The 288358-nt window shown below is 47.2% G+C and overlaps 1 protein-coding gene and 2 non-coding genes across 3 annotated transcripts; 2 read left to right on the top strand and 1 right to left on the bottom strand.

Annotated features, from left to right (window-relative positions):
• Positions 1–77806: 77806 nt before the first annotated feature.
• Positions 77807–286883, top strand: TMEM132B (transmembrane protein 132B). Its single transcript, XM_056859084.1, has 9 exons — positions 77807–77810; positions 78114–79020; positions 129105–129251; positions 199833–200019; positions 246018–246161; positions 275948–276153; positions 280694–280967; positions 281767–281958; positions 285717–286883. Exons 1-9 carry the CDS (start codon positions 77807–77809, stop codon positions 286863–286865), a joined length of 3210 nt encoding a protein of 1069 aa, XP_056715062.1. The 3' UTR covers positions 286866–286883.
• Positions 125488–125559, bottom strand: TRNAA-UGC (transfer RNA alanine (anticodon UGC)). Its single transcript has one exon. It is a non-coding gene; the product is annotated as a tRNA-Ala (tRNA).
• On the top strand, positions 139976–140048 carry TRNAF-GAA (transfer RNA phenylalanine (anticodon GAA)). Its single transcript has one exon. It is a non-coding gene; the product is annotated as a tRNA-Phe (tRNA).
• Positions 286884–288358: the final 1475 nt, after the last annotated feature.

Raw genomic sequence — 288358 nt, 5'->3', positions numbered from 1 at the left:
CCAAAGTTTCCATTCTTCAAAGCGCTGGGCAAACCAACCATCTCCATGCCCGTCCCTCGGTTGTGTTTCCTTATACGTTTTCTGTGTCCTCGACCTCATTAGTTCTTGATGCCCTCCTCCTGTGGATTTATGTGCCAGCGTTGAGAAACCTGCACAGTAATCGGGCATCTGTGGGTGAGGCTCGGATTATCTGTAGCATCCCAGACCCTGGAGGCACTTCAAGAATAGATTTCAGCAACGAAAGGATTCCTCTAAAGAACCCTGCGGATTGGTCTGGTTGACATGCTCGTCCCTTATTTACATCGGCCCAGCGGTTATCAGACACGGAGAAAACACATGGGTCAGTGCATAAGCTTAGGCAAATTAGGTTAGGGAGAATTGGATTTGATTTAGAAGAGCAAGCCCTCCGATCAAGGAGAATTATTACTCTCTGATGCGCTGTGCTCTCGCCCATGTTCACAGAGGGGGGCATAACTATACTGTAGGACGAAAGTGGCCTTTGGTGTGTGCGTTTTTGTTCCACATGTTATCGGGAAGCCAAAGGAAGACAGCTCTATGCACATTTCTTGGAGAGAGTAACCCTGACTTTCACAGGTGCGCTACTTGTAAGTCAGCTGGAAAAAAAGAGAGAGAGCTTTTGAGTTCATTGCAGAATCTGATTCCAAACATTAATGTGCTTGGCTAGGTGCCAAAAACAGAAGCATGGACTTTTTGATCTTCATGCAGGCCTGGGGGGTGGGAAATGGTTTATTGCCCATTTGCCCTGTGGGTGTGTTAGGACTGGAGGTGTGGTGTCCAAAAGGCACATGAAGATGAACTGGCCATAATCAGCTCAGACTGAAGAGTCTGCCTGGAGTCAGCAAGATTCGAGTCCAGTAAGTGTAAGTTCTGGTATCTGAGGGAGCTTTGACCCTCGAAAGCGTATACCTGGCAAATCTGGTTGCTCTTTTTAAAATGCTTCTGGATCTTGCTGTTCCTACTACAGACCAACGCAACTACCCACCTGAAACTGTCTGGAGTCGGTAGCATTTGTAGAACCTGGTGGAACCATAACTGAGCCTTGAGTGACTTGATCCCTTCTGGTTTGGTAACTGCAATACCACCTTTGATCACTTGCTCCTAGTGGTGATGTAGTGTGACGGTGACCAATCCAACAGCTTTCTTTTCTGGCAACCAGCCACACTGGTCATTATTTTTTTATGAAATTAGGAGTTTTTCTTATGAATGCTATATTCTTACACAAAGGTTTATATTGGTTTGATGGGCAGATTCAAATTCCCATTTGCATTGAAATCCACTAGGCCATCTTGAGCCAGCCTTTCTTTTTTTAGCCTAACCTACCTCGCAGGGTTGTTGTAAAGGCCAAAATAGAGGAAAGGAGAACTGTGTATAGTACCCTGAATCCCTCTGAGGAAGGGCAGGACTAAAAAATGTGCTCAACAAGTAAATCAGCTTGGGCTAAATAAAACCAGGCCTCTCTCAAATCAACTGAGGCTTTCGGTGACTGAGGAATCGTTTTAATTTATTGGGATTGAGAATTGAAGTAAAAAAAAAAATCATTTTTTAAAAAAAGCTTCTTTTAGTTCTAATGTGTCCCTGACATAAAGTACAAAAAAAAGCTATTCAATATATCTTTTATATATATCTTCTTTTCATAACTAGAGGTAGCTTTTGTCTCTTAAATTGTACATTCTTTCAAATTGTCTTTAATATCTCAAAAAGGGGCCTATACAGATATTTTGGTGATATGCACATCTATTTAAATCTGTCTGACTAATTAGATGATGACTTGGTTATAATAATCTTCCTTAATCAAAAAAGATGTTTTTAAAGTCACTTGACAGCTTAAACGTGTACCCATTAGTTGATAACCGTTCTTCTTTTGGAAAGGTTAAATACCTGCTTGGATTTGGGCTCGGAAGGGAAACTTTGAGCAACCTTAAGAGGACCAGGGATCAAGGGTTTTCAGGGTGTCCCAAAAGACCCCTTACTTTGAAGTGCTCCCAAGATATATTTACTCAGTCGCAACTCTGTGTGTGTCTATGTCTGTCTGTGAGAGAGTAATACCATAATGATTTAGTCAGACTGTCTGAGAACCATTTCCATACATGGATGAATATAAATATTGTGGTGATCCTTCTCCTCTTGACATGCCATTAGGGGGACCAACCTCCAGGTGGGGGCTAGGGGGCTAAGCTCTCCTTTTCCCCATCGGCACTCAGTGAACCAGCAACAGAAAAATGGGGGGGGGTACACTTTCCAGCGCCGCGGCGGCACCATTTTTAGCGGCGTAACCAAAAGTGATGTCGCTATATCACCGAATATTCTGGCATTCCCCCGAAACTCTATGGCAAAAACACGGTGCCTCCAATTCTACTGCTAAAGAGTATGGTAAAACCACAGAGCTTTAGGGAAATGTTAGAATGTCCAGATCTACGATGCTGCCACTTCTGGATATACAGCCAGAAATGATGTTGCTATGTTGTGAGTCTCCACTAGGGTTGCCAACCTCCAGGTACTGAAGGAGAAAAAAGACACCTCTGTACTATTATCAGGAGGATGAGAAAACCAGTACAGGAGCAATGCTGCTAACAATGCCAGTACATTATAGCTACCTATACACTTTACAGTATGTGGTAATGAAACCACCAGCAACACATACATTCAGTACAACAGTGGATGTACAAAATTTCCACAGCTCATTTGAATTCCATCAGGTAAGTATCAAATAAGTCCTTTGAATTAACTCTCTTAGTCTTTTCTCAAAACAGATGTTGCAAGATGAACAGTCAAGGAGAATACGATCGTTTCGGAGCACAAAGGCTCAGTTCTTCATCAGTTCTTCAAAAGATGCAATGCATGCAATCCTATATCAACATCCATGATACCAGGTTTCAAAGAATAAACTTTTCCAGAATAAAGTGCATAATACTTCCCCAGAGGGGTAAGATGCAGAGTTCCTTCCACTCCTGGTAAGGACTCAAGTGGCGTTCCTCCAGGTACTAGCTGGAGATCTCCTGCTATTACAACTGATCTCCAACCCATAGAGATCAGTTCTCCTGGAGAAAATGGCCGCTTTGGCAGTTGGACTCTATGGCGTTGAAGTCCCCTCCCCACCCGAAACCCCGCCCTCCTCAGGCTCCACCCCAAAATCCTCCCACCAGTGGCAAAGAGGGACCTGGCAACCTCCCAGGAACCCGTAAATGCTTATTTTTAACTTGTTTCTCACCCTGACCGGGATAGCGCCAGGCTAGCCTGATCTCGTCAAATCTCAGAAGCTAAGCAGGGTCGGCCCTGGCTACTATTTGGATGGGAGACCACCAAGGAATACCAAGGTCGTGATGCGGAGGTAGGCAAGGGCAAACCACCTTTGAACGTCTCTTTCCTTGAAAACTCTACAGGGTCGCTGTAAGTGAGCTGTGAGTTGACAGCAAAAAACAAACATGCTTCTCATGATGTACCCAGTAATCGCCTTCCATTATGCGGGTGTATCTTGCATGCCCATAGGGACATTACAAGTTGAGTTTTTATAGAAGGTTATGCAGGAGAGTAAACACAGCACTTGTAGGCTTGAGTTGTATCGCCTGTTCTTGGTGTGTGTTCTTCTCTTTAAGTAAAGTCTGCCTTCTGGAACTTCTATTTATTTTTTTAGCTGCACAGACGCGTCCTCTACGGCACTCGAGATGTGTTGCTCGAGAAAGGATCTTCTGTCAAGTGTCTTAGGTACGCCGAGCCCCCTGCGAGAGAGCCAGGTGGCAACTTGAAAGAGAAATGCAAAGCCGGTTGGACGTGCCAAACTGAAGCGCCCCTCCCGGCCGCCGAATTTCCATGCTGTAAAAACCTGAAAGGGATCCGCAGCGAGCGATCCATCTGTCCACTTAGTGGGTGGAATGGAGATTATTCCTCAGTTATCAGCCCCCTAATGTGGTGTTAGTTTGCAAAGAGAAAAAGAGAAAAGGGGGAAAAAAGGCTGTGTTTTTAGTTTTAATTGTTGGTGCCAAGTCTGAAGCGCGCCAGAGTACAAGAGGAGAAAATCAGACAGGATTAACATATTCTCTCAGTGATCTCGAGCGCTTGGCCCTGTGTGTTGGTGGCTGATTTGCTGCCCGGGACTGTTGACAGGTAGCCTGGTGGTGTTTTTTAAAATCCGCATACAGGTAGCTCAGATTCTGCATAAGTGGAATTATGCGGCGTATACAAATTACACAAACAGGGCCGCAAATTTATCGAATGCCTCTTGCTTTGCATATCTTATGCTGCAGTTTGAACTATTTCTGCCGGTTCGACTAGTAGAACTGATAAACTGTGCCAGGAACTGAAGCCTCGCCTCTTCTCAGTAACTGATTGAGACATGGGTAGGGTTGCCAGGTCCCTCTTTGCTACCTGTCGGAGGTTTTTTGGGGCTGAGCCTGAGGAGGGCAGGGTTTGGGGAGAAGAAGAAGAGATGGTTTTTATATGCTGACTTTACCACTTAAGGGAGACTCAAACCGGCTTACACTAACCCTCCCTTCCTCTCCCCACAACAGACACCCTGTGAGATGGGTGAGGCTGAGAGAGCTGTGTCTAGCCCAAGGTCACCCAGCTGGCTTCGTGTGTAGGAGTGGAGAAACAAATCCGGTTCACCAGATTAGCCTCCACTGCTAATGTGGAGGGGTGGGGAATCAAACCCGGTTCTCCAGATCAGAGTCCACCACTCCAAACTACTGCTCTTAACCACTACGCCACACTGGGAGGGGAGGGGCTTCAATGCCATCGAGTCCAATTGCCAAAGCAGCCATTTTCTCCAGGGGAACTGGTCTCTGTCGGCTGGAGATCAGTTGTAATAGCGGGAGATCTCCAGCTACTACCTGGAGGTTGGCAACCGTAGACACGAAAAGTAGAAATTTGCTTTGGCCTTTGCTAAATAAAAGCAGACGTTCTTAGCTGAATTCCATGCCCAACACCCTTTCCTGGCTACGTGCCGAATCTCAGCATGCTGCCTGGGTGAACTAAATGGATGAATGATGCTTGAATGAATTAAACATTTGATCTACTGCTTTTTATCCCGCTCTTCCTCTAAGGGACTCGGGGCGGCATCCTTTCCCCCATGTTATCCTCATGACAAACCTGAATCCATGTCTCCCCTGTAGTAGTCTGAGGCTGCACTACGCAGGATTTGGAAGAGTTCCATGCAAGGAACCGTTCAAGCATGCACTGCTACTGGAAGCAGGTTTTTTCTTTCCATGGGACGTTCCAAAGAATTGGTGTGGATCATCTGGAGGGAGAAGCTACTTTGGTCCTCGGGAGAAGTTCCACTGCATTCTCTGTATTCTGACCGGTCCCTTCTGTACAAAGTGAATTTAGCCATCAGCATTTTGAATTGGAATTCTGGTCAATCATAAGCAACTTCACAGAATCAGCATTGCTGACAGATGGCCATCTAGCCTCTGCTTAAAAACCTCCAAAGAAGGAGCGCCCACCACCTCCCGAGGAAGCCTGTTCCACTGAGGAACCGCTCTCACTGTCAGGAAGTTCTTCCTAATGTCTAGACGGAAACTCTTTTGATTTAATTTCAACTCGTGGGTTCTGGTCCGACCTTCTGGGGCAACAGAAAACAACTCGACACCATCCTCTCTATGACAGCCCTTCAAGTACTTGAAGATGGTGATCGTATCCCCTCTCAGTCTTCTCCTGTTCAGGCTAAACATACCCAGCTCCTTCAACCTTTCCTCGTAGGACTTGGTCTCCAGACCCCTCACCGTCTTTGTTGCCCTCCACTACGTCATGCTGGCTCTCAATCTGACGCGTTTAGGCCGACGGCCCTTGCTGCTTCCATCTTGGCGACTTGGCTGCCTCTCTGAGCCAAACCCAGCTCTTTTTCTAGGGTGGTGCGAACTCAAGGGTGGTCTTCCCCCGGCCTCATGGGCTGTCTTCGTGGCAGGAGCCTCATTACCCACCGACGGCAGATGCTCTCTTTGTAAACAGCCATTTGTAATTAAAATCAACTTGCCATCCGCCTGATTAGGGTAAACGGTTAAAAATTAATTGACAGTAACAATACTTTTCTTCCCCGCGCCCGGGGCCCCCCTCCTGCACCGTTCGGTTATGAACATGCGATGCTGACATGAGCTTGGTTAAAGGTTTATAAGGACTGATTTGCATATCAAAGCTGTTGCCATGAATCGGCCGTTGCAGCAACCTGGAATCGGTTCAATTTTATTGTAAAACGATGTGAGCTGCCCACACGGAATTCGTCTTTGGAACACAATGTATATAGAGCGGGGGAATGTTCAGCATCAGAGTCTGGCCGAGTACATCTCTTGCAGGGATGGGGTTTGGCATTTCAGAGGGGCATATGCGATTGGGGGCTGGTGGAGTCTGGAATCAAGCTTGCCTATCTGAAACTGGCTTCTACTGAATTGGGCCATCCTAGGGTTGCCGGACCTGCTGATCATCGTGGCGGGATAAAGCAGGACTGGGTAAAATTGTGTAGAAGAAGAGTCGATTTTTATATGCCGACTTTCTCTTACCACTGAAGGAAGAATCAAATCGGCTTACAATCACCTTCCCTTCCCCATAACAGACACCCTGTGAGGTAGGTGCGGGTGAGAGAGCTGTGACTAGTCCAAGGTCACCCAGCAGGCTTCATGTGGAGGAGTGGGGAAACAAATCCAATTCACCAGATTAGCCTCCGGAACTCATGTGGAGGAGTGGGGAATCAAACCCGGTTCTCCAGATCAGACTCCACCACTCCAAACCACTTCTCTTAACCACTACACCATGCTGGGGGGTGGGTTAAATTGTATAGAAACCTAGAAGTGACGTCATTTCCAGGTGACACTCTAGGAATGCCCCAAATCTTGATGATAAAGACCATAGAGATTTGAGGGGATTCCTAGAGCTTCTGGGTTCAGACACAATTCTGCCCACTTCTTTCTCCCACCACTATGATCAGCACCAGCGGGCAAGCGAGTGGTTTAGCGGGCAAATGCCTGCTAGGGGCAGGCAGATGCAACCCGAGTCCATCTGCCTGTACGGCCCAGCATGACCACAAATGTTCTCTGTACTCCTCTCCCTGATCCTTTTCATTGGAAACTCCAGGGACTCCACTCAAGGCCTTGTATGAGCAACACACCTACCCTACTGCTGAGCTGTGGGGTCTCCATGGTTGCAAAGCCAGGAAGCATGTAGTCGAGCAGATAGGAAGGATCGATAGCTTGAAGGCAGCTTGGTCAGTGCCCAAACCATCATGCTCGGACTCAGAAGCTAGATTATAGTTGGTCTCTTTGTATATCCAAATGGCACTCTACTGGTCGCTTGAATCACCTGACTCATGCTGATCCGGTAGCTGCAATTCCCCACTCTGGCCATGTTTCGTGGTGGCAGTGCAGTGCTGCGGATAACAGGACAGTGGCTTTTTGGCTAGTGAATTTGATAATAAGGTAGCCAGCATCTCTGGCTCAGAACCTTTACTTTTTGCTTCTTTATAAACACCCTTCCTGATCCTGTCTGCTGCTGCAGTTCCCCATTACCTTGTGTCTCTGCCTCTTTCTGCAGCGTATTGGGGGCGTGGTGGGGGGATCAGTGTGCCATTTTATCCCAGCAACAGCATTCTGCTGGGTTCCTCTGTTCCAGAATAATTCCCAATTATTGACATGGGCAGATTGCATCGGTGAAAAAAGACTGTCGGAAAATCATGTTAATGTAGATGTCTTGCACGGATGATTGTGTTGATGTAGATGTCTTGCTCAGCATGAGGATGTAGCTTAGTGGTAGAGTGCATGCTTTGCATGTATGAGGCCCTGGGTTCAATCCCCGGCATCTCCACTTTGGGGAGGGGCCATGGCTCAGTGGGAGAGCATCTGCTTAGCATGCAGAAGGTCCCAGGTTCAGTACTTGGCATCTCCAGTTTAAAGGGACTAGGCAGGTAGGTGATGTGAAAGACCTCTGCCTGAGACCCTGGAGAGCCGCTACCAGTCTGAGTAGACAATACGGACATTGATAGACCAAGGGTTTGATTCAGTAGAAGGCAGTTTGATGTGTTCATGGGCTGGGCCCAAAGTCGTCTCTACATGAGGGGGAGATGCTTCCACTTGCGCGGGTAGGGCGAGGTCCTGCAATTTTCATGGTTTTTCCTTCCAAGCGAGCAGCCCCCTCACCTCATCCCAGCTCTTCTGATTTTTACATGCCAACTTTCTCCCCCACTTAAGGCAGAATCAAACCGGTTTACAATCACTTTCCCTTCCCCTCCCCACAACAGACACCCTGTGAAATAGGTGGGGCTGAGAGAGCTCTAAGAGAGCTGTGAGTTTGTTCAGAATTAACAGTGGTTCTCTTAACAATGTGTGCTGTTTGAAGAACACTAAGCTTCTTTGAGGTGGCTATTGTACCAAACTGATTTTGTGTCTTTACTGGTATTGAGTTCAAAAACTTGCATTTTGCTTTCTACCAGCATTAAGACTGGTTGCCTTCTGGCTAGCCAGGTTATGAATGTTGGTTGGATTGCATATAAATTGAATTGATCTGTAAACCTGAAAGCTGTATTTTGCCCAATAGTTAAGCCATTTGCACCGAACTGTTAACTGGCTGTGTTGAATTTGATTGTTGCCAAGTCCAGGTTGGGAAATTCCTGGAGATTTTTAAAATGACGGGATATGGGGAAAGGATCCCAGTGGGGTATAGTACCATGGAGTCCAACCTCCAGAGCAGCCATTTTCTCCAGGGGAACAGATCTGTTTTGTCCGGAGATCAGTTATAATTCTGGGAGATATCCAGGTTCCAACTGGAGGTTGGCAACCCCAGTGAATGGCCAGGTTGCCTTGGTGGGTCTGATGGAGATAGCAAGAAAAACTAAGTTTTGTAAGCAAATTAATAAATGCTAGCATATTTGCTGCTTATGGCGCAGACTTGGGAGGTTTCTTGGTACAGGTGCCAATTCTTTTGTGCTTATACGAAGCTTGCTAAGTACAATTTTCACAGGGCTTACTGTCTCTTTAAAATACGCAACTTTTTTTTGTGAAACATCATGTTAATGACAAAAAACCTATCAACCATGTTTGTATTCTTATGCAAATAGCGTTACAAGGAAAATGAATGTACCGGTTATAACCCAGCATGGAAAAAAAACATAATGCTTTTGCCTATTGAAATGTCACATCAATCTTGGGAATCCTTCACTTAAGACAGAGGAAATGTCTGTGTTTTACTTAAGACCTGTAATTATAACCATCTTCGTTTTGAGTAATGAAGAACTTTTCAATAAAGTTGCCACCCAGCAGCCTTTTGGATCGGAGAACACAAACAGCAGCTAATAGACGCAATCCATCTATGCTCGTTCAAGGAACATTGCGTTCTTGCTCCAAACAGTCGGCTGCCCATCAGCGTTTACTGGCCAGCAGCCAAATTAGACAAAAGGAGTCCTCTCATTACTCAACATGACGCAGTCCCTTGAGAGCCAGCATGGTGTAGTGGTGAAGAGCAGTGGTTTGGAGCGGTGGACTCTGATCTGGAGAACCAGTTTCGATTCCCCACTCCTCCACATGAGCGGCGGAGGCTAATCTGGTGAACTGGGTTGGTTTCCCCACTCCTCCACATGAGGCCATCTGGGTTACCTTGGGCCAGTCACAGCTCTCTCAGCCCCACCTACCTCATAGGGTGTCTGGAAAGGGGAGGGGAAGGGAAGGAGATTGTATGCCGGTTTGATTCTGCCTTAAGTAGTAAATCGGCATATAAAAACCAACTCTCCTTCTCTTCCTCCTCCTGCTCTCCCTTTCCAAACTTCTGTCTGCCGTAACACTGGCCTGACTGGCAGCTTTCGACTTGTCTTTTAGGAAGCCAGCTGACTTAGCTGTTGGGTTCACAGGGTTCCTGCTCATTGCAGAAGGTTCGGGGCACACATCAGAGGGTGTGCTTAGTTCCTCCTGGGAGCAGACAGGGTCTGCTGGACCTCCCGTTTCCCCTAGGCGAAACTAAAAGATACTCTTCAAGATCCATGAAAGGGTCTCCAGCATGGTCTTTATTGCTTATTAGGAAATGTCCTGATCTGGATGGCCCAGGCTAGCCCGATCTGAGATGCTAAGCCAGGTTGGCCCTAGTTAGTACGTGGATGGAAGACCTCCCAGGAAGTCCAGGGTTGCTATTGCAGAGGTGGGCAATGGCAAACCACCTCTGAATGTCTCTTGCCTTGAATAGACCACCCGGGGTCACCATAAGTCAGACATGACTTGACGGCAAAAAAAGGGTCAAGCATCCAGTATCACACAGTTGCCAAACAGATGACCCTGGCAGCCGTACAAGCAGGGCAGACGAGGTCCATGCCTTCTCCTATTGTTGTATTGAGAAGTTTACTGCCTCTGACTATGGAAGTTCCATTTTGTCATCATGGCTAATAGCTGCCAATAGCCTCCTCCTTCATGGATTTGTCTAATCTCCTTATAAAGTGACGGGCCCTTGAACTAATGGAAACTGCATAGCCCTGATCATGGCTCTGATTTGAATCGGGTCTCGGCATGCCCGATCATGGCATTTTTAAGAAAAGCTGGGAATTTTAGACACGGAACGCCTACATCTTGTCTGGCTTGGCTTTCAGTAGCCCTTTCCATTTGGCTGGACAGCTCCGCTTCCTTTGGCAATGTTGCCCTGAACCTGCCTTTTCCCTTGAACCACGCTGGAGAGCTCCCTGCCTCTTTCATCACCAGGCAGATTGAGACCCCGAAAGGGAGCTTTGACTCTCAAAAACTTAAAAGGTGAAAGCAGTCCCCTCTGCAAGCACCGGATCATTACTGACCCACGGGGTGATGTCACATCATAACGTTTACTTGGCAGGTTATGTTTACGGGGTGGAGAGCCAGCGTGGTGTAGTGGTTAAGAGTGGTGGTTTGGAGTGGTGGACTCTGATCTGGAGAACCGGGTTTGATTCCCCCCTCCTCCACATGAGTGGTGGATGCTAATCTGGTGAACCGGGTTGGTTTCCCCACTCCTATACTTGAAGTCAGCTGGGTGACCTTGGGCTAGTCACAGCTCTCTTAGAGCTCTCTCAGCCCCACATCTCACAGGGTTTCTGTTGTGGGGAGGGGAAGGGAAGGTGATTGTAAGCTGGTTTGATTCTCCCTTAAGTGGTAGAGAAAGTTGATATATAAAAACCAACTCTTCTTCTTCTTCTTTGGCGTTGCCTTCCCCAGTCAGCCACACTTAACCCCCAGGAAGCTGGGTGCTCATTTTACCAACCTCGGAAGGATGGAAGGCTGAGTCAACCTTGAGCTGGCTACCCGAAGCCGACTTCCGTGGGGATCGAACTCAGGTCGTGAGCAGAGCTTGGGCTGCAGTACTGCAGCTTACCACTCTGTGCCATGGGACGGCTTCTCGAAAGCTTACACCCTGAAATTCTTGTTGATCTCTAAGGTGTTACTGGACTCAACTCTAACTGTTGTTTTCTGGAGTTTAGCTTATTTTGAGTGTTACTTTGCTGGGTCTTTTGCAGCCTGTCTTGAGTTCGACTTTAAGAGCGGCTTGTTGAGGTCTCTTCCTGGAATGCTAAAAGCTTAGTGTCTTGGACTAGAACCCAGGGGAGACTCCATTCCATTTCTCATCGGGCTTAATTTGTGAAACCAACAAACAGCTTGCACAAGGCAGAAGCCTGAAAGAAATCAAGACTCTCCACGTGTCCAAAGCTGTAATTAAAATCCCGAAAGCTTCTTGATATTTCCCTCCCGAAGCATATGCTCTGGTTCAGGGGGAAAAGACAGATGTACAAGACCATCGCAACATGTGAGGATCTCTTTAAATGGATACTGCCCTATCGAATAGCAAACTGGGTGATTTGTGCCAATCTCCAAGGCATGAATACCTAGCCCTTCTGCAAAGTAGAGGACATAACATAAGAAAGGCCCTGCTGGATCAGACCAAAGCCCATCAAGTCCAGCAGTCTGTTCACACACGGCCAACCAGGTGCCTCTAGGAAGCCCACAAACAAGACCACTGCTGCAGCAGCATTGTCTTGCCTGTATTCCCAATCACCTAATATAATAGGCATGCTCCTCTGATGCTGGAGAGACTAGGTATGCATCATGACTGGTATCCATTTTGACTAGTAGCCACGGATAGTCCTCTCTTCCATGAACATGTCCACTCCCCTATTAAAGCCCTCCAAGTTGGGAGCCATCACTACATCCTGGGGCAGGGAGTTCCACAATTTAACTTTGCGTTGTGTGAAGAAAGACTTCCTTTGATCTGTTTTGAATCTCTCACCCTCCAGCTTCAACAGATGACCCCGTGTTCTAGTATTACGAGAAAGGGAGAAAAGCTTCTCCCTGTCTACTCTCTTCATACCATGCAAAAATTTTATCTCCCCTTAACCGCCTTCTGTCCAGGCTAAACACCCTAAGTGTTTTAGTCGCTCCTCATAGGGCAGTTGCTCTAGCCCCCTGATCCTTTTGGTTGCTCTTTTCTGCACCTTCTCAAGCTCTGCAATATATTTTTTAAGGTGTGGTGACCAGAACTGTACACAGTTACTGGTGGCCAGTAGGAAGAAGAAGAAGAAGAAGAAGTTGGTTTTTATATGCTGACTTTCTTTACCACTTAAGGAAGACTCAAACGGCTTACAATCACCTTCCCTTCCTCTCCCCACAACAGACATCCTGTGAGGTAGGCGGGGCTGGGAGAGCTCTAAGAGAGCTGCAACTTGCCCAAGGTCACCCAGATGGCTTCATGTGTAAGAGTGGGGGAAACAAATCCAGTTCACCAGATTAGCCTCTGCTGCTCATGTGGAGGAGTGGGGAATCAAACCCGGCTCTCCAGATCAGACTCCACCGCTCCAAACCACCAAGCTGAGCCATGTGGGCCCCTCTAGTGCTGGTGGCATTGGAGGGGCTGCTCAGATCGGGTCCAGGAATGGGCGTGGGCTTGCCTGACCCACTTTGCCCGTGTTTGCCAGACAAGCATGCCAGTCGCCACCCCCCCACCCTGCAATGACAAACTGGGTTTAAGAGACAATGCAGCTTGTTTTTAATACATTAATTTTCTTAAGCAAGTGGAGATTTAATCAACTAGTGCTGTAAATTAATTTGGTCTGGGCATTCAGCCAGGCATGGCTGGTTGGGAAGACAATGCTTGGGCTTTGCATTTTCTGTCTTTGTGCTTGAAATGGGGTATTTCAAAAGAAGTCTTGAGTCTGTTCCCAAATACCTTTGGGGGAATCATGTCTATTAAACCTAATGGCTTTTTTTTTTGCCTTCAAGTCTCAACCCATTTATGATGACCCCATAGGGTTTTCAAGACAAGAGACAATGAGAGACGGTGTACCATTGCCTGTGTAGCAACCCTGGACTTGCTTGGGGGTCTCCCATCCAAATAATCGCTAGGGCCGGCCCTACTTAGCTTCTAAGATTTGGTGAGATCAGGCCAGCCTAGGCCATCCAGGACAGATCAACTGAAAAGTATTTGGGGGTCTCATTTAACCTTGTGTTTGTGTTAAGTTGGTGGTGGAAAGTGCCATCAAGTCGCAAGCAGACCTGTGCCAATTCTGTAGGGTTTTCAAGGCAAGAGACAAACACAGGTGGTTTGCCATTGCCTGCCTCTGCGTAGCAACCCTGGATTTCCTTGGTGGTCCCCTATCCAAGTACTAACCAGGACCCACCCTGCCTAGCTTCTGAGATTGGATGAGATTTTGCTAGCCTGGGCTATCCAGATCAGGGCAGAGATCAACACAGGTGGTTTACCATTGCCTGCCTCTGTGTAGTGACCCTGGGCTTCCTTGGTGGTCTCCCATCCAAGTACTAACCAGGACCCATCCTGCTTAGCTTCTGAGATCGGATGAGATTGTGCTAGCCTGGGCTATCCAGGTCAGGTCAGAGATCAGCAGAGGCGGCTTACCATTGCCTGCCTCTGCACAGCGACCCTGGACTTCCTTGGTGGTCTGACTCTGCATAAGGCATGTGTTTGCATGCAGTCAGGAAGGGCAAGAAAGGAGCTTTGCTTCGGTTTTTTGGGTGAAAGACGGAATACAAAAGCCTCGATTCTCAGAGAGCTGGATGCAACGTTCGATATCCCGTGGTTGTTTCTTTCTCCATCCCTGCTCCACCGCAGGATACGTGCGACTCTGCCGAGAACTTCCGGCCCTGTTAACAACCTCCCCGCTTAAGCTGGCTGCTTTAAAAGCATTGCCTTTAAAGAAAAGGGGAAAAAACCACCCGGCCTGGATTGCTCCCAAAATTTCTTTAATTGCTTGCCAATTTCTCCTGTAGCACCAGGCCTCTGTTCGTTGGGGGCCGTCTTGCTCGGGGATTGCGGTTGGCATATTGGAAGCCTTGTTGCGCTTTGTTCTTTGCCCCCGCCCCCGGCACGATGAAGGGGCGCTTGTTTAAAAATCCGCCCTGGGCAAAGGGGTACAGCTGCCTCCTTGGTGGCCTGTTAGAAGCGAGTGGGTGATATTAACATACCGGTCTTGTCTTGCCATGTAAATCCCCCCCAACCGTCTGCCAGCTCTGATCGGGGAAGTGAAGGGTCTGAGCTGGATTATCCTCTTATGCTGGGAGGTGAGCTCTTCAGGCTAGAGATTAGACATCTCCTGTACCACAGACAGCCTTTCATGGATTCTGATTTTATTTCCAGCAAATACCTCCGTTTCCTTCAGCTTTTCCTCAAGGGCAAGTGTGGTGTGGTTAAGAGCGGTGGTTTGGAGCGGTGGAGTCTGATCTGGAGAACCGGGTTCGATTCCCCACTCCTCCACATGAGCGGCGGAGGCTAATCTGGTAAACTAGATTTGTTTCCCCACTCCTACACACAAAGCCAGCTGGGTGGCCTTGGGCAAGTTACAGCTCTGTTAGAGCTCTCACAGCCCCACCTACCTCACAGGGGGTCCGTTGTGGGGAGGGGGAGGGAAGGTGATTGTAAGCCAGTTTGAGTCTCCCTTAAGTGGTAGAGAAAGTCGGCATATAAAAAACCAACTCTGCTGCTTTTGCTTCCTCCTCCTCCTCCTCCTCCTAAGTTTCCTCTCTCAATCTCTCTCCCCCCTCCCCTCTTTTTTTTTGGGGGGGGGCTTCTGTAAAGTGCTTTGGAGGAACAGCAACGATCCCTTGCTCTGTTTGTAGGGTTGCCAACCCCCAGGTAATAGCTGTAGAGCTCCTGCTATTACAACTGATCTCCAGCCGATAGAGATCAGTTCCTCTGGAGAAAATGGCAGCTTTGGCAATTGGACTCTATGGCATTGAAGTCCCTCTCCAAACCCTGCCCTCCTCAGGCTCCACCCCAAAAGCCTCCCACCGGTGGCGAAGAGGGACCTGAAAACCCTATCTGTTTGGTGGTTCTGGGAAAAGGGAAAAGGCAGATCTGTGTCAATAAACTCCCTCTGGGCCCCCCATGGACCCGACTGAAACATCATAGTTTAATAAATCACATGACGTGCCTAGCTCTGTGAATTACCATCGATAGGATGAAGCAGCTAGTAAGCAATGCGCTGCATAAGGAAATAAACTTGGATAAACTTGCAGGTGTTGCAACAAATAAGCAAGAGGTTTACATAAGAACATAAGAAAGGCCATGCTGGATCAGACGAAGACCCATCAAGTCCAGCAGTCTGTTCACATGGTGGCCAACCAGGTGCCTCTAGGAAGCCCCCAAACAAGACGACTGCAGCAGCATTTATCCTGCCTGTGTTCCACAGCACCTAATATATTCGGCATGCTCCTCTGATCTTGGAGAGAATAGGTATGCATCATGACTATGGTAGTATCCATTTTGACTAGTGGCCATGGATAGCCCTCTCCTCCATGAACATGTCCACTCCCTTCTTAAAGCCTTCCAAGTTGGTAGCCATCACCACATAAGACCATAAGAAAGGCCATACTGGATCAGACCCAGGCCCATCAAGTTCAGCAGTCTGTCCACACAGTGGCCAACCAGGTGCCTCGAGGAAGCCCACAAAAGACGACTGCAGCAGCACCATCCTGCCTGTGTTCCAAAGCACCTAATATATTAGGCATGCTCCTTTGATCCTGGAGAGAATAGGTATGCATCATGACTAGGATTACAGAAATCTATACTATGATTAGGATTACAGAAAACTGAAACAAGATGCCTCTATTAGATGTGAACCAGGATGCAGATATGCCACAGGAAAATGGAGCCATGTCCACTCCCCTCTTAAAGCCTTCCAAATTGGCAGGCATCACCACATAAGAACATAAGAAAAGCCATGCTGGATCAGACCAAGGCCTGTCAAGTCCAGCTGTCTGACCACACAGGGGCCAACCAGGTGCCTCTAGGAAGCCCACAAAAGACGTCTGCAGCAGCATTTATCCTGCCTGTGTTCTAAAGCACCTAATATATTAGGCATGCTCCTCTGATCCTGGAGAGAATAGGTATGCGTCATGACTAGGATTACAGAAATCTGTACTATGATTAGGATTACAGAAATCTGAAACAAGATGCCTCTATTAGATGTGATTCAGGATGCAGATATGCCGCAGGAAAATGGTGTGACCACATTAGAAACAAATGTAGAAAAATTGAATTACAACAGGAGAAAATAATGCCGTGACAGTGGAATAATACAAATAGCAAACAGATAACAGATATGTCCTTTACACAGTCCCTTCACTCTATAAGCACTTTAATTGCACTTTATAATTTTGAGTCCCCTTTTCCAGCATGGCCCTGCTCAGACCCCAAATTATGGGGTGGGGGGGGGAAAGTAGAGTTGCAGGCCTGGCTTGGCAACTAGCGGAAGACCGAGAGGGCATGGGGGTGGGGGGGCGGCCATCAGTGAAGGTGTGATATCACTTCTGGGAAAAAATCTGGAAGTGAAGTCGCTCCTCTCTAGGAATTGGTGAAAACGAAAACCATAGCGTTTTCAGCGATTCCCAGGGAGGACCGAGTGCCAGTGGGCATATGGCAACCCTAGAGGATTATTCCTCCAGGCAGGTGTGAAATTTCTTACAGGTGTAGTCTCTCGCAAGGGGCTCGAAGCGGATTACAGGAGGTACCATTTTGGCCACTGTCCTCCTGTATAAAGCCCCTTTCAACTGCGCGAGTCAGGATCAGGGAAGGAAGAACTAGAGCCCGTTGTTTCAGGGGCGCTGTCCTTGGCGCCATCCCTATGGCCCCGCGGGCCAATTTTGACCGAGATTTCTCGACCCTCGGCAGCGTCGGTTGCATCTTCCCGCGTACGTGCGCACACAACTCGGAGAGGGACATTGCGATCTTTGTGTTTTTCGGTCTCTGCCTGACAGAGCGGCATTCTTTCTGACTCAGACGGATTCTGCCCAGGCATTTAGCGCATCCTGAATGTACAGGCCTTTTTTCGAACCATAAAAATAATCTCGAATCCTTTTTTTTTGCTCTGGAAATTTTTTCCTCTCTCTCTTTCTCTCTGGAACATTCAGCATGTACCACCCACGTTGCTTGGCACTTTCGAAGCGGCTGATGAGGCCTTGCGCGAGCCTCTTGCACATTATCATTCGGAGCATTGTGGTGTGGTGTGTGCTTGCATCATGTTCATCTCCATGGAATTCTTTGCCTCCTCCGGTGTACGCTGTCGGTATGCACCGTGAGAAAGTGTTCTCTCTTCCCCTCCCCACCCTCGGTCTTTTTTCCCTCTAAGGTGAAGATGCATCATATAGGAGGATGCATTTAAAATTTGTTCCAGTTCTCGCCATACCTTGAAATGTATCAGATCTGTGAAATCCTGCCTATTTGCCACCCTTTAGCAGGGCCGAGGTGTTCGGCTTGGGGTGGGACTGAGGAGCTATGATCCCACTAATCTGGAGAACTGGGTTTGATTCCCCACTCCTCCTCATGAGCGGCGGACTCTAATCTGGAGAACCGGGTTTCATTTCCCATTCCTCCTCATGAGCGGCGGACTCGGGTTTGATTCCTTGCTTCTCCACATGAAGACAGCTGGGATCCCTTGGGCTAGTCACAGTTCTCTCCGAACTCTCTCAGCCCCACCTACCTCACAAGGTGTCTGCTGTGGGAGGTTTTTGGGGTGGGAGGTTTTTGGGGTGGAGCCTGAAGAGGACGGGGTTTGGGGAGGTGAACTGATTTCTATTGGCCGGAGATCAGAAGAAGAAGAAGAGTTGGTTTTTATATGCCGACTTTCTCTACCACTTAAGGAAGAATCAAAGCGGCTTACAATCACCTTCCCTTCCCCTCCCCACAACTGACACCCTGTGAGGTAGGTGGGGCTGAGAGAGCTCCAAGAGGGCTGTGACTAGCCCAGGCTCACCCAGCTGGAGGAGTGGGGAAACCAACCCCGTTCACCAGATTAGCATTCGCCGCTCATGTGGAGGAATGGGGAATCAAACCCGGTTCTCCAAATCAGAGTCCACCGCTCCAAACCACCCCTCTTAACCATTACACCACGGTGGCTCAGTTGTAATAGCAGGAGATCTCCAGCTAGTACCTGGAGGCTGGCCATCCTCAGCCTGACCAAGTGACATTTATGTCCTATCCGGCCCGCGTAACAGTTGAGCTCGACAGCCCTGTTCTATGGTATTGAGAAAATGCATCTTGGGGCTGGAGAGAGCGGGTACTGAGCTGGTTTTGCTTTCGTTTGGGAGAGTCTCCAGACCGAACCCAACAGAGGCAGCAGGCATGCAAACAATTTGAAATGACCCTTCCCCCCCCAACGCGACCCTCTTTTAAGAGGTGTCCCCGATTGCCACACCGGTAAACAGCACATGTCTCAGATGAGCTCTCCTTGCCTCGATCCAGAGGAGCACTTTCGTTAAATGGATGCATATAGTTTAATGTTCTCTTTTCCTCACCTCGCTGCCTTTTAGTCAAAAATAGCCCGGAAGCCTCAGGTGTTTCTTTGGGGTTGACCTGGCACACCGACAGCCTGGGTTTTTTTTTTGCTAATCGGGAGCAGGGGTCAATACTCCGTTGGAAGTACATCCACAGGGGGTCTGTTACAACTAGGCCGTTCACTCTCTTGGCCATGTCCTACTTATACCTGCAGAAAACAACAGAGAAAAAACTTTCCTTGGCTTAATTCTCATGCATCTTTTCATCTGTTCTTGATCATTGCCAGTAAATTAACACATTGATTTAGGTGCATTTTTTTATCCTGCCTTTCCCCTAAGCAACACAGTATTAAGAAGAAGAAGAGTTGGTTTTTATATGCCGACTTTCTCTACCACTTAAGGGAGAATCAAAGCGGCCTACAATCACCTTCCCTTCCCCTCCCCACAACAGACACCCTGTGAGGTAGGTGGGGCTGAGAGAACTGTGACTAGCCCAAGGTCACCCAGCTGGCTTCATGCGTAGGAGTGGGGAAACAAATCCAGCTCACCAGATCCGCCGCTCATATGGAGGAGTGGGGGAATCAAACCTGGTTCCACCGCTCTTAACCACTACACCACACTGGCTCATCAACGATTTCTGTTTTATCATGTTCAAAAATATACAATATGTTCAGGCGAACGGTTCATTGACTGTTCAGCTGTGCTAGGTTTGGTAGTGGTAGGCAAGTGACTAGACCAGGGGCATCCAATAAGCTTCACGATTTGTTATTTTAAATGTATTTATTTAAATCATTTTTATGCTGCTTTCCCACCCAATCAGGGTCCACAAGGTAGTGAACATTTAAAAAAAATTAAAACATTTAAACAATTTAAAATACTGTTAAAACGATCAAATTCAATTAAAAATGCATATGCAGACAACACTAGAAGTAGGGCCAGTTGCCATTATTGGGGGTAGGCCAGATGAAATAATAATAAAAAATCTTTACCAGCTGGCAAAAGGCACCTATAGAGGGAGGCGTTCGAATCTCCCTGGGGAGGGAATTCTAGTTCCAGTTCCGGTGCGAAGAGACGCACTGGGGAAGTGAGTTGAGTACCATGGCGCACACCAGCACCATTCTTAGGACCACTTAGGACTGGAGGAGGTCGGCTGCGGGAGACAAGTCTTGCTTTTGTGACAGATGCCCATTTTGGTGGAAGTTGCAAGCACTTCATGCTGCCTACCAGGAGGATTTGCTGAAACGAGCCGTTTGCAATATATGGAACATAGTTGGCCAATTTGGACTCTTCTTCAGGTCGTGAGTTTCCTGGAAAGAGGGTAATCTGTTTCTCCCTCCTGGCAGAGAACATGGCCAGGTTTCCACATGGAACATATGCAATTTATGACAAAGATTGATTTGAGCCTCTGATGGATACGACAAATGATAAGCCGTCATGTTTAAGGGACGAAAGGCCGTATCTCGGGCAAGAGAGAGTTCTGCTTCTGTCTTTTTCCTTCCTTTTGTCCCTGAGCTACTGCTAGTTTTCATACCCCTTCAGAATCCTGTTCTAAGTTCTCCAAGGGATTCTTTAGTAAGGGAACACCACTTGAAGTTTTTATACACTCCAGATTCTCTGGTGGAATGGACAAATTCACTGAGCATCAACGGCCAAATAGAACCTCCTAGTTCAGGGGCAGTCTATTTTGGAATATTGCTAGGGTGCAGTGGGGGGACTTTTTGTGTGTGTGCCTTTGCTTGTGAGTGTTCTGGGGAGTCTGGCTGGCCAGGTTATGGGACCAGATGGTCCTTAGGTTCGTTACATTTGATTTTAAAAATCTCTCCTATACACCACCTTGATGTGAGAATCTATACCAGTATGTTGGTCTCACAATTTAATCCAGATTACTAAAGCAGAGCTGTACCATTACTTAAAGCAATTTTCTCTTATCCTCTTCCCCTCAGGGGACCTAAATATGCATTTTCCAAGTGTGACTCTTCATACTCTATCCACTAAGAATATTATCTTGGAAGCTTACCCCACATTTTTTCCCCCTCCCCAAAATTGGCTGACAGGAATCTCACTGTTTTGCAAAACAAACTGAAAGAGGGAAGGACAGGATGTGTGAACTAGATCTTCTTTCATTTCCTTTGATAGAGTCACTAATTTCTCATCGTGACAGAATTGTCTGTGACCTTTGAAAACCGCTTTCCCCCATCCCCGCCCCCTCGGTCCAGAGCTGGATGCAGCTTCCATCTGTTCAGACTGTCTGGAGTATCTTAATTTTGCTTTCTGTCTTCAAAATCTACATCTTGCTTTCTGAAGTTGTCCGGGTTCATGACCTTGCATCTGTACCTGAGCTGGACAACTGGCCGATATCTGTAACCTGAATAAACATACTGGTGTGTACGTGATGTATGAATTTAGTTCATGTCGTAGAGACTCTTGGGAACTAAGGGATCACACAACGCATAGTTAAATTGTGGAACTCCCTGCCCCAGGATGTGGTGATGGCTGCCAACTTGGAAGGCTTTAAGAGGGGAGTGGACATGTTCATGGAGGAGAGGGCTACTCATAAGAAAGGCCATGCTGGATCAGACCAAGGCCCATCAAGTCCAGCAGTCTGTTCACACAATGGCCAACCAGGTGCCTCCAGGAAGCCCACAAACAAGATGACTGCAGCAGCATTGTCCTGCCTGCGTTCCAAAGCACCTAATATAATAGTCATACTCCTCTGCAACTGTAGAGAATAGGTCTGCACCATGACTATTATCCATTTTGACGAGTAGAAATGGATAGCCCTATCCTCCAGGAACATTAGATCTCATCAGATCTCAGAAGCTAATCAGGGTCGGTCATGGTTAGTACTTGGATGGGAGACCAACAAGGAAGTCCAGGGTTGCTACACAGAGGCAGGCAATGGCAAACCACCTCTGTCCTATGACTTCACAGCAGTTTCCACCACCAGTGTTGTCAAACCTGTTTTTTTTTTTTTTTTTGAGGAAAGGGCAAACAATGGTAACAGTAAAAGGCTGGAGGAAGAAAGTCCTTGGATGCAGCCAGGTCCAGGATCAATGGAAGTGTGTCTAGCTGCTGCTTGTTTGAGCAATGGTAGTCAGAAGCTGGAATGAAGTAGTCCTTAGCTGGAACTGGGTTGGGCATGATGGAAGGTTGCCTGGCTACTGCCTCCTATCCCACTTAGCTGTGGTACATGAAAAGGACTCCTCATATGGAGTTGTGTCCAGGCATGATGGAGGGTTGCTTGGTTGCTGCCCTTCTCATCAGTGTCACAGCAGTGGTTGTTTGAAGATGCTTCTCTGCTCAGGCTGGGTTATAGGGGTGAAGGAGGAATGCTTCATGGTGTTTGTCTTATCAGTGATAGTTGGGAGAGTATCCTCAGTAGAGTTGGGTCAAGGCATGAGGGAAGGATGCCTGGCTGGTGCTTCCCTCACTCTTATGGTCTCAGCAGTGGCAGTTGAAAGAAGGGAGACCTCAGCCCAGGAGTTTGGATGGATTTGAAGTCCATTTGACCTTGGCTGGAGAATGGTCCAGGAACTTGGTCCATTTAAAAATGAAGGTCCATGAAGATCCATGGAGTTAGGTCCATTTGCCCTTAGCTGGAGAATGGTCCAGGAGCTTGGTTAAAATGAAGGTCCATGAAGATCCATGGAGTTAGGTCCATTTGCCCTTAGCTGGAGAACGGTCCAGGAGCTTGGTCCATTTAAAAATGAAGGTCCATGAAGATCCATGGAGTTAGGTCCATTGGACCTCAGCTGGAGGAATGTCCAGGTGTTTGGTCCACTAAAAAACAAAGGTCCATGGAATTTGGTCCCTTTAAAAATGAAAGCTAGCTATGTTAAAACAGACCAAGCCAGAGCAAGTTTGTCATGGATTCCAGACCTTTCTCTCAGCCCCTTCAATCAGCAGCCTTCTACAAGCCAGCTTTGATTGAGTCCGGGCTTTCCTCCGGTGGCCTCTGCCCTCCCCATGAGGGGAGTGCTTGGCTGCCTCCCAGCTTCCCTCCTCTCCCCCGCCTACCTTATTTCACCCCTTGTTTGTCAAGCTTCCCCCCTCCCCAGGGGCCGATGGTTTAACTGTGTTGCTGAAACTGTGGTGAGCGGAGCAGCGATTAACACTTTAGGGGGGCTTGGTGGTGACCGACCCCATCACAAACCCTTCAGCCAGTTTTTCTTGCCGCCTTATAAAAAAAACCAGTCCTCTTTCTCCCGTTGCAGCAGAGATTTTCACCCCTGTTAAGGGCATCCGTAGTCTACACCGCTTGAGCAATCAGAAGGTTGTTTTTGACTGGTGTGGTGACCTCTGTCCACCTTGTATTTATTTTGGTCAAGCAAAGTGAAACATTTTTTGGTGTAGATCTCCTTGCAGATGCCGTGTTTCACTGTATTTTTTAAAAATGCATTTATCGTCCCACGTGTTGTATGAAATATACATGTCTTGGCCTTTTCCCATGGTTGGATGGAGAAGGTAAAATGATATAATAGAGAAATCTTTTTTATTTTAAGGTACTTATATCAGGGTTAAAAACATTAAAAATGACAAAACAAGGCACAACGGCAACTCATAAGGTTGATAAACCACGCGTTTCGGCCAATAGGTCTTCATCAGTGGTCTCTTCCTCCTCCTCCTTCCCCCACAGGCTCAAAAAAGATGGGGACCCCTGGCGTTAGAGTATTTTCCTCTTGACCTGGACACCTGCAATTGAACTGCTGGCATTGATCCCTTGCCAGAAAGTGATCCTGTCTATCTGTTATATACTTGTCATTTCTCTGTGGAGTTCAGTACTGCATACCTGATTTTACCTCTGCAACAACCCTATGAGGTAGTTTAGGGTGGATGTGACATAAGGTCACCTGATGAGCTTCAGGGCAGAGCCAGGATTTATCGTAGATCTCTCCATCCTAGTCAAACATTCAAAACATTACTACCATGATCACTTGAGCCCTCATCTGATACTACCATGACCACCTGAGGCCTCATCTGCAAGTATAATGAAATGGGGGTAAGGCATATGACTTCAGGTAGAAGATCCTATGTTTAAAAACACCTGGAAAATCGAAAGCAAGCATAGCTGGATTGATTATAATTTCATTGTTAGTTTATCATTCTGGCAGCCCCAGGTTGTTGTTTTTTTAAGTTTTAATTTTTTACTGGTGTTTCTTGTTTCATTGTTTGTATTTAGCTGGGCTGTAATTTATAGTTTGTTCTTTCAAACATGAGTTCCAGAGATGCATTTCTTTAAAATTCTTATAGTGTTGACCTGTTTGTTGCTCTGGTAACCAGGTGACAAGAGCTGCCTTCACCATTATTTGTGATCGACAGGCAAAGGTAGAAATCCTCTAAATAAATAATAGCTAAGAAGCCGAAGGAGTTCAACATGTCCCCCCCGTCAGTTCAATTTTTCTGGAGCGTCCGCACAGGCAAAAGGTGGCTGCAACGTAATCTCCCCAGATACCCTGATCTACTAGAAACACAAATCTGGCAGTGGGATATGAAATGTACCCCACAAATACTGTACCCCACAAATACTGTGTTTTATTTATTCGTTAACATAAATGATGCTGTGAGTACTGATCTTACTGGGTTTTCTTTTGTAAACCTGCCTTGTATTTCTTTTAAGAAAGTTGGGGTATTCATTAAAAATGTATACCCCACCTAGTTTAAAAGAAATACAAGGCAGGTTGCGAGAGAAAACCCAGTAAGATCGGTACTCATAACATAAGAACATAAGAAAAGCTATGCTGAATCAGACCAAGGCCCATCAAGTCCAGCAGTCTGATCACACAGTGGCCAACCAGGTGCCTCTAGGAAGCCCACAAACAAGACAACTGCAGCAGCATTAATCCTTCCTGTGTCCCAAAGTACCTTATATAACAGGCATGCTCCTCTGATCCTGGAGAGAATAGGTATGCATCATGAGTAGTATCCATTTTAACTAGAATACCCTTCTCTTCCATGAACATGTCCACTCCCCTCTTAAAGCCTTCCAGCCCTTCCAACATCATAAAACCCAAGATACTTCCACATCAATTAGAACACTGATTGGGCTAGGGTTGTCAGGTCCCTCTTTACCACCGGCGGGAGGTTTTTGTGGTAGAGCCTGAGGAGGGCGGGGTTTGGGGAGGGGAGGGACTTAAATGCCATAGAGTCCAATTGCCATTTTCTCCAAGAGAACTGTTCTCTATTGGCTGGAGATTGGTTGTAATAGCTGGTGATCTCCAGCTAGTACCTGAAGGTTGGCAAACCTAAACTAGGCTCATTGTAAAGTGAGCAATTTGGATTACTGAAACAGACTGACACTGGGCTGTTTTTGTATGGATGTTTTGTACGTCTCTGGAGAGCCAGTATTATGTCATTGTTAGAGTGTTAAACCAGGACTGGGATGACCCGGATTCGAATCCCCACTCAATCATGAAGCTTCCTGGGTGACCTTAGGCCAGTCATGGTCTCTCAGCCTAACCTGCCTTACAGGGCTGTTAGGAAGGTGTGGAGCATCTGGAAGGAAGGGCTTTGTAAAAATGGAACCGATGGATCTCTGCTCTGAAATAAAAGGCAAGAGGTACAACTCCGAAATGGCAAAGTGACCCTGTGAAATAGGCTAGTCTGAGACCGTTTGCCCAGTGACCTTCATTACTGTATGAGAGCTTGAGATGCCCCATTCTAGTCCAAACTCTAACCACTATACCATACTACCTTGTGTTTCTCTACCCTTCTCCAACTTTTTTTTAAAAATTGCAGCTATGCAACCTAGCAATTGATTAGTAGCAGCGTATTGGAAAGATGTTAAAGCAAAAAAAGATCATCAAACAGTCAGTATTGGCAGACTGATCTGTGTTTTGACATTTATGGATGTAGATTGGCAAGTACGTAGCTTCAAATAATGTGCAAATCTTGGTTTATTAATGAATGGTCAATCGGGGGGGAATGTCTCTTTACCCCCCTCCTGGAGATCTGCCTGAAAGGTCTGGGGGGTTGTGTGGCTCATACTGGTTGTGCCGCGCTTGTGAGTGTGAGAGGGGCAGTGTGGTTCAGTTGACGGTGGGACCCTGGAGAAGACTGAAACGAACAGTTCATTGACAAATCTGACTCTGATGTCTTGAGGGCTGGTATGCGTGTGTGGACACCCCCATAGTAGCATCGACAACGCGATCGGTTCAAATAGCCTGCATTTCAGTGGGAGCTGTTCCGATGTTTGGCTGTGTGTGTTAAGTGCCATCAAGTCGCTTCCGACTCATGGTGACCCTATGAATCAATATCCTCCAAAATGACTTATCTTTAACAGCCTTTGGTTCTTGTAGGTTATCCGGGCTGTGTAACCGTGGTCTTGGAATTTTCTTTCCAAGACCACGGTTACACAGCCCGGATAACCTACAAGAACCAATGAACTCTGACCGTGAAAGCCTTCGACAATATTTTTAACAGCCTTGCTCAGGTCCTGCAAATTGAGGGCTGTGGCTTCCTTTATAGACTCAGTCCGTCTCTTGTCGGGTCTTCCTCTTTTCCTGCTGCCTTCAGCTTTTCCTAGCATGATTGTCTTTTCCAGTGACTCTTGTCTTCTCATAATGTGACCAAAGTACGACAGCCTCAGTGTAGTCCTTTTAGCTTCTAGGGTCAGTTCAGGCCTGATTTGATCTATAACCCACTGATTTGTTTTTTTGGCAGTCTACAGTCTCCATAGCACTCTCCTTCAACATCACATTTCAAAAGAATCTCTTCCTATCAGTTTTCTTCATTGTCCAGCTTTCATACCCATACATAGTAATAGGGAATACGATGGCATGAATTAACTTGATCTTGGTTGCCAGTGACACATCCTTACACTTAAGATATTTGGCTAACCCTCACCAAAGGGGCTGGCCCACTCGTTCAAACCCATCACCCTGTCTTTTCGCATGACAGCTTGCCCAGGAATGTGTCATCTGGTTCTCTTTGGGTGATATTCTCTTTGTGGCTTTACCCAAAGAGGCCTTTGACAGCTGTCGCTCTCCGTTGGCTTTTAGCTGCCTAGGATCTTACTGGTGTTAATACTGGAATCTTATAGGAGGCTATAGCTTGGTGGTAGAACCACTTCTTTACTTGCAGAAGGTCTCCGGTTCTTCACTGAAAGGTTCTCAGGGGCTGGAAGAGGACCTTTCTCTGCCTGAGACCCTGGCGTTCTGCTACAGGTCAGAGGAGATCAGACCGAGCTATGGTCTAACCCAGTATACTGTTGTTTCAGTGTTCAGAACTGCATCAGAGAAGGGCTGCAATGGAACACCTGCTTGGCTTTCAGAAGGGTCCCCCGTGGTGTAGTGGGGAGGGTGGGATGAGATCACAGTGAGGTATAAAGCTATAGAACCCGCCCTTTAAAGCAGCCATTTTCTCCAGGGGAACTGATCTCTTTTGCCTGGAGATCAGTTGGATTTGCAGAATGTATAGGGCTGCTAACCTCCAGGTGGTGGCTGGAGATCTCCTGGGATTACACCTGATCCCCACCCGACAGAGATCAGTTCGCCTGGAGAAAATGGCCATCTTGGAAGGTGGACTCTATGAGGTTATACCCCATTGAACCCCCTCCGCAAACCCCGCCCTCCTCAGGGTCCACCCTAAAATCTCCAGATGTTTCCTATCTTGGATCTGGTAACCCTAAGGAGATATATCCAGACCCCATCTGGCATTTGTTAACCTTATTGTGTAGGGTTAACTTACTTCGAACAACCGTCATCCAGCAATGGGTGTGGCTCTTATTTTATTTTACTTCCCTTTTATTAGATTTTCTTCCCGCTCTGACTTCCACTTTTGCAATGCACTTGCTACGTGGTTTGTCCAGAAGCACAAACCTTTTCCCCCTGTCTGTCTCCACTGGGAGGAGCGTCAATTCATTCTCCCTCGCCTCTCGCATGACGCCTTTAGTTGCTTTTTGGTGCGCAAAAACGCTTCTTAAATAATACAGTTCGGCCAAACCAACGGATCTTAAAGCGCGGCTCTTCTTCGAGCAGGTCTAAAAATAGAACGGCGGAGGTCACCGGTTTGTTTGTCTCTTGGGGATGTTCGGATCAGATTGTTACAAGGGGGTAAAAAGAGAAAAAGGGGAAGAAGACTCACCGCCTCCCTCCTGTAACTTTGCCAGTTCTTCAGACTCCCTCTGGGAGGGAAGTTTCCAGCTGAGTGCTCTGACTTTGGCATCAAGAGCAGTAATAAAGATTCTGCAGTTTGCAGGCGAAAGGTAGATTGCAATTAGAGAGCTAATATTCGGGGCAGGCGCGCTTGGCTGTGCCCGACCTCCCCTGGGACGCCAATTGGCTTTAAGCTATATTTGTTATGTCAAAGCAGAACGTTCCTTTTCTTTTTCTGTCTTTAAATCCAGCCGGGTTGATGCAGGAATACAAAATGTGGGGGAAGGGTTTCTGAAGGTGCGAAGTTTAGATTTTTGGGCAAACCTGCATGGTATGGAGAGAGTGGACAGGAAGAAGAAGCTTTTCTCCTTCTCTCAAAATACTAGAAGGCGGGGTCATCTGCTGAAGCTGGAGGATGAGAGATTCAAAACAGATAAAAGGAAGTCTTTCTTCACACAATGCATCGTGAAATTGTGGAACTCCCTGCCCCAGGATGTGGTGATGGCTGCCAACTTGGAAGGCTTTAAGAGGGGAGCAGATATGTTCATGGAGGAGAGGGCTATCCATGGCTACTAGTCGAAATGGATACTAGTCATGATGCATACCTATTCTCTGCAGGATCAGAGGAGCTGGCCTAATCTACTAGGTGCTGTGGAATACAGGCAGGACAATGCTGCTGCAGTTGTCTTGCTTGTGGTTTTCCTAGAGGCTCCTGGTTGGCCCCTGTGTGAACAGACTGCTGGACTTGATGGGCCTCGGTCTGATCCAGTGTGGCTTTTCTTATGTGCTTATGTGGTGATGGCTGCCAACTTGGAAGGCTTTAAGAGGGGAGTGGACATGTTCATGGAGGAGAGGGCTATGCATGGCCACTAGTCAAAATGGATACTAGTCATGATGCATACCTATTCTGTCTAGGATCAGATGAGCATGCCGAATATATTTGGTGCTGTGGAACACAGGCAGGACAATGCTGCTGCAGTCATCTTGTTTGTGGGCTTCCTAGAGACACCTGGTTGGCCACCGTGTGAACAGACTGGTGGACTTGATGGGTCTTTGTCTGATCCAGCATGGCCTTTCTTATGTTCTTATGTAAACCTCTTGCTTATTTGTTGCAACACCTGCAAGTTTATCCAGTGATACCTTGACACCTATCAGCACTTTGTCAAAGGCATTTCTTATGTAAACACTGCCGGCTGTTACTTCTTGCCATAAAGTCCGACGTTTCTTCTTTTGCAATTGTATCTGTGGAAACACAGTGGGCTAACAATGCAATCCTAAAGAGAGTTGGGACTGCAGTGTTTACGATTGCATTTTGAGATTGCAAGTTGGGTTGTGGACCCATCCAGAGCTCGCTTGAACGGGAGAGAGTTCTAGAGATCGGGTGCGCCTTCCTTGCAATGTCGGCACAGGGGTGGGAGACGTCTTTCTGCCGTGTGGTGTGACAATGGAATTTGATTCATTATAGCCATCACAGTTTTGCATTGTTTGCACCTAAAATTGCAGCTGCAACAGCATGGCGTAGTGGTTAAGTGCGGCAGACTCTGATCTGGAGAACCGGGTTTGATTCCCTACTCCTCCACATGAGCAGTGGTCACTAATCTGGTGAACTGGGTTGGTTTCCCCACTCCTGCTCATGAAACCTGCTGGGTGACCTTGGGCTAGTCACAGTTCTCTCTGAACCCTCTCAGCCCCACCTACCTCACAAGGTCTCTGTTGTGGGGGGAGGAAGGGAAGGAGATTGTAAGCCAATTTGAGACTCCTTAAAAGGTAGAGAAAAGTGGGGTATAAAAACCATCTCTTCTTCTTCTCCCTCTCCTTCTCCCTCTCCCTCTTCTTCTCCCTCTCCCTCTTCTTCCTCCTCCTCAGTTCAGTTTAAGAATATTGCACGAACCATGTTCCATGCCATCACAGCACTTGGGTCGGTTTCTCTCTTGAAAGCCAAAAGTAGCATTTGACGGGGTGTAATGTAGTCAGCTTGTTTGTTGTTAGGAAGCTGTGGAGTTCTTCTGCTCTCTCTGTGCCCTTCGAGCTCCTTCGACAGTTCTCTTTTATCTCCTTCAGTCGGTGCTTCTCTCTCCTCTCTGCCGGATGCTTTTTGCTGACAGCGATGCTTGCACCCCAACAGTCTGCAAGAAGCAGGGATTGACTAGTAGTTCCCCAGCATGCCAGGGAGGATGCCAGGAGCTACAAAATAGGTGGGCATCTGTGTTGGCTCAAGAGCTGCAGTGGAACTGTCAAAGAGAGCAGGTATCTCACGAGCCTCTGCTTCTCCCTTTCTCTCTCCCTCTCCCTCCTCCTTCTCAGTTTGGATCAGAGGAGCATGCCTATTATATGAGGTGCTGTGGAACACAGGCAGGATAATGCTCCTGCAGTCATCTTGCTTGTGGGCTTCCTAGAGACACCTGGTTGGCCACTATGTGAACAGACTGCTGGACTTGATGGACCTCAGTCTGACCTAGCAGGGCTTTCCTTATGTTGTTATGATGCATACCTATTCACTCCAGGATCAGAGGAGCATGCCTATTATATGAGGTGCTTTGGAACACAGGCAGGATAAATGCTGCTGATGTCATCTGGTTGGCCACAGTGTGAACAGACTGCTGGACTTGATGGGCCTTGGTCTGATCCAGCATGGCTTTTCTTATGTTCTTATGTGGTGATGGCTACCAACTTGGAAGGCGGAGTGGACATGTTCATGGAGGAGAGGGCTATCCATGGCTACTAGTCAAAATGGATACTTGTCATGATGCATACCTATTCTGTCTAGGATCAGAGGAGCATGCCTATTATTTTGGGTGCGGTGGAACACAGGCAGGATGGTGCTGCTGCAGTCGTCTTTTGTGGGCTTCCTAGAGACACCTGGTTGGCCAATGTGTAAACAGACTTCTGGACTTGATGGGCCTTGGTCTGATCCAGCAGGGCCTTTCTTACGTTCTTGTGTTCTATGCCGTGGTGTGGCCACCCCTGGTTTAGAGTAAGGCACCCAAAAGGTAAGGAATCAGCACGAAACCATGGGCTAATATTGATACAAGTGATTTTGTGAATAATATGTAGTAAATTTCATACAGGCACAAAAATAAATATAAACAACTTGTATGTAGCCCCGTTCAAGCCTCTGTGTATCTAAGCTAAACATGCCAAATAAACATAAAAACACAAAATTACAACAGTGCAACAATGTATCCAAACAATATCACAGCTCAGACCAAACCTGTTTCGGCTGTGAAGCCTTCTTCAGTGGTCCGAATAATACTGTTCTGAATACAGCTGTGCCATTGTGGAAGTACATAAATGTATGAGAAAATTGCAATCCTTTGTAAATTGTAAAGTCTAAAATTTGTTTATATTTCTTCCATCCAGAGTTGCTGTTATAATCTTGTAACACATTCCTGAGCCAGCGTGGTGCAGTGGTCAAGAGCGGTGGTTTGGAGCCGTGGACTCTGATCTGGATAACCGGGTTTGATTCCCCACTCCTCCACATAGTATCATAGAGTTGGAAGGGACCACCAGGGTCATCTAGTCCAACCCCCTGAACAATGCAGGAAATTAACAACTACCTCCCCCCACATCCCCAGTGACCCCAACCCACAATCAAAGCACTCCCGACAGATGGCCATCTAGCCTCTGCTTAAAGACCTCCAAAGACGGGGACTCCACCACCCACCTAAGCAGCACATTCCACCTTCGAACAGCCCTCACCGTCAGAAAGTTCTTCCTATTGTTTAGGTGGAATCGCTTTTCTATTAGTTTAAATCCATTAGTCTGTGTCCTAGTCTCTGGAGCAACAGAGAACAAGCTAGTTCCCTCATCAACATGACATCCCTTCAAATATTTAAACATGGCTATCATGTCTCCCCTCAACCTTCTCTTCTCCAAACTAAACAAACCCAACTCCCTAAGTCTCTCCTCATAGGGCATGGATTCCAGACCTCTGACCATTCTGGTCGTCCTCCTCTGGACACGCTCCAACTTGTCAACATCCTTCTTAAATTGTGGAGCCCAAAACTGGACACAGTATTCCAAGTGAGGTCTGACCAATGCAGAATACAGTGGTAGTATTACTTCCCTAGATCTAGACACAATACTCCTATTGATGCAGCCCAGAATTGCATTGGCCTTCTTAGCCGCCATATCACACTGTTGACTCATGTTCAGTTTCCCAGATCTCTTTCACATGTACTGTTGTCAAGCCAACTCTCTCCCATCCTGTATCTGTGCCTTATGTTGTTTCTGCCTAGGTGAAGTACTTTATACTTCTCTCTATTGAAATCCATTTTATTGCTTATGGCTCAGCTCTCCAGTCTATCGAGGTCATTCTGAACCCTGACCCTACCCTCTGGGGTATTAACTGCCCTTCCTAACTTGGTGTCATCTGCAAATTTGATTAGCATGCTCTCTATTCCATCATCCAAGTCATTTATAAAAATATTAAATAGTACCGGTCCCAGGACAGACCCCTGTGGTACCCCACTGGTCACTCCTCTCCAGGATGAAGTTGTGTCATTAATGAGCACCCTTTGAGTTCGGTTGGTCAACCAGTTACCAATCCACCTAACAGCAGCAGTGTCCAGCCCACATTTTACTAGCTTTGTTTCAAGAAGATCACGGGGGACTTTATCAAAGGCTTTACTGAAATCAAGGTACACTACATCTACAGCATTCCCTTCATCTACCATACTTGTCACTCTTTCAAAAAAAGATGTGAGATTAGTTTGGCATGACCTGTTTTTGAGAAACCCATGTTGACTGTCAGTGAGCACGGCATTTCTAGCTGGGTGACCTTGGGCTAGTCACAGCTCTCTTAGAGCTCTCTCAGCCCCACCTACCTCACAAGGTGTCTGTTATGGGGAGGGGAAGAGAAGGTGATTGTAAGCCGGTTTGATTCTTCCTTAAGTGGTAGAGAAGGTCGGCATATAAAAACCAATTGCTCCTCCTCCTCCTCCTCCTCCTTCGTTTCGGCGGCCATGAAACGGCCATGAAGCAGCCATGAAACGGCTTTGGAGGTGCCGTGGCGGCACCTCAGCCACGCCATCCCCGGCCGTCGAAAGGTTAGGAATGCACTGTTAGCCTCCTTTCACAGTCTTTTTTTCTTCCCTTGTTTAGTTGCCACCCCTTGTTTAGGTCAACGTATCTTAGCCCCTCTTCCCAAATGTCCAGTGATTATCTCCACTATGGGTGGCCCCTCTTAGCAATGTCCTCAATGCAGTCTTTAACAAGGGCCCAAAGGACTCTTGTTCTTAGGGGCTGCTCTTCATTTGTGGACGTCTTTCCCTCCGGAGGCTCTCCAAAGTCCTACCCTGAGCATCTTTTGGAAGCATTGCAGTATTTTTTTTGGCCGGTCCATTTTGGGGTTCAGGGTCACAGAAGGAAAGAGTGGGACGCTGCCACAAAATGGTTCACTTTTACACTGTTTGTGGTGCAGTGTACTATATTTAATTTATTGAAGAGGTTGTTGGAATGCTCATAAAATATTTAGGGATACACCAATTATCCTCTTAGCTGCCCGTGATGTTTTTTTATGACTTTAAAGTATGCACTTAGCTGCAGTTGGAAAGCCATAGTATTTGTTATATTTTCGCTTATAACCGACAAATGTGAAGGCATTACTCTCTAATCGTATTCTATTAATCTGGAATGATCGATTAAATCCTCAGTGCCTCTCCCATTACAGTGCTTGGCAAAGTGTTTCTGTGTGCACACAGATTTGTAAATGTAGCCTGTGAGAGCCAAGGGTTTTTCCCATCTAAGCCACAAAGCAATCTGTGAATCCGTTACTGAGCTGCCAGTCAGGCGCGACTCGGAACACGTCCTGTGTGAAGAAACAGACCTGTACTGAAAAAAAGAAAGAAATGCGGGTCCCCGGTTAACTCAAAGCAGGCAGAACGTCCGCTTTCAGGCACAGATCCATTTGGGGATCAGAAGTTCTGAGATGCTGTCGTGCTGGGGATTCCTGTTTGGATCCGCTTGTTCTTTTTAAGAACATAAGAAAGGCCATGCTGGATCAGACCAAGGCCCGTCAAGTCCAGCAGTCTGTTCACACCAGGGGCCAACCAGGTGCCTCTAGGAAGCCCACATACAAGACAACTGCAGCAGCATTGTCCTGCCTGTATTCCACAGCACCTAATATAACAGGTGTGCTCCTCTGATCCTGGAGGGAATAGGTATGCATCATGACCAGTATCCATTTTGGCTAGTAGCCATGGACAGCCCTCTCCTCCATGAACATGTCCACTTCCCTCTTCAAGCCTTCCAAGTTGGCAGGCGTCACCACATCCTGGGACAGGGAGTTCCACAATTTAACTATGCTTTTTTATGTGTGCATTTTCATACATTATTCATGTGTAAGGTATAGCCAGCTGAAGACTTCTGGACAAAATCATTTGGAACAAAACTTGCCTACCTGGACTCGGAATGGTCTTGGACATTCCAAGCTGTTTTGAAAATTTCCCCCTAAACTCAGACTTACGCCATTGCTGTCCGTCAAGCTGAGAGAGCCAGCGTGGTATTGTGGTTAAGAGTGGTGGTTTGGAGAGGTGGACTCTAATCTGGAGAACCAGGTTTGATTCCCCATTCCTCCACATGAGCAGTGGAGGCTAATCTGATGAACGGGATTTGTTTCCCCACTCCTCCACATGAAGCCAGCTGGGTGACCTTGGGCTAGTCACAGCTCTCTCAGCTCCACCTACCTCACAGGGTCTGTTGTGGGGAGGGGAAGGGAAGGTGACTGTAGCTCAGTGGTAGAGCATCAGCTTGGCATGCAGAAGGTTCCAGGTTAAATCCCTAGCATCTCCAGTTAAAGGGACTAAGTAAGTAGGTGATGAGAAAGATCTCAACCTGAGACCCTGGAGAGCCACTCTTGGTCTGAGTAGACAATACTGACTTCAATGGACTAAGAGTCTGATTCAGTATAAGGCAGCTTCATGTGTTCAACTTTCTGATATTCCCTTTACGGGAGGGGCTGTGGCTCAGTGGTAGAGCATCTGCTCGACATGCAGAAGTTCCCAGGTTCAATCCCTGGAGAGCCACTGCCGGTCTGAGTAGACAAGACTGACTTTGATGGACTGAGGGTCTGATTCAGTAGGGTCCGATAAGGCAGCTTCATGTGTTCATGTGAACGCTTGCGCTGGAAGTTGGGTTGTCGTGTGGGGATGGTGATTGCACCCCCCTTTGCTAGCCAGTTTTCTTCCGCCACCCACCTGAGTGGTGGCAGGCAGAAGATCTCCCACCAGAATTGGGCATATGGTTAGCTTGCCCTTATTCCCTTCAGTCCCAAAGAGGATTCTGAGACCAAGCGCATGCTTCGATCACCAGGAATCCTGCACAGCCCTGCTGAACAGAGGTCCAGAGGTGAATGTAAAAAGCCCACAGGGAGGAGAGACGGATGGTGTGACTGGCTCTTGAATAAAAGCATCTATCTGGGTGATTTTATTTCCCCCTTCAAGAAAGGAGAGAATATTCAAGTCACGCTTCAAGTGCGCCAGCCTGCGAGGAAGATTCCTGCCTTATTGTATTGCTGTCTCTTTTACTCAAGAAGTGTGTATGATCCGGCAAATCAATATATGTTTTCTCTCTCTCTCTCCCTATTATACGTCCGTAAAAGAAGAACTCTGTAAAAACTGATGTAAACATACCCAGATCTAAACCGCTGGCTCCCGCAGTGTTGCGATTCCTTCTTTTCGTTTCAAGACGAGCGAGGGTATGAAAGCCAACCTTAATGTCTTGTCTCTGTGATTTCAGCCTTTCACAGAAGTCTTTTTCATACGTATCTTTTAAACAGAAGCGGAGCGCCGGGCCGCGTTTTGTTTTTTGTTAGGCAACCGCGGCAGCGAAGCGGCTTTGTTAGGCAGCTGTCATCTGACTGCTGAAACGCGTCTCTCTGAAGCTGTTTAGCACGGCAAATGTCATTGTAATTCTGGGTAATGAAGTGATGGGGGACGGCAAATCTCATGTTTCCTCTTAAACCTTCATTTGTAACCAGGGATACTCAGCTGCCCTTGTGCTTGGATCGGGAAGTAGGGGAGGGGCTGTGGCTCAACGGAAGAGCATCTGTTTGGCATGCAGAAGGCCCCGGGTTCAATCCCCGGCATCTCCAGTTCAAGGGACCAGGCAAGTAGGTGTTGTGAAAGACCTCCGCCTGAGACCCTGGAGAGCCATGGAGAGGGGCCGTGGCTCAGTGGTAGAGCATCCGCTTGGCATGCAGAAGGTCCTAGGTTCAATCCCCGGCGTCTCTAGTTAAAGGGACCAGGCAAGGAGGGGATGTGAAAGACCTCCGCCTGAGACCCTGGAGAGCTGCTGCTGGTCTGAGTAGACAATACTGACTTTGATGGACCAAGGGTCTGATTCAATATAAGGCAGCTTCATGTGTTCATGTGACCAGGGCTCCCTAACTTTCACCAGAGTTTTTAATTAATTTTTTATTTTTAGAACAGATAATATATATATATATATATATATATATATATATATATATATATATATATATATATATATATATATATATATATATATATATATATATATACACACACACAACACACAACTTACACTCCTCATACTTATTCAGTATGCCATACCCATAACAAGACCCTCAAGATATTCCCAACAGGGTGGAGCTAAATCATTCTGTTTCGTCTAGAGTTAATCTTAAATCTTAACAAACAATTAAATCTTCAGTTAAACGAAAATGTAACCATATATTTTCAAACCATACAATCTAAATGTTGCAAAGCAATATTTAATATTGTATTATATCAATTTACTAGTGCCCTTTTCAAGCCTCATGACTGATATGTCTAAACTATAATACTGCATACTTAAGTATAAAATCTAATATCCAGAGTTTTTTTTTTTTTAATGTTCAAAATTATGGACAGTTTGGATGGCCGGCAGTTTTCAAGAGTGGGTTCTAGCGGTACTTTGCCATAGCCAGCCCCTAGAGTTGCCAGCTCCAGGTTGGGAAATTCTTGGAGATTTGGGAGTGGAGCCTAGGGAGGGGGGGTTGGGGAGGGGGGAGGCCTCAGGCTCCTCTAGGGTTGCCAGGTCCCTCTTCACCACCGACGAGAGGTTTTTGGGGCAGAGCCTGAGGGAGGGGAGAGGTTTGAGGAGGGGAGGGCCTTCAATGTCATAGAGTTCAATTGCCAAAGTGGCCGTTTTCACCAGGGGAACTGATCTCTATTGGCTGGAGATCTGTTGTAGTAGCAGGAGATCTCCAGGTAGTACCTGGAGGTTGGCAACCCCATAGCAAGAAGATGAGCCCCCACCCCCACCCTCCAAAGCAGTAATTTTATCCAGGGGGACAGATCTATGTCTTCTGCGGTTGTAATTCTGGGAGACCATCAGGGTCCACTAGGGTTGCCCGGTCCCTCTTTGCCACCGGTGGGAGGTTTTTTGGGTGGAGCCTGAGGAGGGCGGGGTTTGGGGGAGGGGAGGGTCTTCAATGCCATAGAGTCTAATTGCCAAAGCGGCCATTTTCTCCAGGGGAACAGACCTCTTATCGGTGGTGAAGAGGGACCTGACAACCCTAGCCCCAGTCCCCATCGCAGCCATTTGGTGATTGGACCCCCTCCCCCATTCCTAAAATTTCAATAGTGCCCGTGGGCTCCACAAATTTGAGGACCCCTGGCACACAGCCTGCCCTCGAAAACTGCTGTTTCCTCCGGGGAACTGATCTATGTAGTTTGGAGATTGTTAGTCATTCCGGAAGACCTCCCGGCTTCACCTTGAGGTTGGCAACCCTATGTGGAGGTGTGACGGGCTGCGATGTGAGTTACGAGCAAAACCGGACTGCAGGAAAGAAGCCAGTAGCCAGTAGTGGCACCATAAATTCTTATAAATCCCTTTTCCTAGCTTAATTGATTATGGGATTTCCCCCCCCTTGCGTATGCTTGGGGGAGCTGAGTTATTCAATCAGTTATCCCAGCAGTTTCAGGCAGAAAAAATAATGATATTCTGATAGGTGGAGATATCCCCGGAGGGCAGTTTAGGGGACAATGTGGTTCCCTCGCACTTAACCGCAGTCCCTCCCTCTCTCTTACCGAATTTCCTCCCTTGACTTTTTCTAACGCTATTCAAGGTGACTGTCAAACCCACAGAAGGCTTTTCTTAATGAATTGTAAAAATCTTGTAAAGCTATCTTCCTGGCCACAGCAGCTTTCCCCTTTTATCTCCTAGTAATTGTCCCCCTTAGGATCAGCCATGTGACTCTAAAGGGTTCCTTTCTTCTTGTGCAGCCAGTTTGAAAAACAGCCCTTTCCATCCGCGTATCGCGGTCTTTCTTTGTTTCTTTCCCTTTTTTGTTAGGAAGCGGGAAGCTGTCTGCTGGAAAGTCCTTGGCGTAAGCCCCATGCTTGCTTAATCCTTTAAAGGAAAAAAAAAAAAAGCACCCCACATACACAATCTATTGCCGTTGTTGTCTAGAAAGTAAAATACACAGGCCACACGCATAAGATTAGATCTGTCGAGGTGTGGGGGGGGAATGAGAAATTTGCACCACGGGGAAAAGTAATACCAAGAAAGGCCACACTGGGCTGGACTGTCCAATAGGGGTGTGCAAATTTTGGGGGTAAAATTCAGATTCGGGTCTATTTGACCTGAATGTTTTCGGGAAACCCGGATATTCCCGAACCCCCACCCGAAAAAATTCGGGTCTATTAGACCCGAATCTGAATTTTACCCTCCATCAATCCCTCCCCTCACTTATCTTGAGTCAAGCAGCTGTGGTGGCCACCTCCGAGCCCCACGTGGAACCTGGAGGCGGTGGTGGCAGAGTTCTGTGCCAGCCTGGCTGGCCACCAGGTAAGTGGGGAGGGGGGGAGGATACTGCCAGTCTTAATTTTTTTTTTTAAGTGGCAGCTGGGGCAAAGTGGCCCCCCAAAATGCCAAACAATTCAGCATTATTTGGGACCTGCTTTTGGGCTCCTTTTAAATCGCCACTCTTTCTTTGGGGAGGGAACCCCCCCAAAAATACTGATAGGTATTTTTGGGTGTCCCCCCCCCCGGTTTGGCTTTGTTGAACGCTCACCCCTACTGACCAACATAAGCATAGGTGGCATGCTGATGCCTTCATTGAAAGGATCCAGATCTTTAAAAGGCTTCCCTTGAGTACCTAGGGTGTCTAGGCAATATAATGTAGTGGTTACAGTATTGGACGAGGACTGGGGAGAGCTCTGCTGTAAAGGTGGCCCTTTTATGACATCAGAACAGCTGAGCCAAGGGCAGACTATATGAACATATGAAGCTGCCTTATACTGAATCAGACTATTGGTCCATCCATGTTCGTATTTTCTACTCAGACTGGCAGTGGCTCTTCAGGGTCCCAAGCCGAGGCAGTTCGCATCACTTACTACCTGATTCTTAACTGGAGATGCCACTGAGGCACAGCCTCTCCCCTAAGATAATATGTACCTGTGTCCTACCTGAGCCTGACAACTGGGGGGAGGACTGGGGGCGGGACACAGTGGGATGCATAAGATGTCACTGACGTTGCTGATGCCGCTACATCACTTCTGGGTAAAATTTGGAAGTGACAAAGGGTAACTCTAGGAGTCGCCAGAAACTCTACGGTAACCCTAAAGTTTCTGGGGGTTCCTAGAGCTCCCCTCGTCACTTCTAGGATTTACCCAGAAGTGACGCCGCAACCTTGTTTTACATTTTTCTCCTTCCACCTCTTGGAGCAGCGGTGGGCAATGGGGCTTGCCCATGGGAGGCCTCCTGCCCTAGTGGGGGAGGCCTGGCAAGCCTACATGGGAGGGGAAGTGAAGGTATGGACAGTGAGGGACAGAATGAGCAGAGCGTGTGAAGTGAGGGAATATTTCAGAGTCCCTGGGATGGACTTACAGGAATTCTGAGATCCACGAGTTAGTTGGTTGCCTGTGCCACAGCACGACCTTCCCCTCGCCTGGCCAAACATGGCACAAAGCGAGAGAGTACCGATGGTGACACTGGCATTGGGAGCCAGTGTGGTGTAGTGGTTAAGAGCGGTAGACTCTAATCTGGAGATCTGGGTTTGATTCTCCGCTCCTCCACATGAGCGGCGGACTCTCATCTTGTGAACCGGGTTGGTTTCCCCACTGCTCCACGTGAAGCCAGCTGGGTGACCTTGGGCTAGTCACAGCTCTCTCTGAACTCTCTCAGCCTCACCTACCTCACAAGGTGCCTGTTGTAGGGAGAGGGAAGGGAAGGTGGTTGGAAGCCGGTTTGATTCTACTTTAAAAAGGGAGAGAAAGTCGGAATATAAACCAACTCTTCTTCCTGTTCCGCTTCCTCTTCCTATTCCTCCTCTTCCTCCTCTTCTTCTTCCTCCTCTTTCTCTTCTTCCTGTTCCTGCTGGGTCCTGGAAAGCATCAGAACAGGCTCTGTGCTCAAGCAGATCAATTCTGCTGTGTGTCTTGGGCTGGTGATCTCCGGTTTGTCACTTGGCCTTTCATCGCTGTACCTTTGCTTAGCGTTGTCCCTGGTCAAAGGAAAGAACTTCAGCAAGAACGGCGAATGAAGCTTCTTCGCTCCGAAAGGCCAGAGCGGGTCCCGTGAAGTTGACTGACCCCCACAAAGGCTTCTGGGATGAAGCTTCTCACTGGCCTGAGTGATGAGGAGACCTTTTTTTGGTTTTGCCAGCAATCCTTTTCCTTTCCCTATCAATGGCGCTGGAATTAACTAATTAAAGCAGTAAAAAAAGTAATTGAAGTTTCTTTTTTAAAAGAAAGAAGGAAGTTGTCAACCTTTAGGGAATTTCTAATTTGTCCCTTGGTTGCATTGGAGGCCTGCTAATGTTCAATGATCACCTTGGCCATCGGTCTTGTAAATGAAAATTTCCCTCTCGCTTTGAAAAACGCCCGGCGTTTCTGTTAGTTCAATGGAAGCAGAGTCCGATGCATTTCTGGGTCTCTCCCCCTTCCGCTTGTAATTGCTTAATTTATTAATCCCAAGAGCCTCATCGGTGTTGGTGGCATCTCTGCCACTTAACAAATGGAAATAAAGATAAAGAGGCTCACAAAAATCTGGCTTGTTTATGGTGAAAGGAAATCAGAAGGAACGTTATGCTACCCTTAGGGCTGAATTAGATGGATCAGAAGATGGTGGTTTAGGAGACTTTTAAATAGCCCCTTGCCTGGATGCCCAGAAAGTTGGAATCATCTTCAGGCAACCAAGCAAAGAAATGTTTAAAAAGATGTAACTGTTCTTAGGGCCACAAAGACATAACTTATATGTAGGGCTGCCAACTCCACATTTGGAAATACCTGGAGATTAGAGGGTGGAGCCTGGGATTGTGAGGTTTAGGGAGGGGAGGGACCTTGATAGGTTATAATACCACTATGTCCACTTGCAAAGCTGCCATTTTCTCCAGGAGAAGTGGAATAATTTTTTTAAAATAAGCAATCTGGAGATCAGGTGTAATTCCAGGAGATCTCTTGCCCCAACCCGAGCCAGCAAGGTATAGTGGCTAAAAGTGATGGTTTGGAGCGGTGGACTCTAATCTGGAGAACCAGGTTTGATTCCTCACTCCTCCACATGAGCGGCAGATGCTAATCTGGTGAACCAGGTTGGTTTCCCCACTCCTACACATAAGGCCAGCAGGGTGACCATGGGCTAGTCTCTGCCCCACCTACCTGACAGGGTGTCTGTTGTGGGGAGGGGAAGGTGATTGTAAGCCAGTTTGATTCTTCCTTAAGTGGTAGAGAAAGTCAGCATATAAAAACCAACTCTCCTCCTCCTCCTCCTCCTCCTAACATCTCCTGGGCATGTAGTAGGGGACACTGGGGGTGTGGAGGGGAAGGTTGTTGTGAATTTCCTGCATTATGCATTGGGTTGGACTAGATGACCCTGGTGGTCCCTTCCAACTCTATGATCCTATGTGAATAGGCATGTAGGCTAGTACCAATTTTTTTTTTAGGCTGAGTCAACCTTGAGCCGGCTACCTGAAACCGACTTCCGGCGGGATCGAACTCAGGTCGTGAGCAGAGCTTTTGACTGCAGTACTGCAGCCTACTACTCTGCACCACTCGGTGTTAGCGAACCAATAAATTTTCCCATGTACAATAGGCTTCAGCAAGCAATGCCCAAACATCCACCTGGCTTGTTTTTCAAAGCAGCAGCGAATACGCTGGTGAAGTTAGTCTCCATGTCTGCGGCGTCCCTCTGCTTTTCACTCTTTCTTTATTTTTAACAGTTGGTGCAATTAATTCTCGGGGTGGCTGCTTTCAAATGGCTCCGAGCGCCTCTGTGTAGCCGCTGTGGGGCAGACCTCCCGTTCCTTTCCACCCTGACTGGGAAGTGCTTCCCTCATTGCATTTGCAGTAAATTCACGGCTTGGCAAACAGAGCCGGGCCCCTGTTTCCCATCCGTCCCCTCTTCTGTGAAGGGAATTATCCCCGATGAACCATATGCATTATGCGGCGGGACCAGAATGGTATGGTGGAGGTCGCTCTCTGTCTCTGTGCCTGATTCCTCTCGCTCAACGGCTGTGGCGCCTTCGAGGAATGTTGATGAGGGTCCCGTCCGCTCTGCCGATGAGCTTTTCCCTTTGGCGTGGGCTTGGCAAGGCAGCTGCCGGGTTGACTGGCCATGAGGAGATGTGGACTGGGTGACCTTCTCCTTGGGCTGCTGCGCTCTGGTTCCGTTTGGTCATCTCTCTGAACTCTCTTAGCCCCACCTACCTCACAAGGTGTCTGTTGTGGGGAGAAGAAGGGAAGGAGGTTGTAAGCCGGTTTGATTCTCCTTAAAAAAGGTAGAGACAGTCAGCAAATAAAACCCAACTCCTCCTCCTCCTCCTCCTCCTCCTCCTCCTCCTCCTCCTTCTCCTTCTCCTTCTCCTTCTCCTCCTTCTCCTTCTCCTTCTCCTTCTCCTTCTCCATCTCCTTCTCCTTCTCCTCCGTCTCCTCCTCCTCCTCCTCCTCCTCCTCCTTCTCCTTCTCCTTCTCCGTCTCCGTCTCCGTCTCCGTCTCTGTCTCCTCCTCCTCCTCCTCTTCTTCCTCTTCCTCCTCGTCCCCCCCCCAAATCTCTAGGATTTTCCCAAACCAAAGTTAGTAACCCTACATCCTGCCTAGAGGTTTCTGCCTTCAATTCCCTCCTCTCCCTTTGATGCTCTGTCCCAAAGGCACAGTGGTTAAGAACTACTGACTCTCAGGTTTTTCAGTTTTCAGCCACGTGGTACCTGATGCACACTGTCTCCGTGATATGCTCAAAGGCTGCCAAAGCAGGGGAGACATGGAGGAAATACAGAGGTGGGGATTGTTGGGGAGGGCTCAGCATTAGAGCGTCTGCTTGGCTCGCGGAAAGTCCCGAGTTCAATCCCCGGCATCTCAAGTTAAGAGGATCAGGTAGGAGGCGACGCAAAAGACCTCTGCCTGAGACCCTGAAGAGCCGCTGCCAGTCCGAGTAGACAATACCGATAGGCCGATGGCCTGATTCAGTATAGGGCAGCTTCATGTGTGTCCCGGTGGTGCAATTGCTGCTGACGTCAGGCACTGAGAACCCCCTGTGCAGTTCTGGAAGGGAAGGACCGATTTCTCCTGGTTCTCGAGCTGCTCATTGCGCGATGCTACGTCTCTCCCCCCCAATTTTCTGTCGCTTTCTCTCCATCCCACGTCATCAAAACAGAGCTGGAGGAGGAGGTGGACGGGCAGAGAGACGGTTTTGACGAGGTGTCGGATATGACGGCATCAGGTCCCCGAACTCCGTCTCCTGATAAACTGGTGAAGGGGAGTTGAACCTGGGGGCGAAGGAACGGCTAATTCCCGAGCGCCCGCAAAGTCCTGCACCTACAAAGAGAGCTGTGTTGGCACCCGATCAGAGGAGCATGTGGTGCCAGGGTATTTTTATTGATATCTGATTCACAACTGTCGCCATGGCGATGGGGCAAATGAAGGCGGAGGAAAGAAATGAATTTTTGCCTTATTAAATGACTCCGACAAAGGGGAAGAGAACAGGGCATGAAGGTTTAATTTAACCGCGCGAGAGCCGCCTGTTTGCCTGCCAAACTGTCTTTAGTATTGTTCCAGAGTCATTAGTGTTTTCTCTCCTTTCAGAAGAATGTGTCTAATATTTTTTAATCTCATCTGCATTTCAGTGTGCCCGGGGTTAGAACTAAGGAGACGCTTATCGAGAAAGCTTGAAATTGACTAGCCATGCGAGTGGGAGCCGTACAGTAGGCCAGAAACTCGGGACCTGCCGGTGCTTCAATGTAGACGTGGTGTGGAGGCCTTCCAGTTGAAGCAGAGAAGGGAAATGGGATCTTGGGCTGTATCAACGGAAGTATAGTGTCCAGATCACGCGATGTGATGTAAAGACCAACTTTACTCTGCTCTGGTTAGACCTCACCTAGAGTATTGTGTTCAGTTTTGGGCACCACAATTTAAGAAAGATGTAGACAAGCTGGAACGTGTCCAGAGAAGGGCAACAAAGATGGTGAGGGGTCTGGAGACCAAGTCCTATGAGGAAAGGTTGAAGGAGCTGGGTATGTTTAGCCTGAAGAGGAGAAGACTGAGAGAGGATATGATAACCATCTCCAAGTACTTGAAGGGCTCTCATAAGAAGGATGGTGCCGAGTTGTTTTCTATTGTCCCAGAAGGTCGGACCAGAACTCACGAGTTGAAATTAAATCAAGAGTTTCCGTCTAGACATTAGGAAGAATTTTCTAACAGTTAGAGCGGTTTCTCATTGCAACAGGCTTCCTCGGGAGGTGGTAAGCTCTCCTTCCCTGGAGGTTTTTAAGAAGAGGTTAGAAGGCCATCTGTCAGCAAAGCTGATTCTATGACCTTAAACAGATGATGAGAGGGAGGACATGTTGGCCATCTTCTGAGTAGGGGTCACTGGGGTTGTGGGGGGAGGTAGTTGTGAATTTCCTGCACTGTGCAGGGAGTTGGACTAGATGACCCTGGTGGTCCTCTCCAACTCTCTGATTTGATGATTCTAAGGAAAGAAAACATGCTGTCCAGTTGCAACTGATATGGGCTGCCACGCCCCGGATGGGGGCAGGGGATCCCACGCACCGAGGTCCTGGCAATTCCTAGAGCTACCTGGAAGTGACAAATAGGAGCTCTAGGAATTGCTGGAAACTCTATGGTAAGAACTTCCGGTCAGTTGAGGGGCCTTATCTTTCTGTTTAATTTCAGTCCCTGGACACTGCTTCCCCACAGTCCTCCTGCCTGTTGTCAGGCACTGTCTGTCAATCCTACCACCGACTTACGGTGACCATCCACAGGGTGTTCCAGGCAAGAGATGAGCAGAGGTGGTTTGCCGTTGCCTTCTTTTGTAGAGCAACCCCAGTCTTCCTTGGTGGTCTTCCATCCAAGTACTGACCATGGCTGATCTTTCTTAGCTCTGCCAAGCCTAAAGAGCCTGCGTGGTGTAGTAGTTAAGAGCGGTGGTTTGGAGCAGCGGATGCTAATCAGGTGAACAGGGTTGGTTTCCCCACTCCTCCACATGAAGCCAGCTGGGTGACCTTGGGCTAGTCACAGCTCTCTTAGAACTCTCTCAGCTCCTCCTCACAGGGTGTCTGTTGTGTGGAGAGGAGGGGAAGGAGATTGTAAGCTGGTTTGATTCCTCCTTAAGTGGTAGAGAAAGTCGGCATGTAAAAACCAACCTTCTTGTTCTTCGTCTTGTTCTTCCTCTTCTTCGAAGCTGCATTATTCGAGCTCTTCCAACTAAGGGTCTTCTCTATTCAGGAGTAGGTGGAATTTGGGGGTGTGGTGAGGCTTGAGTTGAAATAGAGCCATCTGTTCTAATGGATGCCGAAAAAGGTCTCATGTAATTGGTTCATAATATGAATTAGCCCTGTCTGTAATGCTTAGTTTTATGACAAGTTTGGCATGTTTCCCCTGAAACCTCTAACAAAAAAACATATTAGTAATTGAAGTCTTATTTTTCTTGCTTGTGGGTTGGTGTTCTTCAGAGCAAGCGGTTGTGGCGAGTAGCTGTGGTTGGGGCATGTTCAGAACTTGATTACTTTGACCGTCTTAATGGGCCTCGGTGAAAAATGGTCCTCCTTTGCTTGTTGAAACAGACTTTGCAGTGTTCTTAAACAGCGCTGTAAGGTATCCCCAAAGTTCCAGCTCCTTCTGTAGTCGAGGAATCTAATAACTGCGTTATTTGTCTGGGATGTTAGCAATCTGCCCTCTCGATCCGAAGTGGCCACAGATAACCGACAAGCACAAAATACCCTTAGGATAGTAACCCCACCCCAATATAATAAAGATCCAATATGAACTGGCAGTGATAGAAAAGGAAAAAGCAGGGGCAAAAGTGATAAAGGGGGGGGGGGAGGAAGAAAGCAGGAATGTTAAAATACAAAACCTATTTTGCGACAAAACCTATTTTGCAATTTAAACAATAAAGAGCGGCGTAAATGATTTAAAGAGGTTTCAAGGCACCACACAAATTTGGAAAAAAAATTAATTCAGCCATGAAGCAGACGCAAACACCTAAAACAGTGTGTGAGCCCAGGATAAATAATTATCCTGAAAGCCTCGCACAGTTACGTGGACACTGTGACTGAGAATGGGTGTGCACCAAAACATTATGATCCGATTGAAAACTCATAGCGGGATTTAGAGCCAGCGTGGTGTAGTGGTTAAGAGCGGTGGTTTGGTGTGATGGACTCTGATCTGGAGAATCGGGTTTGATTCCCCACTCCTCCACATGAGCGGCGGAGACTAATCTGGTGAACCGGGTTGGTTTCCCCACTCCTCCACATGAAGCCAGCTGGGCTAATCACAGTTCTCTCAGCCCCACCTACCTCACAGGGTGTCTGTTGTGGGGAGGGGAAGGGAAGGTGATTGTAAGTCAGTTCGAGTCTCCCTTAAGTGGTAGAGAAAGTTGGCATATAAAACCAACTCTCCTCCTCCTCCTCCTCCTCCTGTCGCAACCAATTTATGGCAACCCTAGCAAGGGATTTTAAGGCAAGTGAGAAGCAGAGGGGGTTGGCCATGACCTTCCTCTGCAGAGTCTTCCTTGTTGGCCTCCCTTCCAAGTACTGACCATGCTTAGCTTCTGAGATCTGACGAGATCGGGCTATAACATGCCATTTCCCCTCCCCAGAAAGCCTGTATTATTGTTTTTTTTAAAGAAACCCACAAAATATAATTTTTCAATCCTGTCTTTTTCTGTTGATTAGCACAGAGCCCGCTGGACAGATGTTCTACCAGCCGTTCCTCAACGCCCAGAACAGTCTCTTTCCCCCCTCTCTCCCTGTGAATCCTTTGCCTCATCATGTACTTCCTTTCAGACTGCTTTTCCTGATGATTGAGGCCTGCCTCAAAGTGGCCAATTCATGTATAATAATTGAGCGTTTTGCATTTAATCCTGACTGGTTTCTACTTAGTCACTCCTCCGCCGCCTCCTCCTTCTCTTTCTTCTGCCTTCCACTATGGGTTTGCATTTTTTGTGTGTGTATGACACCTTTCCCTTCAGGCTTACTCTGCAAGAGGCTTCATTTTCTTCATTTAATTGAATTGTTGTCATGGAAATTTTTTTCCCCCTCCTCCACAGAAAAGGCGTTTAAAAAAAAGAGAGAAAAAAAATGCCAGTCCCGTGTTCTGTCACTTCTTGCAAACATCCGTTGGTTTTGCACTGCCGTTCTCAATGTTCAGAGAAGCAGCTCTTTCACTTCTACCGTTGCGCGAGGTTTAGGTAGAATTGACACGTTCTGTGAACATAGGAAGCTGCCTTCTGTTGAGTCAGGCTGTGGATTGAGCCAGCGTGGTGTCATGGTTAGGAGCGGCGGACTCTAATCTGGAGAACTGGGTTTGATTCCCCACTCCTCCACGTGAGCGGGGGACTCTAATCTGGTGAACTGGGTTGGTTTCCCCACTCCTACAGACGAAGCCAGCTGGGTGACCTTGGGCCAGTCACAGTTCTCCTAGAGCTCTCTCAGCCCCACCTACCTCACAGGGTGTCTGTTGTGTGGAGAGGAAAGGAAGGAGATTGTAAACTGCTTTGATTCACTGGTAGAGAAAATTGGCATATAAAAACCAACTTTTCTTCTTCCCCCCCCCCGCCCCGCTGAAATCTTGGAGGTTTGAAGCAGAGCCTGGGGAGATTGGAGTTTGGGGAGTGAAGGGAGCTCAGCCGTCACCTGTGCCCTCGGGAGCTGCCATTTCCTCCAGGGAAACAAGTTCCTGAAGTCTGGAGATCAGCTGTAATTCTGGGAGAACTCCAGGCCCCACCTGGAAGATCATAGAATCACAGAGTTGGGAGGGGCCATAGAGGCCATCTAGTCCAACCCCCTGCTCAATGCAGGATCAGCCTAGAGCATCTCTGACAAGTGCTTGTCCAGCCTCTGCTTAAAGACTGCCAGTGAGGGGGAGCTCACCACCTCCCTAGGCAGCTGATTCCACTGTCGAACAGCTCTTACTGTAAATCCCCCCCCAATATCTAGAGGGTACCTTTCCACCCGCAATTTAAACCCATTATTGCGAGTCCTCTCCTCTGCTGCCAACAGGAACAGCTCCCTGCCCTCCTCTAAGTGGCAGCCCTTTAAATACTTCAAAAGAGCAGTCATGTCCCCCCTCAGCCTCCTCCAGACTGAACATTCCCAACTCCCTCAGCCTTTCCCCTAAGTTTGGTCTCCAGGCCCCTGATCATCCTCGTCGCTCTCCTCTGCACTTGCAACCCGTGTGGGAACTGCCAGCTATTACAAAATGGGAGCTTCTCGGTACGAGTTCTGGTTGACTCCTTGTGGTTTCCTTCAGTCAGTCTCACTCTCCTGACTTTTGGTATAAGCCTCAAATTATCCAGGAAACATCTGAGTTTCCAGCTTGCTGATGCTCAGATGGTGCTACTAACAGGGAGACAGACAATGTATTAGAAGAAGGAGAAGGAGAAGAAGAAGAGTTGGTTTTTATGTACCGACTTTCTCTACCACTTAAGGAAGAATCAAACCGGCTTACAATCTCCTTCCCTTTCCCTCCCCACAACAGACACCCTATGAGGTAGGTGGGGCTGTTACTATCCCAAGGTCACCCAGCTGGCTTCATGCGGAGGAGTGGGGGAAAACATCCAGTTCACCAGATTAGCCTCCGCCGCTCATGTGGAGGAGTGGGGAATCAAACCCGGTTCTCCAGATCGGACATCACCGCTCCAAACCACCGCTCTTAACCACTACGCCACACTGGTGCAGCGTCCCTATGAGCCACGATTTCACACAGCTGAGAGGGCTGACTGCCAAGTTGAAAGGAAGGGACTGCTCTGCGACCAGTCTGTCCATAAAGGATGCAGGCAGCCATGCGGAGGAGCTGGTACATTTCTACCTTGTGGAGGATATATTTTTCAAATCCCTCTTGCGGGGCGTCAAGTCAAACCAGGATTTGATACGCGGTGGCTTACTTTGGCTTTGTTTGGATAATAGCAAGCGGGTTTGGGATTCCGTGGCTGCCGAGATAATGGGAACCGGGAGTTTTTGTACTAGCCAGCTTTTTTGAAACCCCAAATCCAGAGATCAAGGGCAGCGCTAGTCCTTGCAAGGGAGATGTGTGAACGACTTCCTGACTCTTTTCAAAGGCGAAAGGCTTCTAGATGGAAGAGAGGAATGGCGGAGGTGGAAACTCCCTGCCTGCTGTTTGGGGAGGGGCCATGGCTCAGTGATAGAGCATCTGCTTGGCATGCAGAAGCTCCCAGGTTCAATCCCCGGCATCTCTAGTTAAAGGGACTAGGCAAGTAGGTGATGTGAAAGACCTCTGCCTGAGACCCCGGAGAGCCACTGCCAGTCTGAGTAGACAAGACTGACTTTGATGGACCAAGGGTCCAATTCAGTATAAGGCATCTTCATGTGTTCTTGTGACTCCTGGTAACCCTATGAATCAATGGGAGGGCAGGGGGCTATTCCTATTGGCAGCAGAGGATAGGACTCACAAAAGTGGGTTTAAATTGTGGGTGGAAAGGTACCAGCTGGATATTAGGAAAAGATTTTTTTTACAGTAAGAGTCGGTTTACAGTGGAATCAGCTACCTAAGGAGGCGGTGAGCTCCCCCTCACTGGCAGTCTTTAAGCAGAGGCTGGACAAGCATTTGTCAGGGATGCTCTAGGCTGATCCTGCATTGAGCAGGGGGTTGGACTATATGGCCTGTATGGCCCTTCCAACTCTATGATTTTATGAACGTCCTCCACTAGGCTGGGTTTAAAGGAGTTACATTAGTCATGTCCAAAGTCTTCAGTCAACCTGGATGGAATTATTGGCTTCAACGCAAATTTCCTGTGCCATACTATCATTAAAACGTGAAGTTTCTCCCCTGAAAGTCCCCTGTATTTTTGTATAAAAATTGTTTCCTTATCTAAATTCAGGTAGCTTTATAAATAATAAATTGTTGGGGTTTTTTTTTTTTTGCTAGCTACAGTGTCCCCCCCCCCCCCAATGAAATATGTTTAAAATACAGGCCTGCCTGAGATTCCTTAGTAGGTAACTCATTAATCAGAAGGCCGATCTGTCAACTAAAATGGCTTTGACTGACAGGTGTGTCTGAAAGGGATCCTCCAAGTCCATGTGATGTCCTCTTTGCCGGTTTAATTGAAGGATTTGTGAATGCAAAGGGGAGCATTTACATGCAAGCGACTGCCGGGGGCTCATTTTCCCCTACCTACTAGAGAAATTTCAAAAGATCTGCACATTGTTAGTGCATCAGAAGGTCTCCAGGAAGTTTCCCTGAGGGGAAGTAAAAACTCTTGGGACTGGAGTGAAAATACAAATTATCAGCTGGCATAGCAGAATAGCTCGGAGCCATGCTTCCCAGCGCTTTCAATGCAACCAAGAACAATTCGCAATTTTTTTCCCCCAGATGAAATGACAAAAGTAAAGAGAATGTGTTGGGGAGAGGGGGAAGATAACAGCCTTTTCTCTCTTGCACTGAATGTTACCCTTGACTTTTCCTTCCCTCTGTCCCCTTCCCCATCCACGTTTAGATTATAAAGCCCTTGGGGCAGAGATTTTGATTGTCGTTGGTAGAAAGCACCAAGTACAGGGTTGGCATTCCGGCACTGTTAGAATGGCACGTCACATGAACTCCTGAAGCTGCCTTATACTGAATCAGACCCTTGTTCCATCAAAGTCAGTATTGTCTACTCAGACCGGCAGCAGCTCTCCAACATCTCTGGCAGGGACCTCTGTGCAGAGGAGAGCGATGGGGATGAACAGGGGCTTGGAGACCAAGCCATATGAGGAAAGGATCTGGGTGACTTGAGTTCAAATCCCCACTATGCCCATATGGAAGCTTGCTGGATGACCTTGGCCCAGTTGGGCTGAGAGTAAACTGCTTCACAGGGTTGTGTGCGGATAAAACAGAGAAGGGAGAACCAATTAAGCTCCTTGGAGGAAAGGCAGCATAACAGTGTGATCAACATAAGAACATAAGAGAAGCCATGCTGGATCAGACCGAGGTCCATAAATCAAGGCCAGCAGTCTGTTCACACAGTGGCCAACCGGGTGCCTCTAGGAAGCCCACAAACAAGATGACTGCAGCAGCACCATCCTGCCTGTGTTCCACAGCACCTGAGATAATAGGAATGCTCCTCTGGTACTGGAGAGAATAGGTATGCATCATGACAAATATCCAATTTGACTAGTAGCCATGGATAGCCCTCTCCTCCATGAACATGTCCACTCCCCTCTTCAAGCCTTCCAAGTTGGCGGCCATCACCACATCCTGGAGCAGAGAGTTCCACAGTTTAACTCTGCGTTGTGTGAAGAAATACTTCCTTTTATCTGTTTTGGATCTCTCGCCCTCCAGCTTCAGCAGTTAATCCCCGCGTTCTAGTATTATGAGAGAGGGGGAAAAGCTTCTTCTCTCAACCGCAACCAGTGTTGTTACCCAGCAACTATGACATCACCAACTGTACCCTCATTCTTGTGGGATGATGAGATGTTTCAGTATTATTGGACTTTGTTTGTTTCGGCCTCACCAACACAATTACTTGTCCTACAGAGGTTGGTTTCCGCAACAGAACTTGTGCATTCGCTCCTGGAAGCGGTGTCCTTTTCGTCCTTATTTTATGCAGCTGATGTTGCAGGGCTGAATTTCTCCCGTGAACTCCCGAGACATCGGTCAGCCCTTGGTAGACAGGTGCGCCTCCTCTTCCCGACTTGCAGGGGCCTGCATCGTGGTGTCCTTGTCCTTCAAAGCCGCCTGGTGACAGCCAATCAAGTCTCGCGCTATGACGGGAGGTCGTTGCCAAGGTCCAAGCGGCACACCTGTGGTCTTGCATTAGTAGTTTTGATTGACAGGTGTGTGCTCCCTGGCTTAGTTTGCCCTTCTGTGTTTGAGCTCCTGTCTCACACATCTGTTGCTGAAGGCTGAGATTGGGAAAGATTTTTCTCCCCTAATAAAAAAAGAGGGTTCATTTGTACCCTGGAGCCGATAAATATTTGCTCCTGGCGTTTGTGCCAAAGCTCTCTGAGATGATGTTGAAAATGCCTTTTCGAGGTGTGCTGCTGTGCATCTTTTCTTCCCCCCTCCCCCCGTACACAGAGAAACAAGATTTTGGGTTCAGCTTTTTGTGGCTGGGTAAAACTTCAATGAGGAAATGGAAAGTGTTAAAGACTTTCTATTCCTTGGCTCCATCATCAACCAAAAGGAAGACTGCAGCCAAGAAATCAGAAGGAGATTGAGACAGGGAAAGGCAGCCATGAAGGAGCTAGAAAAGATTCTGAAGTGTAAGGATGTGTCACTGGCCACCAAGATCAAGTTTACATGCCATCGTATTCCCTGTTACTATGTATGGGTGTGAAAGCTGGACATTGAAGAAAGCTGATAGGAAGAAAGTAGATTCCTTTGAAATGTGTTGTTGGAGGAGAGTGTTACGGATACTCTGGACTGCCAAAACAAACATCAAATCAGTGGGTTATAGATCAAATCAAGCCGGAACTGACACTAGAAGCTAAAATGACTTAACTGAGGTTATCTTATTTTGGTCACATTATGAGAGAACAAGAGTCAGTGGAAAAGACAATCATGCTAGGAAAGGTTGAAGGCAGCAGGAAAAGAGGAAGGCCCAACAAGAGATGGATTGACTTGATAAAGGAAGCCACAGCCCTCAATTTGCAAGATCTGAGCAAGGCTGTCAAAGGTAGGACATTTTGGAGGACTTTGATTCATAGGGTTGCCATGAGTCGGAAGCGACTTGGCGGCACTTAACACACACACACACACAAAACTTCTTGGGCTGTGAAAAAGAGCTACCTATAGTGGCAGAGATCTGCAGGACCGAATCCTTTGCCCCAGAACAAGTCGGTGAGCATCCCACCCGCCCAGTTCATCAGATGGAAGAGCTAGTTGCAGTCACAGGGACATCAGAAGATCCTGTTGAATCAGACCAAAGACCCGGTTAGTCCAGCCTCCTGTTTCCCCACAGAAGATAGCCAGATGCCTACAAGAAACACATGAAGTTGCAGTATACTGAGTCAGGCCATTGATCTGTCAGAGTTACTGACTCTGACTGGCAGCCACTCTCCAGGGTCTCAAGTGGAAGCTTTTCACTTCATCTACTATATTAGGTGCTGCGGAACACAGGCAGGATGCTGTTGCAGTTGTCTTGTTCGTGGGTTTCCTGAGAAGAAGAAGAAGAAGAAGAGGAAGAGTAGGAGTTGGTTTTTATATGCTGACTTAACTCTACCATTTAAGGAAGAATCATACTGGTTTGCAGTCACCTTCCCTACCCACAACAGACACCCTATGAGGTAGGTGGGGCTGAGAGAGCTTTAAGAGAGTTGTGACTAGCTCAAGGTCACCCAGCTGGCTTGTTGGGCCTTGGTCTGATCTGGCATGGCTTTTCTTATGCTCTTATGTTCTTAGTAGCTGATCCTTTTGACTGGAGACACCAGGAATTGAATCTGGGACCTTCTTTATGCAAAGCAAAGGCGCTACCACTAAGTACCTCTAGAAAAGGTACTAGGGATTGAACTCTGGATTTTCTACTTGCAAAGCGCATGCTCTTCCACTGATCCGTTGCCCCTCTCTCAAGTGGGAAATCTGCGTGTCTTCTATGAGAAGCAGGAGGCTGGACAAGACAGACCTTCGGTCTGATCCAGCAATGCATGCACTCTTGGGACTGCAGTCAGGTCTTCTGCCTGTCCAAATTAAAAAAAAAACTCTATTCTAATATAAAAGAGTAAAACAACAATAAATAAGTACCATGAGAAATGGAATAAAAAAACTTGTTTATGTGTTAGATGAGCAGAAATGGGAATTTATATTCACTAAAGGTATAAACTTTACAATGAGTTTAACATGTAGAGAAAATCTATAATAAATGGTATATACATGTGGCCTTTATCCCCTATTAGAATACAGAAAATGAAGAAGTTAAATGATGTAGGTAAATGTTGGTTCTGTAAAATAGGCAAGGCAGATTTTTATCATATGTGGTGGGAATGTGTTAGAGCTACAGCTTATTGGGAAAATGTGATTAATATTATATCCAAAGGTCTGGAAATAGATATACCTGTGAAACCAGAAACAATTTTATTAAACTGTCTACCAATCATGCATAAGAAATATCTTGATATATCCCTCCACATGTTAACAATAGCGAGGGTAAATTTTGCTAGATTTTGGAAAGGGAGAAGTTCACCAGATTTAACTATCTGGTTTGGTAAAGTGAAAGAGACCTATGTCTTGATTAAATGGACTTATTACCAAAAACATAGAGGATTTAGAGGAAGTACGGAGTCCTACAATTTCCAGAATGGAAAATATATTTAAAAGTCTAGAATCAGATGGAGGTGGTTCATAAAGTGATTGCTTGTTCGAAATATTATGTGTTTTATGTGTTTTATATTCCTATATGTTTTGGTTGATGTTCGGATCGTATTGTTCCTTTTTAATGCTGCAATAAAACAAAACAAAAAATCCCTACTCATGTTATGGCTTCCAAAAGGCAAAGAACATAAGTCCGAAGTAATGGTCTCGTCCAGACTTTTATCATTTCCATCTGTGTAATGTGTGGACAAGCTCAAGGAGAGGGGAAAATGAGCAGGACTTTGGAAATAATTTCTTCTGGAGTCAGAAAAATAAGGATGTGAGTATATGTTCAGGGAAAGAAGGGTGTGTGTGAGAATTCTATACAAGATTTGAGTCAAAAGCTACTCTTTGCTCAGTGACCTGAAAGGGATTGGGCTGCATCTGCCAATAATAAAAGCAACTTTTGGGTTTTTCCCCCCAAGCAAAACAAGGCAACAGAAAGAGGTCCAGATGCACTGAGGTGTAAAAGCCGAATACCTCTCCGTTGCCTTGACCATGGCCGAAGAGGAGTTCTGACAGATCTTTTCAGGAGGGAACTAATCCTAGTAGCTGTTTGGGAATCAATGGGGCTCCAGGAAGAATGTTATTTAGTGAGAAGAATGAGACCTTGGACATGTGCAGATTCTGGTCCTTTGAGTGGTTCTCCTTAGAGGTGTTTGTCCCGAAATCCCTGAACAAAAAATGTACACAAACATTAGGTTGTATAGCCAAGGAATAGAAAATCAATTTCTTCATTATCAGGCTTAAAGTTGTGTAATTCCTGGGGGTGGGGGTGCTTTTTCTGCAAAGGAAACCAGATGCAACCAGGATTTTTTGGAAAATGCTGTCAGGTGGAGCTGTCCTGGGGGGCTGCTGCTGTTTTCCCCCATAGGAAACAGTGGAAGTGCACTGAGGGGCACCTACTTTGGGGGTCTGTAAAAATGAACCCCTTGGTCCATTCTGCTTGAAGCTTAGGTTGTCTTTAGATAAGTGGGAAGACTATGTTCTGGGCAAATTGGGTGCCATTATCTTTACAGACAACTGCCCCAGACTCAAATTGGTTCCCCCATTGAACATAACAATCCTGAAATCCCAGAACCCAAAAGAAGAAAACACCAATTTGAATCCCGCACAAGAACCACCTGAAAATCAGGAATAACGGTGAAGGTGTCCTCCCTGAATCCCAGATCCAAAAAATATAGTGAGGTGTCCTTGGTACTCACTTCTGCTCATTCTCCTCGGTTTATAAATGTTCTCCAGGAGTTCCCCCATGATACAACTTTTCGCTCTTCTTTCAGACCCTGCCTCCCAGGTGTTAAATAATCATGTAGGCAGCGTGATACTGGGAGTGGGGAAAAATGCAGTTCTATGTGTCAATCCTAGAAAGTGCAGAGATGGGTTGGTAGAACATTCTGTTAGTGTCCTTAGAAAAAAGAGGGGTGTGTGTGAACGACGGACTTGGGATTCACTGGCAAATTACTGGGTTCATTTGATTTTCATTCACTCTGCTGCACAGAGCAGTCAGGGATTTTCATGCCTTGTGCCTTTTTTCCAGAGTAATAAATGTGCAAACGAGAGCTATATATTTTTTCATAGAAGCTGGATTCCTGGTGTATTTTCACGGGGATTAGAGCATCTGACCTTGTTAGGCACCTTAAAAAATCCCAGTTTCCACTGCATGCTACAGGCAGGGTTGCTAAGGGATTTATATGTATATATAAATACTGTCAGTAAACTCTGCGCTTGAATCCTCCCACACGAATATCTGGCTGCATCCCCGTGAAAAATACATCCAGCACCCCGTGACTGGCTTTGTGCATCTTTGACAGTGTCTCCAGACACCAATTTGAAATGTTAATGCAACAAAAAAAATCATTCTATTTGATTAAAAAAAAAAATCTGCAGGAACTTTGGAGAGCCAGCGTGGTGTGGTGGTTAAGAGTGGTGGGTTTGGAGTGGTGGACTCTAATCTGGAGAACCGGGTTTGATTCCCTGCTCTTCCACATGAGCGGCGGAGGCTAATCTGGTGAACCGGGTTGGTTTTCCCACTCTTCCACATGATGCCGACTTTCTCTACCACTTAAGGAAGAACAAAACTGGCTTACAATCACCTTTCCTCCCCCTCCCCACAACAGACACCCTGTGAGGTAGGTGGGGCTGAGAGAGCTCTAAGAGAGCTGTGACTAGCCCAAGATCACCCAGCTGGCTTCGTGTGTCGGAGCAAGGAAACAGATCCAGTTCACCAGATTAGCCTCCACCACTCATGTGGAGGAGTGGGGAATCAAATCCGGTTCTCCAGATCAGAGTCCACCACTCCAAACCACCGCTCTTAACCACTACACCATGCTGGTTAAGCAGAGGTGTTGCAAATTAAGTGCAGGGGAGAGGCACAGCCGGAACAGAGGCTGGCGAAGAGGGATGCCGACCGCACGTCTTCCATACTTGTATCTGGCGTCGGTCTGCCAAAGTCAACCGGTCTTCTCTGGGGAGCCGGTTGGAAGACTGCCGCTCAGGCTTATCTCTGAGAGCGTGGCGGAGGGCCCATTTTTAATGACTTATGGTCCCTCTTCTCCACGGTGGCGGGGCCTGTTTTGAAGTCTAAGGAAAAGGCTGTCTGTCAAGAATTAATGGGGTAGGGAGTCCTAACATAAAGCAAAGCCTTGAGTGAAATTCCATAGCTTCATGGACTGTTAATTCTTTATTAGGTTTTCCTAAGACTGAGATAAAAGGCATTTTATCTTTTTTAAGGTTTGCATTAACATGTCATTGAGTTTTATAGGTACATTGATCTTCATTTGGCTAATCTGGAAAGGGGTAATAGAAATGTGTGTTCTTTTGCCATTGGCAAGACAAGTCCGTAATGCTTCTGGCTTGGGACGGGGAGGGAGAGACCGGGGGGTGGTTATTTTGTATCGGAGACGGGTCCGTTTTTGCTGGGAAAGGATTCCAAGGGCAGCGGGCAAGTGTTGAGAAGACAGGGATTCTTGGGAGATGTCTCGGGGGCTTTGCAGGAAGACATCTCTGAGTGCAAGCAGGCGATCATTTTAAGAGGCTTTGGAAATGGCACATGGTTGCGGTGTACACTTGCTCTGCTTTTCGTAAGGACAGGGGCGTTCTGCATTTTTTTTTAATGATAAACACAAATCAGACCTGTTTGACCAGAGGTAACAAAGAGGTAACTGTCCAGTCACATAGACACATGAAGTTGCCTTATATGGAATCAGACCCTTGGTCAGTATTGTCTGCTCAGACCGGCAGCGGCTCTCCAGGGTCTCAGGCAGGAGTCTTTCACATCACTTACTTGCCTGGTTCCTTTAACTGGAGATGCCAGGGATTGAACCTGGGATCTTCTGCATGCCAAGCAGATGCTCTACCACTGAGCCATGGCCCCTGCCCAGTCGCACCATGACAGACCAGTACGGTTTGTTTTATCTGTCTGTCTGTCTGTCTGTCTCATCTATCACCTATCATCTATCTAATTACATTTCTACTTCGCCCTCCCCAGCCAAAGACCATGTATGTGTGTGTTAAATTCCATCAAGTCTCTTCCAACTCATGGCGACCCTACAAATCAATGTCCTCCAGAACCTCCTCTCCTTAACAACCTTTCTCAGATCTTGCAAATTGAGGGCCGTGGCTTCCTTTATATAGTAAATCCACCTCGTGTTGGGTGGATTGACTCAATTCCTCTTTTCCTGCTGTCTTCCACTTCTCCTGTGAGATAGGTGGGGCTGAGAGAGCTCTAAGAGAACTGTGACTAGCCCAAGGCCAACCAGCTGGCTTCATGTGGAGGAGTGAGGAAACAAATCCAGTTCACCAGATTAGCCTCCGCCGCTCATGTGGAGGAGCGAGGAATCAAACCCGGTTCTCCAGATCAGACTCCACCACTCCAAACCACCGCTCTTAACCACTACACCACGCTCTTAACCGCTATACCACCTCTTGTGTAGCCTGAATCTACTGAGGCCTGCAAAGTATCATTTTGCAGGTTCAGAGTTTTTCCCCTTCTCCCTCCATAAATTAATAATAATCTTTCGGCAAGTGAACTGTGCGTTCCTGGGGAAGAACAAACCTCTGTCAAGTAGTACCCTCTGTCTGGGAGTTTAACTTGTTAATGATTTCTAACAAATCTCTTTAAATGAAATTGCCCATATTCAGGTTGCTAATTCACCAGGGACAGTTTCAAATTATATACAACTTTGAAATCAACTGTTTACATTTATAACTGAAACAGAAAACTTACAGATGACATGTCACAGTTAATACAGTGACAGTCCCAAACAAATATACAACAAGCTAATCCAACAGGTAGTGTTCTGTGTTACAGATAGAATCAGAGTTGGAAGAATCATAGAGTTGACCACCAGGGTCATGTAGTCCAACCCCCTGCACAATGCAGGAAATTCACAACTACCCCCCACACACCCCAGTGGCCAGAAGATGGCCAAGGTTCCCTCCCTTTCATCATTTGCCTAAGGTCACAGAATCAGCATTGCTGACAGATGGCCATTTAGCCTCTTCTTAAAAACCTCCATTGAAGATATTGTTCTGTGTTGTACACCCTCAAACCACGAGTCAAATAATATATTTCAAACCAAATTCCAAATATGATGTACAGTCTTTTCGCAGTTGGTTCAAATTTCTAGTTATGCAAATTTAACCAATACTAGGTGGTGAGCTTATGCAGGCAGCAAACTTTTTCCAGTGCTGGAACTCCATGATGAGTTCTCCTGGAATTAGTTTGTTTGGAGCGACGAGGGGGGGAATTTTCCAAGAGCAGAGGAGAAATGGCAGCCTACTCAAGGGGGAAACTGTTTTGCTTGATCTATAAATGGCACTTTGCAAGTCTTTGATCACTGTAGTAGAAGATGAGTAGTACCCAGGGAGGGTGTATCTTCTCCTTCCTGCCAGTTCCTGCCACGCATTTATAAAAGATGCTACATATATACAAAACTATAAATTAATATATCAATTCCCAGGAAGGCAAGAAAGGAGCAGGAAATATTAGACTTTGTTCTTGTGCCGGGATGTCCCGGAGTGGGCGACGTTGAAATGAGCCAGGGACTTAGAAAGTGTGCAAGGGGAGAGAGTCAGCTTAGAAAAGCAAAGATGGTTTATTCAGAAACATTTTAATGAAATGGCCGGAGGCTGTTTTTGTTTCAAAACGAAATTGGAGGTGCGTGAACGTGACAGCATGCTTGGATTCTGGTCTCAGGATGCCGTCCGCAAAATTAAGCGAGTGGAGCCGTCCTTTAGAAGAAGCTGGTATCTGTTTCAAATCATTCTTTCTTAAGCAAAAGGCCCAGGAGGCTCGGATAGGACGGAATGTTGTGAACAAGGTTCCCTTTGATGCTTTTAAAGAAAATATGATTTGTATGCGTGCGGAAACCTTTGCTGGTAATGAATGCCAATTTCTCTCTCTCAAAAAAGAATTGCCCACATTTAAATACAAAACCAGGATTTTAAAGAAGGATATTGGAATAAATGTAATACTGCACAGTACAATAGAATAGAATATTTGCAAAAGTTAAACTCAGTAAGAGACTAAAAACTATATGTATATGCCAAATCATTTCCAAAGGCCATTTATGAATGTTACACCAAAAGGTTGCTGCTTAGATAAGAGCTTTCTAGTCAATAAAAGCTCTAATATGCTGTTATCTATGGAGCAACCTGTTTGTGTAACATTCATAAATGGCCTTTGGGAATGGTTTGGCATATATATGGTTTTTAGTCTCATTGATGAGCCTATTATGTTTAACCATTTCAGCAATTTCCCATACTTTGGCCATCTTCTGGGCATGGAGTAGGGGTCACTGGGGGTGTGGGGGGAGGTAGTTGTGAATTTCCTGCACTGTGCAGGGAGTTGGACTAGATCCTGGTGGTTCCCTCCAACTCTATGATTCTAGGTAATGGCTAAAATGCTTTTTTGGGAATAAAATAGGGGGGCCACATATACAGGCCTGAGTTCTTGGGAGGAAAAGCGGGATAAAAATGAATAGATTTGTCAATGCCTTTTTGCAATAACCCTCTGCGTCAATACTGATTAGTATCATCAGTAGGGCATCGGTAGATCCGCAGTTCATCAGTTTCCCAATTAGACATCTAATCAACCCAATACTCATTTCTGTAGGCAGACATTAACCCCTCATCTCTGTTTTTTTTATATGGAGAATTTATATGCCACTTCTTCAAAGAAAAAGAGTGGCAGAAAGCCATACAAATAACAGCATGAATTAGAAGTATTAACGAGTCTTGGGCATGTAAGAACAACACAAACCAAACACTGAACCAACCTATTATCTAAGGGTAATCTTCCTTCCTATCTGGATTCTCTTAGGCCAAAGTTATGTAGAATCTTTATGCATTCAAGATTTAATTGCCCCTTTTCTATGATTTTGCTGGGTCTTATGCGAAGGATCCCTTTTTCAGACTGGCTGTGTCCCTGCCCTCTTTAGTCAGTGGACTCCTTGGTACATATCCTTTTGCATTGTCCTTACGTGTTCCAACTTAGGCTAAAATGGATTATACCATGTTTTAACAAACAGTCTGCATTTTCTCGAGCAACTTTGGAGCAAAAGGTTCAGTTCCTCTGATTTGAAGCAAAAGGTTCACGATTCCGACCCTCACTGCTCATTTTTTGTAGGCTGCAGAGAAGAGTCGAAGGGAGGTGTTTTTAGAGATGGGTCTTATTTAAGTTTTATGGTTTAATTGTCCAAGACCTCGGTCTAAGAACAAGGGGAAAGAGAGAAGGAACCAACCTATCAAATATTCAGTCTGTAGACTAGAAGCAGACAATAAAACAAGATAAAAACCCAGCATGGTGTGGTGGTTAAGAGTGGTGGTTTAGAGTGGTGTAGTGGTTAAGAGCGGTGTAGTGGTTAAGAGCGGTGGTTTGGAGCAGTGGAGTCTGATCTGGAGACCAGGTTCAATTCCCCACTCCTCCACATGAGTGGCGGAGGCTAATCATGTGAACTGGATTTGTTTCCCCACTCGTACACACGAAGCCAGCTGGGTGACCTTGGGCCAGTCACAGCTCTCTCAGCCCCACCTACCTCACAGGGTGTCTGTTGTGGGGAGGGGAAAGTGATTGTAAGCTGGTTTGAGTCTCCCTTAAGTTGTAGAGAAAGTTGGCATATAATAACCAACTTCTTCTCCTCCTCTTCCTCATCTTCCTCATTCTCCTCGTCCTTCTCCTTCGCCTCCTCTTCCTCCTCCTCCTTTTTCCTCTTCCTCTTCCGCTGACTTCATTGTCCTGAGAGCGCCCCCTCCAAAGGGAGCTAGAAATCAGTGTCTGGAACGGGACACAAGTCCCAGAAAATTGTGGAGCAAAGTTTCTGTCCGTGGTGCTGAAGGGCTGTCCCAAGTCCTGTTGCTGAAATTTCAGCTTTCCTTCCCCAACGTCTGGGAGATTTGGCCGTGAGTTTTTGATGGGCATCGCCCAATCAGCACACTGTAACCGACGCCTCGCAGCCAACTCAGGGACTTACTGGCCGAGAGAGGGTAGCGTGCTGCGCTGTTCAACCGTAGCTGCTTAGATCAATATCTGTAGCGGGAGATGGGTTTTAATAAAAGGACTCTCTCGGCTTTCCTGCCTCCGTGACAGATAGGCCCCAGCTCACGTAAACCCGTGCTTTGGTGCTGCCAGTCTCCGTGCTTAGTGTGACACGTGCGTCGCAACGCGGAATACGAAATATTCCAGAAGTTGGTTAGCGGCTCTTCTCTGTGTCGCTCGGAGTTCATTTTTGCAATTCCTCCTGGAACCTTGAGAGACATCGGCTGCCAAACAAGCTCTGTTGGGGGAGCTTCACATCAGCCTTGCAAATACATCTACCCGAGCTGCTAGATGAAAACTTCTTACTGGGTTGCCTGCTTGCATATACGGGGGGTGGGGGTCACTTATAAGGGCCTCAAAAAAAGGCAAAGAAAAAATTGGGAGGTGGGCAGAGCATCCTTCATAGAATCGTAGAGTTGGAAGGGGCCATACAGGCCATCTAGTCCAATCCCCTGCTCAATGCAGGATCAGCCCAGAGCATCCCTGACAAGTGCTTGTCCAGCCTTTGCTTAAAGACTGCCAGTGAGGGGGAGACAGCCTCCCTAGGTAGCTGATTCCCCTGTTGAACAAGAAGACGAAAAGTTGGTTTTTATATGCCGCCTTTCTCTACTACTTAAGGGAGAATCAAACCGTCTTACAGCCACCTTCCTTTCCCCTCCCCACAACAGACACCCTGTGAGGTAGGTGGGGCTGAGAGAGCTCTAAGAGAGCTGTGACTAGCGCACAGTCACCCCGCTGGCTTCATGTGGAGGAGTGGGAAAACAAATCCAGCTCACCAGATTAGCCTCTGCAGCTCATGTGGAGGAGTGGGGAACCAAACCCGGTTCTCCAGATCAGAGTCCACCGCTCCAAACCACTGCTCTTAACCACTACCCCACACTGGCTCTCTTACTGTAAAAATTGTTTTCCTAATATCCAGCTGGTACCTTCCCTCCCGCAATTTAAACCCATTACTGCGAGCCCTCTCCTCTGCTGCAGGCAGGAATAATTCCCTGCCCTCCTCTAAGTGGCAGCATTTAAAATATTGAAAGAGAGCAATCCTGTCCCCCCTCAACCTCCTCTTCTCCAGACTGAACATTCCCAGCTACCTCAGCCTTTCCTTGTAGGGCTTGGTCTCCAAGCCCCTGATCATCCTCATCGCTCTCCTCTGCACCCGCTCCGTTCTGTCCACATCCTTTTTGAAGTGAGGCCTCCAGAACTGCACACAATACTCCAGGTGCGGCCTGACCAATGCAGTGTACAGCGGGACTTGCCTGCTCACCTTGTGTTGATCTACTGGCCAAAGGTAAACAGGAACAAATGTTGTTGTTTTCTTAAAGCCTACTTCAGGTTGAAGATCAAACTGTCCCGGGTTCTGTCTTTGGTTTCAAAAAAACGTTTTATCCATTAAATAACTAAATTTATTAGTGGCTAGGATACCAGATAAAGCAGGTAAAACAGAAACTGACCATACAAGGTATATGTTTACAACCAAGGCCAACAAAATTTTGGACTCACCCAATTTTACATTTCCACAGATCAAGGGAGTACATTGAGGCGATGTACCTTCATTGCTACTGGGCAGTATTTTGTGACGTGGGTGGTAATTGGTGAGTTATCTCCCAGCAAAACCTTTTGGTCCATTCATCCTCATCACCAGCACCCATTTCTCTAATCAAAAGGTCAATAATATTGGAGCGGACTGTGTGGTGTAGTGGTGAAGAGCGGTGGTTTGGAGTGGTGGACTCTGATCTGGAGAAGCGGGTTTGATTTCCCACTAATCCACATGAGTGGCAGACGCTACTCTGGTGAACTGGGTTGGTTTCCCCACTTCTACTCATATGAAGCCAGCTGGCGGACCGTGGGCTAGTCACAGCTCTCTTAGAGCTCTCTCAGCCCTCTGATGGGTATAATGCTATTGAGCCCACTCTCAATGCAGCCATTTTGTTCAAGGGAGCTGTTCTCTGAAGTTAGGAACCCTACACTTCTATGCACACACCTGAGAACCAGCCCTTAAGGATGGGGTTTGGGAAGGGAAGGGACCTCTGTGGGGCATAAGGCGATACAGTCCACTCTCCATACCACCACACTGCTCTGTCTTTTCCATTTATCCAACTAACTGCTGTTGAGCACAAAAGCCAAGCAGGTGGTCCCACGGCAAAGAATGAACAAAGCCCTGTCTCCTCAGGCTATAAGTGGGCATCTGGTAATCTTTTGATCCGGCACAGTATCCCAGAGAGGTTGTTTTTCTTCTCCGAGATCAATGTGTCACTGTCACTAAACTATTTTCTTATTTTAATGAATGTGCAAAAACCTCATAAGGGAAAAAAAAAGCAAAATTGCGTTGGAATTTGTGCCTTGCACTATCCAACTGGATATACCCACGCATGTTTGCTTAGCTGATAAATACACATGCTAGGATTTGAGAATCTACTTATTTGTGCCACACGTAAGAAGAAAAAAACGTTTGGGTTCGAAGCTTTCTGATAACACGATTATTTCATTATTTCTGTGGTAGCAATGATAGTGCCGTTAGTCACATGTAGGCCGTTTGTAGAATGGGATCTCCAAATAATTTTTTCAATGAACATAATCTTTTATAATTCATTGCTGACTGCAGAAGACAAATGTTGCCTTTACAAGTGATATTTATTTCAGCAATGGAGAAGTGATCTGTTAGGCTGGGAATGATGCCTCCTCATTTTGGTACTTCAAGATTTATAACCCGCCCTGAGCCTGGCCTTGGCTGGGGAGGGCGGATTATAAATCTAACAAATAAAGCAATTACTGGGTCATCTTATATCCTAATAGTCAAGTGTGGTCTAATCAGCGGATACTTAAATCCACAAATTGGGGCCACACTGACATAAACTGGATAATACTGCAAACCTGGGGGACCTCCCAGGTTTGCAGAAAAATCTGAAATCATTAACAAATCACATGGGGGGGGGGGTTTCAGTCCCCCTAAAAAGTAAAGCTTTGTTTGTGTGCACAGACAATACACCTACATTTGTCACCGATGGTGGGTGGGTTGGGCTGGGTGCTGTTGTGGGCCTGGCAGCAGTGAAGGAAGGTAAGGAAGCTAAGAGGAAGAAGAGATCCTCCTATGAGTATGATGGATCCCCACTAAATCCAACCCTGGTGGTGGAAAGTACCGTCCAGTCACAGCTGACGTATGGTGACCCCGTAGGGATTTCAAGGCAGGAGACTGACTGAGGTGGTTTGCCAGTGCCTGCCTCTGCACAGCAACTCTGGTATTCCTTGGTGGTCTCCCTTCCAAATACTAACCAGGGCCGACCCTGCTTAGCTTCTGAGATCTGACGAGATCAGGCTAGCCTGGGCCATGCAGGACAGGGCAGAGACAAACAGAGAAGGAGAAGGAGAAAAAGCTTTGCCATTGCCTGCCTCTGCGGAGCAACCCCCTCTTCCTAGGTGGTCTCCCATCTAACTACTAACTAGGGCCAACTCTGCTTAGCTTCCGAGATCTGATGAGATCAGGCAAGTCTGAGCCATGTTGATCAGGGCAGAGATAAACAGTGATGGTTTGCCTCTGCGAAGCAACCCCATCTTCCTAGGTGGTCCCACATCCAAATACTAATGGGGGCCAACCATGCTTAGCTTCTAAGAGCTGATGAGGCTAGCCTGGGCCATCGAGGCTTTTAAAACCCTACAGTTGGTTTAAAGGAGCATGCTTTTTTTCCTATGTCATAAATTGGGATCTGGATGTGCAGAAGAGCAGGAAGACTTTTGGCAGGCTCTGTTCTTCTGCATATATTCACAGCCCTTTTTCTCCCCCTGGCCTTGGTTGGAAAGAAAATTCTAGCCTTGCTGGACTTGGCTGTGATCTAGCAAAGCATTTCTCTGCGTGGTAACCTGTCCCTTCAAGCTCTGTGAGCACTAAGCAGAGAAGCATATTTTTTTCCCTTTGCTGTTGATGGGAAAATAACGAGTGGGGTGGGCTGAAAGAAATGGGATAACAGCAGCTTGGAGAAACAAGTCACAACCTTAGCAATACACAGCCACAGGTGCTGCAACAATTCCTGTCGATTGGATCTAAGGAGAAAAGGCAGCAGTACGGGAGAGAGGTGCAGCAAAGAGGTCGGAACGCTTCGTGAACATAAGAACATAAGGAAAGTCCTGTTGGATCAGACCAAGGCCCATCAAGTCCAGCACTCTGTTCACACAGAGGCCGACCAGGTGCCTCTTGGAAGCCCCCGAACAAGACGGTTGCAGCAGCATTGTCCTGCCTGTGTTAAGAACATAAGGAAAGCCCTGTTGAATCAGACCAAGGCCCATCAAGTCCAGCAGTCTGTTCACACAGTGGCCAACCAGGTGCCTCTAGGAAGCCCCCAAACAAGACGGCTGCAGCAGCACCATCCTGCCTGTGTTCCACAGCACTTAATATAACAGGCATGCCCCTCTGATCCTGGAGAGAATAGGTATGCACCCTGACTAGTATTCATTTTGACTAGTAGCCATGGATAGCCCTCCCCTCCATGAACATGTTTACTCCCCTCTTAAAGCCTTCCAAGTGGGCAGCCATCCCCACCTCCTGGAGCAGGGAGTTCCACAGTTTTATAGTATCAATTGTATCGATTAAGAACGTAAGAAGAGCCTTTTTGGAATGGACCCAGGCCCATCAAGTCCAACAGTCTGTTCACACAGTGGCCAACCAGGTGCCTCTAGGAAGCCCACAAACAAGACGACGGCAGCAGTGTTATCCTGCCTATTTTCCATCACCTAATATAATAGACATGCTCCTATGATAGTAGAGAGAATAGGTATGCATCGTGTCTAGTATTCATTTTGACTAGTAGCCATGGATAGCTCTCTCCTCCATGAACATGTCCCCTCCTCTCTTAAAGCCTTCCAAGTTGGCAGCCATCCCCACATCCTGGGGCAGGGCGTTCCACAGTTTAGTAGTATCAGTTGTATCAAGAACATAAAACAAAACCATGCTGGATCAGACCCAGGCCCATCAAGTCCAGCAGTCTGTTCCCACAGGGGCCAACCAGGTGCCTCTAGGAAGCCCACAAACAAGTTGACTGCATCAACCCTCGTAGGAGGGGGTTTGGGACAGGGAGGAACCTCTGTGGGGTATAAGACAATATAGTCCACTCCCCAAAGCAGCCATAGTTAGGTTCCCTCTTTGCCATCGGCGGGAGGTTTTTAGGGAAGAGCCTGAGGTGGGCGGGGTTTGGGGAGGGGAAGGACTTAAATGCCATAGAGTCCCAATTGCCAAAGCAGCCATTTCCTCCAGGGGAGCCGATCTCTGTAGACTGGAGATCAGTTGTAATTCTGGGAGCTCTCCAGCCCTGACCCAGGTGTTTTCAGCCGCATTTCCTGGCAATCTCCAAAGTGCTCCTGACACAGCCGCAGTGACGTCCGGCTGCTGTGTAAGGCTTTTGTGTGTGTTTGTAGGGTCCTGTCTCCACGTGCCAACTGGCACAATCTCGGGCCTTAATTAGGCTAATAGGCTGTGCTGCTTAACTTGTAACATCTCCCTGGTTCGGTTCATTTAGCTGATGAATTGGTGACCTTCGGGGCCGTTTCCTAATGCCTCTAATTGTGATTGGCAGAGCAATTTTTGGTCAGTGGCGGGGCAAGGCCAACTTGGAGCTCTTGTCGGAAGGAACGGCCCGATGTTTACTAGCTGCTCAGAGGCAAAGTAGAGTTGCCAGCGTGGTGTAGTGGCTAAGAGCGGTGGTTTGGAGCGGTGGAGTCTGACCTGGAGAACCAGGTTTGATGCCCAACTCTTCCACATGAGTGGCAGAGGCTAATCTTGGTGAACTGGATTTGTCTCCCCACTCCTTGGGGGCTAGACACACTCTCCACATGAGCGGAAGACGAAGAGGAGGAAGAGGAGGTTTATATACCCTGCTTTTCTCTACCAAAAGGAGTCTCAAACCCCTCCCCACCACAGACACCCTGAGAGGTAGGTGGGGCTGAGAGAGCGTGACTAGCCCAAGGTCACCCAGCTGGCTTCATGTGTAGGAGTGGGGAAACAAATCCTGGCCACCAGATCAGTGTCCACCACTCATGTGGAGGAGTGGGGAATCAAACGCGAGAGCCAGCGTGGTGTCGTGGTTAAGAACAGTGGTTTGGAGCGGCAGAGTCTGATCTGGAGAAGTGGGTTTGATTCCCCACTCCTCTACATGAGCGGTGGAGGCTAATCGGGAGAGCCAGATTTGTTTCCCTACTCCTCCACCCGAAGCCAGCTGGATGACCTTGGGCTAGTCACACTCTCTCAGTCCCACCTACCTTGCAGGGTGTCTGTTGTGGCGTGTCTGTTGTGGGGAAGGGAAGGTGATTGTAAGCCATTGGTTCTTGTAGGTTATCCAGGCTGTGTAACCGTGTTCTTGGTATTTTCTTTCCTGACGTTTCGCCAGCAGCTGTGGCAGGCATCTTCAGACACTGTCCTTCAGTGTTACTCCTCTGAAGATGCCTGCCACAGCTGCTGGCGAAACGTCAGGAAAGAAAATACCAAGACCACGGTTACACAGCCCGGATAACCCACAAGAACCAATGAACTCTGACCGTGAAAGCCTTCGACAATATTTTGATTGTAAGCCAGTTTGATTCTTCCTTAAGAGGTAGAGAAAGTCAGCATAAAAAACCCAACTCTTCTCGTTCTTCTCCTCCAGATCAGCTAAGAGCTGCACCACCTGCCCTGTGACCTTCCGCAGGGGTGGCGTCCGCCCAGCCACTCCCCCTTGTGGTGAGCACAGAAAATAACACCCTTGGGTGGTCCGGCAGCCACGGGCTTTGGCTCGAGCGTCCCTTTGGCGCTTCACTGTTGCAAGCGCTATGTTTTGGCGTTCGGCGTTTGGCAAACGCTCCTGAGTGCGAAAATTTTGTCCCAGGCAGCGAAGCATATAAGCAGAGACCCACGCTGTGGTGGCTTAAGTCTCTGTGCCAATTATCCTTGGAGGCGATTTCCATTTTGGGAATCCGACGCACTCCGTGTTTGCAAACGTGGCCTAATATTAGCGATGTATCTGTCTTGCCTTCTGGGTCTAAAAACCTCTCCGAGCCGCAGAGAACAAGAAGTTAATCCCCGGTCCTTCTGGGTGTGGGATTACAGTTCTGCCTCGCTTCTCCGAGCGGGAACCGCATTTCCATCAACAATGGCGGCGCCAGTGAGGGAACGTTCATCGAACCATGCCTGTTCATTGACGTGCCGAAGAGCGGCAGGAGCAAACAAATCGCGGGCCCGAGTTTAAATTTAGTTTTATTCAAAGGGAGCTGATTTATAATCGTCAAGTTCTGAGCCATGCCGCCTTATCGTATGCTTGTTGTTGGTGGAGGAAATGATCATTTTTTTTTAAATTCCCACATAAAGGCGAACCCAACATTCTGGGTCCAGGGAAGAAGGGATTAACTTAATAAGATTTATTGTTAATAACATTTATTTTGTTGAGCGGGAGGTTGGTTGCTGCAAAGGTGGCCTTGCCCTGTGTACAGATGATTGGCAGGGGGATCCTGAGTGCTTCATGATTGGCTAGGCAGGCGTAGGATGGCCACCCTGCCGGTGGGGCCTGGAGATCTTCTAGAATTACAGTTCATCTCTAGACTACAGAGGTCAGTTCCCCTAGAGGAAATGGCTACTTTGGAGGGAGAATTGGATGGCATTATACCCCACTGAGGTCCTTCTCCAGATCCCTCCCTCCGTAGACTCGACCTCCAAATCTCCAGGAATTTCCCAACCTGGGCCTGGCGATCCTAGCCATGGGCATCACGCCCAACAACACAAGTATCGGATGGTCCCACATGATGACGAGGGGGCTAAATCTGTCAGTTATGTTTTTATTTTGTCTTTCCCCCCAGGTCTCTTGAGGTCATATGCAGTATACACCAGCATGGTGTAGTGGTTAAGAGCAGTGGACTCTAATCTGGGGAACTGGGTAGATTCCCCACTCCTCCACAGGAGCGGCAGACTCTAATCTAGTGAACCGGGTTTGTTTCCTCGCTCCTCCACATGAAGCCTGCTGGGTGCTCTTGGGCTAATCACAGTTCTCTCCAAACTCTCTCAGCCTCACCTACTTCACAAGGTGTCTGTTGTGGGAAGGAGAAGAGAAGGTGATTGTAAGCCACTTTTAGACTCCTTCTGGTAGAAAAATCAGGGTGGAAAAACCTCCTCCTCCTCCTCCTCCTCCTCTCCTCCTCCTCCTCCTCCTCCTCCTCCTCCTCCTTCTTCTCCTTCTCCTTCTCCTTCTCCTTCTCCTCCTTCTCCTTCTCCTTCTCCTTCTCCTTCTCCTTCTCCTTCTCCTTCTCCTTCTCCTTCTCCTTCTCCTCCTCCTCCTCCTCCTCCTCCTCCTCCTCCTCCTCCTCCTCCTCCTCCTCCTGGTGTACAAGGAGAGGCGGTCTTGTAGATACAAAGGTCCCACAGGGGGTTGCGTCCCACAGATCAGTTCCAGTGATGTTGGCACTTCCCTCCCCACACCGCAATGCAAGGAGCATCATACCCTCAAGGGATCTAACCAGTGCCATGCACGCGGTTGGGGGGGGGTCAGTGCTGTCAAGCCGCAGCTGAGCAACCCTATAGCGAGAGACGAACAGGGATAGTTTGCCATTGCCTGCCTCTGCGTAGCGACCCTGGCTTCACTGGTGATCTCCCGTCCAAGCATGAACCAGGGCTGACCTTCTGTAGCTTACAAGATCTGATGAGATCTCCGGCTAGCCTGGGCCATCCAGGCCAAGGCATGCTCCAGGGTACACTGCTTCAAAATATGACCTCTGTTGCCCTTGGCACGGTGAGTGTCTTAGTTATCCCATCCCACGCTGAAGTCCCACCCCCCCCCAACTTTGCTCGTGCTGCTTCTCTCTCGCCGAGCTTGGGTGGTGATGAAAAATGCATGAAAACCCAACACCATGTCCCGAGATGTTTTGTTGGCATCTTTTCGCCTCACGCAGCACCGTGACAGCAGCTGCATACAGATGATACCGGAGACTCCTTCGCAAGTTTGGGGAATGCAATCTCCCGCTTCACATCTCGCAGGCAGCTAACAGCTATCCTTTGGAGAGCTCCCTAACCAGTCACCTGAAACGGGACACAAACTCAGAGTGATCACTCTTCGTTATGTGCAGAGATGGATTTTTTTTTTACACTGACAGCCAGCGTGGTGTAGTGGTTAAGAGCGGTGGTTTGGTGGACTCTGATCTGGAAAACCGGGTTTGATTCCCCACTCCTCCTCATGAGTGGCGGAGACTAATCTGGTGAACTGGGTTGGTTTCCCCACTCCTACACACGAAACCAGCTGGGTGACCTTGGACTAGTCACAGCTCTCTTAGAGCTCTCACAGCCCCACCTACATCACAAGGTGTCTGTTGTGGGGAAGGGAAGGTGATTGGAAGCTGGTTTGATTCTCCTTAAAAGGTAGAGAAAATCGGCATATAAAAACCAACTCTTCTGCAATTTTGGGGAGGCTTTTCATCTTGAGGGCATCCTGACTCTTCATCCAGAGTGGTGTAGTGGTTAAGAGCAGAGGTTTGGAACGGTGGACTCTAATCTGGAGAACCGGGTTTGATTCCCCACTCCTCCACATGAGTGGCGAATGCTAATCTGATGAAATGAGTTTGATTCCCACTCCTCCACATGAAGCCAGCTGGGTGACCTTGGGCTAGTCACAGCTCTGTTAGAGCTCTCTCAGCCTCACCTACCTCACAGGGTTTCTGTTGTGGGGAGGGGAAGAGAAGGTGATTGTAGGCCGGTTGGGTTCTTTCTTAAGTGGTAGAAAAAGTCGGCATATAAAAACCAACTATGCTTCTTCTTCATCAGTGCGCCACACTCAACGTGGACTCTTCTCTGCTAGAATTCATCTGCATTCTATGTTGCACCCACCCATCTTCCATTACTACTCTTTGTTTGATTACTTTTAAATGGTGCACGCTGATGTTCTTCTCCCGCTCTCGACTACCATTAGCATAATAGATGTTGCCTTGCGCTCCCCTCGCTCGATCGGCGTCCCATTTTTCACCACTTCCACAAAGAGATTCATGCAGCGCTCCTGAATCTTGGAATTGGAAGGGAGGGTGCTTGTCTCTTCCGAGATGAAGGATGGCTTTTTGAGATGTTCCTACAGCCTCGTAAAAACGCTGCTAAATCCAGATATCACATTTAGTTGCAGGCAGATTCTGGGACAAACCCCATCCTGTCTGTTGGTCTTTACGGCTTGCCATATAAGCTCTTGGGCGAAATTTGTGTATCGTTCCTTTTGACTTATAGCGGGCGGGTGTCCCCCCCCTCCCACCTCGTACTCGGCTCTCAAAAGATGGTCTGAATTGCACATGCGAGAGCGAAATTGAAATAGGGGGAAAGGAGCATACTTTTTATATATGATCTTGTAAATCAGCACTTGAGAGAGGCAAAATACCTCTACAACAGTTGGAGGAAATGGAGTTGTATCCTATTACTCTGCCTAGCTAACAGTGAAGAAGAAGAAGAAGAAAAAGAGTTGGATTTTATATGCTGACTTTCTCTACCACCTAAGGAAGAAATCGAAAGCATTTTTCTGACTCCCTCTCATAAGAAATTGATTAGCAGAAGAATCATAGAATCTTGCCGGGAGTGAGGGTGGAATAAAAATGCAATAAATAAATAAATAAATAAATAAATAAATAAATAAATAAATAAATAAATACGGTAAATAATAGTCGGAAGGGGCCACACAGGCCATCTAGTCCAACCCTCTGCTCAATGCAGGATCAGCCTAGAGCATCCCTGACAAGTGTTCATCCAGCCTCTGCTTGAAGACTGCCAGTGAGGGGGAGCTCACTACCTCCCCAGGTAGCTGATTCCACTGTCGAAAAACTCTTACTGTAAAAAAAAATTTCCTACTATTTTTCCTAATGTTCTTACAAATTTTTGCTAATAGTAGACCAAGGCCTTTTATGCATGGCTGTTTCCTTCTGGTCTCCCTCTGATGACATTGGATCTTTGTGTTGATTATGTATGCCGTTTCCGACGGTCAGGGGTCGCCTCGCTCTCCCCCTGCCTTTCCCTTTCAAAGACCTGTTTTATCACAAATTTGGACACGTGGACAAAACGTGGGGAAAGGCAGGGAGTGAGCGAGGCGACCCCTGACCGTCGGATGGCTTCCTAGAGGCACCTGGTTGGCCACTGTGTGACCAGACTGCTGGATTTACTGGACTTGCTGGATATAAATATTTTAAACAGAGAGGGGGCATCAGACAGGTATTCTGGGAAGAAAAAGAGTTGGTTTTTATGTGCCTACTTTCTCTCCCACTTAAGGAAGAATCAAACTGCCTTACAATCTCCTTCCCTTCCCCTCCTGACTACAGACACCTTGTGAGGTAGGTGGGGCTGAGAGTGTGACTAGCCCAAGGTCACCCAACTGGCTTCGTGTGTAGGAGAGGGGAAACAAATCCAGTTTACCAGATTAGCCTTCTCCGCTCATGTGGAGGAGTGGGGAATCAAACCCGGTCCTCCAGATCAGAGTCCACTGCTCCAAACCACCACTCTTAACCACTTCACCACACTGGCTCATGGGAGGAGGTGTCTTTAGGCTGGCTGAGGGTGGTAGAGTTTGGGAGAGATGTGGACATAAGGATGAAGAATGGAAAGACTAGGAGAATCTGCTGGATGTGAACGGTGACGGGGTTTCCGGCCAGGGTGTGATGGTCTATGTGCTAAGAGCATGGCATAATTTTGGGTAAAGAAGGATGAACAGCAAATGAAAACCTGAAAAGTCCAGAAGGAGAAGAGCTGTAGCAGTTGAGGCAGGCGACAACCCAGGTGTGTCCCAGAAGTAGTCATCGGGGAAGGGCCATAGCTCAGTGCTAGAGCATCTGCTTGGCATGAGAAGGTCCCAGGTTCAATCTCTGGCATCTCAGTTAAAGGGACTAGGCAAGTAGGTGATATGAAAGACCTCTGCCTGAGACCCTGGAGAGCCATGGAGAGGGGCTGTGGCTCAGTGGTAGAGCCTCTGCTCGGCATGCAGAAGGTCCCAGGTTCAATCCCCAGCATCTCCAGTTAAAGGGACTAGGCAAGTAGGTGATGTGAAAGACCTCTGCCTGGGACCCTGGAGAGGCGCTGCCAGTCTGAGTGGACAATACGGACTTTGATGGACCAAGGGTCTGGTTCAGTATACGACAGCTTCATGTGTTCATTGTGGTTTTTTGTCTGTTTTTGTTTGTTGTTGAGCTGTGTTCCCCTGGGGAATTGAACGGCGCATCCTTCGGATGCTGTGAGATCTTCCTCTCGTTGAGGAGCTGAGCTATTCTTTTTGTCCGCTCGTGTCTCTCCCTCTCCATCTCAGAGGGACCGGCAGAAAGCTGCCCGCCTTCTCTCCCCTCTCCCCCTTTCTCTTTCCAAGGAAACCGAGTCCCAGCAAAAATCTGCAATTTTAGACTCGGATACGGCACCCGTCATACCTTGTCAAAGCCATCCTATAAATAAATAACAAAAATAGTAGCTATATACATCAAGAAATATATAATCAAACATTCGTAGGGGAACTATTAAAAACATAAGCTCAACTAGAACACAGTTAAAACTCATTCGTTGGGTTCGACCCATGCTCGTGTACAGAACAAAAAGTACAGGTAAACAAAGGGTTAACAACTCTGGCTTGGGATGTTCCTGGGCAACTCATAGATTCCACTTCCTCCTGGGGCAACAAATCCCTGTATAGGGCTGCCAACCTCCAGCTGGGTCCTGGAGATCTGGGATTACACCTGATCTCCAGATGACAGAGATAAGTTCCCCTGGAGAAAATGGCTGCTCTGGAGGGTGGAGTCTATGGCATCATACCCTAATGAGGTCCCCAAAACCCTGGGTTAACCAGGGTTCCCTATAATATTTTAGGTGACAGATGAATTTGGCAAGTGGAGAGCTATGTAACTGGGGTTCCACGACACTCAAGGCCCTTCTCCTGGCGTTTCTCTGCCAAGCTCATGGCTGCTTCCCTGGCCTTTTGGATAAAGATACCCTCTTCCCATAACATTCAAAAGAACATGCTAAAGATGCTTCATAAGGTTGCTGCTTTCTTCCAGTACCAACTGGCATGGTTCTCTAACCCCCTGTGTAATCTGGACCCCTGAAATTTTGTGTTCTTAGTCCCAGGGTCCCCATTGTGGTGCCTATGGGTACTGGAGAGCCAGCGTGGTGTAGTGGTTAAGAGCGGTGGTTTGGAGCGGTGAACTCTGATCTGAAGAACTGGGTTGGATTCCCCACTCCTCCCCATGAAGCCAGCTGGGTGACCTTGGGCTAGTCACAGCTCTCTCAGAACTCTCTCAGCCCCACCTACCTCACAGGGTATCTGTGGTGGAGAGAGGAAGGGAAGGTGATTATAATTGGTAAGATTCTTCCTTAAGTGGTAGAGAAAGTTGGCATATAAAAGCCAACTCTTCTTTTTCTTCTTCTTCTTCTCCTTCTCCTCCTTCTTCTCCTTCTCCTTCTCCTCCTCCTCCTCCTCTTCTTCTTCTTTCTATCTATATCTATAAAAGACAATGAGGACTAGAAGCTTTCTTTAATATCACAACATCCCTTTGGTGAAATGGGGAAAGTTATGACCTTTCACTATAAAAGCCCTGTTCTCTGCTGAACACAGCAGAGCAGCGAGGCTTCATCAAGAGACAAGAGGGATTTAAGTAAGACATAAGTAACGTCAAGCAGCTGGATAATTAAAATGAGATGGTTTGGGGGAAAATGAGAGAGAGTGAGAGAGAGAGCGCACAAGATTGGCGCGCAGTCAGATGACAGATGTAGAGAGTGATTTGTCGTGAAGGTGGCACGGAGAAATGTCGTCTTTTCAAAAAGATAAAAGTTCACGCCTTCGAAAATGGAGCCTGGATGCCTCAGCGTTTCTCGGCAAACTCTTTGCCGGCACCGCCTGAGTCATATGTGCTTGTAACAGGTGCCGCTAGAGTCTTAATTGTTTCTGGGGATAGATCATTATGCATCTGCTATCCCGAATCGCGGTGAGTGTCAAATTGGCACCTTGAGAGTTAGAGACAGACGATACAGTGTTTGTGATCTTGCTCCGTGACATGGCTTCTTTGCTCCGCTTTTAGCGTTCAGCTGGTTTTGGTGGGTTTTCTGGTTCAGATCCTGTTGGACGTTAGCCATAAAACACAAACGGTTGGATTTGGCGGAGTGGCGCTCCTTTCCTTTTGCGTTGAGTCACTTCCAGCTGCATCCCTGTCATTAAGACCGGTTGTGTGTACAAGAGGAAGAAAAAGAGCTGGTTTTTATATTCCAATTTCCTCTACCTTTTAAGGAGAATCAAACCGGCTTACAATCGCCTTCCCTTCTCCCCACAGCAGACACCTTGTGAGGTAGGTGGGGCTGAGAGAGTTCGGAGAGAACTGTGACTAGCCCAAGGGATCCCAGCTGTCTTCATGTGGAGAAGCAGGGAATCAAACCCGGTTCTCCAGATTAGAGTCCGCCACTCATGTGGAGGAGTGGGGAATCAAACCTGGTCCTGCAGGTTAGTGTCCACTGCTCTTAACCCCTACACCACACTGGCTCTCCCCTCCTGCACCATTAAGTGTCCCCTGCTGCACCGTCGTCATGAACCAGTGTGGTGTAGTGGTTAGGGTGTTGAACCAGGATTATTGGAGACCCAGGTTCGAATATGTTCTCTGCCATGGAAGCTTTCTTGGTGACTGTGGTCCTGATCCAGGTTGGGGCCTTTCATGCCTGAGAACAAAGTTTCAGAGATGCCCAATGCGCGATTAGGCAGATCTGGACCTGGAAAAAGTATAAAATGTGGTTCCACTCAGCTTCTTCCAGCCTTCTTTCATAGTTTCCTTACAAGTGCTCCTGTGAGCTTCATGGCCCACACACCCAGCACCAATGGGACAGCCAGGGTGGTGTAGTGGTTAAGAGCGTGGTTTGGAGCGGTGGACTCTAAGCTGGAGAAACGGGTTTGATTCCCCACTCCTCCACACGAGCGGCGGACTCTAATCTGGTGAGCCGGATTGGTTTCCCCACTCCTCTGCATGAAGCCAGCTGGGAGACCTGGGGCTAGTCACAGTTCCCTCCGAACTCTCTTAGCCCCACCTGCCTCACAGGGTGTCTGTTGTGGGAAGAAGACGGGAAGGAGATCGTAAGTCGGTTTGATTCTCCTGAAAAGGTAGAGAAAGTCGGCAGATAAAACCCAACCCTTCTTCTTCTTCCTGTAGTCACAGAGACCCAGCAGATACCAAATTCTTGCTTCCTCTCCTTTTGTGGACAGCCGGTGACTGCAACACCATTGTAACCACTGCACACCGTAACGTCCCTCTGCATAGCCTTTGTGTGCTCTACCTGAGACATCGAGTTAATGAAGGGAAACTTAATTAAAAGTAATTGTTTAGATGAGCCTGGGTGACCTTATTTGGCCTGTGTTCCAACCCCCCTGTAACGTCTTCCTGGGTAGATGTTGTGTGTGTGTGTGTGGGGGGGGGGAGATGAGTTGTACTGGAGCAGACATGCCGGGCTGTCATTGTGCCTCGCATTTTAGGGGCTCCTCTTGGAATTCTGGGTAAAGAACCAGGCCTGTATGCCCCCCCCCAAATGGTCTGCCAGGCTGCTGCCTGGCACCTGTGTCAGGGGTTGGCTACCCCTGGGTGAGGTAATCTGTTCTGGGGAGGGGCCGTGGCTCAGTGGTAGAACATCTGCTTGGCATGCAGAAGGTCCCAGGTTCAGTCCCTGGCATCTTCACTTAAAGGGACTAGGCAAGTAGGTGATGTGAAAGACCTCTGCTGGAGACCAGTAGGTGATGTGAAAGATCTTCTCCAGAGACCGTGGAGAGCTCCATGAGTAAAGGTTAATGTGGAAGGCTGTAGCTGAGTGGTAGAGCCTCTGCTTGGCATGCAGAAGGTCCCAGGTTCAATCCCTGACTTCTCCAGTTAAAGGAACTAGGCAAGTAGGTGATATGAAAGACCTCTTCCTGAGACCCTGGAGAGCCGCTATCGGTCTGAGTAGACAATACTGACTTTGTTGGACCAAGGGTCTGATTCTGGATAAGGCAGCTTCATGTGTTCATGTGAATGGGGCTTGATGGAGGGGAAAGAACCGTTTCCTCTCTTTATCTTTCTCCTTTTCCCTCTCTCTTGCTTGCAGTGGTGGAAGGTCGCGGAGGGGTTGTCGACAGCATGCAGCGCTTTTCAAGCTTGCCCGTCTACCTGCCAGTCAGTTACCAGATCTCCAGTGCGGAGGTCTCTTTCTTCCTGAAAGAAACCAACCAGGATATCATGAGGAACGCCAGCCTGCAGTCCAGAACGGAGTCTTTCTTTCTCTATCAAGCCAGCCAATTGCCCGTTTTGAACGCTACTTACGGCCCGTTTACCATCGAGCAAACGGTGCCCCCAAACCTCCTCCTGACACCTGCGGCATTCCGTTCCGCCGACCAGTTGACTTTCAACTGGAAATTGCAGTCGCGCATCCTCGACCGCTCCGTCTTCTCCAACAGGCCCAAAGTCCAGGCTTTGTTTTACATTGCCGGCAAAGACTGGGAAGATGACAGTCCTGCAGAGGCCTTGCCTTGTGTGCAGATGATGGCCTTCCAGGAGGAGAGAGTTGCCGCTGGCAGCTGTCGGTTGAAAGGTCACCTGGGGTTATGTGTGGCAGGACTGGAATTTTCGCCAAGCTGGTTCGACGCGGTGTCTCCGTCGTCGCTGTCCCCGTTGGACCTGGAGTATCAACCGATGGCGGACTCCTCAGAAGGGAACGCTGTGGAACTTTTCTATAGGGTGTATGAGGCCGATGGGGAATGTGCTCCGGAAGACCAGCCGTCGCAACAGTTTCTTCACTCAGAAGACCCAGAAGAGGCCCCGGCACCTCCGGCTTCAATGGGGAGAATGGGCAGCGTGGTTCTGTACCCAACGCGAGACAAGCTGAAGAAGTCGTTGCTGAGCCTCGACGATAACCTTGTGCTCTCGGTACCACTCAGACCGGTCAAGGAAGGCGACCTTGTCACATTTCACGTGTCCCTCGCCACCGGCTCTCGAGTAGATCAGTTTACATTAAGGTAAACGTTCTTTTTATTTTTTCGAATCGCCTACATTCTGTCATACCTTTGTAATGTCAAGGGGTCATAACCCCGTTAGGTTAGTTGGTGTGTTCATCCTGTGTATTTATCTGTTTAGGAGATTTCTATGCCGCCTGTCTAGAATTTCACTCAGCTGGAAGATAGACTGGTCTACTGGTGGACTCTTGTATTGTTTCTGACATACCTTTTTAATGTCAATGGGTCATAACCCCATTGGGTTAGTTGGTGTGTTCGTCCTGTGTATTAACTCAAGAATGGCTGGCTATTATTTATCTGTTTAGGAGATTTCTATGCTGCCTGTCCAGAGTATCGCTCAGCTGGAAGATAGACTGGTCTACTGGAGGACCCTTGAATGGTTTCTGACATACCTTTGCAATTTTAATAGGTCATAACCCCGTTAGGTTGTTTGGTGTGCTCATCCTCCATATTAACTCAAGATAGGTTGGCTATAATTTATCTGTTTCGGAGATTTCTGTGCCACCTCTACAGAGCCCTGCTCAGCTAGAAGATAGACTGGTCTACCAGTGGACCCTTGTACGGTTTCTGGGGTCAACAATCTAATGCCTGCTCCTTGATTCTTGTGAAGAATCCTTGGAGTAAGCGCACCATCCAATCAGGCACCTCTGGCATTCTTAAGTGGGAAAGCCCCCTCAAGATCACTCACCACGGATTATATTTTCAAAGGGGTAGTCATGGTAGTCTGTTGCTGCCAAGTGAAACAGGAATCAAGTGGTATCCTAAAGATCAACAAAGTTCATTTTGGAAAGCAGACCTCCACTGTTCAGATGTGAAGTGGATTGTTATTTTGTGTGTGTCAAGTGCCGTCAAGTTGCAACCAATTTATGGCGACCCTGCCTGCAGTTTTCAAGGCAGGAGACTAACAGAGGTGGTTCGGCATGGCCTGCCTCTGCATGGTGACCCCGGACTTCCTTGGTGGTCTCCCATCCAAATAGTAAACAGGGCCGAGCCTGCTTAGCTTGAATACATGAAGCTGCCTTGTACTGAACCAGACCCTTGGTCCATCAAAGTCAGTATTGCCTACTCAGGCCGGCAGCGGCTCTCCAGGGTCTCAGGCAGAGGTCTTTCACATCACCTAGTTGCCTAGTCCCTTTAACTGGAGATGCCGCGGATTGAAACTGGGACCTTCTGCATGCCAAGCAGATGCTCTACCACTGAGCCACGGCCCCACTCCGTGGCTCTCCAGGGTCTCAGGCAGAGGTCTTTCCCATCACGTCTTATTCCTTTAATTGGAGATTCTGGGGATTGAACCTGGGACCTTCTGCATGCCAAGCAGATGCTCTACCACTGAGCCATGACCCCTCCCTTCTGAGATCTGGCAAGATCCGTCTAGCTTGGGCCATCCAGGTCAGGGTGGGTAGTTATTGTACAGAGACTTTTATAACCCAGAGCGCAGGAAGTGGAGTAGGCAGTGACCAAGAAACACTTATTGTAAATCATTCTGGCGTGAGTCCCAGTGCAGGGCCTGGAACAGATGGGGTTGTAACACTTAATGACTGATGAGAGAGATCAGAGGTCCCAATCTTGCTTGGTTGCAGAGGGATGAATGAAATCTAATTCATAAAGGTGCAGTATGAAGCATAAGAAAGGGCTGCAGAATGATACATAGGGTTGGGAAATACCTGGAGATTTTGGGGGTGGAGCCTGAGGAAGGTGGGGTTTGGGGAGGGGAGGGACTTCAATCTCATAGAGCCCAATTGCCAAAGTGGCCATTTTCTCCAGGTGAACTGATTTCAATGGGCTGGAGATCCGTTGTAATAGCAGGAGATCTCCAGCTACCACCTGGAGGTTGGCAACCCTAACATACAGCATAATAAGAGGAACCAGTTTATATCTATTAAGGGTAGGGCTGCCAGCTCTGGGTTGGGAAATACCTGAAGATTTTGGGGGTAGAGCCTGAGGAGGGTGGGTTTTGGGGAGGGGAGGGACCTCAGCAGGATATAATGCCATAGAGTCCACCTTCTGAAGCAGCCATTTTCTCCAGGGGCACTGATCTCTGTAGCCTGGAGATCAGTTGTTAATCCCAGGAGATCTCCAGCCACCACCTGGAGGTGGGCAACTCTGATTAAGGGTGGGTCCTGCTGAAATATGAGTAACGATAGTATGTTTCGAACTCAAGCCTTTGTTTAAGCCGGGAATGATAGCGGTATTTATTTACTCTTTCTATGAGGTCTGATTCAACCCGTTGGTGTTACAGATTAATTTTGAGCTGTTGCGAGATCTTAAATATGAGCTCTTTGCAAATATTTTAACAAGAAGGTAGACCATCGTGATTCTAGTACAAATAGAGGAGGCCATATACCTTTTGTATAAATGATACGTGTGTTTTACTGGCTTATGCTGTATCAATAAATCTGAATCTGAGGAGGCCAAGCAAGACTGAAACCAGACCGCCCCTGAGCTAAAAGGACTTCAGGCTTGTCTAAACTGTGGCCCCTGGGACGCATGTGGCCCAGGATGACTATGAATGCAGCCCAACACAAAATCGTAAACTTACTTAAAACAAGACGTATCAGCTATCGTTAGTGTTAATTGTATTTTATGTGCGGCCCAAGTTAGTGTTAGTGTACTGTATGTGCAGCCCAAGACAATTCTTCTTCCAATGTGGCACAGAGAAGCCAAAAGATTGGACTCCCCTGGACTAGATGATAGTTATTAGGGTTGTGTGACTACTGTATATTCAAGCCCGTCAAAATTCCATGTCAGGGAAACACACATTTTGTGGGAAGAAAAGCTGAATGTCAGTGAAACACATCGGGCCTGGTTTCTTGGGTTTCCTGTCATTTCTTGGAAGAGCCCTGTGGCACAGAGCAGTAAGCTGCAGTACTGCAGTCCAAGCTCTGCTCATGACCTGAGTTCGATCCCCACAGAAGTCAGTTTCAGGTAGCCGGCTCAAGGTTGACTCAGCCTTCCACCCTTCCGAGGTCAGTAAAATGAGGACCCAGCTTGCTGTGGATAAAGTACAGATGACTGGGGCAAACCAGCCCATAAACGTAGTCTGCCTAGTAAACGTTGAGTTCATAGAATCATAGAGTTGGAAGGGACCACCAGGGTCATCTACTCCAACCACCTGCACAGTGCAGGAAATTCACAACTACCTCCCCCACAAACCCCCAGTGACCCCGACTCCATGCCCAGAAGATGGCCAAGATGCCCCCCCTCTCATGATCTGCCTAAGGTCACAGATTCAGCATTGCTGACAGATGGCCATCTAGCCTCTGCTTCAAAACCTCCAGGGAAGGAGAGCCCACCACCTCCCGAGGAAGCCTGTTCCACTGAGGAACCGCTCTAACTGTTAGAAAATTCTTCCTAATGTCTAGACAGAAACTCTTTTGATTTAATTTCAATCCGTTGGTTCGTCCGACCTGCTTTAACATGGTCATCTGCTTTAACACAATTAAATAGGGGTCCAGCAGCACCGTAAAGCCTAACAACGTTTATTCCAGCAGAAGCTTTGGTAAATTGGAGTTAATGATGAAATAAATGCTATTAGTCTTTAAGGTGCCTCCTGGATTCCTGTTTAATCCAGCATGCGAGAGTTCCAGAAGTCCTGCTGGGCGCGAGTGGTTTGCTGCGCCGTATACAAAGCTGCCTGGGGAATGAAGAGGAAAGGTGTGTCATCTGCTCTGGCTCCTGGGGGAGTCCATCTTCAGGAAACGCCCTTCCTTGAGCCGCCGCTGTTAATTGAGGCAGACCACACCTTCCGCACACGCCTCCAGATCATCAGAGCAATGATGCATTTGGCTTGGGTTGGTGTGTGTGTGCATCGGGGGCCCTTAGTCTTTTAGAGCCTACAAAGCTCCTTTGGAATTCTGATACAGGGTAAGAACATAAGAAAAGCCATGCTGGATCAGGCCCATCAAGTCCAGCAGTCTGTTCACACAGTAGCCATCCAGGGGCCTCCAGGAAGCCCACAAACAAGACGACTACAGCAGCACCATCCTGCCTGTGTTCCAAAGCACCTAATATAATAGGCATACTCATAAGAACATAAGAAAAGCCATGCTGGATCAGGCCCACCAAGTCCAGCAGTCTGTTCACACAGTGGCCAACCAGGTGCCTCTAGGAAGCCCACAAACAAGATGACTGCAGCAGCGCCATCCTGCCTGTCTCCCACAGCACCTAATCTAATAGGCCTGCTCCTCTGATCCTGGAGAGAACAGGTATGCCTCATGACTAGTATCCATTTTTACTAGTAGCCATGGATACCCCTCTCCTCCATGAATGTGTCCACTCCCCTCTTAAAGCCTTCCAGGTTGGCAGCCATCACCACATCCTGGGGCAGGGAGTTCCTCAGTTTAACTACACGTTGTGTGAAGAAATACTTCCTTTTATCTGTTTTGAATCTCTCACCCTCCAGCTTCAGCAGACGACCCCGCGTTCTAGTAAAGAAAAGCTTCTCCCTGTCCACTCTCTCCATCCCATGCATAATTTTATAGGCCTCTCCCCTTAACCGCCTTCTTTCCAAGCTAAACAGCCCTAAGTGTTTTATCTGCTCCTCATGGGGCAGTTGCTCTAGTGCTCTGATCATTACAGGGGAGAAGGCATAACTACCAAATGCCTACAGCAGGAGACGAATCCAGCCACAAAACACCAGGGCGTGAGGTTATGCATAACTCTAATAGTAACTCTTCAACATTTCAGGCAGAAGCTCTATTTAACAAGATGTTTTCTAATCTGCACAGCCGAGAAGATCTCCAGTAGTCAATTGGAAGCCCTGTGGGCAAAAGCCCCACTTGCCCCCCCTCCACTCACTTTAAAAAAAACACTGGGCAAGATGCCATGGCACCCACAGGCACGGCGTGGGGGACCCCTGGTGTACATGATCAGCTGGGCTGTAAAAAAGTTCACCAGATCGACTGAAAGAAACAAATGTCCCGATCATTTTTCTTTTTTTACCAATCCGTTTTTGCTGTACCCTTAACTGCCAGCATTTCAGTTGCGAGTTCGACAACTCCAAGAGAAATTGGAGCCGGGACTTTTTGGGAACGAAAGGCCAAGAGGTAATTGGAAACGTTCGGTGCTAAGAAAAATGGGAGACGCCAGGGAAAGAAGAAGCTAGAACTGGCATCTTAGAGAGAGAGAGAGAGAGAGAGAGAGACTGCTTTTTAGCATGATGATGTCAAAAGCAATGAAGGTGATATTTAATTTATTCATTGATGACTTGCTTCTCTGTTTAAAAAAGAGCCCCAGGTGATACATAGACACAATAAGAATACCTGTAGCTTTTTGGGCTCATATGTTGACCCGAAGAATCGGGGAGAGTGGGTGTGAAAATGGAAGGTGGACTCTTTGGAATTATATCCTGCAGAAGTCCCTCCCCTCCCCAAACCCCACCCTCCTCAGGCTCCGCCCCCCAAACCCCCAAGTATTCTCCAAGCCAGGTCTGGCAACCCTATAAGATTGCAGCAACAGAGAGGACCCTGGGGTACCTTGGTAGATGGAATTGTTGCTACCTGCCTCACGTCTTTTAGGATAGGTAGCGTTGCCAGGTCCCTCTTCACCACCTGCAGGAGGTTTTTGGGGCGGAGCTTGAGGAGGGCGGGGGTTTGGGGAGGGGAGGGACTTCAATGCCGTAGACTCCAATTGCCAAAGCGGCCGTTTTCTCCAGGGGAACTGATCTCTATCGGCTGGAGATCCGTTGTAACAGCGGGAGATCTTCTAGTACCTGGAGGCTGGCAACCCTAAGGATAGGCGGGATATAACTTTGGATAAATGACCCCCCCCCCCACGAGGGTTTTGAATGTCATAGAGCCTGCAACGGAGAATTTATTCAACTGAAGTTTATGTGTTTAGCACAGAATTACACTGTGGGAAATAAAAATCACTGTAGCTCCAACATCTAATTTATACAACTTTCCTCACGGGCTCTCCTTATTTTTCAGTCCATTAGTAATGTCTATAAAGACCCAGTAGTTTTTTTTTTTATTAAAAAAAATAGATATATGTGTATATACGTACATACAGAATTTCTCTATCTTCTAGCCAGATATATATATACAGGAATATATTTGCCTTGGGAGATGGGTTTTTCTTTCCCCCTTTTCTGAGTATAACTGATTGTTTTTAATCATGTCTGTGCATTAGCGGAGTGTAATGTATTCTGTTCTGGGGTGTACAGGGTTATAGATCATAGCAGAGTTGCTTTTTGCCACATCTCTGTGATGGGAACTCCAGTCTTGGGAATGTGAAGAAATAGCCCCGATCTGCATATTTTTATGGACTTGTTTTGCCTCGGGTTTTTCCTATTTTGTCTTCTCAGAAGGCAAGTGAAATCTTTTCTGTTTTCCAGTCTTCCCTTATGAACGGCCGTCACGTTTTGGCTCATGAACCAAGTTTGATTATCGAGTGGTTTAGGAAGCGGGCTAAAAATAGAACCAGGGAGAAATCTTTTCCCGTCACTCCTTCCCGTTCTTGGCGCCCGTTCGTGCAGCTGCCATATAAAACCTTCCGAAGCATCCCTTTGGAACAGGTCCTAAAGTGATGCTGCTGCACTTTACGCAGCAAGATCATCCTCCTTATCTGCGTGGGTGGCTTTTTTAAAATGCTGGGGTTACCCCTGTAAAAATGACCACAGCCTGAGCTCAGACGAATCCTAGGGCTGCATTCAGACGCTGTGTTAATCACTGGACTCAACTGCCACGTAGAGGTACTGGACATTTGTACATATCCTGCGTGGTGTAGTGGTTAAGAGCGGTGGACTCTGATCTGGAGAACCAGGTTTGATTCCCCACTCCTCCCCATGAGTGGCGGAGGCTAATCTGGTGAACTGGATTTGTCTCCCCACTCCTACACACGAAGCCAGCTGGGTGAACTTGGGCTAGTCACAGATCTCTTAGAGCTCTCTCAGCCCCACCTACCTCACAGGGTGTCTGTTGTGGGGAGGGGAAGGGAAGGTGATTGTAAGCCGGGTTGAGTGTCCCTTAAGTGGTAGAGAAAGTCGGCATGCAAAAACCAACTCTCCTCCTCCTCCTCCTCCCCTCCTCATCCCTTGCCATGAAGAGAATCCTGCCCTGAAATTCATTCCAACTACCTCGGATGTACAAACCCTTTTGAGTGGATCCTGGAAGAAGGGATGCCCTGCAGTATCAAGATAAGTTGATTCGGTTCCAGCGAACGTTCTAGTGTGAAATTAATTTGCCCACTAATTTCGTCTACTAATTCCTATTCAAAATGGCATGATAATCAGGCATACCTGTAACATAGGTGTCAAATTTGCTCTTGGCTTGACAGGTCCATCAAGGTCTACCCGGACTGGCAGCGGCTCTCCAGGGTCTCTAGTAGAGGTCTTTCACATCATCTGCTACCTGGTCCTTTTTAACTGGAGAGGCTGGGGATTGAACCTGAGACGTTCTGCATGCAAAGTAGAGGCTCTTCCATTGACCCTCATCCCCTTTTCCTACTTATGCACATTTATTGTTTCCTATTTAAATTATTTACAATTGGCCTTTCCATTTCAAGAACTACCTAAGTAGCTTATTCAAGGTACAATGTAATTACAATTGCAAAATCATAAACCCGTAATTTTAAACCAGGGTAGGAATTGCTTTTAAAAGCCCCTCCAGTTACCCCCCATATGCTTTTAACTATCTTTGAAAGATTTGTAGGGCAGAGACTTGATGCACCTCCTGGGCTACTGATAAGGTAGAATCATAGAGTTGGAAGGGACCACCAGGGTCATCTAGTCCAACCCCCTGCACAATGCAGGAAACTCACAACTACCTTCCCACCCACACCCCCAGTGACCCCCTACGCCATGCCCAGAAGATAGTCTGCATGTGGATTTTCTCCCTACAAACTTCTTAGGATTGTCAACTCCGTGCTGGGAACTTCCCAGAGGTTTGGGGACAGAGTGTGGGGAGAGTGGAGCTTGGGGAGACGCATGAGCTCAGTAGGGTTGTGATGCCATAGAATCTACCCTCCAAAGCAGCTGTTTTCTCCAGAGGAACTGATCTCTGTCATCTGAAGATCAGTTGTAAATCTGGGCGATCTCCACGCTCCACCTGGAGCTTGGCAACCCTAGTTGCAAATGTGTAGGTCATATGCACTGAAATGGCAAGTGCCATTCAGTGTTCTTTTGGAAGTAGGGACCTTTTTTTGGGCTTCTGATTCTTTTTCCATTCAGATACATCCTTGGGAAAAAATAATGCATTTAAAACAGAAGAATAATTGATTCATTCCAAAGTGAAAAGTTAGTGCTGAATAGAGAGACCGTCTCAAATGTTCAATCATGCTCTGGGTAAGAAAGCAGTTTTTGCATTTCCCCCCTATTTTGTGGGGTTTTTCCCCCTCCCCCTTTAATAGAAGTAAGCTTCGGTGGTGTAGCAGTTTCTCGATAAACGTCTTTTAAGATTGATTAAAGGGCCTCTGCTTTCCTTCGGCCATTGATCAATCTCAGCAGACGTTTATTGCTTTTGCATGCTGGAAAGCGGGCAGTGTGGATTATGTCTTAATTCATCTGTCCCTCCGTACTCCATAATAATGCGCAACCGGGGAAAGACACCACACTAAACTTAAAAGAACTCTTGGGAACTCGGTCCAAACTCTCTTTCCTGAGACTTGGGATCTTTTCGGCGATGATGGGCATTGATTAGGAACTTTCTGCAGGCAAAGCAGGAGTTCTGCTACCAAACCATAGCCCTTCCCTCTGTTACGTTGCCAGCTTGATCTACCTAATTCTCAGACACCTCTCAAAACAGGGGGTTTGAGTGGCAACTTTCTTTTGTAGTTAGGGCGACCAACCTTCAGGTGGGGCCAGGAGATCTCCCAGAATTACAACCAATCTCCAGATTAAAGACATCAGTCCCCCTGAAGAAAATACCTGCGTTGGAGGGTGGCATCTATGGCATCATACCCCTCTGAGTTCCCAAATCTTCAGGCCTTTCCCAACCTGGAGTTGGCAACCTTATTTGTAGTATGTATGATAGGAGCGGAATAGCCGTTTTGGGGCCCTGTGTTTCAGTGAAGCTCTGCTTTCAGGTAGTTGCCAGTTCTGAGCCAACGTGGTGCAGTGGTTAAGAGCGGTGGTTTGGAGCGCTGAACTCTAATCTGGAGAACTGGATTTGATTCCCCACTCCTCCACATGAGCGGCGGAGGCTAATCTGGTGAATTGGGTTGGTTTCCCCACTCCTCCATATGAACCAGCTGGGTGACCTTGGGCTACTCACAGCTCTCTTTGAGGTCTCTCAGCCCCACCTACCTCACAAGGGTGTCTGTTGTGGGAAAGGGAAGGTGATTATAAGCCGGTTTGATTCTTCCGTAAGTGGTAGAGAAAGTCAGCATATAAAAACCACCTCCTCCTTCTCCTTCTCCTTCTCCTTCTCCTTCTCCTTCTCCTTCTCCTCCTCCTCCACCTCCTCCTCCTCCTCCTCCTCCTCCTCCTCCTCCTCCTCCTCCTCCTCTTCTTCTTCTTCTTCTTCTTCTTCTTCTTCTTATTCTTCTTCTTCTTCTTCTTCTTCTTCTTCTTCTCTCCTCCTCCTCCTCCTCCTCCGTCCCCCGCTCCAAAGTGCCTATGAGAACCTAGCCCCCTGACATGCTGGAATAAGGTATTTTTGTGTTTTGATTTTGTACCACTTGACCTGAATCCTCAGTTCTTGTAAATAAATAGTTCCTGCTAAAGCATAAATTATTTGTGCTGTTCTCACAAAACAAGGTTGCCTTTAAGATTTGAGAAAATTGGGGGATCATGAATAGAAGGGGGGGGGAAGGGCACTTGCCAAAGAAAAACGGAGCTCAGGGGGAACATTACGATACACAAAGCCCATCAGAATGCTCCAAAGCGTACAGAATAATAGTCAAATATTTGTAATGTTAATGAACATGCGGACATGCTTTGTGAACTTTCCTTTGCGGAATTCATCCAGCAGTTATAAATATATAATGTGACATGCATACAATATGAGGAAAAACGGAAGCTATAAAAATGCAAATTGGGGGGGGGGAGTTGGTGCGGGGTGGGTGGGTGGGAGAGAGAAAGTACCAGGGGTTATTTCTCTGTAGATGTTCCCTGAGAATTGGCCCCTTGGTATCAGATGACAAGAGTTGCATAAAATCCTATGAATAATGGCTTCGTGCATTTAGAGGATAATTTATTATCTTGCCTGGGATGTACAAAGAGTATTTAACTCCATTAGGAGAAGGACGGACACGTCGGAAAGAGGGAGGGGGAAAAGGCGGCGGATTCTGCTGCCTGACAAAAGGAACTCTTAATGAACTCGGCATAGTTCGGCTGGCAGAACAGGTTTCCAAAGGTGTTTTGGTTTTCTGAAACAGATGCAAACTAGGGATGAGCAAACAGACCCTCCTTTTTTGGGGAAAAATCATTGGTGTTTTTGGCAGCTGTTTCAGTTTGCTGTAGGCTTTGCTGGTGCGTTTGCATTGAGTCAGCCCGTTGTGTGGTTTTTATATGCCATTTATAGGGTACTTATCAGCTCAATGAAGTCATTGAGACACGTTAAGCTGGTTGGTCGACACTTTCGCAAGGATGAAAGAGGGGGGAAATTGGGAGGGGCGGTGGTGTGAAAATAAAGAATCCAGAGTTTTAATCAATATATCATAATTTTTATCCTGTCCTTCCTCTGCGGAGCCTTGGGTGCCTTACGTTGTTCTTTCCTTCTCTGTTTTTATCCCCACGATGACCCTGTGAGGTATGTCAGGCTGAGAGATGGTGACTGGCCCAAGGCCACCCAGCGAGCTTCGTGGCTGAGTAGGGATTTGAACCCTGGACGGCTTGGGCGTCATCCAGCACTCTAACCGCTATACCACTCTGGCTTTCTACTTGCTTGATTCGACTGAGCCTAGATGGGCTGTGGGTGGGGATATGGGGGAGGGCTTGGACACTGGCTGCGGTGTCACATCACTTCTGCCAAAAAAAGTGACACAGGTAGCTCTAGGAATTGGCAGAAACTCTATAGTAACCATAGAGTATCCAGCAATTCCTAGAGCTGCTCTATGTCACTTCTGGCTTTTTTTTTTTTTTTTTTACCAGAGGTGATGTGACACCACAGCTGTTGTCATGGGTTTTTCAAATGTTCTCCACTTAGTGGGCAACAAGATCAGGGGGCGGGGGATCTCCCCGTCCTCCCCAGGGGAATAGGAACCCTAGGTGATCCTTAGAAAAAATTCTGAGGTGTGCATTCTTTAAAAATCGGAGGCATAAGAATGTAACAACATAAGAAAAGGCCATGCTGGATCAGACCAAGGCCCATCAAGTCCAGCAGTCTGTCTACACAGTGGCCAACCAGGTGCCTCTAGGAAGCCCACAAACAAGACCACTGCAGCAGCATTGCCCTGCCTGTGTTCCACAGCACCTAAGATAATAGGCATGCTCCTCTGATCCTGGAGAGGACACGCATGCATCATGACTAATATCCATTTTTACTAGTAGCCTTGAATAGCCTCTCCTCCATGAACATGTCAACCCCCCTCTTAAAACCTTCCAAGTTGTTAAATTAAGTTTATTTTAAGTTTTTTCTCTCTGGTCGGGAAGAGCAGCATAGACATATTTGTTGTTGTTGATGATGATGATAAGAACAGCCCTGCTGGATCAGACCAAGGCCCAACAGGTCCAGCAGTCTGTCCACACAGTGGCCAACCAGGTGCCTCTAGGAAGCCCACAAGCAAGACGACGGCAGCAGCATTATCCTGCCTGTGTTCCAAAGCACTTAATATAATAGGCCTGCTCCTCTGATCCTGGAGAGAATAGGTATGCATCATGACTAGTATCCATTTTGACTGGTAGCCATGAATAGCCCTCTCCTCCATGAACATGTCCACTCCCCTCTTAAAGCCTTCCATGTTGGAGCCATCACCACATCCTGTGGCAGGGAGTTCCACAATTTAACTTGGCATGCATAGCATGGGAGCTGCTGTGCTAAATGCTGCTCTCCCATTCTGGAATTGTGGTCTAAAAGGGATTCGACAGTCCCCCTCCCCCACATCCCTGATTTCACAGGCCGCTTTAGGCTTCTGTCGGGGCCTCTCAACCCGGTTGCGTTCGGCTCTCTAGGTCACCAATAGCCGAAACCCCGGTCTTATCTGTTACCTCTCAAGATTTGCTACCTCTTCGTAATTAGCACCTGTCTCTCTTTGCAGAAGGAAGCAATTAACCCTCTGGCTCAGGATCATGAAATAATAATGTGTGTGAATGTGTGATATTTTCCTTGTCAGTGTTGGAGATTACATTGCATTAGTATGAGGGGTGTGTATGTATGTGTGTGTGTGTGGAGGGGGGGTGTTTAGCGTATCCCAATCAGTCTGCCTAGCAGAAGTGATAACTGGGAATCAGTATTCAGAAACATAGACCTGTACATGAAAAGGCTAAATATGTGTTTAACCCGGGGGGGGGGGGGGTGTTTGCAAAAAAAGAGAGAAAAGATTATAGGGCACTGTTGACTGCCCAGAATTTTTCATTAATAGCAACAACAAGAAGACAAGAAGATTGGTTTTTTTTTATATGCCAACTTTCTCAAACTGGCTTCCAATCACCTTCCCTTCCCCACAACAGACACCTTGTGAGGTAGGTGAGGTTGAGAGAGCTCTAACAGAGCTGTAACTAGCCCAAGGTCACCCAGCTGGCTTCATGTGTAGGAGTGGGGAAACAAACCCAGTTCTCCAGATTAGCCTCCGCCGCCCATGTGGAGGAGTGGGGAATCAAACCTGGTTCTCCAGATCAGAGCCCACCACTCCAAACCACCGCTCTTAACCACTACACAACGCTGGCTCTCTATAGAGATACAAATCGCATGATAGGAATATTTTTTTAAACCTTGTGTATCTTTTATTATGATTTTTTTAAAATGTGCAAAGAATGTTTGCATATTTAATAAGGAGGGAAGAGAAAATTCCAAAGAGGTGACCTGTTTCTTGGACAAGAGAAAATATGTACATTGCTTATTTTTCTTGACAGCGTGTCAATCAAAGCATCTTTCCCCCATCTGTTGATCTACACATTTATCTTTACCTCTTTTTATTTTTATCTTATTAGATTTTTATTCTGTTCCTCCCCCAGAATGGGGTTGGGATGGCTAATAACATATTGATATAGGAACAATAATAAAACCAAGATTTCAATAAAATCCCATTGAAAACTCAGCACACAGCAAACTAGTTATTTTGGCATAAGACAAATGTAGAGCCCACCAAAATTACTTTAGCGGAATGCCTGGCTGAATAATAGCCATTGATGTGTGTGTAAAGTGCCGTCAAGTGGCAGCTGACTTTTGGTAACCCCAGCAAGTAGGATTGCCAGGTCCCTCTTTGCCACTGGTGGGAGCTTTTTGGGGCAGAGCCAGAGGAGGATGGGGTTTGGGGAGGGGAGGGACTTCAATGCCATAGAGTCCAATTGCCCAAGCGGCAATTTTCTCCAAAGGAACTGATCTCTATTGGCTGGAGATCAGTTGTAATAGCAGGAGATCTCCAGCTAGTGCCTGGAGGTTCAAACAAAATAACAGCATGTGGCTCGATATAATTATCAAACACAACATATATTGCATAGGAACAACATCAAAAATTGCAATATAACCTATCTATCTAATACAATGCGCGCATACACAAAAATCGGTGCTGAACAGAAACAAGCAATGTATACAAATATACAAAGATAGGTCACCAAATAAGCTACTGTGTGTCCAACAATATTTGTCTTAAAGAGAAGAAACAACAGCTTCTTGCAAAGACGGCTTAGTAAATATCCTGTCCGTGGACTTGGCTTGACACAATGCTTACAGTGGATTTCCTCCGTCTCGTTTACTTAATTGTGATTCATGTAAACCCAAGTCCCTTAAACGGGTAACTGGGAAATTTGGTGGGGACCACAATTCATTATCATGTGTTCAGAACCGGATGCAGAATGCAGATCCTAGGTATTCTATGTGTTTCACCTTCTGGCTTCTTCAGCCTCTAACTAGTTGTCAGTTCGCCCTGAATAGTTTCTTAGCAAGTTGCTGTTGCTGCTGCTGCTTCTTCTTCTTCTTCTTCTTCTTCTTCTTCTTCTTCTTCTTCTTCTTCTTCTTCTTCTTCTTCTTCTTCTTCTTCTTCTTCTTCTTCTTCTTCTCTCCTTCTCCTTCTCCTTCTCCTTCTCCTTCTTCTCCTACTCTGCCTCCTTCTTCTCCTACTCCTACTCCTAATGCTGTCAATAGCCCATGAATTTGTCTAATCCCTTTGAAGCCATTTCAGCTTGTGGCCATCACTACATCTTGGAAACATGAGCTCCACAAATATCTAGCGGTCTGCTTGCCACTTGGTGGGACCCAAGTGAGAACCTGCAGTGGCCACCCAGCCTCAAAAGCGAGACTCCCCAAATGCCTCGCAGGAGCACACAGCTAGGATTTCTTGCACGCCCCTTCTCAGCAGGCACCCCAAATCCGGCCAACATATCTGCCGGCAGCAGCTGTGGCGATCACTACGTGTCTTCATCCAAAACAGCCCTTTAAGCGCAAGTGGACGTGAGATGATTAGCCCTGGCTGTCATGTCGAAGCTCTTGGAGGGAGAGACGTGGGCTTGAGCATCGGCTTGTGAAACCCAGAATGTCTTTTAAAATGTTTTTATTTTAAAGTCTCATTCCATTACTGTCGGAGAGGTGGATTTCATGTCAAGTCACGGGTTGTTGGATGCGGCATCCCAGAGGCTGAGAATGTTTCACACCTTCCCCTCCCTCACCTTGTTTTTCCAATTACAACATTATATGCTAACATCCTTGTAGACAAGGATCTGTTGGCATTTCCATTACAAGGCTAACGTTTTTATTATCGTATTAAAACGCACGCTCTTGACGTGCCGATAAGTGTGAGTTTATGCCTCGATCTGTGTACTCCGTCATCTGGATTCAGGGCCTTTAACTCTGTGTAATTGAGCTGGCCTGCCAGAGATTGGGAGCCACTTTCTCAACTCTATGCTGCCACCAGTAGAGGTGGTCAGAGAGTGGTACTGCAGCTCAGCAGGGACGAAGTGATGTGAAAAGGGTCAGTGGGCTTTTGGGAGGGGAGGCGGCATGGTATAGCCTGACCTCATCAGATCTCAAAAGCTAAGCATGGTCAGTACTTGGAAGGGAGACCCCCAAGGAAGAGAATATTCCTCTGCTCTGGTTAGACCTCACCTAGAGTACTGTGTTCAGTTTTGGGCACCTCAATTTAAAAAGGATGTAGACAAGCTGTGTGAACAGACTGCTGGACTTGATGGGCCTTGATTTGATCCAGCAGGGCCTTTCTTATGTTCTTATGACTCTGGAGAGGAAGATTTTGCAATGGCAAACCACCTCTGCTTCTCACTTGATTTAATTGTAGAACTCCCTGCCCCAGGATGTGGTGATGGCTGTCAACTTGGAAGGCTTTAAGAGGGGAGTGGACATGTTCATGGCTACTAATAAAAATAGCTACTAGTCATGATGCATCCCTATTCTCTCCAGGATCAGAGGAGCATGCCTATTATATTGGGTGCTGTGGAGCACAGGCAGGACAATGCTGCTGCAGTCGTCTTGTTTGTGGGCTTCCTAGAGGCCCCTGGTTGGCCATTGTGTGAACAGACTGCCAGACTTGATGGACCTTGGTCTGATCCAGCAGGGCCTTTCTCATGTTCTTATGGAGGATGAGGCTATCCATTGCTACTAGTTGAAATGGATGCTAGTCATGATGCATACTTATTCTCTCCAGGATCAGAGGAGCATGCCTATTATATTGGGTGCTGTGGAACACAGGCAGGACGGTGCTGCTGCAGTTGTCTTGTTTGTAGGCTTCCTAGAGGCCCCTGGTTGGCCACTGTGTGGACAGACTGCCGGACTTGATAAACCTTGGTCTGATCCAGCAGGGCTTTTCTTATGTTCTTGATATCTCAGCTGAGGAGGGGGGAGGGGAAGCCATGCCCAAGTCCTGCCTTGTAACTTGAAAGCTTAATGACTTCCCTGCCTAGGGCCGCTTCCCCCCTTGACAGGCTATTGAATGTTTCTTTTTTTTCCTCTGTGTGCTTCTCGCCTGCAATCACATTGATTAATCCCCTCTGCGGGCCTGCATTAGTCCGGGCAAGCTGTAAGTCACACTCCTGTTTATACAAAGCTGAGGAAGTGCGAGCCGGCTGTGGCCACAGAGTGTCACGGCGGCTCAGACTTTGTCAGAGGGAGCTCCCCCCACCCCCCCACCAACATCAAAATCAATGGAGCCCGATTTTAACTCTCTTTCCGTAGAAGTCCCATTGATTTCACTGAGACTTGTTTCCGAGTCAGGCTTCCAAGTTTCCTAGACTTGTACGTGGTTCTGGTCACCCCGTCTTTCCAAAAAAGGACCATGGAAGTAGAAAACGGTTATCAAAACCATCATAAGAACATAAGAAAAGCCCTGCTGGATCAGACCAAGGTCCATCAAGTCCAGCAGTCTGTTCACACAGTGGCCAACCAGGCGCCTCTAGGTAGCCCACAAACAAGACGACTGCAGCAGCATTGTCCTGCCCGCGTTCCACAGCACCTAATATAATAGGCATGCTCCTCTGATCCTGGAGAGAATAGGCATGCGTCATGACCAGTATCCATTTTGACTAGCAGCCATGAATACCCCTCTCCTCCATGAACATGTCCACTTCCCTCTTCGAGCCTTCCAAGTTGGCAGCCAACACCACATCCTGGGGCAGGGAGTCCCACAATTTAACTATGCGTTGTGTGAAGAAATACTTCATTTTGTCTGTTTCGAATCTCTCACCCTCTAGCTTCAGCAGATGACCCCTTGTTCTGGTATTATGAGAGAGGGAGAAAAGCTTCTCCCTGTCCTCTCTCTCCAAACCATGCATAATTTCATTGACCTCGATCATGTCTCCCCTTAACCGCCTTCTTTCCAAGCTGAACAGCCCTAAGCGTTTTAACCGCTCCTTGTAGGGCGGTTGCTCTAGTCCCCTGATCATTTTGATCAAGAGTTTGGTGCACCATTTCTCATGCTGCCTGTTTCAACCTCCCCGAATACCTGTTATACTATAAACAGGGATTAGAAAGATTCATGGAGAATGTGAGTTACTAGTAGCCAGAGTGATTGAAGGGAACCTCCACATTCAGAGGCAGTAAACCTTTGAATCCCAGTGCCAAAAGGCAACATCAGAGGAAGGCCTTGGCCTCTAAAGCCTGTTGTTGGCTCTCTAGAGGAACCAGTTGGTAGGGTTGCCAGCTCCGGATTGGGAATTACCTGGAGATTTTTGGGGTGGAGCCTGAGGAGGGTGAGGTTTGGGGAGGGGAGGGACTTCAATGCCATAGAGTCCAGTTGCCAAAGCTGCCATTTTCTCCAGGGGAACTGATCTCTCCTGACGGTGGCGAAGAGGGACCTGGCAACCCTAAATGGGAGCAACCTGAGAAATAGAGTAGTTCACAGATAACATTTGTGAGGTCAAATAAAAAATGTGCCCGATCACCTTAACCTGGGTCTTGCTAAAGGCAGTCTTGATTTTAAAATGGTCATTTCCTTTCTGAAGTGTGTGTGTGTGTGTGTGTGTGTGTATATATATATATATATTCTCCCACATTCCCTCCTGAAAGAACCATCAAGTCTGAGGCTGATAGCCGATGCCGAGGAAGGGTCCCCCGTTTACTCAGCCTCTCTGAATTGGACGGGAAGTGCTTTCCCTGACAAGGATGTTGCCTTGTGGGCTCTGCAGGATGCCATAAAATGCTTTATAGCGCTCCATAAAATGCTCAGTAGTCATCCAGTCTGTGTACGAGTGTCACCTCGCCGTCCGTATATTCCAAGCCGCACACGCTTCTGCGCGCACAGCCCCCAACTTCCCCCTCTGGCTGATTGGATCCAAAGCTTAACCACACTTATTAAAAGTTTCAAATTGCCAGGAGATGTGTCGTCTGTTCCGTGTGCTGTTTGTCTTCCCCCCCCCCCTTAGAGAAGGAAATTAAAAAATGCACAGAACCGCTTTTGTGCAACATGACCTTATTTACTGAAGTTAATGACTACAGACCCCTCTCAAAATAAAATGGAATCGGATTCTGTCTGGGAGTGGGAGAGAGGAGACAACGGGCTGGATGACGTGGTAAGATTTCCCAGTGGAACCCACAAGAATATCCCACACTGACCTACATCAGGGAACACCACCATTTCTAACACCCTTTTCTCTCTTTTCATAGAATCATAGAATGATAGAATCATAGAGTTGGAAGGGACCACCAGGGTCATCTAGTCCAACCCCCTGCACAATGCAGGAAATTCACAACTACCTCCCCCCCCACACACTCCCAGTGACCCCTACTCCACGCACAGAAGATGGCCAGGATGCCCCGCCTCTCATGATCTGCCTAAGGTCACAGAATCAGCACTGCTGACAGATGGCCATCTAGCCTCTGCTTCAAAACCTCCAGTGAAGGAGAGCTTACCACCTCCCGAGGAAGTCTGTTCCACTGAGGAACCGCTCTAACTGTTAGGAAATTGGCTCTTGTAGGTTATCCGGGCTGTGTAACCGTGGTCTTGGAATTTTTTTCCTGACGTTTCGCCAGCAGCTGGGGCAGGCATCTTCAGAGTAGTTACTACTACTGAAGATGCCTGCCACAGCTGCTGGCGAAACGTCAGGAAAGAAAATTCCAAGACCACGGTTACACAGCCCGGATAACCTACAAGAGCCAATGAACTCTGACCGTGAAAGCCTTCGACAATATTTTGTTAGGAAATTCTTCCTAATGTCTAGATGGAAACTCTTTTTTATTTAATTTCAACCCGTTGGTTCTGGTCCGACTTTCTGGGGCAACAGAAAACAACTCGGCACCCTCCTCTCTATGACAGCCCTTCAAGTACTTGAAGATGGTGATCATATCCCCTCTCGGTCTTCTCCTCTCCAGGCTAAACATACCCAGCTCCTTCAACCTTTTCCGCTCTGAAGGAAGGTCATCTTGGAGCTTGGGTGTTTCTCGTCCCATTGCTTGGAGAGGCAGGACTAACTTTAAAACTACTTCCTGTCCCGGGGCGAGAAATGCCCACACTTCCAGTTATTCTCCTGCCTTTGCAGAGAGAGGACGACCCAGCCTTAGCTGGGACATATATATATATATATATATATATATATATATATATATATATATATATATATATATATATATATATATATATTAGCTCAGCTTTTTTTTTTTTTGAGGTTTTTATTTATATAATTGGGAGGGTACAGGAAAAAAAGGGGGAAGGATAAAACGTAGATATAAAAACAATACAGTATTAGAAAAAAGCTCAGTTGTGTACAACAATATTATAAAACATTATCTGAGTAGAGAAAAAAATGTTGCGAGGTGTCATTTAGTTGTTCTAGTTATTTCACATTGATATTCTGTTATGTGAAAGTCCAAATTTTGTTTGGCAATTAGTTAAAACATGTAATATAGTACATAGCCTGATACAGATATTAGCATACTTCATTCAATTAGCTACAATTCATATAGGTATAAAATGACGCCCACTTCTCATCAAATTGCTCTGTAAATTCACTAGATTTTAAATTTAACTCAAAAGTCATTTTAGCCATACTAGCATATTCCAACAGTTTTTCTTTCCAGTCTTCTATTTCGGGAATGTGAGTTTAGGGACATATTGATCTAGATTGCTAGCGTTAGAATTCCTTTCGTTTTCCTCCTGGTCCAATTGTTCCCCCCGTTTTTCCTCCCGTCTCTGTCCGCGTCTTGTGTGACCTGTCCGTCGGCCGTTTTGTCAAGCGGCTCCTGCCGACTTACCCGGCCAAGACAGAGTCGGAGTTTAAGGAGAGGACGTGCCAAGATGGCCACTCCCGCCCTTCAGTCTGACGAGATAGAGCTTCTTTCGGATACTGACCCCGATGCGGTCTATAGCAGTCAACCGAGGACGGTTCCCCCTGTTAGCCGCCCCGGCGGACTTTCAGAACGGGAACCAGGCGAAAATCCGCCCGCCCGCCCCCAAGACCGAAAAAGACGGCGCGACAAGCAGCAGCGCGGCGAAACTCGCCGGGGGCAAAAAAGGTGGGAAATCAAGGTCGGCGCGCAAACGCCATGGCAAACAGAGTGCCGCCTCGACCTCCAAGGTCCCTGCCGGCTCCTCTGAACGCAAACGGACAGACAAGTCTACGCGGGCAGACAGATCTACAAAGGGTAAAGTACCCCCACCCTCGTCAGAAAGTGGGGCCCCAATTCAAAGCCAATTGACAGAGGAGAAAGCGAATGCATTAATCCAGCACACTTTCGAAAGTCATTTTCAAAAACTGCAGGCTTTGGTGCTATCAGCACAGAAGGGAGGGGGATCATCTAATACGCCCCATAGCTCTGAATCAGCCTCCCAGTCCTCAGCACTTCCTGATCCCATGCAGGAGGAGCCCTTCTGCAGTAATGTTACAAAGCAATGGTTAACTAAAGCTGCCCTGAAATCAAATCCCAATAGGCACAATATGACCATTGGGGATGAGGCTTCTTCACCCAGCCGGGGGTCCGTCGCCGACGACCTAGAGGAGGGAGAATTCATTTCAGATGAAGAACTCCCAGTGGTGCAGGAACAGCAACTCAGACTGTTTAACCACGAGGATTACCAGTCCCTCTTGGCCAAGGCTCTCTTTGCCTTAGATTTGTTCAGTGAACCAGAGACGGTTGAGGAGCCTAAGCCTAAAATAAAACGCAAGGGCTCCAAGGATTACTTCCCTCAGGGTGACACTCAAGAAATCAAGGTCCCCTTACCAGAACACTTTGAGAAGTTAATAAGGGCCGAGTGGGACAAACCCCTCCACAATAAACAGTTCTTGGGTACGTCCAAAAAATTAGACGACATGGCACCCTATGCCATGGACATGTTGGAATTACCCGTAGTAGACGCACCTGTCACTGCACTCCAGACTTCCGATTTCTTCATGGAAGATGGGGGGGTTCATCAAGGACATGCTAGACAGGAAGATGAAATTTCTGTCACAAAAAGGTTCACGAAGCCAGACGCCCCTCCACCAAGAGAATTCACAATTACACCCGGAAAACCTACACAAGGTGGTGCAGCAGGAAGTCCGCTAACCCCACTTCCCCATCCTTACCACAGCTCCTGGAATCCTTACAAGATGGGGTACAACAACATTTAAAGGCCTCCACGCTCTGAAAACCATCGCTTCAGTCTGTCCCAAGATAGATGGTGTCTCAATCTCCTCACATCCACAGGTCAGATCCTTTATCAAAGGGGTGGCACAATCCACTCCACTCCAGGTGCACCGCTTCCCCACCTGGAGCCTTAACACGGTTCTACTGGCTCTAACCAAAACACCCCTTGAACCTCTAAGTGAAGTACCTCTTCGATTTCTCAGAATGAAAACTCTCTTCTTAACTGCTATCACCTCGGCCCGACGCGTTTCAGAGTTAAAAGCCCTCTCAATACGCAAGGACTTATGTATTTTCCACAAGGACAGAGTGGTCCTTAGGACTGACCCATCATTCATCCCCAAGATCCGATCTCATTTTCACCAGGCACAGGAGATTAATTTACCTTCCTTCTGCCCCAACCCAGCCAACCCTAAGGAACGAAGCTGGCACACCCTGGACCTTCGCAGGGCCCTGCGCATTTACATCTCAAGAACAGATACCATCAGAAGGATGGAATTCCTGTTCATTTCCATAGCAGCACCCAACAAAAAAATGCCGATGTCACGACAGTCCATCAGTTCGACCATCCGCAGCTGCATCAAGGAAGCCTACACCGCCAGCGGTATTCTGCCTCCTTCAGGCATCACAGCTCATTCCCTAAGGAGTACTGCTACCTCGGCAGCATTCTTTAAACAGGCATCAACGGAAGAAATTTGTAGGGCTGCCACATGGTCTAACCCCACTACATTATCAGACACTACCGCATCAACACCTTCGCCTCTGCCGAAGCTGCCTTTGGCAGACGTATTTTGCAACATGTGGTGGAAGATGAGGGCACAGATTCCCACCCAAAATAACAGCTCTTGGACATCCCAAGCTCCAAGATGACCTTCCTTCAGAGCGGGAAAGGTACATTGTTTACTCACCGAGAAGGTCCTTTCCGCTCTGAAGTAGAAGGTCATCTTGCCCACCCGAGATGTATCTCATCTTCCAAGGGTGGCTGAACACGTTCCTCAGCCAGAAGGACAACCGATCTGACATACACATTCCTTACAGACATTCAAATGTTCTACTGCACTGTTGTTTTAGATTCAACCAGTTACCGTTGTTTACCTTTTGTTGTCAGTTATAATTGTTTTCCTGTCTCTCGTGAGCTTTTAGTAGAAAAACTGGAAGTGTGGGCATTTCTCGCCCCGGGACAGGAAGTAGTTTTAAAGTTAGTCCTGCCTCTCCGAGCAATGGGACGAGAAACACCCAAGCTCCAAGATGACCTTCTACTTCAGAGCGGAAAGGACCTTCTCGGTGAGTAAACAATGTACCTTTCCTCATCGGACTTGGTCTCCAGACCCCTCGCCATCTTTGTTGCCCTCCTCTGGACACGTTCCAGCTTGTCTACATCCTTTTTAAATTGAGGTGCCCAAAACTGAACACAGTACTCTAGGTGAGGTCTAACCAGAGCAGAGTAAAGCGATACCATCACTTCACATGATCTTGGCACTATACTTCTGTTGATACAGCTCAAGATCGCATTTGCCTTTTTAGCTACCACATTTATTTTGCTGTTTCAGTGTAGGAGCTCCAGGAAATTGGGGGGGGGCAAGGTCACTCTGTGAACTTTACCGCAAAGCATGGATTTGAACCTGGGACTCTGGACCGAGTCTGACACTCGAACAATTATACCCAAGCTACCCGCTGTGCTGACTTTTCCCTGTGTGTTCACGTCTGTGAGTACGTTTCTCATGGATTTACATTTTAGCCCATAGGAAAGTTTATGCACGCAGCAGCTCTCTTTTATTATTTAAAGAGTCCTTGTTGAGGGCGGAAGGCAGTTTACATAATAGGCTTTGAACGAGATTTGTTGGATTTGCCTCTTCAGCAGAGAAGACAAAAACAAGAAAATGAATGTCTGGGGGCAGAGATTTTTTTTTATTAAAAAAAATAGACAGCGTTTGTGAACAACTCGAAGCCCACAAGTAGTTCTTCCCGCTTTAATTAATTGAAATGTCTTTTTCTATGTTTTGCAATGCGCTAGGAGAAAAGCAGATTTTGCCGGAGTATAAACAAATGGTTTTGGGTGTGTGCGTGCGGAGTTCAGTAGCGTAACATTCGGGAGGATTTATACATTGCAGAAGAGTGATAGCTAGGTACCCTTCTGCCAGTGATATGCCGTTGGGCATGGATTCTGCTTTCTCGTTTTCTTTAGTCTCTCCCCACCACCACGCCCAGGCTGTTGTCTCAAATATTGGAGGTCAGGGGCTCCAAATATTACTTGTGTCATATGTAGAAAGGGCTGGAAATGGTACCAGCCCAGCTTGACCAATAATTTCTCATGCACCATTCAAACTGGCGTTTGCATTTAGTTGCACTGGTACTACAGTGTCCCAGGCTCCAAGTATCCCAGTGTGTTGTACTGGTTAGGAGCGGCAGACTCTCATCTGGAGAACTGAGTTTGATTCCCCACTCCTCCACATGAAGCCTGCTGGGTGACTTTGGGCCAGTCACAGTTCTCTCTGAACTCTCTCAGCCCCACCTACCTCACAAGGTGTCTGTTGTGGGGAGAGGAAGGGGAAGGAGATTGTAAGACGGTTTGAGACTCCTTAAAGGTAGAGAAAATTGGGGTATAAAAACCAACTCCTCCTCCTCTTCTTCTTCATAAAACTTCATATTAAAACACACCAATCATAAGGACTATAAAATCAGATGGCACTCGCATAAAATAGTAGTAGCCACTGCGGAACTGGTTGGGCAGATTGAACCCCCCACAGGTAGCAGAAGGTGGTGGTGTGGAGATTATCCTTCTCCTTCTCCTTCTCCTTCTCCTCCTCCTTCTCCTTCTCCTCCTCCTCCTCCTCCTCCTCCTACTACTACTACTACTACTACTATTACTACTACTACTACCTTGGTCTGATCCAGCATGGCTTTTCTTATGTTCTAAGCTGGCAAAAGCCCTCTCATCCTCTGGTGACCCTGCTTCCACTTCTTCCGCAACTTCTGTTCCTTCAAAAAACCAGAATCTCTTGCATCATTCCTCTTCCACTCATTATTTCTCTCTCTCTCTCTCTCTTTGTAGCATTTAAACTGGGGCTTAATTACAGGTAATTATCGATCACGGAGGGATCCCCGGTTGACAAATCCAATTTCCTCACTTTTATTGAGCATGACTGATACGGGCCCAGGGAGACTTCAAAATGGACCCGATCTGTTGTGGAAACCTGCTGTCATATGCGGCTGAGGAAACCCGGCATTTCTTTCCCATCCCCCTGGAGATGGCTGTCGCTGTCTTGCAAAAGGACTGAGAATTCAACTCTGTCATGATATATTAGAACCGCCAGGTGTGAAGGGAAGGATACTGTGTTGGCATGGTCCCTGAGCAAACTGTTGACAACGCCGGAGCCCTGATCTCGTAGACGGTAAATCTCGCCTGCATGACCCAGACTGGCGGTTAACTTTCCCCTCTCGTTCATTAGTTGTGGAGCTGCGTAAGAGTCTAGACGTCTGCCCCGATACACGGCGAGGCTTACCAACCCAGCTCTCAAACCCGCGTACCCATCCAAAAGGCTAAATATAGACTCAAAATGCAGAAGAATCTGAGCAGACAGATTGCAACAATGCGTCTCCCTCCAGTTTGACATATTTCAATTTTGTACAGAATGAATATGCTGACAAGATTAGCCCACGGGAACCAGATGGAGAGGGATGAGGTAGAGGTAGTGATAACAGTGGGAGATTCTTAATGGAGAGTCTCCATTAAGAGACAGCTGCATATGAAGCTGTCTTCTGCAAGCCAGATCACTGATCCGCCTAGCTCTTCGCCGTCTCAGTGGAGAGCCAGAGTGGTGTAGTGGTTAAGAGTTGCGGGCGCTAATCTGGAGAACCGGGTTTGATTCCCCACTTCTCCACATGAGCGGCGGACTCCAATCTGGTGCAACCATTTGGTTTCCCCACTCCTCCACATGAAGCCAGCTGGGTGACCTTGAGCTAGTCACAGTTCTCTCTGAATTCTCTCAGCCCCACCTACCTCACAAGGTGTCTGTTATGGGGAGAGGGAGGGAAGGCAGTTGTAAGCTGCCTTGGGAGTCCTTAAAAGGAAAAGGTCCCCTGTGCAAGCACCGGGTCATTCCTGACCCATGGGGTGATGTCACATCCCAACGTTTTCTAGGCAGACTTTGTTTACGGGATGGTTTGCCAGTGCCTTCCCCAGTTATCTTCCCTTTACCCCCAGCAAACTGGGTACTCATTTTTCCGACCTCGGAAGGATGGACGGCTGAGTCAACCTTGAGCCGGCTACCTGAAACCGACTTCCGCTGGGATCGAGCTCAGGTCGTGAGCAGAGCTTGGACTGCAGTACTGCAGCTTACCACTCTGTGCCACGGGGCTCCTGCTGAGACTCCTTAAAACAGGGGTGGGGAACCTTTTTCCTGCCAAGGGCCATTTGCCCATTTATAACATCATTCAGGGGCCATACCAGGTGTAGATCTCCTGGCGGGTGGGGGGGGGGAGGCGGGTTGCTAGGTCTCCAGCCACCACCTGGAGGTTGGCAACTCTAGGAGAGGCTATGCAGAGGAGGGAAGGAAGGCAGGCTAGGGTTGCCAGGTCTCCAGCCACCACCTGGAGGGTGGTGGAGTCCCCTTCTTTGGAGATCTTTAAGCAGAGGCTGGATGGCCATCTGTCGGGAGTGCTTTGATTGTGGGATCCCGCATGGCAGGGGGAGGGTTGGGGTCACTGGGGATGGGGGGGGAAGGTAGTTGTTAATTTCCTGCATTGTGCAGGGAGTTGGACTAGATGACCCTGGTGGTCCTTTCCAACTCGATAATTCTATGAACCCTAGGAGAGGCTATGCAGAGGAGGGAAAGAGGGAAGGAAGGAAGGAAAGGGAGGGAGGCTTCCCACACACACACATGAACACACACGATTGGGAGAAGCCTTCCAGGAAGGCTTCTCCCCTCTCCCCACTTTCACACATGCACTCATACATGCTTCCCCCTTCCCCACTTTCACACACAAACACGCCATTGGGGGAAGCCTTCTCAGCTTCTCCCTCCTCTCCACTTTCACACACGCTTCCCATCCCTTCCCCACTTTCAAACACACACACATACACATGAGATTGGGGGAAGCTTTTCGGCTCCCCTCCCCCTTCCATACTTTCACACATGCACTCACCGGGCCATGCTAGTGGCCCGACGATTGGGGGAATGCCCCATTTCCACACACACATCTACAGGGGTGAGCGAGGGGAGGGAGAAGCCAACGGTAGCCAGGCGAGGGGGAGATGGTGGAACGAGCTCCGGGCGCTCAAGCAGCTTCAAGCGGCGGGGGATTGCCCCACCGCACGGGTCACAGGCAAGCTGGTGGTGGGAGGAAGGTTCGGGGCCGGAATGGCTGGACAGCCCGCTTTTCTTGTTGGCTTCAGCCCGGGGGAGAGCGAGGGGAGGGCCCCCTGAGCCGGCGGAGGGTACGGCCAGCGGCAGGCAGGCGAGGGGGAGATGGTGACACAAGCTCCAGGCGCCCAAGCAGTTTCAAGCTGGAGAGCGAAGAGAGGGCATGGCACGCCACCCACTCACCTGGAAACAGCCGGTGAGAGAAAGGGGAGGGGGGGGCTTCTGGCCAGGCGCACGTTTTGGGTGGAAGTTGTGTGTCTCTCCAGGAGCAGGAAGTGGGGAGAGTTGGGAGAAACGGCCCAACAATTACCCAATCAGCATCAATTTTACACATGTGCCTGCCTGCCAGCAATGCCCGAAGTGCCGAGGGGAGAGCCTAAATAGGAAGAGCTCGAGTGGCAGGGCCCTGGAGCTCCCGGAATCGGCTCAAGGGCCAGGGAAAATGGTCTCGCGGGCCGCATCTGGCCCCTGGGCCTGAGGTTCCCCATCCCTGCCTTAAAAGGTAGACAAAAGCGGGGTATAAAAACCAACCCCTTCTTCTTCATCATCTGAGTCTTGGGCAGAGGGTTTTCTTTCCTAACCTCTGCTCCTAGAGATGCAGGGAATTGAACCTGGGTCCTTCTGCATGCAAAGCAAAAGATCTGTCTCTGGGCCATGCCTCGTCTTAAATAAATTGACTGCTGGTTGTTCCTGGGAGAACTTCCCAAGTGTTGTGTTTGTTAAGGTCAAAGCTCTTGCATGGGGATTAAAAAAAATTAGATTGGCTAATGCTACCCTATCTACATCATCACAGTTTAGCACATTGATAATATGTGAACCCTCAGTTCTGGTCCCCGCACCTAAAAAAGGATATTGCAGAGCTTGAGAGGTGCAGACAGGAGCGAACAAATCATCAAGGGGCTACTAGAGCAACTGCCCTATGAGGAGCAGTTAAAACGCTTAGGGCTGTTTAGCTTGGAAGGAAGGCAGCTAAGGGGAGACATGATAGAGGTCTATAAAATTATGCATGGTATGGAGAGAGGGAACAGGGAGAAGCTTTTTTCCCTCTCTCACAATACCAGAACGCGGGGTCATCTGCTGAAGCTGGAGGGTGAGAGATTCAAAACAGATAGAAGGAAGTATTTCTTCACACAACGGATAGTGAAATTGTCGAGCTCCCTGCCCCAGGATGTGGTGATGGCTGCCAACTTGGAAGGCTTTAAGAGGGGAATGGACATGTTCATGGAGGAGAGGGGTTTTCATGGTTACTAGTAAAAATGGATACTGGTCATGATGCATGCCTATTCTCTCCAGGATCAGAGGAGCATGCCTATTATATTAGGTGCTGTGGAACAAAGGCAGGACAATGCTGCTGCAGTCATCTTGTTTGTGGGCTTCCTAGAGGCACCTGGTTGGCCACTGTGTGAACAGTACTGGACCTGATGGGCCTTGGTCTGATCCAGCAGGGATTTTCTTCTTACGTGTGTGGTAAATAAAACAGGCACTGTAACGCTGTCTGCTGTGATACCCCAGCTCTGTTTTTTTCTGAACAGCAACCCTGTTGGGATCCCTTCACTGGGCTGCCCTTTTCTGGCCCTTTCTGTTCCAAGCCCAGAGTCCCTTTTGTTGACCAGCCACAACCTGAGCGCCGGCAGGACTGTTTACTAAGCCTTTTGGGACAACCCAGGCAAACGGGGCTTCAGACGTCCTTCCAGGTGACGAAGCCGCTGGCTTAGGTCTGCAGGCTGTTTGTTTGGATCTCTCCCTTCTCCATCTAGGAAATGTCCCTAATCCCAATGGCTTTCCTATTCTATGGGAACTTTTACACATACTGAATAATGCACTTTCAGTCCACTTCCAATGCACTTGTTTGCAAGTGGGTTTTGCTGTTTCACACAGTAAAATCCAGCTGGTGTAGTGGTTAAAAGTCAGCGTGGTGTAGTGGTTAAGAGTGGTGTTTTGGAGCGGTGGAGTCTGATCTGGAGAACTGGGTTTGATTCCCCACTCCTCCACATGAGCGGCGGAGGCTAACCTGGTGAACTGGATTTGTTTCCCCACTCCTCCACATGAAGCCAGGTGGGTGACCTTGGGCTAGTCACAGCTCTGTTAGAGCTCTCTCAGCCCCACCTACCTCACAGGGTGTCTGTTGTGGGGAGGGGAAGGGAAGGTGATTGTAAGCCACTTTGATTCTTCCTTAAGTGGTAGAGAAAGTCAGCATTAAAAACCCAACTCTTCTACTTCTCCTCCAGATCAGCTAAGCGCCACAGCACTGCCCAGTGACCTTCTGCAGGGGTTGGGAGACAAACCCAGTTCGCCAGATTAGCCTCCGCTGCTCATGGGGAGGAGTGGGGAATCAAACCCGGTTCTCCAGATCAGAGGCCACCTCTCTAAAGAGAAAGATCTCTCTGCCTGAGACCTTGGAGAGCTGCTGCCAGTCTGCGTAGGCAATTCTGACCTTTATTGGCCTGATGGCCTGATTCAGTATGAGGCAGCTTCCTCTGTGATTTCTGCCCTGCAAACATAAGACCAACTTTCTCCCCCTTTCTGATGTCATTAAAATGACACACAGCGATTGAAATGTCAGGAAGGGGGGGAGCGACTGTCGAGTCATCCTCCGCCGCCCGCCCCTCTGTCCCTGAAAGTGAAGTGACGCTTTTGAAGTGGGCTTGCAGCATCATCTGCATGGCTGCGACTAACACGCAGCTGACACCTTGACAACGTGTCTGTTGTAACCTCGCTGGAGCCTAAGAGGAAGTGGCAGACGTCGTCTTTGGGATGAGCAATCCACGGAGGTGTTGAAGCGCAGCTGGCAGAGCGCGGGGCCCAGGGGGGTGTCGAGTGAATCACGAAGCTCCTGATTCAAATCTTGCTTCCGCTATGAACTCAGCAGGTGACCTGAGGCAATCCTCAGTCTCATAATCCCCCCTCCGTCTGCAAAATGGGGATAGTAATACTGACCCAATTTAGTAGAAAAGAGCAAGAGTCCAGTAGCACCTTCAAGACTAACAAAAATATTTTAGGCAGGGTATGAGCTTTCGTGAGCCACAGCTCACTTCTTCAGATCTGAAGAGGTGAGCTGTGGCTCACGAAAGCTCATACCCTGCCAGAAAATATTTTTGTTAGTCTTTAAGGTGCTACTGGACTCTTGCTCTTTTCTACTACTGCAGACAGGCTAACACGGCTACCCACTGTGACCCAATTTAGTTCTTGTGGTGGGCAACCCCCTCTGCTTCTCCCTTGCCTTGAAAGCTCCTTGCTCGGGTCACCGTACTTCAGCTGCAACTTAATGGCACGTACATACATACAACATATTGTTAATATTATATCATATATAATATTGTTAATATTATCAGTGGCACCGTTTTAATCATCTGGGGGATACAGGGGCCCTGCCTTATGTCAAATCAGGCCACTGTTCTACATAGGCTACTTTCCAAAATAACATGAGCACAGCAATTCTGTAAGGTAGGCTTTGGTGTGTTTTGTTCAGATGGCCCGTGAGACCTGGTTTGAAGCATCAAGAGGAAGAAGAAGAGTTGGTTTTGATATGCTGACTTTCTCTACCACTTAAGGGAGACTCAAACCGGCTTACAATCACCTTCCCTTCCCCTCCCCACAACAGACAACCTGTGAGGAAGGTGAGGCTGAGAGAGTGTGACTAGCCCAAGGTCACCCAGCTGGCTTCATGTGTAGGAATGGGGAAACAAATCCAGTTCACCAGATTAGCGTCCGCCACTCGTGGAGGAGAGGGGAATCAAAGCCGGTTCTCCAGGTCAGAGTCCACCGCTCCAAACCACCGCTCTTAACCACTAAACCACGCTGGCTGTCCTCAAGAGTCAAGAATGTGCACATGTATATAAAGGTAAAGGTAGTCCCGACCAGACAGAAACGTCTACCGCTATCTTTAAAGGTAAAGGACCCCTGTGCAAGCACCGGGTCATTCCTGACCCATGGGGTGACGTCACAGCCTGACATTTTCTAGGCAGACTATGTTTATGGGGTGGTTTGCCAGTGCCTTCCCCAGTCGGCCACACTTTATCCCCAGCTAGGGGACTCATTTAACCAACCTCGGCAGGGTGGAAGGCTGAGTCAACCTTGAGACAGCTACCTGAACCTGACTTCCATTGGGATCGAACTCAGCTTACCCCTCTGCGCCATGAGGCACATGTATAGAGATTTAAAGAATCAGCACCTTAGACAGCTCTCAGCCTCTGCTTCTGACAGGTAAACAACCGGAAGAGAAATCTCCAAAATTGTTCATAAAATGACTATCAAGTAATTTGGTTGGCCTTGCCCTACAAAGGGATCTGTGAATCTCTCTTGGTGTCAAACAGAGACAAGGAAGATTGCTGGCCTTTGTATTTTCAGTGGAGAAGACACCATTTGTTTTTTCTTGCTCACAGAAACCCGGGTGCAGCCCGACACCGAAGGCACCAGAGTACATCTAAGTACTGGTGTGCGTGTGCATGTGCGTGTGCGTGCCATCAAGTCACAGTGTGCCATCAAGACACGTATGATTTTCAAGGCTAGGGTTTTGCCTGGCTAAAAGAAGTTACATATATTTCTCTTGTAGTAAAGATGGCAGCACCAAGAGCCCCGTGGCGCAGAGTGGTAAGCTGCAGTACTGAAGTCCAAGCTCTGCTCATGACCTGAGTTCGATCCCAACGGAAGTTGGTTTCAGGTAGCCAGGTCAAGGTTGACTCAGCCTTCCATCCTTCCGAGGTCGGTCAAATGAGGACCCAGCTTGCTGGGGGTAAAGGGAAGATGACTGGGGAAGGCATTGGCAAGCCACCCCATAAACAAAGTCTGCCTAGAAAACGTCGGGATGTGATGTCACCCCATGGGTCAGGAATGACCCGGTGCTTACCTTTAAAGATGGCGGTAGACGGTTCTGTCTGGTCACATTTCTGCAACTTGATGGTAAAAACAAAACCAAACAAAAACCCCACCCCCTGGGTTGTGGTTCCCCTACAGGCCTTGGCCTTTCTCAGGAGAAAATGTCTTTCCTCTCCTCATCTGTGTCCCTTATTAGTATTACAAAGGGGATGATGGATCAGAGGCGTATCGCCATATGACAAAGGGAATAGGGAAGCCAACGGCTGTACTGTATCGAACGAAAGCTGGAAGCCATCCATTGCATTTAGGGGAGCTGAGATAAAACTCCTTTAAGAGCTCCGAGGCATAGATTAGCTTAGTTTAACAATGGCACTCAGAGATAAGGGATGGCGGTGAGTGACTTAGAGACAGAAGCTAAATGCGGCGGCACTCCGGAGGAAATCAATCGGAGGGAAATTGTGTCAGTTAGCCTAGTTTATGTCTGAAACACTCTTTGTGCTACAGATAGAGATTTCAGTTTGGTGTGTGTGTGTGTGTGTGTGTGTGTGTGTGAGAGAGAGAGAGAGAGAGAGAGAGACGTTACCCTAATCAATTCCAGGTTAAAATTAGGGATGGTTTTTAAATTTTTTAAATTAAATTTATTGTTAACAAAATTACATCACGACAGTAAACAAAAGGAAAAGGAAAGAAAGGAAAAAATAAAAAGACAAACACGCAGGCAAAAAGATACTTCCGTTTTCTTTGTATCTAATATAAATCTAATTAAGAAATTATAACCTGTTCACTAGCTACGTATACAAAACTATTTTTTAAAATTATTCTTACAAGTAAAAAAAAATCAAACTTTTCTCTATCATGCCTACATTCTTATTCTTCTCCTCTTCACACCCACAAACCATCAATTCATTTTTTTCCGTATTATGCAAAAAGTCCATAAATAGTTTCCAATTTTCTACAAACTTAGATCAGTTATTTTCTCGGATCAGAGCTACAAATGGAGATTTCCGTTTGGGTGTGCGCGCGAGAGAGAGAGCTGTTACCCTAAACAACTTCAGGTTAAAAAAAGGGATGGTTTTGAACTTCTTCTCGTTGCCGTTTCAACCTGCAGACCCTTTGTTTGGTTTCACCGTATGTGACTCCATAGCCGCTAGGTTGCTGCTCTCTTGAATTGAGCAATGATCCCTTCCCACAGCCCTTCTGTTTGTGCGCTTCAAGTCTGGCAAATGTTAACGAAGAGCTCTTGAATGTGATATTTTTAATCACATAGCAGAGGGTCATTTGGAAAAAAAATTAAAGAAGCCTATGGAAACTCCTGGTCTGATTTTTCCAATGATTCTCTAATTGTAGGAATGCATGCCTGGGGACAGCCTGTCTCCAGCACTTGGTAGACGTGGGAGAACCCTAGCATAGCCCAGGGCAACCTATTCCAATGACCCTAAATCCTGCGCACCCAAACGTGCCCGCACATTGGATTAAAAAATATATTGTTTCCAATGCCTGCAGCCTTTAAGAACATAAGAAAAGCCCTGCTAGATCAAACCAAGGTCCATCAAGTCCAGCAGTCTGTTCACACAGTGGCCAACCAGGTATCTCTAGGAAGCCCACAAACAAGACGACTGCAGCAGCATTATCCTGCCTGCGTCCCACAGCACCTAATATAATAGGCAGGCTCCTCTGATCCTGGAAAGAATAGGTAGCATTCATTTTGACTAGTAGCCATGGATAGCCCTCTCCTCCATGAACATGTCCACTCCCTTCTTCAAGCCTTCCAAGTTGTTATGTTAAGTTTGTTCTCTCTTGCTTCTGGGCCATTAATTGCAGGGGAAGGAGAAATGGAGACCCTGTTTGGATGTATGTGGCTAGTGTAGGGGCTGTGGCTCAGGGGAAGAGCCTCTGCTTTGCATGCAGAAGGTCCCAGGTTCAATCCCTGCTATGCATCATGACTAGCATTCATTTTGACTAGTAGCCATGGATAGCCCTCTCCTCCATGAACACGTCCACTCCCTTCTTAAAGCCTTCAAGTTGGCAGACAGTGGAGTAAATCAGTGGCGTAAGACTTCTCTGTTAGAAGAATTTTCTAACAGTTAGAGCGGTTCCTCAGTGGAACAGGCTTCCTCGGGAGATGGTAAGCTCTCCTTCCCTGGAGGTTTTTAAGAAGAGGTTAGATGGCCATCTGTCAGCAATGCTGATTCTGTGACCTTAGGCAGATGATGAGAGGGAGGGCATCTTGGCCATCTTCTGGTCACTAGGGGTGTGGAGGGGGGAGGTAGTTGTGAATTTCCTGCATTATGCAGGGGGTTGGATTTGATGGCCCTGGTGGTCCCTTCCAACTCTATGATTCTATGATTCTATAATTCTCCAGCTGCCCATTAAAACAACCGCCATAGATTGGGTTTCAGTCTAGTAATCAGTCTCTGGAAAGGATTCTTTTTGTGGTTTCTTCCTAACTCAGATTGTATAGTCACCCTTGCTATACAGCTGCTGTGGCAAATATACTGATAGTCATAAAGGTGATCATGGCTTGATTCCTTCTATATTATTTGTAGGAGTCTCAGCTTTAATTATAGTTTGCATGTATTCTGTTTTTTATTATTATTATGAAATAGAACATGAGTAAAACCATCTTCAGCTGCCTCCTAAAGTGACAGAGCATAGTACAGAATAGAATAGTATAGAATAGAATTGAAAAGGGCCATACAGGCCATCTAGTCCAACCCCCTGCGAAATGCAGGATCAGCCCAGAGCATCTCTGACAAGTTCTTGTCCAGCCTCTGCTTAAAGACTGCCAGTGAGGGGGAGCTCGCCACCTCCCCAGGTAGCTGATTCCACTGTTGAACAACAATGTAAATTCTTACTGTAAATTCCCCCCCACCTAATATCCAGTTGGTACCTTTCCACCCACAATTTAAACCCGTTATTGCGAGCCTATCCTCCGCTGCCAACAAGAACAGCTCCCTGCCCTCCTCTAAGTGACAGCCCTTCTAATACTTCAAGAGAGCAACCCTGTCCCCCCTCAACCTCCTCTTCTCCAGACTAAACATTCCCAACTTCCTGAGCCTTTCCTCGTAGGGCTTGGTCTCCAGGCCCCTGATCATCCTCGTCGCTCTCCTCTGCCCCAGCTTCATCCTGTCCACATCCTCCAGAACTGCACACAATACTGACCAGTATGCAGCCTGACCAGTATGCAGCGGAACCATGACATCTTGGGAGAGGGTCAGGTGCACCCCTATCTGTTTCTTGGTAGAAGGCACTGACCAAGATGACCAAAGCAATCTCTGCTCCGCCCTGGTCGGTGGGAGTAATCCTGAACGCTAGCGAGGGGGTGGACGAAAGAGAGAGACGAGGTATGTTACACTGAATGCGTTTGCCTAATCCGCGGCCTCTGAAACTGGCCAGCCGCCTTAGAACGGCGGCATCGAACAGGTTAATGCGTATCTTTGTTGGGATATTTTTCTGTAAAGCCTGCTAAGAAAGGAAGTTGACTGGAGAGCTCTTCTGAGCTCATTCCTCCCACCGTGCTTTTCAGCTGGCATTGTTGATGTTCTGTGGAGGTGACCCCCCCCCCAAGTCTGCGCTTGGTTTAAGAGGAGCCCCCACGGTTGCATAATGGAGACGCGGAAAGCAAAGTACAGCACTCTCTTTCTCTCGATATCTTTTTTTTTTCTCCTCCAGGAAAACAACAACCACACTGTTTATAGAGAGCTGGGAAATTGTGGCTTGACCGGAGTTTGAAGCGAAGCGGTGTGTGTTCTCCTGATTGTGGCACTCTGAAAAGTTCCCATGCGGAGAAGGGCTTCTTGCTAGGACCAGATTAGAGAGCGGCCGAACGCATTTGAAACAGAGGCGGCGGCGGATAATGGAGGTGCTCTCCGAAAGAGCTCTGCTAGCCTTCCCCGATCCCCTCCGCTGTGTTTACACAGGGAGCCAAAGCAATCCCAGTGGTACCTGTGATAGGGAGATGATACCATTTGGTTGTGGTGTGCTTGTGGATTTTTCTGAGTGTGGAGGTCCACAGGATCTTGTTCTGTGGAACCGCCGCTTTGGGAATCCTTGGTTCTCTGGGTCTGCTGCGAAGTGTTTACTTGTGGTGGTGTGACACCAAATGAACGCATGAAGCTGTTCTATACTAAATCTGGCCTTGGGTCCATCATGGCCTATTCAGGTGGCTGTCTGGGATCTCAGGAGGAGGTGTAGTGGTTAAGAGCAGTGGTTTGGAGCCGTGGACTTTAATCTGGAGAACTGGGCTTGATTCCCCACTCCTCCACATGAGTGGCGGAGGCTAATCTGGTGAACTGGGTTGGTTCCCCACTCCTACACATGAAGCCAGCTGGGTGACCTTGGGCTGGTCACAGTTCTCTTAGAGCTCTCTCAGCCCCACCTACCTCACAGGGTGTCTGTTGTGGGGAAGGGAAGGGAAGGTGATTGTAAGCCGGTTTGATTCTCCCTTAAGTGGTAAAGAAAGTCAACATATAAAAAGCAACTCCTCCTCCTCCTCCTCTTCTTCTTCTTCTTCTTCTCCTCCTCCTCCTCCCGCTGCTGCTGCTACTACTACTACTACTAGTAGTATTACTATTACTGCTACCTGGTCCTTTTAACTGGAGTTTCCAGGACTTTGTGCATGCCAAACTGAGGCTCTACCACTGAGCCACAACCCCTTCTCAAAGTATGGCTTTTGAATACACATGAGCACATCTTATATTGAACTAGAATATCAGCCCATTAAGGTCATCTTAAAAGCCATTTAATGCCAATACACAAACACATCATTAAAATAAGTTAAAACCAGAGCTTAAAATAAGTACAAAAGAGAAAAACAACAGTTAAAACAGTTAAGCTCTGGTTTTAACTTGTTTTAATGACGTATTTGTGTATTGGTTTTAATGGCTTTTAAGATGACATTTGATTTCATGTGTTTTAATTTGTTAGCTGCCTTGGTGTCCCTATGGGGGCAGAAAGGTGAGGTGAAATCTTGTTGTAAACAACAACAACAATAATATACTTAGTTGCAAGGTTTAGAAAGCATGTTGCTAGTAATGGGTTAGCAGCCGCCAACAGATACGCAAGCAGTGATCAATTTATTGTAAAAATTACACTTTTTCGTTCTGTATACATGCTGGCTTTTGGATTGTTGCACGTGTGTATTGTTTGCACTCTGCAGGGCTGTTAGTGGAGAGCTTTGAACCCCACTGAACCACCATTTGAGTTTTGTTTGCACCCCACACTGACTGAAGGGGGATAGCGCTTTTTTTTGCACCCGACAGATTGACTGGAGTTGGTAGCATTTTGTGAGTCTTTGTGTGTGTGGGGAGGCAGCGCCAGCAGTACAATCAATGAATGGCATTGTCGGACCGATACTCCGGGCTTGAGACAAGCTAAAACAGTTAGGGGGGATTGAAGCCGGGCGTAACATGGGGGGATAACTCATTCTTGGCACCGTACGCACCAGTCTTTTGAGTTGAGACGGAAGAGTGCTTGGAAGGGATGCTGGTGCAGTTCCTGCTTCTCCGATATGGTCCCCCTAATCCATCACCGAAGTGCTCGACTTTGTGTTTATGGAGCCCTCATTCACCCGAGCGTCAGATGTCAAGTATCGGAACAAAGAATGAGCCCGGATCAAGAGTGGAGTCAGATGTCTTCTGCTTGATGGATGACGCCTCTTGCATCAGGGCCCTGCAGCTTCTGTGGATTAGATTGTGATGGATGGTGGACAAAAGCGACCCTTTTCCCTTGTCTGGATTGTTGAACAAACATAGCACAGGTTGAGTATCCCTTACCCAGACTGATTGCAACCAGAAGTGGTCCATATTTCGGTTCTCTCCGTATTTTGGAATATTTGCATTTACATGAGCTATCTTGGGGATGGGACCCAAGTCTAAACGTGAAATTCATTTATGTTTATATACACTTTATACTCATAACCTGAATATAATTTTAAACAATATTTTAAAATAATTTTGTGCACATTGAACCATCAGAAAGCAAATGCTGCTGAGGGCCTATGAGGAATGCCTGTATGCCGGCTCAAAAAGTTTGGTTTTCAGGTCAGGCCGGATATCGGGTGTCCGGGTAAGGGATACTCAACCTGTACTGGGATGGTTGGATGCAGAGCAAAAGGGCCAACCTCCTGTCCCTTTAATTAAACTACTTAATTAAAAAAGCATCCTGTGATTTTGGGGATAAGTAAACCACAGCCAGCGAATCCCTGTAGAATAGCAGTGCTTGAACATGGAATCAGAATCATGGAAGAGTCCATAGAGACCATCTAGTCCAACCCCCTGCTTAATGCAGGATAATCCTAGAGCATAGTTGACAAGTGTTCGTCCAGCCTCTGCTTGAAGACTGCCAGTGAGGGGGAGATTACCACCTCCTTAGGTAGCTGATTCCACTGTCAAACAACTCTTATTGTTTTTCTCTCTCTCCTAATATCCTGGCGGTACCTTTCCACCCGCAATTTAAACCCATTATTGTGTTCTTATGAAGGCCTCAGCCTCTACTGCCTGTTGTGGGACCTCCAGAGGAATTGGTTGTCCACTGTGTGAGACAGGATGCTGGACTAGATGGACCACTGGTCTGATCCAGCAGGGCTCTTCTTATGTTCTCATGAAGGTCTTGGCCTCTCTGCCCTGTTGCTGGACCTCCATAGTAACTGGTTGGCCACTGTGTGAGACGGGATGCTGGACTAGATGGACCACTGGTCTGATCCAGCAGGGCTTATGTTCTCATGAAGGTCTTGGCCTCTCTGCCCTGTTGCTGGACCTCCATAGTAACTGGTTGTCCACTGTGTGAGACAGGATGCTGGACTAGATGGACCAGTGGTCTGATCCAGCAGGGCTCTTCTTATGTTCTCATGAAGGTCTTGGCCTCTCTGCCCTGTTGCTGGAGCTTCATAGTAACTGGTTGGCCACTGGGTGAGACAGGATGCTGAAGATAGACCACTGATCTGATCCAGCAGGGCTCTTCTTATGTTCTCATGAAGGACTTGGCCTCTCTGCTCTGTTGCTGGACCTCCATAGTAACTGGTTGTCCACTGTGTGAGACAGGATGCTGCACTAGATAGACCACTGGTCTGATCCAGCAGGGCTCTTCTTATGTTCTTATTGGGTACAATATCCAGATCTTAGCTCATCCTCTTCTCGCAGACACCACTGTGTCATCAGTGGTTCCTGCTTATACACGGTGTCCTTTTCTCTCGCTCTACCCCTCCTCTCCTGAATTCCTAATGTCTTTCTTGAAATTGAATTCCGCATGGGGCTTCCTAAAACTAATTTTGCTGGGGTTGTCATGTTCAATGCCAGAGCCCAAAGATGTGGCGGATGCTGCACTCTTAAAACCCAGTGGCAGGGAATCACATTAAACTCGGTGTAATTACATTGTTCTAGAAATGTGATTATGTGTTTCAACTACCAACTTCCCATTAAATTACTTCAGATCTGTCTCAATCTATAGGACAGAAACCTCCTGATTTAGATATTAAAAGTATCATAAATCTGAGGCTGAGTGATCTGCATTTATATTTTATACTGCTGTTGAATGCTGCAGATTGCATTCTGTAATTTCACCTTGCTCCCATGGGACACAGCTCACCTGCTAACTGGCTGGGAAACTCAGAGTTTAGCTTTTTGGATTATTATGGTCTGCCTCCTGCTGTGCCATGTGCAAGAGCGATTAGTATAGTCATTCCCGGTCAGAGAGCTACTCGGGTGCCTTAAATCAATAACTAAAGGCTATTGTCAGCTTGAAGCGCTCATTCCCCAGAGGAGGTTGCCTGTTACAACTCTGTAGGATTCATTGTTCTGACCTCGCCTAGGTCTTCTGTTCTGTGATGAGAGAACAGTGGCTCTTCTCTGCTGTGGGCAGTTAGTGGATCATTCAGTTGTCCAGAGACACAACCACACAACATTTCCTCCTCTCTGAGGAGGCTGGCTGTTGGATCTGGGCATGCCTAGTGGCACATCATTGGTTTTAATAACTTTTATGCCTATCTTTTTATGAAGTTTTATAACATAATAAACATCATAACCCCACTTCTACACATGAACCCAGCTGGGTGACCTTGGGATAGTCACACTCTCCCAGCCCCACCTACCTCACAGGGTGTCTGTTGTGGGGTGGGGAAGGGAAGGAAAATCAATCCAGCTTACAATTGCCTTCCCTTCCTCTCTCCACAACAGACACCCTGTGAGGTAGGTGGGGCTGAGAGAGTTCAGAGAGAACTGTGACTAGCCCAAGGTCACCCAACTGGCTTCAGGTGGAGGAGTGGGAAAACCAAACCCAGTTTACCAGATTAGAGTCCGCTGCTCATGTGTCGGAGTGGGGAATCAAACCCGGTTCTCCAGATTAGAGTCCACCACTCCAAACCATTGCTTTTAACCACTACACCATGCTGGGTGACCTTAGGCTAGTCACAGTTTTCTCCGAACTCTCTCAGCCTCACCTACCTCACAAGGTGTCCATTGTGGGGAGAGAAAGGCGATTGTAAGCCACTTTGAGACTTCTTAAAGGTAGAGAAAACCAGGCTATAAAAACCAACTCTTCTTCTGAATGTGTGAAGCAGTTCTAGTAGGGCCCTTCTCACTACTGCCCAGTGTCAAAGCAAACCTTATAACGTCAGGGATTGAAACATGACTCCACTCTTAATTCAGAATCAAGGTCTGCCGGGGTTTTCTGACATTTGGCCAGCCCCCTGGGTGAGTAATTGAGAGCAGCGCTGTGACATACAGTCTCCTAATTGGTTAGAGGAATTCAATAAGATCCCTTTGATTGCAAAAGCAGTTCTAAGTTAACTGGGGAGCAGAATTTTTAAGGGAATGATGTTTAACCCAAGTACTTCACAAAACGGTGAGCGGCCGTGCTATCTTGGAAAAAAGCAGCCCCAAGAGAATTCCACTTCTGAAGTGATGCCTAAGAACATGGGAGTAGCCATGCGGGATCAGGCCAAGGGTCCAAATTATGGAACTCCCTGCCCCAGGATGTGGTGATGGCTGTCATTTTGGAAGGCTTTAAGAGGGGACATGTTTATGGAGTCAAAACGAATACTGGTCATGATGCATACCTATTCCCTCCAGTATTAGAGGAGCCAACTTGGAAGGCTTTTAAAAGGCCAGGGGACATGTTCATGGAGGAGAGGGCTATCCATGGCTACTAGTCAAAATGGATACTAGTCATGATGCATCGCTGTTCTCTCCAGTGTCAGAGGAGCCTGCCCACTATATTAGGTGCTGTGGAACACAGGCAGGATGGTGCTGCTGCTGTCATCTTGTTTGTGGGCTTCTTAGAGGCACCTGGTTGGCCACTGTGTGAACAGACTGCTGGACTTGATGGGCCTTGGTCTGATCCAGCATGGCTGAGCCTGGCCTCGGCTAGGGAGGGTGGGGTAGAGATTGACAAAAATAAATAAATAAATAAATAAATAAATAAATAAATAACTGTTCTTATATTCTTATAATGCATTGGATAAGACGCCTCCCCAGAGCCTAGTGAATAAACTGAACCCCCATGCAGTAAGGGGATATTCCTTTTCATGGACCAGTAAGTCATTAAAAAAAATACACAGCAGAGGGTGGAAAGCAATTGAGAGTTTTCAGAGTGGTGAGCAATGTATTCACCCAGGGATCTGTGTTGGGATCAGGGCTATAAATGACCTGGAACTTGGGGTTGAGCGGCAAGGTAGCAAAGTTTGTGGAGGAGACCAAAGTGTTCATAATGATGAAAACACAAAGAGGGATTTCAAGGAACTCCGAAGGACCTCTTCAAACAGGGTGAATGGGCATAAAATGAAATATTAAGTTCAAGCAAGAACCATAAAAAAGTTTCATGTAGAAACATAAGGGGTCAGAGCAAGCTATGACAGAGCGAGAAGAAGACCTCGAGGTCGTGGTGGACAGCTCACTGAAAATACCAACTCTGTGTGTAACACCAGTTTTTAAAAAGGAAAATGTTATGCTTGGAATCATCAAGAAAGGGGCTGAGAATAAAACTGCCACTGAAGTATTGTCCTTAGACAAGTCTCTGGTACAGCCTCACTTGGAATTTTGCGTACAGCTCACAAGAACCACAGGAGGCATGTTGAAGGGCTGCATGTGGCTGCCCAGCCACTGAGTGAGCATCACTAGACAAGATGGACATAAGGACATAAGAAAAGCCATGCTGGATCAGACTGAGGCCCATCAAGTCCAGCGATCTGTTCACCCAGTGGCCAACCAGGTGCCTCTAGGAAGCCCACAAACAAGACGACAGCAGCAGCATTATCCTGCCTGTGTTCCACAGTACCTCATAGAATAGGCATGCTCCTCTGATCCTGGAGAGAATAGGTATACATCATGACTAGTATTCATTTAGACTGATAGCCATGGATAGCCCTATCCTCCATGAACATGTCCACTCCCTTCTTAAAGCCTTCCAAGCATTTTGGATGTCCAGGTGAAATATATAAAGCTCTCTCCTGGATCATACTGAAGATCCATCTGTTCCAGCTTGTTTCCTACAGTGGCCATCTACAAGTCCCCAAAGGCTTCCAAGCAAGGACACGGAGGCCAAATCCTCTTTTCTGATGTTGCCTGTCCCAGCAACTGGTGTTCAGAGTATACTGCCTCTGAACGTGGAGGTTCCATTTAGCCCTTATGGCTACGAGCTGTTGATCGACCTCTCCCCCATAAATTTTTTTCCTCATCTTCCTTTAATTCCATCTAAATTAGGGCTCATCATTACATCATGTGGAAGTGAATCCCCACAATTGATCACGCACCAAATGAAGGCATCATCTAAAAGCAAAAGGTGCTTCTCCTCCTTTTAGAGTCATTGATTGCTATGCAAATATATGCAGGTTTAATGGATGTAATGAATCGGTTCAAGCTAATATGATTAATTGCCCGGTTAGCACTTTGGTTCAGTTTATTTGTTTCAGAGGTAGCAATAAAAATATAATTAAAAACGGCAAAAGCACGAGAGTATTAGATGCAATTTAAAACAGAGGCTGGAAAACAAAACAGAACCCGTCAGCAAAAACTTAGAAGCATCTGCTAATAAGGTGTCAAATCACCCTCTTGTAACCAGGCCTGTTTGGTTGGCAGCTTGGAGCAGCCGAAGCAAAAGGTAGCCATAATTTGGATGATTTACTCATTACAGTTTTTTTTTTTAATTCCACTTTCCAGGCGTGAGTTAACTTCCAGAGTCGCTGCAGAGCTCCCGGGAAGCAAATGCTAATCAGACCTCAATAAACATGTTCCTGAAGAGGGGGTTATGAACTGGATCGGGGCTGAGGAATGCCGGAGGGTTTACTCAGCTGCTTAGAGTTGCCGGCCTTCCGGTACTAGCTGGAGATCTCCTGCTATTACAACTGATCTCCAGCCGATAGAGATCAGTTCCCCTGGAGAAAATGGCCGCTTTGGCCGTTGGACTCTATGGCATTGAAGTCCCTCCCCTCCCCAAAACCCGCCCTCCTCGGGCTCTGCCCCTAAAACCTCCCAGCTGGTGTCAAAGAGGGAATTGGCAAACCTACAGCTGCTTCCTCTGGCAGAGGTCATCAGAGGCGGCTTGGTTGTTTGAAGGTGTGTGGTACTCATCTAGGGCTAGATCAGGCATGATGAAGGGATACCCGTCTGCTTCCTCACCCTCCTGGCTTTGTTGTGGTGAAGAGTGCTGTCACGTTGCAGCCAACTTCTGGCAAACCTGTAAGGTTTTCAAGGTAACGAACAAACAGAGGTGGTTTGCCATTGCCTGCTTCTGTGGACTCCCCTCCCAGTACTAAGGAGGGCTTACCCTGCTTAGCTACCGAAGTCTGATGAGATTGGGCATTAGAGTTGACAACCTCCAGGTATTAGCTGGAGTTCTCCTCCTATTCTAGTTGATCTCAGCTGACAGAGATCAGTTCACCTGGAGAAAATGGCCGCTTTGGCAATAGGACTCTATGGCATTGCAGTCCTCCCCAAACCCCTCCCTCCTCAGGCTCCACCCCAAAAACCTCCCATCAGTAAAAACCCTATTGGGTAAGCCTGGGTCAACCAGGTGAGGGCCCTTTTGTTAGGAAGCCGAATTTTTTCTACATGGTATGATCAGTGGGTGAAGGAAGTTACTCTATACGGGTTCGTAAATTGAACAGAAGAGCAGGTGGAATCTAGCATCTTCTGTATGAAGTTAAAAGGTATGTTTTGATTCTGCCCATCTCACCCCTCTGGCGGCATCTGTTGAAATCTCAGCATCGAGAGAACTTTTCCGACTTGAATAGATCATTTAAAACAACATTCCAGATGGTAATGAAACTCCGCTATTGAATATCAGGATGCCCTTTATTGCCAGTTAAGGTGAAATCATTCTGAATGACGATCTCTCCCAATGTGGGTTTTAAATTCCAAAAGACAGTAACAGATATTTTAGACTCCGGAAAATAATTTGTGAAGCAAACATATTTTTGATCCGTCGGACCGTTTTATATGTCCAAGTGGGTCACTGGGGAAAATTTAATTCTCGTTCTTGAAAAGACTGCAACTGATATGTTTATTTTACGACATCTTTGATAGTTTCAACCAGTTATATAATGAATGCTGTTACATGTTATCATTTCTACGGAAACGTTCCGACTCCAGTTCTGAATAAGATCAAAGATGCATCTCAAGACCCTCGGCAATACTGGAAGGCAAATAAATGTATAAAAAAACCATATCTAGAGAGAGACTATCCATGTGCTATGAACACGTCCCCTCTTCAAGACCATAAAGAGTGGATTGAAGAAGAAGAGGAGTTGGTTTTTATATGCCGACTTTCTCTACCACTTAAGGAAGAATCAAACCAGCTTACAATCACCTTCCCTTCCCCTCCCCACAACAGACACCCTGTGAGGTAGGTGGGGCTGAGAGAGCTCAAAGAGAGCTGTGACTAGCCTAAGGTCACCAGTTGGCTTCACGTGGAGGAGCGGGGAAATCAACCTGGTTCACCAGATTAGTCTCCACCGCTCATGTGGAGGAGTGGGTAATCAAACCCGGTTCTCCAGATTAGAGAGTCCACCGCTCCAACCCACTGCTCTTAACCACTATACCACACTGGCTGAGGGTTAAGTTTTTTTATACTATAATTGGTCAATTCACGGAAAATTCGGAGAGGGTATGGCTGGAAAAGTTATTAATTATTATTATTAGTTATTAAATTTTTGTGCTTGTGTGGTAAAAACACAAAGAAAGAAGGGGGTTGCTGGAAAGGATGAATTGTAATAAGTATAGAAATACAGCTCCAAGTTTTACATAGTTATATCTGGCTTCATTACTATTTTATCTGTATTTTATCTGTTTTCTTAGCAATTCTTGAAATACAAGGTTTTAGGTTTTGGAAATGCAGCATAGAAATGTAATATGATATTTTCTGGTCTATGACTGCAATGACTTGAATCTCTCATCCTCCAGCTTCAGCAGATGACCCTGCGTTCTACTATTATGAGAGAGGGACAAAAGCTTCCCCCTGTCCACTCTCTCCATACCATGCATAATTTTATAGACCTCGATCATGTCTCCCCTTTTATAGACCTCTATCATGTCTCGCCTCCTTTCCAAGCTAAACAGCCCTAAGCGTGTTTGGAAGAATCTTGGTCCTTGCAGAAAAGAAAGGGGATTGTCGTTCCTAGCATCTTTGCCCTGATTTCTGGGCCAGTTTTTCCTCGGTGACTGTCCAAAAGGAGACAGACTTCCCTTTATCGTTCAGCAAGGCGGCGATGGTTCCAACGACATAAGAACATAAGAAAGGCCCTGCTGCATCAGACCGAGGCCCATCAAGTCCAGCAGTCTGTTCACACAGTGGCCAACTAGGTGCCTCTAGGAAGCCCACAAACAAGATGACTGCAGCAGCATTATCCTGCCTGCGTTTCAAAGTACCTAATATATTTGGCATGCTCCTCTGATCCTGGAGAGAATAGGTATGCATCATGACTAGTATCCATTTTAACTAGTAGCCATGAATACCCCTCTCCTCCATGAGCATGTCCACTCCCCTCTTAAAGCCTTCCAAGTTGGCAGCCATCACCACATCCTGGGGCAGGGAGTTCCACAATTTCACTATGTGTGGTGCGAAGAAAGACTTCCTTTGATCTGTTTTGAGTCTCTCACCCTCCAGCTTCAGCAGATGATCCCGTGTTCTAGTATTATGAGAGAAGGCGGTTAAGGGGAGACATGATAGAGGTCTATAGGAATATGCATGGTATGGAGAGGGTGGACAGGGAGAAAAGCTTCTCCCTGTCCACCCTCTCCATACCATGCATATTCCTATAGACCTCTATCATGTCTCTCCTTAACCGCCTTCTTTCCAAGCTAAACAGCCCTAACTGTTTTAGCCACTTTTCATAGGGCAGTTTCTCTAGTCCCCTGATCATTTTGGTTGCTCTTTCTGGAGAGGCATCTAGAGAGCTTTCTGAGAGGTGCGTGCGTGTGTTTGACGGGAACGGAGCTTCATCCGAGGCTAACCTGACAAGACAGGGAGCGAAATCTGCTTCCTCAGACGATTCGGCAGCTCTGCCAAAATCCTGGGAGAGTTGCTGTTCAGAGGCGGCACCCCTAAGGGGCAGAAGCAAATGGCGGCCCGGCAGGAGAAGCGGCGTCAGCAAATCTCTCCAGCTGCCCGGCTGGGTCGTCGTCTTGTCAGCACCCTTGGATGGAGACGGAGCACGCTTGGCTGCCTCCTGGCTGAAGGGCCTGGAAACGTGCAGTTGGCGTTAGCAGATGGGGATGTCAGCACTTATTGGATCTCTGGACTCTTACGGAGACTGGGCGCAAGCAGCCAAGATAACGCTGCGGCTGCCAAGTGGAGAAAGAGAAGTGGGCTCACGTTCCAGTTAATCAGTGTGACTGGAGAAGGTTTTTATATGCTGACTTTCTCTACCATTTATGGAAGAATCTAACCTGCTTACAATCGCCTTCTCTTCCCCTCCCCACAACAGACACCCCGTGAGGTAGGTGGGGCTGAGAGAGAGCTGTGACTAGCCCAAGGTCACCCAGCTGGCTTTGAACACATGAAGCTGCCTTCTACTGATTCAGGCCCTTGGTCCATCAGAATCAGTATTGTCTACTCAGACCGGCAGTGGCTCTCCAGGGTCTCAGGTGGAGGTCTTTCACATCACCTACTTGCCTAGTCCCTTTAACAGGAGATGCCGGGGATTGAACCTGGGACCTTCTGCATGCCAAGCAGACGCTCTGCCACTGAGCTACAGTCCTTCCCCAAAGTGGAGATGCCGGGGATTGAACCCGGGGTCTCATGCATGCAAAGCATGTGCTCTACCACTGAGCTACATCCCCATTTGTGTGTAAGAGTGGGGAAACAAATCCAGTTCACCAGATTAGCCTCTGCAGCTTATGTGGAGGAGAGGGGAATCAAACCCGGTTCTCCAGAACAGAGTCCACTGCTCTTAACCACTACACCACTCTGGCTCTCTAAAATATTTATGGGACGGGAAAGCCTTATTGGCTAATTTTTTTAAGGCATTCCATCTTCCAGGGGGCCCCTGCAGCTGGTGAAGGTTTGGGTCTGGAGGGAGGGCCGGGCGGTATGAGTGATTAGTTGAGTGATCACTGGGTTAAGTGATCACTTTTTCAAATGGGATCCAGGCCAGCTCCAGCTACTTGATAAGGCCAGGGGAAACCTGGTTCGCCTCCGGGATGAATGAATGTTCCCTATTAGTTTTGCTTCTTTTGATCGTTGCATATATTTTTGGCAAGGGTTCCAGTCTCCTGCTTTTGTGATGTTTCTGTAGCTTCGTTAGAACTGTGCACGCATGTGGATTTGTTGATGCGTCAGTAGCATTGCAAAGGGTATAATGGTACCAGAAAGTGGTAAATATAATCATGGTTCTGATTTGCACAAGGTAGAAGTTGAAAATTCAGCTTTTAGGGGTCAAAAGGATAAACAACTCAAAATAAAACTCAATACAGTAGACCCTAGTCTTTTCTTCCCCCTGCTGCACTGTTAGGTGTAGTACTACCTCCAGGCCACATGTTGCGCTGTTGCTGACCTGCAGCAGAGAGCAGAAGAGCTGGTATCACAGTGTGGCAGAATGAATCATAGAATAGAATCATAGAGATGGAAGGGACCACCAGGGTCATCTAGTCCAAACATGCTGAACCTGGGCTAGTTTTAGGCTCTTGGGTCTCTTATAAACCCATGTCAGCTTGAATCCTTGGTTTTTTTGTCCTCTTTGATGACATTGGAGTCTAGTCATACTTGGGCAAAGCATATATTAAAAACAGCCTAGCATGAAAGATGCAGTTCATGATGCTGGCCATAGAATGTAGCTTCTTTTCTTTAGGCTAGACATGTCATTTGTCAAACACAGATAAGGTCTCATGGGACAGCGTTCTCAGGATGGGTTGACCGCTGGAGTAAGCTTCCTGGGTTCAAACGCCCAAATGAATGCTCCTTCATTTCTTTTTTGTTTTCAGATCATAGAATCCTAGAATCGTAGAGTTGGAAGAGACCACCAGGGTCATCTAGTCTAACCCCCTACACAGTGCAGGAAATCCACAATTACCTGGGACGCTTCTGCATGCCAAGCAGATGCTCTACCACTGAGCCATGGCCCCTCCCCTTGGCACAAAACAGCCAAGAGAATGAACAAGCAGCAGCAGGTCTTTTCTCCCAGGGTAGAGTGAGGATAGAAAGGAAAGAGATCACAAGTCCCGGCTGCCTGCAAGTGTTTTGGCAACTTCTCTCCCCCCCCAAATCTGATGCCTCATTAAGAGGCAGATCGATGAACTCCGGCTTGCTCGCCTCCTCCTTCGAAACCATGCCTCGCGGATTGCACAGCACGCCTTGACTTTAATTCTGATTAAATATTTAAAGAACCCCCTCCGTTAGTCAAGGAATGATTTGTCTTGCTTGGCTGTTCGCCTAACCGGGGATTGCTAAGAACCTCCGAGGGGCTGGTCAGCATCTCATTGATTCTTCTGATGCCATGGGAGAAGAAGAAGTTGGTTTTTAATATCCCAATTTTCTCTACATTTTAAAAGGGAAATCAAACCGTAGGTGGGGCTGAGGGAGTTCGGAGAGAACTGTGACTGACCCAAAGTCACACAGCAGGCTTCATGTGGAGGAGTGGGGAAACTGAACCCGGTTTACCAGATTAGAGTCCGCCGCTCATGTGGAGGGGTGGGGAATCAAACCCGGTTCCCCAGTTTAGAGTCCGCCGCTCTTAACCACTACACCATGCTGGCTCCATGGAGTAACATGGAGGGTGAGAAGTGGTTGGAGGCTGCTTGGTAAGGACTGGCTAAAGAAGCAAAGTGAAAATACCCAGAGAGAAGAGCAAGAGTCCAGTAGCACCTTAAAGACTAACACAATTTCTGGCAGGGTATGAGCTTTCATGAGTCATAGAATTATAGAATCATAGAGTTGGAAGGGACCACCAGAGTCATCTAGTCCAACCCCCTGTATAATGCAGGAAATTCACAACTACCTCCCCCCCACACCCCAGGTGACCCCTTCTCCATGCCCAGAAGATGGCCAAGATGCCCTCCTTCTCACGATCTGCCTAAGGTCAAAGAATCAGCATTGCTGACAGTTGGCCATCTAGCCTCTGCCTAAAAACCTCCAGGGAAGGAGAGCTCACCCCCTCCCAAGGAAGCCTGTTCCACTGAGGAACCGCTCTGTTAGAAAATTCTTCCTGATGTCTAGACATAAACTCTTTGGATTTAATTTCAACCCGTTGATTCTGGTCCGACCTTCCGGGGCAACAGAAAACAACTCCACACCCTCCTCTATTTGACAGCTCACTTCTTCAGATACAGCTAGTTAAGAGTCCATCTATCCTTAAGCAGAGAAGAGTGAATTCACACACAGAATAGGGACCAGGGAATCCTGTCTCAATACAAATGCTGATTTCTTCATGCCTACTACCCCTCTGCATATCACATCTGATCCAATCACGCCTGCTAATGTCATTTACCTGGGATCGGCATTTAAATGCTATTGCCTTTGGGTGTCTGAATTCATTCATGTACCTTTAATCCTGAAGCCACTGTGGTGTTGTGGTTGAAGCACTGGGAGGGCCAGGTTCAAATCTCCACTCTGCTGTGAATCTCACTGGGTGACAATGAGCTAATCGCTCTCACTAAGCGTAATCTACCTCATAGGGTTCTTGTGTGGATAAAATGGGGGGGGGGAGAACTGTGTGTGCCGGCTCGAAGCAGTAGGGGAGAGGCCGGGGCTCAGCGGTAGAGCCTCTGCTTGGCATGCAGAAGGTCCCAGGTTCAATCCCTGGCATCTCCAGGTAAAGGCAAGTAGGTGATGTGAAAGACCTCTGCCTGAGACCCTGGAGAGCCTCTGCCGGTCTGAGTAGACAATACTGACTTTGATGGACCGAGGGTCTGATTCAGTAGAAGGCAGCTTTGTGTGTTCATGTATGTTCAGTATAAAAATGTGATTGATAGATGTAACAGAATTTGATGGATCAAGGGTCTGATTCAGTATAAGGCAGCTACATATGGGGGCGGGGGCTGTGGCTCAGTGGTAGAGCATCTACTTGGCATGCAGAAGGTCCCAGGTTCAATCCTTGGCATCTCCAGTTAAAGGGACTAAGTAAGTAGGTGATGTGATAGACCTCTGCCTGAGACCCTGGAGAGCTGCTGCTGGTCTGAGTAGACAATACTCACTTTGATGGACCAAAGGTCTGATTCAGTAGAAGGCAGTTTTGTGTGTTCGTGTGTGTTCAGTATAAAAATGCGATTGATAGTTGCAACACAATTGGATGCTCTGAGCCTATTCACTGGGGACCGTCTATGTCCCCCCCCCCCTGTTTGCTCCTCCAACATTGTTTAGAACTAAAGTTATGCCTGTTGTTCCCTTGCAGAATTAAGGCTGCCGCTGGTGTGAAGATAATAGACATTCGAGTCAATGATCCGGACCAGTGGGGAGTGCAACAAGACGTAGACAATGGAAGAACACAGACCACCGCCACCATTGTGTGTGAACACATCGATCCAAACGTGGAGAGCGGGTAAGAAACCCCAGCTGTGCGGCTGTTTCTTGTCATGAGAAAGGAGTCGGTCCTTTTACAGAGTAGTTGTCTGCTCTTGAATAAGATGTCACTCCTTTTCCCATTTTCCCCTCCAATATCTCTGTGGCTTTCTACTGCTGGAAAATCTCACTGTGGTTTGTCTGAGTATTTTGAATCACGGTATGAAATTCAACTCCCTCCCCCTCCCCCTGATACCCCCCATCTATTCTGTATCCTCCTGGCACAGCCCAACCAGCCTTCATAGAATCATAGAGTTGGAAGGGACCACCAGGGTCATCTAGTCCAACCCTTCACAATTCAGGAAATTAACAACTACCTCCCCCAACATCCCCAGTGACCCCAGCCGTTCCCCCTCCATGCAGGATCCCAGAATCAAAGCACTCCCGACAGATGGCCATCCAGCCTCTGCTTAAAGACCTCCAAAGACGGGGACTCCACCACCCTCTGAGGCAGTGCATTCCACCATCGAACAGCCCTCAACATCAGAAAGTTCTTCCTAATGTTTAGGTGGAATCGCTTTTCTATTAGTTTAAATCCATTACTCCGTGTCCTAGTCTATGAATCATATGTAGTGGTATGTAGATGAATCATATGTAGTGGTACGTAGATGAATCATAGGTAGTGGTATGGCCTGTAATTGAGTAGTCATGATAACCATAGTTAACGTAATTAAACCTTGGTGTCATGGACTCACCTGCTTCTGAGAGCTCGGATGATGAACTAGAACAAGTAGCAGTCTCGCCAGAGAATGCAGCCAACACATCTCCTGAACCAGCTTTTAGATTAACAGAGCCGACTCAGGCGAAGGAAGTACAGACCCCATCGGGAAGCCAGCTATCAGAAGGAGAGGATTTATCCCCAGGACCTCGCAGAAGGAAAAGATTGAGAGCTATAATGAGTGAAAGACGACGCTCTGCAAGAATTCAGAATAGGCGTGGGATGACAGCTGTGGAATATGAGAGTGATTGATTGCCATACCAGCCTCGCTCTGAGAGCCAGCTAGATTTAAGGAACTGAGGAAGAAACCAAAGTGTGGAAGCAATGTACTGATCTCTGGTCTCAGTGCTGCTCCACTTGGTATTTTCTTGCCTGCTTTTGACCCGGACTGCCTTTGGATAACAACGGACTGCCTTGGTAGTGACCCTGTCCTTGGGCTGCCTAATTGACAACTCTGCTGCCTCGACCCTGATAAGTACCAGCCCCGGCCTGACTTCTGGAATTGTTTATCGGACTTTGCATCCCCCGCTGTCTTCACTGCTTAGTGCAGCCTGCCAGCTGCAGAAGCCTCTGGCTTCAGTTTCCTCCTTGGCTTCTGGCCACCCCCTCCCTCACTCCCTCTGCACCGTGCTGCAATAGCAGCCCAGCTTGCCTGCCCGGCCAGTACACTTGGTTTTGCAATATGTTTAGAATCTCTGACTCCAGGTTCAGAAATTCCTGGAGATCTGAGGCTGGAGCTTGAGGAGGGTGGGGTTTGGGTAGGGGAGGGGCCTCAACAGGGTACAATGCCATAAAGTCCATCCTCCAAAGCTGCCATTTCCTCCAGGGGAGCTGATCTCTATAGTCTGGGGATCAGTTGTAACTCCAGGAGATCTCCAGACCCCACCTGGAAGCTGGCGACCCTAATGATATTTGAGATGTGCTCCCCTTTGTGGTTTGTCTTTGGTTTGTCAGGGAGGAGCTGTGGCTCAGTGGTAGAGGATCTGCTTGGCACGCAGAAGGTCCCAGGTTCAGTCCCCGGCAACTCCAGTTAAAGGGACCAGGCAAGTAGGTGATGTGAAAGACCTCTGCCTGAGACCCTGGAGAGCCGCTGCCGGACTGAGTAGACAATGCTGACTTTGATGGACCAAGAGTCTGATTCAGCAGAAGGCAGCTTCATGTGTTCAAAATCAGATGGAGACGGGGAGCAATGGAGACGGGGGAAGGGGCAGTGGAAATTTCCCTTCTTCTACTGTGCTGGAAGCTAAGTACGTCGTGCGATAATGGCCACTCCTGTGCATGAGATGGCTAGTTGGAAGCTTTGCGGGATATCAAATCACATCACGCTCCAGATTTTCCCATTACCGTTCTAGTGACCTGAGTTTCCATTTAGAGCTGCGTGAAAGAAAAATCACGTTAATAAAGAGGCATTGAGGTTAAAGGGAGAAAATGTAACGTAATTTTCATCTGAGGGGGAGGGAAGGGGGAAAAATCTCCCTTAATTGAAGCGAAGTAACTCGATTTTTTTTAAGTTAGCTGGAAACCCGGCGAGAACGTTAAAAGTTTTGCTAATCCGTGAAATTATACCTGTCACAGTAACTTAGTTTTTATTAACACCGGTCCCTGCTTTGTGTTGAACTGATAAATTACACAAAAGCAATAGATTGAAAGTTAATTAATACCCTGGCCCTTTCCTTTGTGAGATTAGTTTTAATATTTTTGGATTAATTAAAGTATGCAAATGGAAAAACTCCAAAAGATCCGTTCCAGATTTGCAAATATTGTTGTGCTCAGAGTATATTTAACTTTGATCTTTCTTTTAATGTGCTCTTCTGGTTTACTGCGTTGCTGGTTTCGAAGGTTGAACTGCTTCCTTAAAACATGCCCCCCCCCACACAACAAAACACAATACCTCATAATATTTCTAGGCAAAGCCAATCACTTTCTAGTCATTTTTGCACTGAAAAGCAAGCAAGAAAACAAAAACAACCCCCCCCAACTCCAGTTCAGCTAAAAAAACAAGAACTGACTCTGGTTCAGAGCTGTTTGCTTTGCCTGGTAGCAGCTCTCCAAGGTCTAAGGAAAGAAGAGGTTTTTCAACACCTCCTTCCTGAGTTTCTTTAGCTGGAGGTGGCGGGGGTCACATGTAGAAGGGTCTAAGCAGGGGCTTCGTCATCGAGCCACCCCCATGGGCCATTTATGTAGGGGTATTTACCTCGCAGTCCCTGCTGGACTGCTGTGAGGTTTCCTTTGCATTATTCATGATTTTACCGACCTTCAGACGTAACTTCGCTCTGGCCTCCTTCTTCCCCCGCAGTTCTAGGATCCTGTTTCAGAACAAATTTAAATACTGCTTCGAGGCAAGAGCAACACAAATTTCCCCCATTTCCATGTACAGCTCTTAACTTCAGGTTTCTCTCCCCATGTCCATTTTGGCTTCTCCCTCCGACGTGTCTGTCCCTCCCATCCAACCCCTTCCCTCAAAGCAAAGCACAAAGGAGTGAAGCCTTCATGAAATGTGCAGGAAGAAACTGTAGAGGGGCTGCAAAGATAGTAAGGCAACTCCTGGCAGGGAGCTGTTGAAGAAAAGTAGGGAGGAATACCCAGCAAAAGCACTTGCAGTCCCTTTAAGAGATGACCTGCCTCCTCCAAGTAAAGTGCAACAAGGCTGCTTTGCAGGGGGAGGGACTCAGAAACTCTGTGATTCACTGGGGATGCCTAATTAATCTCAAGGTACTCCTGGAATTTGGGAGGGGGAGCCCTCATGCATGTGATGTTTGAGAATTCGGAACAGAAAACTGTGCAGCAAACCAAACACAAATTTCCCATGCGTAAATGACCATGTAGTTCTGCTGAGTTGTGCACCAGCTGAAGCTTCAGAGCTGTCTTCAAGGGTAGCCCCACGCCAAGCACATTGCAGCAGTCTAGTCTGAATGGCATTATCAGTTTGGTCACTGTGGCCATTTTGGCTAGTATTTAAGCCCATCAGCAGAAGCAGTTTTGCGAGCTCCACTTCATGTGAGCACTCCAAGAGACTTTGGAGGAACTGTGTGCATGAAGATGAGGAATCAAGCACTCTCTTTAAATTTCCAAGATGGCTGTCAAGGGTACTCAACTTTCCGAGCATCTCCCTCCCTCTTTGAGCTCGTAGCTGCTATTATTCTCTCCTGCACTTGCCTACCATAAAAGTCGCAATGTACCTCACAGTCAGGCAAACGACGGCATTAGATGGTAATGCGTTCATAAATCCCGTCTTTATTCCTTTCTGTTAGCCTTATCTTTCGGAACCCTTTTCAAATTTGCTTACTTTTAAAATCTTTCCTCCCCCTTCCTCATTTCCACAGTATTATCCCTTATCGGGGCTTTTTCATCTCAAGTTCTCCAATTTGTTCACACAAATTGAGTGTTCATTAAGATAATTCAAATTAAGACCTTTCCTCCTTTCATGCCTAGTGCATCCCATAATTTTTTCTCTCTCTCGCTCTCTTGGAGAGTACATATATTTATATATTTTCGCAAAAGGCCTTATCACAATGTCTCAGGAGGTTTACATTATATTTCATTAGAAGTCCATTTTGTTCAAGGTTGTTTCAATTCATAGATTAAAGCTTTTCTCGGGGTTTCGTATTGTTAGGAACACATTCCTGAATTTGCTTCTTTAGTAGTCAGACACATACCATGCGCTGGTATGCAGCTGTTCTTTGATAATGCTGTTCAGCAAGGCACATTTCCTTTTTAAAAATTTGAAAAATAATTTCAGGGCGTCGCTGATAAGTGATTGTCCCAGTTTCCAAATGGGGACCATTTAGATTTCTGAAGACCAACAGAAGGGGCAGATCCAAGGAAATGGGAGCACGTTAATGTTGGTTCACCTATGCATAGACATCACTCTCTGTGCAATCCTATGCCGAGTTTCTCCAGTCTAAGCCCATTGAAATGACTTGGTTTAGACTGCATGAACTCTCTTTAGGATTGCACTGTCAGTTTACTAAGCATTGGATGACTGGAGACCAAGCCCTACGACGAAAGGCTGAGAGATTTGGGAATGTTTAGTCTGGAGGAGGTTGAGGGGAGACACGATTGCTCTCTTTAAGTATTTGAACTTCTTTCACCTAGAGGAGGAGTGGGGAAACTAACCCTGTCCGCCAGATTAGAGTCCACTGCTCATGTGGAGGAGTGAGGAATCAAACCTGGTTCTCCAGATTAGAGTCCACCGCTCATGTCAAAGAGTGGGGAATCAAACTGGGTTCTCCAGATTAGAGTCTGCTGCTCATATGTAGGAGTGGGGAAACCAACCTGGTCCACCAGATTAGAGTCCAGTGCTCATGTGGAGGAGTGGGGAGTCAAACCTGGTTCACTAGATTAGATTCCGCCGTTCGTGTGGAGGAGTGGGGAATCAAACCCGGTTCTTCAGATTAGAGTCCACCGCTCCAAACCACCGCTCTTAACCACCATGCTGGCAGTAGCGGTTTTTAGGCCAGTCCTGCCCTAAGGTATTTGGGACTGGAACCCTCCTAGATTCAAACTAAAAGGGATCTGAATAAGTGCTGATTGAGAAGTGAGATTCTAGCTTAGGGGCAGCAGAGTACAGCGTTTGCAATAGTGTTGAGGTATGTTAATGTTAAGCGTATCTTAGGGAACAGTCGCCTCCTTCCAGTGGAAAATCTGAAATTGTTCCTTCCTTTTACTCTTTGTCCCTGCTTTTGTTTCTCCGGTGTGGAAAGGCAAAGTACCTGTGGGCGGCACATAAACTGTTGCCCAGCAACTTATAAGTGCATGAAAGATTGCTATAGTGGCGGACTGGGAACTCTTTGTTCCCAGGGACTGCTCAAAGCCAGACAAGAGAGAATGGGGAAATTTCAGGAGAGAGAGGCGGGGTGGTGGTGGTGGTGAAATCCCCAGAAACATTTTCACATAGCTGGGCCAACCAGCAGGAGATTATGTTTGGAAATGGAAAAGAAAAAGACCCAAACAAAATAGCTTAGAGTAATATCTCTCTGGAATTGTTTGACTTTGACTTGGTTTAGATCTCAGAAAACGGTGGTTTAACTTAATGACGGTTAATATGATTGTCTTCCTGACACAAAATTAAAGCCCCAGGAGAAATCTAGGACATTTGGCCATCTTATTGCTTAAGCTGATGCTTAGGGGAGGGGCCGTGGCTTAGTGTCAGAGCCTCTGCTTGGCATGCAGAAGGTCCCAGGTTCAATCCCCGGCATCTCCAGTTAAAGGGACCCGACAAATAGGTGATGTGAAAGACCTCAACCTGAGACCCTGGAGAGCCACTCTTGGTCTGAGTAGACTATACTGACTCTAATGGACTAAGGGTCTGATTCAATATAAGGCAGCTTCATGTGTTCATGTGTTCCAACTCTATTCTTCAGAGATCAGTGGAACTTTAAGGCTTATCGAAAGCTAAGGTGTGCTCGTGGTCACGCCAGGCTTGAAATTCACATCTAACCAATAAGAATGCTCGTCTATTGCAGTATGAAAATGTAAAACGATTTTAAATATATTAGACCTATAAGAATGCTCATCTATGGCAGACGGATTGCTTTTACCACTCCCTTTTTTTCCTTTCCTGTACCTTATATTTACAATTTTTTTTTTAAGGCAGCTTCATGTTTTTCAACTCTATTCTTCGGAGATCAGTGGAACTTTCTTTAAGGCTTATCGAAAGCTAAGGTGTGCTCATGGTCACTCCAGGCTTGAAACTCACATCTCAGTGGACCAAATCCATTGTTCTGACTGCTTTTTCTTTTGCCATCAAGCCACAGCTGATTTATGGCATTTCGGCTTTATTTCTGGGTTTATCGAAAAATTCAGGTTCATTATAGTCTATGGGGATTTTTCAAAGATCCTTTGGGGGGGGCATTTTTGGAGTTCCCAAATTTGTGCAGTATGGTGAAGTTTACAGTGCTTCTCTATGGAGGAGGAGGGGCGACCCCTTCCGATCCACATAACACCAGACCCCGTGACCCAATCTTCACCAGACTTCGGGGTTCATGCAAGGAGAGTCCCTTGAAGCTATCCTGAAAATGTGGGAACTCTACCTCCAAAAACGCCTCCCCCGGAGCTCATTAAAAAATTCCCATAGTGAAAAGCCTGGGGAAAGCCGAAGGCCAAAAATGCCAAATACCTATTTGGCTGATTCGGCGATTGGCTATCCAGCTTCGTTTTTATTCCCAGGTTTTGGTGTTCGGTAAAACCAAAATCCCAATATTGCTGAAACGGCTACTTTCGGGTTTATTTTCGGGTCAGGTTTATTGATATACTCAACTTTAGTATTTGGATGGGAGACCACCAAGGAATACCAGGGTTGCTATGCAGAGGAAGGCACTGGCAAACCACCTCTGTTAGTCTCTTGCCATGAAAACCCCCAAAAGGGGTCGCCATGAGTCGGCTGCAACTTGGTGGCACTTTACACACACACACATAAGTATGTGAGGGTTCATTCATCATTTCATTGGTGTCACTTTGGAGGGCAGGAAACAAGGCATGAGGGCTGGAAGGCGGAGGGGGCCGTGCTCAGAACAGACTGGAGAATCGTTTCCATCCTGGGCCAGGAACAATGAAAATAATGTAGATGCTTCCTGCCGAGAATCTAATAGCCAGGTAACCACATGGAGCCCGACTAGCAAGCCAGCCCTTTGTTTCTCCCCCACCTTCCCTCGTCTTATTTAGGCAGGCGGACTGCCGATTCAATAAAACCTCCAGCTGAGACGGGTCACTGTGATTATTGACTGGTGTCATCCGAATAATTACTATTTGCCTTGACTTCTCTGAGCCTCTCCCCAAAATAAGAGCCGCTTAGGGATGGGTCAGTACGATTTCTCCCCCTAGCCTCCCCGAAAATATTTCACTGTTTAAAAAAATGGGCTTTGCTCTTGCTGTGCCGGCTTATTGCAACGGAAAGGGCTGTTTTACCAAGTAATAAAGCCTCCATGGCTAGTGAGAGAGAGAGAGAGAGAGAGATTTTGCCCTCCGGTGTTACAGCGGGGGACCTCCACATAGTGAAGAAGTACTATTGTATTTATTAAACCCTGAGAGAGTGCAAGTTTTTCCTCTGTAAAGAGACCTGGAGAGAGGGAAAGAGAGAGAGAGAGAGAGAAGCCACATGGAAGAGAAGATTGTAGGTGGATTCACATCTCCCTTTGGGCCCTGCTTTTTCCTGTTGCCCTTGGGGTGTCCCATGCAAAGTTAAACTGCCGAAGATTAAAAGGGAGGGGGTTGCAGTGTGGTGTAGTGGTTAAGAGCAGCAGACTCTAATCTGGAGAACCGGGTTTGATTCTCTGCTCCTCCACATGAATGGCAGACTAATCTGGAGAACCGGGTTTGATTCCCTGCTGCTCCACATGAGCGGCAGACTCTAATCTGGAGAACTGGGTTTGATTCCCCGCTCTTCCACATGAGTGGCGGACTCTAATCTGGAGAACTGGGTTGGTTTCCTCACTCCCCCACATGAAGCCTGCTGGGGAACCTTGGGCCAGTCACAGTTTTCTCAGAACTCTCACAGCCCCACCTACCTCACAAGGCGTTTGTTGTGGGGAGGGGAAGGGAAGGTGAGTGTAATCCCCTTTGAGACTTCTTAAAGGTAGAAAAAAGTGGGGTATAAAAACCAACTGAGAACTACTACTACTACTACTACTTCTTCTTCTTCCTCTTCCTCCTCCTCTCTTTCTGGGGATTGACGTGGGGGTCGCAGATCTGTTTGCCTTGTAGGCGTGTCCCTATGCCTTCCCTGATGCTCTCACTGTATGTTTGTAAAAGAAACCCACTTTACTGAGACAACTCCGGTCTTTGCTGTGGTCCAAATGAAGCCAAACCCGACAGCAGTGCTCCTGGAACTTCCTGTCCCTTGGCTAAGAGAGGACCACATGCAAAAGCAGCTTCGGTGGCTTCAGAAGGACCTGTGGCTCAGTGGCAGAACATCTGCTTTGCTTGCAGAAGGTCCCAAGTTCAATCCCCAGCATTTCTCATTAAAGGGATCAGATGGTAGGCTGTGTGAAAGGCTTCTGTCTGAGACTATGGAGAGCCGCTGCTACTGACCTTGATAGATGAATGTTCTGACTCAGTAGAAGGCAGCTTCATATTTTCACAAGCATGCTGTGCTTCAGTAGAAGATGAGGATTGAGGGTCAAAGGCAGGAGAAGAATGGAAGGGATGAGGTGGGGGGATTGGCCTTGAATATGTGACCAGCAGGGACCCTGTTCAGAATTTTTGTTAAAAAAATATATATGGAAGATGGCCATCATAATGGACTTTTTGGTTTGGATGCCGTTTCATCTGCTGGGCATCTGACAGCTTAAAAAAACAGCCTGAAGCTTGGCAATGAGAGAGTTAACCGTCTTTCCAAAGAAATCCAGGGAATCTGCAGGCCATTTTGACCCATCGCCGCAATGTGGTGTGCACAGTGTTAGTTTAACAAGAAATATGGGTTTAATTTCAGGGTAGGGTAGTCCGTAAAATGAAGGCTGTAAGAACATATTGGTGGGTCGCAGTCAGTGTGTGTGTGTGGGGCAGCGGGGAGCAACAGCGGATACTTGCTGTTTGCAGGGCAGGGGTTGGCTATCTCTTGATGAAGAAGAGTTGGTTTTTGTATGCTGACTTTTTCTGCCACTTAAGGGAGACTCAAACCAGCTTACAATCTCCTTCCCTTCCCCTCCCCACAGCAGACACCCTGTGAGGTAGGTGGGGCTGAGAGAGCTCAAAGAGAGCTGTGACTGTGTGAGTGTGTGTGTTTGTGTGCTCGCATGAAGAGGAAGAGAAGCAGTGGAGGTCGTCTTGTCCAGCGTCCCCCCCCCCCAACTTGGAACTAGCCCTGCAAGACTAAGACCTGAGAACTGCTGCTTCTGCTTCTGCTTCTTTTTCTGCTTCTTCTGCTTCTGCTTCTTCTTCTCCTCCTCCTCCTCCTCCTCCTCCTCCTCCTCCTCCTCCTCCTCCTCCTCCTCTTGGAAGGTTCATTCCCACCATCCCGGGACAAAGGGCTTCGCATCCATTACCGGCTGTGGATGTATGAAGGTCCTTTCCAAAAAGTTTTCAAGAGGGGCCATCGGCCGCCATCTTCCGGAGTCGAGCGAGGCTCAAATGTGGCTCCCAATGAATTGGCATTCGGCTTGTTTCAGAGCTGTGGGCCGGATGATTTGCCGCAAGTGTCTTGTTTATCATTTGACTTTTTAATTAGATGCATTTGGTACGGGTGCCGGGGAGGGGGAGGCGGCTGGGAAGGCGTGACATTTTGCATGCAAATCGTAACGTTGGCGTAACAGTGGCAAGGCTTTTTAATTTCAGGGTAGGCTAGTTTGCATAAATAAAGACTGCATTTTTTAAAAAAAAGGCAGCAGGGGAGCTGGGGGTGGGAACACAGCTCCAAACATTCCTGCGAAACATTGCCGTGCCGGTAACCCCCTGGGAACTCACCTTCTCTCTGGTGTCAGGTATGAAAGAGAGGAAGGATCGTGGGCTGGTGATTAATCGCTCCTGTTGAACAGGAGAGGCGAGGGAAACTTTCGTCGGGTCAAAAGGTGGGCCTGCTGCAACAGCTGGAGAACATCTGCGGCGGCAGGGACAGATGATGCCGCCTTACACCGAGCCAGATGGTCGGTCCAATCTGGCAGATTTAAGGAAGATGTTCCTTATTTCTGAACTTCAAAGTGTTACATTTCTGCTTGCATTTGCTGCCGCGAGTGATTCATAGCCACGCGAATACACCTTTGTGCTAGGGGGAAGGGGGTTAGAGGCTAGGTCATTATAGGGAAACGGTTGATACACCATCCTTTTCTTTAAGACATTCCTCCCTGAAAAGGTGGCAGAGGAGAAGACTGGCTCAGCCTTGAGAAGTCTTGTTGCGTGGCTTCCCCCCTCCCCTGCAAATCCAGACTAAATTATGCAAAACAAGAGCGAGGATGCAGTTGTCTTCAACTATCCTTATTTCTGCTGCGGACCTCATTTTGCTTTTCTTGGTGCAAAATATGGATTCCCAGATAAACACACCAGTCCTTGTAGTTGCCAAAATAGCTCAGTTGGGAGAGCGTTAGGCTGAAGATCTAAAGGTCCCTGGTTCGATCCCGGGTTTGAGCAGATGCTTTAGGGGAGGGGCTGTGGCTGACTTTGTAGAGCATCTGCTTGGCGTGCAGAAGGTCCCAGGTTCAAGGGACTAGGCAAGTAGGTGATGTGAAAGACCTCTGCCTGAGACCCTGGAGAGCCACTGCCAGTCTGAGTAGGCAATACTGACTTTGATTAACCGAGGGTCTGATTCAGTATAAGGCAGCTTCATGGGTTCCTTTTTCCCAGTGAATGTTGTTTTGACTGCCAAGAGTAGCTGCCTGGAGATCTCCCGGAATTACAACCGATCTCCAGACTACAGAGATCAGTTCCCTTGGAGAAAAGGGTTGCTTTGGAGGGTGGATTCTACGGCATGATACCCTTATGAGGTCCTTCCCCATTCTCCACCTTCAAATTCCAGGGATTTCCCAACGCAGAGGTGGCAGCCCTAACCTATAAGGGCACTGGGAACTGAGTTGTGAAAACCAACTGGCCTGGAAAGTACTGGCTGGTGGCAGAGCAGGCGCACCCTTGCTTCTGACTGGCGGTGGAAATGCGGCTTCGACGGCGGTGGAAGGGGAGACGGTTCTGCAGGAAGGAACGTTCCCGCTCGGCTCGCTGTCGCCACGATTGGGACGCCGCACTTCAATTGCGTCTAATTGATATCTTGCAAATGAGTAATCTATTCCGAGTAAGAATTGAGTGGTGAAATTACCACAGAAGGAGTTCTTAATAACAGGTGTTCTGACTAGAGGAATGAGAGATGGAATGGCAACGAGGAGGGTGATTTCTCCCACTCCTCTCCGTTGTGTATCTGCCGCCACCGTTGTTCAGATATTATTGTGCCACGATACAGCTGGTTCTTCTGGAACTTATGTGGGAGAAGGGCCGTTTGAAACATTTCTTATTTCACTTTATTTATATTCCACCTTTTCCCACAATGGAGACCCAAAGCGGTTTACCGCATTTTCTCTCCTCACTTTTATCCTCACAACTACCCTGCAAGGTAGGTCAGGCTAAGGGTATGTGACGGGCTCAAGGTCACCCAGCAGACTTCTGTGGCAGAGTGGGGATTCGAACCTGGGTCTCCCAGATCCACGTCTGGCACTCTAACTGTGACACCATGCTGACTTTGATATGGTGAGGTGCAGTGGCCAGAGTTTCTGGCTAGGGCTGGAGGGACCCGGGTTCAAATCCTCCCTCTTTCATGACCTGATTGTGTGACCTTTGACTAGTCTCTCTCCATTTGACATACCTCTTGGGACCATTGTGAGGCACAGTAGTTATGGTTGACAACTGATACCTGGGAGCAAATCCCAGGGGCAGCCATGTGTCAATCATTCCCTATGGCTCTGGATAACCTATATTTTGAGAGGGAAATGGGGATAATCCCTTGAGGACCAAAGAATGCATGATGTGATCTGTAGAATGAATACAATAATAATATAGAAGAAAGAGCAGGAGAAGAAGAAGAGTTGGTTTTTATATGCCGACTTTCTCTACCACTTAAGGAAGAATCAAACCGGCTGACAATCACCTTCCCTTCTCCTCCCCGAAACAGACACCCTGCGAGGTAGGTGGGGCTGAGAGAGCTCTCAGAGAGCTGTGACTAGCCCAAGGTCACCCAGCTGGCTTCATGTGGAGGAGTGGGGAAACCAACCCAGTTCCCCAGATTAAGTGTCCGCCGCTCATGTGGATGAGTGAGGAATCAAACCCGGTTCTCCAGATCAGAGTCCACCACTCCAAGCCACTGCTCTTAATGACTACACCACACTCATCAGATTTTGGAAGTTAAGCTGGGTTGCCCCTGGTTTGTATTTGGATGGGAGACCACCAAGCAAGTCCAGGGTTGCTATACAGAGGCAGGTAATGGCAAACCATCTCTTTTCATCTCTTGTCTTGAAAACCCTACGGGATCGCCATAAATCAGCTGTGATCTTACAGCCCTCACCTCGTGGGTTTTCCTTAGGCAATAAGATGCACTCTTGGGAAGTTGGGAACGAGAGTAACCCGCCGGGCTTGAGATCTCTACAGTCTAGAGGGATCCAAACCTCTTGGGGGCTAGGAAGGTGAGATTCCTGGCCACGGGGGTAACAGGAAGCACCTCCCCTAGACCATGGCAGTCTAGCTCCCTTGTGGCATTAAACTTCTAGGAAGAGCACAGCAGCCAAGGGAGGAGCTGAAAGGACCTGGTGAAGGCCCCAAATGGAGAAAACCAACCTGGAGCTCGGGTGGAAGAAGGTGGAGAGGAAGAGAAGGGCAGGGTACTTAGCCTGACCAAATGGCAAATTAAACTAAATTGAAACTTATCCTATTCCTTTGGTGTTGGTTTATCCTTGGCAACGTCATTTGAAGATGTAGGGACTGTGGCTCAGTGGTAGAGCATCTGCTTGGCATGCAGAAGGTCCCAGGTTCAATCCCCAGCATCTCCATCTCCAAGGGCAAGTACCTGAGACCCTGGAGAGCTGCTGCCGGTCTGAGTAGACAATACTGAGTGTGATGGACCAAGGGTCTGATACAGTATAAGGCAGCTTCACGTGTTCATGTGATGGAAAGTTCCCAGTGGCCCCTAGCCTTGGGGGCATGATACCTTGCAATCCCTGGGAGGGATAAACAAAGCAAGATGGAGTAAGGTGGTCAGGAGGGGGAGGGACCAGGACCCTGGGTTGCCAACAGCATCCTGGAGGCTCCAGCAGCTGACCATTGGTGTCCACCGTGCCCAATGCCATGATTTTATGCTCACAGCAATCTTCTGTGGTAGATTTGGCTGAGAGAATAGGCCTTTTCAGGTATTGTGTTTTAGCATGCGCATGGGGAGCATGCGCTTCTCGTACTCCTGCTGACTTGTGCGATGACCATTTTGCCTGAAAGAAATGCATGTATTTTCAGCTTCAGTACATGCTTATTAGAACACTGGAAAATTAGGGCTTGATACACATCTGGTGGTGAAAAGTGCTGCAAAGTCATCGGCGACCTGCGCTGAATCTGTAGGGTTTTCAGGGCAAGAGACGAACAGAGGTGGTTTGCCGTTGCCTGCCTCTGAATAGCAAGCTGGGTATTCCTTCGTGTATTCCCATCCAAGTACTAACCAGGGCCGATCCTGCGGAGCTTCCAAGATCTGATGAGACTGGACTAGTCTGAGCCATCCAGGACATAAGGACATAAGAAAAGCCATGCTGGATCAGAACAAGGTCCATCAAGTCCAACAGTCTGTTCACACAGTGGCCAACCAGGTGCCTCTAGGAAGCCCACAAACAAGACGACTGCAGCATCATTATCTTGCCTGTTTTCCACAGCACCTCAGATAATAGGCATGCTCCTCTGATCCTGGAGAGAATAGGGACACATCATGACTAGTATCCATTTAGACCAGTAGCTATGAATAGCCCTCTCCTCCATGAACATGTCTACTCCCCTCTTAAAGCCTTCCAAGTCGGCAGCCATCCCCACACCCTGGGGCAGGGAGTTCCACAATTTAACTATGCTTGGTACACATGTACCAAGGCTAAAAATACATGTACCTTCAGACAAAACGACGATCACATGTATCAGGAAGGCCACATGTAGTTTGTTCTGCCCATGCTCCTGGTAAAATGTAATGACCGAAAAGGGCTAGTGTGACTGGCTTTATGGCAGAGCAGGGATTTGAACCCGGATTTCTTGGTCCCAGTATAACCACTGCACCCCACCTGCTTTTGGGTCGTCCTTGAAAACTTGTATTTTGTTTTGATATACCACATGGCAGTTTATATACATGCCATTTTACGAATAACATGAGCCAGCTCTATGCCCAGCGGGGCTTATACCCTTTTGATTCTGGTGTTGAAAAGGAGAGTGAATGTTTCTAAATTGCTTTGCTCCCAAATAAGAGGGAGGCAGGGTCGGAGAGCAACTTCGCCGTTTATTTTATCGACGGAATGCTTTTGTACCTCGGCCAGTTGGAAGCTGGGCCTCCCATTTAGACTTCCATTAGGGCTGTGTTGATATGCTTACTTACCAATCAATGCATTAATGTGCAAAATGCTAACAACCAGTTTATTAGGCCTTTCGCCAGGATTTAGGCCCATTTTATTGTCGTGAGATGCTGCCATCAAGATTGGCGAGCCTTTAAAAGCTGCTGCGTTGATTTGTTTGGGGTTGCACTGGTGCCAAATATTTTATAAAAACAGCTCAGCATGAACTTTGCATAAATTAACGTTGTCCACTCGGCATTTGCCCAAGAATATCGCTTGTGCTTTATGTTTTTTTAAAAAAAGGTTTGATTTAAAAGCTAATGCTAAAATGGCCATAAAAAGAAAAACATACCGTAATGTAAATATGATCAGAATTAGCTGTTAATGGGAAAAAAGAGCATTCGTAACAGACTTTCCTTAGCATGGATGGGTGGAGATTGTGACTTGATTTCATAAAGCTATTCTAAGAAGGAACCCAAGTGGGTAAAGGGAGGAGCTAGGGAAAGTGGATAAATCTTGGAATTGGGACCCTGTCATCAAGTCCTAGAACTGGAAGGGGCCTTACATATGTCCTATCTCATCCAAGCAGCCAAAGTAGCCCTGACTAGCTGGATCTTGACAGAGCTTGGAAGCTAAGCAGGGTCAGCCCTGGTTCTTACTTGGATGGGAGACCCCCAAGGAAGTCCAGGGTTGCTACGCAGAGGCAGGCAATGGCAAAACCACCTCTGAACGTCTCTTGCCTTGAAAATCCTACAGGGCTACCATAAGACAGTGGAGACTTGACGGCATTTTCCACCGCTATTAATGTGGGTTGACGTGGATGGCCCAGGCTAGCCCAACCGTGGAAGCTAAGCTGGGTCAGTCCAGCTTAGTATTTGGATGGGAGACCACCAAGGAGTACCTGAAGTACTTGAAGGGCTGTCAAAGTACTTGAAGGGCTGTCACATAGAGGAGGGTGCCAAGTCATTTTCTGTTGCCTCAGAAGGTCGCACCAGAAACAACGGGTTGAAATTAAATCAAAAAAGTTTCTGTCTGGACATTAGGAAGAATTTTCTAACAGAGAGGTTCCTCGGTGGAACAGGCTTCCTCGGAAGGTGGTAAGTGCTCCTTCCCTGGAGGTTTTTAAGAAGAGGTTAGATGGCCATCTGTCAGCAGTGCTGATTCTATAACCTTAAGCAGATGATGAGAGGGAACACATCTTGGTCATCTTCTGGGCATGTAGTGGGGGTCACCATGGGTGGAGGCTGTTGTGAATGTCCTGCATTGTGCAGGGGGTTGGACTAGATGACCCTGGTGGTCCCCTTCCAACTCTACGATTCTATGATTCTAAGGAAGTCCATTGTTGTTGCGCAGAGGCAGGCACTGGCAAAACACCTCTGTTTGTCTCTGCCCTAACCTGGATGGCTAGCCCGGTCTTGTCAGATCTCAGAAGCTAAGCAGGGTCAGCCCTGGTTTGTGCTTGGATGGGTGACCACCAAGTAAGACTGGGGTTGCTGTGCAGAACCAGGCAATGGCAAACCCTCTACGTTCCTTTCTTGCCTTTAAAACCCTGTGAAGGGTCACCACAAGGTAGTTGCAACCGGATGGTGCACAGTTCTTATTATTATCTGGTCCAAGCTCTGGCTACTGCAGGAAGGCCAAAGCTAGAGTAACCCTGGCCAGATGGTGGTTCAGCTTCCACTTGAAGACCTCCAGCAAGAGAGAGTCTAACTGAATCTGTTGTCAGACTGTTGCCGTTAGGGATTTTCTCCAAATGTTCAACCTGGACCTATCACTTAAGCCCCTTGGAAATGGAAAGTGCTGTCAAATTGCAGCTGACCTACGGCGACCCCATAGGGTTTTCAAGGCAAGAGACCAACAGAGGTGGTATGCCATTGCCTGCCTTTGCATAGTGACCCTGGACATCCTTGAAGGTCTCCCATCCAATTAGTAACATCCAGTTGGGTGTGGTGGAACACAGGCAGGAAGGTGCTGCTGCACTCGTCTTGTTAGTGGCTTCCTAGAGGCGTCTGGTTGGCCACTATGTGAACAGACTGCTGGACTTGATGGGCCCTGGTCTGATCCAGCAGGGCCTTTCTTATGTTCTTATGTTAGGACTGACCCTGCTTACCCTGAGATGTGACAAGATCTCAGTCTGGGCCATCCAGATCAGGGCTAAGCTCCTTAGACTGGGAGTAGCCAGAAGCATTTTGGTCCTCCTACAGGGAGGGGCTGTGGCTCAGTGTTAGAGCATCTGCTTGGCATGCAGAAGGCCCCAGGTCCAATCCCCGGCATCTCCAGTTAAAGGGACTAGGCAAGTAGGTGATGTGAAAGACCCCTGCCTGAGACCCTGGAGAGCCGCTGCTGGTGCGAGTAGACAAAGCTGACTTTGATGGACCAAGGGTCTGAGTCAGTATAAGGCAGCTTCATGTGTTCATGTGATGGGTTTACAACAACAAATGTGTCTGAAATGGGGATTAGCCCATAGGGGTGATGGTTGTGGAATATCCCGGTGTGGATCATTTTCTGGAAATTATTTGGAAAGTGGAGCCACCAGTGGGGGTTCAAGTTCTGGGGGCCCCTGGAGCTGAGCAAGTCATGTGATTTGCTTTCCATGTGATGTTTAGGTTGGGTCTGGGTGGTAACAAGGAGCCAAAGGGAATCCTTGTGCTAATCCTTGTTTTTGATGCTTGTTGGGTCTTTGTTCATTCACATGCTTTGGGAGTAGCCAACAACACCACTTCCTTTTGGGAAGGGGGTGAGAATATGGGCATATGTCCCCTGAGGGGAAAAAATAGATCTTTGTTCAGATCTTTGTGAGCCAGAATGGTGTAGTGATTAAGAGCAGCGGTCTCTAATCTGGAGAAATGGGTTAGAATCTGTGCTCTTCCACATGAGCGGCAGACTCTAGTTTGGTGAACTGGGTTTGATTCCCCACTCCTACACATGAGCCAGCATAGTGTAGTGCTTAAGAGCGGTGGTTTGGAGTGGTGGACTTTGATCTGGAGAACCGGGTTGGATTCCCCACACCTCCACATGAGCAGCGGAGGCTCGTCTGGTGAACTGGATTTGTTTCTCCACTCCTCCACAAAAAGCCAGCTGGGTGACCTTGGGCTAGTCACAGCTCTCTCAGCCCCACCTACCTCACAGAGTGTCTGTTGTGGGGCATATACTACTACTACTTCTTCTTCTTCTTCTTCTTCATCTTCATCTTCTTCCTCCTGCTCCTCCTGCTCCTCCTCCAACTTAGGAGTGAACTGAAAGCCCTGGCATTTTGGGTCCAGAGCATCACGGGGAGTTTGTTATCCTTCCCTTATAGGAAACTGCCTTCTGCAGATTTCGACTTTGAGAATGCAAAAACTGGCATTTTGAGGCACTTGTCCTAATGGCATGCCACTGCCCACATTTAGTGTCAAGAGGAGGAAATAAGTTATTCCCCCTCCCCAGTTTCAAAAGGCTGGATTTTAAGTAGGATATAATGAATGAAAATGCCACAGTTCAAAAATAATAATCTGCAGATAAGCTGATGGCTTGTCTGTCACCCTCGGGGATAAAAAGGAGGGATGTGACCGGGGTTGCGCTGACACCCTGCTTAAAACATTTAAAGAGAGCAATCAGACAACTTCACTGGCTCCCGGTTGGTTTCTGGGTAGGATACGGTGAGCTGATTCTTATTAGAGATGAGACCAAATTTCAAAAACTGGCTGGTTGATTTGAGTTCTTTGTGCCCTTGCGGGAAACAAACCCATGAATCTCTGCCCCAGTTTCCCTTTCCTTGTGCTGTCCCCCCCCCCGTTAAAATGAATATGTTTGCATCAAGCGTTTATCAGTGGCAGAAGGTATAAAATTGTGACTAAATGGGAGAGAAGAAATAAAAGAGCCCTCAGTGTAGGCTTGCCAGCACTGCTTCAGCGAAGGCCAGGAGATTTTGAGAGCAATGCCTGAAGAGGGGAATGTGACATCTCTTCCAGATGATGTTCTAGGAATTTCTCCGAATCTCTGTGGTGAAGATCATAGAGACACGAGGAAATCCCTAGAGCATCACTATGGAAGGAATTGTGGCCATTTTCCATCCGTTCTTTCATTTCTCAAAGGTGGGTGTTTACCTGCCGTGGGTAAGCAAATAGCAACTATGAAACACAGCAACAATTGCAAAACTTAAATAATTGAAATAGTGTTATTCAATTCTCATATACACTATTAGCAACATCAAATTCACTTAACAAATAAGCTATTTTAAGCAAACAGTAACAAAAAATCAGAGTCCATTGAGTCAAGGTTCAAAGTCCTTTTGACTGTAAGTCCCATAGGTTGAGGAGGTTCAAGAGGTATGGTTGATTATGTTTCCATTTATACAGAAGTCCGGTAGTCTTTCTGTTTCGGCTTATAAAAAGCCTTCCTCAGCAACCACTACATGAGACAAATCATAAGCTTATACAGTGCAAAAGCGGCTTACAGAGGAACCAAAATTAACAGGTTATAAAGTACCAAAATAATAAAATATAATGTAAATTTGTAAAGTACTTACACGCGAGCTGTTAGTTACTGGTGGGTAAGCAAATGGCAAGCCTGCCTCAACGGCAACAATGAAAATGAAGTGAATCAAAACCGAAGACATTGACAACATACACAGTCACAACAGAATTGAAATGAACAGTATTCCCCCTGAGTGCCTGCCTTTGTGGTTCTAAATGGATTGGGACGTCCTGCTCTCTTGGGAATCTGCCTGACAGTTAAGATCAGCCTTTGAGGTTCTGCTCTGTGTAGCCCCCATCTTCTGAAATGCGTGGAGACTATACACAGGACCTTTTCTGTGGTGGCACCTCAGTGATGGGAAAGGAATGAAGCCCACCAGGCAGGCAATGGGAAAGGAGCCAGGGTGGAATCTGAGAGGCCAAAGGTGAATCCAGGACAGGGTCTAGCGTTTACAGTCTTTTCAGCCCCCAATATTGATGAATAGGCAGAACAGGTAATCCCTAAGATTGTCAGCCTCCAGGTGGTGGCTGGAGATCTCCTGGAATTACAATTGGTCTCCAACAGATATCAGTTCCCCTGGAGAAAATGGCAGCTTTAGAAGGAGGACTGTATGGTGTTATACCCTGCTGAGGTCCCTCCCCTCCCCAAATCCCACTCTCCCCAGGCTCCACCCCCCAAATCTCCAGATATTTCCCAACCCAAAGCTGGTACCCTTACTTAACCCCCAAGACTGGTTGCTTTGACCCAACTCCTTCACATGAGTGACAGATGCTAATCTGGTGAATCGGGTTGGTTTCCCCACTTCTTCACATGAAGCCAGCTGAGTGACTTTGGGCTAGTCACAGCTCTCTTGGCTCCATCTACCTCACAGGGTGTCTTTTATGGGGAGGGGAAGGGAAGGGGATTGTAAGCCAGTTTGATTCTTCCTTAAGGGGTAGAGAAAGTCGGCATATAAAAACCACCTCTTCTTCTTCTTCTGAGTCTATCAGAAGGGCAGGATGGAAATATTATAGAGAAGTCATACACACCCTTCACTGAAATCTGGCGCCCTGTTGTTTTTACGCCCAAACCTGGAAGGACTCAGAAAGGAGGAGGCTGTGAATCTACTTCTTCCACCTTTTGGCTTCTCAAGAGCCTCCCGTAATTACCACGCACTCTATGCCGCTTGCACCCCACATGCCCACATTCCCCCTTCAACTGAACAAGCCGCGGAGTGAACAGCCAGAGGAGTGGGCCGGGCTGGTTTCTCCTCCAAGGGCCCCTGCAGGCGGTGGGGTGAATCTCCCATTCCGACGGTGCCAACCAATCTACCTTTCGCCCACCTGCTTCCCCTGCTATTCACGAGAGTTTCTGCTAATTAAACTGGTTGGAGGAAAATGCGGGTCCTACACAATACAAATGGGGCGACGGCTTTGTGCAGGAATGAAAGGACAGAGAAAAGAACAAAGCAAAAAACAACTTGAAACTTGGGAGCCAACCGGAAAACATACCCTGTCATTGGGGGCGCCCGTTAACCTCCTTTGAGGCTCGGCAAGAGGCGTGCCCACATTCAGCCAGGGCGAGGGCACCAAGGGAATAGAAAAGAGTAATTAGACATGAAAAGTTTCACTAATTGCAAACTGGCACAGCAGAACCGGGGCAACCTCTGTTTGCACTGGCCTCGCGCTCTTTGCAAAGATTTGAAACGGTGAGGCCTGGCCAAATGCAGCCGCCCAAAAAGTCACCCTTCCACATCGCAAACACAATCAGGCTGCGATCAGAAAGGCTTTCTCGGACTTTCCAGTTATCTACCGAAAAGACCCTGAAGTGAACCAGAAGCCTGGGAAGTAACTGACTGACCCGTAGCTACTCTGGCCCTGAGGCTGCGAAAATGGGTTTGTGAAGTCCCCCTCAAGATTGGCGGAATAAATTGGCTCCACCACTTTCAATAGAGACCCATAACTCAACTTTACCTAGATCAGGATTCCTGTGCACAAAATACAAAGAAGAAGAACCAACTCCTCCTCCTCCTCCTCCTGTTGTTGTTGTTGTCGTCCTTCTCCTTCTCCTTCTCCTCCTTCTCCTTCTCCTCCTTCTCCTTCTCCTCCTCCTCCTTCTCCTTCTCCTTCTCCTTCTCCTTCTCCTTCTCCTTCTCCTTCTCCTTCTCCTTCTCCTCCTCCTCCTCCTCCTCCTCCTTCTCCTTCTCCTTCTCCTTCTCCTCCTCCTCCTCCTCCTCCTCCTCCTTCTTCATGAAATGACAAGGGCCGTGGCTGCTGGCCTCTTTTCCCTTGCAATTTCCATCCTCCCCCAACCACTGGGAGCTCCAGCAGAGATCAACCGGCCTTATGTGGCCATGTTGAACTGTAATTCTCCTTCAGCCGTGATTATACATTGGCCTGTCGTATTGCTTAAGTGGCACTTCTTGCTTCCTGCTGGGAGAGGTTGATTAGATTGTGGTGGGGTTGGGTCCTGCACATGAGAGATTTCCCCCTCCCCCTTTCGGAATGACAGTCTGTGCTATTTTCTCCCTTCTATCTACTTTCTTGCTGGTAAAAAAACACCTCTCATTTTTAGACAGGTAGAGCTTCTCCCTCCTGTATATAACGCAGAGATGCAGAAGGGAACCCCTTGGTTGACGCAGAACGGAGCAGTGACGCTTCAGTCCTGAACTGATAATTTAGAACCCAATTTTGTCCGCTCTGGGGGAGCCTCACTTGTTCTGTTTTTGCGAGGTTGAGATGTACGAGTGTTCCCGATTCTGTTTCTTTCTGGGGTTTTTTCTTGAACGTTAGTGGTTTGGGTTCTCTCCATTTGGCCATATTTTTTTTATAGATTTGTTTGCGCTTTATGGTTTTATGTGTAATTTATCAAGTTTTTTCTATGTTCATTCGTTTGCCATTTATCCGTTTGATGTATCATATTGTTTTCTTGGACGTAAGGTGACGGCTTAAATTGTCCAAGCAACGAAAAGCTTTGTGCTGCTTTGTGATTCAAAATCCAGTAAAACAGAATGTGGGTTTCCTTAAAAGAGGTGCCACTGTCCACTCCTTCGAGTCTAACTTGTTTACTCTGGTTTACTCTGGTTACTCTAGAGAAGAGGAGGTTGAGGGGGGACATGATTGCTCTCTTTAAGTATTTGATGGGCTGTCACGTAGCGGAGGGCAAGGAGCTGTTCCTGTTGGCAGCAGAGGAGAGGAGAGGACAATTGTGGGCAGAAAGGTACCGGCTGGATATTAGGATTTTTTTTTTTTTTTTTACAGTAAGAGTTGTTCAACAGAGGAATCAGCTACCTAGGGAGGTGGTGAGCTCCCCCTTACTGGTAGTCTCTAAGCAGAGTCTGGACAAGCACTTGTCAGAGATGAACACATGAACACATGAAGCTGCCTTATACTGAGTCAGACTCTTGGTCCATCAGTCAGTATTATCTACTCAGACTGGCAGCAGCTCTCCAGGTTCTTGGGCAGAGGTCTTCCACACCCCCTATTTGCCTAGTCCCTTTAACTGGAGATGCCGGGGATTGAACCTGGGACCTTCTGCATGCCAAGCAGAGGCTCTACCACTGAGCTATAGCCCCTCCCATAGACTACTCTAGGCTGATCTTGCATTGAGCAGAGGGTTGGACTAGATGGCCTGCATGGCCCCTTCCAGCTCTATGATTCCATGATTCTCTGCAATTTTCCACAAGATTCCCTTTTGCTTCTGCGATGACAAACTAGCACAGCCTCTCAACTGCAGCTTGTGGCACTGAGTCCCGTAGTTTGTTTGTGCAGGACCAAGGGCTGCCTTTTCTTAGCGCGTGACCCTCTCAGCGATCGACATTCCTGAGCAATCGTGGCTTCTCGTATTACAAGAGGGAAATGCCCCAAATTCTTGAGCCTTTGCTCAGGGGGAAGATGATTCCGCTTCTCCCCTGACACTCAGTCCTTTTACAAATGTTGCTACGCCCTTGGAGGCTTCAAGATGGAAAAGAATGGGCCAGTGGAGAAAATAAAAATAGCCCTCCCTTACAAAAATTGTGAATAGAATGCTCAATTTGGAACTCGGAGCAAGGCAGCGGCAGCAGCGCCTTGAGTATTTATAGCTCCCTTGTTTAATTTCTCATTGTCAGCCCTTCTCACTGCATATCTTTTTGACCAAGGGGAAGAACCAATTCTTCTTAGCTGTTCATGCTGGTGTCTGTATTCATCCAGTTTCTCCCTTGCTCTGGTGCGTTCTCTCTCTCTCCCCTTAACTATCTCTTCAGCTGTGCAGTGCTAAACAGATCTTAATTGTACCCAACTTGGCTCAGGGGCCTGGATTATTTCTGCTCTTGACAACACCGGCCAGCTACTAGACCAGGAGACGAGCAGCTCTTCTGGAAAATTCCACTTGCCGTACGTTTCAAGCGTGGTGAGGGCCTAACAATTGGAGGCAGAAACATGCATCCCCTTGGATGGTTTGAAAACCGAGGAGGGCCCTCTGTAAGTAGGATTCAGGCAGAATCTGCACTGGGGATCTTGCACACCACAAGCCTGAGGTCAAGTTGGAGGAAAAGCATTCTTCAGGCCAGCAAAGGGACTTGGCCTTTGACTGGAGGACTCAGATTCCTCAAGTAAGAAGCCAGGGCTTGATTGTTGCTCCGGAACCTCTCACGGCTGCCCAAAGTCCAAGCTGTGGTAGCATCTGAACGTTCCATGCTGGGGCATTGCCCCTTTAAATTGGTACTCGCTGTCAGCAAAAGGGGCCGAGCTTGGACAATCCATCTGCCTTCTGGTCAGCACCCACTTGTGAGGAAAGCAATGTCCATCTTCCTTGGGATGTGCCCTGGAAGCTGTCCCGTGTCCTGAACACAGTGGTCTTCAGCCCTTGGAATTTGCCCTGGGAGCTGTCCCATGTCCAGAACTGAGTGGTCTTCAGCTCTTAGAATGCGTCCTGTGTGCTGTCCCACATCCTGAACACAGGGGTCTTCAGCCCTTGGAATGTGCCCTGGGAGCTGTCCCGTGTCCGGAACGCAGCGGTCTTCAGCCCTTGGGATGTGCCCTGGGAGCTGTCCCATGTCCTGAACGCAGCAGTCTTCAGCCCTTGGAATTTGCTACACCCTGAGCTCTCTGTACCAGGCAACAGTAACTGAACCACAGTAGCCATGGGTATTTGTGGGGATTAGTGTTCCTTTCATAATGGTCCACCATTCATGTGGTCAGTGTTTTATAACATAAGCAAAACAAACAGGTCCCCGCCCCAAAGAACTTACCATCTCAGTTTCAGCACTGGACATTACTATGTTGTGGCAACAGCAGACACCATCCAAGCCCCCTTGGTAGAAAACAGTCTACTTAGATCACACTTACCTTACTCTGACTTGTCTTTTGGGCCCAGCTCCTCTGGTGCCCTTTAGGTGAAAAGCAGGGTGGTTATTGCTGAGTTACAGCGTTGCAAAAATCATTGTAAAACTGCCATACCGCATGCTGCTGAAAATGTCATGTGAGATGCATGTGTGTCTATGCAAGGGAAGACCTTTTCCTTTCCTTTCTGGGAGTTGTTCCTTCCTGCATCCCTGCCTGCAACCCATCATCATTTGCCACTAGCTCTCTCCCCTCCCGCCAGCTGATGGGGAACCTGAGATGAACAGGAACTGCTAATCAGAAATGGGTCTTCCGTTTATTGGTCATCAGTTGGACTCTAGCAGAGGTCTTGGGTCAGCCAACACTCATTACCAAAGTGCTATTTTGTATCCTGGGAGGAATGAGTTATTGATTTTATCCGTCCCAGAAAGGACATCCCCATTCAGCATTAGACGTGGCCATGCCTGGAATTCAGTGCCTGAAATCTGCAATCAGGCCTTGCCTTGGCCTGGTTCTTCTGCTAATTTTCTGATGCCCTGACACTTTTTGGGTTTGAAGAGTCCTTAAATTGATTTGTTGGCGTGTGAAAGCCAGGAATGCAAAAGGGTGGTGCAGAAAAAGAATGCGTCTTGGTTCAACGTCTCCAAAACATGTTTGCAGCTGAGCAGCTGCTGACATTCCCAACCTCTTTCAGGCTTTGCTATGCATAGAATCATAGAGTTGGAAGGGGCCACACAAGCCATCTAGTCCAACCCCTGGCTTAATGCAGGATCGACCTAGAGCATCCCTGACAAGTGTTTGTCCAGCCTCTGCTTGAAGACTGCTAGTGAAGGGGTGATCATCATCTCCCTATGTAGCTAATTCCACTGTCAAACAACTCTTACTGTAAATTTCCTCCCCAATATACAGCTGGTAGAGCCCTGTGGTGCAGAGTGGTAAGCTGCAGTACTGCAGTCAAAATCTCTGCTCACAACCTGAGTTCGATCCTGACGGAAGTTGGTTTCAGGTAGCCAGCTCAAGGTTGACTCAGCCTTCCATCCTTCCGAGGTCGGTAAAAGGAGCACCCAGCTTGCCAGGGGTAAAGTGCAGATGACTGCGGAAGGCAATGGGAACCCACCCCGTAAACATAGTCTGCCTAGTAAACGTCAGGATATGACATCACCCCATGGGTTAGTAATGACCAGGTGCTTGCACAGGGGACTACCTTTACCGTTACCATGATGTGAAAGTTCAAGAAGTTGTCATCAGAGGCAAGAATCTAATTGGCAACAGGGCTGAAAAGGCGCTGTTGGCTCATGTAGTGTATTAGATGTCTATTGGTTTTATGGTGTGTGTGTTTATTACTTAGTGTGTTGCCTTGAGCAGCAAAACAAATAAAATAATAAGCAATTGGCCATGTCTGGGACCCCTCCACATAAGCGGTGGATGCTAATCTGGTGAACCGAGTTGGATTCCCCACTCCTACACACGAAGCCAGCTGGATGACCTTGGGCTAGTCACAGGTCTCTTAGAGCTCTCTCAGCCCCACCCACCTCACAGGGTGTCTGTTGTGGGAGGGGAAGGTGATTGTAAGCCAGTTTGATTCTCGCTTAAGTGGTAGAGAAAGTCAGCATATAAAAAACAACTCTTCTTCTTCTTCTCATTGGCTCTGTCATATCAGAACTGGACAGTCCTCTTCTAGCACACACTCTGAAAATTACTATTCTGGGGGCCATAAGTCTGGGATATTATCTCCTTATGAAGATGATGAGCCAACAAAAGGTTGACCTTTCCCCTCCCCTCCCCTCCCCCAAGATACCCCTCTAGCTTTGAGAAGTCGGGAAGGAAAAAGAATAATTAAATTAATCTAAACAGAGGCAATTGATTTCGCATAACACCCTTGTGCTTCCTGGGTAGCTTTATCTGGAGCCGTGAGATTCTGATTTGACTCCCTTATCACGGGGACCGAAGTGTGGGGCTATATTCCAGCTGGGCCTCCCAGGCTCACTGGAGCATGCAATAAAACCAGCACGCAAAAAAATAAAATAAAAAAATTAAAGCAATGTATTGTATTGCCAGCCTTGACTGTTAGCATTGGCTCGGTTCCCAGTTCTGAGCGATTAGAGTAAACTATAGAAATATTAATTAACAGCACCAGGATCCACAGGACTGATAGTGTTTGTGTTAATGGGGTGTTAACAAATTGAGGGCCGCCGTGCTCGACTCCGAAGGAGCGTACTTTCTGCGTTCCTGCGGACGGATGAGAAATCAGACATATGGTTTTTTGCCGGGCGGGAAGATTAGGGGCGCTTTGGAACAGGGATAAGGAAAGCCAAAGATAACGGCAAAATTATCAATCAGCCAGCTCTCAAAATGTACAATGAGCTTGTGCTTGCAGTTTCAAGAGCTCCCTGGTCAAACACTTGCCTGTGATTTCCCACTCATCCTTTCAGGGAGAAAGTTCAGGCTTTGAAAGCACACCCCCTTTAGCAATCGTTCAGCACAACAAGAGGAGATGTCCACCTATTTCCCTACATTGCCCCCTCTCTCTTTTGACATCATTTAAGGAACATAAGAAAAGCCATGCTGGATCAGACCAAGGCCCATCAAGTCCAGCAGTCTGTTCACACAGTGGCCAACCGGGTGCCTCTAGGAAGCCCACAAAGAAGACAACTGCAGCAGCATTGTCCTGCCTAATATAATAGGCATGTTCTTCTGATCCTGGAGAGAATAGGTATGGATCACAACTAGTATCCATTTTCACTAGTAGTCATGAATACCCCTCTCCTCCATGAACATGTCCACTTCCCTCTTAAAGCCTTCCAAGTTGGCAGCCATCACCACATCCTGGGGCAAGGAGTTCCACATTTTCACTATGTGTTGTGAATGTTTACATAAAGTGATTCTGGGGAAGTGTTTCTACCCACCTCTGCTCAAGATCCTAGTATAGAACCCAGCTTTAGGAGACTGTCTTCTGTAATTGAACAAGGAACACAAGCAAAGATATATTTGGACTTGTGTGTGAGCAAATCTCAAAAATTGGGGGGGTTGTTCAGAAGAGATGCTGAATATGATTGCTAGCAGGGAGGGGGGCGTTTCAATGCAATGCTGATTCTGTGAAGTTAGGCAGATCATGAGAGGGAGGTCAGGAAGAGTTGATCAGTGCATGGCTCTCATGGCCCTTTCTTCCATGCCCAGGGAAATGCCGATGGATACTTTGGGGTCAGGAAGCAATTTTCCTCCAGGACAGATTGGCCAGGGATTCTGGAGGGTTATTTGGGTCATCTTCTGGGCATGGAGTAGGGGTCACTGAGGGTGGCCGTGGGTAGTTGTGAATCTCCTGCCTTGTTCAGGGGGTTGGACTAGATGACCCTGGTGGCCCTTCCAATGTTTCTGAGTCCTCCCCACTCAGATAATATATACCTTTCAAAATATTACATTGAGGTTTAAGGCAGGGGTAAATAACCCTATTCTGCAGGTAAATTAAGGGTTTTAAATGGGTTAGAAGCAATAAATTAAGGGTTCTGCAAGAGTCTCAAATCTGTACCCTCTCGGCCCAAATAATTTAGGAGAATTGCATGGGTAAACACACCATTAAAGGCAATTTTCCCAACCTCCTGATTATGTTGATTTTTGTTTTCAGCACACCTGGCTGTACCGACTTCTTCGATTCCATCACTTAGGAAGTAAACAAGTGTGTCCCGGAGAATAATGTGACAGATGCAAATGATGGTGACACATTGCTCACCCCCCCGCAACCCCCCCCTGACAGCAACAGAATGCTGCTGCTTTTCAAAACATCCCGAAAGGGTGAAAAAAAAACATTTCTTTATTTCTTGTCTTCTTGAATCCAAATCTCACACAAACACTTGGAAACTTTTACTGCATTGAATCCTGGCTGGTGCTAGTTGGAGCTTTTCAGTCTTCCTTGGCAGCTGGGCCCAAATCTCATTGCTAATACCCACCTGGCTTTATTATCCTAGACATGCTGCTTGTCCTAGTTCAGGGGTCCTCAAACTTTTTAAACAGGGGGCCAGGTCACTGTCAAACACTGTTGGGGGCCGGACTATACTTTTTGCAGGAGGGTGGTTGTGGCTAATGGGAGTCGACGCGGCTCTCCTGTTGTGAGAGGCTCGGCGGTCAGTCTGCTGCGGCTGGCGCATGGATGGTGGCCGGCGAGGGCTCCCGCTGTGGCGCGGCTTCCCAGGAGCTACGGTGGCCAGGCGAGCTCATCCCCTCCCGCGCTAAGCTTCACTTTCTTTTTTCCCCCACAAAGGGGGGGACAAAAGGTCGTTGCTCTGCCCCGGCGCGTCCCTCGGGGATCAATACACTTCCACCCAGCATTACCTTGCGGCTGCAATTTTTTAAAGGGGCCGGGTTCAGGACCCTGATGGGCTGGATCCGGCCCGCGGGCCGTAGTTTGTGGACCCCTGTCCTAGTTAATCAAATCAGAGATAATGTATTTTTTTTTTGTCACGAGACACTCATCCGCAACCCTGACTTCAGCTTTCAAATTGCTTTGCTCCCGTTGAAGAGATGTTCTATTCAAATGATCCTTCTCAGGTCTTTCGTTGATGTCTTTGGCTTCAAAAAAGGAAGGAGAGGAGTCTTGGTTTGTGTCCCAGGTAGGCTTGCCAACCTCCAGGTGGGGCCTGGAGTTGAAGAAGAGTTGGTTTTTATATGCTGACTTTCTCTACCACTTGAGGAAGAATCAAACCGGCTTACAATCACCTTCCCTTCCCCTCCCTACAACAGACACCCTGTGAGGTCGGTGGGGCTGAGAGAGCTGTGACTAGCCCAAGGTCACCCAGCTGGCTTCACGTGTAAGGTTACAACCGATCTCCAGACTACAGAGTTCAGTTTCCCTGGAGGAAATGGCAGCTTCAGAGGGCAGATTCTGTAGGAGGGGCCCCCAACCTTTTTTTAGCCTGTGGGCACCAAGGGAATTCTGACATGAGGCGGTGGGCGCAGCCACAAAATGGCCACTGTGAGGGGCGGAGTCACACCCAAAGGAATCCCAAGTGCAGAGGAGAAGAGTAATTTTTCAAAATGCACTGGGAAAGAGGAGTGAGAAATGATTGCCAGATTAGCGGGGTTTATGGGAAGAGACCCAAGGCACACCTCAGGGGCGCTTTCACACGTGCTAAATAATGCACTTTCCATCCGCTTTCAATGCACTTTACAGCTGGATTTTACTGTGTGAAATGGCACAATCCCCTTGCAAGCAGGGCTGTTATGTTCTTATGAAGGCCTCGGCTTCTATGACCTGTTGTTGGGCCTCCGGAATAACTGGTTGGCCCCTGTGTGAGACAGGATGCTGGACTAGATGGACCACCGCTCTGATCCAGCAGGGCTCTTCTTATGGTTTCATGAGGGCCTCGGCCTCTCTGCCCTTCTGATGGACCTCCAGAGGAACTGGTTGAGAGAGCCAGCGTGGTGTAGTGGTTAAGAGCGGTGGTTTGGAGCAGTGGAGTCTGAACTGGAGAACCGGGTTTGATTCCCTGTTTCTCCACATGAGCGGCGGAGGCTAATCTGGTGAACTGGATTTATTTCCCCACCTCTCCATGTGAAGCCAGCTGGGTGACCTTGGGCCAGTCACACTCTCTCAGCCCCATCTACCTCACAGGGTGTCTGATGTGGAAAAGGGTGGTTGTAAGTGGTGGAGAAAGTCGGCATGTAAATACCAACTCTTCTTCTTCTTCTGAGACCGGATGCCCGATTAGATGGACCACTGGTCTGATCCAGCAGGGCTCTTCTTACGGTCTTAATATTGTACAAGATATTGTAAGCGTTGCTTTCACTGTGGGCGTTGAGAATGTTGGTTTGTTTTCAGCGCCTTTCTTTGGAGCATGTGAAGTGGCTTAAGGGCTTGCAGGTCAAATCCTTGACACAGGATGGCAGCGCAACACCCCAGGAGCTCTTGGCAGTGCGCAAGCCCCCCCGCCCGTCGCAATGAGGGGCACCTTGCCGCCGCCGAATGAGCCTTGCCGCAATCAGCTACGTACACACCTGGGTGGGTGCCTTTTCACCCCCGCCAGAACAGAGCAGGTGTTTTTGCTTACAGGAAGGGGGGGAAATTCTTCAGGTCGCAAAGAATGGCAGCTTCCTGGGGCTCGGTGGGCACCCTGCCTTCCCTTTGTACCAAAACCCAGCAGAGAATTGCAACGCAGCCTCTGATTAAGCGGGAAGAAATAAATGGTTTCTGAAGGCGCGATTCTTTGCTTCGGCTCCGTTTCAAAGCGGGGCCTGCCAGTCACTTTAGTAGCTCCATCAGCACTGATATTGGGGGGGAGACAAAGGCCCGAGAGCTCCACGGCTCGCTTGAAGCAACCTTGGCAACCTTTTCTGCCGATGGTTGTGCCACAAAAGGACACCTCTATACTAACACAGTCAATTTATTTATTTATTTATTACAGCCAAAGTTCAGCATAAAATATAAAATATACATCTTATGATAAAATTATACAGCTCCCACTTACAGCATCTCGTCTGTACTAATTAATCTGAAGGTTTGCCCATAAGGTCTTTGTTCTTCATAAATGCCTTCCGTTTCCAGCAAACAGAAGAGCAAAATTTTGCTACGGAATATGAAATATAAGTCACCCTATCTTCCAGTTGCTATTCTGCCAAGGAGGCCTCAGAGGTGTAGGAGTGTACAAATCGAGATAGGAGGGGAGTAATTAAACAATTTCTGGATTCATCATAATGTTCACAATGGAGCAAAATATGCGCTAGCATCTCTACCGTATCCATGGGACAAGAGCATTTGCGTGTCTCTCTTGGGCAATGAAGAAACCTTCCTGAAAGTACAGCCGATGGAAGGGCATCAAATTGGGCCCTAGAAAAGGCCCATCTTAATGTTGGGGAAGTAATTGAGGTTAGATAAGGGGCTGAATAATAGCTTATCCATGACCTGAGGTTTTTAAAGTAGTTAGGAAGAAGAGAATTGTCATTTTGAAACTCAGTATCAACGAGACGTTGATGGACCACAGACTTGGCTTTCTTTAGTCCCAACTCTATCGGATTTTGTAACACAGTCACCAAAATCAGCATAGGAAGCCAAAAACACATATAAAATGATCTGTATTATCCACAATGTCTACTCTACAAGCATCTACATGAACAACAAAATTAATTTGACAAGTGGTCCCACAATATGCCATATATCGGAACAATTCAAAGTCCAAAACAACTTGAGGGTTCTACCCTTAATGTGTCTTAGGTCAGACTTGCCGCTTTGCAAGGTGATCTCAATCCGATGGTCTTCTAGAAAATGTACTGATTCGTCATCCAACTTCTTCAAAAAACGTAGAATCTTCCATGCAAGAGCTCTCCATATGTATATAAATAGTATGTGAAAAAACAGGAACACCGCTTGCTAATCACCGAATGTACAATGTATAATCAAGCTTTTGGGTCAATCTGTACTCTGCGTCCAGTCCTCTTTCTCAGGTGCTGTTATAAGAACATAAGAAAGGCCGTGCTGGATCAGACCCAGGCCCATCAAGTCCAGCAGTCTGTTCACACAGTGGCCAACCAGGTGCCTCTAGGAAGCCCCCAAACAAGACGACTGCAGCAGCACCATCCTGCCTGGGTTCCACAGCACCTAATATAATAGGCATGCTCCTCTGATCCTGGAGGGAATAGGTATGCATCATGACTAGCATCCATTTTGACTAGTAGCCATGGCTAGCCCTCTCCTCCATGAACATGTCCACTTCCCTCTTAAAGCCTTCCAAGTTGGCAGCTGTCACCACATCCTGGGATGTCATTGATTTGTTTCCTGGAAGCTGCGATTGTGTTTGTGTTCTCTAACTGAGAAATGGGCCCGGCTCTTTATTCAGGAAAGATTCACAGGATAGCTCTTGGTTAGACTGCTGTAATGGGCTCCACATGGGGCTGCCCATGAAGACTGCCCAGAAACGTCAACTGGTGCAAATTACTGCCAGTAGTTTATTATCAGGCACAAATAGGAGGGAGTACATAGCCCTGTGGCACAGAGTGGTAAGCTGCAGTACAGCAGTCAAAAGCTCTGCACATGACCTGATTTTGATCCCGCTGGAAGTCGGTTTCAGGTAGCCGGCTCAAGGTTGACTCAGCCTTCCATCCTTCTGAGGTCAGTAAAATGAGCACCCAGCTTTCTGGGGGTAAAGTGTAGATGACAAGGAAAGGTAATGGCAAACCACCTTGTAAAAACAAAGTCTGCTTAGTAAACATCAGGATGTGACTTCACCCCATGGGTCAGTAATGACCTGGTGCTTGCACCTTTACCTTTAATTCTTGGTAGTCTGCATTTGGCTCATTATTCAAGAAAGATTCACAGGATGGTTCTTGGTTAGACTGCTGTAATGGGCTCTACATGGGGCTGCCTATGAAGACTGCCCAGAAACTTCACCTAGTCCAAATTACTTCTGCTAGTTTATTATCAGGCAGAAATAGGAGGGAGTGCATTGCATTTGTACTCCATTAATCTTATTGGCAACCAGGGAGGAGCCATGGCTCAGTGGTAGAGCCTCTGCTTGGCCTGCAGAAGGTCCCAGGTTCAATCCCCGGCATCTCCAGTTAAAGGGACTAGGCAAGTAGGTGATGTGAAAGACCTCTGCCTGAGTCCCTGGAGAGCTGCTGCCGGTCTTAGTAGACAATATTGACTTTGAATGGATCAAGGGTCCGATTCAGTATAAGGCAGCTTCATGTGTTCATGTGTTCATTGGCTATTGTCTGATTCTGGCCAAAAGTTGCCTGCCCTTGTTTGGATTCCCTAAGTTAACGATATATTGGGGGAAGAAATTGTTCCTTTTTCAGGTCTAAACTGAACGACAATCTGCTTCATAGGGTTTTTCCAAGCTTTAGCCTTGTTCGTTTATTGAAACATTTATATCCTGCCCTTTTCTTGGTTCAAGGCCGCTTACACCAACAGTTAAATTATCCCCAGCTGAAGCCAAAGATAAAATAGCGAGCCCCAAATTCCCCCCCTGTTAAAAGATGCCTGCCATTCAGACCCCCCTAAAAGTCCTGGCAAACAGGCAGGCCTGAAGATCTCCAAGGAGCCCCCCCCCCTCACCTCTTCAGGGAACCCATTCCGCAGAGCCGGAGCCATGACGGAAAAGGCCCCAGGTCTGGTCAATGCCAAACAGCCAGCCTAAGCGGTAGGATAACCGTAGTTGACAAAGAGGCACATATGGAAGAAAACTAGCAAGACCCAAATGCTTGGAGAAGAGGTTCTCCGACCCCTGGAGTGTTTTGGTTGCTCTTAATGATGTACAAATGTGCCATTTATTTTAAACTGACAGAACAATAACTGGGTGTTAATTGTGATAGATTAGTGATAATGTAGCTCCAGCATCTGCCTTCATAGTTGGCAGAATATCACCCGCAGAAGCATGCTGTTTCCTGTGGTTTTAAGTGCTTCTCGCTTTTCATTCAAGGATGGCCCTATCCTTAGTATTGTCTAAGAGAGCCAGTGTGCTGTAGTGGTTAAGAGCGGTGGTTAGGGGCAGGTGGACTCTAATCTGGAGAACTGGGTTCGATTCCCCACTCTTCCACATGAGCGTCGGACTCTAATCTGCTGAACCGCGTTGGTTTCCCCACTCCTACACACGAAGCCACCTGGATGACCTTGGGCTAGTCACAGTTCTGCCCAAGCTCTCTCAGCCCCACCTACCTCACAGGGTGTCTGTTGTGGGGAGGGGAAGGGAAGGTGATTGTAAGCCGGTCTGATTCTTCCTTAAGTGGCAGAGAAAGTCGGAATATAAAAACCGTTCCCTCATTCACCTCCCTCTATGGCTTTATTAACCTTTGCAAAGGACTCTAGCAGGTTCACGGAGCACTTTTCCCTACCTTGTCGACACTTGGATGACTCAACCCTGCAGTAATTAGCCGAAAACTCTGCCAGAGACACCTTAATTAGGATTTTAAAAAAATGGCTTCCCAGAAGTGGACATGAAGCTCCATAGCTGAGAGTTGCTAGGATCCTTTGAGGAACTGTTTCCCAAACTTTTTGAGTCATGGAGCACTTTTCAGAAGAGAAATGCGTCACAGAACACTAATTTTCACCTAAAATGAATGACAGTAGTATTTTTGAGGCCCTTCCCCTCCCCAAACTCCATCCTCTCTAGGCTCCACCCCCAAACCTACAGGAATTTTCCAACGTGGAGTTGGCAATCCTAGGTTCCGGGCACAGGCGGCAGCAAGGGAAAATGGGGACAGTTGTTTCAGAGAACAGTGTTGGACGGAAGATCCATCAAGTTTAGTTTTTTAGAATAAACTGCTGGTTTTTGTCTTGTAGGGAGCGTGGGGAACCAGTTGACCAGGGAAGGGGATAAAGCTCCTAGGTTGAAAATGGGCACTGGCTGAAAAGACATTGTCATAGAGGGCCAATCGATGGCAGCCAGTTCTCTCTGGCAAGGCCAGCCAAACCGGCGCTGTTGCCATGATGCAGAGGGTCATAAATGTAATGGATTTGTACACCTTGAGCAGGGAGTTGTGTACAGAGACCGAAGGGAAGTCTGTAACTCCTGGGTAACAGATGTGGTCTGGGGAGCATTTTTTAAAAATAATTATGGGTGGCAGGTCTCCGACTCCCCTCCCCCCACTTCAGGCTTCAGCGGAGCAGAGAGAAAGCTTGTTGTTTGCTGCTGTCCAGGATTCATGCTGGGGAAGCTCAAGAAGCCATAGCCAAAGTCTACATTGAATTGGAAAGATGAAGAAGAAGAGTTGGTTTTTATATGCCCACTTTCTCTACCACTTAAGGAAAAATCAAACCAGCTTACAATCACCTTCCCCTCCCCACAACAGACACCCTGTGAGGGAGGTGGGGCTGAGAGAGTTCAGACAGAACTGTGACTAGCCCAAGGTCACCCAGCTGGCTTCCTGTGTAGGAGTGGGGAAACCAACCCAGGTCACCAGATTAGTGTCCACAGCTCCCGTGGAGGAGTGGGGAATCAAACCCGGTTCACCACCTTGGCCATCTTCTGGGCATGAAGTATGGGTCACTGGGTGTGTGTGGGGGGGGAGGTAGTTTGGAATTTCCTGCATTGTGCAGGCGGTTGGACTAGATGACCCTGGTGGTCCCTTCCAACTCTATGATTCTATGATTCACCAGATTAAGAGTCCACCGCTCATGTGGAGGAGTGGGGAATCAAACTCGGTTCTCCAGATTAGAGTCCACCTCTCCAAACCACCGCTCTTAACCACTACACCACCCTGGCTCTCCTTCAAAAAAGGTACAGACAGTTGGCATAAAAAAACCAACCCCTCTTCTTCTTCTTCTAGCTAGCCTACAGTGTTCTGTTAACTACACTTCGGGTTTGTTTTTTGGGGGTAGAGAGCCATCTGATTTATCAAGTTGCAGCATTGCCGGATGTCGCTGCAGGGCTCCGAGCCATTGTGTCTATTATATATAGATGTAGGAGGTCCGAAAAGCAATTTAAAGTGTTGTGAGCAGTCAAATGATTTGGAAAGTAACTAATTAGCCATGTCGAAACGGTGGCGAGAGTCTCCTCTCTTTTCACAATCACACCAACTGCAGGCTTCCCCCCTCCCCGCCCTGCCTTTATTTTTAATCTGTGGTGATTTGTGGCTGAAAAATGAAATGCCCCTGGGGAAAGAAAGCAGTGGCGGACGCCCCATAATGGCCGGGCAAACTGTAAAGCATGACTTGATGATCTCCTGTGTTGGAGTAAATGAAATGCCTGTGGGAAAAGAAGCAAGGCAAAGAGAGTGCTGTAAAATTGGGGACGGAGGGTGATCCGCGGCAGCCCTGGAGGAGAGGGAATGGAACACATGAACAGATGAAGCTGCCTTCTACTGAATCAGACCCTTGGTCCATCAAAGTCAGTATTGTCTACTGACCGGCTGCGGCTCTCCAGGGTCTCAGGCCGAGGTCTTTCACATACTTGCTTGGTTCCTTTAACTGGAGATGCCGGGGATTGAGCCTGGGACTTTCTGCATGCCAAGAAGATGCTCTACCACTGAGCCACACCCCCTCCCCTGATGGAAGAAGATGGGTGGCCTGGCCTCAAGTCTGTCTCTTCAGAAGCCCGTCTTTGAGTCATCTGTGGGGTTTACTGTGAAGTTGTCTCTTTTGTTTTATAATTTTTCCTGTCACTTTTTTATCCCACTCTTCTGCCATAGAGTCTGCCTTCTAAAGTGGCCATTTTCTCCAGAGGAACTGATCTCTGTCACCTGGAGATCAGTTGCCATTAGGGTTGCCAGGTCCCTCTTCACCACTGGTGGAAGGTTTTTGAGGCGGAGCCTGAGGAAGGCGGGTTTGGGGAGGGGAGGGACTTCACTGCCATAGAGTCCAATTGCCAAAGCGGCCATTTTCTCCAGGTGAACTGATCTCTATCGGCTGGAGATCAGTTGTAGTAGCAGGAGATCTCCAGCCACCACCTAGAAGTTGGCAACCCTATGGGTCAGGGCCCATCTTGAGTGGAAGCTTTTAGGGGTGGGGCAGGTGGGAGGGAATATTGCACATGCCTTGACAGCACTTCTAGATGTCATGTGACTATCTGCCAGTCCCCCAAATCTCTATGCTTTTGCCCCAGAGATTTGGGGGATTGATGGATAGTTGCGTGACGCATTGTCATCACTTCCAGAAGTGATGTCGACATGCGTGCAACATCACTTACTTTCCTCCTCCTTTTTCTCCTGCCACTTGGTTGAGTGGTGGTGGGGAGATGGACTGGCGGGTGGGACATTGCCTGCTGAGCCCGGGTATGTGGCAACCTTACCCGGAATTACAGCCGGTCCCACTCTACAGAGATCAGTTTCTGTGGAGGAAAGGGCATCTTTGGAGGGTGGACTTTATGGCATCACATCTCTGCTAATTTCTTTCCTCTCTCCAAATTCTGCCCTCCCTGGCACCTCCCTGGGGAGGCATGCCAGAAGGTCCCAGATTCAATCCCTGGCATCTCCAGTTAAAGGGACTAGGCAAGTAGGTGATGTGAATGACCCCTGCTTGAGACCCTGGAGAGCCGCTGCTGGTCTGAGTAAATACTGGCTTTGATGGACCAAGGGTCTGATTCAGGATAAGGCAGCTTCGTATGCTCATATATTTGTTCAGCCCCCAAATTTCCAGGAATTTTCCAGTCCTCAATAGACAAACGTACCTGGATCCCAGCTGGAAGCCAGGGAGGGGCATTGTGGGAAGATGCCTGCCAGCTGCTTAAGAATGAGGGTGAGCTTTGGCTTTTCTCCTGTTGCAAGTACATAGTGCCTGACCCATGCCAGAGCGGTGAGCCAAAGGGAAGGAACCAAAGGGCTGTCGGCCCTTGACACTCAGCCTGTGACCTTGAGCGATTAGGTCCCAGTTCAGACCAGGATGTTTAGTCTACCGTTTTTTCCTTTCTTTTTTTTTATTTCATTCTATTCTATTAAAATGGTTCATTTAAATTCTATTGGTATTTTTGGTAAGCCTCTTTGGGTTCTCATTATGGAGAAAAATGGGATGAGAAATGCCCTAAATAAATAAGCTGGTTCCACAGGCGACTACTGCAAGTGCCCGCTTTTCTTACTCCTGAATTTACTGCCGGCAAAAATTAGCAATAACTTCTCTGATCCAGGTCTTTATGAGCGAGGAGAAATATTACGGATGAGCTAATGCTTCCTAATTTTCTTTTTTGATTTTCGTTTTGATCAACGGTTTCATTTCCCTTCTTTTTGAGGCAATGGTTTGGTGAACTGGTGTATGTTGTGGACCCTTGAAGTACTTGAAGGGCTGTCATATAGAGGATGGGGTTGAGTTGTTTTCTGTTGCCCCAGAAGGTCGGACCAGAACCAACGGGTTGAAATTAAATCACAAGAGTTTCCGTCTAGACAATAGGAAGAATTTTCTGACAGAGCATTTCCTCAGTGGAACAGGCTTCCTTGGGAGGTGTTGAGCTCTCCTTCCCTGGAGGTTTTTAAGCAGAGGCTAGATGGCTATCTGTCAGCAGTGCTGATTCTATGAACTTAGCCAGTTCATGAGAGGGAGGGCATCTTGGCCATCTTTTGGGCATGGAATAGGGGTCACTGGGGGTGTGTGGGGGGAGGCAGTTGTGAATTTCCTGAATTGTGTAGGGGGTTGGACTCGATGACCCTGGTGGTCCCTTCCAACTCTATGATTCTATGACCCCTGATATGTGGTTTTGATACGCTGTTTCAATGATAAGTGTTCATGAAATGTATGTCATTTATACTTAGTTTATATACATAATGTATCATTCTGATTTATTGATTGACGAATAACATTGGCAAGGGCTCAGGGTGATGTTTGAGGTTCCCCTCTCCTCTGTGTTACCATCACAATCATCCTGCACGGTATTTTAGGCTGAGAGAGAACAACTCTCCCAAGGTTATCCAATGACCTTGATGGCCAATAAGTAGGGTTGCCAAGTCCCCCCTCCTCCGGCGGGAGGTTTATGGGGCGGAGCTGAGGCAGGGATTGTGTTTGCGTTGCCGCGCCAATGCAATCGTGTCACTTTAGGGTTGCCAGCCTCCAGGTACTAGCTGGAGATCTCCTGCTATTACAACTGATCTCCAGCTGATATAGATCAGTTCCCCTGGAGAAAATGGCCGCTTTGGCAATTGGGCTCTATGGCATCGAAGTCCCTCCGCTCCCCAAACCCCACCCTCCTCAGGCTCTGCCCCCAAAACCTCCCGCTGGTGGTGAAGCGGGACTTGGCAACCCTAGTTTACACTCCGAAGCCCCGCATCGCAATGGGCCTTTTATCACTCAGACTGGGAGTTTGAGTGGTAAAAGGCCCATTGCAATGTGGCTCTTCTGGGTGTAAACCGGAAGTGATGTGATCGCGTCAGTGCGATCCCCGCAATTGCCCGCCAGTCAAAGCGACCTGGCAACCCTACCAATCAGGGATTTACACCTGGGTCTTCCAAGTCCTAGTCCAACACTCTGACCACTGGGTTGCCAACACCAAGTTGGGAAATTCCTGGAGATATGGGGGTGGGGCCAGGGGGTGGTGGGGTTTGGGAAGGGAAGGGCCTCCGCAGGGTATAATGCCATAGAGTCCACCCTCCAAAGCAGCCATTTCCTCCAGGGGGACTAATCTCTGTCCCCGGGAGATTAGTTCTAATTCTGGGAGATCGCCAGGGCCCCCCTGGAGGCTGACAACCCTACCCTTAGGGTCCTGCCACACAGCTGGTCACAAAAAGACCCTGAAAATGTTTCCGCAAGCCTGAAAACTGATGTGTGGAACTGATAGTGGCTCAGCTTCTCCTGACGCTGCAAAATTTAAGAGTAAACCTCGGGGGCATGGTGTAATTATTTACTTTACTAAATAACACAGAGCGGCTATGGTTTAATTACAGTAGTTTAGCGATGAAATAGAATTGCTACAGTGTTAGCGTCAGCACGTCGCTTTTAATGAGCCTTTCCAAACGGGCCCTCTTTTGTAATATTTGCTAATGCCCCTTTTGTTTTTAAATCATCTTTTTAAATTAGCTGGGGCGGAGAGGACAATGAACCTTTCTGCGGCTTGGCTGCTGAGCTATCGGGGATTGGGGAACCGCAGCCGTCTTTTCTGGCTCTCTGAGATGCCCATCGGCTGGGCGTTTCAGAGGGAAATTACTCTGCTGGACTGGTTTGGCATGGTTTTGCGAGCCCTGGAGGCCAGTGCTGCCGTTTCTATGTGAGGATGGTTACCTGCTTCAAAACCCCTTTGGCGTAGCATGCAATATGAGGATGGCCACTGGGAGGATATGCCTTACATTTCTATTCTTCTGCCAAGGAGGCAAAGGTCTCCACCCTCATTTTAGCATTACCATAAGAAGAAGAGTTGGTTTTTATATGCCGACTTTCTCTACCACTTAAGGGAGACTCAAACTGGCTTGCAATCACCTTCCCTTCCCCTCCCCACAACAGACACACTGTGAGGTAGGTGAGGCTGAGAGAGCTCTAACAGAGCTGTAACTTGCCCAAGGTCACCCAGCTGGCTTTGTGTGTAGGAGTGGGGAAACAAACCTAGTTCACCAGATTAGCCTCCACCGCCCATGTGGAGGAGTGGGGAATCAAACCCGGTTCTCCAGATCAGAGTCCGCCGCTCCAAACCACTGCTCTTAACCACTACACCATGTATATGCTTTCAGATGTGGTCTGCATTGGTAGTGGTGGAAAGTGCCATCAAATCACAGCATGCCGATTTTAAGGTGACAGACGAATGCAGGTGGTTTGCCATTGCCTGCCTCTGTGTAGCACTGTGTAGCACCAAGACTTCCTCAGTGGTCTCCCATCCTATTACTAACCTGGGCCGACCCTGCTTGGCTTCCAAGATCTGATGAGCTCAGGCTAGCCTGACCCATTCAGGTCAGGGCTCAGGTATTATTATGGAAGGGAGCTTTGACTCACGGAGATGTACCGGTATACCCTGGAAATCTTGTTAGCCTTTAAGGAGCTACCAGGTTTGAATGGTGACCATGCATGCCCAGGTTCCATAGGAAATGGACAGGCAAAGCCAGGTAAATTGCTTGGGTCTATTTGTACATTTTTAGGCCACCTTCCCTCTAAGGGTGTCTGTTGTGGGGAGGGGAAGGTGACTGTAAGCCGGTTTGAGTCTCCCTTAAGTGGTAGAGAAAGTTGGCATATAAAAACCAACTCGTCTTCGTCGCTTTCTTTGTCATCTTCTTCTTCTTCTTCTTCCTCTTCTTCTTCTGAGCTGAGTGGTGTTATGTGGTTCTCCATGAGTCAGAAGTGACTTGACAGCATTTAACACAGACACACACACACACACCACACTTACAATGTAATAGCAGAAACTGAAACGACTACTGCTGAAAGTTAAAGGAGAAAGTGCCAAAGCAGGACTGCAGCTGAACATCAAGAAGACAAAAGTAATTACAGGAAAATTACTCAACTTTAAGGTTGACAATGAGGAAATTGAAATTGTTGAAGACTTTCTATTCCTTGGTTCCATCATCAACCCAAAGGGAGACTGCAGTCAAGAAATCGGAAGGAAATTGAGACTGGGAAGGGCAGCCATGAAGGAGCTAGAAAAGATTCTGAAGTGTAAGGAAGGATGTGTCACTGGCAAACAAGAGCAAGTTAATTCATGCCATCGCATTCCCTATTACTATGTATGAGTGTGAAATCTGGACATTGAAGAAAGCTGATAGGAAGAAAGTAGATTCCTTTGAAATGTGGTGTTGGAGGAGAGTGTAATGGATACCCTGGACTGCCAAAAAACCAAATCAGTGGGTTATAGATCAAATCAAGCCTGAACTGACCCTAGAAGCTAAAATGACTAAACTGAGGCTGTCGTACTTTGGTCACGTTATGAGAAGACAAGAGTCACTGGAAAAGACAATCATTCTAGGAAAAGTTGAAGGCAGCAGGAAAAGAGGAAGACCCGACAAGAGATGGGTTGACTCCATAAAGGAAGCCATGACCCTCAATTTGCAAGATCTGAGCAAGGCTGTTAAAGAGAGAATGTTTTGGAGGACATTGATTCATAGGGTCACCATGAGTCGGAGGTGACTTGACGGCATTTAACACACACACACACAATAGCAGAAATATGATTGCCAACCTCCAGGTGGAGAAAGACAAAAGACAGCACTGATAGCTAATTGGTGATTATTCAAAATAATAGGCAAAATCAAACATTGCAGAACAAAGGTATGGTGTCAATAGAAAGTCCCGATTAAATATACAAAGTGAAGTTCAAAGTTCTGAGAATTAACAAGATAAACTTCCAGATGCTTCAGGTGAACACATCTGCCCGAGGTTGAGGGTGATGAGAAAGCGCCCGGTCTCATGCACTGGAGAGTCGGGTTAGAGCACGGTATCTTCATGGTCAAGATTGTAATCCCCGAGATGGGAACCCGGTGCAAATCCCATTTCGCAGAAGCTTTGTCTATCGTGAATTCATAAACACAACAGATGTGTGTCTATCTGTCCCGTTTTTACAGACAATTGCAGGTGATCTCCCGATTATAGAGATCAGTTCCCATGGAAGAAACGGCAACTTTGCCAGGCTAAGAAATCACATCCCCACTGTTCTCCCTCTCTCCAATCTGCCTTCCCTAGCACTGCCCCCAAATCTCCAGCAATTTCCCAAGAAAGAGCTGGCTACCCATAAGCAGGAAGATTATTAATTCCTTGGGAAATCTGGAAATATAGGACTTTTGTACGTTCCAAGTAGTTGGGGGATTAGATATTTTAAATTTTTATTTCGTGAAGTGGGTTTCTAATCCTTATGATAGTTCAGGTGTCCAAGTTGTGATCCAGCTAATGCTTTTTAAAGCCTGTTATCGTATTCAAATTTGAGTTCGTGTTCAAGATGGTACCCTCTTTCATTTGTCTCGTGTTTAAATGGCTTTATAGGGCAGGGGTGTAGAGAACAGATACAATTAGATAGTAAATGAAACCCTTGTGTTCTGTTGTGTTTCTCTGTTTTGTGGGGGAGCAGGGGTTCCTATTAAGTTTCCCGAAGTCAGTTTGTTGATAAATGACCTTATCAAAAGCCCTTTCACGGAGAAATAAATTAATTTAATTGCTATAGCTAAACAAAACGGCCGATTTTCTCGGGTTGGGAAAACTAAAGGGAATATGATCTAATAACGTTGCGCTTATTTGTACTTCTGATATGTAAATTAAAGCCATTAAGTGCATAGCAAAATGATTCATTGTCTCCCTAGACAGAGTCTAATAAATGGGAACCGGGGTTTGTTCTTTCTTCTTTTTGGGTTCGAAAAACCGATATAATTAGGGGCCTGTTAACATTTCTTTTCTCTCGCACTCTCTTTCCCCCTCCATGTGAGATGAACAAGCCACAGGAGGCCTGTTCTTCATCATAATTAAAGTTGCAGAATAAGCTTTTTATTATCACAAGTATCAGATTTGATAGATATCTTTTTAATTTGGGGTAAACATCTGCCTGTTTTAATGGTGCTAAAATGGAGGGCCTCCCAACGGCAAATAGCATGCTTTTCAGAGCGTCTGTGTGGCTGCGGTCTGATATAGACTTACTTGGGAGCAAATCCTGTTGAACTCGAAACTTACCTCCAAGTCCCATCTATTAGATATTTACTCTGCCTTTTCCTGAAGGAATAGAACCGTTCATTCTCTGTTTTATCATGGCAACAGCCTGTGAGGTAAGTTGCCACCCATATGGCTGCAGATGGATAGAGGCTGGGGTTGCCAAGCCCCAGGTGGATCCTGGAGTTCTCCCTGGATTACAACTGATCTCCAGACTACAGAGATCCATTCCCATGGAGAAAATGGCCACATTGAGGGGGAGACTCTGTGACATCCCATCCCTGTTGAACTCCCTCCCCAAGTTGCACCCCCAAATCTCCAGGAGTTTCCCAGTGTGGAGCTGGTAAGCCTCGCAGTGGCATTCTTCGAGCTACCCTATTGGCAGCTGGACCCCTCCTCCTGTTAAAGGGCTTCATTAGGGTTGCCAACCTCCAGGAACTCACTGTGATATATCTTATCAATTTATAGTCAGACAAATAGTATCTTAAGCTGTGGAAAAGTCCATACAACAAAAGAGACCGTGATATACCAGTCCCAAAGCGAGTTGGTGAATATGAGTTCACACGGGACGCTGAAGGCAAGGGTGGTCGCGTCAATGAAGATCACAACGGCGTCCTGAATGTGCCCGCTCTTGCCTTCAGCGTCCTGTGTGAACTCATATTCACCAACTCGCTTTGGTACTGGTATATCACGGTCTCTTTCGTTGTATGGACTTTTCCACAGCTTAAGATACTATTTGTCTGAATATAAATTGATAAGATATATCACAGTGAGTATTTATACTGCAATAAGAAATTTGTTTAACAAATATAAGAGGATTGTGTTTAATACTGAGCTTGTGTGCTGTGTTTTTCCTTACTAATTGTATTACAGCACTTTGGTTTGTTTTTTGGCTGTAACCTCCAGGAACTAGCTGGAGATCTCCTATCACAACTGATTTCTGGCCGATAAAGATCAGTTCACCTGGAAAAAAATGGCCGCTTGGGCAATTGCACTCTGTGGCAATGAGGTCCCTCCCGTCCCCAAAACCTGCCCTCCTCAGGCTCCACCCCAAAAACCTCCAGGTATTTCCCAACCTGGAGCTGGCAACCCTAGGCTTCGTGGAGGCAAGGGGGCCTCTAAGACTGGCATTAGAGCTGTGCACCGCTCCCCCAAAACGGATGTCCCTCAGAGTTTGGGATCCATTTTGCATCAACCCTGGGAGGAAGGGGACAAACTGGGAGCCAGTTAAGGGGTTGTAGTAAGCATTTGTAATATCCTCATTGTGGTGGGCAACTTCGAAGATTTAAGAGGGTAGTCGACATGTTCATGGAGGAGAGGGCTTTCCATGGCTACTAGTCAAAATGGATTCTGGTCATGATGCATGCCTATTCTCTTCAGGATCAGAGGAGCATGCCTATGATACTGAATGCTGTGGAACACAGGCATGATAATGTTGCTGCAGTCGTCTTGTTTGTGGGCTTCCTAGAGGCACCTGGTTGGCCACTGTGGGAACAAACAGCTGGACTTGATGGGCCGTGGTCTGATCCAGCAGGGATTTTCTTATGTTAACATCCCAGCTGGTGGCATGGATAGCCCATGTTGAGTTTTGAGGTCATGAAGGGTTGAATATTTGAATTTGGTCCACTTTTACACATGGTTTCCCCACAGCTACACATGAAGCCAGCTGTGTGACCTTGGGCTAGTCACAGTTCTCTTCAGGCTCTCTCAGCCCCACCTACCTCACAGGTTGTCTGTTGTGGGGAGGGGAAAGGAAGGAGATTGTAAGCTGGTTTGATTCTCCTTAAAAGGTGGAGAAAGACAACTCTTCTTCTTCTTCTCCCTCATGTTAATAACTTGCCAAATGTCAGTGACACTCTTCAGCAAACACATGAATGCATGAAGCTGCCTTATACTGAACCAGACCCTTGGTCCATCAAAGTCAGTATTGTCTACTCAGACCGGCAGCGGCTCTCCAGGGTCTCAGGCAGAGGTCTTTACCATCATCTACTTGCCTAGTCCCTTTAACAGGAGATGCCGGGGATTGAACCTGGGACCTTCTGCATGCCAAGCAGATGCTCTACCACTGAGCCACAGCCCCTCCCCTCAATCTTTTGCGATCTTGGTAGGCAGCCGACTGAAGGGTACCAGCTAGAGCCTACTTAGCTCTCTGGACAGTGGCTTGTGCCGGTACTTGAATTATAAGCACGGACAGCTTCTAGTGCTGGTGCTTATTAATAAAACAAATTATTAAAAGGATGGTGCTGGGGAAGAGGGTTGTAGCTCAGCAAGGGGATAGTGGCACGCATGTTGCTTTTTAAAATCCAGAATGCAATCCTCGCTGTAAAGTTTTACGGAGCATTTAGTTCAAGTTAATGGTAAAGAAATAACGGCCAGGCTAGCGGCATTGTTTGTGCCCTTTCGGAATACAATAAAGTTTAACGCCGTCGTTATTCCTGCAGGGTTCTTATTTATTATTTATGTAGTCATCGAAATGTATTGGCACACTGTCGGATGTGGCCGAAAAGAGCCAGGGATCTGGCCCCCAAGCTCGTGAGGGTCCATGGCCTACCTCTCCTGCCCTCCCCCCCCAAACCCAACTACAGCTTACTTGCGTGGTTGAGGCTGCATTTTGGATACTTGACTACATGTCCCTTTCTCACTGTATGACCTGTTGCAATGGGGAAGACTAGTGGTGTCAGACGAGAGCCAGCGTGGTGTAGCGGTTAAGAGCGGAGGACTCTAGTCTGGAGAACCGGGTTCGATTCCCCACTTCTCTACAGGAAGCCTGCTGGGTGACCTTGGGCCAGTCACAGTTCTCTCCAAAATCTCTCAGCCCTCAAACAAGATGATTGCAGCGGCATTCTCCTACTTGTGTTCCACAGCACCTAATGTAAAAGGCATGCTCCTCTGATCCTGCAGAGAATAGGTATGCCAACTGGAGATCTATTGGCTGGAGATCAGTTAGGGTTGCCAACTTCCAGGTAATACCTGGAGATCTCCTGCTATTACAACTGATCTCCAGCCAATAGAGCTCAGTTCCCCTGGAGAAAAGGGCCGCTTTGGCAATTGGACTCTATGGCATTGAAGCCCCTCCCCAAACCCCGCCCTCCTCAGGCTCTGCCCCCAAAACCTCCTGCCAGTGGTGAAGAGGGACCTGGCAATCCTATGACTAGTATTCATTTTGACTAGTAGCCATGGATAGCCCTCTCCTCCATGAACATGTCCACTCCTTTCTTAAAGCCTTCCAAGTTGGCAGCCATCTCACATCCTGGGGCAGGGAGTTCCACAATTTCACTATGTGTCGTGTGAAGAAATATGCTGCTTAAGAATTACTCCTCTCTCTGGCCCACCTCGCTGGCTCTCTGAAGGCCTGTAGATTAACTGACTCTATTTGTAAAATCTGGGTGAGTTTTTCCTGACTCTACTGCTACAGCTTTGCGCCTTCTCCCTCCCTGTTCCCTATTCATTGGGTTTACTCAGCCGTTTCTTTCCCTATTCCGCTATCAAGGACTCTTTGATCAGTCTACAGGTTTGCCTAAGTAAGCCGCTGTGTGGCTTGTTTTGTTTTTCCCCTCTCTGTGCTCAAAAATGTCTTCGCCAATAAATAAAAAGAGCATCACGGTGCTCGGGGCACGGCGAGAGCCGCGGGCCAACTCCGCCGGCGCTTAATTTTGATTGCGGGGAAGAGCCGTCCGCTTGCTCCGCGCGCCGAGAGGCCCTGCCTTTTCAATTTGGGGGGCCGGTTATCCACTTTGCCGCTAATGCGGGACAGGATGATTGTTTGGTTAGCCTAAGTGAAAGAAAATAAATTCAATGTAATCTACTTTACGGCGTAGCTGCTAAACCCCCGTACGTGCCCCTTTTGTCAGATTCGTCAAGGAATGGACGAGGCTTAGAACTAGGGCCGCCTCTGAATACACTTTCATTTTCCTTTGAAATCAGCACATTTGAGGGAGCTGAACAAATGAGCCAAACACTTTGACCTTATCGAATTTTTTTTGTATTGCTCTGATAATGTTCGGAGCCCTTTTGTTCCCTCGCTGGTTATTGCTGCTTGCTTCTCGCCATTTTCCTTTCCCTTGTCTGCTAGCAGATTCCGTGGGGTGGCTGGCCATGTGGTGGAGTAATGCAATGCTATGAGTCAGGCAAAACCGTACAGTCACCACAACCAACTGTATTGGAGGACAGTGAGGGCAAATGAGCACAGGGGCAGTGAAGGCAGGGTGGAGGGAGAAAAGGGAGCCTGAGAAGCATCAGCTGGGGGAGGAGAGAGACTGTTTTTGAGCCCATGAGCTGGTTCTGCTCCTTATCTAGGTGTCTGGGGAGGGGAGAGGAAGAGGAGTTGGCTTTTATATGCCAACTTTCTCTACCTTTTAAGGAGAATCAAACGGGCTTACAATCTCCTTCCCTTCCTCTTTCCACAACAGACACCCTGTGAGGTGGGTGGGGCTGAGAGAGTTCAGAGAACTGTGACTGGCCCAAGGTCACCCAGCTGGCTTCATGTGTAGGAGTGGGGAAACCATCCTGGTATAAAAACCAACTTCTCCTCCTCCTCCTCCTCTTCTCTTTCTCTTCCTCCTCCTCCTTAGAATAATAGAATCATAGAGTTGGAAGAGACCCCCAGGATCATCTAGTTCAACCCCCTGCACAATGCAGGAAATTCACAACTACTTCCCCCCACACACCCCCAGTGACCCCTACTCCATGCCCAGAAGGTGGCCAAGATGCCCTCCCTCTCATGAGCTGCCTAAGGTCATAGAATCAGCATTGCTGACAGATGGCCACCTAGCCTCTGCTTAAAAACCTCCAGGGAAGGAGAGCCCACCACCTCCCGAAGAAGCCTGTTCCACTGAGGAACCGCTCTAACTATTAGAAAATCCTTCCTAATGTCTAGACGGAAACTCTTTGGATTTAATTTCAACCCGTTGGTTCTGGTCCGACCTTCTGGGGCAACAGAAAACAACTTGGCACCATCCTCTATAGGACAGCCCTTCAAGATGGGGCCACTTGTGATACTTTTCAAAGCAAATGCAAAATTTGAGGAAGTAGTTTCAGCTGAGCACTACTTTGAGCAAACGAGAAAAAAAAAAGAACAGTCCCGTCACGCTCCCCCCCCATCTTCCTTAGTTGTTCATTGCAGCGATTGGAACCGTTTCTTGGTTCCTAAACATTGACATTCCATTTATTTTAGCCTTCAATCACCATTTTCAAAATGTATATCCAGGTCAGGAATCCTATTTTCTTAGTAATGCCCAGGGACATACACGGCCGCTCAGGAAGCGTGCGTTACAGATTATATAAATGGAACCCCAAGTGTAATCTTTCTTTGTGTCACTGACAACAGTTTCTTGACATGAGCCAGTGGCCAGGGGTTCTTTATGAGCTTTATATCTCAACGGTTTCTTTTAAGCCCTTATTTGCAATGGGAGAATTGACTGGGGGGGGGGTTAGGGGGTGGGGAGCCGGCCGACAAATGAAGAGGTTGCGAGCTTGTGTCGCTTAGGAAATGAGCCGCTGGGGAGAAGCGTAAATTTCGGAGAGAAAGGGTCATATCACTGGTAAACAGGAGCTTCGTCTAAATGTCCTGATTTATTTGCGGGTCTCAAATAGGTGTGGGCGTTCGTGTCCCTTGAAGCTATTAGGACTTCGAAATGAACTCGGAGAGCTTGTTTTCAAGGGGATTCTTCTTTAGGGAAATGAAGGAGCGACGGTGGGGGCCGAGACACCAGGTTATCTGCTTTCACCGATAAGACCTTGGTCCTTCATTTCAGAAAGAATGGAGTTGTGCTCCCCTGACAATTAAGTGTGTGTGTGTGTGCCGGAGAAACAGTCTTACGGTTGGCTAGCCAACAAGTTGAGTCCGGTCTTGCGGCAAGTTGATGGAATCAGACCAGTGGTTTTCACACTTTTCAGCTGCTCAAGAGCAATTGCTCGGTCAATGGGCCTGCTGAGGACTCTTGCTCCTCTGCAAGAGCCAGCATGGTGTAGTGGTTAGGAGCGGTGGACTGTAATCTGGAGAACAGGGCTTGATTCCCCACTCCTCCCCATGAGCGTCAGACTCTAATCTGGTGAACCAGGTTTGATTCCCCACTCCTCCCCATGAGTGGAGAACCGGGTTTGATTCCCCACTTCTCCACATGAAGCCAGCTGGGTGACCTTGGGCTAGTCACAGTTCTCTCCAAACTCTCTCAGCCCCACCTACCTCACGAGGCTCCTGTCATGGGGAAGGGAAGGCGATTGTAAGCCGGTTTGATTCTCTTTCGAAAAAGTGGAGGAAGTTGGTATATTTATTATTTATTTATTTATTTCGAATGTATAGCCTGCCCTCATTTCCAGCAAGCTAGGCTCAGGGCAGGTAACAAAAACACATAAAACCATCTAACATCAATCAAACATCAATATCATAATAAAACATAGACAGGTGGCCTTAAAATTACCCAGATGACACCATGCTGGGTTACAGCAGACCAACCCCCCACAGATGTCAAGAGTGGGGGGAGAGGGTGGGGAGGCCAGTAGCGATGGATCGACTCACGGCTGCCCTCAGTTATAGGCCTGGAGGAGTAGTTCCGTTTTACAGGCCCTGCAGAACTCCTTAAGGTCTTGCAGGGCCCTGATGTCACTAGGAAGACTGTTCCACCAGGCCGGGGCCAGGGCCGAAAAAGCCCTGGCCCTTGCTGAGGACAGTGGCACATATAAAAGCCAACTCTCCTTCTTCAAGAGAATCCTCGCGAGGGATCCTGGGGAGCACACTCAGTTTGCAGGGAGTGCTGGCTGACCTCTTCTTTTTGCACCTCACCGTTGGCCTGTATGGACTGAGAATGCTGTCCAACATTCCCTGCAATCACATACTGTAGGAGAAATTCAGAGATGGCTGGCTGGGGGAGGACAGTAGCTTTGATCTTCTTGTCAAGGAACCCACGAGGAGCCTCCAACAAACCTCAAGGTTCCTTGGAGTGTTTGCCAACCTGTGAAGTAAGTTGTCCTTTTGGGTCCAGTGTAGCACACACCTGGGGCTGGATTTGGGCTACTGTTACGCTTTGGTTCTTGGCAAGTTGGAGGTGGAGCATGGCCAAGGTGGAGCGCGGCCAAGCAGAAGGACTGGTGGGGAAAGTCTCCCTTTTGCTCAGACCAGGAAGCAAGCCTGACCTGGAAGCTTATCTAAGAGTCAGGGGGTATCACCTGACCTTCTCATGTCCTGGTGTTGGTAGGAGTCTTCTGTGCTGGTGTGGTTGGTCTCTCTACCATACCTTCTTTCTGCCTCGATGAAGATGTCAACCCAGTGTGCGGCTGCTGTGAAAAATGCAAATTCCATGCTGGCCATAATTCGGCGAGAAATAGAGAGTAAAACTGCTGCTATCATACTGCCCTTGTACAAATCTATGGTGAGACCACACTTGGAATACTGTGTACAGTTCTGGTCACCACACCTAAAATAGGATATTGCAGAGCTGGAGAAGGTGCAGAAAAGAGCCACCAAAATGATCAGGGGACTAGAGCGACGGCCCTATGAGGAGCGGTGAAAATGCTTAGGGCTGTTTACCTTGGAAAGAAGGCGGTTAAGGGGAGACATGACAGGGGTGTACAAAACTCTCCCTCACTGGCAGTCTTTAAGCAGAGGTTGAGCCTGCATTAAGTAAGGAGTTGGACTAGATGGCCTGTATGGCCCCTTCCAACTCTATGATTCTAGATTGTTTATTGGTAACTTCTTCCTCAGCGTTACTGTAAGAGTTACTTTGCTTGGAGGAATGTGTGGGCATAAACTTATGTTATAGATTCTCCTCTAATCAACAATGTTTCTCCTTTAATGCATAACTATTGCCTGGGGTTAAATTCTGCTGGAATCTACCGCTGCTGTCTGCGTTATTAATTAAGCTTCTGTCAACGTTTCTCCCATAAACCCTCTTTGTAAAAGTGGTTGTAAAAAATCACTCTAGATTAAAATGCAGCATCAAAAGTTTCCACTGGGGAGAGTCGATATATTTCTCGCCAATTCCACTACCCTCTGTACAAAGACTAAGAGCGGCTCACAGAGTGGAACAAACACAACCATGGTTAAAATTGTCAATCTTCATGATCAGGGGACTAGAGCAACTGCCCGACGAGGAGTGGTTAAAACCCTTAGGGCTGTTTAGCTTGGAAAGAAGGTGGTTAAGGGGAGACATGATAGAGGTCTGATAGAAGGTGGTTAAGGGGAGACATGGTATGGAGAGAGTGGACAGGGAGATACTCTCATAATACTAGAACGTGGGGTCATCTGCTGAAGCTGGAAGGTGAGAGATTCAAAACAGATAAAAGGAAGTCGTCCTTCACACAACGCCTGGTTCATTCGTGGAACTCCCTGCCCCAGGATATGGTGATGGCTGCCAACTTGGAAGGCTTTAAGAGGGGAGTGGACATATTCATGGAGGAGAGGGCTATTCATGGCTACTAGTAAAAATGAATGCTAGTCATGATGCATACCTATTCTCTCCAGGATCAGAGGAGCATGCCCATTATATTAGATGCTGTGGAACACAGGCAGGATAATGCTGTTGCTGCAGTCATCTTGTTTGGGGGCTTCCTAGAGGCACCTGGTTGGCCACTGTGTGAACAGACATCTGGACTTGATGGACCTTGGTCTGATCCAGCAGGGCCTTTCTTATGTTCTTATGAATCTTAAACCTTCTTAGAGGGAATTGGTGGAATTTGAGATTAAAAGCCAGTGTAGTGCTGTGGGTACAATGCTGGCTTGTAACTGGGAAGGTTAGAGTTCAAATCCCCACTTAGCCACCAAAGCTATAGACTGACCATGGGCCAATCACTCTCTCTCAGCCTAAACCATCCCACAGGATTGTTTTGAGGATAAAATAAAGGAGAAGAGAACTATGAATGCCATCCTCAGCTTCTCCAAAGAAGGCAAGGATAAATGTGGCATTCATATTCAAAATGATGTCCCCTTTTTGCTGATGGATAGAGATCCAAATATAACACTGGCTGTGGCCAAATATCTCTCCATCATATTTTCCTCTAAGAAATAACGGCTCGGGACCTATGGGTCATAAGAGCAAAGAAGGCATGGAAAGGAAATTCACAATGACTTGCGTAAATGGGCCAGCCCTGATCAAGGGTCATAGATACAACTTTTATATCACATCAAGATTTAATGCTTTTGCAGTCATTTCACACATTCAGCCCAGTTTTCGAGTGTCAAGAAATCAGAAGTGTTGTGCATCTTGCCTTGGATCAAACGATGCTCAAGCACATACATAAACAGACTTAGCAGAGTTCCATGTAGTATCTTGTGCTGTACCTAGCACTTTCCTCCATATAATTGTAGTAATAATAGAGAGCCAGCATGGTGTAGTTGTTAAGAGTGGCGGACTCTAATCTGGAGAACTGGGTTCGATTTTCAACTCCTCCACATGAAGCCTGCTGAGCGACCTTGGGCCAGTTACAGTTCTCTCCGAACTCTCTCAGCCCTTGTGGAGGCAGGCAATGGCAAATCACCTCCAAACTTCTCTTGCCTTGAACCTTATGGGGCTCCCATAAGTGAGCTGTGACTTGGCGGCACATTCCACCACTGTATACATGTTGCTGTAGAATCATAGAATCCTAGAGTTGGAAGGGACCACCAGGGTCATCTAGTCCAACCCCCTGCACAATGCAGGAAATCCACAACTACCTCCTCCCCCACACCCCCAGTGACCAGAAGATGGCCAAGATGCCCTCCCTCTCATCATCTGCCTAAGGTCACACAATCAGCGTTGCTGACAGAGGGCCATCTAGCCTCTGCTTACAAACCTCCAGGGAAGGAGAGCTCACCACCTCCCGAAGAAGCCTGTTCCACTGAGGAACCGCTCTAACTGTTAGAAAATTCTTCCTAATGTCTAGACGGAAACTCTCTTGATTTAATTTCCACCTGTTGGTTCTGGTCTGGCCTTCTTGGGCAACAGAAAACAACTCGGCACCATCCTCTCTATGAGATCAGATGAGATTGGGCTCACCGTGGTAATCAGGCTGTTCTCATGTCTATTATGGCCCCCCAGAAATTGGTTGCGCCAGATATTGCCCGAGCGGAAACCCAAGTGGGGATACAAGAAGTTTGATTTAGCGCAAACAGCTGATGGGGTCTTTCCTGGAATGTCCGTTTGCACAAGAACCCGAGCACAAGCCGAAATTTTGTGCAGGATCCAAGCCCATGTGTAACCTAGCCCTCTTGGTTCACATATGCATGCACATCACTGAATTACTGTCCCATTCGCACAATACCATAGAACCATAGAGTTGGAAGGGACCACCAGGGTCATCTAGTCCAACCCTCTGCGCAGTGCAGGAAATTCAAAAACCCCTTCCCCACGCACCCCCAGTGACCCCTACTCCATGCCCAGAAGATGGCCAAGGTGCCCTCCCTCTCATGATCTGCCTGAGGTCATAGAATCTGCATTGCTGACAGATGGCCATCTAGCCTCTGCTTAAAAACCTCCAGGGAAGGAGAGCTTACCACCAGGGTTGTATGCACCTGCAGGGCATGACTCCCGTTGCCTTTTTCCAAGAGCTGGGGAGCGGTAGGCGAGACTCCTCCTCTAAGGGTTAAATTTAAGCATGCCATCTACTTTAATTAAATCGTACAAATTAAAACATGTAACAAATGTGCCATTAAGCATTCCGGTTATTTTTATTTCATGCATATTTCAGAATACTTATGGCTGACGGCTGACTCTACGGTTGTAACAAATTAGCCCCGTTAATGCGATGCGCTCGGCGAAATGGAACGGAGCCATTCCTGGAGGTGCCCTGTGCTGGCTGGAAATGGATCTGAACCAGAACCGTTTCCTTCCCAGGCCCTGTTCACACGGTGAAGATCTTAGGGACGCAGGAGTTTGCTGGTCTAGGACCGTAATACATGATTGATCGATAGCGTGTGGCACGGAGACGGAAGATTTCCACATCCCTGAGAAACCATGGGTTGTCATGGCATCTGAACCACAAACTGTGCCTGCTTTTTTTGCCTACAAACCAGGATTACTCTAGTATTCATTGCTGCAAACCAGGATTTCTTTAATTCCTGCGTAGTGTGAACATAAGAAAAGCCATGCTGGATCAGAACAAAGCCCATCAGGTCCAGCAGTCTGTTCACCCAGTGACCAACCAGGTGCCTCTAGGAAGCCCACAAACAAGACGACTGCAGCAGCACCGTCCTGCCTATGTTCCACAGCACCTAATGTAATAGGCATGCTCCTCTGATCCCGGAGAGAACAGGTATGCATCATGACTAGTATCCATTTGGACTAGTAGCCATGGATAGCCCTCTCCTCCGTGAACATGTCCACTCCCCTCTTAAATCCTTCCAAGTTGGAAGCCATCACCACATCCTGGGGCAGGGAGTTCCACAATTTAACTGTGCCTGCTTTGCTTGGTAAAGTCTTGTCCGTGAAAGGAATCCTATAATGCATTATGCAGTTTGGGAAATCTCCACTGTCTTCTACACAAGAACATAAGAAAGGCCCTGCTGGATCAGACCAAGGCCCATCAGGTCCAGCAGTCTGTTCACACAGTGGCCAACCAGGTGCCTCTAGGAAGCCCACAAACAAGATGACTGGAGCAGCACTGTCCTGCCTGTGTTCCACAGCACCTAAGATAATAGGCATGTGTGAAAGGGAATCATGCAAGATGTGGTTTGCAGTTTTTGGGATGCAGCCTTTGGCTTTGGACCTTGACATCTGTCAACTGGGGGTAATAATTCTGGTCAGCCTTACAGGGCTGTTGAAAGGACTGCTATAATCGTACCATCTGAAGCTCCTGATGTACATAGAGGCGGAGAAGCTGTAGCTCATGGGTAGAGCATCTGCTTGACATGCAGAAGGTGCCAGGTTCAATCCCTGGCATCTTTAGTTAAAGGGACTAGGCAGGTAGGTGATGTGAAAGACCTCTCTGCCTGAAACCCTGGAGAGCTGCTGCCAGTCTGAGTAGACAGTACTGACCTTGATGGACCAAGGGACTGATTCAGTAGAAGGCAGCTTCATGTGCACTATACGCAGTCTTAGCCAGGGGTCTCCAGCCTATTTGAGCCTGCGGGCGCCATTGTTATTCTGGCACAGGGTGGTGGGCAGAGCCGCAGAATGGCTGCCGCAGGAGGCGGTGCCAACCACACACAGGAAGCCCAAGTGCAGTGGGGAAGAGGGGCAATTTAAAAGAGACATTGGGAAAGAGGAGCGGAAGAGAATAAAACCCAAAATCATAGTGGCAGCTGCAGCTGGATCAATATTAATTTAATCTGCGCAGCCAATGAGAAGCCACGCTGGGCCTGAGCTCCATATGGCCCCACCCACTAAAATCACTTGGTGGGCACCATGAAAGGTGTTGATGGGTGCCACGGTGCCCATGGACACCATGTCGGGGACCCCTGGTTTAAGCAATAATTCATTTGTGCTGATTTTTTTGGGGGGATTGGGCGAATTCGAGAGAGTAGGAAGTTTCAGGGCTTGTGGTGTTTTAGCTTTGTAATTGGGGTTTAGTCCATCATTATCCTAAGCTTCAGGAACGAAAAGGCTGAAACTAAAAACTCAGGCTCCTTTCCCTCGGCAACACGTCGCTTTGTGAAATCAGCAGTGCATTTGCATCCAGAAGAGGAGAGTTTAAATTTAGAAATGCGAAGGCAGTCCTTGTGTGTGTGTGTTTGTGTGTGTGCATGCACATGCTTGTGTGTGTTTGCATTTCTACAAGTGGGATTTTCTCTTTGCGTGTTGCTTTGCCACATCAGACAGATTGGCTGGGAAGGGGAAAAAGTTATCCGCGAAAATAACAAAACACCCGGTCTGGCTCATGAATTTATTTATTTTAAAAGAAGATCCCAAAAGTTCCAGTCACCCCAACCTATCTCAGGTTCATTGTGAACAACCCCCGGTCAGCTGCCCTGACCTCTTTGAAGGGGGGAAGAAGAAGGAGGAGGAGGAGGGTGTAGTGGTTAAGAGCGGCAGACTTTAAGCTGGTGAAATGGGTTTGTTTCCCTGCTCCTACACATGAAGCCCGCTGGATGACCTTGGGCTAGTCCCACTCTCTCAGCCCCACCTACCATACAGGATGTCTGTTTTGGGGAGGGGAAGGGAAGGTGATTGTAAGCCAGTTTGAGACTCCTTAAATGTAGAGAAAATTGGGGTATAAAAACCATCCTCCTATTACAACTGATTTCCAGCCGATAGAGATCAGTTTGCCTGGAGAAAATGGCCGCTTTGGCAATTGGACTCTATGGCATTGAAGTCCCTCCCATCCCCAAACCCTGAGATGCATACCTATTCTCTCCAGTATCCAAGGTGCATGCTTATTACATTAAGTGATGTGGAATACAGTCAGGACTTCTTGCTTGTGGGCTTCCTAGAGGCACCTGGTTGGCCACTGTGTGAACGGACTGCTGGACTTGATGGACCTTGGTCTGATCCAGCAGGGCCTTTCTTATGTTCTTATGTCCTGCTTGTGGGCTTCCTAGAGGCACCTGGTTGGCCACTGGACTGCTGGATTTGATGGGCCTTGGTCTGATCCAGCAGGGCTTTTCTTATGTTCCTATGTTCTAATGGTCTTATGAATTGAATCTAGGAACCCAATCGGGAGCAGGCCTTCTTACCGCTTACCTTGGGGGAAATCCTGTAGGGTTCTTCATTCCTGACACCACTGGGGGCCCGGCAGAAATACGCATGCGTTCTTTCCCTTGGGAAAAGAAGTGTTGGTTTTTAATTTTTGTTCAACCTCCGTGAAGAACGTCAGGCTGGCCTGCATGGGGCCTTCCCCTTCCATCTCACCTCTCAGAAACAGCCTTGTGAAGCGGATGACGCTGAGCGCGAACGACTCGCCCAAGGACAGCCGACGAGTTTCGTGTGGCTTTGAACTTGAGCGATCCCCAGTCCGAGCCTGGAAACGCTCTCTGCTCGGCTGCATCACGCTGGCTCCCTCTGATGAACAACGGGCATCAAAGCGCGCAGGAGTTCTGGAAGAGTGTGGGAAGACGCGAGGAAGAGCGGTTGTAAACTCCCTCCTGAGTTACAAAGCGCAGAAGCCGATAGGTCTATTTTGGGAGGTAGCATTTGGCATCTCGTCTACCCACGCTGTCGTCTGCCACCACCTTCTGTTCTGTTTATTTGTTTCACCTCCTGGCCCAAAGAACGGTCCTTTTGGAGCATCCCTGGCTTTTCCATCCATTCTGTGTCAGGGTTCTGGTGCAGCAGGCCTCCCCAAAGAGGCATGGAAAGTTGCCGGGATGAGAGCCAGAGGGGTGTAGTGGTTAAGAGCGGTGATTTGGAGCAGTCCAGATCAGAGTCTGAGAACCGGGTTTGATTCCCCTTTCCTCCCCATAAGCAGCGGAGGCTAATCTGCTGAACTGGATTTGTTTCCCTGCTCCTTCACATGAAGCCAGCAGGGTGACCTTGGGCCAGTCACAGCTCTCTTAGAGCTAGGATTGCCAGGTCCCTCTTTGCAACCGGTGGGAGATTTTGGGGGCGGAGCCTGAAGAGGGCGGGGTTTGGGGAGGGGAGGGACTTCAATGCCATAGAGTTCAATTGCCAAAGTGGCCATTTTTCTCCAGATCAGCTCTATCGGCTGGAGATTAGTTGAATTAGCAGGAGAGCTCCTGCTACTACCTGGCAGTTGGCAACCCTACTTAGAGCTCTATCAGCCCCACCTACCTCACAGGGTGTCTGTTGTGGGGAGGGGAAGGGAAGGTGATTGTAAGCCGGTTTGATTCTCCTTTTAACAGGTAGAGAAAATCGGCATATAAAAACCAACTCTTCTTCGTTCTATGCAGCAGCTCCCACCATAATACAGGTAGGGAATAGCAGCTGGGTCTCTGCTAGGGTTGCCAACCTCCAGGTACTAGATGGAGATTTCCCACTATTACAACTGATCTCCAGCCGACAGAGATCAGTTCCCCTGGAGAAAATGGCCACTTTGGCAGTTGGACTCTATGGCATTGAAGCCCCTCCCCTCCCCAAACCATGCCCTCCCCAGGCTCCGCCCCAATAACCTCCCGCAGTTGGCGAAGGGGGACCTGGCAGCCCTAGCCTCTGCTGGAGAGGCAGGAGAAAGAACACGGGCGTTGAAACTAGCGTTGGTTGATGGTTTGCAAGGTCATCTGTGCAGGGGGTTGGACTAGATGACCCTGGTGGTTCCTTCTAACTCTGCGGCCTAAAACACACGGGAGATTTTGCCTTGGATTTGCCGTTTTCTAGATGCACATTTCCTCCAGCCAAATTCTTAGGGCTACCAACCTCCAGGTAGTAGCTGGAGATCTTCCGCTATTATAACTGATCTCCAGCCGACAGAGATCAGTTCACCTGGAGAAATTGGCCGCTTTGGCAATTGGACTCTATGACCTTGAAGTGAGCCAAATCCTGGTCTCGCAAACGAGCTGTAGTTAAAAAGAAGTCACCGTTTCCACATTCCGTCTTTACCGAGCTAAGCAAGCGTGAAAAGACCGTCCTCTCGAAATCGGGCTACGACGGGCTGTGCAAGAAAGAGCGGAAACCGCCGGCGGGTTTGCCAAGAAAACAAAGTTGCAAACAAGGACGTCCAACCCCATAAGGCGGCAATGCAAGCCGGATCTCTTGTATCGCTGACGCAGCCGTTAAATCTTCCTCAGAGAGTAGGGTTTCTCTTCCGTGAACGTTATTATAAAACCAGGACGCCGCTTTGCATTCTGTTAACATTCGGATTAATTGTTATTGCTAATAACAATCAATTTGTATGCAAACTGGCAAGCGGGGAGTTTGTGTGGCTGCTGCTGCCTGGGAAATTTTCATCAGCAAATGGGCCTATAAAAGGTTAGCTTAAATTTGAAGGGAATATTAGGGAATTACTGTTGTTACTTATCCGCTTCATAGATTATGCCGTTTGCTTATGCGCTCGGTCCTTTCTCCCCTGCCATTAGGATGCTGATTGTGGCTTCTGGGGTCGACGACGGTATTTGCGGCAGGGAAGTACCGATTGCGGCATTGCAAGACCCTCTTGTTTGAGCCAGTGTGGTGTAGTGGTCACAGTGCCAGGCGAAGATCTGGGAGATTCATAGGGTTGCCAACCTCCAGGTACTAGCTGGAGATCTCCTGCTATTGCAACTGATCACCAGTCGATAGAGATCAGTCCCCCTGGAGAAATTTGGCAATTGGATTCTATGGCGTTGAAGTCTCTCCCCTCCCCAAACCCCTCCCTCCTCAGGCTCTGCCCCTAATACTTCCCGCTGGTGGCGAAGAGGGACCTGGCAACCCTAGAGACTGACGTTCGAATCCCCACACTGCCATGGAAGCCTGCTGGGTGACCTTCGGCCCCACTCTGCTATGAAGCTAGCACCGGTCACTTGCTCTCCACCTTGTCTTCTTTGCAGGGTTGTTGTGAGGGTAAAACGGGGAAGAACAGCAATTGAGCTTTTTGGAGGAAGGAGGACCTAAAAACAAGGACACTGCAAAGAGGGCGTCTCCAGATTAGGAGAGCGGGTTGAGAAACGATGGATTGTTTTGGAGTGGAGTAAGCCTCCGATTTCAATCCAGGAATATCCACGGTTCAGGTATCCGAAGTTTGGGGGACGCTATGCGAAAGGGTTACTTCTAGTAGCTGGAGATCTCCCAATATTATACCTGATCTCCAGCCGACAGAGATGAGTTCATCTGGAGAAAATGTCCACTTTGGCAATTGGATTCTATGGCATTGAAGTTCCTCCCCTTCTCAAACCCTGCCTTCCTCAGGCTCTGCCCCAAAAACCTCCTGTCGGTGGCAAAGAGGGACCTGGCAACCCTAAGGTAGTAGCTGGAGATCTCCCACTATTACAACTGATCTCCACCCAATAGGGATGAGTTCACCTGGAGGAAATGGCCGCTTTGAACATAACAACAAAAGAAAGGCCCTGCTGGATCAGACCAAGGCCCATCAAGCCCAGCAGTCTGTTCACACAGTGGCCAACCAGGGGCCTCTAGGAAGCCCCCAAACACGGCGACTGCATCAGCACCATCCTGCCTGTGTTCCACAGCACCTAAGATAATAGGCATGCTCCTCTGATCCTGGAGAGAAGAGGCAATTGGACTCTATGGCATCGAAGTCCCTCCCCTTCTCAAACCCCGCCCTCCTCAGGCTCCCCCCCAAAAATGTTCCACCTGTGGCAAAGAGGGACCTGACAACCCTAGCAATCAGCAAAAAAATCAGAACGGTGTTGTACGGATTCCAGCACAATTAAGAGGAAAAAAACCGAAAGCCGGCTTAATTGCGATTAGGCGATTTTGGAAGGAGAAAACCCCCCCTTGCCCATTGAATGCATCCCAATTGATTGTGTGTGTGAGTGTATTCCCGTGGAACAGTATACTAAAGGGGAGAAAAGGGGCTGCTTGTGATCTGAAAAGGAGCCAATTTACCCGGAGTACAGTTTGCAGTTCCGTCACTCGCTAATCACTCTGCTAAACGTAATAGCCCTTCTTGTCTCATGGCCGTTAATCATGTTGTGAATGCACTTATCAGCGCATATTAGAAATACAATACAAGACTTTCCGACACAGGGATGGATGCAATTACTGCAATCAGGGTACATTTCGCTATTGTCTTGTCACGCTGCGGTGGTGGTTTTGAAATCCTTTAAAAAGAAATCAACCCCGGCGCAAGTGGGATTTGAGTCGGGAGGAAAAGGCCCGATTAGGGTTGCCAGCTGTGGGTTGAGAAATGCCTGGAGATTTTTAGGGCGGCACCTGAGGAGGGTGGGGTTTGGGGAGGGGAGGGGCTTCAATGCCATAGAGTCCAATCGCCAAAGCGGCCATTTTCTCCTGGGGAACTAACTGGTCTTAGAGATCAGGTATATTAGTGGGAGATCTCCGGCCACCACCTGGAGGTTGCCAACCCTAGTTGCCAGGTCCCTCTTCTCCAGCAGCATGTTTTTGGGAGTGGAGCCTGAAGAAGGTGGAGTTTGGAGAGTCCAATGGCCAAAGCGTCCATTTTTCCAGGAGAACTGATCTCTATCGGCTGAAGATCAGTTGTAGTGGCAGGAGATCTCCAGCTAGTACCTGGAGGTTGGCATCCCTATGCCCCGTGCTGCTGGCTGGGGCAACGGGCCACTGACCTTCTCTGGGGTGGTGGAGGGGAAGGCTGGGGCTGCATTTGGCTCAACAAAGGGCTGAATTTTGTGGCGCAAGGGCAAAACTTCACGTTTGGCAGCCAGGTTGCCAGCCTCCAGTTGCGGTCTGGAGACCAATTCGAATTTTGACTGATCTCTGGACTCCAAAGATCACTTTCCTTGGAAAAAAAGGGCTGTTACAGAGGGTGGACTTTATGGCATTATACCCCAACTCCCTCAGCCTTTCATAAGAAAAGAAAAGCCATGCTGGATCAGACCAAGGTCCACCAAGTCCTCTTAGAGGGCTTGGGCTCCAGGCCCCTGATCATCCTCGTCACTCTCCTCTGCTCTCCCAGAATTGCAAGTTAGCTCCATAATACATAAATCACTTATTTATTACTTATTTAAAGCATTTATTCGTCTTTTCTGGAGTTTTTTAATTAGTAAAATTCACCCCAAAATTCTAAAACACCTGGGCTCCTCCAATACCATAGAGACCGCTACTTTATCTCTGAGTGGCTTGGTTTTGTTGTCTTCATGACTGGCTGGCTACTTTACTTTTAGACATAATGATTAATATTGTTAAAGAGAAATAGCTGCGAGAACCTTTTTTAAAAAATCTTTAACCATTTAGAATTTAGCCCAAAGTTTTCACGCCAAACTTTTTTTTAAAAAGCCTTTCTCTTGCTGTAAGAAAGTTGTCCTTTAGATTCCTCTTTTAGTGTTGGCTAACCCCTGACCCTGTACCTTCTGTCTAATTGGATTCATTTATTAGATTCCCCAAGCAAGCTGGCTTTGTGAAGCTTGACTACGGTCCTCATTTAAGGTTAACTCAAGTTATCGCTTTAAAAAATAATAATAAAATCCAAGTTTTAAATTGTAGCGAGAGAGCAAAATAAAAGACCTTGGTTTCACTGACGTGCTCTTAAGAGCACAATTTTGTTGTAGAACTAGAACGAGAGACAGCTGGTTTCCAAGAAAGCATAGAGTAAAAAATCTGTTTTAATAGGAACAAATTTAGTTTTCATTTGTTAGGCCTAGGGTTGCCAGCTCCAGGTTGGAAAATACCTGGAGAACTTTGGGACGGAGCCTAGCGTTACCCACCTACAAGTACTAGCTGGAGATCTCCTTCTATTACAACTGATCTCCAGCCGATAGAGATCAGTTCCCCTGGAGAAAATGACTGCTTTGGCCATTGGACTCTATGGCATTGAAGTCCCTCCCCTCCCCAAACCCCACCCTCCACAGGCTCCACTAGGGTTGCCAGGTCCCTCTTTGCCACCAGCGGGAAGTTTTTGGGGTGGCGCCTGAGGAGGCCAGGGTTTAGGGAAGGGAAGGACTTCAATGCCATAGAGTCCAACTGCCAAAGTGGCCATTTTCTCCAGGGGAACTGATCCCTGGAATTACAGCTTATCTCCAGACTACAGAGATCAGTTCCCCTGGAGAAAATGGATGCTTTGGAAGGAGGACTCTATGGTATTGTACCCCACTGAGGTCCCTCCCTGTCCTCCCCAGGCTCCATCCCCAAATCCCCAGGAGTTTCCTAACCTGGATCTGGCAACCCTACCACCCATCCCGTGCTAGAGGGCAGGGGAGAACCTGGCAACCCTGGGCACCGTCCCAATATTTATTTCAGGATGGTATTTAGTTCCATGTGTCGTCTCGAGGAAAATCTTCCTCAAAAGATATCGGAGTCCCCTTTGCTTCCAAGGACCGAGACTTGCCGATGCCAAAAGAAGCAAATAAAAATAATTGAGGCAATTGTCTCCGTTGTCTCCTGGGTTGTCACGATGATGTTGATAAAATCAAATAAACTGGGAGTTATGGCGAGTTGTTAGCAGGAGAAACAGTTGCGAATTGGCAGCGCAAACCAGCCCGGGCGCTTAAGATGTTTTCTCATTATCCGGATTTATTGTTTTCGGGGAGCAGAGGAGAAACCGTCGGCTAAGCAGAAAGGAAGGTGAAAAATGCCCAGACTGGAGGATGGGGAGTTGGGAACAAAAATATTCAGTTTAGTGTGTGATTTTTTTTGTTTCTACGCTGTTGGGCTGTTTGGAATGTCCTGTGTCCATTTGCTGTGGCATTTTTGGAGGAAGGGGTTGTGTGATAAATAGGGTTGCCAACCTCCAGGTGGTCACTAACATGAAATTAGCCCAATATATAATGTAAGAGTATGCATTTTGATTCCCATTATATATTGGGCTAATTTCATGTTAGTGATTTTCTGTGTGGTTTTGGGTTAAACTAATTAGTACATAAATATATCTATTTTGATATAACCTCCAGATGGGAGCTGGAGATCTCCTGCTATTTCAACTGGTCTCCGGCCGATGGACATCAGTTCACCTAAAGAAAATGGCCGCTTTGGCCATTGGATTCTATGGCATTGAAGTCCCTCCCCTCCAAAACCCCCTACTAGGTTGCTTCCTGGTCAACAAAAGGAGGGCGAGAACCAAAAGGAGGGCAAGAGAGTCACGCTATGCTCGATCCAGCAGAGCCATGATTGGGTAGATAGATGGGGACTGTGACGGAGGGCACCTGTGAACTAGGGCTGCCAATGTCCAGGTGGGGTCTGGTAGGGTTGCCAACCTCCAGGTTTTCACTAACCTCCAGGTGCTAGCTGGAGATCTGCTATTACAACTGATCTCCAGCTGATAGAGATCAGTTCACCTGGAGAAAATGGCCGCGTTGGCCATTGACTACAGAGATCAGTTCCCCTGGAGGAAACTGCAGTTTTGGAGGGCAGTTTTGGCATCATATCCCTACTAAGTGCCCTCTCCATCTTGGACTCTGTCCTCCTCAGGCTCTGCCCCCCAAATCTCGAGGAATTTACCACGCTGGGTGACCCTGTTGTGAACATCTGGGGCTAGGGTTCCCAACCTCCAGGTACTAACTGGAGATCTCTTGCTATTACAACTGATCTTCAGCTGATAGAGATCAGTTCACCTGGAGAAAATTGCTGCTTTGGCAATTGGACTCTATGGCATTGAAGTCCCTCAGCTCCCCAAGCCCCGCCTTCCTCAGGCTGCACCCCCAAAAACCTCCCGCTGGTGGCAAAGAGGGACCTGGCTACCCTATCTGGGGGCCAACGGCACATTCTGCCCTGCAGCCAGCCCTGGTTGCTGCCTGGGTTGCCAGGTCCCTCTTTGCCACTGGCGGGAGGTTTTTGGGGTATAGCTTGAGGAGGGTGGGGTTTGGGGAGGGGAGGGACTTCAATGCCATAGAGTCCAATTGCCAAAGCAGCCATTTTCTCCAGGTGAACTGATCTCTATCGGCTGGAGATCAGTTGTAATAGTGGGAGATCTCCAGCTAGTACCTGGAGGTTGGCAACCCTATTGCTGCCTCTTCTGCCTCGAAGCGATTTGCATTCGGGATGCAGCTCAAAGCCATGTCTGAAGCTAAAAGCCCTGCGGGAAAATTGCAGGAAAGGTGGGGGAGAAAGTGCAGTTACAACAGAAAATAGGATTACGTAGCTGCGCTTTGTTCAAGGGGCCCGCTCACTTAAGGCTGCGGGGAAGCAATAAAGCTAAGTGGGGCTTTTTATTATTTCCCCCCCCTTCACTAGAAAGAAATATGTCTAATGAATGTCTCATGTCTGAAACACTGGGCTGGATTCGTCAAAGGGAGTCAGTAATTACCAAATTGAGAGAATCATGAATCGCTTTTCTAAATTTGAAAAGCACATCAAGAATAGATCAGGAGCAGGCGAAATTAATAGTTGCGAACTCATTTCCATAGAAATGGACTTATTAGCAAGCATGCCAGCTGCCTAAAATTACAAGGTCTTTTCCTTCTGCTTGCAGGAAATAATCGTGTGTGTGAGCACGTGTGTGTGTGTTAAATCAAAGTGTTTCTCTCCCCCCCCCCAAATTGAAACTTGAGTTTTGCTAAGTTTGCACAAGATGGGGGAGGGGAAGATCTGTGACTTGAAGGGGGGGGGAAAGGAAATTCATAGGATGAATGTGCTGAAAAGTAGGAGGAGCTCTTTGAAGGTCTTTCTTTGTTGAGAAGTTGGTGGAACTTTGAGTGAGTGAGGATAGTAGAGTTGCCAGGTCCCACATTGCCACCAGCGAGAGGTTTTTGGGGTGGAGCCTGAGGAGGGCGGGATTTGGGGAGGGGAGGGACTTCAAGGCCATAGAGTCCAGTTGCCAAAACGGCCATTTTCTCCAGGTGAACGGATCTCTATCGGCTGGAGATCAGTTGTAATAGCAGGAGATCTCCAGCTAGTACCTGGAGGTTGGCAGCCCTACCAGCAGGAGTCTAGGTGAGGTGGGGTCATTGCGGGGGGGGGGAGGGGGATGGCGGTCAGCAACAGCATGACATCATTTCTAGGAAAAAGAAGATGTGACATCACACCCCTCTAGGAATTACTGGAAACTCTGTGATAAAACCATAGAGTCTTGGCGGGTCCTAGAGAGGATTGATGTCACTTTCAGTTTTCCCAGAAGCACCATCACCAAAGTCGATTTTTGAAAATTTCTCCCACCTGCCACTGGAGTGCCAGCAGGTACATGGCAGCCCTTCCTGTCACTGACTTTTATTTTTAGGAGCTAATTCAAAACTCTACATTTGCACAGGCTTCTCCTTGAATTGGGTTTCCTGACTATCATTTAGTATGTTGCCATTTGGCCTCAGCGTATATGGTTTTGGATTGTTTATTTAATTTATGTTATATTCTTTGTTAATTTGGGCTATGGCTTGGTTTTGTTAGGTATTTGTGCTATACTTGTTTTATGTAGGGTTACCAGTTCTGTGTGGGGAAATACCTGGAGATTTTGGAGGTGGCGCCTGAGGAGGGCGGGGTTTGGGGAGGGACCTCAGCACGGTATAATGCCATAGAGTCCGCCCTCCAACGCAGCCATTTTCTCCAGGTAGGGTTGCCAGGTCCCTCCTCTGCTCTGGCGGGAGGTTTTTGTTGCAAAGCTGAGGCAGGGATCACGTGTGGGCAGCCGCGCCGAACGCAAACGTGTCGCTTCCGGTTTACACCCGGCAACGCCGCATCACAACGGGCCTTTTACCACTCAAACTGGGAGGGTGTAAAGTGGAGGTGATGCGGTTGCGTTGGCGCGGCCGCGTGCACGCGCAATCCCTGCTTCCAAGCCGGGCACTGGATTGGCGGGCAACCCGGTTCTCCAGATTACAGTCCATTGCTCTTAATCACTACACCCTGCTGGCTGAAATGGCCCTCCTTCCCCCCTAATAGCCATGGTTCTGGTCATCTCAGTGGTCACAGAGGGGCAAATGGGCAAAGCCTGTCTGGAAGCATGTGCCTGAATCTGTGAACATAGCCAATACCACCTGGGTTCCCAGGCCAGGGCTGCTCCTTCGACACTGACAGCCAGACTTGCCAGCACTGCGTCAGGAAGTTCCTGAACATTTGTGGGTGAGTTTGGTGAGGGGAGGAGAAGGACCTTAGCTGGGTGTGATGCCACACAGCCCACCCTCCAAAACAGCCATTTTCTCCTGGGGATCTAATCCCTTTCGGTTGGAGACCAGTTCTAATTCCAGGAGAGCTCCAGGCCCCACCTCGACACTGGCAATCCTATCGACAGCAGAGAGAACTCCCAGTTGGCCATACCAGAAATAAATTTAGAGTCCAGTCCTTCTGCCCTCTCCCTGCTGTTCTTCTTCAGTCCCCGGTTTCCATCTGCTTTTGCCTCCATCTTCTCCACACCATCAAAACTGGATCCTCTCCTCCCTGTATTACGTTGGTGGAAATGGATTCCCACTGGTTTGTGTGTGTGTGTGTTAAGTGCTGTCAAGTCACATCCGACTCATAGCATCTCTATGAATCAATGTCCTCCACAACGTCCTCTCCTTAACAGCCTTGCTCAGGTCTTGCAAATTGAGGGCTGTGGCTTCCTTGATTGAGTCAATCCATCTCTTGTTGGGTCTTCCTCTTTTCCTGCTGCCTTCCACTTTCCTTACCAAGATGGTCTTTTCCAGTGACTCCTGTCTTCTCATAATGTGACCAAAGCACGATAGCCTTGGTTTAGTCATTTTAGCTTCTAGGGTCAGTTCAGGCCAGATTTGATCTATAACCCCCTGATTTGTTTTTTTGGCAGTCCAGGGTATCCGTAACACTCTCCTCCAACACCACATTTCAAAGGAAGCAACTTTCTTCCTATCAGCTTTCTTCATTGTCCAGCTTTCACATCCATTCATAGTAATAGGGAATAAGATGGCATGAATTAACTTGATCTTGGTGGCCAGTGACACATCTTTACACTTCAGAATCTTTTCTTGCTCCTACATGGCTGCCCTTCCAAGTCTCCATCTCCTTCTGATTTCTTGGCTGCAGTCTCCCACTGGTTTAGCTAGTTAATATTAGGTCCATACTTGCCTACCCCAAAGAGCATAACAAAGGCGGAGGAGATGGTTCAGCTTCTCCAGATTTTTCTTGCAGTCTCCTTTGAATGCAGGGATTTTGCTGAGTTCCCAAACGAGTCCATGACGGCCATGCCTTCAACTGGCAGTTAATAACCCTTCTACGGCAGAGAAGGAAGTACCTATCAGTCTTCATATTCTGGGAAAGGCAGAGGTCACGGGGTGAACATTAGAACAAAGGCTCCAGGGAAAGCGAAAGGGCCGTGGACCAAGCGAGAGAAAGAAATTCACTTTGGAAAGTTTGCGTGCCGGTTCATTATCGCGGCGACCTGGGAAGAGATGCGGAACAAAGGCCACAGATTGATCGCCGTCTTCTCTGTGGGGGATTTGGTGTCCCAGATACTGGAGCGCGAGGGCTAAATTATCTGTCTGCAAGATGGAGGGGAAAAAAACGGAGAGTCTAGTTGTGGTGGAATTGTCACGAGTTGTTGTTCAGGAGCCGGGTAACTGGCAACGCGGAAAGCATTTCGATGGCAGGGAGGACTCGCTTGGTAAGCGGCTTCTCTGGTGGGAGCGGAGATTCTGAAACATGAAACCTAATTAGAACAGAACCGCCTTGACAGGTGAGTACAGCTGCTTTTGTGGTGGGGCTAAGAAGAAGGAGATTAGGAGGAAGAGCGAGGCTTGTTTTTGAAATGCCACAGATTGGGGCGCGTGCATTTGCTGCGGAGGGAAGAGAAGAAATACTTGGTTGACCCATAACAGGTTTAGGCTGAATCAACCAGAAATGTACAGCCTTAACCTTCTGTACGTGTTTGGACACATAACTATGCCCATTTGGATATGAATTAATGCTGACTGAACACATGAAGCTGCCTTATACTGAATCAGACCCTTGGTCCATCAAAGTCAGTATTGTCACTCAGACCGGCAGCAGCTCTCCAGGGTCTCAGGCAGAGGTCTTTCACATCACCTACCTGCCTAGTCCCTTCAACTGGAGATGCCATGGATTGAACCTGGGACCTTCTGCATGCCAAGCAGATGCTCTACCACTGAGCCACAGCCCCTCCCCTGGCAGGCAGGGGAGGTTGACGTGTACACACGTGCAGTTGACATGTACACACCATACATTCAAATGCTGATGATGTAAGGTCCTCAAGCCATTGGATTACGGAAGGTGGGCATTTATCTCTCCAACGGTGTCATATAAGCCTTTTAGCAACAGTAAGAGCACGGAGGGTCCATTTTCGTTGACCATCAGTTACCCTCTAGATCCTAGAGTCTAGTAGACAGACAAATTGTGTAAAAGTACATAAGCATCCTCAAAGATCAATAAATATTCTAACACAAAATTGATATGAGGAATTATTTCCTTCACAGAAGACCAAATAACTGGACACTCCCCAAGTATATGTTTAAGAGACTCAACTTGTAAGTTACAATGCCAGAAATTAAACTTTTTGCTTAGTCCTTTACTAAAGAGATGCTGCAGTGCCCAATAAAGGTAAAAAAGATAAAGGTAGTCCCATGTGCAAGCAGCGGGTCATTCCTGACCCATGGAGTGATGTGCCATCCCAATATATCTTAAAAATTCTAGGTGCTGGTATTGACCTTTCAAGTCCTCTATGTCTTGAGGCCAGCATACCCGAAGGATTGCCTTCTCTTGGTGGGCACCGGGAAAGTGGTCTGTGGGCACCATGTCACCCATGGACACCATATTTGGGACCCCTGTTTTAAATTGCTTTATATATGTCCTCCTTACCTTTATTGGGAAATTCGCTTTATACATGAATTTTTAAAGCTTTTGATTGTTCACTGCCGTGGGGTCCTTCAGTTGGGTGGAAAGGCAACCTAAAACATTTAAAGTAAATGAAATAATTAATCATCGGATTAGTACAATTGACTGCCAAAATGTTGGGCCCAGTCAACTTTTCCATGAAACCAAGAATACTGGCAGTTGTTTAACTTTGCTGTTTCATACTGAAGTCATTTGTTAGCCATGGGAAGGTAGAGGCTGCAAACCCACTAGCTGGGCAGTGATCATGTGGAGGAGTGGGGAATTGAACCCGGTTCTCTTGATTAGAGTCTGATTTTATACCATGCTGGCTTCCTCGGTTAGAGAAAGAGTTATAACTTTAATTATTGGCTATCGCCCACAGAACAACAAAATTTAGAGAATCTGGGCAAACATGGCCCATTCATGAAGGTGAGCCCACATTACCAGCAATCTTCTTACAATGATAACATTTAATGGAAAAATAACACAGCTCTGTTTAAAATTATTGCAGGGAATGAAACAAAAACATACATACCACTTGATAAAGCTTGTGCAAAATGAGTACCAAAGCCGGGCGGCTGGTCACAACGGTATCATTTAAGACAAGATCGTGTTTACAGCTGTATCGTTTAAGACAAGTTCGTGTGTATTTACATCATGTATTAGGTTATTTTTCCTGATATTTTTTTTCCTGTTAAGCTCACATGGCACTTTGCTTTTGTTACTTTGAAATTTGATACAAAAAGCTATTGTGAGTCTGAAACTTGGTACAAAACTCACTTATGCAGGATACAACTCACAATAATAAGTATGTTTAATTGGTAAGTCCGACTGGTTCATGTGCGTCATTACACAGCGGCTTCGTACAGTTACTACTTTTGGCTTTCAGAATAAGTCAAGAGTTTCACTTAAGTCTGGATCAAGACAAGATGGGTCTTTTTCTCCATGCAGTGCCCTGACATAGCAATGATAAATAAAAATCCTTGTTTCCAATATTCTGTTAATGCTGGGTTTTTGTCTTTTAGGACAAATGTCTCCTCTTATGAGATCTTCCAGCTGGACTTTGAAATTGACAACAGCAGCAGCTTGACGGGTGCCCAGCAAATCTCCTGGCAGGTGGAATACCCTCAAGATGAAGCCGTGAGCGAGCTCCTCGTCTCCGAGATCTTTGTCAGCCAAACAACTTTTGCTGGGATCGTTCCACTTGCAATGGTAAGAATATATGGATCATTTTATATTTTTTAGAAGTGAATCTATTCAGATTAGGCTGAATAAAGGTAAAGGTACCCTGTGCAAGCACCGGGTTATTCCTGACCCATGGGGTGACGTCACATCCCGACGTTTACTAGGCAGACTTTGTTTACGGGGTGGTTTACCAGTGCCTTCCCCAGTCGTCTTCCCTTTACCCCCAGCAAGCCGTGTACTCATTTTACCGACCTCGGAAGGATGGAAGGCTGAGTCGATCTTGAGCCGGCTACCTGAAACCGACTTCTGTTGGGATCTAACTCAAGTCGTGAGCAGAGCTTGGACTGCAGTACTGCAGCTGACCACTCTGCACCATGGGGCTCCTTTAGGCTGAATGCCTTCTATTTTTTTTATTGTTGGTCCAAAAAATGTTAGATGGGTGGGAGAAATATTTCATGGAAAATATTTTGATTGTGAAGATATGCCCCTTTGGGATCCCATTCTAAGTCCATAGGTCTCGCAATCCTTTTTATCTCTTTCTGGTTCATGCTGTCATCTCCTACCTGGTTTAGTCATATGTGTAGCCCTAGCCAATGGGAGATCATATTGTGAGTGGATGACAGTTTTTATTGATGTGATGATATCATGTAGGGAAACCAATAGAGAAAGAGCGAGAGAGAGAGCTTTAGTAAACAAACAGCTGAAAATTTTCGCTGGCGCTGTAAAGTATTTTTTGACACTGCCAAAAACCTTCCTGCAAAGCAGTGTGTTCTTTTCGCATTGGCCCTCCCCCTTAGCTTGTGTTCAAGATCGCTCTGCTAATTTACATCCGCAGCAAAAAGCTTTAAATGTGCAAAATGCATTTCAATAAGATTTTATTTACCTGACATGGAGTAACAGCTCCTTGGAAACCATTACCGTCTATTGTGTAAATCTTTTTCTCTGTTTGGGGATTATGGGCCACGTACGTGGTAATAGCTCTTTTGGAACTGCTGCCTTCTATTGCACAAATGGGGGCTTCTGTATCCACTCTGGAGTGATACGTCGCAATTAGTGTGGCATTTGCATTGAACTGGATTAGCTGCTGGGTGTTGGAAACCTTCTTTTCTAAACCAAAAAACCAGAGCCATTGTTGGGGGGCTGGGCGGAAGAGCTCTCCCCACTCCATGCTTGCGTTTGCTCGTTTTTAAATCACAGGCGTGCGGTGTTTCATTTAATAATGAAGAAAAACTCATTTCAAAGTTATCAGCAGGGATGCAGCGGGAATTATTTTTATTTTCTAAGGGAAATTCTGTTTATATAGCCAGTGCTCGGTTTGTCAAAAGAACAGCTCCGAAAGATCATGCTTGCCACAAAGCCCGGCCTTCTTTGCTCGTTTGCACAAAGCCTCCTGATTCAGGGGCACTATATCTCTGACTATCACATGCTGAGGACTGTTTATTCAGATATGTATATCCTGCTTTTCTCCCCAATGGTAGCCTGCGTAAACGTAAAATATCATTCTCCCCCGCTTCCATTTCATCCTCACAACAACCCTGTGAGGTAGGTTAGGCCGAGAGAGAGTGACTGGACTAATGAACAGGGGGAGGACTGTTGCATTTGTACTTTGCTTGCAGGCTTCCCAGAAGCATCTTGCTGGTCACTGCTGGGAGCCGGATGCTGGAATATTGGACCTTTGCTCCGATCCAGCAGGGCACCATACAGGTGGTACCCCTTTTGCTCATGTTGGAAGGGGGGGAGGCTAGTAATGATGGTATCTGGGGCTGTCCTCAGTTGTAGGCCTGGTGGAAAAGCTCTGTCTTACAGGGCCCGCGGAACTCTTTAAGGCCCGCAGGACCCTGATCATAGAATCATAGAAGCACAGAATCATAGAACCATAGAGTTGGAAGGGACCACCAGGGTCATCTAGTCCAACCCCCTGCACAATGCAGGAAATTCACAGCTGCCTCCCCCCCACACCTCCAGTGACCCCTATTCCATGCCCAGAAGATGGCCAAGATGCCCTCCCTCTCATAAACTGCCTAAGGTCATAGAGTCAGCATTGCTGACAGATGGCCATCTAGCCATGTTACTCGGCAGAGCATTCCACCAGGCCAGAGCCAGGGCTGAGAAAGCCCTGGCTCTGGTTGAGGACAGCGGCACGCTCTTAGGGCCAGGAACCACCAGCAGATTCTCGTACAGACAATCTTAGTGTCCTTCGCAGGGTATTCCAGGAGAGGCAGGCCCGAAGATATTAGACCAACTGTTGTCGGACCAACTGAAGTTCTTAGGCCGTTTTCAAGGGCAGGCCCACACAGTGCAAACTGCAGCAATCTAACCTGAATGCAACCAGAGAATGTCTCACCCTGGCCAGATTAGGCTTTTCGAGGAACAATTGTACAAGAAGAAGAGTTGGTTTTTACATGCTGATTTTTTCTACCTTTTAAGGAGAATCAAACCGGCTTACAATCTCCGTCCCTTCCTCTCCCCACAACAGACAGCTTGTGAGGTGGGTGAGGCTGAGAGAGTTTGGAGAGAATTGTGACTAGCCCAAGGTCACCCAGCTGGCTTCATGTGGAGGAGTGGGGAAACCAACCCGGTTCACCAGATTAGAGTCCGCCACTCATGTGGAGGAATGGGGAATCAAACCCAGATATCCAGATTTGCGTCCACCGCTCATGTGGAGGAGTTGGGAATCAAACCCAGTTCTCCAGATTAGAGTCCCATCGCTTTTAACTACTACGCCGAAGCTGATTCAGAGGCTTACTGTAGAGGAGACCTGAGCCTCCACCCAAAGGACAGGATCCAGCAGCACCCCAGAATTATGAATCTTCTCCTTCAGGGAGAGTACAGCCTTCCTTCCGGCCATACGTTTTCATTGCTGTTTTTGTCTTTTAGCTTTGGTTTTCACTGTGCATTTTTGCTTAGGTTGAATGGTTATTAAAGCATGTTTTTAAATGATGTGTGGTTTTTAATTTATTTGCCACTTTGGCGGCCCAGATGAAGGCAGAAAGGTGGGGTACAACTTTTGTAAATAAAATAAATAAACTCCCTCTGGGACGAGCTGACCCCTCAGTCCCCGAGCAGCTTTTTTCATTAACCAACGGCACCTCCGTCTTGTCTGGACTGAGTTTCAGATTCTCAGTCTTCATCTTCTCCAATTACCTTCTCTGGGCATTTGTTCAGGGCTTCCACCGACTCGGCTGCCAGGGAGAAAGAAAACTATCACCGCATATTGGTGGTAGCTCAGTCTAAATCCCTAGACGCCTAATTAATTCTGGTTGCAGAACCGGGATTTTTTGTTGTTGGTGTAGAATCAGGTAGCAGCCCTCAGTCTACACAGCCCTCAGCAACTTCCTCAAGACATTTCTACATCGTCTCTTTGGCATGGCTCCCTCTGCTATCAGCCCTCCTCGAATCGCTAGCCTTAGGCAAAGATGAGTTGCGAGAGACAGACGTGGCGAAGAACAACAGCTTGTATTTGTATTGCCTTCCTCGCGGTTGCCAGCCTGGGGAGTTTGCTTCTGTAACAAAACACCAGCCTTCCAAGGTGGTGTTATCTGATACGTACTAGTCAGTAGGTTTACCAGTTGCCGGCCTGTGGCGGGCAACCTTCTGCCCCTGTGCTCACTCGAGGGAGCAGCGGGAGAAAGAATGGAACGTGTGAAATGATGGTGGGATGTCACTTCCAGGTGAATGTATGTGTGTGTTAAGTGCCGTTAAGTTGCTTTCGACTCGTGGCGACCCTATGAATCAATGTCCTCCAAAACGTCCTATCTTTAACACCCTTGCCCAGGCCTTGCAAATTGAGGGCCGTGGCTTCCTTTATAGAGTCAATCCATCTCTTGTTGGGTTTTTGTCTTTTCCTGCTGCCCTCAACTTTTCCTCGCATGAGTGTCTTTTCCAGTGACTCTTGTCTTCTCATAATGCGACCAAAGTACGATAGCCTCAATTTAGTCATTTTAGCTTCTAGGGTCAGTTCAGGCTTGATTTGATCTATAACCCATATAACATTTTCATTAGCCACTCGTACATTAGCCCATAAACATTTTCATTAGCCCACAAACATTTTCATTAGCCCACAAACATTTTCATTAGCCACTCCAAAGATGGAGCCACTCATTGCCAATTCCCACTTGGTAAATACCTGGAGATTAGGGGTGTTGCTTTGGGAGGATGGGGTTTGGATAGGGGAAGGACCATAAGAACATAAGAAAGACCATGTTGGATCAGACCAAGGCTGAGTCTGGCAACGCTGTAAGAGGCTAATGAAAATGTTTGTTGGCTAGTTACTCTTGTTGCCGTTGCACACCTGAAAACAGGCTACTGCTTAAAGTTCTCGCTTGTATGAATCTCCATTTATTTGCTGAACTGCTCTGGCTGATGCTTATCGGCAGATGTCTTGCAACTAAATTTTGCTTCTCTTCTGCTTTTTTTTTTTTTTAAAGCGGGTGGGAAAACCTACAAAACACCCGACACACTAACAGTTGTTACGGGGCCTATTTGTGTGTGGAGCAAACCCACACACATTACAAATAAAAATAAAGCGGCAACTGTGAGCTCTCCCGAGGCATCCTTCTTAATAAAGATGTAAATGGAAGGAGAATTAATACATTTCCTTCTGTTGGCTCCCATATTAAATGTGCCGTTGGCAGAGGCATGCTAAAAAGGGAGGCGGAAACAGTTGCTGTGGGGTGCTGCATTCGGGCAATCGTCTGGATAGAAAGTCGCTGCCAGAGTAGAACAGTTGCCTTGAGACTCTACCAAGGGGAAGGGATAAGGTCGCCAACCTCCAGATACTATCTGGAGATCTCCTGCTATTACAACTGTTCTCCAGCCAATAGAGATCAGTTCCCCTGGAGAAAATGCCCACTTTGGCCATTAGACTCCCCAAACCCCGCCCTTCTCAAGCTCCGCCCCAAAAACCTCCCGCAGGTGGAAAAGAGGGACTTGGCAATGCTAGGAAGGGAGGGATGGGAGTGGCGGAAATCGCTGCCGTTTCTGGGTGGGAGGAGCTTTTGCAGCCCGAAAGGGCTGGTAGAGTTTTAAGGAGCTCTTGCGGTGTGGGAGGATGATGGAAGTCGGAGTTAGGGCTGGCGGTCTGGAGAGAAGACGTCAAGGGGGCAATCAGGAAAGGGGATGATCTGGCTTCACAGCACTGGAAATGGTGGAGATGGCTAAACTTACAGCTTTTATTAATGAAAGTGATAATGAACCATTTTTGGGGGAGTGGGAGGCGTGGAGAATATACTGTGAAAGTTATTTCTCAATAGGTCAATTTAAAGGTTATTCCTTAATATAATCCCTAATTTGAACTTCTTATTATAGATATTTTGGAATATTATACGAACTGGATTTGATAATATGAGATAAATAAGATAAATATAATGTAAATCTACAAATGAGGATTACATGTTGGCAAAAGTATATACAAATTAAATGCTAGACAGAATAGAGTGAAGAGGAAGTCCCCTTTTTTTGTAATAGATAATTGTCTTTGTTTTCTACTCTGTTTAAATTTATAAGAATTATATGATGAAAACTGATTTAGTTTGTAATAAATGAGAAAATAATAAAAAATTTATTAAAAAAAAAAGATCTGGCTTCACAAGTGAGCAACAGTTTGCTGAGACCAAAGAGTCAGCGGTTTGGTAGGTTCAGAGACAGCCCTATTGGTTCTTCCGTATCACCTGACTCATGCTTTGGTAGTAGCTGCAGTACTGCTCCCTGACCATCGGCCCCGGAGGCAGTAATGAGGCACAGCAGAGAACATCTTTAACAAGCCATAAGAAGAAGAGTTGGTTTTTATAAGCCGACTTTCTCTACCACTTAAGGAAGAATCAAACTGGCTTACAATCACCTTCCCTTCCCCTCCCCACAACAGACACCCTGTGAAGTAGGTGGGGCTGAGAGAGTGTGACTAGCCCAAGGTCACCCAACTGGCTCCATGTGTAGGAGTGACGAAACCAACCCAGGTTACCGGATTAGCATCCGCCACTCATGTGGAGGAGTGGGGGAATCAAACCCAGTTCTCCAGATTAGAGTCCACCATTCCAAACCACTGCTCTTAACCACTGCACCACGCTAGATCTCCATTATGGTATTGTATAAAGCAAGGTGCCAGCATTTGGGCCCTGGCTCAAGACGCTTATACCCGATTCCCCTGATTAGAGTCTTCCGCTCAGGTGGAGGAGTGGGGAATCAAACCTGGTTCTCCAGATTAGAGTCTACGGCTCATGTGGAGGAGTGGGGAATCAAACCCGGTTCTCCAGATTAGCGTCCACTGCTCTTAACCACTACACCACGCTGGCTGTAAGACATCACATCTCCCTCTCCTCCACGAACTCCTTCCTTCCCAGGCAAACCACCATATTCCAATAAGCCCCAATTCTGGCACAGGCTGCCCAATTGCAAAACTGGGCAGTATCTCTAGATCAGGGATGTCAAACATATGGCCCGAGGGCCGGATCCGACTCCTTGAGAGCTCTTATTCGGCCCATGAGCCAGCCATGGCAGCCACCCCCCACCCACTCCCCATCTGGGCTTGCCAGCCACCTCCCCGCCCCAGTTCCAATCTATCCCTGCCCTAGATGAATGATGGTTGTCCTTTCCTCCAACTAACTACAGGTATGTGCCAAGACAACCTGGAAGCTGTACTGGGGAAACAATGCTGTCATGTACCTGTAGGTAGAGAGGATTTTCCACATGCCCCATTCAACCAAATCCGAAACCAGTTTCCTTGCCTTCCAGTTGCTTTTTGGCTCAACCCAAGGTGCTGATTCTGACATTGAAGCCCTTCATAACCTGACACCAATATCCCTACATACGTCTTCCATGGCCAACTGGACCCTCCCAAGAGGACCAGTTGAATGGGGCTTCCTTTCATTTGCTGGGGCCTGCATTTTTTCAGTTAAGAACATAAGAACGTGAGAAAGGCCATGCTGGATCAGACCAAGGTCCATCAAGTCCAGCAGTCTGTTGACACAGTGGCCAACCAGGGGCCTCTAGGAAGCCCATGAACAAGACAACTGCAGTATTGTCCTGCCTGTGTTCCACAGCACCTAATATAATAGGCCTGTTCAACTGATCCTGGAGAGAATAGGAATGCATCATGACTAGTATCCATTTTGACTAGTAGCCATGAATAGCTCTCTCCTCCACAAACATGTCCACTCTCCTGTTGAAGCCTTCCAAGTTGGCAGCCATCACCACATCCTGGGACAGGGAGGTCGGAAATTACACTATTTCAAGTTTAGGCTTCATACGTGGCTCCTCCTGAGAAGGCAAGAGGGTCCCCTAGGGTTGCCAACCTCCAGGTAGTTGCTGGAGATATTTCAGAATTACAACTGATCTCCATCCACCATGATCAGTTCCTCTGGAGAAAATGGCCACTTTGGAAATTGGTTTCTACGGCATTGTACCTCGCTGAAGTCGGAAGCAACTTGCACACTTGTCTTTCAGATTTGCTGTTAAGCATTTGTGATAGTTTATGGCTTATTGCCTTTGGAATTGATGGGCTGTGTGTTTACTAGTTTCTATCTCTTTTGACTGTGGATAAGGTGGAGTGGAATATTTTGGAAGGGTGGCCTATACTTAAAAAAAAAATGTCTCTCCTGAAACCAGAATGCGCAAGCCTTTACAGTAATATGCAAGCAGGAGATGAAGCAGTGCCTGCTAACAATGCATGTCGGTCGGGGATGTGCAGGCCACGATATCATACAGACGTATCCATGGGCACACCCTGCAGGTGCATTGACTGATGCCTTGAGCTATCATACCATAGGTTTCTATTCATGATCGAAATGCACAAAAGATACTGAATTCTGAGCGGAGCTATCAATGAGAAAGTGAGAACCTGGCGAGGGCCTCGGTTTGAAAATTGGGTTTATTATCTACACATTTAATTATCCTCCCTGAGATGCAGAAAGGCAAGTCCTTTGGCTAAGTAATAATCCATAATACACGCAATGGCTTTCGGGCAGGTTAACACGAGCTGAGAAAAACTATTTTTTAAAGTGCTTCTGACACGCCGCGTCCCCCCTCCTCGCTTGGTTATTTTATTAAGCACAATGAAAATGAATCGCCTTTCCATTTTTGGACCATTCGCCGCACATGTTAATCTGCGCACCAGATGTTGAAAGAATCAATTATTAGAGACGTTTGACTGCCAAGAGAAAGCGGGGGCGGGGGGGGGGAGAGGAAGAGAAAATGAGTTCCCCGGGAGCGAGAGGCGAGTGACATTTTCATCTGGCGCTGCGGACGGCGTGCCAACAATGTACCAAAACAGCTGGCCCCCGGTAGTCGTTGCTGTCTGAACAACCACTACAAATGTAGCCAGACTGGTTAGGCGCTGCTTGAAAAAGGTTCTCCAAAGTATGGCATATCTTGGGTCTAATGGCAGAGCCAGCGTGGTGTAGTGGTTAAGAGCAGTGGACTCTCATCTGGAGAACCGGGTTGGTTTCCCCACTCCTCCACATGAAGCCTGCTGGGTGACCTTGGGCCAGGAACAGTTCTCTCCGAACTCTCTCAGCCCCACCTACCTCATAAGATGCCTGTTGTGGGGAGGAGAAGGGAAGACGATTGTAAGCCGGTTTGAGACTCCTTATAGGTAGCAAAAATCGTGGTAGAAAAACCAACTCTTCTTTTTTTCTTCTTCTTCTTCTTCTTCTTCTTCTTCTTCTTCTTCTAATAATAATAATAATAATAATAATAATAATAATAATAATAATAATAGAGGACCTGTGTTAATTAATAGACGAGTCGTGATTGTGGAGACTATATTGCTATCAGGCTAGTCAGGGCTATTAAGATTTGCTACTGCTTTGGATTCCCCATTATCTAGCAAAAAAAAAAAAGCGTTAAACCCAATTTCTGGGTGGTTGAGGGCAGAGGGCACGATGAAGGCAAATTCCATAAAAGAATAAACATCATAATTGGTTAGACTTGTGAATCTGGCCTGGGTGATTTGAGAGGAGCCAGGGAGTATCTTCTATCTGACTCTAGCCTCAATGGTTCAAGGAGAGTTTCTTGGCTAGCTCCCCCTCCCCCGGCAGTTCCCTCCTTCGGTCAGTGCGTGCAGTGGCATACAGGAGCCTGTGGCAAATTTGTTATCAGTGACTTGGGGCATGTCAAGTGAAGATTCAACCTGGAATCAGGTAAAAGTTGTGGCTGTCAGCAATCATAGAATCATAGAGTCGGAAGGGACCACCAGGGTCATCGAGTCCAACCTCCTGTGCAATGCAGGAAATTCACAACTCCCCCCCCCCATGACCCCTACTCCATGCTCAGATGATGGCCAAGATGCCCTCCCTCTCATCATCTGCCTAAGGTCATAGAATCAGCATTGCTGACAACGGCCATCTAGCCTCTGCTTCAAAACCTCTAGGGAAGGAGAGCTTACCACCTCCCGAGGAAGCCTGTTCCACTGCTCTAACTGTTAGAAAATTCTTCCTAATGTCTAGACGGAAACTCTTTTGATTTAATTTCAACCTGTTGGCTCTGGTCCGACCTTCTGGGGCAACAGAAAACAACTCAGCACCATCCTCTGTATGACAACCCTTCAAGTACTTGAAGAGGGTTATGGCTAGTTAATGGTTCCTCATCCACTTGGAGAGAAGTGAATAGTGGAGTTCCTCAGGGATCTGTGCTGGGCCCTGTGTTGTTCAATATCTTTATAAATGATTTGGATGAGGGAATAAAGGGGATGCTTATTAAATTTGCAGATGATACTAAATTGGGAGGGGTAGCAAATACAGTAGAAGACAGAGCCAAGATGCAGGATGATCTTGACAAGCTGGAGAAGTGGGCTAGAACTAATAAAATGCACTTCAAAAAAGACAAATGTAAAGTTCTGCATTTAGGTAGGAAAAATCAAATGCATAATTATAGGATGGGGGAGACCTGTCTGAGCAGTAGTGTGTGTGAAAAGGATCTTGGGGTCTTAGTAGACCAAACACTGAACATGAGTCAGCAGTGTGATGCGGTAGCTAAAAAGGCAAATGCAGTCTTGGGCTGCATCAACACAAGTATAGTGTCCAGATCACGCGAAGTGATGGTATAGCTTTACTCTTCTCTGGTTAGACCTCACCTAGAGTAATGTGTTCAGTTTTGGGCATCACAATTTAAGAAAGATGTAGACAAGCTGGAACGTGTCCAGAGGAGGGCAACAAAGATGGTGAGGGGTCTGGAGACCAAGTCCTATCAGGAAAGGTATAAGGAGCTGGGTATGTTTAGCCTGAAGAGGAGAAGACTGAGAGGGGATATGATAACCATCTTCAAGTTCTTGAGGGGCTGTCATATAGAGGAGGGTGCCGAGTTGTTTTCTGTTGCCCAAGAAAGCTGGACCAGAACCAACGGGTTGAAATTAAATCAAAAGAGTTTCTGTCTAGACATTAGGAAGAATTTTCTAACAGTTAGAGTGGTTCCTCAGTGGAACAGGCTTCCTCAGGAGGTGGTAAGCTTTCCTTCCCTGGAGGTTTTTAAGAAGAGGTTAGATGGCCATCTGTCAGCAATGCTGATTCTGTGACCTTGGCCATCTTCTGGTCACTAGAGGTGTGTGTGGGGGAGGTAGTTGTGAATTTCCTGCCTTATGCAGGGGGGTGGACTTGATGACCCTGGTGGTCCCTTCCAACTCTATAAGTCTATGATCATATCCCCTCTCAGTATTCTCCTCTTCAGGCTAAACATACCCAGCTCCTTATACCTTTCCTCACTGGACTTGGTCTCCTGACCCCTCACCATCTTTGTTGCCCTCCTCTGGACACGTTCCAGCTTGTCTAAATCTTTCTTAAGTTGCGGTGCCCAAAACTGAACACAGTACTCTAGGTGAGGTCTAACCAGAGCAGAGTAAAGTGATACCATCAGAGGAACCACTCTAACTGTTAGAACATCCTTCCTAATGCCTTGACGGACACTCTTTTGGTTTAATTTCAACCGGTTGGTTCTGGCCCGACCTTCTGGGGCAATAGAAAACAACTCCGCACCCTCCTCTATATGACAGCCCCTCAAATACTTGAACATGGTTATCATATCCCCTCTCAGTTTTCTCCTCTCCAGGCTAAACATACCCAGCTTTTTCAACCTTTCCTCATAGGACTTGGAATACGCACCAATATCACCATTGCTTGTTACTGTGCCAAGTGTTTTCTCAGTGGGGACAGTATTCCTCAGTGTGTGGCCTTTGTGCCGTCAGCACCAATGGGAATTCGATGGCTTCACCTTGCAATTATTCCATTGACTACAGTGACAAGTCCCTCCTCCCCGCCGTTTAGTATCTTTGTAGGGGTTATTTTATAGTTGGCAAATCAATCCCAAACAATTCAGGCTGAAATGACAGGCAAGGGATGAGGTGTGGGGGGAAAAACCTCTGTAAAGATGTACATCTTTACAGTGTTTTAAAAACCAGCATCAGAAGTACATTTGGGAAAGTGCTTCAGAGAAGCACTCTTAGAACTCCTTAAAGTGAAAGCGTGAATCATTCAAGAAGAGGAGAAATGGCTTCATTACCATATAATTGCCAAACAAGATGTATTCTGGACAGATTAGTAAGTTGTCAGAGTCTGCAGCGCACACACGGAGCATTACATAGCGCAACGCATTAAAGGCAGAAAAATGGATTTCCTTTCTTTCAGTTTCGGAAAGGGGGTGGTGGTGTCGTGTTTGAGCGCAAGGTAGACTTTATTGTTGTCAGAAGGCTAAAGAATAGCCTGGCTAGTTCAGGTCAACATGTGGAATTCAGTTCTTCCCACAACTTTTTATCCCCCAATGCTTCTTTCAAATTGGTAATTCACAATACTACAATGACTGTAGGAAGTCATGTCTGGGAGAATAGTCTCTTGAATTTAACTCTTAAAGCCTGAAGAATTCCCCTAAAGTCTGGGGCCAAGGAGGTTTTTAAGAAGAGGGCATCTTGGGCATCTTCTGGGCATGGAGTAGGGGTCACTGGGGGTGTGGGGGGGAGGTAGTTGTGAGTTTCCTGCATTGTTCAGGGGGTTGGACTAGATGACCCTTGTGATCCCTTCCAACTCTATGATTCTATGAATGGTTAGAAGTCCTTCTTGAAGCGATCAGTCTGCTGAGAGCGTGGATGGGTAAGGTTGTAAGGTCGCCAACCTCCAGGCGGGCCTGGAGATCTACAATTATAACTGATCACCAGAGATCAGTTCCTCCGGAGAAAATGGCTGCTTTGGAGGGTGGAGTCTATGGCATCACATGATTGCTGAAGCCCTTTCCCTCCCCAAACCCTGCCCTCCCTCAGCTCCACCCCCAAATCTTCAGGAATTTTCGAACCTTGAGTTGGCAACCATACCATCTGGGAATCTTGAGTTGGTTGCATGGAATTCCTTTAAAGAAGAAGGGTGGGATATCTGGGACCCTCATAGGGTTTCCAACCTCCAGGCACTAGCTGGAGATCCATTCCCCTGGAGAAAATGCCCGCTTTGGCAGTTGGACTCTATGGCAATGAAGCCCCATCTCCCCAAACCCCACCCTCCTCAGGCTTCGCCCCAAAAACCTCCTGCCAGTGGCAAAGAAGGACCTGGGCAACCCTAGACCATCATACCTTCGGGACCGCCTCTCCTAGTACACCTCCCAAAGGACATCACATTCTATGGATAAAAATATGTTGGTTGTCCCCTGCCCTAGGAGTAGGGTTGCCAACCTCCAGGTACTAGCTGGAGATTTCCTGCGATTACCACTGATCTCCAGCCAATAGGGATCAGTTCACCTGGAGCAAATGGCTGCTTTGGCAATTGGACTCTATGGCATTGAAGTCCCTCCCGGCTGGAGAGGGTGGGATAGTAATTTGAAGTAATAAAATAAGAATACCTTGTGTTGTATTGTTGACTAGATTGCTTAATCACAATTTTGTTTCATCGAGTAAAAGGATGCTTTGCTCATTAAAAAAAATTTTTTTTTTTCGTTTTCTCCCCACAGAAGAGGGGAGAACTATTTTCACCACCCTGAACTCCCTGGTGAAAGGGAGGAATAAAGATGAGATAGATTTGCATAGTTGCATGATATGGACGATTTGCACATTATATATGCATTATACGCAATAATTAAAAGAAATGCTCGCATTGATGCATGGAGCATCTCAATATTCCCCATTTGAAGACATTTATCTCTTCTTTGCCCCTGAAATGATATCCAAGTGTTCTATGATACCTCGATTAAAATTGGGGAAGTTGGTGGTAAGTTGAAGGTGACTCAGAGGGCCAAATCCTGTCCCTGAGTCACCGGGATGCAGCCGCCACATGTGTGTGTGTGTGTAAAGTGCCGTCAAGTTGCAGCCGACTTATGGCGACCCCTTATGGGGTTTTCATGGCAAGAGACTAACAGAGGTGGTTTGCCAGTGCCTTCCTCTGCATAGCAACCTTGGTATTCCTTGGTGGTCTCCCATCCAAATACTAACCAGGGCTGACCCTGCTTAGCTTCCGAGATTGGATGAGATCGGCCTGTACCATGCTGGCTTCCCTCCTAGCTGCCACATAGAGAAATAAAATTTCCAATGCGAATGACCATGCAGGAGGAATTCCATGCGTGCCTCGTTCCAAATTCTTGCTTGTGTGATTATAGGAATGCAGCCCCCAGACTATAATCATTGAAGTATTTTTCAACTGTTATCCATCAACATTTCACCTGTCCTCTTGGTCAGACGCGTGTGAGAGCCAGCGTGGTGTAGTGGTTAAGAGCAGTGGTTTGGAGTGGTGGACTCTGATCTGGAGAACCGGGTTTGATTCCCCACTCCTCCACATGAGCGGTGGACGCTGATCTGGTGAACCGGGTTGGTTTCCCCACTCTTACACATGAAGCCAGCTGGGTGACCTTGGGCTAGACACAGCTCTCTCAGCCCCACCTTCCTCACAGGGTGTCTGTTGTGGGGAGGGGAAGGGAAGGGGATTTGAGTCTCCCTTAAGTGGTAGAGAAAGTCAGCATATAAAAACCAACTCTTCTTCTTCTCCTCCTCCTCCCCCTTTTTTTCTTCGTAGACACTGCAAACATTTAATCGATGTCTTTAGAAATCCTGTTTTCTCCCTAAAAATGTAATCTTTCCATTGACTAACGGTTGACTAATGTTGTGAATCACTTACAGCCACAGATGGCCGTATATACTCCAGTTAGGCTATCTTTTAAATGGGAGATTGAATAATGGCATTCCCCAGTTGCCTGAAGGCTGAAGTGCTGACAAGACAACCCAGGAAAAATGGCCTTTAAAAGATGCCTAATTCCATAACTCAAGCTTGAAAGGTGGAGAGGGGAGGGATGTGCTGAGCCGTCAGTTCTTGCAGATCTGGACGGGAAAATCCCAAATGCTTCCAGGTACTGTCAGCTTGAGAAGCTGAAGTGCCGTGGTGGTGGTGGGAGATTTCAAGTCTTGATTTCTGAAGCTGGCCAACTTACCTATCAACAAGCCAAGGTAGCCCATCAGCTGTCTTGCTCCCATAAGAACATAAGAAAGGCCCTGCTGCATCAGACCAAGGCCCATCAAGTCCAGCAGTCTATTCACACAGTGGCCAACCAGGGGCCTCTAGGAAGCCCACAAGCAAGACTTGACTGCAGCAACAGCATTATCCTGCCTGTGTTCCACAGCATCTAATAATGGGCACGCTCTTCTGATCCTGGAGAGAATAGGTATGCATCATGACTAGCATCCATTTTTACTGGTAGCCATGAATAGCCCTCTCCTCCATGAACATGTCCACTCCCCTCTTAAAACCTTCCAAGTTGGCAGCCACATCCTGGGGCATAACATCACATGATGTCACTTCAGGGGAAAGTAGAGTTTCTGATGATTCCTAGAGCTACCTGCTGTCACTTCCAGGTTTTCCCCGAGAGACATTATGGTGCATATGCCGCCAGTGAGGTTTTTAAAAAAATCTTCTCCCTGGCAATCCTGTGTGGCGGATTCCAGAATACGAAACACAAGTCCACCAGACAGCAAGGACCTCCAACAAACAATTTCAGTAAGACTAAATGTTTCAGGTAACTATTGTATTGTTTGATGTCTCTTCTTGTGCTGCTTTTCATGGTGATTTTAAAGAGCATCTCACTTTCATTGGGTTTGAGTGTCAAAGATCAGGAGGTTTATGCTCCTCAGGGCAAGGATCTGCCAACGTGATGAGCTGTGGACTCTAATTTGGAGAACTGGGTTTGGTTCCCCGCTCCTTCACGTGAGTGGTGGACTCTGGAGATCCAGATTAGATTTGGTTTGAGACTCCTTAAAGGTAGAGAAAACTGGGATATAAAAACCAAGTCTTATTTTCTTCTTCTTCTTTATCATGTTGCCTCTCAATACTAGTTTCAAGTTAGGGCAACTGCCACTAATGAAATGGGCGCTATCCCTGAGGAAAGGATACAGGGTGTCCATGGACCTATGCCTGGGTTCGGGCCTTCTAAGGTTTCAGGTTTTGGTGGTGGATTCTTGAACACATAAAGCTGCCTTATACTGAATCAGACCATTGGTCCATCAAAGTCAGTGTTGTCTACTCAGACCGGTGTCTCAGGCAGAGAAAGTCTTTCACATCACCTGCTTGCTTAGTCCCTTTAACTGGAGATGTCGGAGATTGAACCTGGGACCTTCTGCATGCCAAGCAGAGGTTCTGCCACTGAGCCACAGCCCCTCCCCTAATTTTTGACTTCTCTGTCTCCGCTTTTGTGAATGGTTGGGTTCTTTCCAATGCTGCATAGCCAGAGCAGGACAGGAAAAAACCCGCATGGTTCTCTCGCACCACCTTTGAGTCTCTGACAAGCCAGCATCTGTACACCTCATGAAGTGTTGTTCCTCATGCTCTCTTCCCTTTTTGCCCCACCTTTGAAGGAAAAAAAAATAAAGGATTTTTTTTCGTGAGGGTAACCTTGCAGAGCAAAATTTGCAATCATGGGGGCGAAAATAAAATTTTAAAAATCAAGCCGGATTGAGCTTGGAGTGTTTTTCTAAGAGCAGCGTGACATGACACGTTTCGAGAGGCTCTATCAATGCCATTAATATTTATAAAGAGGTTGAGAAATCAGACACCGTGCACCCATCAAGGATTCTCTGGGCAGAACTGTGTTGATTGACAAAGGCGGCTTTTTTCTACGAGCATCTTCGTAAGCCTGCTTGGGTCGTCTAACCTGTCGTTTGGCTGAACAAGTGCAGGATATACATGCGCACGCATCGCAGGTGGTGGATGTTTTCTCTTGTGGGTCGATCGATTGGGCCAGCAATGCGCTCATCGGTACTCTGAGCCCGATCTCTTCCGTAGCCTTCGATCTAAAATAAGATGATGATCACATGGGCCGTTAGGGTTAGGAAAGGGATAAGAACTTAAGAACATAAGGAAGGCCATGCTGGATCAGACCAAGGCCCATCAAGTCCAGCGGTCTGTTCACACAGTGGCCAACCAGGTGTCTCTAGGAAGCCCCCAAACAAGACAACTGCAGCAGCACCATCCTGCCTGTGTTCCACAGCACCTAATAAAAGTACCTTTTTACTGGGATGATCTTGAATTTCTCCGCCTTCCTATTTCAACCCTCAGTTTCTTATTTTGGTATTGCTGCTCCCTTGTGGTGTAGTGGTTAAGAGCGGTGGTTTGGAGCCGTGGACTCTGATCAGGAGAATCGGGTTTGATTCCCCACTCCTCCACATGAGCGGCGGAGTCTAATCTGGTGAACGGGATTCGTTTCCCCACTCCTCCACATGAAGCCAGCTGGGTGACCTTGGGCAAGTTACAGCTCTGTTAGAGCTCTCTCAGCCCCACCCACCTCACAGGGTGTCTATTGGGGGAGGGGGAGGGAAGTGTCTGTAAGCCGGTTTGATTCTGCCTTAAGTGGTTGAGAAAGTTGGCATATAAAAACCGACTCTTCTTCTTCTTGTACACATTGAACTTGTGATTTTTTTTTACAAGTCATACCATTTCTGTTTTGTTGCACCCATTTTTTCCTTCCATGCACATTTTCAACAAAATTAGTGCGTATTTTATATGTTATATACCGTGAACAGAAAAAATCACGTGAATTGTGTCTAAAGAACTGTATGTTGTGTATACACAATATAAACAAACCTACAAAACTAGCAAAAAACAGCAAACCAAAATCTATCACAGAAATGGAAAAAGAAAGGAACAAGAGTTGGTGTTTATATGTCAACTTTCTCTTCCTTTTAAGGAGAATCCAACCGGTTTACAATCTCCTTCCTTTCCTCACAACAGACATCTAGTGAGGTACGTGGGGCTGAGAGAGTTTGGAGAGAGCTGTGACTAGCCCCAGGTCACCCAGCTGGCTTCATGTGTAGGAGTGGGGAAACCAACCTGGTTCCCCAGATTAGAGTCCGCCGCTCATGTGGAGGAGTGGGGAATCAAACCCGGTTCCCCAGATTAGAGTCCACCGTTCTTAACCACTACACCATACTGTCTCTCTGGCATGCGCTCATTTTTTAATACAGAGAATCAATGTTGTTCCATGGACTGCGATTGTCAAGACTTTGGTTCAAATCCCCAGTCAGCCTTCAAGAAGTTCATTAGGTGACCTCGGATTAGTTGCTCTTTCAGCCCGTCCTACCCCACAGGGCTGTTGTGAGGATAAAACAGCCGCAGGATGAAACAACTTATGTGCAGTCTTGAGCCCCTTGGAGGCAAAAAATATAATAGAAACAAAAATGTATCAGCGTGAAAATGGGTGCTCGTAGAATGAAAAGAAGAAACTCGAAGGTTTGCTCGTGTTAACATTCGAATTGCCTCTTTATAGTCTCTTTGTTGCTGGGCAGAGCAATAATTCACAGTCACTTGTTCTGTGAAACCTGGCCATGATATCCCTGTAATTTTCTAAGCAAAATGGGAGTATTTTTTTTGGAGGGGTCTTGTGTATGAAGATCACAAACACTGACATTTCCATATCGACTGCGGCGTGCAACCACTTATCTGTGACACTAATTTCCCGGCAATAAGATCTCCTAGGTAAAAAGTCGTTACTCACCACCAAACAGGGCTAATGATGCCTTATTCATGCTCCCCCCCCCCTTTAGAGAGAAATTAGCAGGGAGGGCAACCAGATGCTGAAATGACGAACCCCTGGGGCATCTTTGTCTCAATAAAACTGGCACTCAGCTGTCATACACCTCGTTCCAAATGTGCGGGCTTTTTATTTTTATTGTTACCGGGAATGGGGAACGGATACCGTTTGTTTACAAAACAGGAAGGGATGAATGGAAGAGACACTCGCCTTAAGGGCTGGTTCTCAGGTGTGCGCATCAGAGGACGGCGTGCATGCGTGCATGGAGACAAAACACGATAGAACTGTTGCCGTTGCTATTTATTATTTGTACAGAGTCATGGTACATTTGCTGCGCCTAATAAGCCAAGCGCCGTGACCTGGATAACCCAGGCTAGCCCAATCTCATCAGATCTCGGAAGCTAAGTAGGGTAAGCCCAGGGTTGCTACAGAGAGGCAGGCAATGGCAAACCACCTCTGAGTGTTTCTTGCCTTGAAAACCCTACAGGGGTCACCATATATCAGCTGTGACTTGATGGCACTTTTTACCACCAGTAAACCAAAGAGTACACAGCTCTTCTTATCCCACAAGGAGCTTACAGTTGGAGGTTGACAATGGGGAAGATAACAGTGAGGATGGAAAGTCTGAATTTTGTGTTCAGACTTGGGTCCCATCCGCAAGATATCTCATTATGTCAATGCAAATATTCCAAAATACGGTTATATTCTTAAATACGGACCACTTCTGGTCCCAAGCAGTCTGGATAAGGGATGTGTGTGTGTTAAGTGCCGTCAAGTTGCTTCCGACTCATGGCGACCCTATGAATGAGTGTCCTCCAAAATGTCCTCTCTTTGACAGCCTTGCTTAGATCTTGCAAATTGAGGGACATGGCTTCCTTTATTGAGTCAATCCATCTCTTGTTGGGTCATCCTCTTGTCCTGCTGCCCTCAACTTTTCCTAGGATAAGGGATACTCGACCTGTATTTAAATATACTTCAAAAGCTTCCTTTCCTATGTAGCTTCAAAAACTTCCTTTCCGTTGGAGTTTAGGCCATAAGGATGAATGCCGGGACAAAATCCTTCTGACTGACTTGCTCCATGTAATTTTTGACATTGTGTATTGTTCCGACAACTTGCATTCGGACAACTTTTACCTTTTGTTAAGTCAGCGAAAGCCATCACTCCAAGCCAGTGACCATTCAACGACTCGCCAATTGTGAACTACTTTGGTTACACTCCTAAATGGAGAGGAATGTGTCGTTCTTACCTATTAGCCAGGAGCTTGGCCGGTACAGAATTTATTATACCTCCTCTCTTCGTACCGGATGCTCACTTTCATTTTATTGCCAACTCACTTGGCATCCTGCTTCTATGGCTGCGGTTGATAGGACTGTAATTTGAACTCGAGCCCTCATCAAAAGGGCATTATTTGTAAATCAGAAGAGAAATTTCCGGTATCATAACATTACTGTTAATTAAATCTGTGCAGGGAATGTAATGGGGATGCGGGTGTAAAAATGACACTTTTGCCCTTTTTGCTGAGGTTTCAAAAGTCGCACTGCTAGCCTTATTAGTGCTTCTTAATTGCCAGCCTTGTGTTCAGAAGAGATATAGCCGGCAAGCAGTAGCTCTTCTGTGTGGATTAGTTTTATAAAAGCATATTGTGTTTTACTATAATCTAATAGTAAAATGGAAGGCTCGGTAATCTCAAAAGCCTCAAAACCAGGCTGCTCAGACAGACAAGGTAGTGGTTTCTACTTGTTTGGGGGACTCCTCAGGTGTGCAGGCCAAGAAACTGACTGTGTATATTAGCCAAAAGAGAGGAAAAAGCCAGGGTCTGGTTCAGTAGAAGGCAGCTTCATGTGTGTGTTCGGCTGGAGATCTCCTGCTATTACAACTGATCTCCAGCCGACAAGGATCAGTTCACCTGGAGAAAATGGCTGCTTTGGCAATTGGACTCTATGGCATTGAAGTCCCTCCCCTCCCCAAATCACGCTCTTCTCAGACTCCGTCCTGAAAACCTCTCGCCCATAGTGAAGAGGGCTCTTGGCAACCCTACCCTCCGAAGACTTCAGGTCTTTGTGTTGATTATGCATGCCATTTCCGACCGCTAGCGGTCGCCTCGCTCTCCCCCTGCGTTTGCCCCCATTTTCCGAGACCTGTTTTATCTCGAATTTGAAAAGACGGGCAAAACGTGGGGAAACGCAGGGAGAGAGCGAGGCGACCTCAGATGGTCGGAAACTGCAACACAATAATCAACAAAAGACCCGAAGTCATCAGAGTGGTGACGTCGAGTGAAACAGCCATGCATAAAAGATCTAAGAGAGCAATCCTAAGCAGGTCTACTCAGAACTCTACTCAGGTCTATTCAATGGGGCTTATTCCCAGGAAAATATTCTTAGGATTGCAGTGTAACAGTACCATCCTAAACGGGTCTACTCAGAATCCTACTGAACTCTACTCAGTTTACTCCCAGGAAACTGTATTTAGGATTGCACTGTAAGAGTAGTTGCAAGTCAATTAGGGTTGCCAACTCTGGGTTGGGAAATTCCTAGCGATTTGGGGGTGGAGCCTAGGGAGAGTGGGGTTTGGGTGAAAGGGACCTCAGAAGGGTATAATGTCATAGAGTCTACCCTCCAAAGCAGCCAGTTTCTCAAGAGGATCTGATTTCTGTAGTCTGGGGATCAGTTGTATTTCCTGGAGATCTCCAGGCCCCACCTGGTGTTTGGCAACCTTGGACTCAATTATGGGGTAAAACATAGCACAGAGGAAAAAAATAAATATGTGAAACCTTTCTTCTTGGTGTGTTAGCTTACTTTGTTAAGAGAATATTTTATTATATGAATGAGTGTTTTTTTTGGGGGAAAGGCGTGTTTCAGCACTGGAGGCTAAACTAGTATGGTCCACAATTTTTCCATCTCACAATGTGTGAAAAGGTTTGTCTTTTCTGTTTGTGTGTGTGTTAAGTGTCGTCAAGTCGCTTCCGATTCATGGCAACCATATGAATGGTCCTCCAAAATGTTCTGTCTTTGACAGCCTTGCTCAGATCTTGCAAACTGAGGGCTGTGGCTTCCTTTATAGAGTTAATCCATCTCTTGTTGGGTCTTTCTCTTTTCCTGCTGCCCTCAACTTTTCTTAGCATATTGTCGAAGGCTTTCACGGTCAGAGTTCATCGGGTCTTGTAGGTTATCCGGGTTGTGTGACCGTGGTCTTGGTATTTTTATTGTTACCGGGAATGGGGAACGGATACCTTCAGTGTTACTCCTCTGAAGATGCCTGCCACAGCTGTGGGCGAAACCTCAGGAAAGAAAATACCAAGACCAAGGTAACACAAACCGGATAACCTACAAGAACCGATTTTCCTAGCATGACTGTCTTTTCCAATGACTCTTGTCGTCTCATGGCGTGACCAAAATACGATAGCTTCAGTTTAGTCATTTTACCTTCTAGGGTCTGTTCAGGCTTGATTTGATCTATAACCCACTGATTTTTTTTTTTTGACAGTCCATGGTATCCGTAACACCCTCCTCCAACAACACATTTCAAAACACCACATTCACATTTCTCTTTTCTAGATTCTGTGAATTTTGAATTTCAGCCTGCCTGGCTTGATTGGGTGCCTGCAAAGTTCTTTTCCACATAATTCATGCAAGTGAACTCGCAGGGAGTTTTAATTGGGAAGGGATATTAGATTTCTCTATTGCTCTTTTGTTAAGTGCTGTCTAAATATTGAATCTCTTTAATTTTTCCTTTGGCAGGATGAGAATGCTAGCACCGGGGAGCCCTGTGCTTGTATTAATTTTGATTAGTGGATAAGCAAACACATTTTCCCCCTCCTTAAATTTTTCTGTTCTGTCTGCAGAAAGGGTAACGGCGCTGGCTGATAAAACATGAAAGGGGTCTAGCAGGAGTGAAGCCCGTTTTTTTGGCCAATTATGTTGTAAATGTTTTACCCTTTACTGCAGACAATGGATAAAAGAGTACATAAACATAAAATATGTTAGCTAAAAATAATGTACAGAGAGGAGAATACAGAAGCATGTTTCCCTCTTCAAGGCCTTTGCAAATAGACTGTAACACACTGTTAGATGTCATCAGGTATTAAATATTCTACAGCGGTATATTTATGCTGGTGTCTCTTCAGTCCCTCTCCCAAGTAGTCCAAGGGCCATGAACCTGGTCCTCTGATCCTCACAATAACTCTCTGAGGTAGGTTAGCCTGAGGCTAGGCTGTAGCTCAGTGGAAGCGCCTCTGCTTTGCATACAAAAGGTCCCAGGTTCAATCCCTGGCATCTCCAGCTAAAAAGGACCAGGCAGTAGGTGATGTGCCTGAGACCCTGGAGAGCCGCTGACAGTCCGATCAGGGACTACAGCAACTGCCCTATGAGGAACGGTTAAAATGCTTAGGGCTGTTTAGCTTGGAAAGAAGGCGGTTAAGGGGAGATACGATAGAGGTCTACTAGTAAAAATGAATACTAATCATGAAGCATACCGATTCTCTACAGTATCAGTTTGAGTCTTCCTTAAGTGGTGGAGAAAGTCGGCATATAAAAACCAACTCTTCTTCTTCTTCTTCTTCTTCTTCTTCTTCTTCTTCTTCTTCTTCTTCTTCCTCCTCCTCCTCCTCCTCCCACTCTAATATGGTCTTCTTCTTCTAATGGAGGTATGCGGGCCAATTCTGCTTCCACTTTCAACCGGGCAGCAAAAAGAGAGAGAAGAAGGTATAAAACTTGTTTTTGTTTTTCAAAGGTGTGTAGTTTTGCTCTCTGACAGTTGGTGCGGTGGGGGGGCTCGCATAATAATGCATACCACAAAGGCGGTAATGCATTTCGGCAGCCGGCCGGGCAGCGGACAAAGCACAAAATGATCGGCTTAAATGTATTTGTCACTGGGCTACCTGTCAAAGGGTGGAGCAGCAGAGTTTGCAGCCGGCCATCGGCAGGACGGAGCTGCCGCAAAATCGCCTCTCTAATCGGGAGAGCAGATTTTCATCCCCAAATTGAAAGCAAATGACAGATGGAGGAAACTGCAAAATCTACACAAACTGGGGAGTAAAATGGTGTCATTCGTACCAACATAGCCTTGTGTGCATGTGTGTATGTGTGTGTGTTAGTTTTACAGGAGTCCTTAAGGGTATGTTTACTATGCTGCGCATTTGAAATTAACCACATGCGGGTCTCATTAATGTGGCTTGTGCCCCGTAGTTGAAATGTGTTATCACTCCCTAATGGACCCTTAATGCTGTTTTATGTGTTTTATGGTAGGGGGATTTATTAATGAGGGTTTGATACCCCCCTCTTTCGCCCACAGTTTTCTCCTAGGCAGAAATACAAACAAACTCCTGCAGAATTTTCAGTGGGATTTGAAGCACCCTGTGTCAAGGGATACTATTCTGCTGCAGTGAAATGGAAACATTTCCAATCAGTCCCATCCACATCTCATTTGGGTTGGGGTAGGAACCTCTTCCTCAGGGGTGTCGAACATAAGGCCCGGGGTCCGGATCCGGCCCCTTGAGAGCTCTCTCGGTCTAGGCTGGCGAAGCATGGCCCAGGCTGAGCAAAAGAGTTTCCGTCTAGACCACTGGTTCCCAACCAGGGGTCCGTGGACCCCCAGGGGTCCGCGAGAACTAAATTAAGGTCCGCGAAACAAAGTTATAAACCCATAATAAATTAATATTTTCAATTAAAAGTTCTCTATTATAAAATATATATATTCAAATATTATTCTAAGTTTAATGTTTAACTAACAGTTATGATTAAAGTTTATTTTCAAATTCTCAGAAGTTTTATTTTGAACCTTGGGGTCCCTGCACCGAACAAAAAAGTCCTAGTGGTCCCTGGTCAAAAAAAGGTTGGGAACCACTGGTCTAGACATTAGGAAGAGTTTTCTAACACAGCTGTTCCTCAGTGGAACGGGCTTCCTCGGGAGGTGGTGGGCTCTCCTTCCCTGGAGGTTTTGAAGCAGAGGCTAGATGGCCATCTGTCAGCAATGCTGATCCTATGACCTTAGGCAGATGATGAGAGGGAGGGCATCTTGGCCATCTTCTGGGCATGGAGTAGGGGTCACTGGGGGTGTGAGAGGAAGGTTGTTGTGAATGTCCTGCATTGTGCAGGGGGTTGGACTAGATGACCCTGGTGGTCCTTTCCAACTCTATGATTCTATGAGTCTAAGTGACATTTATGTCATTTCTGGCCTCATAACAATTGAGCAACACCTCTGCTCTACTTAGCTTTGGACACAGGTGTGGAAGAGACATGCGGAGGTTATGGTTGTTGTTGTTTTTTTTGAGGCTGATATTTTTTTCTTAGAGTATGGCTGGGAAGGTGAGACACAAATATTTGGAAATAAGTGTGATTGATCATTGTTCTGTTTTTCTTGTATTTTTTTTTTAAATCCTCTTTTATATGCTATATGTGGAAAGGTGAGATTACGTTTTTTTAAATAAAGTTTAATGAGCATATTCACGTGCACACACACACACACATGTTGTCATTATGAATTGACTAAAAGGCCTCCCCGCTAGGGTTGCCAAGTCCCAGTTGGAAAATTCCTGGAGATTTGTCGATGGAGGGTTGGGTTGGGGGGACCTCAGCAGGTTATAACGCCGTAGTGTCTATCCTCAAAGGAGCAATTTTCTCCAGGGGAACTGGTCTCTGTAGTCTAGAGATCAGTTGAAATTCTGGGGGATCGCCAGGCCCCACCTTGTGGTTAGGGTTGCCAACCTCCAGGTGGCACCTGGAGATCTCCCACTATTACAGTTGATCTCTGGACGACCAAGATCAGTTCCCCTGGAGATAATGGCTGCTTTGGAGGATGGACTCTATGGTGCTATACCCCACTGAGGTCACTCCCGTCCCCAAATCCTGCCCTCCCCAGGTTCCACCCCCCAAATTTCCAGGTATTTCCCAAATCAGAGCGGGCAACCATACTGAAGGTTGGCAACCCTACCCCTACAAAACCAGTTTGATCGAGGCTGAATGTTGCAGAAGCTCAAAATGTTGAGAGCAGCTGAGACTAGTGAAGAGTGAGAAGGAAAGATCGGTTTGTTTGAACCCCCCGAGACCTTCAAGAAGGGGACTTCCCCTGGAAAGGAGAAATTTAGGGATATTTTCAAATCCTTCCACAATTCCTGACAGGCTTTCACCCCCATCTTGGCAGTTTTAGAATCCGAACTGTGCAGTAGAGCCAGCGTGGTGTAGTGGTTAAGAGCGGTGGTTTGGAGCAGTGGACTCTGATCTGGAGAACCGGGTTTGATTCCCCACTCCTTCACATGACCGGTGGAGGCTAATCTGGTGAACTGGAATTGTTCCCCCCCCTCCTACACACGAAGCCATCTGGGTGACCTTGGGCTAGTCACTCTCTCAGCCCTACCTAACTCATAGGTTGTCTGTTGTGGGGAGGGGAAGGGAAGGTGATTGTAAGCCAGTTTGAGTCTCCCTTAAGTGGTAGAGAAAGTCGGCATATAAAAACCAACTCTTCTTCTTCTTCTTCTTCTTCTTCTTCTTCTTCTTCTTCCTTCTTTCTTCTTCTGTAAACCACTCCTGAATAGACAGCGGAAGGCATTCCGCTTTACACTGGAAATGTCCTATCCGCAAGGCCTAGAATATTCACCTTCCAAATCATTAAGCCGCTGAATAAAATTACCTTAAAATATAAGAGCAGCTGTTTCAACATATTGGCCCAACAGACAGGCTCCCAGCCAGTATGTCGGAACAGCTGTCTGAGGTTAATATCCCTAATTATTTATTCATTTATCACCTTTGAAGGGGGTTGTTTTTGGCCCCGTTTTTTTCTCTCTCCAAACATCGCTCTCATCATCTGTTCCTTGGCACATGTACATGACGGTGATAAAGTTAACCGAGCATGTGACAGAAATAATGTACTCTCCTGCATGACAAATGCTGAATCTCAGTGCTGGGAGGGAGGCCCAGCTCTCCTGCTGGCTTCTCTTGGGATAGAAGAGTTGTTGTTTATACCCCGCTTTTCTCTAGCTTTAAGGAGTCTCAAGGCGGCTTACAGTCGCCTTCCCTTCCCCTCTCCACAACAGATACCTTATGAGGAAGGTGGGGCTGAGAGAGTTCTGGGAGAACTGCGACTAGCCCAAGGTCACCCCTGGGGAATTTGTGTAGGGAACTCATCCAGGGTATAGATGCAAAGACAACTGTGTGACTTCCCTGCTCAAGTTCCCAAGTGGATGGTCGAAGCACCCTCTGCCAAGTCTAGTAATGGGCTGTAGCTGAGCATTTAAATAAGTGCCATCTTCCCTTCTCGAGTCATGTAGTCAATACTGTCTTCCCTAGACTCAAGGGTTTTTCCCTCTCCCTCATGGGCACTCCAGTCCAGTTCCTTCTTCCAAAGTCTTAAGAGGCAGTGTGGTGTAGTGGTTAAGAGAGGTCGACTCTAATCTGGAGATCCAGGTTTGATTCCCCACTCCTCCACAAGCAGCTTGCTGGTTGACCTCGGGCTAGTCACAGTTCTCTCCGAACTCTCTCAGCCCCAACCTAACCTCACAAGGTGTCTGTTATAGGGAGGGGAAGGGAAGGCGATTGTCAGCCGCTTTGAAACTCCTTAAAGGTAGAGAAAAACAGGGTATAAATAGCAACTCTGCTTCCTCTTCTTCTTTTTCTTCGTCGTCTCCTTCTTCTTGAAGCGCAACAGGTGACTCTACTCTAGTCACTCAGCCTAACCTACCTTTACAGGGTTGTTGTGAGAATACGATGGGAAAAGAAACAGCAATGTTTGCCTCCTTCCTTGGTGAAAGAGCAAGATAAAATGCTTACCAAGATCAGTGTTCTGGGATGGTGTTCAAGGCATAAAAAGCAGCCGCACAGTTGTTTAAGGGAGCTGGAGACATGAAATACCATTTCAGTCATCTTTACCACTCGCCAGTGTTAAATACACATGTTCCTTTCCCCCCCTTATTGAACCCCCAGCCAGCGAGTCTGTTTTTAACAAATGGGAGTAAAAAAAGAAGAAAAGAAATGAAATCCTAGAACAGAGCTCCTCGCGTCTGTTGTTCGGATACACTCAAAGCGGACTCTAAAATAGAAATAGCAGGTCGAGCCGGAGAGAAGCTGTGATGGTAAATTGCCATCAGGTTAAAAAAGACGTTAAAAATAGATTTCTCTGAAGCATACGAGCGCCCCCTGAATCCCACTGTCTTTCTGGCGGGGGGACTGGCCTCTTCTCCGCCATCGAGCAAAATCACTACGTTGGGCAGGCAAAGAGACTCGTAGCGGCTTTACTTTGGGCATCCTCCCATGTTTGACCGTGGGAGACCATGAGATGCTGGCGGTCGCCATTTCATCCCGTGTTATTATCCATCCGGCTAGGAGTCCAGTTATAGTTCTTGAGATGCGATATCCCAAGAAGCCCTGAAATATCGGTAAAAGAAATAAAAGCTGACCGGTGTAACCTTCTTCATGGATGGCTAGAAATAAAAACCATGCTCCCCCATTTTTGAGAAATGATGGCCCCCTTCCCCCTGCCCCACAGTTATTTTTAAGAACTAGCACTGAACTAAAATTGACTGGCAGCCGCCGTTTTATCCTGTATCATTATCCATCCGGCTAGGAGTCCGGTTAAGAGTTCTTGAGATGCGCTATCCCAAGAAGGCTTGAAATATCATCAGTAAAAAAATAATAAAAGCTGACCGGTGTAACCTTCTTCATGGATGGATAGAAATAAAAACCATGCTCCCCCATTTTTGAGAAATGATGTCCCCCTTAACCCTGGCCACAGTTACTTTTAAGAACTAGCACTGAACTAAAATTGACGGGCAACTGCTGTTTCATCCCATGTCATTATCCATCTGGTTTATGCATGGGAGTTTTACCTGAGGTTTGTTGCTTGCTGGACCCATGCTTTTCTGTTGGGAATCTCTGCACCAGCAGTCTCCAAGCTCAAATCAAGTCCCGCCCCTTTAAATGCTGCTTTGTAATTGGCATACTTTGTAGTTCTTACTGTGAGAGAAAATCCACCCCCAGCCCAATTGCCACATAAAAAAGCATTTTAAGAACAGCAACGTAAAAAACGGAGCAATCTGAAAAGAAGGGAAATCCAAGCCTAGGTTTTAAAAAAAGATTTTCTTCTGCTCAGAAAGAGCTCCGAGGAAGCAGGAAGTATTTGAATCCCCGCTTCTGGACATGCTGCTTTGTAATTGCCTGTGGGCAAAACCATTCTTGCGTGCTCTGCACTTTGCCTTATGCATGGGGATTTCACCCGGGCTTTGCTCAAGGCAGATGGAAAAGTCGGGTTAACAGAGGAATGGGAAGAGCCAGACATTGCGAGGTCTGGCAGCAGCAAGGTAATCTCTAATGGATGTTTTTTGCCATCTTCTGGGCATGCAGTGGGGGTCACTGGGTGTGTGTGTGGGTAGTTATGAATTTCCTGCATTGTGCAGAGGGTTGGACTAAATAACCCTGGTGGTTCCTTCCAGCTCTGTGATTCTATGAAATCACTGGATTGTATAGTAGAATTTATCCATGAACTGATGTTGCAGCATTGCCTCAATTCACAAGGTGCGCAAAACCATGATTTATTTTAACCATGGTTATCTTGTGAAACCCAGATTCAGCTTGCTGATGACCACTCAAACCCTGGTTTGCTGTGACAAATGCTGGTTTCATCACCTTTCCTCCCACAGTGCCCAGCTGGCGTTCTGAGCTGCATAGTGGCACTGGGAATTATGTTAGGGTTAAGCCAGGATATCTGTAGTTGAGGCCACCTGGTTAATAAACCAAACCATGGTTTCAGAGCCTAGTTTGACATACCCTAACCAACCATACCGTGGCCCACATTTAGGCTATCACATTCATCGCAATTAGTTAATTAAGTGGTGGTTTTAAGTAATGTCTGAAACAAGCCATTTTGGGCTTTACTAACCCATACTCAGGCAAGAGACTTAGGGCAAAAACGCATGGTCGCTTTTGCCTCCTTTATTCCCTGTTTCAGCCAGGATTCAGCCAGGATCGAACGCATGCGTTTCGCCAAACGTGCGTTCGATCCTGGCTAAATCCTGGCTGAAACAGGGAATAAAGGAGGCAAAAGCGACCATGCGTTTTCGCCCTAACAGAAGTGGTTTGCCATTGCCTGCCTCTGCATAGCAGCCCTGGTATTACTTGGTGGTCTCCCATCCAAGTACTAACCAGGGCTGACCCTGCTTAGTTTCTGAGATCCGACGAGATCAGGCTAACCTAGGCCACCCAGGTCTGGATGATGAACTGATTAAAGGCCTTGAAATAGACTGGGAAAAATGTTCCTCTTCAGCAAGGAACACATGCATGTGAATGGAGTTTGCTGGGAAAGTCAGCATGGGAAATGAAAAATAAAGTGGGAACTTCATGCTGAACTCGATCAAAATTGAGGTCATTTTTAATAAAAAAAATGAGGATGGAGAACTGGAGATAATTAGATGTAGAGACAGGACTGAATAAGCAAAGAACGGAGCTGCAAGTGCCAGAAATACGTATTCAGGGTCTTGGAAAATAAACAAGCCATGGATGAAGGAAAAAATGCCATCAGGTGGAGTGTGAAAATGAGGCTGAGGGTTTTGTGCATTAAAATTTTGCACCCTGGCCAGCAGGCTTATGCAATAGATGTACTGCATGCATGTTTCAGCTGATGAATTCCCATATGTACCCCAAAGAAAGGTGATCCTAAATGTAAGATTACCTTCCACCAAAGGTTATACACAAAGCTTTTTAAAAATTATTATTATATTATACATACATGTAAGTGAATTTAAGGTGACCACCCACCTTTTTCTGGATGGAAACAAAAGCTAGTCTTCCTTTCAGGGAAATATGGTATTTTGTATTGTATTAGTTACATTGCAGTTGTTATGATTTTGCATAATGAATTCTGGGTTTGCTCATTACAGAGAATCATAGAATCATAAAGTTGGAAGGTACCACCAAGGTCATCTAGTCCACCCCCTGCACAATGCAGGAAATTCACAACTACCTCCCCCACACACACGCACCCAGTGACCCCCACTTCTTGACCCCTACTCTGGAGACCAAGTGCTATGAGGAAAGATTGAAGGAGCTGGGGATGTTTAGCCTGAAGAGAAGAAGACTGAGAGGGGATATGATAACCATCTTCAAGTTACTTGAAGGGCTGTCATATAGAGGAGGGTGCCGAGTTGTTTTCTGTTGCTCCAGAAGGTCAGACCAGAACCAACGGGTTGAAATTAAATCAAAAGAGTTTCCATCTAGACATTAGGAAGACTTTTCTAATAGTTAGAGCAGTTCCTTAGTGTAACAGGCTTCCTCGGAAGGTGGTGAGCTCTCCTTCCCTGGAGGTTTTGAAGCAGAGGCTAGATGGCCATCTGTCAGCAATGCTGATTCTGTGACCTTAGGCAGATCATGAGGGGGGGGCATCTTGGCCATCTTCTGGGCATGGAGTAGGGGTCACTGGGTGTGTGTGTGGGAGGTAGTTATGAATTTCCTGCATTGTGCCGGGGGTTGGACTAAATGACCCTGGTGGTCCCTTCCAACTCTATGATTCTATGATTTTATGATTTTATTGTACCAAATCTATATCCCACATTTCTGCATTGAAAAGGGCCACAAAGGAGGCTAACCAATTAAGAAGAAGGTTGGTTTTTATATGCCGACTTTCTCTACCACTTAAGGAAGATTCAAACCGACTTACAATCGCCTTCGCTTCCCCTCCCCACAACAGACACCCTGTGTTGTGGGTGGGACTGAGAGAGTGTGACTAGCCCAAGGTCACCTAGCTGGCTTTGTGCGTAGGAGTGGGGCTGAATAAGACATACAAATTAAAACCTCGTTTTCAAACTACTAACGCCCTCCAAAAACACAACATTAAAACCATTCAAAACAGAGCTAAAATACAGAGAAAGACCTAAAAGCAACAATTTAAACATATACAAACATCATCTATTTACTTTAGAAGAAGAAAAGTTGGTTTTTATATGTCGACTTTCTCTACCACTTAAAGAAGAATCAAACTGGTTTCCAATCACCTTCTCTTCCTCTCCCCACAGCAAACGCCCTGTGAGGTAGGTGGGGCTGAGAGAGCTCTAAGAGACCTGTGACTATCCCAAGGTCACCTAGCAGGCTTCATGTGGAGGAGTGGGGAAACCAACCCGGTTCATCAGATTACCGGTAGCATTTGCTGCTCATGTGGAGGAGTGGGGAATCAAACAAGGTTCTCCAGATCACCATTCCAAACCACCGCTCTTAACCACTACACTACGCTGGCTTTATTTATATCCTGCCTTATGTGATGAAATATCAGCTGGCTCATTCCAAGGGCTGCTGTCTTAAGTATGCTTACCTGGGAATAAATCCCATTGAATATAGTGGAATTTATTTCTGAGTAAGCAAGATAGACATGCATAGGAGGAACACCGGTTCAGCACCCTCTCTGCCCTGGGGCTGCCCACGGCCCTCTCTTTCAACCTCTGGCTCCCTTGGCAATCACCTAGGCGAGGGGTGTTGAACTCAATTGTTACGAGGGCTGGATATGACATAAATGTCACTTGCTTGGGCCATGTCTCGCTGGCCTAGATTGAGAATGGGGGGGGGGGCTGCCTAGGTTGGCTCGCGGGCCGGATAAGAGCTCTCAAGGGGCTGGATCCGGCCCTCGGGCCTTATGTTTGACACCCCTGACCCAGGCCCCGAATGACCCACAGGATAGTTATGGCCACTGCGTAACTGGGCTGAAGTTAGTGAATGCTCCACCAGACAGGTTGTAAGAAAGAGGCCATTTGAATACGTTCTGGAAAGGTGATGAGAGAAGTTAATTTCCATTCTGCCCCCTAACCTTTCTCCTCCTTCTCTCCAGCTGGTTTTTTTACATATCAACTGTTCAACATTGGACTTCATTATTAGGAGTGATCAATTTGAACAGATGGGATGACCAAAAATCCTGCGGGCTATCATTTCCAAGGGAAAGGTCAGCTCTTTATCGCTCGGCGTCTACCTGTGTAACAGCTTTACTTCCTGTTGGGATTCCCCAGGGAATGTCAGGTAGGGGAGGATTTATCCTGCCAAAGAAAAATTAATATTAAAGCGCACCGAGAGAGAGATGGAGGGGAGGGAGGCAGAGACTGCATAATTTCACTTTCCTCAGTTTCTGAGACTGTAGCGCTCGCAGGCCAAATTTTAATATTCTTCCAGGGGGAAGTCAAAAATTTGGATACCAAAGATGATTTAACAGCAGCGTATTAGCGATTAACAGATGCTGCGAAGTACGAGCTCTGAGGCAAAATATGATTTCATATCCTACTTCCTGGGCAAAAACATGATGTAGGGGTAGAGTTGCCAGGTCCCTCTTCGCCACCGGTGGGACGTTTTCGGGGCGGAGCATGAGGAGGGTGGGGTTTGGGGAGGGGAGGGACTTCAATGCCATAGACTCCAATTGCCAAAGCGGCTATTTTCTCCAGGGGAACTGATCTTTATCGGCTGGAGTTCAGTTGTAATAGCAGGAGATCTCCAGCTAGTACCTGGAGGCTGGCAACCCTATGTAGGAGAAGAAGACAGCATCTACTGCCTGTGAGCTATAAGCTCGCTGGAAGTGTTTTAATAAAGCCACGGTAGCTAGAACATTTGTTTTTGTGGGTACAATGGTGGAAATGCCATCAAGTCACAGGTGATTTATGGTGACCCCATAAGGTTTTCAAGGCAAGAGACAAACACAGATTGTTTGCCATTGCCTGCCGCTGCGTAGCAACCCTGTACTCCCTTGGTGGTCTCCCATCCAAGTACTATCCAGGGTTGACCCTGCTTAGCTATCAAGATCTGGCAAGAGCAGGCTAGCCAAGGCAATCCAGGTCAGGGCTGATGATATGGTAGACCAAAGTTTTTCACTGCTGTCCCTTGGAGACCCAGCGTGGTGTAGTGGTTAGGGATGGTGGACTCTAATCTGGAGAACCTTCCCTTCCCCTCTCCACAACAGACACCCTGTGAGGTAGGTGGGGCTGAGAGAGTGTGACTTGCCCAAGGTCACCCAGCTGGCTTCATGTGTAGGAGTGGGGAAACAAATCCAGTTCACCAGATTAGCCTCCGCTGCTCATGTGGAGGAGTGGGGAATCAAACCCGGTTCTCCAGATCAGACTCCACCGCTCCAACCACCGTTCTTAACCACTATACCACACTGGCTCTCTGTCAAACGTGGTCCCCGGCGTAGCTTTTTGGGACGGCTGAAGGGGATTCCCTCCTCCCTTTTTCACCAGCAGAAAAGCAGGGTGGATCCAACCAAGTCAGCTGTATTGCCTCTCGCTGCTGTTTTGGAAATGTTTCTTCATGGTTAATAAACACTTGATCCCGGTCATTATTTCCCAGTTATTGACAATGGAGACTGCAGACCATAAACTGCTTCTTGGCAGTTCTCCAGAATAAATTGTCTGAATACCAGGGCCAAAGTGGCAAGATTCCTTAATTTTTTTTAAAAAATAATTTTTTTGAGTCACAATGGCTAGAGTGGCAGAAAATAAACATAGCTTTTCCTTTCGATTGCCGCTCATTATGACATATTCGAATCCCCAAAACACCATTCAGTCGGGAGGAGAGAGCGTTGGAGAAATTGCAGTGGATTATAATCATTTCAGCAAAGCGTCTAATTTATCTATTAAGCCCCTTTACTCGATGACGTCACCTTGCTCTTTGATCAGGGTAGTGGGGGGAAGAGGGCGGGAACGATTTATCAAATTAAACAGAGAGAAACGTACACATTTATAGCCCTCCACTATAATTTACATTTTAAGAAGTTTCCTTTGCAAAGAGCTGGACTGTGGTTTCCAGAAGTTCTCCTTTATATGTTTTTTTTTTTTTTTGTCTTACCGACTTCCTTTCAAAAGATGTGCCGGGAAAGGAGGGGGTAATAATAATAAAGGAAGTCTATTCTGCAGAAAAATGGGTTGGCTCCAAGCCTCCTTTGGCAAAGACAATCGTTCCGAGTAAACGCCAAGAGGCATGTTTCTGTTGCATTTGTCAGGCGAATAAGGCTTGCCTCTTGCTTTCCTTCCTGATTTATGACGGAGCGTTTTCTGTACGTTCGACTGTATTGCAGCCTGTTTTCGTTACACTCGTACTATGAACTGTAGAGGAGTCGTGTCGGCCGTCTGTCTCAGTAGATGGTAGCAGCTCTTGCCTCAAAAGAAGTTGGCATGCCTGTAGATGAAGGATCTAGGAAATCTCAGGCTGGATCAGGGCATTTAGCACAACATTCTGGCTTCCAGCAGTGGGCAGCTAAATACCCTAGGAAGTTTTTTAGCATGTTGGTCCTATGGACCTCGGGCTATCAAAGATGTGTTTCTGGAAGTCATGGCTACAGGTATTTATTAGTTATACTTGATCATCTTCTGGTTTGGCTTTCATCTTGTTTGCTGGGGGCAATCAGAGACCCCATCATTTGCTCAGCTATTTGGAGTAGGAGTAGGAGGAGTAGGAGTTGATTTTTATATGCCGACTTTCTCTAACACTTAAGGAAGAAATAAACCGGCTGACAATCACCTTCCCTTCCCCTCCCGACAACAGACACCTTGTGAGGTAGGTAGGGCTGAGAGAGCTGTGACTAGCCCAAGGTCACCCAGCTGGCTTCATGTGTAGGAGTGTGAAAACCAACCCTGTTCACCAGATTGGTATCCATGGCTCATGTGGAGGAGTGGGGAATCAAACCCGGTTCTTCAGATTAGAGTCGGCCAATCTTAACCACTACACCACTCTGGTTCTCCATTTGTGTCCATTTGTATGATCACACTGCATTCTCACAGGTCCCTACCCCACTGGTCTGCTGCTGCCACCTCCACAACTAAAAAGGGAAACAATGTGTTTCAGATTTTTGAATATAGCCTTATTACTTTAACTGTCTCTGTGTGTTTTGGTTTCTGCCCATGAACCTAACTAATCACATGGACACTTTACAATTAGATGCTGCTGGCTGCGCTGGCACAACAAGCTGGCAGTGTTTCCATTGTTGTTGTGTTCAACGATGTATCCAACTGCACAGGTGCAAAGGGAGGATGCAAGTGACTCCATGCTTGATACCTAGGTCACTTTAATGCCCACCTGACCATGACCTCCGTGGGAGGAGATGTATGCTTCTATTCTGGTAATTGAGAAGATATAGTCGAGTCTGTTAATTTTACATAATACTAAGGCAGGACCTGGGCTTGTAGCACAAACAGCTGCTGCGCGGGTGCAGAGCTGTTCAGCATGATGCTCCAGGCTGATTCCAGTGAACCCGTCCAAGTGATCTGCTCAGGAGCTCAATTCACATGTAGTGGAGATACATTCACCTGCCAATGAATTTGAACACACATGAACACATGAAGCTGCCTTCTACTGAATCAGACCCTTGGTCCATCAAAGTCAGTATTGTCTACTCAGACCGGCAGTGGCTCTCCAGGGTCTCAGGCTGAGGTCTTTCACATCACCTACTTGCCTAGTCCCTTTAACTGGAGATGCCAGGCACTGAACCTGGGACCTTCTGCATGCTAAGCAGATGCTCTACCACTGAGCCACACTGGGGACAAGACGTCCATATGCCTCTCCACTGCAACTCTCGCCCCCGCCCCAACTGTGGTCACCTCCCCCTCAAGCACCCCCTCATTTTTTGAGAGTCTGCGTGGTGTAGGGGTTAAGAGCGGTGGACTCTAATTGGGAGAACCTGGTTTGATTCCTCACTCCTCCCCCTGAGCAGTGGACTCTAATCTGAAGGATCGGGTTCGATTCCCCACTCCTCCATATGAAGCCTGCTGGGTGACCTTGAGCCAGTCACAGTTCTGTTTGAACTCTCTCAGCCCCACCTACCTCACAAAATGTCTTTTGTGGAGAGGGGAAGGGAAGGCGATTGTCAGCTGGTTTCAGACTCCTTAAAAGGTAGATATAATTGGGATATAAAAACCAACTCTCCCTCTTCCTCTTCCCCTTCCTCTCCTCTTCCTCCTCCTCCTTCTTGTTCTTTGCCCAGCCATGCCAACTCCAGACGCCAGTCCTTGGTAGCTATCTTCCTTTTATTTATTTCATCCTTTTAAAAAAAGATGTACAAAAGCACTAGTCTTGCAGTAAACATTGGTTATTTTTTGATTCCTGATGTGAAAATTGCATATTCACAGCTGTGGGGAACTGTTTCGAAAATAGCAACCAATTTCTGAAAAATAAGAGTGAGTTTGTGGGAAACAAAATAAAGGAGATTGGTACACTGTCATCTGCAATGGAGTCAATTAAAAGTTGGTCGGTGGTAGAACTCAATATGAAACAAGTCTAAGCAATAATTCTGTGCTCGGTAAGTGAGTGATTGAATGGGGGAACATGTGTGAGCGCAAGTCTGACACTCTGTGCAACAATAAGCTGGATGGTGCTTTGAAAGGAGAAGCATGCACAATTAAGCCATGCATAGTTAAACCATGCACAATTAAACTATGCACAGTTAAACCATGCACAGTTAAAGCACTTCTTCGCACATCCTGAAACGACTGGAAAACCTGTCCTTTGTGAAAACTGCATCTTCATGTTTGTAGAATAATGTCCCACACATGTCCCTGATCCTGTATTGAGCAGGGGATTGGATTAGATGACCTTTTTGGCCCCTTCCAATTCTATGATTCCATGAGAGGCCATGTTTGAGCAGAGCAGACCTATCTTAGAAAATGCACGAGAGAATCTGCACAATAAAACAAGCAATCATCTCAACATCTTGACGCCATGAGTTCCTCATGTTCAGGAGCACTAGAGACGAGAGGAGGAGCAGGTTGCTTATGAAGCAAGGATAGTGAGTGATGCACCTAAAAGAGTGAATGGATTGTGGGAAACAGCAAAGAGAAATCGGTAGATTTCATTGAGCCAATGGGTCTTTCTTTTTCAGGTGTATCTGAATCTGGGATTGTTCAGCAGTAGCAACCCTGTTTTTCTTTCTGGTCATATTGCCCCCCAGGATCCCTTTATATACCATTGTTTGGCCACATAATACCTGTTGCTCTCTTTAGGTAAATACAGGTGACTGTTTCCACTTGGTGACTGTTGATAAACCCACCACTGGCTACATGTAAATGAACAATTTCCTGCATGGCATTGGGTCCTGGCATGAGACAAATCTGACCACACCCTCACCAGCCTTCCACATTTCAGCATTCATTCAGTGTGGCTGCAGTTCACCAAATCTGAATACTGATCTCTCATAATACTAGAACATGGGGTCGTTTGCTGAAGCTGGAGGGTGAGAGATTCCAAACAGATAAAAGGAAGTATTTCTTCAAACAATGCATTGTTAAATTGTGGAACTCCCTGCCCCAGGATGGGGTGATGGCTGCAAACCTGGAAGGCTTTAAGAGGGGAGTGAATAATAACATTAAGTAATTAGTAATGGGCCCTGACCTGGATGGCCCAGGCTAGCCTGATCTTGTCAGTTCTCAGAAGCTAAGCAGGGTCATCCCTGGTTAGTATTTGGATGGGAGACCACCAAGGAATACCAGGGGTGCTGTGCAGAGGAAGGCACTGGCAAACCACCTCTGTTAGTCTCTTGCCATGAAAACCCCAAAAGGGGTCGCCATAAGTCGGTTATGACTTGATGGCACTTTACACACACACACACACACAATTAGTAATAGTGGGCACAACCAAGAAATGGCTGCCGCAGGAGGTGGAGCCAACCAGAAAATGGCAGGACGTTATGCATAACTCTGATAGCAGGTCTTCCACATTTCAGTCAGAAGCTTGAACTCCCTGCCCTAGGATATGGTGATGGACGCCAACTTGGAAGTCTTTAAGAGGGGAGTGGACGTTCATGGAGGATAGGGCTATCCATGGTTCCTAGTCAAAATGCATACCTATTCCCTCTAGTATCAGAGGAGCATGCCTATTTTATTCGTTGCTGAGGAACAGAGGCTGGAGAATGCTGCTGCAGTCGTCCTGTTTGTGGGCTTCCTAGAGGCACGTGGTTAGCCACTGTGTGAACAGCTTGCTGGACTTGATGGGCCTTGGTCTGATCCAACAGGGCTTTACTTATGTTCTTATGGAGGATAGGGCTTTCCATGGCTACTAGTAAAAATTCATACTAGTCAAAATGCGTACCTATTCCCTCTAATATCAGAGGAGCATGCCTGTTTTATTACATGCTGTGGAACACAGGCAGGATAATGCTGATGGAATTGCCTTGTTTGGGGGCTTCCTGGAGGCACCTGGTTGGCCACTGTGTGAACAGCCTGCTGGACTTGATCGGCCTGGGTCTGATCCAGCAGGGCTTTTCTTATGCTCTTATGACTCAGCAGATCTGAACCTTGATAGGAAGCCTATTTCTCTATGCCTGGTTGTCAGCATAGCTCAAACCCAGCCTACCTCATTCAATAGCACTCTATAAGCCCTAATTGCCTGGGCTTTCTGCCACACTCCCTGATCTAATAGAGTAGCTTCATTAATATCCCATTTAGTTGTTGCCGATAATCCCTACGTCGGCGGATGCGTCCAATGTATTAACGGAGAATGGCGGCAATCACAATTTGAGCTGGACTCTCGACAAGCCTTGGTGGACTTTCCGCCCCCAATTGACCATCTCCACCGTCCGATAGTAGCGATCTGTTCGGGCACAAACGGAAACTTAAATAAAGCCATTATCCCCTGCCGCGATTTTCCGTCATTTTTTGCCACTTCCTCTGGAGTATTCCTCTCGGTGGTGCCATCTAATCAGCTTTAGGTTTTAATTAAACAGCTGTCATTTGCTTCCTAGTTCTGCTGCGACCTGATGTTGTATTAAATTTTAATTTAGCTGAGGCTGAATAAGAAGCAGATTCCTTCCGACAACAAAGAAACACTATTAGCAGGTTACCGTCGTAATTAAGAAGAGCCCGGCTGAAGCGCTAATGCATTCAGGTTCAGGGGAAGAATTAGGCATAAACGTGGCGACGCTTATTATTCAGGGATGGAGAATGGTCTGCTTCCACTCAGCTGGAAAGAACCTCATGTTCAGAAGGCGACGCGCACTTAAAATATAACACTCTCCGAGAGCTGAAACAAGATCGTTGTGCTTTGAAATGTAGCTCTAGGGCCCGAAACCTGCTCGCCGAGATTTATTGTCTCCAAATCCTGGATGGAGTTCCGTGCATGCAGGCAGGGCCGGTGTACCATTAGGCAAACTAGGTGATCGCCTAGGGCGCAGACCTCAGAGGGCGCAGAACTGGCCTGAGGGGCACAGTTTTAAAAATATTAGTTTCTTGAAAAAGATGCAACTGACAATATATATTTTTTTATTTGAGTGAGTGATAGAGTTTATTGTTTGTGGCCAAAGGCCATCACAATCTATCATACAAAACGTTAAAATAACATCAAATAACATTGAAATAGGGTTGCCAGGTCCTTCTTTGCTACCAGTGGGAGATTTTTGGGGTGGAGCCTGAAGAGGGTGGGGTTTGGGGAGGGGAAGGACTTCATTGCCAGAGAGTCCAATCGCCAAAGCGGCCATTTTCTTCAGGTGAACTGATCTCTATCAGCTGGAGATCAGTTGTAATAGCAGGAGATCTCCAGCTAGTACCTGGAGGTTGGCAACCCTACACCGAAATAACTTTAAAACAGTCTGACCCCCCCCCCCCAAGAAGCTAGTATTTAAATATGTTGTTCCCTGATTAAAAACAGCTTTCGCTCAGATTTTCTTGGCTGCTAAAACAGGGACAACTTTTTTATTTTAAGATAAGCACCACAATAGTGCTATAGAATATAATTAGTTACAACGTCTTATAAAAAGTTTTGTGCTGTTATTTTTTCCCTACAAGACATCTGTTTTTGAAAATTGGTTAGCAATGGGGGCAGCACAAGTAGTTAGCCTTGCCTAGGGCGCAAACATGACTGGCACCCGGCCCTGCATGCCAAGCCTTCCCTGATTTCATCCTGCACACATTGCAAGGATGTCCTGTTTATGCGCAGCATTTCCTTTCGTAAAGAAGAGCAGGGGTCCCCTTGAATGGATGGAAGCTTCAGGCTATGCTCTTGGATTGCATAATGTGCGTTTATTTAATGCATTTGGACATCATATTTCCATTTACAGTTTAAAATATGTAGCAGTAGAGTTATTGGGACACAATTATCATTACAGCAAACTCTAATGGGCTATTTTAAGGGAGCCTCTGGCTTAGCAGGTGGAATTGCTCAAAATATAGTGCAGGGATGCTGGTAATGAGGAGACAGAAAGTCTTCCACGTGTGGTGTATTGGTTAACAGCAGTGGACTCTAATCCGGAAAACCGGGTTTGATTCCCCATATACTCTAATGTGGTGAACCGGGTTGGTTTCCCCACTCCTTCACATGCAGCCTGCTGGGTGGCTTTGGGCCAGTCACAGTTCTCTTTGAACTCACCTACCTCAGAAGATTTCTGTTGTGGGGAGAGGAAAGGAAGGTGATTGTAAGCTGGTTTGAGACTGCTCTCGGTAGAGAAAATTGGGGTATAAAAACCAACTCCTCCTCCTCCTCCTTCTTCTCCTTCTCCTTCTCTCTCTCCCCCCCAAGACTTCTCCTATGATGACCCCATCTAATGATGGTCTTGAGTTAGGTTTTTCTGTCCAGGTGGTCCGACAGCCTTTGAATACGCCGCCCATAGAAACAGGGAGGTACTCCATGGACCTCTCTAAGGAGTAAGGGAGTGGAAGATGATTTGCTTACTATGCTGATTGACAGCTCTGACCTTTTCAGGAGAGGACTTGCAATCAGCCCATCAATCACACAAGGCTGTTTTGCATCGTCTGGGTCCATTCTGATGAAGACAAAAGGCAGAATTTCAGGGGTTTGCATACCTGGTTCTAAATCATTTGAGGAGTGGCGCTCTTGTAGTCATCAGGTCTCGCTGGTGATAAAAGGAATCTGCTGCAGCTCTGAAGTTCATTAGAGCAACTCCTGATGGCTTGGGGAGCTCTCCCAGGTCCTGTAGCAACTGAGTCTGATTTTTTTTTTACCATCAAGTCACAACTGATTTATGGCGACCCCATAGGGTTTCAAGAGCCCCGTGGCGCAGAGTGAAAAGCTGCAGTACTGCAGTAAAAAACTCTGCTCATGACCTGACTTCAATCCTGATGGGAATCAGTTTCAGGTAGCCGGCTCAAGGTTTACTCAGCCCTCCATTCTTCCGAGGTCGGTAAAATGAGTACCTGGCTTGCTTGGGGTAAACCGTAGATGACTGGGGAAGGCAATGGCAAACCACCCCGTAAACATAGTCTGCCTAGTAAACGTCTGGAAGTGACATCACCCCATGGGTCAGGAATGACCCGGTGCTTGCACAGGGCACTACCTTTACCTTTTACCAGAGGGTTTTCAAGGCAAGAGATATTCGGAGCTGGTTTGCCATTGCCTGCCTCTGCATCATGATTGTGATATTCCTTGGAGGTCTTCCATCCAAATACTAGCCAGGGCTGGCCCTGCTTACTGTGTGATTAGATCATATCAATGGTGTATTATGGGTCTACTCCTGGATTCTTGCCATCTTTCACTGCAGCCTGCTACTGGTGGCCCTGTGCTGTAGGTTGGTCCTCTTCAGGTCTTGCCGATTATCCCACAGGCTCTGCCTGGAATACCACCTTCCTCCAAAGAACCTAACAAGGCATCCGCTTCTTTCCTTCTGTCTTTCCTTTCCAGTCGTTTTGTGATTGGTCATCCAACATGCTATGCTTCCTCGCAATGAAACCCGCAGGCACAACTACCCAGGCTAGTTTTCATTTTGCTGAAAGGCAGGCTTGCTCGTCGGCAGTCCTCCATGGCGTCCAATTCACTCTCGTGCCAACCAGCCTGTTAAAGATAATCTTTGGACTTCCGTGTATCTTTGTAAATGTTTGCCTAGCACTCACTTCACAGTGGTTTCTCGTCATATTTTTGGAGGCTGAGAAGACCTTTTGTATTTTGATGAGAGAATCTGGCAGCCTGCAGGGATTCCAGAATGTTAGATGCAGGCTGCTGAAAGGGCCAAGTCCCTTTCCGTCTCTCCAAAATTTTGCCATTAGGATTATCCATCATGCCAGCCAGTTTAATCACACCCCAGCACTCCTCTGTTCGATGTAATCCTGCTTCTGAATTTTTGGTGCATTTTCCAAATACGGGCTGTTTTTTGAGAACTCTAAAGGAACACCTGCCTTTCGGTGCTATCAGAAGGCACAAATTGGTGTCTCGTAAAGAGTCGTCGAGAGGGGCTAGAGAATTAGGAAGTTGCCTTCCTTCCAATCTAGCAGCCCATTCCTGAGGCGGGGGGCTGAAAGTGGTCTGGAGGCGGCGTCACCCTACTGCCTGAGTAAGTGGCCTCTTATCACGGAATAAGAGGCACTTATGCCGGCAGTGGGGGCAGTTCTGTCAGAGTCTGGGCGCAGAGCTGCATGCCGCTCTGACGCCACAGTCTCTCTGGGATCTAAATCCTGGAAGAGAAATGCAGCGCCGGCATGGGTGGGGGAAGCTGATGGTAGTCAGCTTCCAAAGCCCCTCCAGCCTGGGAACGCCCCCTTGAGCAACAGCATTGCTGCTCCAGGTTTTTCCTGGTGCGCCAGGTGCTGTGGAACACGGGCAGGAGAATGCTGCTGCAGTCGTCTTATTTGTGGGTTTCCTAGAAGCACCTGGTCAGCCACTGTGTGAACGGACTGCTGGCCTTGATGGACCTTGGTCTGATCCAGCAGGGCCTTTCTTATTTCTTGTGTTCTGGTCAAGCACACTGCAGCATATCGGTGTGCAATTTATCGTGAGCCTTGTGTGGGAAAGCACATGATAGTGCTCCACAGATATCCCTGCTACCGGCACAATATGCATTGCACACAAGGAAAGAGATGGATTGGGCTCTGTCTTTCCCGTGCATTTCTATGTATTACTTAAATCAGTCTGTTGCCCCCTTCCGACAGATCTTTGTGCTGTTGTCTGTTCCAGCCACCTCTCAGGTGGACAAATATACTCCCTGGAGTGCCTAGATAATGAGAGTCTCTGCTGAGTCTATTAATACTTTATGGAAATGCAAATCCACCAATCTCATGGAGATTTCCCTTTTAATCATCCCTAGGCTATAACCTTTCCAGTGAAAATAATAATAAAAAGCCCGCCTACCCTTTTTCTGCATTCTTCACCCCCACCAGCTAGCAAATCTGTTCCTCCACACTGCAAGACAGCTGCATAAAAATAAACCCGCTCATCATAAGTGATCATAAAGCATCTGGGGAGGGCGGGAAGGAAGTGTCTAACACTCAGTTTATGCCATACAAAGTCTAGTGTAGGTGATGTACGTTCCCATTCTGTAGCCTTTTATACTGGAATGCGTGCCTTATTTATCAGACGTTTTGCCAGTTCTTAGAGCCCTTCATGTCAGGAAGAAGGTGAACATTTCTCCCTTACAGGCCAACTTTCTATATGTGGGATTATTCACTCATACAGTTCTTCAATCGAAAGTCTAGGAACAATTTTTTACCTGTCACAAGCCAGTGGCCCAGAGGGACCCATAATCTTACTGGATGCTGATGTGAGTGGTGGTGGAGGAAAGTCAAGTCAGGTCACCACTGACTTATGGTGACCCCATTGGGTTTTCAAGGCAAGAGATGTTCTGAGAGAACTGTGACTGGCCCAAGGTTACCCATCAGGCTTCATGTGGAGAAGTGGGGAAACCAACCCTGTTCTCAAGATTAGAGTCCGCCACTCATGTGGAGGAGTGGGGAATTAAACCCAGTTCTCTAGATTAGAGTCTGCTGCTCATGTGGAGGAGAGGGGAATCAAACCCTGTTCTTCAGATTAGAGTCCGCCGCTCATGTGGAGGAGAGGGGAATCAAACCCCTTTTAAAAATATTGTCGAAGGCTTTCACGGTCAGAGTTCATTGGTTCTTGTAGGTTATCCGGGCTGTGTAACCGTGGTCTTGGAATTTTCTTTCCTGACGTTTCGCCAGCAACTGTGGCAGGCATCTTCAGAGTAGTAACACTGAAGGACAGTGTCTCTCAGTGTCAAGGGTGTAGGAAGAGTAATATATAGTCAGAAAGGGGTTGGGTTTGAGCTGAGTATTGTCCTGCAAAAGTATTGTCCTGTAAGTATCAAGATAATGTGCTAATGAGGGTATGGTATGTTAATATGGAACCATTGTATCCTGAAGTGATCTGTTAATGTGTGTAATCCAAAACTAATCTGTATGGCTATTGTTGAATGTTGTCCTTGGCTTCCTGCCCTGAAAAACCTCCAGACAAAGACAACATTCAACAATAGCCATACAGATTAGTTTTGGATTACACACATTAACAGATCACTTCAGGATACAATGGTTCCATATTAACATACCATACCCTCATTAGCACATTATCTTGATACTTACAGGACAATACTTTTGCAGGACAATACTCAGCTCAAACCCAACCCCTTTCTGACTATATATTACTCTTCCTACACCCTTGACACTGAGAGACACTGTCCTTCAGTGTTACTACTCTGAAGATGCCTGCCACAGTTGCTGGCGAAACGTCAGGAAAGAAAATTCCAAGACCACGGTTACACAGCCCGGATAACCTACAAGAACCAACAAACCCCTTTTCTTCAGATTAGAGTCTGCCACTCATGGGGAGGAGTGGGGAATAGAACCCAGTTCTCCAGATTAGAGTCTGCCCCTCATGCAGAGGAGTGGGGAATCGAACCCAGTTCTCCAGTTTAGAGTTCGCTGCTCATGTGGAGGAGTGGGGAATCAAACCCTCTTTTCTCTAACTTAAAGGAGTGTCAAAGTGGCTTACAATCACCTTCCCTTCCCCTCCCCCTAACAGACACCTTGTGAGGTAGGTGGGGCTGAGACAGTTTGGAGAGAACTGTGACTAGCCCAAGGTCAACCAGAAAATTTCATGTGTAGGAGTGGGGAATCAAACCCGCTTCTCTAGATTAGAGTCCACTTCTGTTAACCACTGCGCCACACTTTCTTATATGTGAGATTATTCACTCATACAATTCTCTAATGGAAAGTCTGGGAACAAATCTGTGATGAGCCATTGGCCAAGAGGGACCCATAATTTTACAGGTGGACAGATGCTGATGTGGGACATTTCCACAATTTTAGAACGTGGAGATGGGGAAGTTCATCGTTGTGATAGTGGTGTCCAAATTAGCTTAATTGCTAATGATACTTTTCTGGGGTGTGCAGAATTCGTGATTCTCAGTCTTCATTGCTACCTACGTAAGCCTCGGCAAGCGTGAGCGCAGTGGTAGCTCGGCTGGAGTAATTAATCAAGTGGCATCCGTGGTGACGTGAAGAAGAATTCTGCGCTAATGGACCCATTAACGCACTCCATCTGAGAATGCCTCTGAAGAGATGTAGATGGTTTGTGGCCCCTCCGGTGTCTCCAGGTGGGGCTTATTGATGGGAAGAAAGATTTCTTGAGATTAGCATTTGGCATTCCTGCATCGTTGGTGCAGGTTCTACCTGACTGGGAAAATGGAGGCTTTGCTCGCTAGGCCATTGCACCTGCGGAGAAGGAAATCACTTTATAGCCACTCTGCTTATGGAAATTTGCAAAAGATACCGAAAATCAAAGATGATGATCACTTCTTGGAGGCAAGGGGGTGAGACAGCCATGTGAAGGCAACAGTGTTAGGACTGGCAGGCTGAAGGAAAGTGAATGGTGAGTGGGAATGAGTGTGGGGTGGCCAAAAACAGCTGAGACCCTATGTGAGTGATGAGTCGCTGGGACTGGGGAACTTGGGGGTTTCCAAAAGTTGGCTGCAACTTGACAACACATTCCACCACCACAGAGCAATGAATAAGTCTGCCCGATAAATTCATAAGGAATTATTTTTTACACAATTTTAGAATGGCAGCTCAAGGACTAAGGTCAATGAATAGCTAGACTAATGGGGCAAGGCCATGGCTCAGTGGTAGAGCATCTGCTTGGCATGCAGAAGATCCCAGGTTCAATCCCCGGCATCTCCAGTTAAAGGAACCAGGCAAGTAGGTGATGTGAAAGACTTTCTGTGCCTGAGACCCTGGAGAGCCCCTGCCGGTCTGAGTAGACAATACTGACTTTGATGGACTAAGGGTTTGATTCAGTATAAGGCAGCTTCATGTGTTCAAGTCTTAAAATTTGCCCAGAAATCAATCTTATTTAACATTATTTCCCCCTTTTTTCTGTGCCATGTTCTCCTGTAGGACACAGAGATCCTCAACACAGCCATTCTGACCGGGAAGACTGTGTCCCTTCCCGTTAAAGTGGTCGCTGTGGAAGAGGATGGGTCAGTGATTGATGTGTCAGAGTCCGTGGAGTGCAGATCAGCTGATGAAGACGTCCTAAAGGTAAGGCAGTGACGGCAAAGTCCTGAAGAATTCAAGACTGGCCTTAGTGGTCCATCAAGTCTCCGGTTCGGACTCCTCCCATAGCAGCTTGGCCTTTCTCTGCTGTTTTCTGTCGTTGTCTAAGATTCTGAAATAATATTGCTTTTTTACGTGGTTAGCAGTCATGGCTGATACCCATTCATAGATTCATAGAATCACAGAATCATAGAGTTGGAAGGGGAGGATAAAATGGAGGAGAGAAGAATGATGTGAGCTGCTTTGGGCCCCCAGTAGGGGAAAAAAGATGGGTTATGCATGAAGTAAATAAGTAAATAAATAACTCGCTAGCACAGATTGAGAGTTTGGGTGTGTGTCTGCCTCAGCTGGCTCGCGGGCCGGATAAGAGCTCTCAGGGGGTTGGATCCAGCCCGCAGGCCTTATGTTTGACACCCTTATAGAATCATACAGGCCATCTCGTCCCACCGCCTGCTTAATGCAGGATCAGCCTAAAGCATCCTTGACAAGTGCTTGTCCAGCCTCTGCTTAAACACTGCCAGAGAGGGGGAGCTCGCCACCTCCCTAGGCAGCTGGTTCCACTGTTGATTACAACTGTTACTATAAAAAAATTTTCTCCTAATATCCAACCAGTACTTCTCTGCCTGCAATTTAAACCCATTTTTGCAAGTCCTATCCTCTGCTTCCAACAGGCACAACTCTGCCCACCTCTAGGTAACAGCCCTTCAAATACTTCAAGAGAGCAATCCTGTCCCCCCTCAACCTCCTCTCCTCCAGACTGAACATTCCCAACTCCCTCAGCCTTTCCTAAGAGGTCTCCATTGATAGAGAGCTTTCCTCTGTGGATTTGTCTAATGCCTTGTACTGAAATCTGAGTAGGACTGAAGAACCTTCTATTTCTGCAGCCTCTGGGAAGGGAAATTTCCTTCTGGGTTTCTCAGCACTAATTACCTCTTCTTTTTAAAACGTTTGTGACCTGACACAGCCGTTTTGGTTGCTCCCCGCGGATATCCGTTTGATCGTCTAAGACTTGCGACTTTTGTATTTTTAACTGATCGGTCTAACCTTCTTTGCCGAGATGGAGCATTCCTCAAAGAGATCACAAGCTTTGTCGGGGGATCATTAACCGGACCTTTAATATTCGGCTTGGCCTCTTGCACGTTCTGAAAGAGATTGCTCTGGTTTTACGCCAGATCTTGAAATTCCCCATCTTTTCTCACTGTTAAGGACGTCGAATGAGTTCATTTATTGAGTACCATGAAACTCCTGGAGAGGGAAAGAGGTCCGGCGGGTTCGCCAAATGATTTTTTTGTGTGTGGTTTCATTCTTCTGCCAATGAGACACGGGAAAACTTTCTTTTGATAACAGCAGACTGAAAAGGACTTACAGGTAGCTTTTCAGGGCTCTATGGGTGGAAGCAGCGGTGTGGTTGCTCCTCCATAGTTCTCTGAGAAGATCAGAACATCGAGATCATGAGGGGAGGGCTGATGGCATCGTAGCCTTCTGTTCGAGCACTGTGGTGTCATGGTTGCGAATGTCGGACTAGTATCTGGAGCACCCTGGAACCTTCTGCGTGCAAAGTGGGGTTCTCTATCACTAAACCACAGCCCCTCACTCAGATCAGATCAAGTTTATTGTATAAGGCCATAGGCCGTTACAATCTAAAACAATATAACAACAAGTTAAAATATACAAAACCAGAATCGTTCAAAGAATACGGAAATTAAAATACACTCATTCAGCACTATCCAGCTTTTTACCACCTTTCGTGATTTGCTTTACTGTGATCTTCTTGGCCGCCAGGCCAAACAGTGCCATTTTTTGGGAAATATAAGGGTCCATATCTGATAACAAATTGATTAATTTGTCAACACCAGATGATAATTGTGGTGCTGAAAGAATGTTTGCCAAAAACATGTTCTGGGCCTCAGTATATAAAGGACAGGCCAGAACATAATGGGGGAGATCATCTACTGAACCACCACATACACCAAAGCTTCTTAAACTGTGAGCCGTGACCCCATATGTGGTCGCGTAACTGAATGTGGGGGTCGAGAAAAATTTGGCAACAGTAAAAGGTTTCTTTATGATTTATTATCAGTATTGGGAGCCAGCGTGGTGTAGTGGTTAAGAGCAGTGGTTTGGAGTGGTGGACTCTAATCTGGAGAACTGGGTTTGATTCCCCACTCCTCCACATGAGCGGCAGAGGCTAATCTGGTGAACTGGATTTGTTTCCCCGCTCCTATGCATGAAGCCAGCTCGGTGACCTTGGGCTAGTCACAGCTCTCTAAGAGCTCTCTCAGTCCCACCTACCTCACAGAGTGTCTGTTGTGGGGAGGGGAAGCTGATTGTAAGCTGGTTTGATTCTCCCATAAGTGGTAGAGAAAGCTGGCATATAAAAACCAACTCTTCTCCTCCTCCTCCTCCTCCTCCTGGTCAAATACTGTAATGAGTCTCGTCAAGCAGGGTTTGTGTAATTGCCTAATTTTGTGTTTCTTTGCCCCATTAATTCTGTCCCTTGTTGTCCCTTCCTAATTGCGGAGATGTCTCGTGTCCTGTTGCCTGCAACTAACATTCCTTAACCTTTTGCACCTGCTTAGCAGATTTTGATATAGCAGATGATGTCAGAGGGCTCTGGGGAAGGGCCTCGGGTTTGTCCCCCAGGACTGGTCTTTCCAGGAAGGAACGGGAAGGCATGGACTTTGTGATGGGAAATTCTGACATGATCCACACTCTTTTCACTTCTGTGAGGAAAGGTCCATTATTTGGCTCTGAACTCGGCTGGCTCAAGTCCTAAAGTCACTGTTATTTATTAACCACCCCAAAACGCCCATAATTATGACAAACTCCAGAGAGGCAGCCGTGCTGTCTTGCTGCAGCTAAGGCAATAAAGTGTCTGGCAGCACCTTAAAATCCAACGCATTTATTGCGGTGGGAGCTTTTATGAAATGAAGCCTATTTCTTCAGCTGCCCAAAGGCTTTGCTTTCAGTTGACAGAAGGAGATATACATGGGGGGCAAATACCAAGACATTTGAACAGTTCTGCGGGGTCAAACCAAGAAACCACCTCTTCTTATCTCTTCTCTTTAAAACCCGTTGGGGTTGCTATAAATCAGCTGCAAGTTCATGGCTGCCATCAAGCATGTGTAGAGAGCCAGCATGGTGTTGTGGTTAAGAATGGCAGACTTTAATCTGGTGAAATGGGTTAGTTTCCCCACTCCTCCACATGCAGCTTGCTGGGAGACCTTGGGCTAGTCACAGTTCTCTCCAAACTCTCTCACCCTCACCTACCTCACAAGGTGTCTGTTGTGGGGAGAGGAAGGGAAGGTTTGAGACTTCTTAAAGGTAGAGAAAATCAGGGTATAAAAACCAACTCTTCATCTTCTTGAGCACATGAACACATGAAGCTGCCTTCTACTGAATCAGACCCGTGGTTCATCAAAGTCAGTATTGTCTACTCAGACCAGCAGTGGCTCTCCAGGGTCACAGGCAGAGGTCTTTCAGGTCACCTACTTGCCTAGTCCCTTTAACTGGAGATGCCGGGGATTGAACCTGGGACCTTCTGCATGTCAAGCAGATGCTCTACCAGTGAGCCACAGCCCTCCTCCTTCTCCTTCTCCTTCGCCTCTTCCTTCTCCTTCTCCTCCTCCTCCTCCTCCTCCTTCTCCTTCTCCTCCTCCTCCTTCTCCTTCTCCTTCTTCTACCATGCCGCCTTCCCTCCAGGCCAGCGTATGACTTCCAGCATTAGTTCAGTGTGTTTTCCCGAATGATCCAAATCAGCAAAGGTTCTGCACTTTGCATTGATTTTTTCTTTCTTTCTAGAAGAGGCAGCTGGATATTTACCTAGCTTTTCTTGGGATCTCTAATCAGCTTTGCCTTCCCCCTGCTCCACGAGGTTTAATCAGGTTTCTCTAAACATTGCTGGAGTGAATGCGTTTGTGGTTTAATTTACCCGCACCTGCCTTTTGGCAACGCATTCCAAGAGATGCTCTCCAGAGACTTATAATTGACACTGAAGACAAGGATGATGAGTGTGACACGCCACAGTTGTTGAAGTGCTGGCGGTTAATTTATTTGACATAAAAGCTCCTGCCATTGACAGATCTCAACTGTCTTTTCCCTCGGGTGGAAAGGTGGTGGGTATTTTATGTGGTTGTTAGTTTTTTTCCCCTCCCCGTATACCCACAGCTAGAAACCTGAGCTAGAAAATATTTTGAAGTGTAAGGATGTGACTCTGGCCACCAAGACTAGATTAATTCATGCCATCATATTCCCTATTACTATGTATGGGTGTGAAAGCTGGACAGTGAAGAAAGCTGATAGGAAGAAAATAGATTCCTTTGAAATGTGGTGTTGGAGGAGAGTGTTACGGATTCCGTGGACTGCCAAAAAAACAAATCAGTGGGTTATAGATCAAATCAAGCCTGAACTGACCCTAGAAGCTAAAATGACTAAACTGAGGCTGTCGTATTTTGGTCACGTCATGAGACGACAAGAGTCACTGGAAAAGACCGTCATGTTAGGAAAAGTAGAGGGCAGCAGGAAAAGAGGAAGACCCAACAAGAGATGGATTGACTCAATAAAGGAAGCCACAGCCTTCAATTTGCAAGATCTGAGCAAGGCTGTCAAAGATAGGACATTTTGGACGACTTTCATTCATAGGGTCGCCATGAGTCGGAAGCGACTTGACGGCACTTAACACACACACAGAAACCTGAATGAAAGTGTCCCCTCCTTTCGCAAATGAAGCCACAGTAAATGTTTTGAGTGTAAAAGCTGTGCATCTCCTCCCCACCGCCCCACCCTACTTATGCGGGGGGGAGGGGCGGCGTAAAAAAAGCTATCTCGGTACTTGAAGGTAGCCCTCAAGTGACAGCTGATTTATGGCGACCCTGTAGGATTGTCAAGACAAGAGACAAACAGAGGTGGTTTGCCATTGTCAGCCTCCGCATAGCAACACTGGAATTCCTTGGTGGCCTCCCATCCAAGTGCTAACCAGGGCAAACCCTGCTTAGCTTCCTAGAACTGAAGAGATCAGGCCAACCTAGACCACCCAAGTCAGGGCCTCTTGGTCATTGAAAGACAGCAGATTTAGTGTCAGGTGAACCATGAACACATGGAGCTGCCTTATACTGAATCAAACCCTTGGTCCATCAAAGTCAGTATTGTCTACTCAGACCAGCAGCGGCTCTCCAAGGTCTCAGGCAGGGGTCTTTCACATCACCTACTTGCCTAGTCCCTTTATCTGGAGATGCTGGGGAATGAACCTGGGACCTTTTGCATGCCAAGCAGATGCTCTACCACTGAGCCACAGCCCCTCCCCAATGTGAGGAGGAAGTTCCAGAGACTCAGGGTCATTCCCAGATGTCTATGGTATTTACACCCTTTAGACACATAGTAAATTTGACTGTTGGGCATGTTTGCAGCAAAATTCACAACATTGTCTATGCTGACTGGCAGTGGCTCTCCAGGATCTCTGGTTGAGGCCTTTCCCATCACCTACTGTCCTGACCTGGATGGCCTGGCTAGCCAAATCTTGCCACACCATGGAAGCTAAGCAGGGTAAGTTCTTGGATGGGAGACCACCAAAGAAGACCAGGGTCGCTGTGCAGAGGCCGGTAATTGCAAGCCACCTCTGTTCATCTCTTGCCTTCAATCCCCTATGGGACCACTATAAGTCAGCAGCGACTGGACTGCACTTCTCGCCGCCACTACCTAACCCTTTTTACTGGAGATTCCGAGGACTGAACCTGGGAACCTTTGCTTGTAAAACAAGTGTTCTCCCACTGAGCCACTGCCCCTTCCCATGTGCTGGGGTGTGTGTGTGATAGAGAGAGAGTAGCCAAGAGCAAGGTATCAAAAAAAGCTGTTCTCTCTAATGACTCTAAAGAGAAGGGAATTATTTTTGTGAATGGGGGAATAATGGGAGATACAAGAGCCTCCTCGAGTTAGGAAACCAGGCTTCTCAGATGAATGAAAGTTCTAATGAAGAGGGCGTTCACAGTTCTTTGAGTCTTATTGATCTTTTTCTTTGAACGGTGCCATCAGGAAGAGTCAGACCTGTACAGGATTCATTAGCTCAGTCCGAGGTCCATGGAATAGCTTGTGGAACCCAAAGGGCTTGAATGAGTGGGATTTTTTGCTTTCCCCTCAACAATAGACACTCTGGAGACCAAGTCCTATGAGGAAAGGTTGAAGGAGCTGGGTATGTTTAGCCTGAAGAGGAGAAGACTGAGAGGGGATATGATAACCATCTTCAAGTACTTGAAGGGCTGTCATATAGAGGAGGGTGCCAAGTTGTTTTCTGTTGCCTCAGAAGGTCGGACCAGAACCAACGGGTTGAAATTAAATCAAAAGAGTTTCCGGCTAAACATTAGAAAGAATTTTCTAACAGTTAGAGCGGTTCCTCAGCGGAACAGGCTTCCTCGGGAGGTGCTAAGTGCTCCTTCCCTGGAGGTTTTTAAGCAGAGGCTAGATGGCCATCTGTCAGCAATGCTGATTCTATGAACTTAGGCAGATGATGAGAGGGAGGGCATCTTGGCCATCTTCTGGGCATGGAGTAGGGGTCACTGGGGGTATGTGGGGGAGGTAGTTGTGAATTTCCTGCATGGTGCAGGGGGTTGGACTAGATGACCCTGGTGGTCTCTTCCAACTCTATGATCCCATATCACGAATTAGATTTGCCTGGTAGCGTGGAAGTGAGAGGAGTTCTTTGAGACACGAAAGTCCAAACTCCTGTTTGGTGCACGGTTTCCTGTCCAAGATTTTTTGATGCCACAGATTCAGCTGGGGATATTTTTTTCTGCACTTGCAAGCCAGTGGTAGTAGATATGCCTCAGTGTGGGGACAGAATCCTTTTATCTGAGCTTTTAGAGCAACATGACCAACTGCCATACTGTGGGGTTACTTTTTAGTGTGCAGCTCAACTTAACCTAGAAAAAGAAGAACTGGCTCCTCCACATGAAGCCAGCTGGGTGACCTTGGGCTTTTCACAGCTCTCTTAGAACTTTCTCAGTCCCACCTACCTCACAGGGTGTCTATTGCGGTGATGGGAAGGGAAGGTGATTGTAAGCCGGTTTGATTCTCCCTTAAATGGTAGAGAAAGCCGGCATATAAAAACCGATTCTTCTTCTTCTTCTTCTTCCTACACACATATGTACGGTAACCTGTATAAGGTGCAAATTGTGCCACATGATCGGTGGGAAGACATCCATTTCAGCTACATTATCAAAGGGCTAAGGTGCCACTTCCTTCCTACTGCCCTTATTTTTTTCATGAGCAGATCCTGATTACATCCAGGGACTATTTTCACAAAAAGTCATGTCTGTCTCCTTCTCCCTCCTTAGCGCTTGCCTTTGTGCCTGCTTCTCTTATTTATTTGTTTGTTTTTGCTTGAAAGCCTGTAAAGGAGAACCTAAAGAGACAAAGGGCTTATTTCCATTCCTTCGCATCTTTCTAATGCACTGAGAGGGGAGCATGACCTCTTCCTTTTCGCCTCTCCCCCTTCCCTTAATTTGCTCCTCTCTTTTGCTGAGGCATAACTGCAAGCTTTCCCTTGTGGCTCTAAAGTGTCTGATCTTAAAAAGCCTACTTCATGGTCCTCCATCCCAGGCAATGATTCATCTTGCTTGACTGTTTGAATAAGATATCTTTTTACCCCCAGTTTGGAAAATTGTTCAACTATATGCATTCAGAGCTTCTGCTTCTGAGGACCGTAGTGTATCTATTGTGTCCAAATGGAAAATTTAAACTAAAACACACCCATGAAGCCTTTTCCAGAGAGCAACTACTTGGTTCTGCTGAAGGCTGAATGGTGGGAGAGGATTGCGGACAATGGGACTTCTTGAAAAACTGGACTCCATGTTTGATGATAATTTGATGGGATGGCAATATTTGGCAAAAAAGAGTCTCCCATTCAAAAGGAGGATTAGAAGCACTGCTGTGTTTGAAAAAAAACATCTAGGCAACATGGTACCGTGATATCATTACATTACACATGAACACATGAAGCTGCCTTATACTGAATCAGACCCTTGGTCCATCAAAGTCAGTATTGTCTACTCAGACCAGTAGCGGCTCTCCAGGGTCTTAGGCAGAGGTCTTTCACATCACCTAACTTGCCTAGTCCCTTTAACTGGAGATGCCGGGAATTGAACCTGGGACCTTCTGCATGCCAATCAGATGCTATACCACTGAGCCATGGCCCAGTCAGCTTAACTGAGGGACCCACATGGTCACATGAAGCTGCCTTATACTGAATCAAACCCCTGGTCCATCAAAGTCAGTATTGTCTACTCAGGCCGACAGCGGCTCTCCAGGGTATCAAGTAGCTGTCTTTCACATCACCTACTTGCCCAGTCCCTTTAACTGGAGATTCCTGGGATTGAACCTGGGACCTTCTGCATGCCAAGCAGAGGTTCTACCACTGAGTCACAGCCCCTCCCCATTAGTTGTATGACCCCTGATTGGATGTGAAAGTGAGTGAAACAGTGCCGAAAAACCCAGGTTTTTGGGGGCAAGGCGTTTTGGAGAACATTTCAGTGTCCTTGAAATTCCGCTTTTCACTTGAGAAATTGCTAATGAAATTTTGGCTCGGCCCGTCTTCCACCCCTCCCTGCCTTGCTGCTGACAAAATTGATTGTTTTGCAGTGTCACAACGAGTCAACAATGTAAGTTCATCCCGAGGTGTGTTGTTTGCAATTTATTTGTGGTCGCTTTCTAAATAAAAGGAAGAACATAAGCCGCCAGTCCGCACATTTTGCTTTGCATCCTTGAAGTGAATCTTTCAGTGCTGCGGTGTGTCAAGTGGTGTTCCTCCCCTCTTCCTATTGTTAAGTAAATTTGCGCAGAGTCTCGGAGTTCTATCCACTTGGGAAAAGCCTTCTGTTCCTCTCTCGACTTAACAGTGGGGCTGGTTTCATCACCTTCTGTTGCCGCTGAGCTGCTTCACGTTTCTTCTCCCTTGAGTAAAAGCACGCCATTGCCAATATCAGCGTTTTTAGGCTCGTGTAAGAGAGTCTTCGATCTCGGGAACCTTCTAAAGGAATTTGGACACTCTTTGTTGAAGTGATGTACCTTTCCCGGCAGCTGCATTCCATTAGATCCACCAAGAGAATTATCTGGCACAAGTCCCATTGAAGTACATCATTCCATTTCAAGGAGGGATGGATTGAATGACTTCCTATTGGTTTGATGAGGATTTCAGTGAAAGTGTCAGCAAATTCATGGAGGCTCACTCATGCTGGAGAGCCAGCGTGGTGTAGTGGTTAAGAGCGATGGTTTGGTGGACTCTAATCTGGAGAACCGGGTTTGATTCCCCCCTCCTCCACATGAGTGGCGGAGGCTAATCTGGTGAACTGGATTTGTTTTCCCAGTCCTATGCACAAAGCCAGCTGGGTGACCTTGGGCTAGTCACGCTTTCTCAGCCTCGCCTACCTCACAAGGTGTCTGTTGTGAGGAGGGGAAGGGAAGGTGATTGTAAGCTAGTTTGATGCTGCCTTAAGTGGTGGAGAAAGTTGGCATATAAAAACCAACTCTTCTTCTTCTATCCTCACCAGCCCCACAAACCAAGGTTACCCCAAGCCTCGTTTTTGAGGCTGGGAGTCTGTGCTTCCTTCCCACTCCTACTCATGAAGCCAGCTGGGTGACCTTGGGCTAGTCACAGCTCTCTTAGAGCTCTCTCAGCCCCGCCTACCTCACAGGGTGTCTGTTGTGGGGAGGGGAACGTAAGCTGATTTGATTCTTCCTTAAGTGGTAGAGAAAGTTGGCATATAAAAACCAACTCTTCTTCTTCTTCCTGGTATGGTTGCAGACAGATGATGGAAGAGAATTCATGTGCCTATGTGCTGTTAAGTCAAAACTGGCTTATGGTGACCCCAACAAAGGGCTTTCAAGGCAAGTGAGAAGCAGAGGTGATTTGCCATGGCCTTCCTCTGCAGAGTTTTCCTTGTAGGTCTCCCATCCAGATGCCAACACCGCTTAGCTTTCAAGATCTGACAAGACTACACCATGCTGCCTTCCCTCCCAGAAGTTACTTTAAGGCCCTTTAATTGGTGGTTTGGCCCTGAACTTGATGGCTCAGGCTAGCCCAAGCCATTAGATCTTGGAAGCTAAGCAGGGTCGGCCCTGGTTAGTACTTGGATGGGAGACCACCAAGGAAATCTGGAATGTGTCCAGAGGAGGGCAACAAAGATGGTGAGGGGTCTGGAGACCAAGTCCTATGAGGAAAGGTTGAAGGGGTTGGGTATGTTTAGCCTGAAGAGGAGAAGACTGAGAGGTGATACGATAACCAGCTTCAAGTACTTGAAGAGCTGTCATATAGAGGATGGTGCGGAGTTGTTTTCTGTTGCCCCAGAAGGTCAGACCAGAACCAACAGGTTGAAATTAAATCAAAAGAGTTTCCGTCTAGACATTAGGAAAAAATTTCTAACAGTTAGAGTGGTTCCTCAGTGGAACAGGCTTCCTTGGGAGGTGGTAAGCTCTCCTTCCCTGGAGGTTTTTAAGCAGAGGTCAGCCATGCTGATTCTATGACCTTAAGCAGATGATGAGAGGGAGGGCACCTTGGCCATCTTCTGGAACTGTAGTAGGGGTCACTGGGGATGTGGGGGGAGGAGATAGTTGTAAATTTCCTTCATTGTGCAGGGGGTTGGACTGAATGACCCTGATAGTCTCTTCCAACTCTATTATTCTATGATTCTAAGTCCAGGCATGCTACATAGAGGGAGGCAGTAGGAAACCACCTCTGTTCATTTCTTGGCTTGAAAAACGCATAGGGTCACCATATGTCCACCGCAACTTGACAGCACTTTTCACCACCAGTTGGTAGTTTGAGATGTCAGCAGAGATGTTGAAGTGAGTTTCCAGTTCATCTAAAAACCTTTGATGGCCAAGGCCATTCAGCACCTTGGACAGAGCAGCATGGATGGAGAGATTTCCCATTTAGTGTTGTTCCTTGAACCGAAGGATTGTTGTGCAAGCTGCAGAATGGTGCACACTGAAAAATACCCATAGCTAATACCATGGGATAAATATATTTTTAACCAAATGCGTAGGAATGAGACACATGCCGCAAAGGTATTATTACTTAAGGAACATTTAAACTGTAATTGTTATTACGTTGAGCTTGTTTGCGATCTGTTTAATCGATATTAAAAATGGTCGTATTAAATTATTTTGATCCAATCTTTCATTTTACATTTTATAAAAAACAACAACATAGTACAACCTTTGATTACAGTTGTAGCCCTTGCTCTATACCTAGTGCAAGAGGAAAATACCTGTTTGGATACTGTAAGGCGTCTGAGATATTGCAAATTAAAGAAAAAAATAGTTCAGCTGACATAAAGGCACATGGAAAGGGACTGCCAGATGCACCCAATTATATGGGGGGAACAATACAAGCTAAGCCTTTTTTTATTTGAGGAAGATTTTAATTAGGGGGTAATCCCACTATCGATTGGCTCTGTTCCCCAGTGTCTGTGCTTTATTGTTGTAATCTTTCCGGTTCTTATTGACGTTGCAGTTTTTAAACTGTTGGCTTGCTTTTTGGGGTTTGTTTCTCAGTTGCTTTTATAAATGGGACCTGCCGTGCTATGAACCACCTCAAGAGTGAAAACGGAGAGGCAGTATACGAATATTTTAAATCAACAGAAATCAGCATCCCCTTCCCCTGATAATTTCAGGACAAAAATATTGGGGCATCAAATGTATTTGTTGTGGCAGGTAGCTTGGCCCTTCTGGTTCTGAGATGGGCACTCCAGTTATTCTAGAAGTCTCTCTGTGTCCCTGCAGTTGCCTCTGTGAGAGAAATGGCGGCAAAGACATGATGCCAGTTGATAAGGGAGTTTCTCGGGAGTGGTCTTTAGTACTGAGGCTGCTGGTTGGGAATCATTAAGGAGGGCAAGTGAGAAAATTAGCCTAGCAGAGCCTCTGGGGTGCTCCCTCATTCTGTTTGGAGTGCAAGTGAGGGTCCCTCATAGCTATCTTCCTCTGATGGGCAAGGGAGAAGGTCACCACTAGTCTCAAGGCCACCAGTGTCCTGGGATAGCTTCTAGACAGATAGAAAGTCCAAAGGTACCTCCTAGATAGATAGATTCTGATGCCGAAGAGTTAGAGTTGTGGGCTGTGCCACCAAGTTGGAGAAGCAACTTTTCTGGTGGCCTTCTAGGATCTGGAGAAGTAGGAGCTCAGAAGCCACATCACACGTGGAATATGCATGTCACACAGCTCTGTGAACTGAACCCTGTGACTGGGAAGAAGAATGCATCAACACACTGAAGCTGCCTTATACTGAATCAGACCATTCATAGAATCCTAGAATCATAGAGTTGGAAGGGACCACCAGGGTCATCTAGTCCAGCCCTGCACAATGCAGGACATTCACAACTACCTCCCCCCACACCCCCAGTGCCCCTACTCCATGCCCAGAAGATGGCAAAAAAAAAAAACCCTTCTAGGATCCCTGGCCAATCTGGCCTGGAGGGAAATTGATTCCTGACCCAAAGTGGTGATCGGCGTTACCCTGGGCATGTAAGAAAGGGCCACAAGAGCCAAACACTGACACAACCCTTCTTTCCCTCCCTCTCAGGATCTGCCTAAGTTCACAGAATCGCATTACCAGGATCAAGTTCACAGAATCAGCATTGCTGACAGATGGCCATCTAGCCTCTGCTTAAAAACCTCCAAGGAAGGAGAGCCCACCACCTCCTGAGGAAGTCTATTCCACTGAGGAACCACTGTAACTGTTAGAAAATTCTTCCTAATGTTTAGCCGGAAACTCTTTTGATTTAATTTCAACCTGTTGGCTCTGTTCCGACCTTCTGGGGCAACAAAAAACAACTTGGCACCCTCCTCTCTATAACAGCCCTTCAAGTACTTGAACATGGTTATCATATCACCTCTCAGTCGTCTGCTCTCCAGGCATTGATCCATTGTCTGCTCAGGCAGGCAGCAGATCTCCAGAGTCTCAGGCAGAGGTCTTTCACGTCACCTACTACCTGGTCCTTTCAATGGTAGACAATGGGGATTGAACCTGGGAGCTTCTGCATGACAAGCAGATGCTCTACCACTGAGCCACAGCCTCTCCCCTTTAACCCCAGATGGATTACCAGGCTCATGAAATTGAAACTTTAAAAAAAGTAACTTTAAATAGACGCTCATTTGAAAGAAAACAAAACCATGTAAGTTTGTCCCATTTGGCTGTTTCCAAATAATACTTCAAAGGAGATGTAACAAATTTTTAATCATATCCTCAAGAGTTAGTGATAGATCTAAGTACCCGCTTCCCCCCCCCCGATCAATAATCCCCACATGCTTTGTTTTATTGGTGGGAGCGAAGTGTATCAAACCAAGGCCAGCCAGAAGATCTCTTGGCGAAGATGTATCTGGTGCCAGAAGGAGATGGCCCTCCACCATCAATCAACATGATGGTAGGTGCGCTGGGGATCGAAACCCATCCGACTGAAAAATTGGTGACCTAAAACCCAATCCATATTGCCGTCATGGTCCAGGAATGTTAGACAAGAGCAGTGAGGGGAAAGGTAGCAAATAGCCCAGTAGCAAACATCTTTGCTTTTAAGAGCGGTTTTCTTTCAAGTCAAGTCAAGTCAATAGGACCGTGTCTGTGGCTTGCATAAAACATGAGGTTTTAATAGAGTCATTTTGGCAAACAGGCCAACAAGAAGTGTTAGAACAAGTGATCTTTGGGGCCAAGGGTGTTTGTACACTGAAGAGGTACAAGCTCAGACACTGCTTTACCAGCTCTGCATGAGCTACGCCAGACTACATCTGGGGAGGGGGGTTCCCGGCCTGACTGACCATTTCTCCATACAAAAAGCGAACACAAAAATGCCTCTCTGTATGGGCTAGAGCCTTTGAAATGTGGTGATGGAGGAGTGTTACAGAAGTGCCAAAAAAACAAATCAGTGAGTTATGGATCAAATCAAGCCTGAACTAACCCTAGAAGCTAAAATGACTCAACTGAGGCTATCGTATTTTGGTCACCGGAAAAGACAGTCATGATAGGAAAAGTTGAAGGCAGCAGGAAAAGAGGAAAACCCAACAAGAGATGGATGGACTATATAAAGGAAGCCACAGCCCTCAGTTTGCAAGACCTGAGCAAGGCTGTTAAAGATAGGACATTTTGGAGGACATTGATTCATAGGGTCGCCATGAGTTGGAAGCGACTTGACAGCACTTAACACACACATGGGCTAGAGCCCTGATCAGGATAGCCCAGGCTAGCCTGATCTTGTCAGATCTCGGAAGCTAAGCAGGGTTGGCCCTGACTAGGGCTTGGATGGGAGACCACTGAGGAATACCAGGGTCATGACGCGGAGGCAGGCAATGGCCAACCACCTCTGAACATCTCTTGCCTTCAAAACCCTATGGGGTCGCCGTAAGTCAGCTGTGACTTGACAGCCCATTCCACCGGCACATATGGACTAGATGTCAGGAACACCGACTTGAATCTTTGGAATCTGAATTAATAGGTTCGAGCCCAGCTGCACCTTAGGGATCCACAAGATATTCAGGGTATAAGCGTTTGAGAATCAACCCTCCCTTCGTTAGACACCTGACCAATTAATAAGCTAATTAGTCTATCAGTGCAGCACACAGTACTCTTGTAGATGGTTACTGCTTTTTGCTGCCCCCCGACTGATAACACCTCTTGCTCATATTTTTTGCTCTCTGCCTCTCTCCCCAGTGACTGTGGGTTCCAATACAAGCCTGAAAGAGCCCGGTGTGATGTAGAGTCAGTGTGGTACAGAGGCTAGAGAAAGGGCAGCAGAGGATAGGACTCGCAATATTGGATTTAAATTGCGGGCGGAGAGGTACTGGCTGGATATTAAGGTAAAGGTCCCCTGTGAAGGCACCAGGTCATTCCTGACCCATGGGGTGACGTCACATCCCGACGTTTACTAGGCAGACTTTGTTTGCAGGGTGCCAGTGCCTTCCCCAGTCATTTTCCCTTTACCCCCAGCAAGTTGGGTCCTCATTTTACTGACCTTGGAAGGATGGAAGGCTGAGTCAACCTTGAGCCGCCTATCTGAAACCGACTTCCGTTGGGATAGAACTCAGGTCGTGAGCAGAGCTTGGACTGCAGTACTGCAGCTTACCACTCTGCGCCACGGGGCTCCTAAACAAGAGGAAAAACTTTTTTACAGTAAGAGTTGTTCGGGAGTGGAATCGGCTACCTAGGGAGGTGGCGAGCTCCCCCTCACTGGCAGTCTTTAAGCACAGGCTGGACAAGGCTGAGAGGGAGGGACTGGCCCGTGGTGATCCAGCAATCTTCCCGGACAGCGTGGGGATTTGAACCTGAGGATCTGAATCCACAGGTGGCACTTATCCAGTGGGGGCAGCCATCATCTAGGCCCATATTTTGCAACTTCCTGGGCCGAACTACAGTTTCCAGGCAGCCCTGTATGGATATCTGTTCTCGCCAGGATTAGAGCAGCATGGATTGTGGGGAGGGGCAGCTGGGTTAAAACAGCGCAACCACATGATGTGCAAAGAATTTGCCTTTTGGACCGCAATATCTCATCAGTTAGGCAAAAGAAAAAGAGTTAGTTTTTATACCACAATTTCTCTACATTTAAGGAGTCTCAACCCGCCTTACAACCGCCTTCCCTTCCTCTCCCCGCAACAGACATTTTGTGAGGCTGAGACATCAGGTGGGGCTGAGAGAGCTCTTAATAGAAGTGTGACTAGCCCAAGGTCACCCAGCTGGCCTTATAGGAGTAGGAGTGGGGAAACCAACCCGGTTCTCCAGATTAGAGTCCGCTGCTCGTGAGTAGGAGTGGAGAATCAAACCCGGTTCACTAGGTTAGCGTCTGCCGCTCATGTGGAGGAGTGGGGAATTGAACCCGGTTCTCCAGATCAGAGTCCACCACTCCAAACCACTGCTCTTAACCACGACACCACACATGCATACAGTAGCGTCTTTGTTTCTCGTAGACCCACCATCTGCGCCCGCTTCACCTAATGAAAGACTGTTTGCAATTAGAATCAATGGGAAGAGAGCCAGCTCCGTCGGAGGGGGATTCTCTGGATAAACAATGCTTAATCCCAGTCGGGACACCAGCCATTAAACCCGAGGCATACGGATGTTTGCTTAAGCTAACGGTTTTCAGTAAGGCTTAATCTTCAGAAAGTTGAAGGATCAAGTGCTTAGTCTGGTATCAGCGGTGGTCTCCGTAAATGGGATGCAAATACCTTTGATCCTCTTTAGCTCTCAGTAGGGCAGGGTTGAAGGCAGGCTTTGCAGTTGATTGTCAACTAGTACCAGATCTCTCTCCCCACCCCCCGCCCAGCAATTTCCCACTCCCTGTCATGGAGCACCAGTGGTATTCCTCTGCCTTTGATGAACATGCTGTGGCTTAGTGCATAAGGTTAATATCATGTGATGGTGACATTGAACCCTGGTCCATAAGAGGGTTGGCTAACTGTCATCCTGAGGGCGGGATCCAGGCCTAGGAGTGGAATGGGAAGAGAAAGTGGTCTTTGAATGAGCGTTCCTTAGTGATCTCCCCCATGCAAGTACCGATCCTGCTTAACTTCTGAGATATGACAAGATTGGGCTATGCCATGCCTCCTTTCCTCCTGTGTACATCTATCTATCTATCTATCTATCTATCTATCTATCTATCTATCTATCTATCTATCTATCTATCTATCTATCTATCTATCTATCTATCTATCTATCTATCTATCTATCTATCTATCTATCTCTGCTCATATAGCTATAGCCTTGAGCAGAAAATAAAGGAATTAAAGGGCCTACTTGTGTGTGTGTGTGTGTGTGTGTGTGTGTGTCTATCTAGTACTGCTCATACAGCTATAGCCTTGAGCAGAAAATAAAGCAATATAAAGGGCTACTTATCTGCCTATCTGTCCGTCCATCTGTCTATCTGTTCGTCCATCTAGCCAGCCAGAGTGGTGTAGTGGTTAAGAGCAGTGGTTTGGAGCCATGGAGCCTGATCTGGAGAACCGGGTTTGATTCCCCACTCCTCCACATGAAGCCAGCTGGGTGACCTTGGGCCAGTCACACTCTCTCAGCCCCACCCACCTCACAGGGTGTCTGTTGTGGAGAGGGGAAGGAAGGTGACTGTAAGCCAGTTTGATTCTCCCTTAAGTGGCAGAGAAAGTCGGCATATAAAAACCATCCATCCATCCATCCATCCCTGTCTGTCTGTCTGTCTGTCTGTCTGTCTCTGTATCTATCTCTCTATCTCTGCCCATACAGCTATAGCCGTGAGCAGAAAATAATGGAATAAAAGACCCATTTAGTGTTATTCTTTTGGTATTTAATTATTGCCCCTATACATTTTGCCACAGACAGAGTGACAGAATAGTTGGTATCTGATGATAGCCACATCACCAGTGCCCTCATACTGCCAGACGCCTTGTTGGGCATTTCTGTATTTTTAAATAAAAGAGTAATTGAACTGGCCCTCAGGTCATTAAATATTGGACTCTCCATGATCATATGTTCGGTAGTGTCATGTGAGCATCTACATGTTCTATTTGAGTATGGCACTTTTTAAAATATCTGCCCTCCAATAATGCCAAAGGAGGGGCATTCATTCTTGCCAAAGTAAAAGATCTTCTGAGCTTTGATATTGTTCAACGATAGAAATACTTCGGCAGTTGCATCGGAAGGGGTGCACATATAGAAAGTTCTATCAATAAAGTTCTGAGCAGGAGGGGCTGTATGCGTGGGTCAGAGGGCACAGAATGGCTTCCCAGAAGAATCCCAACATTTGCCCCTCTTCCCCGCCAGCGCCATACTCTACTCAACATGCTGCCCGCCAACAGGCCCGCCCCCTCCAAATTAAACACTGTTATTGGAAGAGAAAACCTTTGCACAGCTTGCGCAATGCTCAGCAATTTCCTGAGCCATGCGGCCTTCATTCCACGTGGCAGGTTTTCAGATGCGCATTGTGCATTCATGGATCATTGCACCTCCTCCGAGCTGCCGCAATTGTCTTTTATTGTTAAAAAACCGGAACGTTAATGTTTTCCATGCTGTTCTTTCCTCTAGTTCAGTGCTTTTTTAAATGTGGGGTTGAAAGGTAACAAGAACTCGGGAGAAGGGGGGAATCCCAGCACAGCTTGTTCAAAGCAGGCTGGGGAATGTATCATTTTGGCAGGGGCATTGATCTGCTGTTTATTGGGGTGGTGTACCTTGGGTTTCCTCTTGTCTAGGGACTGGTCAGAAGTGCATAAAATCGCTACTGGACTCATAGCAATAGGCCATTGTTAATTCAGCTCTGGTCACGCCGTGACAAAATACAAGCTGTGATCATCCTAGTGAACCAATTAGAAGAAGAGTTGGTTTTTATATGCCGACTTTCTCTACCACTTACGGCAGAATCAACCAACTTACAATCACCTTCCCTTCCCCTCCCCACAACAGACACCCTGTGAGGTAGGTGGGGTTGAGAGAGCTCTTAATAGAACTGTGACTAGCCCAAGGTCACCCAGCTGGCCTTATGTGTAGGAGTGGGGAATCAAACCCGGTTCTCCAGATTAGACTCCACGGCTCTTGACCACTACATCACGTTGGTTCTTGTGGTGCAGCCAGAGGGAATCTCTGAGTTCTCAGGAAACATGCTTTTTAGTATGGGGCATTGGTGTATTTGGGTGTCCAAATGTTTGTGCTAGGGGAAGAGTGTTAGGGAGAATGATGCTCCTCATGGCTTGCTTGGGACTGTTCCAGAAGTATCCAGCTGCCAATTGCTGGAAACGGGATGCACATGAACATGCATGAAGCTGCCTTATACTGAATCAGACCATAAATCAACTGTGACTTGATAGCAAAATATGTCCTGAGACAGACCCTAGCCCGGTACATCCGGGACTTTCAAAGCTGTCTGGAGGGACCCCCGCCCCTCCCGCCTCGGACCCCCGAGGTGTCGAGGCGGCAAGGCAACGCAGCCCCGCCGTGCCCAGCTTACCAAGGGGGCTTCTTGTTTCCCCAGGGAGCCAGACGAGACCCGGGCCCGGGGCAGAAGCCACGCAGCCCGGCCGGCCAGCAGAAGCCGGGGAAGACCGAGCGGCTGGAGCACCCCGGAGGGCGCAACAAGCCGGGGAAGAGGAGTGCCGGCAGGGCTGCACAGAACCGGCTGGGCACGTCGGAATGACGTGAGCCGGCGTCCCCCGCCCCGACAAACAGCTGGGAGGCGGGCGGGCCCGCCCAGGGCATGGACGCACATGCGTGGGGTCTGGGAGCTCACCCGGCTCTGTTGGATGTGGGGGCGGAGCCAGACCTGCCCTAATATGGGCTCGGGAGTGAGGTCACCAGGGGGGAAGGTTGGGAGCTGCGCCCATAAAGGGCAGTGGAGTGGAGGCCAAGGAGGAGGGCGGTCAGGAGTTTCCTTGCTGACGGCAGTCAAGAGTGCGAGATCCTGGCTTCCACGGAGGAGGAGAGTGACTCGGACTCCCCCTCCGCCTGGTCTGAGCAGGCTCACTCGATCAGTTTGCATCCAATCACTGCCTTTGAACCCAATAAGTTTGACAGTCAAACGTGTTTGGGGTGAAATTCACAGTTTCCCTACCATAGAGTAGGGAGCAGAGGCCAAATCAGAGTTTCCAAGGACAATTCCAAGGCACGGCCAGTGGGGAAGGGGTTCTCATTGCTGTCTACAAATTCAATCACGTCCACCCAAACACAAAACATTGCATTGTTTGCTGTGAGAAGAAAATGGCCGTCCCCCTCTCAGAAAAGGAGAAGACTGAGAGGTGATATGATAACCATGTTCAAGTATTTGAAGGGCTGTCATATAGAGGAGGGTGCCAAGTTGTTTTCTTTTGCTCCAGAAGGTCGGACCAGAACCAACGGGTTGAAATTAAATCAAAAGAGTTTCCGTCTAGACATTAGGAAGAATTTTCTAACAGTTAGAGCAGTTCCTCAGTGGAACAGGCTTCCTCGGGAGGTGGTAAACTCTCCTTCCCTGGAGGTTTTTAAGAAGAGACTAGATGGCCATCTGTCAGCAATGCTGATTCGATGACCTTAAGCAGATGATGAGAGGGAGGGCACCTTGGTCATCTTCTGGGCATGGGTGTGGAGGAAGGTAGTTGTGAATTTCCTGCATTGTGCAGGGGGTTGGACTAGATGACCCTGGTGGTCCCTCCCAACTCAATGATTCTAAGGAAATTGCTGCACCCTTTTTAAAGTGACTATTCATAATGCTAATTGTGTTAGTGCTAATAATAATAATAATTGTCCCACACTTCCGACTGTGGGAGAAACCCAGTTTGGACTGCTGCTCCCATCTCTCTTGAAAATACTCTGAGCCCACAAGATCGCCTTCAACTGATTCATTGTTCCTTTGTAATGGACATTTTAAAAAATCTTGGAACAATGAAAAAAATCCTCTATATTCACAGTGATAATTATGGTTATTACTTCTATAGAATGCCTACCAACTATTGTACAGGTGAATTGTGTGGAGGCAGTGATCGAATTGTACAAGATGTTTCTCTTTCCTTTGAACCTCGACCTGTTGATACAGACTTCTGAGGATATTATTTTAAAATAATAAGAAAGCTGATAGAAGAGCAAGAACAAGTTAGTGACTCATTCCTGTGAATCTTGCCATTTATAAGATCATTTTAAAAATAAATAAATTGGAACGTTCTGATTCTCCGAGCTGTGACATAGGCCTTTGGGCTTAAAGTTGCATATTGGTTTGGACAGTGGAGTCAGCTACCTGGGGAGGTAGTGAGCTCCCCCCTCACTGGCAGTCTTTAAGCAGAGGCTGGACAAGCACTTGTCAGGGATGCTCTAGGCTGATTCTGCATTAAGCAGGTGGTTGGACTAGATGGCTTGTATGGCCCCTTCCAACTCTATGATTCTATGAGTCTAAGCCCAATGAGGTCAGTGGTTTTAGAAAGGTGCAGTTATGTTTAGGATTACACTGTTAGTCCAAATCCAGCCTGACAACTCAAACACCAACCATCCATTCATATCTCATAAAGAGAGAGTCTGTCAAAGACAAAGATCACATCCATCATGCTTCTCCGTAAACATGCTAGTTTTCCTTGTGCAGGGAACTTAAGTTCCTATAGACAGCTTTAAAAGGGGATTAGACAGATCCATGCAGGATAGGTCTATCAGAGGCTACTAGCCATGCTGACTAAGGGAATCTCCACGTTCAGGGGCAGTCAACCTCTGATTTACCAGTACCAGGAGGCAACATCAAGGCCTCTATGCCCTGTTGTTGGACCTTTAGAGGAACTGGTTGGCCACTGTGTGAGACAGGATGCTGGACTAGATGGACCACTGGTCTGATCCAGCAGGGCTCGCCTTATGTTCTTATGAAGGCCTCGGCCTCTATGCCCTGTTGTTGGACCTCCAGAGGAACTGGTTGGCCACTGTGTGAGACAGGGTGCTGGACTAGATGGACCACTGGTCTGATCCAGCAGGGCTCGCCTTATGTTCTTATGAAGGCCTCGGCCTCTATGCCCTGTTGTTGGACCTCCAGAGGAACTGGTTGGCCACTGTGTGAGACAGGGTGCTGGACTAGATGGACCACTGGTCTGATCCAGCAGGGCTCACCTTATGTTCTTATGTGGAGAAGCATTAAAATTATGTGATTTTCCACCTACAGTCTTGGGGACTGCAGCCTAAATTCAGGTTTACTACCTCATCTGTTAGAGCAGATGACCTTGTGCCAAAAAAGAACTTTCTCAATACCTATCTTTTTGGCTGAAGGTGCCAGGGATTGAACCTGTGACCTTCTGCAGGCAAAGCCACTGTTCAGCCACTGAGCTATGGCACCTTCTGAGAGCAGAGGAGTCCACCCACTGACAGACGTTGGAAGGTTATGACACAGAAGTCAAAATACAAACTCCCAGCTTGCTGATGGCTGAGCATTGTGAATTCAACAGTCTGCATCAAGCCCTCTGTCCTTTGCGTCTTGGGAAATCTTTAATCACATTAATCAAGGCCATTAACGGGAAGAGCAGTTGATATGCTACATCATAAAGGCAGTGTCCAGGGAGTTCTGTTCGAATTAAGATGAGACAGAGGTAATTAAGGAAGCCCAGACCTGGTAGAGATCAGCATCAAAGATTTATCGGGGGGATTAAAGAATAACACAACACGGGGGAAGGCTGATATTTTAGATGGGTCTTCCACTTATCAGCTTGTAAGTGATAAGTGCGTATCTGCATCCATGCTGCTTCCTTCTAGCCAGTGTCTTTTGAAGGGGGTGCCAACGAATCCCATGGGCACCCGTACCCCCTCTGCCACACTAAGCGAAGGTTAGTCTGGTAAAATGTTAGAACTGTACCAACCGCCCTTCTGCGTCAATGTTTCTGGCTGAGATTAGCTCTTGCAACGGGGTAGACATTTTGAATAATAAAGAATTAAGGTTGCACGGATATTCACATTGCGGTAAACCTGTTGAGCACCGCTGGCTGCCAGCTTCCATCGCCACCTAAGTTTGTTGAACTGATCCAATCAAGGATCCTTTCAGGTGGGTAGCCATGTTGGCCTGAAGAAGAGCTAGATTTGAGTGCTGTAGCACTTTAGAGGCCATAAGATTCCCATGGTATAAGCTTTCAAGAGTCATGGTGTCTCTGTCAAGCTCATCCCTCTTTCTTGGTCTACTCTTAACCTCTTCATTCACCCCTGTCCCTTTTAATAGATTGGCCGTGGTCCTCAGATAGCAGAGGATCATCTCTTTTCCATGCTCCCCAAAGAACATGTCATTCCAAATGCTTACAGTGATACCCAGTGATACAAAAGCCAGTGTGGTATAGTGGTTTAGAGCGGTGGTTTGGAGCGGTGGACTCTGATCTGGAGAACCGGGTTTGATTCCCCACTCCTCCACATGAGCGGCGGAGGCTAATCTGGTGAACTGGGTTGGTTTCCCCACTCCTCCACATGAAGCCAGCTGGGTGGCCTTGGGCTAGTCATACTCTCTCAGCCCCACCTACCTCACAGGGTGTCTCTTGTGGGGAGGGGAAGGTGAGTGTAAGCTGGCTTGATTCTTCCTTAAGTGGCGGAGAAAGTTAACTTAGCCACTACACCACCACAAGGTGTTTCCACTCACCCAACTAGTGTCTTTCAAGGAACCAAAGAGTGCCTAGTGTGGGAGAAATGGATTCCACAGCGGAGGACCACAAGATGGTGGAAACAAGGCACAGGATGCAAGCCAGACTGTTCTGCAAACAGGGGGACAATTTCACATGCTGCTCAAGCATCCTCCTTCCAAGGTAGCATTTAGAAGGTGGTGATGATGCACCGTTTCTGTCAGACGGGCGTTCAAGCAAGTGAGTTATCTCTTGCCTATGCAGGTCAGATGAAAGGGAGCTGCAATTAACCTTTTCTGCTTTTGGAGCAGGTGGCAGCCTCCAATGCCCACAAGTAATTCCGAAAAAATCTCCCTCCAAATCTCTTCTGAACTTTCTCTTGGTGAGATGGGAGGGGCTGCGGTTCCATGGCTGAACATGAGAGACGGTTGGCTTGTGCGGCAGAAGGACAGGGGGATCAGTTGGTATTTATGAGCCTGCCTTTTTCTGAGCCAGGCCAGGGCCCCGTTCAGGTCACTACCTTTGACCAGCAGCAGTTCGGCAGGTACCGAGAAAGGCTTTGAACTGGAGATCCCACACCGAATATGTGACCCCCGAGCCACGTCCCCTCTGACCTGCACTAGTAGAGTTCTGAAGTGATAGAATGAGTGCTGCAGCATGAGAGCCAGCGTGGTGTAATGGTTAAGAGCGGTGGACTCTGATCTGGAGAACCAGGTTTGATTCCCCACTCCTACCCACAAAGCCATCTGGGTGACCTTGGGCTAGTCACACTCTCTCAGCCCCACCTACATCAGTCTGATAGAGCATGGCTTTCCTTATGTTCTTATGTTACAAATTTTGCAAGAGTATGCATTTCAACAACCATGGATTGTAGAAGCAAGCAAAATGGTAGACCTCAATCATGTCTCCCCTTAACTGCATTTCAAGCTAAACAGCCCTAACCACCCCTGCCAGACACGACCGCCATATCCTCTGTAGTATAAAGGTATGTTGGGTTCAAATCCCCATTCGCCATGTTCATTGGAAGACCTTGGGCCACTCATTCTCTTGTAGCTTAACCTGTGTGGTGTAGTGGTTAAGAGCGGTGGACTCTGATCTGGAGAACCGGGTTTGATTCCCCACTCCTCCACATGAGCGGTGGAGGCTAATCTGGTGAACTGGATTTGTTTACCCACTCCTACACACAAAGTCAGCTGGGTGACCTTGGGCAAGTTAACAGCTCTGTTAGAGCTCTCTCAGCCCCACCTACCTCCCAGGGGGTCTGTTGGGGGGAGGGGAAGGGAAGGTGATTGTAAGCCGGTTTGAGTCTCCCTTAAGTGGTAGGGAAAGTCAGCATATAAAAAACAAACTCTTCTTCTCTGACTCGTAGGCTTGTTGTGAGAATGAGACCGAGGAGGAGAGACCCTCATGTGCCACCTTAAGCTCAGACGAAGGATGGGTGGGGAAAATATGTCATAGATAGGTAGCCGGGACTGAAAAGCCGCATGCGAGCAATCAGGTACCGCATAATGAAGCGGTTTATCTCAGACACATTCCTCCGTGGCAGTGGCTATTTTAAGGAAAGCCCGAAGACTCCAATCAAGGAAATGAGGGACCTCTAAGCAGGGTCAGGAAGACCTGCTACGCCTCTGGAAGCATTCTGCGCATGTAACCTTTTTATTAGCACAGTTGCAGCAAGAACGAGCATTGCGATAGAGATTTTTTTTGAAAATAATAACAGTGCTACTACAGACAGAGAATGGGATAAATGAGCCATTGTTACACCACTTTTCCAATTTGTAATCCGATGATATTTCTCGACAGCCAGATTTAACCGCTTGGCCTGCGGGCATTGTTCCCAGCGCACTCCCATTTAGAAGGACTCTAAATGCTCCTCCTGGCACTAGTTAGCGTGTGATTTTCATTCTGTAATATTAATCGTGGCCCCGGCCCGAGAGGTGCCCAGCTGCGTTCGAGCAGCAGAATGACGCTGCATCAACAGAAACGGCGCTTGCCATCGCTACCGTGAAATCTTCTGCGTCCGAGTCGCTTCCTCTGGTTGCATATCCACAGGATGAAAAGGAGAAGGATTTACCTTTGTGTTTTCTTACAGTAATTGACTCTCTTGTATTCAGTACAGGGGAAGGAAGGCAGCATGGTATAACCTGGTCTTTTCAGATCTCGGAAGCTAAGCAGGGACAGTATTTGGATGGGAGACCACCAAGGAAGACTCTGCAGAGGAGGGCAATGGCAAACTACCTCTGCTTCTCCCTTGTCTTAAAGTCCCTTGCCAGGGTAGCTGTAAGTCAGTTGTAACTTGACAGCAGTTTACGCACACACGCATTCGGTATGGAATGTGAATGAACGAACGTTCTCCCTTTAGTTAAGTTTTATGCCTGTTTATATTTTTGTGCGTCTCTGCTTTTTACAGCTGGTTTTGGAGATGCGGTTATTTCACGTGCAGATTGTGTGGGGTTTTATACCAACTTTATATGGCATTTATGGATTTAATATACAGGTTGTGATGCTCTGGCCCTGTACGAATGCCGAGAAAGAAAAATCCGGCGTGTGGAAGCGAAAGACGTCATTAAAGAGTCACGGGTTCAGTTTGCGCAGTCAAAATAGAAAGAGGGAATTTGGGGTCAAAACACTGAGAAGGAGAAAGTCAACGACATCCCTAATGGAAGAGAGATTCTGATGTTCCTGGTTGAACAGCAATATTTGGTGTTTTGCTTTCAAGTTTGGCATACTGATGCGATGGAGAGCTAGCGTGGGAATTGCCCCCAGCTTGCCTGTGTCTGGTTTGTTTCCTAGTAGGTACAGTCAAGAATTGCAGATTGCCAAAACAAATGCAATTTCGGTCAAGAAAGGGAACTATATACATGGGGATAAATTTAAGAAAAAATTGGATATATACCCTTTTTTACTGACATCTGTTGCCATTAGGAATCTCTTGATTTTCTCCATTCCTGTTAATATAAGAACATAAGAAAGGCCCTGCTGGATCAGACCAAGGCCCATCAAGTCCAGCAGTCTGTTCACACAGTGGCCAACCAGGTGCCTTTAGGAAGCCACAAACAAGACGACTGCAGCAGCACCATCCTGCCTGTGTTCCACCACACCCAAAATAATAGGCATGCTCCTCTGATACTAGAGAGAATAGGTATGCAGCATGACTAGTATCCATTCTAACTAATAGCCATGAATACCCCTCTCCTCCATGAATATGTCCACTCCCCTCTTAAAGCCCTCCAAGCTGGCAGCCATCGCCACATCCTGGGGCAGGGAGTTCCACAATTTAACTATGCGTTGTGTGAAAAAATATTTCCTTTTATCTGTTTTGAATCTCTCGCTCTCCAGCTTTAGCAGATGACCCCATGTTCTAGTATTATGGGAGAGGGAGAAAAACTTCTCCCTGTCCACTCTCTCCAAACCATGCATAATTTTATAGACCTCTATCATGTCTCCCCTTAGCCGCCTTCTTTCCAAGCTAAACAGCCCTAAGCGTCCTAACCGCTCCCCATAGGACAGTTGCTCTAGTCCCTTAATCATTTTGGTTGCTCTTTTCTGCACCTTCTCAAGCTCTGTAATATCCTTTTTTTAGGTGTGGTTACCAGAACTGTACACAGTATTCCAAGTGTGGTCTCACCATAGATTTGTACAAGGGCAGTATGATATCAGCAGTTTTATTCTCTATTCCTCATCTAATTATGGCCAGCATGGAATTTGCCTTTTTTACAGCAGCCACACACTGGGTTGACATCTTCATTGAGCTATCCACTACCACCCCAAGATCCCTTTCTTGGTCTGTCGCTGCCAGCACAGATCCCATCAGTGTGTATGTGAAGTTGGGATTTTTTTGCCCCAATATGCATCACTTTACACTTGCTCACATTGAATCTCATTTGCCATTTTAACTCCCATTCTTCCAGTTCGCAGAGATCCTTCTGGATCTCTTCACAGTCCGATTTTGTTTTAACCACCCTAAATAATTTGGTGTCATCTGCAAACTTGGCTACTTCACTGTTTAACCCCAACTCCAGGTCATTGATGAATAGGTTGAAAAGCACCGGTCCCAACACAGATCCCTGAGGCACCCCACTGCTCACATCCCGCCATTGGGAGAACTGACCATTGATTCCTACTCTCTGCTTCCTATTTTTCAGCCAGCTCTCAATCCATAAGAGGACTTGTCCTCTTATCCCATGACTATGAAGTTTGCTTAGCAGTCTTTGGTGGGGGACTTTGTCAAAAGCTTTTTGGAACTCCAAATACACAATATCCACAGGCTCATTCCTGTCCACATGCTTATTGATGCTATCAAAAAACTCCAATAGGTTAGTGAGACAGGACCTACCCTTACAGAAGCCATGTTGGGTTTTGCCATTGTACCCAACCTATTTCCTTTAGGCTGCATATAGATTATTTACACAAATGAGGCAAAGAGAAGCATTCATTTTCATGACAGCATTCATCTCGAATAGTGGTCAGAAAGGAGAATGGCAGTTCTGGAGAAACCATAAATGAATGTCAAACCTTTGAGTCGAACCAGCAGAACGTTCATGATATTTGGTCACATTCCCTACAATAAGTACAGCAGTGGCCAAGTATCTCTCCGCCATATTTTCCTTAAACAAATAAAGAAATTTACTGCTCAAGACCTTTGGGTCAAGGGAGCTTGAAGGAAAGGAAGTACAACTCTCAATTAGTATAGTTCTAGAACATATGTGCCCGTGTCTGGAGACGTTTTCTCTTGGCATGTTGGGATGGAGTTATGGTTTGGAGATTAGACACAATGACTTTTTACAATCCAGGTTTGGAGAATACATTATGACTCATTAAGGGATCATTGTCTGGCACCAGGTTTTTACTGCCCTTGTATAAAAAGAAGGAAATCGTTGCATTTTATGATTCTCAGAAAGTCTTCCTTCCCCCGCTAGCATATGTCTCTTCCTCTAAGTAAGCTGTAAATATAATGTTTGATGCTCATCAAGTCTGATTCTTATGAAGCATCATTTTTCTGTTACAAAGACTGACAGCGGTTTCCTAGCGCTGTTAAGGGATTGTTGTTCTTTCAGTTATCTCTATTGAGAAATGCAGAACCGTTTCTCTCGGGCTCATCTACCACTGTTTGCCTCTAATTAAGAAAAACACCCAATACAATGGGCCATGATTAACATTCCCAGCATTGTCATGGTGCTGATATGCTGGATCAGTGGTTTTCAAACTTCCTGTCTTCAGGGAAGCCTTTTAACATTAGCACACATCTGCCGTGGGACCCCCAACAGATTGTAGAAGATTCTGGGCCATGCACTAGGGTACTCCCAGTTCACATGGGGCAGTGTTCTGGCTGCTGGTGACTCCTCATTAGCTCACATGAACTGCAGTTGCAGCAGAACTACGTAATGTTCTCCTGGGTCTGCATGAACACATGAACGCAGAGTCTGCACGAACACACGTGAACACAGAAAGCCAGCGTGGTGTTGTGATTAAGAGCGGTGGTTTGGAGCGGTGGACTCTAATCTGGAGAACCGGGTTTGATTCCCCCACTCCTCCACATGAACGGCGGATGCTAATCTGGTGAACCGGGTTGGTTTCCCCCTCCTACACATAAGGCCAGCTGGGTGACCTTGGACAAGTCACAGCTCTTTCAGCCCCATCTACCTCACAAGGTGTCTGTTGTGGGGAAGGGAAGATGATTGTAAGACGGTTTGATTCTTCCTTAAGTGGTAGAGAAAGTCGGCATATAAAAACCAACTCTTCTTCTTCTTCTTCTTCTTATACTGAATCAGACCACTGGTCCGTCCAAGTCAGGATTGTCTACTGAGACTGGCAGCGGCTCTCCAGGATCTCAGGCAGAGGTCTTTCACATCACCTACTGCTTGGTCCTTTAACTGGAGATACCAGGAATTGAACCTGGGACCTTCTGCATGCCAAGCAGATGCTCTACTACTGGGCCATGGCTCTCCCCATAGAGCAGTGGAAGTTCACCTGTGGTGAACAAGAGGTCTTAACCAAAAGCTCATCTGCCATTGCTGATCTTCTCATTGAAGAACCTCAGCTAACCTTCTGGGGATCTCCATTGTTCCCTCGAACACAGTTTGAAATCCACTGTGATAGACTAGTGAGCAGGGTTGGGAAATGTCCAAGGCCTGTGAAGGCTAAGGTCCCACCAAACCATCCTAGATCCTTATCCTTCCTCTACTCCCCTGACAACTGGGATACTAGCAGGAATGGCGGATTAAGGATCACAGAAGTCATGCAAGCTCTTAATTGTTGTTGTACACATATGAGAGAAATGGGGAGCATCTTGCTTGGGCAAGGACAAAGGTTACAGAACTGAGCCAGGTCAAGGGTTGGCGGATACCGTCTCTACCAACAAAAGGTATGGGCGCCCTGCCTTAAGATTTGCCATCCTGAGTCAAACCAATGATCCATCTTGCTCAATAGGGGAGAGGCTGTGGTTCAGTGTTAGAGCATCTGCTTGGCATGCAGAAGGTCCCAGGTTCAATCCCCGGCATCTTCAGTTAAAGGGACTAGGCAAGTACCTGAGACCCTGGAGAGCTGCTGCCGGTCTGAGTAGACAAGACTGACTTTGATGGACCAGGGGTCTGATTCAGTATAAGGCAGCTTCATGGGACCATGTGGGTCCCTCAGTTAAGCTTCTGGGGGTCCCTGCTGTTCCTTGGAACACAGTTTGAAAACCACTTGGAGTTGATGTTGTTTATGTCATAATCAGACTCAGGATGTTCTTGTTTTTCATTTCCTGCCAGGTTTCCGACAACTGCAACGCCATCTTTGTCAACGGGAAGGAAATGAAAAGCAAAGTCGGCACCGTTGTGAACTTCACGTACCAGCATTTGACCACCCAGCTGGAAGTCACCGTCTGGGCTCCGCGGCTGCCTCTGCAAATAGAGATCTCGGATACTGAACTGAGCCAGATCAAGGGCTGGCGGATACCCGTCACTACCAACAAAAGGTACGGGCGCCCTGCCTTAAGATTCGCCGTCCCAAGTCAAAGCAATGATCCATCTAGCTCAATTGCCTTCCTCATTACAACGGCCAGCCAGATGCCTGAGGGAGGGTCCCGAGTGCTGCATGGTGGAGATAGCCATCCTGGGTTGTTAATCCTCCGCATCTGGTCATCGGTGGTGCGCGGTCATAAATACGGAGGTTGGCAATGCTAGCGGCGAATACTGAGCATGCAAATTTCCTTTCCTTTTGAAAGACAATCTGGCAGCAGATTTTAATAACCGGGCAAAATACCTGCCAAAATGTCGGACGGGCTTCGGCGAGGAGGCGGGGTTTGAATAGCTTGGTGCCGATTTTGTAGAAAGGGTCGAGAGCCACTCCAAATGTTCATGTGGCCTCGATTGCTTTTGTTTTTGAGTCTTGTTTTTGAGAGGCGATCGTCGATTCAGTTGCCCACTGCCGTGCTTTGAGCGAGCCTGTGTAAAGAAGTCTAGGAGCAACAAAGTCAAAGCCCATTGAAGCGAACGGGAGTGAGGGGTTGTTGACGTCCAGGGGCTTGGGGTATATTTATTTATTTATTTATTTATTTTTATACTTCAGATTTCTAACCTGCCCTCCCCAGCCAAAGCCAAGCTGGGGTCCAGTTGCCAAAGGCAAAGTGGCCATTTTCTCCAGGGGATCTGATCTCTATTGGCTGGAGATCAGTTGTAAAAGAAGAAGAGTTGGCTTTTGTATGCTGACTTTCTCTGCTACTTAAGGGAGAATCAAACTGGCTTACAATCATCTTCCCTTCCCCTCCCCACAACAGACACCCTGTGAGGTAGGTGGGGCTGAGAGAGTGTGACTAGCCCAATGTCACCCAGCTGGCTTCATGAGAAGGAGTGGGGAAACAAATCCAGTTCACCAGATTAGCATCCGCCGCTCATATGGAGGAGTGAGGAATCAAACCCGGTTCTCCAGATCAGAGTCCACCGCTCCAAAACTACTGCTCTTTAACCACTATACCATGCTGGTGCCAGGTCCTTCCTCGCTACTGGTGGGAGATTTTTGGGGCAGAGCCTGAGGAGGGTGGCGTTTGGGGAGGGGAGGGGCTTCAATGCCATAGAGTCCAATTGCCAAAGTGGCTATTTTCTCCAGGTGAACTGATCTCTTATCAGCTTGTAAAAATAGGAGATCTTCAGCTAGTACCTGGAGGTTGGCAACCCTAGTGGGGAAACCGACCCTGTTCACCAGATTAGAGTCTGCCGCTCATGTGGAGGAGTGGGGAATCAAACTGGATTTGAGTCCACTGCTCTTACCCACTACACCACGTTGGCTCTCCAAGATTAAAAGCTCTCCAAAGGGGGACCCAATCAGAAGAAGTGGCCAGTAACATGAGAGTGTTTTAACAGCCCTCTCTGGCATTTGTGGAAACAAGAAGAACCAACCCACTCTTCTGCTGATGAAACACTTCATCTGGTCGCCTCCTGGTTTGTTGGCTCGTTCAAGGTTGGTTTGCTGGAACATTTTCGGAGCCATTCTCATTGACGTAACCATTGCAGGAACAAAGCTGGACTAGCAGTCAGCGTGGGTTGCACATTATCTGCCCCCCACATTCTGACTGTCATCTCGTCCTGCCAAGTCCTCAAAATGTAAGCCCCACCCAAGTGCCGAGTTTATTTTTATTGGGTCAACGCAAATAAAGAGAACGGCCTGGGTAGCCGCACTGTTTGCAACCTGGAAAGCCCTCTCTGCCAGCAGCTACTCAAATTACAGCCGAGCCGCTGGGCAGATCTTTGGCAGCCCATGTTTTGAAGGGGAGGGATGGAAAGAGAAAGCTGCTTGCGACGAAGCCTGCAGCTTGCGAGGTGACCCGCCAGCCAAGCTTTCGCAGTTCTTCATGGTTCTAGAAGGGCTGTCCGAAGTTCGTTTTTAAGCAATCCGATCCTATGAGGGTCTTGGCTAGCAGATTTCTTAAAAGAAGAATTGGTTTTTATAACCTCGTTTTTCTCTACCTTTAAGGAGTCTCAATGAGGCTTACAATCACCTTCCCTTCCCACAGCTGACACCCTGGGAGGTAGGTGGGGCTGAGAGAGTTCGGAGAGACCTGTGACGGGCCCAAGGTCAACCCAGCAGGCTTCATGTAGAGGAGTGGGAAATCAAACCTGGTTCTCCAGATGAGAATCCGCCACTCATGTGAAATGGGGAATCAAACCCGGTTCTCCAGATGATAGTCTGCCGCTCATGTGTAGGAGTGGTGAATCAAACCCAGTTCTCCAGATTTGAGTCCACCACTCCTAACCATCACTCTTAACCACTACACCTTGCTGTGGTGTATATTCCTTAATTTCCCCACACTATTCCTTAGTTTAATTCCTTATTCCCCAATGCAACGAGGACTGTGACTTGCCATCGCCTGTCTCTGCGTTGCAACCCTGGGCTTCCTTGGTGGGCTCCCATCCACCTACTAACCAGGACCAACCCTGCTTAGCTTCCGAGAACTGACCTAGCCTAGGCCATCCAGGTTGGGGCGAAAAATAAATCACAGTTTGGTGCTTTAATCAAATACGGTCCTAAATAAAGCCATCTTCAGCTGCCTCCTAAAGACAGAAAGTGATTATGCGCCTGGCCATAATCGTGGGGCTGCCACTGAAAAGGCCCTTTCTCATGTTATCCACCAAATGTGCTTTTGTCAGGAGGCCCTCTCTCTGCGGTCTTAATTCCCAGGCAGGAATCGCACAGGCTGCTTCACGTTTAAGCCAACGGCGAATGCAGTGCCCAACCATGATTCAGATTTGAATCGGTCATTTGTACATACAGTGCACAACCATGATTCATATACGTGCTGATGCTTACGAGTTTGAATGTGGAACATGATGTGCAATCCCTGATAACAGTCCAAGAAATGACAATGATTTCGATCTACCTGTTGAAAATCATGTATCCAGTTTAGCAAATGAGTGCATTGGATGCTGGCAGGCAAAAAGGTGGAGATCTCTCCCTAAATGAAGGGTCGGGGGGGTCAAACGGTATACATCCCGACTATGTTTATTCAAACCGTGTACTAGGTTCCTTACCGAATCCCCACCCTTTCTCCTTTCAGCTTGCTCGGCGCTTCCTTTGAATAGGAAATGAATGAAAATACAACAGGGAAGTCACGATGCTGATCTTTAATATCTAGAGAGATAATAAAAACCCATCCAAAGAAATATGACTTATCATACCCATCCGTAAATAGATAGGGGGACTTTTTTTTCTTATTATTTGCAGCCGATAGAGAATCATAATTTCATCTGGGGTATGTGCCACTATCAATATGAGCGACCCACTCTTCCAGATGGAAATCTGCTCTCTGGATAGGTGTACGTTCATGACTAATGTACTGCACAGAACCCTTGAGCGGCGCTCGGCTAATAGAAAAACCTCCTCGTGAAATGAACAGTCGAAAAGCCCACAATTGCAGCAAAATGAAAGGAATAAATTTAAATTAAAGTCAAATAAGAGAAAGGAGGGGGAGGGGAGTCCAGGCAGGCAGAGACCAATGGTCTTAACAAGAACATTTATTTTGATTCATTATGCAGCTGGAAAATAATTATCCCCTTGTTGGAGTTCATGCATTACCTCTGCGGGTGGACGGTAAGGCGGGAGGAGGTGATTTTTGTTCATGGCCTGCCTAGACACCAGTTAAAAATAGGCCCCTTTGCTTCCTCAACAGGATTCAAGGCTTGCCCGCTGCTCTTCTGCTTCCTGCAGTCTACCTCAGTCATTTGGCAGAACTGTTGTGGTGTCAGGGAATGTTGAGGAATATTCCATAGCTGTTGAGGGTGGGACTCGTGACATGTTGGGCATGAGGGTATCTGCTGCAAGGGCATGGGAAAGGGACGGAAGGTGGAGCAGTTGTGGGGGCTTCAGAACACTTCCAAGTCCAAGCTACAAAGCAGAAAAGGACATGGGGGTCAAGGAGATTGGGAAAGGGGTAAATTACAAGGGGGTAAATTTCCCCGCTCCTCCACATGAAGCCTGCTGGGTGACCTTGGGCTAGTCACAGTTCTCTCTGAACTCTCTCAGCCCCACCTACCACACAAGGTGTCAGTTGTGGGGAGAGGAAGGGAAGGCGATTGTAAGACGCTTTAGGACTCCTTAGAGAAAAAGCGGGGTATAAAGCCCAGTTCTTCTTCTTCTTCTTCTAATGCCATAGAGTCCACCTTCCAAAGCGGCCATTTTCTCCAGGGGAACTGATCTCTCTTGCCTGGAGATCATTTGTTATCCCAGGTGATCTCCACCCACCACCTGGAGGTCGGCAGCCCTAGTTACATGGTAGAATGATATTGTAGAAGATCTTTCCTCCTCCTCTTCAAATCATCCTTCCCAGAATCATCAACTTTTATTATTTTATTTTATTATTTTAAACCTAACTTTGATTTTATTCAGAGCTGATTTTGTATCGAAATAAAACTTGATTTATTGATTGATATTGTTTGTAATGCTGGTCAAAGACCATAATAAAGATGATTGATTGACAGTAGAATGACATAACTATAATTGCACACATATGTAATGTTTTACAGGCCTACACGTGACAGCGATGAGGAAGAGGACGATGAGAAAAAAGGCCGAGGTTGTACTCTCCAGTATCAGCATGCTGTAGTGCGAGTCCTCACTCAGTTTGTCGCAGAGTCATCGGATTTGGGAGGTCAGCTGACCTACATGCTTGACTCGGAGTGGCAGTTCGACATCACGGATCTCGTGGCCGACTTCATGAAAGTGGAAGAACCCAAAGTGGCCAAGTTACAAGGAGGCCGAGTGCTGTTGGGACGTGAGCCAGGAATCACCACCGTTCAGGTATTAAGTTTGCGGGAGGGGCTGTGGCTCAGCGGTAGAGCATCTGCTTGGCATGCAGAAGGTCCCAGGTTCACCCCCGGCATCTCCAGTTAAAGGGACTAGGCGAGTAGGTGATGTGAAAGACCTCTGCCTGAGACCCTGGAGAGCCGCTGCCGGTCAGAGTAGACAATACTGACTTAGATGGACCGAGGGTCTGATTCATTATAAGGCAGCTTCATGTGTTTAAGTGAGGCTGGGTAGTGGCCAAGAGGGGCCCTTGGTCCACTCTGGTTCTAATGATCTTCTGAAAACAGTTCATGAAAGGGTGTTTCCTTGACCCAATTCCCACAACATGACCTGCAGACCCACCAAGTGGCTGGGGAAGGATTGCAGGATTCGATGGACATGGAGACCCCTGGTTGCGTCAGGAACGTCGAGGGCTGTGTGTGACCAAGGGCTGTTTTGTGTGACATTTTGAGCATTCCCCCATATTGCCCGTGCTGAAATTGTAATTGGCCACTGTGTGAGCATACTGCTGGACTTGGTGGGCCTTGGTCTGATCCAGCATGGCTTTTTTCTTATCACAGAATCATAGAGTTGGAAGGGGCAAGCAGGGTCATCTCCTACACATGAAGCCAGCTGGGTGACCTTGGGCCAGTAACAGCTTTCTTAGAGCTCTCTCAGCCCCACCTACCTACCTCACAGGGTGTCTGTTGTGGGGAGTTGAAGGGAAGACGATTGTAAGCCCGTTTGATTCTCCCCTTAAGTGGTAGAGAAAGTTGGCATATAAAAAGCAACTCTCCTTCTTCTTTTCCGGAAGGTTCTGTCACCCCTCTCTGATTCAATTTTGGCGGAGAAGACAGTGATTGTGCTAGAAGATCGAGTGACCATCACGGACCTTGGGGTACAACTCGTGGCGGGCTTGTCACTCTCGTTCCAGACGAGTAAAGGGAACAAGAGGGTAATCATTTCTACAACGTCTGCATCTGATATTCTTCATTCACCAAAACAGGTAAAGGATATGGGGGTAAGATTAAAGGTTCACAGTCCATAGTAATTTAAAAAAACATAGTTTCAGAGGGTAGCCATGTTGGTCTGCAATAGAACAACTAGATTAAAGTCCAGTAGCACCGTAAAGACCAACAAGACTTTTTGGGTATACCCAAAAAATCTTGTTGGTCTCTAAGTCAATAAACAGAGAAGTGTAATTTGATAAGGAGAGGACTGAGGAAGAGTGAGTTACAATTAAAAGAATGCTTATGCAAAGGATGACCTTGCTGGTGCATCATCATAGTATATATAGCTGTGCGGATTTTTAAAAAGCATCCTATTAAACAGAACTTCTGCCTGAAATGTTGAAGACCTATAACCTTTCTCCTGTGGCAGCCATTTTGTGGTTGGCTCTGCCTCCAGAGTCAGTAGGGTTGTCTTCACCACCGGCAGGAGGTTTGCGGGCGGAGCCTGAGGAGGGTGGGGTTTGGGGAGGGGAGGGACTTCAATGCCATAGAGTCCAATTGCCAAAGTGGCCATTTCCTCCAGGTGAACAGATCCCTATTGCCTGGAGATCAGTTGTAATAGCAGGAGATCTCCAGCTAGTACCTGGAGGTTGGCAATCCTAAGAGGCAGCCATTTTGTGGTTGGCACTGCTTCCTGTGACAGCCATTTTGTGGTTGGCTCTGCCTCCTGTGGTAACCATTTTGTGGTTGGCACTGCTTCCTGTGACAGCCATTTTGTGCTTGGCTCTGCCTCCAGAGGAAGCCATTTTGTGGTTGGCACTGTTTCCTGTGACAGCCATTTTGGGGTTGACTCTGCCTCCAGAGGCAGCCATATCAATCTCCACCTACGATGTAGTGTGCACTGCATTTTATTTTTTTAGCACAGATCTGCCTGCACGGCGGCTCGAAAGGTCCAGTTTTCGGAGCAGTCCGGATAAGGGATGTCCGGATAAAGGATACTCTACCTGTATTGCAATCAGTACAGTGAGAGTAAGGTGGTTCTTGTTGGATTGGACCCACGGATTTTTATTGCACACCTCTGGGCTATATAGAGTGGTGGTTTGGAGCTGTGGACTCTGACGGAGAACTGGGTTCGATTCCCCACTCCTCCACATGAGCAGCGGAGGCTAATCTAGTGAACTGGATTTGTTTCCCCACTCCTACACACGAAGCCAGCTGGTTAACCTTGGGCTAGACACATTCTCTCAGCCCCACCTACCTCACAGGGTGTCTGTTGTGGGGAGGGGAAGGCAAGGCAATTGATTGTAAGCCGGTTTCATTCTTCCTTAAGTGGTAGAGAAAGTTGGCATATAAAAAAACAGTTCTTCTCTTCTTCTTCTCTTTTGATCAATGCTGAAAAAGTCGGTCACTTGGAGGTAATTGTTTCCAGGTTGACCAAAGGAAAGGTGCTGGGAGGCACCCCGCTGACATTATTTCGTAGATTTTGACAAGCTTAAGAATTAATATTTTGATGGATAATTGTAGGTGTGCAATTGAAATGGCTATCACGATGCCGCCGCCTGATTAAAATGGTCTGAATGCGGATGGCTCGGCTAGTTACATCTAAAATTGGTTTTGAGACATTCAGCCAGGAGGAGAAGGTTAAACCCAAATGTTATTTCTCAAAAGTTCACTCGCTGTAGATGCAATCTCTCTGGATTCATTAAAAAACATTATCTTAGATGGCTAATTATTTTTACCCTTCTACTCCTGGGATGCTTAAAAATATTCTTTCCTAAAGCATCCCCAACTAACATCTAGTTTGCCCTCATATCCCAGGAAGTAGATACGATACAACAGCATTGAGTTAGGCTGTTCTTTATTAAAGACTCATGAACACATGAAGCTGCCTTCTACTGAATCTGACCCTTGTTCCATCAAAGTCAGTATTGTCTACTCAGACCGGCAGCGGCTCTCCAGGGTCTCAGGCAGAGGTCTTTCACATTGCCTACTTGCCTGGTCCCTTTAACTGGAGATGCCAAGGATTGAACCTGGGATCCTCTGCATGCCAAGCAGATGCTCTACCACTGAGTCACGGCCCCCTCTCGTAAAGGGAATATCAGAAAGTTGAACAGATGAAGCTGCCTTCTACTGAATCTGACCCTTGTTCCATCAGAGTCAGTATTGTCTACTCAGACCAGTAGCGGCTCTCCAGGGTCTCAGGCTGAGGTCTTTCACATCGCCTACTTGCCTAGTCCCTTTAACTGACGAGATCGGGCTAGCCTGTACACAGAGAGCCAGCGTAGTGTGGTGGTTAAGAGCGGTGGTTTGGAGCGGTGGACTCTGATCTGGAGAACTGGGTTTGATTCCCCACTCCTCCACATGAAGCCAACTGGGCGACCCTTGGCTAGTCACAGCTCTCCTAGAGCTCTCTCAGTAGGGTTCCCAACCTCCAGGTACTAGCTGGAGATCTCTTGCTCTTACAACTGATCTCCAGCCGATAGAGATCAGTTCCCCTGGATAAAATGACGGCTTTGTCAATAGGACTCTTTGGCATTGAAGTCCCTTCCCTTCCCAAACCCCGCCCTCCTCAGGCTCCACCCCGAAAACCTCCCACCGATGGCAAAGAGGGACCTGGCAACCCTGCCTCCCCCCCCAAAAAAAATTCCTGCTCAGACCCAAAAGGCAACCAGCTAATCCTGTACTGCCTATCTCTGGGCTGGAAGAAGCTCTAGGAAGAAGCTCCAGGAAATAGCAGGAGCCGTTCCCTTCAGTAGCAATGGTAGTGCTCCAGCCGTACATTAAGTGGCCAGGATACACAGTGCCTTGAAGTCACTTCCACCTGCAGAGTCTTGTTCCTTTTCAAGGAGGGCAGGGCCAAAACCATTTAAGTTCCCTTCTGGACTTGGAGCCACCGTCTTTGATGTTTCTCCAGTAGGCATTTATTTTGATTGGAGGGTCATCTTGGGCGAGAAAGAAACTGGGGATTGTGCAGGGAGAATAATAATTTGACAGAGAGCTAAGAAAGGTAACACGAACTGCCGCCTTTATCTAATCATAAGAGTTTGGAGCTTGCTTTTAAAAAAAAAAAAGAATGGAAGATTTAGGTATTGGGTCTGTGGGGTCACCACCACAGTCTGCAGTTTTTTGGCACTTGTACAAAATTAGGACATGCACACAATCTTTGCCGTGGCTGTCTCTGTCAATAATTTCTTCATTTCAAGTCAGTCCACTTAATTTACTTCTGTGCTCTTCAAATCTTTTCCTTGAGAGCCAACATGGTGTAGTGGTTAAGAGCAATGGACTCTAATCTGGAGAACTGGGTTTGATTTCTCACTCCTCCACGTGAAGTCAGCTGGGTGACCTTGGGCTAGTCACACTCTCTCAGCCCCACCTACTTCACAAGGTGCCTGTTGTGGGGAGAGGAAGGGAAGGTGATTGTAAGCTGGTTTGAGACTTCTTAAAGGTAGAGAAAATTGGGTTACAAAAAAAACCTCTTCTTCTACTGAGAGCCATAGTAGTATAGGAGAGCCAGCATGGTGTAGTGGTTAAGAGTAGTGGTTTGGAGCAGATGACTGATCTGGAGAACCAGGTTTGATTCCCCACTCCTCCACTTGAGCGGTGGAGGCTAATCTGGCAAACTGTGTTGGTTTCCCCACTCCTACACATGAAGCCAGCTGGATGACCTTGGGCTAGTCACACTCTCTCAGCTGCACCTACCTCACCGGGTGTCTGTTGTGGGGAGGGGAAGGGAAGGTGATTGTAAGCCGATTTGATTCTTTTTTAAGAGGTAGAGAAAGTCGGCATATAAAAACCAACTCTTTTTCTACTGTAGGAAGCTGTGGTCAGTGCTTGGATTTTATTCAGTGATGGCTCCGTGACGCCGCTGGACATCTACGATACGACTGATTTTTCTTTCACCGTTACATCACTGGACGAAATGGTAATATCGGTCCATCAAAACGAGGAGGAGGACCGGCCAGCGGTGGTGGCAGAAGGTGACGGACAGGGGCCTCTCATTAAGATAGAAATGGTGATCAGTGAGCCCTGCCAGAAGTCCAAGAGGAAGAGCAGCTTGGCGGTTGGCAAAGGAAACGTCAAGGTGAAGTTTGGCCAGAGGGACTCGGACCACAAAAGTGACGCCAACGGTGTTGGAGACGTGGACGCCGACTTTAAAAACCATGGGAGCAATTCGGTGGAGAAGTCAATGGAGCAAGAGAGGACTGGGCAAGATTGGCCCAAATATGGAGCTTCCGTTGATCATGAAGAGGCTACCAACCAAAGCACAACTTCCAAGCCTCCCAATGATCACTATCATGGGGAAGACCAGCTCCAAAACAGCCCAACTTCCCTAACAAGCTTCCCCACACAAATAGACGTTCCTGGGCAGAATGACCCCAGCGACCTCACTTTGGCTTCCAGGGGCTTAACAGATCTTGAGATCGGCATGTATGCCCTTCTCTGTGTCTTCTGCTTGGCCATTTTGGTCTTCTTAATCAACTGTGTGGCATTTGCGTGGAAATACAGGCACAAAAGGTTTGCTGTGAGCGAGCAAGGCAACATCCCACATTCCCATGACTGGGTATGGCTCGGAAACGAGGTCGAGCTCCTAGAGAACCCAGTGGACATCTCGCTGCCTTCGGAGGAATGCACCACCATGATCGACCGAGGGATGCAGTTTGAGGAGAGCAATTTCCTCCTCAACGGGAGCTCTCAGAAGAACCTCCACAACCAAATCCTTCGGTCTGCCGAATACGGTTATGAGAAAGATATCAGAAACGAACCCATCAACCCGCCCGGCCCCAAACGGAAACGAGTAAAATTCACATCCTATACCACCATCCTCCCAGAGGATGGGGGTCCGTACACCAACTCTATCCTCTTTGACAGTGATGATAATATTAAATGGGTATGCCAAGATATGAACCTTGGTGATTCTAAGGAGCTTAGAGACTATATGGAAAGGCTGCAGGACAATATGTGAAACAAAATGATATATAAATATATAAATAGATATATAGATATATATACTTTCTTATGTTTGTATTCACCTTTATGCCTTCTGTTTTATGGATGATGGAACAGTCGAACCGAGCCAGCAATAGGAGAAGTCTCTCCAAATTTTTGGAGGTCCTGTGATATTAACTTCATATCGTTTCGATCGGGTGCAAGAAAACGCTGGCTGCGTTAGCCCCTGTTTCACCAGACGCCAGATGACGCGTGCCAAAACAGCTACCTACACATTCTGGGGGTGTTGCGCCCAACCAGCTGTTTTTCTTATGCCGCCTGGTACTAGCGCACACCGATCCAGAGCGCCCCAAGACACAGAAGATGGGTTGGTGTGTCGCCGGACAACTAACGGTTAACTCAGAAAATGAACCGTGGTGGGGTGGGGTGGGGAGGGGATCGGAGGTTTTTCTAGAGGGCATTCTTTGTAAAAGCACAGTAGACATTCCTTGCTTACAGCCTGAATCTAGGCCCCTTTTCAAGGATCAGAACGAATCGGCTCAATGTAATCTGCCTGTAAGTAAATACAGGCTGATACATACTTAGGTTTTTTTTAAAAAAAAACAACAACAACTATACATCCCTGTGATTAATTTGTTTAACTGTATTGTTTTTCAAGCGTTCTTGATTTATGGAACACTTATATATTTTCTTTCAATATATCCTTCCTGGTTGTACCAAAGTGTACTATGGTATATTTCTCATTAGGGCTGCACTGTTTAGTCGATAAATCAATTTAAAAAAAATATGCCGCCAATGAAATCGGCAGCAGTTAATTTTCTAATTAACTATTTCTAACGCCTTCAAAAATGTAGGTGGTAGGGGGTCATCTTAGAAGAGTCATTCCCCTACTTCATACACAAGAACTGGTTTCTGCAGACGACTTCACGGCTACTTAAATTTTATAATATATATTTATATTGATTGTTCTTTTCTGCTGGTAGCCGCCCTGAGCCTGACTGTAGTCAGGAAAGTGCGGGGTTATTAATCTAATAAAATAAAATAAATAATTTTGTCCACAATAATCCACAGCTCATCGCTGTGATTGAGAAAGAGAACCTCCTTCTTCAGAGGCAGTAGGCTTCCAAGAGGAGCTGCTGATGGGAAGCACAGGGGCAGAGTTGCTGCCTTCATGTCTTCTTTGTGTGCTTCTACGGGGGCACATGGTTGGCCATTGTGGGAAACAGGATGCTAGACCCCGTTATTCTTACGGTCCCGTTAGATCCCATTATTATGTTCACGGGGGAAATGCCTGTTCTAAGACAGTGCCTGCATTGACATTTGGGAACATCATCTAAAAATAAATAGGTGTTTTGTTCTTGGAAATTGTTGTGCTATTTCACATGCAAAGCTATGTAGATTTAATCAATTAATCGATCAATCTCTTAAAAGTCATAACATTAATCGACTAAAATGTATTTAATCGGGTGACAGCCCTAATTTCTATGTTTTCAGGGTTCTGTTTGGTTT

The sequence above is a fragment of the Euleptes europaea genome, chromosome 13, assembly GCF_029931775.1.
Source record: "Euleptes europaea isolate rEulEur1 chromosome 13, rEulEur1.hap1, whole genome shotgun sequence".
In the NCBI taxonomy this organism is placed as follows: Eukaryota; Metazoa; Chordata; class Lepidosauria; order Squamata; family Sphaerodactylidae; genus Euleptes; species Euleptes europaea.
Note: the sequence above shows the minus strand (reverse complement) of the source record. Positions and strands in the feature narration are given on the sequence as shown.

Excerpts from the sequence above, each read along its gene's own strand:
- TMEM132B (XM_056859084.1), top strand. Across the intron at positions 79,021-129,104 it reads GTAGATCAGTTTACATTAAG|AATTAAGGCTGCCGCTGGTG; the intron begins GTAAACGTTCTT and ends GTTCCCTTGCAG. Across the intron at positions 129,252-199,832 it reads GATCCAAACGTGGAGAGCGG|GACAAATGTCTCCTCTTATG; the intron begins GTAAGAAACCCC and ends TTTGTCTTTTAG.